Source organism: Scleropages formosus, chromosome 9, assembly GCF_900964775.1.
Source record: "Scleropages formosus chromosome 9, fSclFor1.1, whole genome shotgun sequence".
Taxonomy (NCBI): domain Eukaryota; kingdom Metazoa; phylum Chordata; class Actinopteri; order Osteoglossiformes; family Osteoglossidae; genus Scleropages; species Scleropages formosus.
In genome coordinates, this window is record NC_041814.1 from 4,498,019 (window position 1) to 4,748,272 (window position 250,254).

Sequence of the window (250,254 nt, forward strand, 5' to 3'; positions counted from 1 at the left end):
CTGCCTCCCACTGCTGGTCTGCATTCATCTGAAATCTTTCTCATATATACGTGAATTTATTTAGTAAATGAACCATATTATTATTACTATTATTTATTAATTTTTTTTTGGGGGGGTGTGGTGGCACAGAGGGTTTGGCCAGGTCCCGCTCTCCGGTGGGTCTGGGGTTCGAGTTCTGCTTGTGGTGCCTTGTGACAGACTGGTGTCCCGTCCTGGGTATGTCCCCTCCCCCTCCAGCCCTGCACCCTGTGTTGCCAGGTTAGGCTCCGGTCCACTGGGATCCCACTCAGGACAAGCAGTTTCAGCCAGTGTGTATGTCATTATTTGTATTTTTTATGGTTTTTGTTATTGCTCATGACAGTACCTTTGTCAAAAATATTTTGACGGGCCTGTAATGTGTTATTGAATTGTTCAGTGCATAGAGTGGTTACTTCAGTTTCAGCAGGCCTTACGTTTTATTCCATTCATCCATCCTTTTTCATTAACCGCTTTTCCTGATCAGGGTTGCTGGGGTCCGAAGCCGATCCTGGAATCACTGGGCGCAAGGTTAAGAGACGTGAACCCTCGAGATTCCAGGCAGTCACAGAATACTTTTAATTCCTCAATTCACATATTTCTATATGTCTTTCTTTATACCTTGTGTTGGTTGTATTAATCTAAGTGCTTTGTTAAATTTAACGCATTGTTGTGTCATTTGTTGAGCAAGAATCTGTGCAGGACTTCATGAGAACCCCAGCAGTTGTCCAGTGTTGAGGTGTATTTTACACTGCAGGTTCAGCTCTGTAATGATTCAGTTAAAATGGGAGAATGCAGCTGCACTGCATTGTCTCTGTGCATCCAGATGTCTCACTCCAGTCATTCCATCTGACAGCAGCCTCTCAGACCGTGGGATCTAAAAAGCAGGGATTTCATGACAGCATCAGTAGTGGCTTTTGTATGAAAAATAACTTAAATTTGGTCAATGTGCCTTCATACTGTATATTTAACTAATTTTAAAAGCTGATGTTTGACAACATATTGATCATTTGACACATTCTGAAATTCATATGGCTTTTTAAACAATGAAACAGCCTTTTATTTTACATTTCTTAATAAATATATGTTCTTAGACTCTTTTCCTGGATTTCACTAAGTCAAAGACAAAAGGGGTGGAAATAATAGCCATAAACAGTTATCTTTTTTACAGTGTGGGTATGGCCTTGCACACAGTGGGCTTAACATCAAAATAAGCAAATCTCTACCCCCCATTAGTGTTCCTCTTTCCGCCTCTGGCAAACAGCAGTATGATTTCCCAGCAAAGGCCAAAAGTTCCAGACTCCTTTAACAATAACAATACTTAACGTTTCTTTATGTTTCAGTCATTCACTTCAATAATAATGGTAATTGTTTCAGGATGACTGCCTAAGATCTACTACACCAAAGATGAAGATTGTACATGGTATGCTTTATTCTGTGGTTGCTGTGAGAAGAGTAAAACTAATGTCACACTTGCATGGGTTGGTTTTGGCCCTCCTCTTGTTTTTGGTTTTCTTGTTTACTATTTGTTTTAATTAATGCTTTCATATCTTATTTTGTCTTAAATTACTAATAAACACTGTGTTTGGGTGTTCACTCATTGTGTCGAAGGGTGTTCTTTTCTTGATACCACAGTGTCTGCCAATGCTTGTCAACGATCCAAACTGTGACAGCACAGACAATCCGAATGGCTTTTCTCTTCAGTTTGTGTGTTTGTGCGCAGGTTTGTGCGTGTTTCGCGCTATATATATAACTTACTTGTTGGTGAGCAAGACCACATCTGAGAACTCGATGCTGAGGGACAAAGTTATTCGTATGCATGTGGTTCTCATTTTGCTCTATTATCATATTATTGTACATGCACACGTATGCGCTTATTTTCAAATTCCTGGATAGAAAGGCTAAATGAGCCGCAGCATCCGTAATTTGAGGAATAATCCCCCTCCCACCCTTCAAGAAAAAAAGCCGTTGAGTGGATTTTTTCTGTTTGGTGGAAACATTTCTGTCCCCAACGGCCGGTTCCCATCCAACAGGAGAAAAGGCCTGAGATAAAAATTGCAATAATCCTCAAGTTCCTGTTGCCCTTGGCGTTTCTGTCTGGGAGAGGAGACACGGGAGAGGCGTGTGTGTATGCTTCCAACAAGTCGCGGTAATACACCACTACCATGGGCAACTGGGATATGGCAGAATGAGTGGGGGGTTGGGGGAACCTGACTCACTGTGGATGTCGCATGAAAACACATGTACACCAGTGATATTTTTTTTTATTTCACTGTGAAACACATCTATGCCAGTCGTCTATTTATTTACACCCTCATTTTCAGTTTCAGTTTCACCCTCCAGTTCAATAGGGGCTGTGGTGGCGCAGCAGGCTTGGCCAGGTCCTGCTCTCTGGCAGGTCTGGGATTTGGATCCCGCCTGGGGTGCCTTGCATCCTGGGTGTGTCCCCTCCCTCTTCAGCCTTGCACCCTGTTTTGCTGGGTTAGGCTGCCGCGACCCCGCTTGGGAGGAGAGGCTTCAGCCAGTGTGTGCGATTTTCAGTTTATTTTCACAGGTGTTGTTAGGTGTCCAAGTACTTTCGTTTCTTTACTTCAGCCTGGTGTGGCCAATAATGTTGCTGCCCGCCTGCATCCCAAAAGGGATCCACTGAAACCAGGCTGTCATGCCCTCCACTTGCCATGAGATCTATAGCTTTCTTTTGTGATCCAGCACTCAGTTAAATTTGGGTAGGAAATAATGTCACCTGGCTTGACATCACAAAAAAGTAGCTGCTGGCTGGAAAGTGGCTGAGCGAATAAATTAATCAGACCTGCAAAAGCCAGGTGATGTTGCTTTCTTTCCAAGCAAAGAACTGAATTAATCACTTGGGTGCTGAGACACAACGAAAATACATGGACCACACGCTTTTCAGGGAAGGTGGAAACTATATTTCAGAGAGCACTGGGAAAGGCCAGGTGTTTGGAAGAAGACTGCAATAATGAGTAATATGATTTTATTCCTTGATATTGTTTTCAAAATACACTGGAAGGACATTTTCAAAAACATTACATGTAATACATACACTCAATTCTACAGGGTCTTCGCAGATTCCAGCTGAGAAATTTTAACTGAGCTGACCCCAGAATTTGAGTTTTAACACTGTAATTGTCAATCTAAGCGACTTCACAGGTGACCCTGCCCTTCGCATGGTGCTGCTGATTCTGGCATGGAGCCGCGGACCACGGACGAGCACAGCGCTGTCCGCGGCAAGGGCGGCCTGGGGGTCGGTTTGCTGGGCTCCTTCCCAGCAGCGTCTGGGACTCATCATGCAGCGGCCCCAGAGCCAGAGCCCAAGTCCCAGACAGACCCAGGAGTCCTTTCAGCTCTCCATCAGCACAGTCGTAGTGTGGTTAACCAGCTCTCTTTAAAACAAATCTTATAATTATCTGGTCTGACTTTCTTCAGGGTCTGCTCTCCGTCACACTGAAGCCTCTCACACACACACACACACACACACACACACACACACACACACACACACACACACACACACACTCTACAGATTCACAAAAATGTATGCATACACTTACACACAAAAGTTCTTCATTGCCATGTCACCAGTGCTGAAATTTACTGCAGCTCATAAAAAAACTATATACTGTATATACACTATGCGGGGGGTGCGGTGGCGCAGTGGGTTGGACCACAGTCCTGCTCTCCGGTGTGTCTGGGGTTCGAGTCCCGCTTGGGGTGCCTTGCGACGGATTGGCGTCCCGTCCTGGGTGTGTCCCCTCCCCCTCCAGCCTTACGCCCTGTGTTACCGGGTGGGCTCTGGTTCCCCGTGACCCCATATGGGACAAGCGGTTCTGAAAGTGTGTGTGTGTGTGTGTGTGTATATACACTCACTAGACACATGTAACAAGTGCACAGTTTTTTATACAATACAATTTTACACAATTTTTTTATTTCTTCAACTTCAAAAATTCTAAGTGGCATTTTTCTTCCTATTTTCACACACACAAATATGAATGTACACATGAATATACATATAACACACATATACATATTGAGTGCGTATGATTTCATATTGACTCTTACTTCAAAGCCATAAATAACTACACAGTCATCAAAATTAAAAAAAGTTTTCCTGATAAATTTACGTTGCAGTCACATTTATTCATTTAGCTGATACTTTTTTCCAAAATGACTTACAGCTATTTACCCATTTATACAGCTGGGTAATTTCAGGGTAAGGACATTGCTCAAGGGTACTACAGCTTGAGGGAGGCTCAAACCTGCAACTTTTGAGACCAAAAGCAGCAGTTCTAACAACTATGCTACCAACTGGCCCATAAAAACACCCATAAGGTTAGCAAAAATTATTCTCTATTTATACACGTACATATCACATTCACACAATACCTATACACCAAAATACACACATATACACACAGAGAAATATATATAAACTTACAGATGTATACATACACACAGACACAAACACACATGGGCATATAGTCAAAACACACAGACTGACATGTATATAAACACTTACAGACAAACACTCCAGGGTGTAGGAGTGTGTGTGATAGCATGATAGCAGGGTTAGAGAGCATTGTCCTACGGGAAGAAAAATTCCGGAAAACGGTTTTTAGATATTCATTTCTAATGACTTTTTGGAAGATATATTTTACCTTGCAATTGAAGCAGAATGTGAAACTTGCTTATCAGCATTCCTTGCAGCCATGGAAAACAGTGTAACACACACACACACACACACACACACATTTTCAGAACCGCTTGTCCCATATGGGGTCACAGGGAACCGGAGCCTACCCGGTAACACAGGGCGTAAGGCCGGAGGGGGAGGGGACACACCCAGGACAGGACACCAGTCCACCACAAGGCACCTCAAGCAGGAATCGAACCCCAGACCCACCAAAGAGCAGGAATGTGGTCCAACCCACTGCGCCACTGCACCCCCCAACAGTGTAACAGTGAATGTTAAAAAAAAGCAACTATATTAACTAACTATGTGCATTTCTCCCTGCTTTATTTATTTATGTTTCTATTGCACATTCCGTAGGAATTAATACAGTTAATATCTAGACGATTATCTTTGTGTCTTTCTACATGACTTCATTTAGTTGACACTTTTCTCCACAGCAGCTTACAATCATTTACCCAATTATACAGCTGGAAATTTTAATGGAGCTGTTTAAGGTAAGTACCTTGCTCAAGGGTATTACAGCTGGAAGTAAGACTTGAATTTGCAACCCTTGAGTCTAATGGCAACAGCACTAACCACTACACTACCAGCTGCTGCATCGCTAAATGAAGGTTCTTGGTCCCTGCTCTCTAAGCTATAGACACTTTACTGTGCCTCATAACATCAAGACCTCACAGATAGACTACAGAGTCACTCCATTGTGTTTTCACTCTATTGTATTGTTTGTCTACCTGCTGCATGGAATGAAATCAAATTCTGTAAATGCAGGGGGCGGCACGGTGACACAGCGAGTAGCACTGCTGTCTCACAGCACCTTGGTGGTTTGAGACGACATGGGTTCAGTCCCTGCTGAGTCTGTGTGGAGTTTGCATGTTCTCCCTGTGTCTGTGTGGGTTTCCTCCCACAGTACCAAGACATGCTGTTCAGGTTCCCCCATAGTCTGTGAGTGACACAGAGAGAGTGTGTTTCACTGATACATGGATGAGTAACCCATTGTAAGTAGTGTATCTAGCAGTGTAAGCCACTTTGGTGAATAAGGTGTGAGGGCTCATAACACTATGTAGAGTTCATTGGAAGCTGCTTTGGAGAAAAGTATCTGCTAAACAAATGTGAGTGTCTGTAATTATATTATTTTTGTGAAATATCAGATAAAGACAATGGTTAAAAAAATAACTATGGAGGGAAGCTGAAACTGCAACAATCAGTTTGTTAAGTTCACAAGGTGATTGAGAACATGAACCCAGTTGCAGAAGTTACTGTCAAACAAATGCAGGACTGGCAGAAATGAGGACGTGAGAGTGTTAACAGACAGTGATGAGGGCAAAGACAGAGATGAGGTAGGCTACCGCATGTGCGGAATTTTGTCAAGTCCATGGTCATCAGCGATGCAGGGTCAAAGCCAGGTTCGTGATTTGGGTCAAAGCCAAGTGCATGGCTAAAGCATGGGAAAAAGCTGTGGTGGTGGTCAAACGGGATATCGACATCACGGACAAGGTCATGGAGCAGATACTAGTAGAGTGTACGTTCTCTAACAAGAGACTGCAAGATTTGCAGTTGGACCATAGCCTTTTATAGACTGATTTGGTGAGTTGATTGAACACAGGTCTGTTCGCTTCTGGAGGTTGGTGTCCTGCAAAGGCCATTGGTGATCAACCTGAGAAGTGCTCCCAGAAGTTGTGACACAGTTTTTCATACAGCTAGCCAGATATGAGGGCAATGTAACGACCCGCATTACCATGAGTTTAAGCGGGAAAAGGGGTCTATTGTAAATAGGTGAATTGTGGGAAAATGGAATTAAGTTTTCAACCACTGGGGGGACTTATGTGGAATATAAGGGGGGGTGCTAAGCAGGCTGGGAAGAGGTGTAGGTCCTTGAGGAAAAGGGGTCCTTGAACTGAGGGTTATTTCCTGGTGTGCCAGTGTTCCAATAACCGTTTGTCATGTTTGCTGCCTGTGCATCCTTCTTCGCCCCATCGAATCCAGAGTGCAGCACGCTACAGTACAGTTAGGTACTGTACTGTAAAAGAGTAAAATGTTTAAGGGTCAACTGGTAATGTAGTGGTTAGAGCTGCTGCCTTTGGATATAAGGGTTGCAGGTTTGATCTCCACCTCTGGCTTAGTACCCTTGAGCAAGGTACTTACCCTGAAATTACTCCAGTAAAACAATTACCCAGCTGTATAAATAGGTAAATAATTGTGAGCTTGTAACTGTAATACTTGTAACATTAACATTGTAAGTTGCTTTGGAGAAATGTGTCAGCTAAATGAAAAAATATAAATTTTTTACATTGTAAAAAGTTTACTTTGCATCTATGGACATTTCTGCCTGCATGTACACTAGCCTGTAAACATTGGAACATTTTTGGAAGAATTGATACTTTTTTGTCAATGTACCATTAAAAAATTTATTTAAAAATATAGCTGAGAAACATTTGTAATGTTGCAAATAGCTATTTCTGCTTAATATGTTGTCATGGCTGGTTCCGAAAGGAAGTGGCGGACCCAAGTGCGGAGTGGAATTTGTGCTTTATTCAGGGAAATCTGAGGGACTTTGTCACAGGACAGGCAAAAGGTCTTCGAGGCGCGAATGTCATTACAGGGACAATCCAAAATGCAAGGTCGGTATACAGGCAAGAGGTCGATGATCATAAGGAGGTACAAGGACTAAGGACTAGGATTATGGGACAGGGAAAGGACTCAGGGATCAGGGAGGAGTAGAGTATCGGTAAGGAGGTCGCAAGCTACAAGGCTGAACAAGGTTCCGCGTCACCTCCTGGTCTGCCGCTGCCTTTTATGCATCAGTCTGTGCCGTGCCCCAGGTGTTCCATGTTGGCTTGGCGGCGCGGGCGTGGCATATGTCAGATAGCCATGAAACTGAATAGTTCATGCAAAGATGTCCACTGTTATCTTGAGAAAAGTGTGCAAACTGGATCTAACAAGGATAGAAAAAGAAGCGGAAGACCCACATGCACAAATACACAAGAGATTAAGTATATGTATCTGTCTCAGTAGTGTAAGATAGAGGTGCTTTAAAGGTCCTTAGTTGGCTGCTTCCTTAGATAGTAGATGCCAAATACCAATGTTATCTCCAGTGAAAAGATAGCTCCAGGATGCTGCCCTTAGAGGCAGACTTTTAAAGGCAAAAGCCATATCTGAAACTGGCAAATAAAAGAAAAGATTAAAATGGGCAAAAGAACACAGACACTGGACGATGGTTGACTGGAAAAGAGTATTATGGACAGATGGGTCGACGTTTGAGGTGTTTAGATCAAGAAGGAGAACATACGTGAGACGTAGAGCAAATAAAAGGATGCTGGAGCAGTGCTTTATCCCTTCTGTTAAGCATGGCAGAGGAAATGTAATGTATGGAGTTGCTTGGGTGCTGGTATGGTGGGAGATTGACAGAGAGTTTAAGGAATAATGAACCAGAAAGGTTACCAATCTATTTTACTATGTCATGCCATCCCCTGTGATGAGCACTTGTTTGGTGCACATTTTGTCATGCAGCAGGACAAAGATCCGAAGTGTACATATAAGCTATGCAAAACCTATTTGGTGAAGACAGAGGAATCTGGAGTACTGTCTTTGATGAGCTGGCCAGTACAAGTGAGGATACTTTAGTGAATGTAAAGTTTGATGCCTAGAATAGTAATATGAAAGAAAAATAATGTTATGATATTCTATTGTGGGGGTGGCATAGTGCGCTTGACTGAGTCCTGCTCTCTGGCGGGTCTGAGGTTCGAGTCCTGCTTGGGGTACCCAGTGATAGACTGGCATCCCGTCCTGGTTGTGTTCCCTCCCCCTCCAGCCTTGTGTTGCCAGGTTAGGCTCCGGTTCGTCACAACCCCGCTTGGGACAAGCGGTTTCTGTCAATGTGTGTGTGTGTGTGTGTGTGTATTCCATTGTGGAAGTCAAATGATGGTAGGTGAAAGTCACATGACCAAAATCAGGCATGCAGATACTCAAGAATACATTTCAGTATGCACACACTATTGCACATGGCTTCGTTACAAGCAGGGATCCAAATCACATATAAGACAATGTCAAAGAATTCTGGACGTAGATGAACCAGCACAAACTACCCTGCATCCTCTGTCCAAAAACATGAGAAAATTCATAGTCCAGCTGTGAGATCAAACAGATGTTTTCCCATATTTCAGTTCTGTTTACAGCACAGGTTTGAACACTCTACTAGGGAAACATGCAGAAATCACAGGAGGACAGATACATCTAATCTATTGCTCCTGTTGTTTATGGAGTAAAAGAGAAAGCTTTTTTCTTTTGCCTGACAAATTGAGGAAAGGGCATATTTCCTAAAAAGCCTAGCATGATTTTTTATCTTGATTATGTAAGGCAAACACATGAAGGTCACAGAAAGTCACTCTAATGGTTCTCCTACCTTGACTTAACGGGCTCCCTGAGTGTTTTCTGTCAGTAAGATGGTGTGCTGTTTTAGGTCTGTTTGATAGCACTAGGGAGAGCTGTTTTCTTAGCCAGACTCACATGGGCATGAGACAGATAAAACCACTCTTTTGAAGCCTCACACCTCCATAACTCATCACTCCAGCACCTCCCCCTTTCAGCATCCCCCTAAAGCTCCTCTGTCTCACACCCCACCCATCCCATTTCACTGGGAGAAAAAGTTTAGCCTTGCACTCAGAGATCACTCTCTGTTTCTAAATCACCTTCCACCACCCTCCTTAACCCCTCTGCTCTCATCCATGTGCAGGACACCATACTACCAGTAGATGTGTTGGGACGGAGAGGATGACGTGCTCTTGGCAGATCTGGGAGGATGGACCATTGAGGAGCCCCATGGGGAGCTGTTTTGGAGAAAGTTCTTGTGAAGCACTGCAAAAGAGATGGGCCCTGCCCCCGTGTGACCCTTCAACTCTGACCCGAGGGTCTGATGGCTTTATTTCTGTTTCTCTTCGGGCCATATTTGTGGAAGCATCATCTAAGCCATGTCTCAAGTACCAGAACCCAGCTGTCTCATGACAGACAGACATCAGATCTGAATCTGTCTGACCCAGAGTCATCAGCAGGCTATGTGTTTCCTTCTCTATCACCCCTTCCTTCCTTCACAATCTGCACCACTTTGTCTTACTTGCTGAGCCATAAACATTACATCAGGCGCAGGTACAGCAAACTCTGGGCCGAAGTCAAAGGACCAAACCCAAAAGCAGCAGATGGAAAAATGTAGCTTGCCAATTACGGCAAAGAGTTTGCAGAAAAGAGAAACGTGTAGAACTGAGTGGGAGGGGGAAAAAGCGCATGAAAGGGAAAGAGTGGTTGAGGAAGAAGTTGAGGAGATTAAAATGGGACTGGGCCATTGAGCTAACTGAAAGTGAGAGCCGGAGGGCTGTTGCCAAGGACAACAGGAAGGGCAGCAGTACAGAGGCGCTGGTCATTAATCAGGTGCAGTACCTGCGCAGCTTGGGCCATCGGCATGCCAAAGAAAACACAGGTACAGGGGAAAGTTTCCAGGAGAAAACCGGGAGAACAAATTAATTGCTATGTTCTCAGATGCCATTTGTGTTACCTGGAAGTAATTAGAGGTGTGCTGAAGTTGTCACTTTTGCTTTTAACTTAAAAAACGCATTTATATTCTGGGCCAGTGAGGGAAACAGGCTGAGAGAAGCACAGACCAAAGATTTCCCCTGGACTTGCATTGAAAGAATGACCTCTATCTGCCTACAGTCACATGACACTTCTCAAAGTATGAAAATAAGTGTGTAATGTTTTTGAGATATCCAGTCACAAATAACATAAAAGTCAAAGTAAAAAACAGGATCTAAATTTAAATCAGTTGACCTCTGCTACATTTCAGTCATTAAATTTTTTTCCGACCAGCAGTGTGTACAAAGGCTGGAGAATGATGAACTCATGGCTAGAAGCGGTTACCACATTTTATTGCTAGAACTATGACTGATCTCATCTGGACTCTGACTGAACTGAACGTCTGTGCTCTGGGTGGAACCTGTCATTAAATGCACTAAATGTCTTAATTGCGTTGATACCTGTCTCTGAAGAATGTTGCCGGAGCTTTCTCGCTTTTGTTCCTCTCCAACATAATTAGAATCCCACCATGAACCAAGCCAGAAATACAAGCAGAGCAATTACATCTGAAGGTCATTTTAGATGTGCGACATGCCGAAGGCCTTCTTGTGTTCTCCCTGCTCTGCAGAGGCCCCTCAGTTGACTGACAACTCCCCATAAATAATAACAGTTTGCATAATGACTAGGGTAAACATCCTCTGAAGCATCATTTAATCCAGTTGCTGTGTACCATACTGACACACAAATATAATTTTTGTCATTGCCTTTGTTTGCTCTAGGACAGCAGTATCTGATCAATTACATTTGTGGCCCAGCATTCTGAAGATTGCTGGGACAAGTCCTACAAACACCCAAGCATTTAAATGTGACAAATAACACTAGTGAAAAATCTTACTGTGAAAGGCATTCAGGGGAGGTCCAAAATCGAAAGTATGTAGAATCTCAGTTTTGGCCCCAGTATGGTGGCGTTAGCTCCCTCTTTCCCTAAAAACTGCTGAATGCCTCAGCAAGCAGGGCCTTGAAACACATGCCTTTGAGACCCACTTCTGTCCTAATCTCCTAACACCTTCATAAATTTGCATCACATGTTATGATCGATCATATATTTTCCCTCTGACTCAATTCTTTATGCAGTGCACTAGCAAAAACAATGGTGTCAGAAAAACTGGCAGTGCAGTCATGTCTTTATGTACAGTTCTTTGCCTGTGTGGAAATACACTTTGGTTACTATGAGTTGTATGGAAAAAAGTGTCTGCTAAATGAATAAATGTAAAGGGTAAAAAAAGCAAAAAAATACCATGACTGAGTCTTTGATCTTCTGGTGTATATGAGAGCCACTTGATCTCATATCCTATGAGTTAAAGGTGCTCATAGGGCTGAATGTGCTGACGATTACATTCTTGTCAGGAAGCCTTGTCACACGACAGGGGAATGATCGTTGTCAGACTCAAGCATGAAATCACTAAGGACTGGGCCGAGTTGGCAACATCTTTCAGTTCCTTTTTTTATGTGACACAGCTCCATCCATCGTGCTGCCATTCCATAAGTCCCCTTTGACTCCATTTTGGTTTCGTTCTGTTTGTCCACTCTTTGCTACATTCACACATTCTCAGAAACTCTCCCTCTACTTCCTCTTGAGGTAGAATTTATCGTCTCAGAAAATCATGGAAAATGCTTAACGCTGCATAACTCGGAGAACGAATGATTGAACTGGCTGAGTAATTCAGATTTGCAGTGGTGCTGGGTTATGCCAACAGTCTTATTTGTTATGATTTTTTAAAAATGTTTTATGTGTTTTGTTCCTGCCGTTCCCCCGTCCCTGTGAATATTGTCCCTGCTTCATGGCTTAACGGCTCATACACTCTATATGAGCTTGTAACGTAAACAGAAAGATATATATATATAATGCCTAGATTTTCACACAAGTGTAAATCTGTGTGCAATATACATGAGACAGCTTCTACATGACTGTATATGTGTGTGTTTTTGTGCTTTTGGTCTAAGACTGGTTGACATCTGGTAAGTCTCCCAGCGATTTCCCATACATTTAAGGTTTGGCACTATTTATGTGCGTTTCATCGGACTTTTGAGCACTTGAATTTCCTCTTGCCAAGAAATCCTTGACTCTGTCTGTGCCTGTGAGGGTGTGTGGCCAGGGTAAATTCACGGTTTTGCCACATTGGACTAATTGGATCTAACAGTGACTGTGCCATTGTCTGCTCTGGGTCTTGTAGCACATATTATGAAAGCAAACATTTTGGGTCTGGGGGGAGAGAGGGAGAGGCTGTAGGCAGCTTGGGGCTGGGGTAGGGTTACAGTGTCATGCAGGGGTTACGCCCCCCTCAGTGTCTCCATGCAGCAGCCCTTGACCGTGCCAACCTCCCCCCAACTTCACTCCAGGGTGTGCCATTGTATTCTGTGTAGGGTTCCATTACCTTGTTACAGCACAGTAAATGTCACATAACTTACAGCCCTAGAGCAAACGGACCACATTTTTCATATGAACTTTTCACAAATACGAGCATCCATATTTTACACCCTTCCAATGTATTATTCAGCAAACTTCTGTCTTTCTGCTTCTTTTCCTCTGTTTGTATGTTAAATTGTGTTTGTTTAAACACATGTTCTTTTTACAAAACCAGGCATAAACATTTAGGTTATTCCTTAGGGAAAACATAAATCTGATGATACCTTTCAGAGGTTCAGTGTGAGGATTAGAGCTGAAGTTGTATTATTCACCTCTGAGCCTCAAAAGATATATATCACATTGCACATTTAATGATGCTAGGAGACTTTAGAGATTGGCTACAGAGAGATTAGAATGATTTGTTTCAACTGACTCCTTGTACCTGGTGTCACGCAGGACTTTGCTGCTAAGCCAGTGGGTCCATAAGCGTGAGTGCCCAGCACAACTTGGCCATGACATGGATTCCCTGTAACCCAGGGCGTGAGGTATGGGGAGCCTTCTGATGCAGTGATGACAAGATGATTTATTCTCAGCTCCTGGTAACCCAAACACCCCCTGTGCTGCAGCACCTCGAAGCACCACCTCTGAATCCACAGTGGCTTGCCTCCCCGAGCTGACTGAACGTGAGAGAAACAGAGCCCAGGAGGGAGAAAGACACAAAAGAGAGGCAAGAGGAAAAAGGAGGAGAAAAGAAGGGAGGGAAATCTATAGAGATCTGTCTCTAATCCCCTAATAGGTCCTGTCAATAGAGAATTCAATCCCTGGCTTGGAGAGACACACTCAGATCAACCCAGAGCATGCCGATGGAGCCCGACAGGGAAATGGAAAAGGAGATGGGAGGAGGAGAGATGAGAACAGTGAGTGAGCAAGTGGTGGGTGGACAGGGGTTGGCACATGGCTACAATAAACACAGAAACCAGGGAACGACGAAACTTTAGCCTGCAGCTAAGATCTGCTTCTGTCCACACCATCAGCCAAGCAATCTTTTTGCTCCAGATTTTGGCTGTTTTCCCCCAGTCTGTAGAAAAGAAGTTCATGCTTCCAAGTCTGACATGTAAATGTTGTTTGCCCACCAATTCTGATTCCAAGTGCAGAGGACTATCTTGTTCCTTTCACTGGTAGGGCAAGGAGTGTGTGTTAACACAGTACTGCGAACAAAGTATTTACACTTTACTGGAATTAAACATTCTCTAAAACAGCTGATGGGGGTGTGGTGGCACAGTGGCGCAGTGGGTTTGACTGGGTCCTGCTTTCTGGTGGGTCTGGGGTTTGAGTCTCTCTTGGGGTGCCTTGCGACAGACTGGTATCCTGTCCTGGGTGTGTCTCCTCCCCCTCCAGCCTTACGCCCTGTGTTGCCGGGTTAGGCTCCGGCTCCCCCGTAACCCTGTATGGGACAGGCGGTTTCAGATGATGATGATGTGATGTCAGATAATGTAAAATATCTGACATGACACAGACCTACAGTATGGTTGGGATAGACAAATTATGTATAGTATATGTAGATGGAGTAGTGGTGCAGTGGGAAGGGCTGGTCCCTTAAATGGCCTGGACTGTTTTACTTAGTGTAGGTTCAATCCATCAGTCTATGCTGAGTTTGCATGTCCTCCTGATGTGGGTGTGGGTTTCCTCCCACAGTCCAAAGACATGCTGTTCAGGTTCCCCCATAGTGTGTGTGTGTGTGTGTGTGTGTGTGTGAGTGACAGAGAGAGTGTGTTCCACTGATGTATAGATGAGTGACCCATTGTAAGTAGTGTATCTAGCAGTGTAAGTTACCTTTGTGAATAAGGTGTGTGGGCCGATAACATTACATAGAGTTTGTTGGAAGTCACTTTGGAGAAAATCACCAAATAAATATAAATGTGTGAGGCTAGGGCGCAGTGGCGCAGTGGGTTGGACCACAGTCCTGCTCTCCGGTGGGTCTAGGGTTCAAGTCCTGCTTGGGGTGCCCTGCGATGGACTGGCGTCCTGTCCTGGGTGTGTCCCCTCCCCCTCTGGCCATATGCTCTGTGTTACTGGGTTGGCTCTGGTTCCCCGTGACCCTGTATGGGACAAGCGGTTCTGAAGATGTGTGTGTGTGAGGCTACCACTGCAATGTAGTGAGATCCTGTCCAGATTATACCCTGCCTAGCCTAATGCTCAACACCTCTGGAATAGGTCCTGGACTGCCTCAACCCTGCCTTATAAGCAGCTATTGATAGTGAGTGAGACATGTACAGGTGCCATAGGAAACAAGCTGTATATTATGCAAGCATAAGCTCTGCCTTCAACCATTTATTATTTCCCTTTAGTATACAAAATGTGAGGATTTCATAATTTTCAAGAAAGATTTTACAAAAACATCAGAACTAATCACAACTCCATCTTTCCAAGAGACCCTCTTTCACACACATTCCATCAAAACCAATATGTATATACTTTGGACAGGTAATTCACCAATGTATTTCTACTGTGATTGACTGATCCTGAGTTATATGACAAGATATACCTTCATTACAGTGGTTCTCATCCATCATCCTGGACTTTGGTACACCTAAATTTTTAAAAATTCAGCTGACCTCATCCTTGTGCTAAGTAAATTCATTTAGCCTTCGGTCTCTGTGCTACGACTGATAGCTGCAGTCCTGCGCATGCTGATAGCCTCAAGCACCAGGATGATGATTAGTGCACAGAGACTGTAGATGTGTGTACCCCAGGTGCTGTGCAGTTTTCAGTAAAGGAATGTGCCTGGAGGGTTTTGGGGCAAAGGTGGTCCCCCTGGCCCTCACAGGAAGAGTTTGCTATGGCATGCGGTGCAGTAGGGCTTGCCCCCCTGCTCCTTGAAGATCCCCTGGCTGAGCTGCCGTAGACAGAAAGCACAGACAAAGTGCTCAGGGTGGAACTTGTGATCCAGAGCGGCGATACATCGGCCTGAGATGGGTGCGCCACATCCCCCACAGAGCGTGCCCTGCCGGGAGTGGAAGTGCAGGGTGCAGAGTGGGCGGCCGTCCAGCTCCATAAAGCAGCCATCCGTAAATGGGGTGAAGCAGTCCTGTTAGATTGACATGGAGGAAATTTTGATTTGTACAGACTGGCTTTAATGATTAATAAACAAACAAACAAATTAGTACATTTGCTACATTCATTATAAATTATTTAAAGCTAACAAGAGAAAAGATGAAGGAAAGAGAGCTGGTTTAGTGGAGCTGATTTTACTGTGATTTTACATTTATGTGCCTACTGGTTTATGTGACATCTGTGAATAAAATCTGAGTTAACTTGCCAAATGGTGGAGAAACAAATTATAAAGAAAAGGAGAAAAGGAGAAAATAAGGAAGGAAACTGTGGTGGAGGATCAGCTGCAATACTTATCTATGAATGACATAGAGTTGCAACATCACTGAAATCATTTCTTAAAATGTGTTGTTGTCTAAAGGCATTTTTCTCCACTCAATTCTGTTTTTCAGTAACAGAGCCACAGCATTCAGCTGACCTATAATTAAAGCTGAATTTTTCTCCTAAAACACTAACATTTGTAAACTGTGTTACATCCTTAACTAGTCTTATTATTGAAATAATGTCACACTTACATTTTTTTTTTGACACTTTTCTCCAAAGCAATTCACAATGTTAAGTTACTTAAAATAATTTACACAATTACACATACATACTGTCTGAAAGCGCTTGTCCCAAGCAGGGTTGCTGCGAACCGGAGCCTAACCCAGCAACACAGGGTGCAAGGGACACACCCAGGACGGGATGCCAGTCCATCACAGGACATCCCAACTAGAACTTGAACCCCAGCCCTGCCAGAGAGCAGGACCTGGCCAAGCCCGCTGCGCCCCAGTGCCCCTGGGGCCCCCACGATTTACACAATTATACATCAGTAATTTTTACTGGAGCAATTCAGCATAAGTATCTTGTTCAAGGGTACTACAGCAGGAAGTAAACTGGAACTTTTGAGTGGAAGGTGACAATTCTAATCACAATGCTACCTGCTAATCCATACACAAATAACTGGAGTGAAGTGTTGTCTTGGACATTTTGGAATATTTATAATACGTTCTACTAAGTTGTGACCAACGGAAAACCATGTAACATTGGGTGACATACAGCACAGACAAAGCACTGTGGGTGCCAGGTTCCATTGGCAGCAGACAGGTAGTTTTCCCTCACAGGCTGCCCACAACCAGAGCACTTGGGTGCAAAGAGCTGGTAAAAGTCCTTGCTGCAGTAAGGTTTGCCGTCTCGCTCCATAAACCCTGAAATGGCAGAGTGCAGGGAGGACTGTTATTGTGACTTGATTTCAAAGACACAGGAAATGGAGCTTCTGTATGGTAATTGCAGCGCTTTCTGCATGCGAGACTCACCCTCTGGCCCAAACAACTCCCCACACTCCACACAGAAGAAGTGCTCAGGGTGCCAGGAGCGATCCATGGCTGTCAAAATGTTCTGTCAGACAGTTTGAGAACGTGCAATACATGAGTCACACTCTTCAAAACACAGGTGCAGAAGAAAAAGCCAACAGCCATCGAGGTCTCAGCCAACTAGATGTGCAACTGTTACATTTACATTAATTTATTTAGGAGATGCTTTTTTCCAAAGTGACTTACAATCGACATTATGTAGTGTCACCAGCCCACACACCTTATTCACCACGGTGACTTACACTGCTAGATGCACTACTTACAACAGGTCACTCATCCATAGATCTGTGGAACACACTCTCTCTCTGTCACTCACACACTATGGGGAAACCTGAACAGCATGTTTTTGGACTGTAGGAGGAAACTGGAGCACTGAGAGGAAATCCACGCAGACATGGGGATCGAACCCACGTCCTCTCGCACCACCCAGGCGCTGTGAGACAGCAGCGCTACTTGCTGTTAAAAAAAAGTATTTCCATTTGTTAATCAAACATAAATTTTCAGAAACTACTTATCCATTTCAGGATCACAGTGATCTGGAGCCTATCCCAAAAAGAGTAAGGCAGGGAACACCCTGAAAGGGATGGCAACCAGTTCAAGTTCAAGTTAAAGAATGAAGCTAAATGAATAAATGTAAGTTCAAGTTCAAGTTGCTTTATTGTCATTCCTCTATATAGCTTGTATACAGTGGAACGAAATGTCGTTTCTCTGGAGACCATGGTGCAACACAGAACAAGAGGGTACAAGACAATAAATAAATACACAGGTCAGGATGTGGATGCGGACATGGGCTGTGAACTGTAGGCAGTTTGTAGTATATGGAGTCATGCTGGTTTAGCTGTTTGACTGTGCCAAGTGAGCGTTGGGAGGCAGCACGGTGTTGAGTAAACACAGCCATTCACACATGCACACACTAAAGGCCATTTCAAGTGATCAAACTAACAGGAGCATGTTTCTCTGGACTATGGGAGGAAACCAGAGCACCGGAAGAAACCCAGGCAAACATAGGCAGTATATGCAAAAACTATTCAGACTGAGCCAGATTTTATCCCAGAGCCCAATCACTGTGACACAGTGCTGCTCCCCAAATAAGTATTTCAAGTATTGAAAATGTAAAATGTATTTAGAATCATTTCAACAGTTAAAAATACTTCTGCATTTATTTCAAGGCTTAAATGGAATAAAACGCCACTTCACTCATGTTTGATACGTCTGTGGATATGCATCTCTTTTGGATTCACTTCTCCCCTGATCTCTTCAGCACATGATAAACATGTAAATGTTGATCCTTAATAATTTTGTGATTACAAATTATAGTAGATAACACCTTTATGCAACTACTCGTGTGATATGTATTGGTTCATATGGTGGAATGTGACAGATTAACTGTACTTTAGAATAACATGTCTGCATTCACATTGCTCCTTCTGTTGATGTAATGCACTCATTGTATTTTTCTCCAAGATGAATGTTGCTTTGGAGAAGGGTGTCTACTAAATAAATAAATGTAAACGTAAATGTACAGATATCTTCTTTTGTTCACGTAAGTCTGTGAGTGACGCACAGATTTGTCAATATGGGACAAACTAAAATTCCACTGTGTTTTAGCCAGAAATATGTAATAGATCCAACTGATTTAATTCCCTTTCAAATTTCTATGCATGAAACTATATCTTTTAGCCATTCATTTCCTTTTTCTGAACACAGATGAGATAAAGAAACAAAATTAAAAAAGGATATAATGAATGAGTGGCGTACACAAAGTAATAATCGGCCTTGCTTAGTACTGGATGGCTTTATGATGAATATTATTATTATTATTATTATTATTATTATTATTAGTCCTCCAAACTGACCCATGAGGATAAAGGAGCTTTTGAAAGATAAAACAGGTGACTTTTGATACACAGTTGTTACTGTCCCCCAGTGCTTTTTGTAATTTTAGGTAAACTGAAAAGTGGTATTAAATAACATTCTTTGTAAACGCAAATTTTCAGAAGTTTGTATCTCAGAGGAAAACTGTAATAACTTCTCCTGTTATGAGAATAATGACACAGAAGCAGCGCCTAGAAGCAAAGGGACTGCGATGTGTATTTTAACAAGAAGATGGCTTGTCACATACACACACTTTAACCCACCCCTTCAGGGCCATGCAAACAGTACAATTCACTTGAAAAGTATGCATTTAAATTACAGACAAAAAGAGACCCAGAGGAAACTGACACAAAAGTCTGCAGTTTCCATATAGACAGTTGTGGTCTGATCTAATCCCCAAATCCATTGCAGTGATGAAACAGCTGAACCTTCCAAACACACACACACACACACACATTTTCAGAACCGCTTGTCCCATACAGGGTCACGGGGAACCGGAGCCTACCCGGTAACACAGGGCGTAAGGCCGGAGAGGGAGGGGACACACCCAGGACGGGACGCCAGTCCGTCGCAAGGCACCCCCAGCGGGACTCGAACCCCAGACCCACCGGAGAGCAGGACTGTGGTTCAACCCACTGCGCCACCGCACCCCCCACCTTCCAAACAACTGTTGCCAATTCAACAAAACATTGTGGATAAGATAGATAGATAGATAGATAGATAGATAGATAGATAGATAGATAGATAGATAGATATGGCATAAATTGTAAAGGCGTCATGTTGGGTCAAAGCACCTGTTAAGTAAATCAAAGAATACTAAAGTTTACCTGTAGGATTGGGCCCTTGCAATAGGCACAGCGGGGGGCAAAGAGGTTTTGGTAATCCTTCTCGCAGTATGGCTTCCCCTCTTTCTCAAAGAAGCCAGTGATGCCCAGTTCCACTCCGCATACCATGCAGACGAAGTGTTCTGGGTGCCAAACTTCCCCCAGGGCTGTGATCATCTAGAAAGGAGCAGGAGGCAGTATGAGACAGCACCAGCTGATAGCGTGGTAGGTACTACAGTAGTATGGATTAGCAATGGTGTGAGAGACTGAGAAAGACAGATGATGTGGGTGGCATTTTAGATCTTACTGGAATGATGAGGCAAGAGGACACAACATGAATGAGAATAAAAAAATGACAGAAAAAAATCAAGAAACTAGTTGTGAACTATATACTCCACCTTTCCCACAATGCACTTGCCGCAGGAGGCACACTGGCCCTTGGCTGAAGTGCGTACGCCCATTTTTTCCATGTCTGAGCTCAGGCAGCCCAGGAGGTCGTCTATGGAGGCACCAGACTGGTTGGACTTGGGTGTTTTGTCAGATGACTGATCAGACGCCTTTGGCACACTTATCTCCACCATTGGTACTTGTCCTTCTGCCTTGTCCTTCGCCTCCTCTTCTTTCTTGTTTCCATCTTTTGGAAGGAGGGGGGGTGTGGCAGAGGTTATGGGTGAATTGGGGAGCTAAAAGCAAGAGCAGCATTATATGTTATTATTCTGATCATATTACATCATAAAATTACATATTACCTCAATCTTACACTGAACAGAAAACTACAAATTCTGAAATATTTCATTTTTGTGGTTGAAAGAAATGCTAACTATAATAAACAGCTACAAAGAATAGCATAAATAAGAATAAAATAAATAATACATAGTAATACTTAAAAATGTTGGCTTAAAAATGCTGGTAAAGAATGTTACAACATTATGTAAGATGACAGTGGAACAATAATTTTCAAGTCAAATTTTCAAAGATATTCAGAGCTTTTACTAAATAAAACATTTAACTAAACCAAGATTAGATATAATCTACAATCTGTTTTTAAAATGTTGTCATTTATGTTGACATTTGTGTCATTTATGTTGACATTTGTGTCATTTATGTATCCTGATGAAGTCATAATATTATCTGAAACATGACATGTTTCTGATGCTCTCAAACAAATATGTAATTGATTACTTTTACCAAGTGAACTTATACATCCCATCAAGTCTGAGGAATGCTTGCACAGAGCTCCCTCTGCAGACCATGTAAAATGAAGGAAATCAAGCACTGATTTCATGGGATATTAGTTCTGTACGGCACTGACAGCAGGATGAATGTAAAAGCATGCAAAGTTACCCCCAGATCCAGACCCAGTAGAGTCTGCATGATGGAGTCCAGTTCCAGAGTGGCTGATCGGGGGGTCAGCAACATGGGCTCTGCTGCTTCCCGTATTTGGCTGATGCATGGAGGCCATGCAGTGTGGAGTGAAAGGAGGGGTGACTCATGAGGGGTCAAAGTAAGGACAGTTTAAGACAGCAGAATCATATGGAGGGAAATGTGACACCAGTGGAGGAAAGGATTACTGCCAGAGCTAATAAGAACATACATCAAGGTCCCAGACCCAGGGAAAGTCCAGGAGACTGATACAAATTAGTGAGGACACAAAGGAACCACAAGAACTGCTAACAATGAGTGAGAAGTCATGAATGAATGGTACAACATTAATAACAAATAGATCCATACACATACTTGCCTGAAACCAGATTCCTCAAAATCCTCCATCATGATTATTTAGATTAGATGGATAACATTTTATTGGCCAAGTGGGTTTGCACATACATGGAATTTTACATGTTGCTCATTCCGACACTTTTAACATAACCAGACATTAAAATAGTAGAGTAAATATAAAGTAACAGATGAAAATACACTAAATACTATCCAAATACAGTAGTACAATGATGTGCAGGGATGTGTATGTGCATATCTAGATGTTGGTGAAAACTTTGATAAATGTATTATTTTAGGATTTACTATAATGTGTTGTCAGTGTAAAGTTTCGACTGTATTATGTTAGTTTAGTATGTGAATGGCAACAGTAGAATTTTGACGTTCATCCAAGAGTGGCTATATGTTATACTCTCACCTATATATATGGACAGTGTCCTCAGTCTTGTCAGGAAGCCTGGACATGTACACTGGCGTGATCTGGAGGAAATCAGAAGTACAAAGATATACTGAGTCTTCGGAAATAATTTTATAGGGTGTCACATATGGAGGGGGTGTGGTGGCGCAGTGGGTTGGACCACAGTCCTCCTCTCCAATGTGTCTGGGGTTCGAGTCCCGCTTGGGGTGCCTTGCGACGCACTGGCGTCTCGTCCTGGGTGTGTCCCCTCCCCCTCCGGCCTTACGCCCTGTGTTGCCGGGTAGGCTCCGCGACCCCGTATGGGACAAGCGCTTTTGAAAATGTGTGTGTGTGTGTCACATGTAAAATCACAGTAATTCCTTGCATTTCATTTCCTTCGCTGATGATTATTCCAAAAGATGCATATGAAATAGGATAAGGAGTAATGCAACTAAATTTCTTAATTACCTGCCCAGGTTTACTGGTTGCTCCCCCTTGAGCAACCCCTCCCACCGTCGACTCAGAGACTGCTTCATGCCCCTCGGTACCCTGAGAAGAAGCACTAGCCAGTTCTTCAAGGAGAGTGTCTGTGAAGTTATAACCAATAGTCTCAAATGGATTTGAAAAAAAATTCTTTTGGACGTTTCAGAGTTGATTTAGGGGCTGTAGATACTTAAACAGCTTGCTCTCTTTTCCAGATAAACCTATGATGGCATTCCTATGGACTTTAGTGTGGGCACATTTTAATATATTTTTTAATGTTCTGAGTATGTTCTGGCCATCAAACTAAATATGCTTTTAGTATCTCAACACAGCTGGTTTCCATCTGTTTTTACTGTAAGAAACTGAGTCTCAAATATAGTTCTGTGTAACTGTTCTGTATAACTGGAGCAGTGTTATATTTCACTTCTGTAAGAGCTGCACATACAGCAGCTGCACCTGCAGAAGCAAGTTTTCCTCTTGTCTTCTGCAAGGTGATTTGCGCTGGCGTGCTCACTTTTGAACGTTTCCTCATCGTTCTCTCATTTCCTGAGGAAATGAGCTCAGTAACGTGGGTGTTGCTCACAAGGCAGAAGTGATACTCTCTAATGGTGAATATCTCTTCTACTGCCGATACTTTGGGGGTTCGTTCTGTGAACTCTGCTCTGTTTTGTTCTGATGTTAGTGTGAGGTTAGTGTTAGTGTGAAGTCTGAGGCAATTTGTGTATGTATTATTAGTATTGACAAATCTGCACATATTACTGTCGCTGAATCTCATAGCTGAATCTCACAGTTATCACAGAAGAAAGCAGAAAGACAAAATAAAAAGAGAAATCAACTGAGATTTTATAAGAATGTTTGAAAACAGAATATGAATATTGTAATGTTAATATCACACAATACAAAATGCATATTCAATAACATTTTCTATGCTTCCTCTTAAACTACCACTTAAATCTTTAATCATATTCTATTTTACATCAGTGTAAATATATTTTGACATAATTTTTGCCATCTTTTTTTTCTGTTTGCTTGATGAGTCTTTGTCCTTTCTACATCCTCCCTCTTCCCTTTTCGAGAATTAAATTTATCACAACATACAGTCTAAATCTTCCAAGAATCTATATCCATGTAAGCAAGGAAAACACTTACCAAGATCATCCATCTTTGCCCAATGAAAAATTTAAAAATAAAACGATATGTTTGTGCTGGACATCAGGGTTTGCATGTCATCAGGAATATGGCTTTTGATTTGATAAGCACTGTGGCAACCACACAATTTTTTCACCAAAGTGAAACTGCTGCTTCCTGTGACAGTTTCTCTTTACATGACTTGTAGTCATACTCCTGCCTTTACATTGTTTCCATTTTAGGTAATCACTTATGTGGTATTTTGTCACAACATGCAGTTTATTATCAGAATCTTCTTAACTTTGTCTATCATAGTATCACACTGTGTTCTTTGTTCCTAAAGACACAGAGAAAACCGTAGCCTCTGTAATACCTTTAGATCATTTGACTTCTGTCTTAATAAACAATTATTACTCATCTACTTATGATTGTACTGTTGAAGTACACCTGACTTTTTAGCTTTAATTTTTCTAAATATGTCTACTGGATTTTGAAGGCTAGAAAAAACTGAACTTATAACTTTTACAATACTTTCAGATACTTTACATTGCGAGAGATACGCCGGTCTGTAACTTTGCAAAAACTGGGTAGGTCCTTACAAACACAACTTTCACTCAAAATAATTTAAAATATTTTTTGCAAATTATTTGTCTATAGGGGGCGCAGTGGGTTGGACCAAGTCCTACTTTCTAGTGGGTCTAGGGTTCGAGTCCCGCTTCGGGTGCCTTGCGACGGACTAGCGTCCCGTCCTGGGTGTATCCCCTCCCCCTCCGGCCCTACGCCCTGCGTTGCCGGGTAGGCTCCGGTTCCCCGTGACCCCGTATGGGACAAGCCGCGGTTCAGAAAGTGTGTGTGTGTATTTGCCTATGAAAAACACACTACATTATCATGTCCAGCTTTGTAAGAGAATGATTTAAAACGTATTTTTTAATATCTTTGTACCAACTCTGTCAATTGTTTTAAACGTGAAACAGTAACGTACAGACACAGTACAGTAGGCAGGGTCCAGGGAAACAACAATAAATTAATAAAAGAAGAAATTCATGTACATTAAATTGAAATAAAAAAACATTTTGCATTGGAAATCACGATCTTCCTCCCAAATGTTCCATTAATTAAGATATTACTGTAATATAACTATAAACGATTGCCAGGCTACTTCACTTACGAGTACACACACAGGCACGTACACATACACGTGCATTATTGTGTTAAAAACAGCATTTCCCATGTTCCTCTACGCTGAAGGCAGAGCCAGATGGGAAAGAAGTATGAGGTTTTCCACTTCCTATCGTGCTGCTCTCGTAGTTTTTGCAGGCCCTTAGCTCTTGGGCCAACGATTTTCCTTTAGTATTTGCTTTACAGCACAGTGAATTTGGCTGTTATAATTAATTTATAAATATGTAAGTTGTTTTATTCATATATTAGGAATTACTTTGAAAAACATTTTTCTGCCACACGAGGTGCTGAGCGGAATTGACCAGCTCGCGCACGGGCGGTCTTAACTTAAAAGGGCAACTGAAAGCGCGAGAGGTGGGCGCGCTCTCGTGAGTGGGGTCCACTCGTCCCGACCAGGTAAAGAATCATGTCATTCACGCCTGGATTTATTTTTTTACCTGAAGACTAGTCGACTTATAAGCCATAAGGCGACAGACACAGATACATTGATTGATTTACCCGCTTAGCTGGGTAATTTTATTTGCCCAATTCAAGGTAATTACCTTTCTCAGGGTACTTCTACAGCTGGGGTGAGATTCGAACCAGAAACCACGACCTGACAATTTAAATTTAGCTGACACAAAGTGACTTGCAATGTTAAGATACTTACAAATTATTTACCCATTTTGTACTGCTAATTTTACTAGAGCATTTTAGGGTAAGTACTTTGCTCAAGGCAAGGGTTGTACAGTATGACAGTTGAGTTGGCAGGTTTCGAACCTTTTAACCTTCAGATCTGAAGGCCCTTTGTATTAGCTGGGGAAGTAAGTATGCTGGAAGTGGCTGTATCACCAGCAGCCCAGAGAAAAAATGCAGAGAATGAATGATGTATATTTGAAACATCGCTTGTATGACACACAAGCAGCTCTAAACACTCTGCACTACCTGCTGCCTTACCCAAGTTAAAGTGATGTATGATTAATTCATTACTCAGGTGATTTAGAACAGCATAGCGGGTGGACACCTGTACTCTTGAACAAGTAAACATTACAGTCAAAACGACCCATTATTTTAGTTCTGTAGTTCACCTGAGACAAGTAGCTTTTAAAACAGTACCTGTTGTTTTTTGGCAGTGCACCCTGCTTCAGTGGTGATGTCGTCGTCGCGGGATGCACTGCGACGGCAGCGGCGGCGGGAGCTGGATGCACGACGGAGCAAATCGAGGGTTCGCCTGGGAGCCTGCCTGCAGAGCTGGGGCCAGCTGAAGGAGAGCCTGGGCTTTGTGCTGCACTCAGAGCTCGCCCAGTTCCTGTTGGAGAGGCATGGAAACACCAACACAAGCAACTTATTATCACGTTTATTTATTTGGCAGATGCTTTTCCCCGAAGCGACTTCCAGTGAACTCTATCTAGTGCTATCAGCCCACACACCTTAGTTGACTTACACTGCTAAAGATACACTACTTACAATGGGTCACTCATCCATACACCAGTGGAACACACACTCTCTGCCACTCACACACTATGGGTGAACCTGAGCAGCATGTCTTTGGACTGTGGGAAGAAACCAGAGCACCCAGAGGAAACCCACGCAGACATGGGGAGAATATGGAAACTCCACACAGACTGAACAGGGATCGAGTCGATGTCCTCTCGCACCACCCAGGCGCTGTGAGATAGTAGCACTACTCTCTGTGCCACCGTGCTGCCCTAATACTGTTTACACTAGTATTGTTACTAGGCTTGGAAGTGGGCTTGAATCTGACTCAGTCTTCATGGAGTGTGCATGTTCTTCTGTGTTTGTGTAGGTTTCCTCCAGGTGCTCAGGTTTCTGTCTGCAGTCCAAAGATATTTCAGGTGAATTGGTCACTCTGGATTGCCCATATTGTCTGTGTGCAAATGAATGAGTGTGTGATTTAGTTTGTGACAGATTGGTGTCCCATTTGAGGTGTACTCTCTCACACCAGAGTTTGGGGCCATCGCCACACTGTATTGTGCCAGCAGTTTTTGATAAAGGATAGATGGATAAATGCAGTTTAAATATTTTCAAAGAAATGCAGCAGCATAATTCCAGTTTGTGAACCAGAACTTAACTGTATGATACCAACAAGGCCAATGTCTTTGATTCCTGGCTGTTAAAACAGGGTTGTAGTCTCAGTCCATATTTAGTGTATCACTACAATTAATCATTCAGCTTTATTAAGTATTAACCTGACTTCACTAAGTTACCTTTTTTGTGACTAGTGAGGGTAACTGGTTTCAAGTGAGCTGGAACTCCTGAGGGGGGAGCGGTGGCGCAGCGGGTTTGGCCGGGTCCTGCTCTCTGGTAGGTCTGGGGTTTGAGTCCTGCTTGGGGTGCCTTGCGGCGGACTGACGTCCCGTCCGGGCTGTGTCCCCTGCCCCTCCAGCCTTTCGCCCTGTGTTAGGCTCTGGTTTGTCGAGCCCCTGCCTCGGACAAGTGGTTTCAGAGTGTGTGTGTGTGTGTGTGGAACTCCTGAACATTGCAGGTCAGCAAGACCAGCGTGAAGAACAGGAATAGGAAAATGGGAAAACAATGTTAGAAGTCACTTGTCTAAGTTATGTCAGCCTTTGAATGTTTCTGAGACAGAAACACACTCAGATTTTCAAATGTAACTTGTGTTTTTCTCTTTCTCAGCTACTACTCCAAAGTTTGTGTCAAGTGTTCAGGTACATTTCCTAAACATCAATAGCTTGTTTTTATTTAGCTGTGTTGGCATGTACAAATGGCACATTATAACCTTTGATATGGGAAGAAAACAGCTGTAATTCTTTCATACTGTGAAAGGTTGGTCGTAAAAGCACATTTAAACTCTAGTCTGTTTTTTCTTTTCTTGTTCCAGGCACTCTGGAGGATGACGAAAGGGCAAGAGTCATGGCAACATCAGGGGCATCACTCCATCGCCTGGTGTTGCTGGTCCACGACCATGGGCAGCAGTGTCCCTACCCACCTGCCCTTAAACCCTATACCCCTTTGGAGGACCACATTGTTTGTGGAGGAAGGCTGGTGGAGAAGGGAGCAAGGCAGAAGGGAGCCAGGAGAAGAGGACTGAGGAACTCTAAGAAACATACGCAGCCTGATGTTTCTTCTCAGGAGAAGGAGCTGGCGCAACCAAGTGAGGGGTCAAAATCAAACCTTGAGCTGTGGTACACCTGCAAGGGAGGGCATAGTTTCTCATGGTGCCCTTGCCAGGATGTGAGAGAGGGTGACAACAATGGCGTCGTACAGGGAGAACTTCTTCCTGATGATGCAGTGGGGTCTGGGGAGCCAGGGAGAAAAGGGTCTAAGGGCACCAAGACAGAGCTTGACAAAGAAGAAGTGCAGCCTGCTGAGGACACCGGAAGCAGACCTTGTGATGAGGGCCTGTTAACCTCAGAGGGGGGAGGTCAGCTCGAGGAAGAGGAAATGGTCCTTAGAGCTCCAGAGACTGAAGAAGACAGATTAGGTGTTACTTTTTTTCCTGCATCACTCTTCCTTGTTCCAGTCCTCACTGTTGCTTGACTACAACCTGTAATGTAATTATGTTGTTTGTAATTATGTTCTTTGCCCAGAGGAAGGATTTGCACAGGCGATGGAATCAGATGCAATAAGTGATGTTCTGCTTGCAGATCCCACACAGCCACAGGAATCATGGTTGATGATTTTTTGCTTAATGTTTTCCCTATAATTATTTAATTCTTTTGTAAATAATCCATCTTAATTTCAAAAGCATTTTCTCTCTTTGTGCTATAGGCAGCCTTCAGACAGTGAAGAGAAGGACTTGGATTGTGTTGAAGACAAGAGCTACAGCACAGTCTCCAAAAAGTAAAATGTTCACTGCAGTTTTACTGAAATATGTGAGGGGGGAAATCTGCACTCTGGTGATAGAAAATCTGTTCCATGGTCCCAGATTCACAAAGGTGGACCTCTACAAAAAGCACAAACAAATTCATCTTGTTTTTTTCTGCATCAGTTGTGCTGTAAACATTAAAATTTGTGCCATATTTGTTTTTAAGATGAGGGCAGTTTTTAATTTTAGATATTGACTTCACCCTGTCCCACACAAAACTACAGGGACCTGAAACCAGACTCATTTCTTTGTGCTATTTTTGTACCTGTGTAAAATATTATTTTAGCTCTTTTACTTCACTTGAATATGAGGTTGATGTCTCGGAACCAAAACATTTACGCATGTCTAATAACATTTAAAAACTGATTATCAGCTTCCAAGGATTCAATAAAGTTCGTCTTACCCCAATCCCAGAGAATGTCTTGCAGTATTGTGGAGAACCACCAGGGGGAGAAAGAGAGAAGCTACCGAGGCCCCATTGCTGAACTCCAGGGCAGTCAAAGGGGGTAGCAGGTGGCTTCCTTTTTGTACTGAATGGAAAATATTTACCATACTTATGCATTTTACATGTGTCAGCAGAGCAAATGCAGGAGGGACATATTGGGACAGCAGTGAAATTGTTCACAGGCATCACATCAGTGCCTTTAAGCTGTTTTTATCCAATCTAATGTTTTAGGAGAAGAGCAAAGGGGATGGGAGATGATGACACATCTCAGATTAGTGGCAAAAGGAAAAGGTTTGACCATTCTCAAAGAGAGCTGCTTCTGTATATTTGCTGCTTTTGTCACTTATTTTAATGTATATATTTAAACAGCTTCAAGTTTGTAAAGCATTTTTGCAATATGTCTCTTAAATACCTAATACTGAAATGTTTCTCCTGGATTCAAAATCTTCTGGATGGTACTACAGCATCATGCTATGTACTCCTGTGTAAATTACTGAAACTTGTTATGCTATGTTTTTGTGATATTTATGATGGTACTTGTATTTAGCACATTAGATATGTGATGAAATGAGCTTAGTTATATTTCAGTTAATGCTTTTGAAGTAGTGTGTGTTAAACTAGATGAGTTTTGCAGGTACAAAATTGCAGGATCTTTTAATTTAGGTTTTTAGAGTCTTTGTTAAATTGCTTCAATCTGCTCTGCAGAAAGGCCACACCTAGAGATATTCTGCCTTGTGAGTTTGATGGCTGTGGGAAGATATTCTCAACCCGCCAGTACCTCAATGTGAGTAGAACTTGCATCTGACATATCCATACATGCAAGACTTGCTACTTCATCAGAGCATCTGTATCTGTCCCTTTCTATCTGCTCAGCACCACATGAAGTACCAGCACTTCCAGCAGAAGACCTTTTCCTGCTCCCACCCGGCCTGTGGGAAGTCCTTCAACTTCAAAAAGCACCTGAAGGAACATGAGAAACTGCACAGCAGTGAGTCATCTTTGATTGCTTCAGTCAGAGTCAGTTTCTTACAGTGCTTCCTGTGTTAGCACATGTCCTCAAAGACAACAGCAGTGAGTCCTTCTCTGTCACAGTACTCATGGCACATTGGCACAACAGTCAGTTACACTCTTTGTTCTTTCTTGAAGAATTGTTGCTATTGTCTCAATCTTTATCCAAGTCTTGTTTCTTGTATGTTCCAGCAAACTTTTTGTTGCCCTTGCTGACAAGCCTCTGATACATGTTATCCCTTTAAAGAAGCCTTCTTAGCCACGACCGCTGAGAATTTGTCAGTTTTGTGAGATGCTTATTGGTCATTTGCAAATTCCGGCAAACACTTCTCATGCATCTGCCTGATTCAATTCTACCATCTGCTCTTGAACTGATGGTGGGCCCCTTATCTACTCCATACTGCTTGTCTCTTCCCCTTTCTACCAGTGCATTTCCCCAGACTTCTGTGTATGCCACATTATACATGTTGCAGTCTGTACTTTGTGTTTTCACTTCATTCTCTGGAATTTAGGAACATTAGGAGCATTATACACTTTAGTGATAAATTTTGTAAACATTAATGAAGAATTTTGCTTGTTTGGATAAATAAATATTACTGGTGATGTTTTTTGGAGAGTGAACATCAGAGGGAGTAAATGTAAGAGTTCTGTGGACTCTGAGTACATGTATGGCTTCAGCGAGTACACTGGAGAGTGAATATGTTTTGCGCTATTTACCACATGTGTGCCATTTTCTATTTGAGATCAGAGGGACTACATCTGCGAGTTCTGTGCCCGTGCTTTCCGCACCAGCAGTAACCTGATCATCCACCGGAGGATCCACACTGGAGAGAAGCCTCTGCAGTGAGTCCCCGACTCATCATACTGCAGAAAAGCCTTTGTCTCTCAGTCTGTCTTAGGGTCATTGTCTAACTTTAGCTGATCCTTTTTTTTTTTTAATTTTATTTTATTTAAAAAGTGTACACTTAGTTGTCATACACCAAAAAAACTACAACAATGGCTTACACAAATATATCTTTTTCACACAACAGCCTTAAGTTAACAGAATTTTTGCTCAGTTGTAGTCATTTTAAATCTACAACAGGTATTTTATTCACTGCCTGCTATGTCTTTCATTCTTTAAAGCATGTGGACTATATACTTCTTTAATAACAAAATCAATTACTATATTGCCTTTTTCAGCTCACATAGCCAGTATCAGCCAATCACATCCCTTATTTGGTGTCATAAGTACACATTTATTTTTAATGCTACACAGGGCATCTAACTAGATAGTGTCCATATGTTTTACACAGTGAAACATTGCACAGTAATTGCACAAAACCAATTAACCCCATTCTCAGAGCAATTGTCTATAAGGAGGACTCTGAAAACAGTGGAATCTCTGCCTATATGTGTGCAGCATATGGTGGGTAGCTGAATGCTGTTCTGTCCATTACAGGTGCGAGGTGTGTGGCTTCACCTGCCGCCAGAAGGCCTCTCTCAACTGGCATATGCGCAAGCATGATGCTGAAAGTGGCTACCAGTTCCCCTGCGAGATCTGCGGACGTCGCTTTGAGAAGAGGGACAACGTGACTGCGCACCGCAGCAAGAGTCATCCTGACCAATCCATCAGTTCTGCCCCTGTGGCTGATTCTGATTGTGCTGCAACCACTGTAGACTCCCTCACACCCATCACAGACTCCTCAGGCCTTGTGCTGGGTTCCATGGAAAGCAGAGGCTACATCACAAGTTGAATAACCGAGGGTATCTGTCATTGTGACTGAAGTCCCATCTGCTGTGGTGATCGGTCTTGTGATCGGCAGGTGATGTTGGTCAGGGCTGTTGTGTGTACTGTGAACCAAGCTACAGCATGACCCCCACGCTGTAAAATGCCTACACACTGCCTCCACACCATCTGCAATGGTTAGATGTCTTCAGGCAGGAGCTGTATATAATTTGTTGATTGCTATCTTATACTCAAGCATTTACCTGCTGTCTTTCTCACTTTATATCTGCTCATGTCCTTCACAGACATCCATTTACTGGAAATTTGCTTTAATAAACCTTAGTCCAAAATGGGAAATGCCACATGAAGGTGTGCACATTTCCAGTTTAATTTGTGCCACCTTCTCCTTCCTGCAGTAAGTCACTTGATAGTTTATCTTTTTGTTTTTAAAAAAATCATTACATTTTTTCCCTAATTTTCACTAAGCACATAGGTGAGAGGATGAGGAATATTAAATGTGCATTTTGACATTTTCATTTGCATGGTTCTTGTAAAAACATTTGGTAAATACACATATCATGCAGTTTGTAGCCTGCATGTCTGAGATGCCTGATAATTAGTCACTGTTAATAGGGAAGGTCATAGTAAATGGAAGCTTTTTAATTTTACGTAGGATGTACTACTTAATACCAGTTTTAGATCGACTGCAAAAAAAGGGACAGCATGAACAGCGCTGTTCTTATAGTGCCTAGTGAGTCTAGGAAAAGAAGTGAGAAGGTAAAATGTTTTTTTTTTTTTTTTTTTTTTTAGTTGTTTGACTTTGTCTATTGATGTTTAGCTAACTAATCAGAAGGTATCAATATGAAATTAGGTTGAATGTTCGACAAGTTAGATCATATATGCCCTGTACAACTAAATCTTGTCAGTTCCCTAGTGTAACATACTGGCATGTGTGCCAGTAGAAAGTGACCAGAAATGAGGCAGCACAGTGTTGACTTATACTTTTATTTTATAATAAAACTAACAAATTCCAATTTGAAACACACAAGACCCCAACTTCACTTAGTCCATTCATTGTTCACATTCCATTTATACTTTTTCCTCCATTTAAATACCTTAGCCAGACCTGAGTCTCGGGTGCATCTGATAATCCAGTGGATGGGTGTGATCTACCCTTTTGCATGCCACGCATATGTAGTAGCCTCTACTGTGTTAAAATTACACTTTTAAATAATACATTTCTTTTCCGGTACATTTTTGTTTTTGTATTTTTTTTTTACGAAAGCCAGTGATGGGGTTATTTTATTTATATTATAGAAAATTTTGTGTGTGAAATATTACATAAATATAATTAAAAACAGTTAGAAGGCAGAGAATTAAAATATAGAAAACTTTGAAGGTACAGAACCAGAAATTAAGATAGAACCAGAATAAATGAAGAACCCAGTTGTGAATATTTTGATCTGGTAAAATGCAACGTAAGACAAACAATTCCCTATATCAGGAAGAATAACACAGTTAAGCACATTATAATAATGTAGCTAGAAATGTAGTATTTGACTAACAAGGAGCTAGTTCACTAATAAGATGATTTGTCTGAAGATGCCAAAGCATAACCCATAGCTAATCAGATTCTTTGGTACCTTTAGCTTTTTAACAAGTCCCTTAACAGTAACTGTTGTACTTAATCATGTCACTGTGGTCATAATGAGTGCAAGTATTCCAGGTGGAGTTAAATGGACTAATTCATCTACTTCCTTCTCATTCATTCCCAGCTGCGGCTTTCTCGCCTTACTGCTGTGAATCTAAAGCAGAAATGGACAGCGCAAGTTTTTATGGGTTATTGGAAGTGCTGTTCTGCCTTGGCTCTTAATTGTTTAACTGATATGCTTATTTTGAGTGCAATGGTAAAGTGCAATAATGCAGATGCACATCAATAACCAACAGAAAATTAAAGGAGAATAACAAAACTTGATGAGTCGCTGTATCAGTAACTTGTGTTGTGCATCCTTGACCTGCATGCTAATGAGGTGGCCAGGAGCAACAGACACATTGCACCTTGTGTTCTTTTTGGAATTGACCATTTTACATGCTTAAACAACTTATTATAGCAAGTCCGGAGTGCATAAAATTCCCCAGCTCAGTTTGAATTAAACTTGTAAAACAAATCTGGATACATTCTAAAGCTGCCATGACTTGATGAAACAAAAATTTCTTTTTTGTCCATTTTTTCCATTTTTATGCATTTTTTCTTGAGTAGTTTTTTTAAACGCAGTGTTTGTCTAATAAAGATGTCTGAACGTTGATTTTCTAAATATATTTTGCTGCAAATGATAGTTTATAGCCTCACATTATTTTACATGTAAATTTATAATTCACCAGTTTGATAAGCAAGTATAAAAAGTATATTAATCTCAAAGGAACTTGGTTTTATCTTACTACAGTAACAAGAAATTACATAGTAGCTAAGTCCTCATTTCTCCAAGCAAGTTATGGTGAATGAGTTTAAGAATACAACTTCTGCAGCTGGCAGTCCTTTTTAGCTTGTAGGACTGCAGAGCTTGCCTCCAGCTCTCCTGGTATTTACACTGCCAACAGCTCTGTCTGAACAGCTAAAAAGAACACAAATGGTGGTCCTGAATTTATATCATAGGTTTTGTTGAGCTTATAATTTGGTAGCGCTCAGGTGTCCAATGAATTAGAATTTTCACAACCTTCTTTGATATTTATGACTTACTTCAGAGAGTTTGTACAAGAAAATCCAAGAAGAAATTATTCATCTTTGGCAAAGAATACTGTGTCCACTTTACTCTGTAGAACATTAAGTTCATTGACAACTGAATTCATTATCAAAGTGAAAAATCTGAAAAGTAACATTAGTATTAGTTGGGTGTTTACATGTGGACCAGATGAAGTAGCACAAAAGCTTTACATTTTAGTAGACATTTAAATTACATTTTGTGACATAATTAATAATCTGACATTAACCTGAATGCTCATTTGTGTTAACTGCTTGTTCTGCTCAGGGTCACAGTGCTCCAGAGCCTATCCCAGAATCACTGGGTACAAGGCTAAAGACGGTACACCCTGGACCAACACCAGTCCTTTGCAGGGTAGCCACACACAAGTACAGTCAGTTTAGACTATCCAGTTCACCTGAACCGCATACCTTTTGGACTGTGGGAGGAAATCCACACAGACTCAGGGAGAACATGCGAACTCCAAAGAGACTGGGCTGGTTTCAAACCTACACACAAACAACCCTGGCACTATTAGGCAGCAGCACTACCTGCTGTGGCACTGTGCCACCTGATCTTGAACACACCAGAACACACAAGGGTGCCTTGGAATGAGCACTGAAAAACTGCTGTAAAAGGAAATGTGACTGACACAACGTATTTAATGGACACAATGCCAGTTAAAACTTTTCTGTACCAACATAAGCATTAATTTACGTTTAACTACATTTAAAACATTAGTAAGTCATTATTTAGTATTAATTTAAAAAGGAATAATGATCTACGTATGTGTCACAGAGGTCTTGTTTAGCAAAACTTAATTCTTTGTTTTCATGGCCTGTCTAGAGATAAAAAGTGAATATTGTTCATGCTTGTCAATACATGGTGGCAGTTAGCTAAGATATCCTCAAGGGGCAAAACTCATATGACTTGTGCAAGAGCCAAAAACAGTTGAAAAGGCGCCTCTGCACCATAAAAATAGCAAAGATGGGCAGAGTTGATTATAGTTTACGATGGCTTCCCTTAACTATATTTAAGCGCTGTGTTTTTGGGTCGGATCCATGCTCATGGTTCATTCTGACTTTGGGCCACATCCAAAGTGTTGCTTGGGTCTAGTGACTCCTATCTATCTCCCATAACCACCCCAGGAATCTACAGGGGGGCAGGAGGTGCAGTGGCTGAAGTGCTCACCCTCAGAGTCAAACGATCTAGATTCAAATCCCACCTAAATTACCTACCCTGAAATGCCCCAGCAAAAAATGACCCAGCTGTGATAATAAATAATAGTAAGAATCACTGTAAGCCATTTTATACAAAATGTCAGCTAAATATGTTGTAGCAAGTGCAGCTTTGGGCTCCAATGGGCAAAGAAAGGTGTGCAGCAGCTGTCCATGATGATAAACATGTACTGAAACACCTGCAGACAGCAAGAGGTTTCAATAAGTATAGGAGGAAGTAAACCTCTGGGTACAAAAATACTTTGATCTTAAGGGTCCAGAAAGGCTTCCCCTAAGATCTGCACCTCAAGCTAGCCTTACATATTCCAACAGGTGATCACCCTGAGTCTAGACTACAGCCCTTGAGCCCCGCTCGGGTGGGTTGCACAATTATTAATGTTATTTACAGCTATTTACAAATAACATGTGTTTCCGCTTCGTGAGCACAGGTCGTTACAATATAAATGTACAGTACAGTATAATATATCTGGAGCTCACTGTAAATTCTTAAGTTAAACTTAAGGCTTAGCACCTGCCAGGTGGTGGGAGTGCAATTCAATTGTAGCTAGCCTCAGGGTTTGACTGACTGACTGGTATTTGAGTGCAAAACGAGAGACAACTGAAGAATATAAATTTCGAACTGTGTGAGCCAAGTTGCATTTGCATTTCACGCCCATCCATCTTCACCTGTGCGCTGACGCAGTCTTCGGTTGGACTGCGGAAAACAGGGTCAATCACCACGCTCTACTTTATCGTACCTTGCTCCACTGTTCACGAGCTACTTTTCCACCATCGACGCGCCAACGCTGCCCAACGGCTTGATTGACATGCATCCTCGCCAATCAAGAGCGGCATGGGCGGGTCCTCAGGAGCTCGCCTTGCCGCGAGCGCTAGAAATAGCGGTGGTACAGCCTGAGCCCTCGCGCAGATACTCGACGCAGGTGAATGGTGCTTTTTGCTGTGTACCTCGTCACACAAGAAGAACGTGCGTGGATACCGGTGGGATGTTTCAGCACCATAGTGTCTCACGTCGGCGTCTCTTGCCTCCAGTAAGTTGTGAAAACCTTGCTAGCGCGTGTAATTTTCAGGACAGCGAGTGACTGACGGCGCGGCGTCGCGGACAGCTGTACCGTGTACGCGCGCTGTTCACCACCGGCCCTTAGCCGGACCTATTTTTAAAAACCTTCAGTCAGTGGACTCACCCGCAGAGTCGCAGTTCGAGCGGCGCCGTGCATCGCCGACTGCTTTTGGATTTTTTTACTGCCGAACGCTGTAAGTGCAGGACCTCGTGCACTGATGCGGCTGGATGTTTCGAGCTGTAAAATTAAAAAGCAAGCGCGACAGGTGAGGCTGACGGTGTCCCGAGGGCGGGATCCAGCGCGCGTGACAGGGCACAGCGTGGGGGGAAAAGGGCAAGAGCGGACATCCTTAACCGTGCATGAAAGTAAAACAAAAGTGTCTGCTTCTACGTCTTATCGATCGATTTTGACAAAAAAACGCCACGTCTAGATCATGCATAGGATTCACCAGTATCGGCTGCGCTGTGTGTGGTTAAACTTAAGACGTTGTTGATTTTAAAAAAAAAAAAAAAAAAACAGGAGGCGTCATGAATAATTTCCAAGCGGAATATCCCAAAAGTATTGTAATTTTTGGTATATGCGGTGGCGAATGTCCAGCAGCTGGTGTAGTGGTTATAGAATAGAAGGGCATGGGTTCGGATCCCACCTCCTGCTGTACCCCCCCTGAAGGTGCATAATCTGAATTGTTCCAATAACAATTGCACAGCTGTATAAATAGATAATCATGTGTAGCTTAATGCTGTAAGTCACTTTAGAGAAGTGTGTGTCATAAATAAATAATAGTTTTTATGTTGCCATTTGATCCACTTCAGTTTTGTGAATATAGTGTTGCAGGCTTTGGTTGCCTACACATCAGTATGGTGTGAACAGGGTAGCTGTAATGTATCCTGTGGAACAAAATACGAGCGTCTGTTTCCAGAACTTTGTGGTGGCAAAAGCAGGCAACATGAAATATACTCTACTTTTTACTTACTTTTTCATGATGGACAGGTTCTTCACTTTACTGAATCAGGAACTGTTAATACTTGTGCTCATTTACATACACTTTAAAATTGTGTCACACCTTTTCTCTTCCTTGTTAGGTTTTTAGTGAGTTGCAATAATTTACACAGTTATACAGCAGAGCCTTTACATGCTGTCAATTTGGGGTAAGTATCTCAATCAAGGGTATCACTGCAGGAGAGGGGCTTGAAGCAGTGACCTGTGGATTATAAGATAACAGCACTAACCACTACAGCACTTACTGCCCCATACTTTCAAGTACTTTTTCATTTGGTGTTGTAAGTATAATTTGTCCCCATTTGTTTTTTGAGAATTGTACTTGCACCATGGGAGATGCAGTGGCGCAGGGGGTTGGACCAGGTCCTGCTCTCTGGTAGGTCTGGGGGTTGAGTCCTGCTTGGAGTGCCTTGCAATGGACTGGTGTCCTGTACTGGGTGTGTCCCCTCCCCCTTGTGCCCTGTGTTGCTGGGTTAGGCTCCAGTTCCCTGTGACCCTGTATGGGACAAGTGGTTTTAGATGGCGTGCGTGTGTGCGTGTACCATGAGTTCCATGGAAATAACTTTATACGCCTCTAATTTGTTGTCACTGCTGCTTTTCAGGTTGAGGCTATAAGAGCCATGTTTTCATCCTCTCCCCTGTGTGTGTATGTCTTAATCTTGGGATGCAGGAAACCCCTTCTGGGTAGTCCTGTGGTCACTAGTCAGTGGCATATAGAATCACCATGTTCAGTTCTTTGTGTTACCCAGGAATTACATAAAATGCTTTTTCTTTTTTTGTAATTTGCAAAATTCCTGCTTGTTAGTCAGAGACCTTGGGATTGCATGTAGTGTTCAGCCTTCGTCCCTTTGCAGTAATGACTCACTTATTAGATAAATAATGTAATCGCCCTATAAAGCGCACAGTCCACTGGTGGATTTAGCAGTTTGTCGACGAGGGGTGGGCAGGCTCTATTCTCCTCATCAATGGTGTGTGACCTGGTTTGTTGTTTCACAGCTATGTGATGGTTGAGGCACTCCAGACTGCAGGGTTACCTTTTGGGAAGAACTCTGCATCATGTCTAAATGGCAGGTCTCTAGGGTCACGGGCCACTTTGTGTCCTGCAGGTCTAGTTTAGTTGAATGCAGAAAATGGCCCTATGCAATGTCTCTTGACTGCTGACATGGTCAGATCCAGGTCTGGTGCAGTGCTAGAAATAATTTTTCAAAGGCTTACTGCTTCTGACACACAGAAAGAAGGGCAGGCCAAGAATCTGTACGGACTAAGATGAATAGGATAGCACAGTGAGTTGTTGGTGCCTAGCAGCTTCTGGGCTTTGGGTTCAGATGTGGTTTAGAGTGTGGATCAACCTGTGTGGAGTTTGCATATTGTCCCCATGTTTGTGTGGGTTTCCTTCGGTGTTTTGCCACAGTCTAAAGAAGCATGTTACCAGTGGATTGGCCCCTCTACCTATAGTGAGTGTGAGAGTGTGTATGTGCTAGATTGCCCTGTGATGGTCTGGCATCCTGTCCAGTGTGTTACCCTGCCTTGGGCTCTGTTTCCGGGATATGCATTACAACTCCATGACTGCACTGGACAAACAGTTTTAAATTAAATATCTTTTGCTGATCCTTTCTCTAAAGCAGCTTACAGTGATTTACCCATTTGTGACATTTATACTGCCATGTGTGGTTTTTTTAATATATATATAAAAACTGCTTGACCTGAGCAGGGTCACAGTGAACCAGAGCCTAACCCAGCGACACAGGGCAAAAGGCTTGGGGTGGGGGTGGGTGGGACACCTCAAGCAGAATATGAACCCCAGACCTACCAGAGAGCAGGACCTGGCCAAACCTGCTGTGCCACCATGCCCCTACAAGCAATGAGGTTAATTTAATTTCTTGCACAGAAAACAGAAGAAAGCAGGCATGATTTGGGATGCAAGCATGTTAGTTTACTTTCTTTTAACTATAGGTCAAACCCAATTCCAATATGAAAATAATGAAAACTAGGCATAATGCATCATCACAGGTGCCAGCTTGCAGCTATATGTGTTTGTGAATTGGCTTTGTTCATATCTAGGCTTTTTGATAGGCAGCAACTTCTTTGTTTTATAGATCTGCATAGTACTAGAAGTAATTCATATATATGAAATTCATTGCATATGCACACACATTTGGTTGTAACATGAGTGGTGAAAGACCACTGCTTCTCCATTGCAAGTTTTGTGGGTTTACATTTATTAATTTAGTAGATGCTTTTCTCTAAAGCAGCTTACAGCATTAATCTACCTACAATTACTTACCCATTTGTACTGCTTGCTAATTTTTTCCCCTCAAGCAATTTAGGGTAAGTACCATGCTCTGGCATACTGTAGCCAGAGGTGAGATTCAAACCTGCAACCTTTGATTCCAAAGCAGCTCTAACCACTACGCTATGTATTGTCCCGCACACAGAGTTTCTCAGAGGGTTTTAGATGGAAGACTTCAGGATTTTAAGGCAGGGTGATAAAATTTCCCATTACCTTTGAGTTCCAGTTTCATATTTTTATTCTTATGCTTTTTATGTTACTTGCTTGGTACTGTACTCTTTAAAACTGCTTAAAACTTGTGGGGAGCAGGAGGCTTATTTGTGTATAACTACCACCTTGCATTTGAAGGACCCAGATTCAAATCCCACCTCCTGCTGCAGAGCCCTTACTCTGAATTTGTCTGGTAAAATTTCTGAGCTGTATAAATTGTTAAATCACTGTAACCAGTTTAATATATTAGTTGCTTTGGTGGAAAGTGTTTGCTCAATAAATAAATGTAAGACTTAACCTGAAGATGGAGAGTTTGTGAAGCGAATAGGGCAATCTTGCTGTAGTTTCTTTTAGAAAGGTGCTGGGTGCATAGCTTACTGTGTAAAATAACCAGCTTTATACATGTGCAAAATTTTAAGTTCCTTTTATAAAAATGTTATCCAAGCAACAAATGATTAATGTAAATCATCTCTCCAGTAATGTGGAGGCCTGAAAGATGTGTGTCCTTATTTAATAGCGACAAGATGAATTCACTTAGGTCTCGGCATATTTTGCTGAGAGAAACAGGATCCCCCCCTCCTTTTGTAGGTTGGGGGTGTCCCTTGACTGGGATATTGCCCAGCAAGTACAAGAAAAATCGAGAAAATTTGGCTGGACTGGTCTGTTATTCTGTGAAGTAGGCACTGACAAGCCATGATGTCCTAACCTAATTTTATCTTTCATTTCTTGGTCTTTTTAGATCTCCTTTTTCCTCAATTTCTCTATTTTTGTTTCCCTTGCTCTGCTTTCCTGCCACTGCTTCTGTACCATGGCTTTTGGTGGAGTTATCTTTTATTTCCACATCCTTGTGCAGCAACAAGGGCAGTTTTCCAAATGGGGGATGTTTTCAGAAAAAAAACCCACCTTGCCTCTTTTTATGTTTAGAACACATAAGCTTAAAGGACAGAGTAATTTTTATTTCTGCCAAATGATGGATGAGTGTTTTTGTGATCAAAAATCCACTGCACCCCTACACCAAGGTTCCCCCCCCCATGGTGGCCTCTGTTCCAGAAAAGAAAGTGTTTTGCAGCATTAGGGTGTGGTAGCTTCCACTGTAAGTGCTGGTGTGTTCTAGCATGTGGCTTGTCTCTGACCTGATTCTAGACTGAGCAGAAAGGAGAGTGACATGAATTCTTCACCCAGGAGGCCAGCAGATACTGAAGGAAAATTCAGTGGGAGTTTTACACACACATACACTTTCAGGGGAAAGGGTTGGTGGTAGGACATCAAATCTTGTGCTCAGGGCAGGGGTGACAATGGATGGGCCAGGTGCAATCCCACAGTCTCTTGCTCTTGGGCCCCAGGTTGTCGGTCTGTAGGTCTCCTTTTTGCTGTCAGGGAGATGGGTTAAGTGTGTGTAGGTCCTCCTCAGTTCTCCTCCCTTCTGCAGAACAGGCATGCTGCAGACTTTTGTAAATTCCTTAATGCAATGCCTTATCTTCCCTCAGTTAAGTTCTGTTAAAAGTATATGTAAAATGAAATTCTCACCTACATGCAACATACAGCACTCCCTGTTTGTTGTTGAAGAACTTCAGTAACGAAAGATGTTTAGAAATTCTCGTAATTGACAAAGAGTAAAACTGAGTTTATTTGCTGGCAGCAACTTCAGGGAGGGATTTTTTTTTTTTTGGATTAAATTTTCAACATGTGAAAATAGTGGGTGAAGGACTGGGTCAAAATTTTTTTTTACTTTCAGGACTGACCACAATGACCCCTTGCCTAAGGAAAGTGAACTCTGATATCAGTATGAAGTATCTTGCCAAACAGGAGTCCTATTCAGGGGAATCTGTGTTCCCTGATGTAGGGAGGAAGCATGGTCTTCCTGGCATGGAGACGCAGAGAGGGAAAGCCCACTGTGAGCATAACATTGGCTCTGTGGCCTTGCATAGCTCCTATCTACACAAGTTACGCAGGAGTACGCAGCCAGAGCTGTCGTGCAGCATTAACAGACTTTCTGCCAGGTCCTTGGGCAACTGGTTTTCTGCTTCTTCACCCACTTATTTTGTAGGAGCTGCTGCTTTTCCCTCCCAACCCATCACTCACATCACTTTTTTCAATCAAGGAAAAATTGCTGCATCCCGTATTGTCTTTTTCTGTTGTCAGAGGGTAAGTCAACACATCCATATTCTCTGCAATTGACTACTGTAGTGCTGTCCTTGCCAGAGTGTGGAAATGCACCTTAAAGCCCTAGTATGTAACAATCCCCAGCTAAGATCCTGAACATGTTCATGGCAGGTGACAACATGACACCTGTCCTAGAATCCCTACACTGGTTTCCTGTAAGGGTTTGAGTTGAACTTAAAATACTAATTGTTATCTATAAAGCTATGCATGGACTGGTGCCTCTATCTCTCTGATTTCCTACTAGTTGATTCCTTACCTTGCAATCCTCATTCATCTGACTCTGTCTTTTACAAGTTTCTCAAGCTCACGTGCACTCTAAGTGATCTGAATTTCTCATCCTAAATTGCACAAACTGGGAAATTCCCATCACAAAAAAATCAGGAAATCTCATTCTCTGGGCACCTTTAAATCCAGGTTACAAACCAACATGTTCACAATTGCTTTAAGTTAATGCATTTTTGTGGTTTCTGTCTTTTTCATAACTAGTTCTCATGTTATCTTTGTATTAGTTTATGGCTTAATTTTTTGGTAGTTTGTTCCAATTCTTTTGCTCCTACTGCAAGTTTATCACTGTACCACATTTATCATCTTACTGTAAAATTTGCTTTTAAAGGTGCCGTATAAAAGATATTTGCATGTATTCATATAGCAAGCACATTTATACAAAGCAGTGTCCAACTTGGAGTAAAAAGTACATTTCAGAACAAAGAATTTTACAGATCATTTATGAAGCACAGATAATTTTGTCCACTGTCGGCTACCTTTTTCCCCAGTATGCATTTCATGAGTATCTGCATTTAGATTTAAGTTGGGTAAGAAATGCAATGGTGATCATGATGGATAATGTGATACAAATTTGTAGAGCTGGTAGTAGATCAGGAGAGAAGTGAGTTTGAAAGGGATGTTTTGAAAACCCTTTTGAATGTTGAAAGGGATCCGGCAGTTCTGAGAGACAGAGGGAATTCCTTACACCACATCGCAGCCAAAATTGAGAACCTACAGACTTTCAATTTTGGACCCTTTGTCTGTCTGTAGAACAAATAGAAAAGTTACTATTACAATTTATTATTAAAATCAGTCTGAAGCCAGGCATGTCTTTACTTCACCAGAGACAATGTACCCTTTGAGATGGAGTGTTTTGTAGCAAGACACATATACCACTTCCTGTGTCACTATGACCACACTTGAATTGTTCAGGGGAAGCATCGCCAGGTATTCAAAGCACATACCATGGTAGAGTGTGCTGGGGATGCCCCCAGTGGTTCAGAAGTTAAAATCCTGTCGGACTCAATGGAAAAACATCTACTGGTTTGAACCGTCCCAACTCGATTGAACTGGACACCCTTGACTTTCATTAAAGGTTATTTTGCTTCAGAATTGTAACTGTACTGATGGTACCTAGATCTGAGCAAAAGCTGACTTCCTTTTTAATTTTCAGTGATGCCATTTTCAGTAATTTCTCAGCAAATCTGTTTTGTTTTTGGCTTTTCACAGGATACGGTTATTTTACATTTTGAGAGAATATGTAAACATTTTCTTGTGTGTATTATGCTTTCCCTCCATAGCACATTCTGAGTGAATTATTGTATTTTTGTAATGTTGCTTTCAGTCTGAACATGGAGGGTGTTTACATTCTGACAAACAAAGCCTAGCTTTTTCTGTGAGAAAAACAGGGTGTAATTTTCAATGCGGAAAGAGTTAAGGATGCTGTGGTCTGACTCTATGTATAAAGAGTGGGACACATTCGAAAGAAGAAATGAAAGCAAACATAACTATTGAAGTATTGTTCTGTTCTAAACTATAGAAGTATTTTGTTTTGCAGCACTTGTTGCTTTCAACTGTGACATCTACTGTGTTTTGACTCATTGACTGACTTCCTTTTGTGTCCCAGGAGCAGCAGAGCTGAAGGCAACCACCTGGGTGCTGAGTCTGTTAGGCAGAAGGGCTTGTTGGTGTGTGTGACTGTCCCTGGGTGAGTGTGATACAGGGTGTGGCACAGACTGCCACATGCACCTTGCCGTTTTGCTTGTTTTACCCTTTCACATTTTCACTCAGTATAAATAGCCACTTGTTTTAAGGAAGGGTGGTAGTGATGGTGGTCTGGAGCCTATCCTGGAAACATAGGAGCTCTGCTCTGCAGGGTGTGCTCTGGATGCCATAGTAATCCATTGCAGTGTAGCCACACACAGAGACACACACTTACTTGCATGGTCGATTTAGAGTGGCCAGTCCAAATGAAACATGTCTTTGGACCCCAGGAGGAAACTGGAGCACCTGAAGAAAACCCACAAGAACACGGGGGAAAGCGTGCCAACTCAACATAGCCTGGGTTCTTTGATGTATACTTGCTGTGTTGCCTTCACTATATCTCTCATTAAATTTTGAAAGCCTGTCATCATGAACATTTGCATTGCTGAATCACGAGGCTATCTGTGATTAGATAGACATATCAGACATGGAGTATATATTTTTGGTTTTTTAAGTTGTAATAGGATGTGATATATTTTCTGTGTTAAGAAATAGTAGTGAAATGCACAGTTCATCTGGTAAAGGGAATTGCCTTGGCTTCTGTCTGACTACTCTGCATGTTTTCTCTTCCTCAGTTTTCCTCCATCTTCATCTTTTTCTGTTATTTAATTCTCCATTCATTTTGGAATTCTTGAAAGATAATAAATTCAATCTATACATCTGAATACCAAAACTTATGCATTTATGTAGGTTTAGTATGAGTAATAATACAACTAAATATCTATAGATAGCTCTTTATTTCCTTTGTTTTGTTATTGCTTCCTTTTTCAGCTTTAGCTCTTAATAGTAATTTTTGTAACAAAAGCTTTATTTACATTTATTCATTTGCAGACCCTTTTTTTCTAAAGCAACATACATCTCAGGAAAATACAATGAGTCCATTACATTAGCAAAAAGGGAGACTTGGATGTGGGCACTTTATTCTAAAGCAGTTAATTTGTCACATTCAACCGTAGGAACCAATATACATTACACGAGTAGCTGCATAAAGGTTTTGCCAGTATTCAACAATCTCTCATCGCAACTTTATGAAACATTTACATTTTTCTGAGATCAGGGGAGAAGTGGGTCTAAGGAGATGAGGTTTAAGACTCTTCTTAAATGTTGTGAGCGATTCAGTTCTGAGTGAGAGGGGAAGGTTCTGTATTGGTCGTAGAGGTTTGATGGTAGAAGCTGGAAAGCCAGACAGGAGGTTTGCAGTAGTCTGGCTAGGCTATCATATATTTGTATAATAATCTATATAATGTAGTATTACGGTATGTTACTAAGTACTACAGTATATTTCTAGAAGTCATGGGCCACTCATTGCAGGAAAATGGGTCACAAGCACTGTGAATAAATCCCTTAAAAGGATGAAAAGTTGATCACTGCAGCCCACCACACGTTCTATCTGTCCTAAGTGGGGTCGAGGCGAACCGGAGCCAAACCCGGCAACAGAGGGTGCAAGGCTGGGGTGGGAGAGACACACCCAGGACGGGATGCCAGTCCATCACAAGGCACCCCAAGCAGGACTTGAACCCCAGACCCGCCAGACAGCGGGACCTGGCCAAGCCCGCCACACCACCGCACCTTCTTGCAGCCCACCAGACTCAACCAAAACATCTTTAGTATGAATAATGAGTGCAGAAATACGACACTTTCAAGATGGACCTTTTCTGTAACTGAGTTCGTGAATGCTTTTAAAGAAGGGAAGGAGCGGTAGCTTCCTACCAGAACTCAGTAGGTCCATTCATAGCCCATTGCAGTCATTAAGAACAAAAGAAAGCCAACTGCTATTCATTTCTTAATTTGAGTTTTATTCATCAGTTCATGTTTCCTATATTTACAGTTGGGGCAAAGACATGCTGTTTTGGTGTCCCCGTACCCATCCTTTAGCACCTTTACATAGTTATCTGTGGCAGCACTATATCAGTGCCACAGTAGGACAAGGTGAACGCAAGCATCGCCAAAGCCAGTGCAACCTTTGGCAGACTCCATTCAAATGTGTGGAAAAGAGGCATACATCTGCAGACAAAACTTACTGTTTATCGCGCAGTCATACTATCTACATTGCTCTATGCGAGCGAGACATGGACAGTTTACACTCGTCATGCCCAAAAACTGAACCACTTTCACACAACATGCCGACGTAGAATTCTTGCTATTAAATAGCAAGAAAAGGTTCCGGATACGGAGGTTCTCACCTGTGCTGGCCTACCAAGTGTTCACACTATTCTAATGCACTCCCAGCTTAGATGGGCAGGTCACTTGGTACGCATGTCAGACCTACGGCTTCCCAAACGACTCTCCTATGGCAAGCTATCCCAAGGTAACCGATCTCAAGGTGGTCAGAAGAAGCGATTCAAGGACACGCTCAAATCGTCCGTAAAGGAATTTGGCATTGACACGTATAGCTGGGAAGAATCTGGGAAGAATCTGCAAAGAACAGAATGAGATTGTGCACCTCCATGCAAAAACGACAGGAACGGAAATCTCGAGGCACTCGTTCCCAACAAAATGGTACAATCACATGTCTGCAATGTCGGAGAACATTTCATGCGCAAATCGGTCTGATCAGCCATCTGTGCACGCACCCCCGCCCCGCCCCTACCCCAGTCTGACTAGATGGTCCTCGTCGACAACAACGGACAAACAACACACACACACACACATCACCTTACTGTTAAGCCCCACAGTCAGCAAGGGTCCATGCTTTGCGTGTGGACCAAAGAGGCATTTGCTTCCTGATCACATACTAGAGTTCTGCCAGTTTGCCTGAGTACCTTCTGCTTCTCAATAAATAATGGTGTTTTGTTCTTTCTATATTTTCAGATCCCTGTTAAAACTGTGGGGAGCAAACACGAAACGAAAAGATGGCATTGTTCAAAAGTAACTTTTGGGTAAGTGACTGACTTGTATTTCCAGTTTGTTTTTTGCTTTACATTTACTAATCAAAGGCCTGCACAGTGGGGGGATATGAGTGCCATAATATAATGGCAGTGAGAATGTGTTGAACTGTATTGATTTTAGTGTTTGTCTAATGATATGGTAGTAGGCCTTTAAGTAGGTTTGCCTTCTCTGCAGTACAGTCCCTAGCATGGCTCATTTTATTTTAAAAAAAAAAAAAGCAGAAATGTGGGGGGCACTTTCCTTCGAGTCGTAGAATATTTTGTCTTAAGAAAAGGTTTACACATGACCTTTTTAAAATGGTTTTTGAACATGTTGTAGACATGGCAGTAGGTAGGTCCTGTATGAGGATGTTGAGCTGTGGTGGTTTCGATAGTCAGAAACAGTGCACTGCAGCACAGCATCCTGCCATGCCTTTGGCCATGCTGGATACGCAGCACAGCCAGTGTTTGAGTGACGGGAACAGGCCACCTCTTTGTCAGCTGCTCCCAGGGGTGCTCTGTGCACTGGTGCCTTGGCATACCTGGGCTTGGGGCTATTTCAGGTGTGTCCTACATTCCATACCACCTCATTGTGTAGTGCTATGCTGCAAGGATAGGTTAAGGCAGTGGCTGCAAAATCATTCAGTTATACATCACCGTTTTAATGGATTCAGAAGGATGAGCTGTCATACTGGTCTCTCTGACCAATGTAGAATGTTGGTCAGAATAGCACTAACATAATTTCTGGGCCTTAGAAAAGTTTAAATATGAACCAAGCAGGTGTCCAGCAGGATTTCGAATGTATTGAAGGTTTGAATAATGGTGATTAGGGGAACCTGGTTGTGTTTGTAGCTGATATAGATTTACCTCTTGGGTGCTCAGCACGGGGGAGCAGAAGTTGTAAAAGTGAAGGATTGTGTAGCCCCTGTGATGCTCCACCCCCCTCTTTTTTTTTGGCAGGGTGTCTTGTGTCATTGTGGCATGTAAGCTGTGCTGCCCTTGTATCTTGGTTTTTGGTTTTGCTTCATTGTATCGAGACAAAAAATGAACAGGGTTTGCCCTATAGAGATCTCAAAAAAGGAAGCAGGGTAAAATGGTGGCTGGCTGCCGGAGCCCATATTTATAGCTCCTTTTTTTCAGAGCAGTGGTAGAACCATTACATTTAGATTTATTCATTAAGCAAACTTTTCTCTAAAACTCAGAGTAAACAAGTTCATATCACCAACAGACAAAAAGTTGTAGATGCAAACCTGAGAATCTTGTAAGTTTGTCCAATTCACCTGCCAATTGCCTGTGCATTTTACATGAGTAGCTGTCCTGTAGAATTCATTGGAAGTACATATATATGTTTTAAGACTGTTCTTGGATGTTGCAAAGGACACAGCAGTTATCAGGAGCTCATTCCACCACATTGGAACCAAAACTAAACACCTACAGACTGCTCTGTGACAACATGACACTTGCATTCATTCAAAAGATTTTGGTCCTCTTGAGCATGGGACCACAAAGAGACCAGAGGTAGTTGAATGTAGCACTCTTCATGGGGTGTAGGGTTTGATCAGGTTCTGAAGATATTGGTGTGCAGATCCTTTGACAATCTTATTAACCATGACTTGTTTTGAACTTGATATGAGCAGCTACAGGAATCCATTGGAGGGGATGTGTGTGAGTGACAGAGTGTGTTCCACTTATGTATGGAGGAGTGACCCATTGTAAGTAGTGTATCTAGCAGTGTAAGTCACCTTGGTGAATAAGGTGTGTGGGCTGATAACACTACATAATATCCATTGGAATTCGCTTTGGAGAAAAGCGTCTGATAAAGAAATAAATGTAATATACGATATTTGGGAATGCTTTGGCAGGTCAGAAACAAACAAAGGATAGACAAGTTTCCCCTCAGTAGTCTTGTGATTGTATTGTGATACCTTCAGAAGCTGCCCTGTCTGCTCCAGCTACATCATATGAAAACAGAATGGTTTCTTTTGCCTAACTACTTAATATGGGCAATATGACCTTATATCCTGTCATGTGGGTGAAGCTATATTAAGTTACCTTTTATTATTAGAGTTTACACAGTCCTTCTGTTTTTTATATATAAACATTTAATTTCCAAGCTATTGTCTGAAATGGTGTTTGAGGAAAGTACTATCCAGGTAACTTCTTAAGTATGGGACTTTGGAGCTGAAACTGAGCCATAACAAACACACTTTGCACACTTTTCAAAGTTTATGGAGTTGTGCACCTCTGCTGTAAGATTGAGAAGTGATACATTTATTAATTTAGCAGACGCTTTTCTCCAAAGCGATGTATATCTCAGCAAAAATACAATTTGTGCATCATATTAAGAGAAAGAGACATGGCTGCAGACATGTGATTCTTAAGTAAACCTAGTTTGTAACTTTCCACTTGATGCACTGATGTTCATTGCTCAAGTAGGTGCATAAAACGCAGGATCGATGAATCCTGATAACACCACACAGACACACAACCGATTTTGTCTGTCTATCCACACAGCTCCACAACAGGAATGCGCGTCAGGAAAAAGCAGTAGCAGCACTACTACACTTACCTGAAACACCACGAACTGCAGCGATGGACCTCCAACGCAAAATATAATGTACAAAGTCAGTCACTCAAAGATACAGTTAGTAAGTTCTTAGACTGGCAGCTGTGTGACTCTACCATGTATGGACAGTCCCCGGATTATAAACAAGTTCTGTTCCTCAGTCTGTCTAAGTCGGATTTTGCTGTATGTCGGAACAGTTAGGTATGGTGGGCATCTAACATCAGTTTGTCAAATGTTTGTCCTAGTCTACAATATACCGTGTACCTTTCTATGCATAAAAACATTAAAGAAACACTTCCGGATACACCAGACCATCTTTAATATAACAATGCAGTAATAATAACAATAATAAATGTGTCTACAGTATTTATAATAGAAAGAGACAGAGGAAGAGATAATAAGAAATATTACTACTGTCATGATGAACAGAGGACATGGAGGAGGCTGGATCCAAGTGCAGGATCGTTTATTCATAATCAAAGGTGGTGTGTTGATTGGCGAACTGAACAACGGCGAGGATCCAGAATTGTGCTCGAGGGACAAGGCAGGCTGTCATTATCAAAGAGATGTGGAATGGGACTGGGGAACAATGAGGGACAAGACTTGGAAGAGCAAAGCAAGGTAGGTTTGAAAATGCAGAGGGGGCAGTTGTGTCGAGTAAGATTCTGCAACTGGGAAGAAGTGTCTTTTATAGCCAAGTCCTCTGATTGAAGCTACTGGCTGAGGTGTGGCCATAGTCATGACAACTACAGTATTTACAATAGGGAGAGAGAGAGCGTATGTGTGCAAAACATTAAAGAAACTTCAGCGTTCACTTTTCCAATTTTGTTGGTATTTCACTTTTTACCGATCGCTTTATTATTACTACTTTCTACTTTAGTTTCAATTGTGATTGTTTCCCTTTTCTTTTATGCATCACCATCGCTTGCATCACATTTATGCTTTGGTGCCATGGTTAGGAGGGTAAAAAAACAAAAAAATTAAAGCCAAATACAATAACACACGAGACACTGTTAACAGCAATGTAGTCCAGCTGAAAAGAAGGAAGTCTTTGTCCTACCTCGAGCTCACGCGCTCTGCCCACAAGCCGACAAACCGCTGTAGAAGCACAATGTTATGATGCGTGTCACAAAGTAGCGCCTGTTTATCGTTACGAACCATTGTATGTAACTCAAATTTTTAATTTAACAGCCTTAATTATGAAGTTTTCATTTGATGGTTACTTAAGGGTAACAAAAAAATTAACTTCTGGTCAGTAAGGGGGTGGTTTGGGTGAAATGCAAAGAAGCTTTGGCAAGTGGGAACTGGTCTACGTCTACCCGCTACCTTCACAGACAGCCACATCTCATGACAGTTGGTTACAGAAAAAAGAGCACCAGGTATGGACAATTAGGACATTCAAGAGAGTATTTAAAAATGAGTGAAATGGAAGAACTGATGGGCCTGCTCCCAAACAGGAGTTGGGATGCTAGCGGTTCATTTGTGATCTGTAGATGTGGAATTTGTGACAAAGTTTGAGAACTGTAGATGTTTGGCTTTTGATGAAGTACTGTGTTGTGGTAGAAAGTGTTTTTGTTACTTATTTGTTAGTTAGATAATCCTCTTGTTTTACTGGTTGTTTAACTAAGCTGTAGTTGTGTGTTCTTAATTGCCAAGCATAGATAAAGAAAGAAGTTCCTACAACCTACCATTGGCCCTCTCCTGGTCACTCCCTGTACCAATCATGCCCTCACATACCACAGATGTATAGAATTGGCAGTAATGCTTGAAGGGGAAGTTAATCTAACCTTTTATTATGTGGCAGAACTGCAACATGTTGATGGCTTAATACTCTTCCAGTCACTGATCAGTGGCATCTTGGGATGTGTTCTGCTATTATGACACACACACTTATTTTAACTTACACTTTTCACCAGAGCAATTTACAGTGCTGAGTTTACAATTATTTACCCATTTATAGAGCTGGGTAGTTTTACTGGAGCCATTGAGGGTAAGTATCTTGCTCAAGGGTACTACAACCAGGGGTGAGGCTCAAACCTGTGACCTTTGGTCTAAAGGCAGTAACTCTAACCACTATGCTATCAGCTTCTGAGGAATAACATGAGCTGTAATTAATTGAAGCTCAGAGGGGGAGTATCTCACTACTGAGATCAGCTGTCTCCTATGCAGTCATAAACCTGAGCTGAATCATAATCCCTTCTTGATGTCGTTGACATTAGTTTTTCTTCCATGTATCTGACAAAAAAGGAACTTGGCTATGATTGTGTATTAATTGTTCAGAATCACTTGCTATTCAGGTTGAACTTTCTACCTAAGCAATTACAAATGTATCAGCCTTGTATTTAAGACCAGTGCAACAGTACTTTTGCATGTGCCATTTAAGAAGTGTTAGCTTCTACAGTTGTGCAATTTGGCTTCTTTAGTGCAGGCAGTGTATTCATGTAATTGTGTTACAATTTTGGTGTTGTTCAGATATGTCTAGTGTTGACTTCTGCTCTCTCTGCTCATTCTAAGTAAACGTGATCCAGGATCAAAATAAATTAGATGGTAGAAATTGGCAGGCACTGCCAGGTGCCACTTTAGATAAGAGTGCTTATGATGAAATCAGCTGTACTTTGCAGAATTGGATTATTGGAAAAAAGGATAACCACCCACTGTGCTGCTCAATTTAAAAAAGCTGTTGTGAAGAAAGCTTTCTTTGAGGTTAGATGGCAGATGCTAGTGATGTCATTGATACCATTTCAGTGTCAAATCTTGCTGCGCATGAGTGGATGTGTCTGGAACACAGGTGGTCTCTGAAGCAGGTTTCTCCATCTCTCTGCATGTTGCATGCATTGGCAGAGTATGCCAAGCAGCCCACTCATTTCTACAAGGTGAAGTCGTGAGTCAGGGCAGCAATAGCGATGGGACTCAAGCATCTCTGAATGCAGATGCCATGCAGTTCTCCTTGGCATCCCCCTCTGATGTACCACCTGTTGATATTCCACCCTGTAGATCTGTATGTGATGGAGAGTCTGCCTTAACAGTCATCTGAATTGACAAGTTGATGTATGCTTACATTTATTTAGCAGACCCTTTTGTGTAAAGTGACATTCTACTCAAGCAAAAGTGCATTCACAACAGTCAGACTTTTAGATGCAGACACACATTTATGGAAACACAATTAGACTGTCCAATGATCCTTCTTTTGCTGGTGCACATTACATCAGAAGCTGAGTCCATCTGACCAGTCATACATGACATCTGTGGTAATTTCATTTCATCATGGCTTGGCTTTGATTTAGGAAAGGGACTGCCCACATGTGTTGGGGGCTGATTAGGTCAATGTGGGACAGACAGGTCCGGCTGTAGCGGCTGCAAAGGAAAGTCTGTTCTGGATTTGGTGCTGCAGTGTCACGTTTCTTCCTCCATCTCCTTTTGTCCTCAAGACCAGCCATGCATATGTTCTCGAAGGAGGAGACAGCCTGGTGAATGGTGTTTCCAGGCCTTGCAGTCGGAAGCTAGAGCAGACCACTGACGGTGGTCAATGTCACAGGCACATGGCCTTGATGCTGGTGACCTCCGTCTGTTCAAGGACTTCAGTGTTGGTGATAAAGGCATTCCAGTAGATGTTAAGGATGGTGCAGAGGCAGCGCTGGTGGAAGTGCTCAAGGAGTTGCAGGTGGTGACAGTAGGTGACCCACAGCTTGGAGCCGTAGAGTAGGGTGGTCAGTACAGTGGCTCTGTACACACTAATCTTCGTGCCTTTCTTCAGATGATTGTTGTTCCAGACTCTTTTATACAGTCTGCCAAATGCACTATTTGCCAGTCTGTTGTATGTCTTTGTCGACCTTGGCGTCCAAGGAGATGATGCCTCCCAGGTAGCTGAACTGGTGTATTGTCTTCAGCTCTGACTCGCCAGTGGTGATGCAGGGAGCCCTTCTTGAGGTGCAGGCTGGTGGAGAACTGTCTTCTTCAAGTTGACTTGTAGTCCAAAGAGCTTGGCAGCCTCTGTAAAGCAGAATGTTATATGCTGCAGAGCTGTTACCGTGTGGGAAACAAGGGCAGCGTCGTCGGCAAAGAGTCGCTTCCTCCACTATCTTGGTGTGGGCCTTTAGTCGCCTCCAGTTGAACAGGCTGCCATCGGTGTGGTATCGGATATAGACACCGTCCTCGTCCTTAAGGTCTACTGTAGCCCTTTGGAGCATCATTCTGAAGAAGATCATAAAGAGAGTTGGCACGAGGACGGAACCATGTTTTAAGCTGTTGCTTAGTGGGAAGGGTTCTGAGAGGTCATTGCTGGGTCTGACTTGGCCACGCTAGTCTTCATGTAGCTGGATGATCATGTTGAGGATGTTTGGAGGACATCCTACTCGTTCCATAATTTGCCACTGACCTTTTCTGCTCACAGTGTCGAATGCTTTGGTAAGGTTGACAAACATCATGTACAGTTCCTTGTTCTCTTCCCTACATTTTTCTTGGAGCTGTCTGAGAACAAATACCAAGTCGGTGCTGTTCCTGTTAGGTCTAAAGCCATACTGGCTCTCTGGGAGGAGTTCTTCTGCAATGGTGGGTATCAGTCTGTTCAGGAGCACTATTGCAAAGATTTTCCCTGTGACGGAAAGCAGAGTTATCCCTGATAATTGGAGCAGTCTGACTTTTCCCCCTTGTTCTTATACAGGGTGATGTCTGCGTCACGGAAGTCCTGAGGTAGTTTGCCTTGTTCCCAGCAGCAGACAAAGAACTTGTGGAGTTTGGTGTGTAGTGCTGGGCCCCCATGTTTCCAAATCTCAGGTGGGATTCCATCGACTCCTGCTGCCTTGCCACTTTTCAGCTGCTTAATGCCCTTGACAGTATTTTCTAGGGTAGGGGTCTCATCCAATTCTGTTTTCTGTGGGTGTTGTGAGATGCAATGGATTGTTGAGTCTTAGGCCATGCGGTTGGCACTGAAGAGAGTCTGGAAATGTTCCGACCATCGATTCAGGATGAACGCCTTGTCTGTGAAGAGCGTTTGACCATCTGCACTGTGCAAGGGTCTCTGGACCTGCTGCGAAACGCCGTACACCACCTTCAGGGCAGGGTCTGCGCAAAGCTAAGTTCTTTCTGCGAAGCTGGTCCACCATTCATTCTCAATCTCTCAAAACTTGGGCTGGAGGTTGCTGCATGCAAAGTGGAAGGCTGCTTTTTTATCAGGACAGGACGGCTGAGCAGTGGGTGGGTCTGTTCTTCGCCAGCAGTTTCTTCCACCTGTTTCGCCCTTTCCTATCGCTGCAGGGCTTGATGTTGATGTTGGTTGTAGACATGGGCGTACCCTTTGAGATTGCTCAGTGGAGTACAGTGTGTGCAGTACTGGCCCCACTCCTTACAGCTGGGGTTTGTCTGCCGTGCCCTAGCAAGCTGGGACAGTGACAATGAGGTCCCCAGGTCGTAGGTGTTATGTTGGGGTGTCCTTCTCATAGATGGATGGCCTGACAAGGCTAACGAGCTTCATCTGTCCGGGTTTGGAGTCAGTTGTCTTGCTCTTGGTTGTTGGCAGCCAACCTAACAAGTCCAGCCTGCCCATCCAGTTGTACCGCCGGACACTCAGTCGCGCCATGACGTAGCAAGCTTTGCGGAAACGGGGAAGACTGAGGTGTTGCTACGGACACAGTAATGTAGGAGAGGCCATTTGCAGTGACTTCCTGCCTGGTGAGCCAGACAGTGGGCATGTGGTGATTACTACACTGGAAAGGAGAGCCAATGTATTACGAATGCACTTTCCCTAGGTGAGCGGGACATCCAACCCAGACCCCTCAGTTTCAATAACTTAGCCTTTATGAAGCTACCAGTCTAGCACCATTTCAAAACTGTAACTTTTTTTTCAGTTGTTGTTGTCGTTCACTTATCATAGCTAACATACAAGGCTTAAAGAAAATTTAATTCTTCCATGATTTCTCCTCAAGAAGTTAAGACGAAATGAGTTGATCTTTTGTACTTTAAAAATGTCAGGGTTTTCTCTAACTACTGGTACCTTATGTTTTCTCAGTGCTGTAACAGGAATTTGTTCTGTCTTCACACACACATCATTTGAAACTGCTTGTCCCATACGGGGTCGCGGGGAGCCGGAGCCTAACCCGGCAACACAGAGCGAAAGGCTGGAGAGGGGAGGGGACATACCCAGGACAGGATGCTAGTCCGTCACAAGGCACCCCAAGTGGGACTCAGACTCCAGAGCCACCAGAGAGCAGGACCCGGTCCAACCCACTGTGCCACCGCGCCCCCCTGTTCCGTCTTCAGGAAATCAAAATGATTGACTTTGAAAGATGTTAAGGGCCTAGGATGATAGCGGTTTTTTTGCTAAATAATCATGACTGCCACTACTCTGAGCAAAAATGCTAGGGACTTCTCATTATTATAACAGAGAATTTTCTCATCTGGTTTAGTTTTAAGGTTGAAACTGACCCAGCGTGAAATGGAACTGATGGGAAATACAAAAGTGATCCCTACAGGTGATGTGTTCCAAGTTTGTGAAGACAAATAGGTGCAAAAGAGATGCATTTTTTTCAGATCCTTCATGAATACTGATAGGGGTTCAACACTTCTGAGGGAGAGAAGGAACTCATTCCATCACACTGGAACCAAAACTGAGAACCTTTGAGCTTTTATTTTAGACATCTTGTGCATGGGACCACCATGCACCCAGAGGTGGAGGTGTGTAGTGCTCTTGCTGGGCGCTTGCTTGCTGTGCTGTTGTACCACCTGGATCACCTGAAAAGGCTTTATGCTGGAGGACAGAAGACTAGACAAGAGGGAGTTGCAGCAGAAGCATGTGGAATATTACCTTGGTCTAGACCAGGAACTTCGTATAGAGTGTGGTGTGAAATATGGGCAGGTCTGGCGAATATTTTGTGTATACCGTGAATCTTTTTTGGTTCTGGCTCCAATTTGGTGGAATGACCTCCCCTCTCACTCAGAACTGCGAATCTCTCTACATTCAAGAAACATCTCAAAACACCTTTTTCGGACCTACTTTTCCACTGATCTTTCAAGAGCATGACAAATGTATAAATGTTTAATCATTTTCTGATTCCAAATTGAGTAATTATGCATAAAACTCGTGTGATGTATACTTCTTCCTATAGTGATCTGTGACAAATTAACTGTACTTTAGAATCACATGTCTGCATCCAAGTCTCTCCTTCTGTTGATGTAATGCACTATTTTTCTCTGAGATGTACATCGCTTTGGAGAAAAGCATCTGCTAATGAATAAATGTACAACCCCAATTCCAAAAAAGTTGGGACAGTATGAAAATGCTAATAAAAACAAAAAGGAGTGATTTCTAAATTTACTTTGACTTGTATTCAAGCAAAGACAGTTATAAAGACAAGGTATTTTAATGTTTTACCTAATTAGTTATATTGTTTTTTGAAGATATATATTTATTCTGAAATTGTCTGCAACACGTTCCAAAAAAGTTAGGACAGTTGAGTGTTTACCACTGTGTAACATCACAGTGTCTTTTAATAACACTTAAGTGTTTGGGTACTGAAGACACCAGTTGGTTAAGTTTAGCAAGAGGAATTTTCCCCCATTCATCCATTATACAGCTCTTGAGCTGTGCAGTTGTACAGGGCCTTTGCTGTATTTTGCACTTCATAATATGCCACACATTCTCAATTGGAGACAGGTGAGGACTTACAGGCAGGCCAATGTATTACCTGAACTCCCTGCTTACACAGCCATCCACTTGTAGTCCGGGCAGAATATGGTTTGGCGTCGTCCTGCTGGAAAATGCAGGGATGTCCCTGGAAAAGATGGCATCTGGATGGCAGCATATCCTGCTCCAAAATTTATACATATTTTTCTACATTAATGGTGCTCTCACAGACGTGTATGTTATCTATGCCATGGGCACCAACACAACTCCACACCATGACAGATGCTGAATTTTGGACTTGATGCTGATTACTGCTTGGATGGTCCCTTTCCTCTTTGGCCCGGAGAACACAACGGCTGTTTTTCAATTTAGTTTATTTTTACAGAGCGCTCTTCTCACGCAGTGACACAGAGCGCTTGAACACAGGCATCGGGCAAAGAAACAAATACATCAGACAAGGAAACAAAGAAGACAGTTGACTACAGACTGGTGTAGTTGACTACAGATGTTTTGAGACTGGATGCAGTCCCCTAAAAATATGAAATATAGTTTCCAAAAACTATTTGAAATGTTGACTCATTGGACCACAAAGCGTGATTCCACTGTGCTACTGTCCATCTCAGATGAAACCGAGCCCAGAGAAGTCAGCGGTGATTCTGGACCGTATTGATGTAGGGTTTGTGCTTTGACGTGCCATGTGCGTGATTTACAGTCCTTCAGACGTCACTGTTTTAAAAACTTTCATGTGTCTGTAATGGATATCATGACATGGGCTCGGGAATACTGCAGTAAACCTTTGTCAGTCACCACCATTTGCCGCTGCATCCACAGATGCATGTTCAGCCTTACAGACACATGACCATTTTTAAAACAATGAAGTCTGAAGGATCGGAAATCATGCACATTTGGAAAGTGGTTTTTGGCCTTGCTCTTTACGCACCAAGGTTTGACCAGATTCCTTGAATATTTTAATTACATTGTGCACTGTAAAGGGTGAAATGCCCAAAATCCTACCAATGTGTCTTTGGGGAAAGTTTTTCTCAAAGTACTGGATTATTTGCTGACGCATCTGTTTTTTAGATTGTTGAGCTTTGACCCATCTTAGGTCTTGAAGGACTAGGCCTTTTTTGGAGGCTGCTTTATGTACTCTAACACAATTGCCTCACCTGTTTAACATCACCTTGTTATTTCAATTTGCCACATTGTTATTAGTCCTAAACTACCCCATCCCAACTTTTTTGGATCATGTTGCAGACATCAGTTTCAGAATAAACATATATCTTCAAAAAACAATGCAGTTGATTAAGTAAAACATGAACTACCTTGTCTTTATATTGTTTTTTGAATCCAAGTCAAAGTAAATTTACAAATCACTCCTTTCTGTTTTTATTAGCATTTTCCATACTGTCCCAACTTTTTTTGGAATTGGGGTTATAAATGTTGTAAATTAATATTGTACAGGATGAATTCGCAGGACCAGGTTATGGCCTCAGTGTGCTGGGAAAAGTAGAGACTTGAGTCAATTTTTACTCTGAGGCTCTTGAACAATGAAGTGGATGAAATGAGCAAACTGCCTGCTTTGACAGTTTCTGACAGATATGGGGATGTGATTTGAGGAGGAATCATCCCTAAATGTTCTTCCGAGACCAGAGCTGCTCAATTTTACTGTTATTTCTGTGTCCACAGCTGATGGTTAACAGGTTATGTGAATCAGCCTTAGTGACTCAACCAATTCCTTGGCACGGTTAAATGTCCTAGATAGCATTATTCGCATTTTGTTTATATGCTCATTTGTACACCATCAAAATGAAATGATTTTATTCATTTTTCTAAATTCTTCTTCTTCTATAGTATTTAAAGTGATTTTGATGCTTAATTACTGGGATTAGTAGTAAGGTCACCTCTTTACTGAAATGTGGTGTGATTGTGTAAGGTTAGACAACAGTTGGTTATGTTAGTTGTTGTTTTGGAGGTGGTGGCCACTGTTACCATTCAAGTGAAGCGAGGGGAAACAGTCAGAGCTCCTTCATGGTGTTCCCCTCATACGTTTGCCTGGTCTCAATATCTGTGCAGCACAATGCCCGTTTTTGGTGCACAGCTCTAGTTTGTGCTGTGCCAGGCCTCTTCAAACATGGTTGCAGATGCCAGCAAATGTTCACGCGATCACCCAGCCCAAAAGATATGGTGCCAGCTGAATGGCAACACCAGTTATGAGGTCTTCTCACACTGGCTGAGCTGTTCCAAACCTGGATTCTGAAGTCAAAGAATCTTTTCTTGTCTTTAGGTTCATACTTTTGATTTATGTATAGAGGAATGAGCTCCATCGGGGGCATGGTGGCGCAGTGGATTGGACCGGGTCCTGCTCTCCAGTGGGTCTGGGGTTCGAGTCCCACTTGGGGTGCCTTATGACGGACTGGCGTCCCGTCCTGGGTGTGTCCCCTCCCCCTTACGCCCTGAGTTGCCGGGTTAGGCTCCGGTTCCCCGTGACCCTGTATGGGACAAGTGGTTCTGAAAGTGTGTGTGTGTGTGTGTGTGTGTGTGTGTGTGGAATGAGCTCCCTGTCCCTCAGAACTGCTGAATCCCAGTCAGCATTCAGTAAGACTCTCAAAACCCAACTGTTATTAATCCACTTGTGTCCTGTTCTCCCAGCAGTTCCATAAATTTACATCACATCATCTGTTGCGGTCACATTGATATTTCATGTCAGACTCAATTCTATAAACAGGTACTTGTATTATGTGTACTGGTTAAAAAAGGGGTATTCAGCAGTTGTGTGTTTGTAAGTGAAGCACTTCATCTTTTGCAAAATGCACTTTTGCTCCCTTTTAGTTGGAGAAAATTATCTAATAAATGAAAAAAAGTAAATGTAGAGTTGTAAGCTGAATGTCAGGCTGGCAGGAATCAAAGGTTTCCTGTTGTTGATTTTAAAAGTTGGTAGGAACAGCCACAGGCTGTTAGTGAGTAATAATAATTTGCACACCCATGAGCAGGATTCAGCAACCTCTTGTATGGAGTGGTGTTGTAGGGAAACCTATGGCGACACATAGAAGTGCACCAGGAAATTCTGTCTTGGACCAGCAGGCTTAGATGCCCTTGACTAGATTGAATTCGTTTAATCTACATCGTTCCTGATAAGTACCAGATTGAATGTAAGCGATTCTGTGCATAGACCTGGGATTGCTTTATAGTGTCTCTGATCATGTGACTGTTTACGAGTAGTTTCCTTTGTACAAGACTGAGCCTCCCCTGCCTCCATGACTCTTTCTCTTTGAAATTCAGCTGAATTAAGTAAAACAAGTTGGCTGAATTGATTAGAAAGCAAAGGAAAATGTCAAGGCACCTCCAAGCGTATAGCATAATAGAAAATTTGCATCTAATAGTGGCATCAGCGTTGGGGATTCTCTCAGTTTGGCGTGGAGCACCCGATACATTTTCTGAGTTGCGTGACTTTTTCTGTCTGTAGGAAAGAGGTCAGGTTGAGCTTTAAGTGCTGGGGGTGGTGGGACCGTTTCAGCTCTGCTCAAGTCTCTCACTTCAGTGTAGTTGGCACAACTGAAGTAGTCATCACACAATGAGTTTCACTCCACTTTGGCTGTTTCCATGGCACCTCTGTGGCTTAGATACCCAGCTGTTTAATGTGTTTTTGTTGTACTGCAGGAAAGCATGTTTGGTTGTTTTACAGTAAATTGATGGAGAGCCTTTCAAAAATAGAAGTACTTCTACTATCAGCAGCTGACTGGCATAAAACTTAGTCATGTGAATCTACATAGATGGTTGGATAGATTATAAATTGTATTGATCCCATAGCTTTAACGAGGCTACAGCAGCATACAAAGAACAAGCAGTGGCATTTCTGTACTATTTCTCATTTTGAAAGTGCTGATAAACTAGTGTAGGGCTGTGTATCTGTGTGTTACACTCTGGTGTGTTGATAGTATGATTTCAGTTAATACTTAACGTATGTAGCCCCCCCCCAACTCAATTCAGTTATTTTTTTCTTGGAATTATCATGGCATACCTCTGTACTTCTGAGAATTCCTTTGCATGGGGGGTGAATTGGTGGGGTCTATGTAAATGTAAACTTGGGATGCATCTACCATAGCTTATGAATCTGAGGTGTATGACTCTGACTAGGGTGCTGAGAGGCCCAGTTAGCGTATTGTACAGCTATACTGTTCTTGTGAGATTAGAACTCTCATGCATCACACTTAGCAACCATAGCCCTTATTTCTAATTTTCCTTTCCCAGAGAACACATTGCAAACAAACATGAATAAATATTACACCACAAGTATTAAATACAAAAACAAAATAAGTATTTAATACTGAACCAGGTGGTTCACACCTTTAACATGTTCTGGTAACCTCAAAGAAAATAACGTAATACCCAGAGTTTTTGTAACTCAGTTTATGGTACCATAACGTTGGTGTGCTTGGGTCCTCTGGCATGCTGTGGCGAGTCTCGGGCACCTCTACTGCAAGAGCTTGGGTCGCACCTAAGAAAACTGTGTGCAATGTGTCTTTCAGACACACCTGTAATTTCTTCTCCTCCAAGCTAGTATGGGTGGTAGGTAACTAATCACAGTACCACATGGTTCTGTTGCTTACGTAGTTTAGTAAAATTTCCAAGTGAAGACACCAAACACGGCTCACTCTCCTTTTTTTCCAGAGTAACACACTAATTATTATTATTATTATTATTTTTATTTTTTATAGAGCGCTCTTCTCACGTAGTGACACAGAGCGCTTAACACAGGCATACAGCAAGAAAAGCAAGATTATAACACCTCCCATCTTTTAACTTGATGAACAACGATAGTTTTAACAAATTATGTGTACTCTCAACTAGCACTTCGTGACTCTCCGATTTTTTTTTTCTCCTCTGTCTCCCTTCTGGAACCCCCCCCCCCCCCCCGAAAGTTAGAATCACCTCTCCGAGTAGCACTGATTGGCTAAGAACAAATTGACACTTGGCTACGCAATAAACAACAGGGAAAAAATAGAACCTAAAAGTTTAGAACTACACACACAAAAAAACATTCCAACATCTTACAAAACTATAACCCTCTCCATATTAATACAAAAACTATTACATACAAATAATAATTTAACCAACCAAACACACAGCAAAACAACATGTGAACAAAGGTAGCGGGAGGCTACACATATGTAGGAGCAAAGAATGTAAGAAAATGGCCAGGATAAATATGAGAGGGGGGCACACTGAAAACTTTAAATAGTTTCTATGCCCATCTCTATAGCTGTACTTAAAGTCCAACTCTGTGTTTAACATCCCCAAGCATTTGATGTTCATTTTGACACCCAAACTGGAATATAGCTCTAGTGTTGAAGTTTCCCACCGAGGGCCTGTTACTGTGTTTCAGGTGTCTTTGTGTAGCCCTGGCTCGTTCTTGCAGCTTAATTTTGGGTCTTTTCTGGCATTGCTCCATTACCTGGAAAAACAACCTGCCTCACTCTGTCGCTGCATTTTTAGCTCTCAAGAGCAGCCATTGCCCTCCCTCTCTCTGCTCTCGTCCAAACCAAGAAAATCTCAAGAGGCAGCTGCTTTAAGTAAAGCCTTTTATTTTGGGCTCAGCTGTAATCAACTCATGAGATATGGCATCTTTTGTTCCTCATTCTTGTCTCAGCTTATGTGCAGGGGGGAGGAAAAAACAGTCTAAAATTTCACAAGCTCTAACTCTACACCCACACATTGCTGTTTACCCACAATACTTTGTTTTGGTTTCGGTACCTCAGTGCTACTTGGAAGTGCCGTTCAACCATGCTGTCAATTGTTGCCTCCTCTGCTGTTGGTCACCTGGCTATGGTGCCATGTTTGGTGCTGCAGGCTTTTCAGTCAAAGGGACCAGAACAGAGTTGGGCATCTTTCGCCAAATATTTGTTCACTTTCTGTTAACTACAGAAATGTCATGTGACACTATTTATGCAAAAGAGGATATGCACTAAGTCACAGAGGAAGCTGTAGGTGCTCATGCAGCATTGCTGCTGCGTGGTGCTACATTAGGCCTCCTGCCGGTAAAGTTGCCACAAGTTTTTTTGAGGAAACACGGCCTTTGAGTGTTCCTGCACATGAAAGCCTAATATTCTCAGTTTCTAAGAGCCCAACTGGCTTTATTTTCATGAGAATTCTCTAGAAATCAGTAGGTGCTTTGGGAATTATTTAAGAGATGTATTTAGGTGCTCGTGAGAGGGGTAATTTAAGGGGAGACTTGTCTTATTCTGTCACCTTTTTATTATATCCGAACAAATGAACACTAAACAAATCTATTTTTTGGAAGCTCCCACGATCTTTCATTACAAAGGTCATTGAGAATCATCACACACACATTTTCAGAACTGCAGGGAGCCAGAGCCTAACCTGGCAACACAGGGCATAAGGCTGGAGGGGGAGGGGACACACACAGGACAGGATGCCAGCCTGTCGCAAGGCACCCCAAGCGGGACTTGAACCCCAGACCCACCGGAGAACAGGACCCGGTCCAACCCACTGCACCACTGCGCCCCCTGCTGAGAATCATCAGAGTTGTGCAAAACAGAATGAAGATCAACAGTAAATGATGGAAAATGTGTTGGCTTTGGTTAATGATTGAATGTTTCATACTGTATCTCAGAGATATGTGAAACTTATATATTCCAATTCCATTTATTTCAGTAAGTTTCAACAAAGAATCTGCTTTCACTGAACTGTGAATTCTGCACAAATAGTATATATATTCCTTTGTGACAAGTGAGTGGAGGACCCTACATGGGACCTGGAGAGATCTGGATTCATCATTCCATCTAATTCATAACTGCCACATAGAAGCATAAGTGAATTCATAAACTGCAAATTGCCTCAGTCTTCATGCAACTGGCTCTCTGTAGAGCTTATTATTCTTGAGGGCAAAAGGGGAAAAAAAAAATGTCTTCTGCTGTGTTCCAGGGTGAGAAGAATGCCGGCTTCGATGTGCTGTACCACAACATGAAGCATGGACAGCTGGCCACCAAGGAGCTGGCAGAGTTTGTTCGGGAGAGGTGAGGAGGTGCAGAAGGGAGATGCAATGTTGCTTGTAGTGACAGACTCTGTGTGGGAGAAGTGGCTGAAGGTGGAGGTCTGAAAGGACAGGCTTTGGGTGCTAATGGGATCTGAATGATGTCAGTTGAAGGGAAGCCTGCTGTTTGCAGGTATACCTTAATGACTGCTTGTTCTCTACATCCTTGTCATGCAGTTTAGTTTGTGATTTAATACCATTTGTTGTAGACCAGACATTATAGACTGAGGCACAACAAGTGAGCAAAACCTGGAATTTGTATTTCAGTGCAAAGACACAATGTAAAAATTGCTATTGAGCAAAGTTCTTTTGCAGATATGTATTTCAGTTTTAATGGAAAAAAGAATCATTGTTTAACCAAGGGTTTGTATAGTGGAAAAGTCTTCTACGCTGAGGGAGTATTTCTTTTTTGTAGCCTTTCTTTTTGCCTTTATGTTGAGTATTGAATAAATTGTTTCCTATAGAACACCTAAATGTGTTTTGCTGGTATTTTGAAATGCATAAAATCTGATTGCAAACCATATATGGAAAAAATTATACTAAAAACAGGGGTCCTGCAACTTAGGTCATATTGTCACGCCCCCATTGGCGAGTCCGGCAGCGACACCAGGCGCTACATAGGCTACTCGCCAAATAAAAGGCTGCCCCGGAAGCTCCCCTATCGCGGAACCTCTGCAAGGAGCAACCACCGTCCTTCACTGAGAGGGTGTTCCCTTGCTTTGCGATTGTTTTCGGATTTCCTGACCTGTGCCTGTTTCCCCGATGACGAGGTTGTGTTTCCCCTGGTATGATGTTCATCCATCGCCTGACCTTTCACCTGTTCCTTGAGTCCGCTTCTGCCTGACCCCGGATACATTAAAACCCGGAACCTGAGCTCTGCACCTGTGTCTGATCTGTTCCTGCCTACACACCGGCATGACACATATTTTCATAGTGGTCTGTAGTAATAGAAGTAGTAGTAGTAGAAGTAATATTTGGGCATCATTTTTTCTTTTTCATGTCACATTTCCCACCCTCCCAAACTCCCAACTGTTGTTGCATTTTAGCCCACACTGGTGCAGGAAGTTAAGCCACAAAGAGACAAATTGTACAGTGTATAGGTGTACCTGCAAATGGATCCCTATTCCAGCACGAAGGGATTGACTTGGAATGCCTGTTATCTCCAACCAAGGCACTGCAGGTACATGTACTGCAGGGCACCAGTCTCAGTCCCATTCCAAATCAGATTTCAAGTGGAATTGCCTGCCTTTTGTAGCCTGCAAAGGTTCATGGTTTCATTTACTATTTGCAGAGTGTAGTTCTGGCATTTCTGCAAACCCTATGTATATTTAATTTTCTGTGAATACATTTTTGTAGAGTGGATTACATGCATTTTTTTTGTGGAAAAATTCCTGTTTTTTTTTTTGCTTTACATTTATCCATTTAGCTGATTTTCTTGTCCAAAACAACTTACACTGTTAAGGTTACAATTATTTACCCACTTAGACAGCTGGGTAATTTTACTGGAGCAATTTAGGGTCAGTGCTTTGCTCAAGGGTACTGCAGCCTTCAGATCCAGAGGCAATACCTCTAACCACCATGTTACCAGCTGCCACCTTTAATGACATCTGCTTTGGATTTTTTCTTGGGATGTGATGGAGCTGATCAAAAGCCGCATCCAACAAATGCTGATTTAATACATCTTTGCGGATGCAGTTTTTAAAATTAAAATGGAAAGTATCATTTTTACTAATCTGCATGCACCTTAAAAGTTCAAAAGAAGTATTTATTTGGTTTCAACTTTATACGCTGAAGTAATTTTCCTTTTCAGCAATTCATGAAAACATTGGTATAAGCTCAAATTAAATATTTGTAAGAACATAGGCATTCATTTATGTCAGTATGAGTATTTCCTCTTAAACACTCGCTTACGTTACACCAAAGACCACAATGATATGGTATGCAAAGTCTTTCAAAGTAGGCCGAATGCATTTCACTACATAATCAATATGCGAATATATGTGCAGATTATTGAGTAGTGATTATACTGTAAAATAAGGCATAATGAGCTGTGTTGCTTCGATTACTCTTTCCCACATCAAATTCGTCTCAGCTGAAAAAGCATTCATAAAATTCAACGGATTTTGGATCTGCCCAAAACGTACAAAGTTCGAAATTTGAATTTGAATTTTGTCACATAATAGTTAGCACACGTGCATACTTTGAGAAATACATCATGAACATTGTAATTTTGCTTATGTTTTCCAATTTTTACATGTGAATTGTGAAAGCCTTCAGCTCATGATCTATCATCCTCCATGGAAGAAAAACAACCATGTGAATGATAGATTTATTAATTAAATGAAATAACCAAACCAAATGCTTACGGTTTAAACACATACGGTACAACTGCAACTGGAATCTCTGTGGTGATTTAAAAGTAGTGGTGCTGCTACTAGGAATGCAGCTTCGATATACCAAACACTGTTTCATTTGCAAATGGGACAGCTGTGCTAAAGAGTCTCATTATGTTAAAATGAACTCAGAGCTCCGTAATTGTTTGGTTCCAGGGCAGTATAGTGTGCCACGTAAACCACTTGTCGACTCAACAAAGATATTTTTGCATTCTTCAGGCATACAAACCATGAAGTGCAACATTTCGCTGAAGATTCATTTTCTGCATTCACACTTGGACTTCTTCTCTGTTAATCTTGGAGCTTTGAGCAATGAATATAGAGAAAGAGAGGTTTCACCAGGATATTGCAACAATAGAAAGAGGTATCAGGGCAACTGGAATCCATCCATGCTGGCTGACTATTGTTGGACATTGAAACGAGAAGCATTATATTTTGAGTACAAACGAAAATTAGGATCAAAACATTTTTAGCTCAGTTGAACTAATACAATGTGTCAGCATCATTATCTGCAGTGCTGTGAAAAAGTATTTGCCCCCGTCCTGATTTTATATATTTTTTTTTTTTTGCATATTTGTCACAGTTAAATGATTGACATCATCAAACAAATTTTAATATTACACAAAGATAACCCGAGTAAATACAAAATGCAGTTTTTAAATGATGATCTCATTTATTAAGGGAGAAAAGCTGTCCAAACCTACCTCGATTTAAGTCCAGACTTTGACTAGGACACTCCAAAACCTTAATTTTATTGTTTTTTTGAGCCAGTCAGAGGTGGACTTGCTGGTGTGTTTCGGATCATTGTCCTGCTGCATAACCCAAGTGCGCTTGAGCTTGAGGTCACGACCTGATGGCTGGACATTCTCCTTCAGGATTTTCTGGTAGAGTGCAGAATTCATGGTTCCATCAATTATGGCAAGTCGTCCAGGTCCTGAAGCTGCAAAACAGCCCCAGAGCATCACACTACCACCACCATGTTTGACTGTTGGTATAATGTTCTTTTTATGAAATGCTGTGTTAGTTTTATGCCAAATGTAACGGGACGCACACCTTCCAAAAGTTTCAACTTTTGTCTCATCAGTCCACAGAATATTTGCCTAAAAGTCTTGGGGATAATCAAGATGTTTTTTGGTAAATGTGAAACGAACCTTTGTGTTCTTTTTGGTCAGTGGCTTTTGCCTTGGAACTCTCCTGTGGATGCCATTTTGCCCAGTTTCTTTCTTATTGTTGAATCATGAACACTGACCTTAACTGAGGCAAGTGAGGCCTGTAGTTCTTTAGATGTTGTTCTGGGTTCTTTTATGAGCTCCCGGATGAGTCGTCGTTGCGCTCTTGGAGTAATTTTGGTAGGCCGGCCACTCCTGGGGCAGTTCACCACTGTTCCAAGTTTTCTCCATTTGTGGATAATGGCTCTCACCATGGTTCGCTGGAGTCCCAAAGCCTTAGAAATGGCTTTGTAACCCTTTCTAGACTAATACATGTCAATTGCTTTGTTTCTCATCTGTTCTTGAATTTCTTTAGATCGCTGCATAATGTATTGCTTTTTGAGATGTGCTTCACTTTGTCAGACAGGTTCTGTTTAAGTGATTTCTTGATTCAACAGGTCTGGCAGTAATCAGGCCTGGGTGTGGCAAGTGAAATTTAACACAGCTTTCCAAGAAATGTGGTTAATCACAGTTCATTCATTATTTAACAGGGGGGTGGAATTACTTTTTCACATGGGGCCAGGTAGGTTTGGACAGCTTTTTTCCCTTAATAAATGAAATCATTTAAAAACTGCATTTTGTATTTACTCGGGTTATCTTTGTGTAATATTAAAATTTGTTTGATGATCTCAATCATTTAACTGTGACAAATATGCAAAAAAATAAAAAAAAAATCAGGGAGGGGGCAAATACTTTTTCACTGCACTGTAACTATACATGCTAAATACAATCAAAGTTAATTTCATGTTTCTTCAAAGTTCTGTGTGATACAATCAATCTAAAACTATATTTGTGCTCAGCTTGAAGCTCTCTGTCATAATCACCAAATGTTTTTTAGGAAGCCAAATTTTTGGAAGAAATGTATTGTCCATTGTGTAATTAGGGTAAATGTACGCCAGATAAGAACACATGTAAAAATTGATCAGAGTGCTGTACATTTCACTTAATCAGTGGTAGTATGTGAGTAGACAGTATAAACGCATGAAGTATTTCAGAATCCTCCAAGTTACTATTTGTTAGCAGTAACGAGATGCACATGTTTAGAAACTGGTACTAACTTCCAAAATTCTTCCAGTTAATATTTTTGTGTGTAAGGAAAGCCTGGAAGAATGTGTGCAGATGGAAGATGAGTATCTTTTGGCTAAGAATGTGCCAGTATGTCGATGTGGTATGGAAGCAGACCCTGATGGTGGTGAAAACTTACTCAGGATTACTTCTTTATATGAATGCACTAGCTATAGACAGTTTCTAGTGACATTAAAATTGGTGTTTCAGTAGTTCAGCAGTTTTGAATTTATTCTGTCTTTGGAATCATTTGTGTAAAGGCGGTTTTCTGCCGTCAGCTCTGGTGTAGCACCAGATGAAGGCAAGTAGGTGGAGTGTGAAGTGGGGGAGATGTGAGGGAGGATAGCTCCGCTGCAGTTATCTAACACTGAAAGATTGTATGCAATCAGTTGGCAGTAGTTTTGAACAAAAAAAAAACTTTTTTTGTATTTTTTCACTAATTATAACATGCTCTTTGTCAGTATTTTGTATATGACCCAAAGGTATTAAGGCTCCGTCTCATTTTCTGTAACAAAAGACATCTGAGCTATTGTTTTAGTTCTGTTATGGAATTTTGCATTGTTTCTCTTCTTGTGTTTGTCATTTTTGTGTATTTCTGTTACCATACCATGGTGTGATGAAATTACTAGATGTACTGAAAGAGAAGGATTTTGTTCTGTAACTTCATATAAAAATTCAAACTGACATCTGATTAAAGAAATTAAACTAGAAATTATTGAGTGCACCTATTTTAAAATAATGGGGAAACATCTGCACTGTAGTTTTAAAAAGCTGACATACTCACTTGCTGTCGATTATGGCTTCTTTAGAAGAGTCGCAGTGGTCGGTAGTATGCATCATGAATGGGGCACCACTCCATCCATGGCAGGGAAAACACACAATTAGAATCACTTGCACAGTCACACTTTGTTAGCCTTTCATTTACTAATCCACTTGAAACTTTGAACTGTGGAAGGAAATTGGGGGACCCAGAGGAAACCCATACAAATGGCAACAGACAGAATAAAACAGTGCATAAAATACACACACATACACACGCACACTGGCTGAAACTGCTTGTCCCGAGTGGGGTTGCAGCGAACCGGAGCCTAACCCAACAACACAGGGTATAAGGCTGGAGGGGGAGGGGACACATTCAAGACAGGACCCCAGTCCGTTGCAAGGCACCCCAAGCAGGACTTGAGCCCCAGGCCTGCCAGAGAGCATGTCCCCTGAGCATAAAATAGCAAGTGTGCTTTTGTATCAAATGCATGGGGACCTTTTCAATCACAGCCACTAACATTCTTTTAAAATGCATGTTATTCTTTCATTATAGTTATGAGATTGACAGTAGTCTGTTACCAAAAGGTTGCGTACTACTTTTTTATTTTTTACTTTTTAGATCAATTCGTTTATTGACATTCATATGCTGTTTTAATACTTTAATGCTAGTATTTCCATTATTTTTTTCAATCCACTCTTTACGAATGTTCTGTATACAGGCAGTCCCCGGGTTATGAATGTCCGACTTACATACAACTCGTAGTTATGAACCACCCCCCCATAAAGTCTATTATATTAAAAATTATATTATATATTGTAAAAAGTTATATGCAGTGGTTCATAATAACAAACAGGTGCTACTTTGCAACGTGCATTGCGCGTCAGTGGTTTGTTCGTGGACACGTGAATCCGAGGTAAGACACAGACTTTGTTCTTTTCAGTCAGACTGTCATGCCCACGACCTCGCCCTGGATGTCCGCATCTGCCCAAAATCAGAGCAGTGGAGTAAAAAGAAGCTGCACCTGCACACCCTGGTTGCAGAATCTCATTTGAGAAACCCATCTCTCTAGCGCTCTCGAGTGAACCCACAACACCCTACCCATCCTTCCAAGTCCCTCTTTCTCCTCAATCCCTAGTTTCCGCTCCTGACATCCACGGCGCCCGACACTTGCATCGCCTCCTCAAATATGACATTAGATTCTTCTGAAGACCTACATTTGTGCATCACCTGACCCATGTCTGTCCCTGACCACGAATCTCACCTGCTCCCTTGTGTACCGACAATAAAGATCCCGCAGTTTGGTCCACACGCCTACCTCAGTCTCCTGTGCGCTCAGTATGACACGAACCATGTTACTGTTAACAGTGTCTCGTGTGTGTTAATGTATTTTGCCTTTTTTTTGTTTTGTTTTTACCCTTGTAACCATGGCACCAAAGCATAAATTTGATGCAAGTGATGGTGATGGATCAAAGAAAGGGAAAACAATCACAACTGAAACTAAATAATAAGCAATCAGAAAAAGGTGAAATGCCAACGAATATTGGAAAAGCGAACATTAAATTTTCTTTAATGTTTTTTATACCTACACACACACATTCTCTCTTTCTATTATAAATACACACACACACACACACACACACACACACACACACACACACATTGTCTTTCGCGCTCTCTCTATTATAAATACTGTAGTTACATTTGTTATTATTTTCAAGTTCAAATGGTTTTTATTGTCATTCCTCTATATTGCTTGTATACAGTGGAGCGAAATGTTGTTGTTTCTCCGGGGACCATAGTGCAACACAGAACAGTATGCAGAACTGCATAAAGTGCAAATACACAACAGTATGAGACGAGTGCAAGATAATAAATACACAGGACATGGGCTGTAAACTGTACGCAGTTTGTAGTGTATGGAGTCATGCTGGGTTAACTGTTTGACTTTGCCAGGTGAGCATTGGGAGGCAACAGGGTGTTGAGTAATCTGACTGCCTCAGGGAAGAAACTGTTGCAGAGTTTGTTGGTGGTGGCACGGATGCTTCTGCACCTTCTGCCAGATTGCAAGAGGTTGAAGAGTCCATGAGAGGGGTTGTCCGCAATACTGGTGGCTTTGTGGATGCAGCAGTTGTTGTATGAGGTGTCAATGGTAGGCAGAGAGACTCTGATGATCTTTTCAGCTGTCCTCACAATTCCCTGTAGGGTGTTGCGGTCGGAGGCTAGTATCTCCCATACCACACAGTGAGATGCTCTCTATCGTTCCTCTGTAGAAAGTGGTGAGGATGGGAAGGGAGAGTTTGGCTCTCTTCAGCCTCCATAGGAAGTGGAGGTGCGCTGGGCCTTCTAGGGTAGGCAGGTGGTGTTGAGAGTCCAGGAGAGGTCCTCCGTCATGTGCACACCAAAAAACTTGGAGCTTTTGACTCTCTCCACAGTTGTTCCATTGATGTGCAGTGGTGAGCGGTCTACTCGGGTCCTCCTGAAGTCGACAATCATCTCTTTAGTCTTATCAACATCATTAGTCTTATCATAAATCATATTGTGTTGTTATTTTAAAGATGTTTTAGTGTATCCGGATGTGTTTTTTTAATGTTTTTTATGCATAGAAAGGTAGGCTATATACTTTATACTATATACCAAGACAAACATTTGACAAACTGACGTTAGATACCCACCATACCTAACTGTTCGGACTTATGTGGAGAGCCGGCTTAAAGACGGATTTAGGAATGGAACTTGTTCGTAATCCGGGGATTGACTATAAATCCACCAAACATAGACACAAATACTTTTGGGCAGTGATCTTAAAACTACTCTTTATATTTTGTTTGTACAATATGATACATAATAAATGCTGATTCTGTAACTTCTAGAACTTGAGAACATGAAAATGTGACATGAGTGAGCAAAATAGATGCCTTCTTAAGCCAAATGCAATTTCAGCCTTGATATGAGTCAGAGTTGTGACTCTGGACCAGAGCTGTGTTTATTTTTCCATGTGATTGCTGTCTTTGTTGCTAAGAAACTGTCCTCAGAAGACTGCATTTGTTTATGACAGAGTGCTCATGTTAGGGCAAATTCTCAGTGTTATGAGGCTGTGGGAGAAAACTAGACTGAGTTGGATTTGGACCTATGCTGAAACAGTACAGTTGCTCTGAAGCAGCAGCATTACCCACTGCACCACCATGCTGCCCTTCTCAGAAGCACCTTATCCACAAATTAGACATAATGAATTGAATAACAAAAACCTGATGATAAATCCTGGTTAAAACTGTGCTTGTTAGTCTGGTAAGGAGGACTAACCTAATCAACAAAATTAATTATATGTTGCATTACATTTCAGTATTTCTTTCAACAGTCAATCAGCTACATGGAAGATATTAACAGATAGTGCCTGGTGTTTTTTAATAACTGCAACTGGCCATCAGATTTAAGTAAGATTTATCACTGCCACTGATATTTGCTGTCATTAGTCCATCAACTCCTCCCTGTCATCATTCACACTCTCATGTGAGGATGCAGCACCAGGTAAGATTCGCATTGACAGGACTCTGTGACACATCCATGTCACATGGGAGTCCAGTTTGTACTTTCTCAAAGAAGAAACAACAGATTGCCCCCAAAACTTAGTCAACACCGTACATTATGTTGAATTCTGCTTGGCAGAGTCCGTTTTGTGTCTCTTTTTTCCTAAATTCTGAAAAACCTATAACGATTTAAACTTTTTCTCTACATATCTAATAAATACATTAATTTACCTTAGTTTTGAGAAGTGGAAAGAGTAAAATATTAGTCTAGTGATAAACAATGCCTTGAATACTTGTGGGTGGGAATGAGTTGCAGTGACTACCAGAGTACACACTAACCTCCATGTGCTATTGTGAAGTCTGACAACGCCATTATAACCACAGTCCTTCCAGATGACTTAATAATTCAAGCTAAAAATGAGTAACGAATGATTTCTAAGAGCATTCACTTGTTTTGTTATTTAAAATTTAGACATATTTTAATATATATAGATATACAGTATATATATTATGTAGAATATGTAGGCAGTAAGTTGACATACACACATATGAATTCAGTCCCTCTTTTGGTCTTTTTTCCATTAAAGTTTGTTAGACTTAGAATATATTATGTAAACTTGCAGCACACACACACACACACACACACACATTTTCAGAGCCGCTTGTCCCATATGGGGTCACGGGGAACCGGAGCCTACCCGGCAACACAGGGCATAAGGCCGGAGGGGGAGGGGACACACCCAGGACGGGACGCCAGTCCGTCACAAGGTACCCCAAGCGGGACTCAAACCCCAGACCTACCGGACAGCAGGACTGTGGTCCAACCCACTGCGCCACCGCACCCCCCAAACTTGCAGCAATACCTGAAATTTAGTTTGATTATTTTCTTTCTTTGTGTATATTTATACTTAAGAGTAACTATTGACTCTGATCAAGACCAAATGCGGAATAGCAGTGGAAAAGTACACCCTGTGAATAAAAATGGATATTGTATTTTGCAGCACACACCTGATTGGATGAAAAATATGTTTTTGTGAGGCTGGTTAGGGTGTGTACACTGTTCCAGATGGAAACCCTAATTTAAAGATAAAGGTGAATAAAATGGAAATGATTTTGTTCTGCTTTAACAAATGAAGACTTGTCTGTTTTTTTTGTTGCTGGGAAATGTGAAAGGAGTGAGGAATGCTAGGTACTGTACTGATTCAATGTAATGCCAATGTTAATATAGCTCAGAAGTCATACTCTGGGGGGAGTTTCTGCATTCATTGAAATGATGATTGTCTTAGTTGAAGTCATGGGGAAGTTGACAGTAAAGGGAATCCTGGTTTATTCATAGGCCCCAAAATGTTTATACATATATACCATATAATTGTACCATGGTACTAATGTCACATTAGCTAACAGGGTTATTGTCATCTGTTGTATGGGTTTGAGTAGGATGGGATCATTCCCTGTAAGTAGCTTTTTTGTTTTTCTGGGTTGTTAGAAATCAGAAATTGGTCTTTCTTTTTTTCCCCCAAGGGCAGCCATTGAGGAAACCTATTCCAAATCCATGAGCAAACTGGCCAAGATGGCAAGCAATGGAAGTTCACTAGGGTGAGCGCAGGACATCTGTACTACTATTAACTGATGTCTCCTCCAGCTGTTTTGAATTTTGTTTATTGGCAAATGGAGCTATAGGAAGTGAAAGTTACTCCCTGGAATAAGAAACCAACTTTAAATGTGTTACAGATTCAAATGTTGTAAGGCCCACACCAGTAGAGTTTATTTACAGGATACGTATTGTTTTTTCTGGTACATGAGTACCAAAGTACTGGTAATACTTACATGAGTCTGGGAGTCATGGTTTTCATATTAAACATTCTTTTGTCATCCTCTGACACTGCCTCTATGGATGTGATTGCTCATCTGTGAACAGGAAAGAAGCAGTGGTTCATGTGAATGCTGCCCTGCTCCCTTGTACTTTTATTTATTTATTTATTATTTAAAATTAATTTACAGCCATTTAACCTCTTCTTGCAGGACTTTTGCACCTATGTGGGATCTTTTTCGTGTGTCTGCGGACAAGCTGGCCCTGTGCCACCTGGAGCTGATGAGGAAGATGAACGACCTCATCCGTGACATCAACAAGTATGGGGACGAGCAGGTCAAAGTCCACCGTAAGGTCAGGACTCTGCAGTTTTGTTTCATCATCCAAAATCGTGCACTGATTCCTATGTGTCCATGCTGGTGTCTCCACAAAGCTCTGTTCAACCTATTATTTATTTATTTATTTATTTATTTATTTATTTATTTATATTTTTATTTTCATAGTGCGCTCTTCTCATGCAGTGATACAGAGAGCTTTAACATAGGCATAAAGGAAGAAAAATTGATACAAACAAAGAAGACAGTCAACTAATGGCTACCATAATGAAGAACTTATTATAGAGCTATAAGTATACCTACTGGCCACTGAGGAAAGGAACAAAAACTCCCAACTGAAGGTTGAGGGAGAAAAAACCTCTGGGGTCACAGGCCAGTGGTTGCCCACCCCTCCTGGGCATTCTGGAAAGTAACAATTTGTAAGCCAGTGTGTAACAAGTAATAATGATAATGTTTGAAATGGCATCTTGGATCCCCAGCTCGGCATGGAACGTCTCGATCGTCACTGCAGATGGACATCATCCTCTGTCAGCACGGGATTTGTCTGTCACCACTGGCCGGCCTCCTCAGGTGTTATGTAGCAAGGTAGTGCTCAACGAGAAGATAGAACAGAGTTAGTAATTTGTTACTTAAGTAAATTTAATATGCATTTTTATAAAGGTGATAAAAAACAACCAAAGCAGGTTGAATTACATTACGAGGTGGAATGCCTGAGTGAACATGTAAGCCTTTAGTCGGGATTTGAAAACAGAAACAGACGGGGCATTTCTGACAGTAACTGGTAGACTATTCCACAGTTTAGGTGCTCTATAACTAAAGACACGACCTCCTACTGAGGTCTTATTGATCACAGGTACTTTAAGGTAACCTGCATCTAATGAACGGAGACATCGTCCTGGGATATAAAAATTAATGATCTCACAAAGGTAAGCCGGAGCAATGCCCTGTATTGCCTTATAGGTTAAAAGTAGGATTTTATAATCAACTCTATAAGCGACTGGGAGCCAATGCAAGGATTTAAGTACCGGTGTTATATGGTCAAACTTCCTAGTTCTAGTGACGATTCTCCCAGCAGCATTTTGTACCAACTGTAGCCTGGATACAGTCTAGTATAGACAACCCGACAATAAAGCATTACAGTAATCCAGCCTGCTGGAAACAAAAGCATGAACCAGTTTCTCAGAATCCCGTCTACAAAGGAATCGCCACATTTTAGCTATGCTTCTTAACTGAAGGAAGCATGATTTAGTCAAAGCATTTACATGCGATACAAATGACAGCTTTCCATCCCGCAGGACACCCAAATCCTTGACACAATCCGGACGTTTGAAGGTAATACCATTTGTTGTAAAGATTGGCGTGATTATATCGAGAGTTTTAGCATCACCACCCACCACAAGTATCTCTGTTTTACTGGCATTTAGAGATAAAAAATTATTACTCATCCATAATTTTATACTGGTAAAACAATTAGCTAATGACACCACATGTGATGGATCTTCAGGCTTGAACGATACATAAAGCTGTGTGCCATCGGCATACGAATGGAAATTCACATTGTGTTTGCAAATAATGTCACCCAGTGGTAACATATACAGTGAGAACAGTAATGGACCCAATACAGAGCCCTGTGGCACACCATACTGAACCGTAGTAGAGATGGAGGGGGTGCAGTCGTCAGATTTCAATACAAATTGTTCACGGTTAGCTAAATACGATTCAGACCACTTCAGAACGGTAGCTCTTAGTCCAACCAGGTTTCCATGTCTACTCAGTAGGTCTACTCAGTATGGTCTACAGTATCAAACGCAGCACTCAAGTCTAGTAACATAAGAATAGAGATCTGGCCAGCATCAGAAGAAATGAAAATATCATTAACAACACGTGTAAGTGCCGTTTCAGTCCTGTGACCAGTACGGAAGCCAGACTGATATTTTTCAAATATATTATGATGATTAAGATACGGGGGGCGCAGTGGTGCAGTAGGTTGGACCGGGTCCTGCTCTCTGGTGGGTCTGGGGTTCGAGTCCCGCTTGGGGTGCCTTGCAGCGGACTGGCGTCCCGTCCTGGATGTGTCCCCTCCCCCTTTGGCCTTACGCCCTGTGTTGCCGGGTGGGATCCGGTTCCCCGCGACCCAGTAGGGGACAAGCGGTTCAGAAAATGTGTGTGTGTGATTAAGATATTTTACAATTTGGGAAGCTATGATTTTTTCTAGAATTTTGGATAAAAACGGTAGATTGGAGATCAGTCTATAATTACATGGGTTATTACAGTCTAGATCTGATTTCCTTAGTAGGGGTCTAATAACAGCGATTTTAAGAGCTTTTGGAACACAGCCATTTAGTAACAACGTATTAACAATATTAACAATATGTTCTGCAAGTACGGAAACAGCAGCTTTCAGTAATTTAGTGGGGATTGGGTCTAAAGGACAGGTAGTACTTGGAACCTATTAGTTCCATTCAAACAAACTACTGGCATTCATTCCCTATTATTTTGTATACTTTGCACACTTATTTCACACTTACAATGTTGTTTTCTCTTTTTGTCCTGTGATCCTCATGGCCCTGTCTTCGGTTACGTGCTTGTGATAGTTTTATGGTTATGCCAGTTTCATCAGGTTGATGGTTTCTAGTATGCTGTCTTGTCTTCTCTGGAATTGTCACATGGACGATTACCTGAGAGGGCTTCAGTCCCTCTCATACCTCACTGTCCAGGCTGTTCGGCACATGCAGAAGTCTATCCCAAATCGTTGCATTATATCATTGGCAACTGCAGATGTCCTCTGATTGTCCCAGGACAATTGCTCAAAGCCCCGAACTCAGTAGTAAATTAGATGGATGGGTGAAAGTGCCATTGAGTTGAGGACAACTCATAGAGACCACTCACCTGGTTTACAGAAGAAGAGAGGGAGGGAATTGCTTTAACAGTACTGCCTTTCTGTGCATGTCTTGGGGAAGGTTTGTGTAAAAAGTTTGTTTAAAAATTTCTCAAATGTTTGCAACATGAACTACCAGTTTCTTTTCAGTTTGCTCTTCTCTGTTTAAGTTGCTGAAATCTACATGTGATTCAGCACTATTCCTTAACTCCTGAGCATGTGTAAAGCTGAGCACATTTTCTATATATTTCCAGTTGTATTTTTAATTTCATGTGTAGAGTTAAAATTTAATCCAGCTAAATGTTAAAGTTCAAGTTGTTTTTATTGTCATTCATTTATATAGCTTGTATACGGTGGAACGAAATGTCATTTCTCCTGAGACCATGGTGCAACACAGAACAGAGTACAAGACAGTAAATTTGTTTTGTTTAAATTTGTTGTTTTTATGTTTAAATTTTTTGTCCAACTTTGTTTTTCTCATCCATAGAGTTGGTTAATGAACTATTGTCCCTCAGTGTAGGTAGAATTCACTTTGCTGTATATGTTTTTCATTTTTTCTATGTAAGATGAAGGAGGGGGCTGTAGGGACTGTGGAAGCAATACAGGCACTCCAGGTACATAATGGCCAACTGCAAAAGTCCCGGGAGAACCACCTGACCAAGCGTGCAGAGCTGGAACGTCTGCGAAGGGAAGGAGCCCCACACAAGGAGCTTGAGAAGGTATGATGCCCTCCAGCACTGGGAATGCTCACAGTGCCTGCCTCTTGGCTGCTCAGTGTAGGCACACAGCATATTGTTTTGGCAACACCTTCAAAGAACAGCTCTACATGTCATTGTAACATTTGTAAATGGGTGGCACAGCGAGTAGTGCTACTCTCTCACAGCAATTGCGTGATGTGAGAGGACGTGGGTTTGATCCTCTCTCAGTCTGTGTGAAATTTGCATGTTCTCCATATGTTTGTGCAGGTTTCCTCCCACACTTCAAAGACAGGCTGTTCAGTTAGATTGATGACTGGAAAAGTCATGCAAAAATGCCTCTTTCAGGAAGCAACAATTATTAGGTGAAGGATTTGCATGGTCATTTGTTTCTGTATGAGCTTTACATGAACATTTTCATATTACAGTGAACAATGTTTTGTTTAAACTGTTACTGTTGACTGTTAGGGTGGTATGGTGGCTCACTAACTACTGCTACCCCCTCACCTTGGTGATTCCAGTGAATGCCAGTTCAATTCCCTGCTCAGTCTGTGTGGTATTTACATGTTCTTGCTGTGTTTGTATGGATTTCCTTCTCACAGTACAAAGATGTGTTTCAGGTGAATTGGTCACTCTAAATTGCCTGTAACCCCAGACACTGGTTGGTCAATGCTGTTCCCAAGCCTGGATAAATGGTGAGGGTTGATGTCAGGAAGGGCATCTGGTCATAAAATCCCTGCTCTAATCACAACTCCAAATGCTGTGGCACTTGAAGGTAAAATGCTGAAAGCACATTCTGGACACTCCTGGAACATGAGCAGTAAAAAACTTAATAGTGGTAGTTACTGTTGACTGTCCCTTTAAAAGGAGCATGATACTTATTCACTGTTCTAAGTATGGGAGCACAGTGGCGTGGTGGATTTGGCCTGTGCCTGCTCTCTGGTGGGCCTGGGGTTCGAGTCCCGATTGGGGTGCCTTGTGTCGGACTAGCGTCCCATCCTGGGTGTGTCCCCTCCAGCCCTACACCCTGTGTTGCCGGGTTAGGCTCTGGCTTGCCACAACCCCTCTTGGGACAAGTGGTTTCAGTGCGTGCGTGCGTGCGTGTGTGTGTGTGTTTTAAGTATCTAAATGCTAACTCTACCTGCTCACCATTGTTACAGACCAAAGTATTCTCCAGGCAAGACTGGTTTAAATCTATAGGAGAGTCACCAGAACAATGACTGAACATTAAAGACTGAGCAATAAGTTACATAAGGAATAAGATGATTTACCTGAGTTTCACCAACATGTCTTCTTGCAGGCTGAGCTGAAATTAAAGAAGGCAGCAGCATCTTTCTCTTGTTGCATAGAGAAGTACAACCGTGTCGCTGGAGACTTTGAGCTCAAAATGAGTGACTCTGCTCAGGTCAGTGTTGACATACCCGTGTTGCCACATCTTAGAGCCAATGTAGCTGCTTTTACTACTGAGAAGCATTCAAGTCATAGCTCTGTTTCTAAGCTGTTTCCCTGATTTTTTATTTTTTAAAATTTTTTTAAACTTTAATATATTTAAAACACTGCAGACACCTCAAGAAGACAAATTGTTACACATTATTATCTCAATCAAAATAAACAAAATTAAATCATTGGTAAAAGAGATCATAAAAAGATTGTAAAAAAAAAATTAACAACAACAAAGCCAAAGTGGTCAAATCAAAATACTTCCAGAACTCATTAAAAGTGACAGATCATGATGAGACACTATAAGGAATTCATAAAAAGCACATTATGTACAGCATACAATCTGTCATTGACATTGTTTCTAATTTAAAAACCTCAAATGACAGACATAACAAATAACAAATGTTAAATATCAGCAAATGTTAAGATCACACTGAAATTCAATTAATGTCAACAATCAGATAATTTTTTCAATTAACCCCCTCTACCCTAACTCCCAGGTGGGGTTCCTTCACTAGGTCCAGATGGACTGAAACTGGGACTGGACCCCATCTGGGAAAAATCAATCACCAACATACCTGAATGGTCTGGTGCAACTGGGGAGGGGAGTAATCTGCTCTACCTTTGTGAGGGGTATCTATAAACACAGATACCCCCAGTGGAACACCATTGACTGGCCCAACTTCCCTACTGCACCTCTTCTATCACCTGTTCACCCAGAAAATGTCTAGTTCATTGTGTTTCCTGTTAATTGTTGCTCCTTTCCCCTTGTTTTTGGGCTCATTTTGAGACTTTTCATAGTCAGAGAGTTTTTCTGGCTGTGATCATATTTGTATTATTTGGGTGTGACTGTCTGTGTCTCTTTATGCCTCTAAGGTGCCCTGTGTTTGTATACTTACTCTATGCACAGAGGTTTCAGGACATTGAGGAGACACATCTTCGGCAGATGAAGCAGCTGATTAAATCCTATTTGCACTCTATCGAGGACACACATGTGCAGCTGGGACAGGTGTGTGTCTCATTAGGAGAGGTATTTTCATCTGTCCTTTTCTCATTTCTCTTCCTGCGTTATCTTGTAAACTGTGGAAATATGAGTGTGATAAACACGTAGGACCCACAATTACATCTGTGGTCATCCTTTGAATGACACAGACCAGGTGTCAGCATCAATGACCCAGGAAAGCTGGCACACATGTGCTGATGGCAACAACCTTGAGTATTATACTGGAGAACTGAGGAAGTTGGTAGCATAGTGTTTAGAGCCGCTGCTTTCTGATCCAAAGGTCACAGGTTCAGATCCTTTCTCTAGCTGTAGTACCTTTGAGCAAAGCACTTACCCTAAATTTACCCAGCTGTATAAACGAGTAAATAATTGTAGGTAGATTAACATTGTAAGTTGCTTTGGACAAATGCATCAGCTAAATGAATAAATAAAACATAATTCTTAAACTGGCACAGATCAAGATGTACCTATTTCTATTGGCACTGTTCATACCTGTATCAGGATTATTCTTCACAAGGGTTGCTGTAGTTCACTCTAATGTTTTATTTTGTGGTAATGGAGACTTAAAATTATTATTTATATTGCTTCAGATTCAAAGTGTTATTGTCATGTATATTCAACAAAAACAGTGAAATTCTTGTGCTACAGTTCTTGCTTCCTACAGTAATCTACATTGGGGGGTGGGGGAGTGTCGGGGGGGCAGTGTAAGGTTATAAACAAACAAAAGCAGTGCAGCACTAGGTAATATAGGGCAGTGCAATACACAGGTGCAAAGATAATAGAATGCGATAGTGCGAGGACAGGACAATCCAATAGAGTTGTACAATGAAATGCTGAAACATCTACTGTACCCTGAAATTAGGAACATTTCTGTCCAAAATGTGTGTGCAAAGAAGCAGTGGAAAAGAAACAGTTCTTCAGTGCTCTGAGCCATGTTGTACATGAACTGTGAATTTAGGCATTTTAAATTTGTCCTCACAGATGCCACTGGTAAGATATTAAAGTGAAACAAAGCTGTTGCATTGTAATGATCCTGTCTTTCTCTTACACACACACACACACACACACACACACACACACACACACATTGCAGGTTCATGAAGAATTGAAGCAGAATGTGGAGAACATTGGCACCGAAAATCTCATTCAGAAGTTTGCTGAGCAGAAGGGCACAGGGAAGGACAAACCCAGTATGTCTCCCTTGATATTCAGCCTGGTAGAGGTTGGGAAAAATGGTGGTCTGTTGACATGTATCTTGGGAATACAGTTAGCAGTGTTACCCATTGTTAATAAATAAATAATCTTGTTGTTAAGTTCATCTGCATCCATTGACGCTACCTCCAGATTTATGTTTTTATCTCCCTGTGGCACAGTAGAAGTCAGAGAACATGACCTGCTGCCTGCCAAGTGCTAAGAGTGGCAACAAACTGAAGACCATTTAACTTGTGAAAACCTTGCTTAACTGCACATATTTTTTTTAAGTCTGAGTTCACATTCTCCTTGTAATTTGAAATACATTAATAGTTACTTTAAGACAGAGGTGTCAAACTTGTTTCATACCATGGGTCAAACAGGATTCAGTTCACCTGCAACGGGTTGGTTTTATATACTGTATCTGTATAACATCAGAGACAATGACTGGCAGATTGGCCACAGGCACTGAAAGTATTCTGTAATTTATGTTCACCTATAATCCTGTAGTGCCTGTGTGTTTGACCCCCCTATGCTACAGTAAGCAATTCTGAAACAAAAATGTTTTAAACAAATAAAGTATAGCTATCATACTATGACATTTTTGCTGACTATTTATGATGCTGCTTGCCTGACAACTCTTGGGTTATACAGCTGCACTAAAATTTGGAGTTACTTACTGAGCAGTGGCAAGCTTTAGATACAGGAGTGGCAAGAAGTCAATTACTTTAAATACTTTGAAAGTATTTTGTAATCTTTTTACAGAAACCTGTGAATGAATCAAGGGATATCAGTATTGTTAACCTTTTCACTGTGTAGATAAAGACAACTGAAAGGGGCCAGAAGTTGACAACACTGGACACAGTTATAGGATATATATCTCTCAACCATCAGGATTGATTAGGAGGTTCAGATAACAAATAGTTTTATTTTTACTCATCTTAATTTAAATGTAAAATGTTTAAAGTAAAAATACACACACACACACACACACACACACACACACACACACACACTATCTGAAATCACTTGTCCCAATGGGGTTGTGGTGAACCGAAGCCTAACTTGGGGTAAGGCTGGAGGGGGAGGGGGCACACCCTGGACAGGATGTCAGTCCATCACTAATGTAAAAATAATGAATCTAAAACTTTTTTTTAAAATATAGCTTTATCTGAAGCTTTTTCTCAATGAAACCTGTGAATAAAAGGAGACTCCTGTGTTGCTAAGCTTTTATTGATTATGAAAAGTGGTAGAAGTGACTTTGGATCTACATTTCTATGTGAGTTTTCATGGGTGTCTCCTTTACTTGACACAGCTCTGGTGGGCCTAGAGGACCACAGGACCAACCCAGTGCCTGAGGGGAGCAAGAAGAGTCGTGGCAGGTCTTTCCGTATCCCTGGGCTGGGAAAGAAGGACAAGGAGCCGGACTCCATGTAAGCCTCTATTGCTCACACAGTGTCATAACACACAAATACACACAATGGCCAAGACCAAAAAGTTCACAAACATATCCATATGTTTTTGCTTTTTTGTTGCAGGAATACAACTGCCACAAATATCCAGGTGAGTACCGACAGCAGAAAGCAATGACATACTACCAGTAGATGAATACTACAAAATTTCATATGTTATCTGTACACCAACTTAACATTTTAAGTCGCTTTTTTGGAAAGCAGCTGCTGAATAAATATAAATAAATGTTACTGTAGAGGGCCTTGTTGATGGTTTCTACTTTCTACAGCTGATTATCTGCTTCTCATTGATTGAACAGATTAAGGAGGAAACCAAAAATAATGAGGGTATAAAACAGAAAATGAGGTGGATTGGTGCCCCTCATTGGCTTCAACATGTGCAAATTTAAATAGCTAGGCTTTAGATATTTAGAACAGGGAGGGCAGTGGCGCGGCAGGTTTGGCCAGTGCCTGCTGTGTGGTGGGTCTGGGGATTGAGTCCTGCTTGGGGTGCCTTATGGCACACTGGTGTCTTGTTGAGTGTAGAAGATCAGGAGAGTAGACTCAAATACCGATGCTTAAATCACTTTATTTGTATCACACGAGGTTTGCACCCGGAGAACAGAGAGCCTCGAAAGATAGATGAGGAGAACGTCTTTTAGTTGGAGGTTCCGTGGCCAGGTGTGTTGGAGCGGGTGCTTTTATACTGCATCTCTGGGGTTGTCACCGGGAGGGTCATGGTGGTCATTGGGTGCACAGTCGTCAAGCACGTGGTTTTTAGGCGCGCAGTTGTCGGACATTCCAGGGACGCCAGGGACATCCAGGGTGTGTACCCTTCCCCTTCGGCCCTGTACCCTGTATTGCCGGGTAGGCTCCGGCTCGCTGCAACCCCACTCGGGACAAGCAGTTGTAGGCATTAGTTAGTTGGTATAGATATTTAGATATTGGCAGAGATCAGACATGTACAGGAAGTCTTCAGATTACGAACGAGTTCCGTTCCTCAGTCGGATTTAAGTCGAATTTTGACGTAAGTTGGAACAGTTAGGTATGGTGGGTATCTAATGTCACTTTGTCAGATGTTTGTCTTAGTATATAGTCTACCTTTTTATGCATAAAAAACATTAAAGAAACACTTCCGGATACACTAAAACATCTTCAATATAACAATACAACAACAACAACAATATATTATTATTATTATTATTATTATTATAAATGTAACTGCAGTATTTATAATAGAGAAAGACATAGAAAGTCATCATCCAAGGAGAATACACAGGTCTTGGGTCATTAAGGCTAAAGCAAGAGGTTAAACCAGGGAAAACGGGAACAGGGGCAAGGAAACCAAAGAAGCACGGAACGTAGCGGTGTCTCAGAATGAGGATCCTCAATGGTGGAGCTGACGAGTCTTTCCTTTTTACTATGCCCCTTTGATTAGGCGCAGGTGTTGTCAATGCGCTGATGGAGGGGGCGTGACAGTTTGTTTTTACGAATCATTGTATGTAACTCGAATTTTTAATATAATAGGCTATAGGGAGGTGGTTTGTAGCTACAGGTTGTATGTAAGTCGGGCGTTCGTAACCCGGGGACTGCCTGTACATGAAATATTTCAGTAGTGTGGTTCAGACTGCGGGTGTGAAGAAACTGACCACATGTCGGTACCCTTCCATCCACTAACTGATGGACGGGGGACTACATATGAAATGTGGCTCTGTTTGGTTACCCTCCTATTTCTAGGGTACAAAAAAGTGGGTGTTGCTGGGCACCACCTTTGTAATAGATCCATGAACTAGGAGTTGTCAGTAAGAAGGGGCAACATGAAAATATCCAGTCTCTGCTCCAGTATGGCAGCAGGCATGTTAGCAATGTTCCTAATGCTGGAAAGTACAACGTAATGATGATTTCTCTGCTTACTCACCCATCTCTTTGCAGAAGTCCCATGAGGTGGACGAAGAAGGCTTTGTGATCCGGACTGACCATCAGGATCATATCCTTATCCCAGCCACTAAAGACTATATACGTACCTTGGTGGACTGACCCTGGTCCTCAAGGGCCACTTTGTATGCTGGTTTTTTCTTTATCTTAGTTCTTGAATCCTTTCAAGGAAAAATCACGACAGTGGTTTATAAAAATATGTATTCTTCTTCATACTATGTGTTTATTCTTCAGTACAATCACATTATTGCCTTGTCTCTTGGTCATTTTACTTCCACAATGGGTATTTATTAACTCCCCGCAATGTTTTTCACTCTCCAAAACACATAACCTCTTTTCTTCTTTAGTAACAAAACTGCTACATTTAGTTCCTACTTGATCAGTTTTACAGCGTTTTCCTTGGAGAAATCAGATTGGCTGTTTTCCTCCAAATGCATAATTTCAGATGTTTCCAATCGTGTGTATCAGGTCCATGGTCTTCATGTCTGCAATCACTTCTTCAATCAGTTTCTTCCTTGTCCTGCCTCCCAGTCGATTACTGTCAAAAACTAGGTACATACATTTCATGACCCAGTTGTCCTCATTCTTGTGTATCACATGGTCGTAGAAACAAAGACACTGCCTATGTAAAACTGACTTGATGGGTTCAACTCCTACCATATCACACAGTTCCTTGCTCCTGAGCTCATCTTTTACAGTCACAACCCTCAATTAGTGTAAATCTAATATTGCAACTGAAATAGGCAATTTATTGTTCTTATTAGTAGTCCAGGTAGCTGACTACTTTTACAGAACTTCACTTCCTGACGCTGGTGTGACAATTATTTCGGATAGAATTGTTACAGCGTAACCAGTGTTCATTGGTCAGGCAGAAGGTTGGAGCCACTTGATAATTTCCTTTGTTTGTCACCAATTCTGCTTTGTAAGCACAGTGGTTGCATAAGTCATTCACACTGTTACTGACCATGGATCGCTGCCCTGAGTTTTCTCACATATACTGTTTCAGTGTGACTCCCTGCTGCAGTACATGCCTAAGAGCGCACACACACACCGACTCACACAGGCGTGAGAGAGAAATTAAATAACAGGAAATGAAGAGCGATAAGGCTGGGAAGACATACCAGGAAACTGATAGGAGGGGGTTCCTTTTCCTGTGTCACTTTGTGCACAATCAGTTCATGGGGGGTGTTGGGGAGGAATCTCCGATAAAATATAGGATGTCTTTATTTGTAGTCTTATCTTCTATATGACTGTCTGTGTGTGCTACATTGCTAAATTGTGAGGATGGATAGGTATTTGTTAGTAACTTAGTCTAGCATTCAAGTCACATTGGAGCAAAGAATCAATTAAATAATAAATTATTCATTTTTTCTGCTTATTGTGAATATTTACTCCCTTTCATTTTTCATTTAATTTTTTGGCAGTTTGTGCTCTGTGAGGTTCTCTTCCTGCGAGACTTACAATCAGATGGGATTTGTAACCTTTTAAGACTTATTAATGCTGTGAGACTCGATTTGTGGGACTCTTTCAGGATGGAACTCATGTTTGTGCTGGGACTTGCACTCTCCCAGTACTGAGGACCTGGGTTCTAAAGTTTAGTAGCTTTTTCTCCTTGGCTCATTTTGCCTCAGTGTGGCATTCAAAGACTGCTAGCTTACTACCACTCTGCTCCTTGACTGAGCTTGTCCCCTTCATACGCTGCCCTCAGGAGAGGGAGGAGAATTTCTATTCTAGTGACTCGGACTTTGATGATGATGAGCCAAAGAAGTTCCACATCCTGATCCGTCCAGTGGGCAGCAGCACCCGGTGTAATTCTGCAGCCAACGAGCTGGAGCTAAGGGCAACAGTGGGGGCACTGACACTGCCCCCCAACAGAGGGGTATGAGGCCTGCTGGGGCTAAGGGGAATGTAGAAGCACTGTTCAGTACGACTAAATCACTGTGGCTCAGTGGGTAGCGTTGGTGCCTTGCAGTGTCTATGCTGTCGGTTTAGGTGTGGTTTAGAATCTTAATCAGCCTGTGGAGCTTGCATGTTCTCCTCCTAGTCACCTGGGTGTCCCCTGGGTGCTTCAGTCCACCACCCCACAGTCCATAGACATGTGTTTCAGGTGAATGGTGACTCTAAAGTTCTGTGTGTGTGTGTTTGTGCATGTTACATTGCTCTGGTGTATAAATTTGTGAATGGTTATAGGGAGTTTAGTACAGTGTATCTAAGCATTTTATAAGTCACCTTGGGCAAATCAAGTTCAAATTCAAATTTTATTTGTCACATACACAACCATACTTTGCACGACGTGCAGTGAAATGCTTTTACGACTGTCTGTGATATATACTAATAGTAGAGATAATAAAAATAAGGAAATACAAATAAAATGGAAATAAGAAACATACTACAGAAAAAAGAAATATAAAGGCTGTCAGTTAAACACATAATAATACCAGTAGTTATTTTGTTATAGGTCTATGATGTTTTCTGTTTATTTCCACATGGGATGAGCAATTGTTTATTTGTGGCATAGTCAGAATGCTTTTTGGAGCTGAAATAGGCCTCATGTGTGTTTGTGTGTCAGCCAAAGATTTTCCTCTTTCTTTTTTTAGGTTTCAATGAAGCGACATCTTTCCCGTAAGTTTGCTGTTCTCACACTCTCTCCATTTGTGCAGAGAAGCTGCTAGAAGTCACTCCAGCCATATAGTCCTCAGTATGTCACATGTCCAGTGTCTGAGCCCACAGGTCAGTCTGACAGTGATGCTGAGTGGCTCAGGGTCTGCTGTCCCTCTTCCTCTCAAACCTGCTTCACAGGAACAACCAGCTGCACTGCGGATGCATGCCTGGAGGGAGTGAGAGACGGTGTCCCGAACACAGGTGGGTCGGAGTTTCTCGGCCCAACTTCAGTGGTGGCCTGACTCAACACAGCCTTTGGTGGAGCCTCCCATATCCAGTAAACGCTCAAGGGCTCTTGAACCCCACAGCTCCACCAAGTGGCTGTACACTGTGCTACTCTAATTTAAAGTGCACAGACTTTTCACTTACATCTATTTGAACAAGCTTATGTGGCTTTTGCTATCTTTTTCATCTTATTTTAAGTTGGTAAAATTTGAGGCACATTAGCCCCTTCTGCTTTTAGAGGTGACAGCTGTGCACAGCTGAGGAAGCGATCACTCATGCTGTTATTAGCATTGCATGTTAGTGACTTTGATTCTTAAAATATCTCCACCTTCCTCCTTCTACTTCATTTGTGAAAGTCAAAACACACAGTACCAGTATGATACACGTTAATCTCTACTTTTTCGTTGCATAAATGTTCCTAGAGCTAAGAACAATTTAGCATACATTAACTGGTTGAAGTAATGAATACTATATTATTCATTTTAACAGGCAAAAATACACACACATTTACCAATTTTCTTGCTCTTACAATTACTGTTGAACCAACACACACCTGGTCTAGAGTCTGGAGCCTTCAGATAATACCATGAGCTCACCATGGTTTAATCATGAGTTCAATCAAATCTATTTCATTAAGATTTGCCCCCTCTGTTTTCTTGTCAAACCACAATCCATCTTCTGTTTTTGACTAAATTGTGGACATACTATTTTTACCTAATTGGCATGGAAATGCTTTTTATTATTGTGATCTACATCTGTCACGGGGGTGTGGTGGCGCAGTGGGTTGGACCACAGTCCTGCTCTCCCTGCTTGGGGTGCCTTGCAACGGATTGGCGTCCTGTCCTGGGTGTGTCCCCCCTCCCCCTCTGGCCTTACGCCCTGTGTTACCGGGTGGGCTCCGGTTCCCCGTGACCCCTTATGGGACAAGCGGTTCTGAAAATGTGTGTGTGTGTGTGTGTGTGTGTGTGTGTGTGTGTGTGTGTGTGTGATCTACATTTGAGGTTCCCTCTGTAAATATGTGGATGATCAAAGTGTTTAACTGTGTTCCACTAGAAAAATTAACTTTTGATTTGAAATAAACTCTGGAATGTTTGGGCACCTTTCTTGAACTTCTCATACAGTGCTACTGTACATGATCACACTTGTGAAGAATTGTACCGTATTGCCCTTGGTTTATGTATGCAGATGTATTTGTACTTCTTTGGCACACTGTTTCTGTCTGTTATGTTGCTGTGGCCCAGTGATGTTGGGTTGTGTAAAAAAAAAAAAAAACCTCATAGGAAATAAAATTGATACCGTTTTTCCACCAGGGAGGATAAATGAGGGATGACAGACTCTTTGGTGCTTTAAACGTGTTGTTCTGTTGCCTGTTTCTTGTAACAGACAAGATGCAGGACGGAGTGCGGAGGTCAGTTTCCAGCCCAGACCGTTACAGGTAAACTGACACCTGGATAGCTGCTATGACAGTGATGTTTTCAGCACAGTTAGTACTGGGCGAGATGGGGTTGTGGTACTGACAACACAGCTTGGTGCGTTAGTCAAAGTCAGCTTTATTGTCATTCTGCCTATAGGTGAGTTACACATACAGGAGCACGGAAGTCTGTTTCTCTTTGGACGTCCATGCCACTGAAAACATACAGTGCACTTTGTAAAAAAGATCAATACTACAGATGAGTGCAGAAACAAGACAAGACAGTGCAGTACTCAGGCCAGAGCCTGGTGACAACGTACACAATATATAATGTATACAGACAATTTACACAATGTTATAAAAATATTTATGTAAAAATATAAATAGAATATGAATACAAAAAGGCTATACGGGACACGTAATTTAACTGGAAACTAGAACAGTTAAACATTAAACACTGTTTATTGCCTACAGATTAACTGCCAATATTGTCCCAAACATTTTCATATATACAAGTGGTCCCTGATTTATGATGGGGTTACTCTCCACAAAACCCGTCATAAGTCAAAAATATTGTAAGTTGAAAATGCATTTAATAGACCTAACCTACCAAACATCATAGCCTAGCATACCTGCAATGGCCATTATGGGCTTGACACCTTCATGCTGGGCAATCATCTTGAGTTTCTCCTCAGGAGTAATTGCCCTCCTCTTCTTCTTCTCACGAGTAGCAGGAGACACAGATGGGAGTTTCTGTGACATTATGGATGCACAAAACACAACCGTGTGGCAGACTGGGAAATGCAGATCGCGAGAGAGTATCGCACCACATATTGCTTGCCCAGGGAAAAATATCCAAATTCAAAATTGGCAGTACGGTTTCCACTGAATGTCTATTGCCAGCTCACCATTGTAAAGTTGAAAAAATTGTAAGTCAAACTATCATAAATCGGAGACCACTTGTATGCTTTCTAGAGTACATATGAGATCTGCTGAGGTCTCAAGGAGGATAATATGTTCCCAAAAGCATCTTAGATATGCTTTGGAGTAATCCTTGGAAAATTGAAAGGCATTAATGGTGAAGAAATAATTCTATAATCCTGCTGTCCCCTGTCTCTTCTTCTAGGTTGAATTTTACACCTGCGACAGAGGTGCTCTTTGGACCCCCGCTGGAGACCACGTTTATCGGTACACAGTCTCGGCTCAGTTACCCACTCTTCTGAGGCAGGAGATGGGCATGGAGAGTGTAACCAGTTTGTCCTTCTCCTCATTTTCTAGATGCAGCCTTTTCTTCTGAATCCTCATCTCCAGAAATTGTAGAAGACTCAGGACTGGATTCTCCTTCCCATCAGCCTATGGGTCCATCTCCAGAGCCAAACAATTGGGCAGCCTGGCCGGGCAGGGTGCAGAACAAGTATTCGACAGGGGCTGAAAGTGAATCAGACCCCTTCCAGCCAGCCTGTGCAGAGCCACCATCAAGATGTCTTTCCTCTGTACGGACTGAGCCTGTAGGTCTGTGCACACAAACCCCCTGCTCTCCACACCACCCATCTGGCAGGAAGTCAGCTGTCTTCTCCTTTGCTGCTTTCAGTCAGTGCCCCAGAGAGGCTGAGCAGGAATCCTCACAGTGGAACTGTAAGCATATCTTTGTGGAGAATCCCTTACCAAGCCCATCAGAGAGGTCGGCTTCCCCAGAACAACTCCCTCCACAGGAGCCTTGGGTGCCAGGCCTGGACCCGGCTCGGTCTCTCTTGTCTCAAGAAGGAAGCAGGTTTCACTCATACATGCATCCTTCCTCAGGGTCCCACAGTGAGTGCAAAACTTTCCCCAGTTCCTCTACTTCACACAAAGAAAAGAACAAGGACATAACTGTGGGGGTCCCTGCTTTGGATTCTTCAGAAGATCCTTTCTCCATTACCATGATTGGTAGCCCCACCCACCAGTTCTCTTTGGCTACTGGCACCTCTCAGTGGAGCAGCTGCTCCACAACCAGCTCTCTCTCTAGCTCAGCATCCAGCTCCCAGCCCAAGAAGGAAATGGGGTGCTGGAGCTCCGTGCATAACCCTTTCAGTGAGGCAGTCCCGGCAGGAATGCAGACAGGGCTGCGAGGTGGAGGCAAGAGGCTGCAGAGCTCAGACAGGGGACCACGCAGGAGTGGCCTGCCTCTCACAAGGCATTCTGGGCCACAGGAGGACCTCCGAATTTCTGCAGACAAGAAACAGAGCTGCCATAAGCTAAGTAAGCTGACTGCCTTCCTTTGACACATTCACAGACTTGGAGTCTTTACACAGAGATGTACTGAACACTTAAACATAATCCATAATAAGCATTTCAGCTGGCACTTCTCACTATATGAACAACTTGTAGTATACCAAAATGCCATGCTTTAAAAATGATTTCTAAATGAGAAATGAACAAATTTAAAATACACATTTTATCGATTCCCCCAGATATTTTTTACAGTACCATTTAATAAATGGATAGTTGCTATATGTTAGCAAACTTAAACTGTTTCCTCTTATAGAGAGCAACAGTGCCCATTATTTTAATAACTTTTGTTGGTGGAGACTGTATGAACAGCTTTGAAAGCTATACCAGGACATCCGGAGTTTTTGTTGCCATATGGTGGCTATGTGTGCTGCTAGACTGTGGCTTTCACAACTTGCACACTGCTGATTAGACATCCATCCATCCATCAACAACGACGGCTTGTCCCAAGTGGGGTCGCGGCAAGTTGGAGTCCAACCCAGCAACACAGGGCACAAGGCCAAAGGGGGAGGGGACACACCCAGAACGGGACGCCAGTTTGTCGCAAAGCACCCCAAGCAGTGCTCAAACCCCAGACCCACCACACAGCAGGCACCAGCTGAACCTGCCACGGCACCGCACCATCACACCCCTTGCCTAATTAGACATGCAAATCATATATAACATTGCGGTCATCAGTATTATTAAATCCCATCAATCTTCGAAACTGCTTTCCCATGTGGGCAGTATTTACAAAATTCCTTTGTCGTGCATATAATTCTGTAATCAGCAGACATGTGATACATTTCTGTTGATGCGCAGTATAAGTTTTGAAACTTATCTGGATTTTCAGTTCTTCCACAATTTGGGTTGCTACCATAGATATGTTCAGGCAAAATGATGCTGTAAAAACACTCAAGATAACAGGCTGTTGGTTGGTAGAGTTTAATAAGCAGTGAATGAACAGGAGAAAGAACAGGAGAAAGAGTCATTGAATTAATAACATAAAGTATGCATAAACAGATTACTAATAGTATCAGTCAAACATTGAGATTTTCTGTTAGTTTCCAGTTTTTTTCCCAACAAGATGTTTTGTTATTAAGTTTGATCAGGAAATCAGGCACCATGTCTTCCAAGGTCTCCTGCAGAAATTCCAAGTGATGCAGGTCTCCTCTGCATTGCTTTGCTTTCAAGCTCCTGTGAAGTTTGTCACATTCAAGTATTGAGCAGGTGTACTCAAACATTTGACTGGTACTCTAGTTCCATCGTCTCAATGTTTGTCATGGCTTTCTTTGGTCAGTTGTCTGTAGATCGCTCTCTTTTTCCTCATACTGTGCATCTGCCCCACTCTCTTCCCTCCCTTTAGCTACACCCCCTCCATCTCCACGAGAAAGCACAGAGTTCCTGCTGGGCGCACCGCCACACTCAAACCGAACCAGGGTGGTAAACAGCCGCATGAGTGGTTGTGAACTGGTATATAAGCCCTTTCCTTTCTCAGAACCTGAGTTAAAACACATTTTTATTGTGATTCGAAGTGGGAAAAATACTACTAAACTGATTTCAGTGTCTAATATTTGTGTTTTAAAACTCCTTTATATTTCATAATAAATGTAATATCGTTCAGTGATTTCTGACCCAAATTAGATATAAATGGCATTGAGACACTCTTCAAGAATTTAGTATTTTGAACTGAATTGTACACTGGTTCCTCATATTACAAATGCAACTGGAATTGGAAGGCTGATTATTCTTTTTTTTAACTCCAAAGTCGCTTTCTCCTCCCTAAATTACAGTAAAAGCTAAGTGATTTTATTGTTGACCTGCTTAGGTAAAAAACCTCCTGTAAATCTTTCAGTTATAGCAGATATATTGCAATACTTTTTACATCTTTATTAACTTCATTATCTTTTAAAATAAATTAGTATATTTGTAATAAAAAATAATGAGAATTTTAACTTGTTGCTTCACAAGTTCATGTTTAATGCTGATTATTGATTGATTCATCTCATAAATATGTGCATTGTTTGTCATCTTATTTGTCACCAACACTGCTGAACAGCAGGCATGAACTGTAAACACTTTGGAGTATGGCAGACCCACTCCTAACATGTTTGGGTGCACTTTACTGCCATCTATCAGCTGATCATATAATTACAGGTGACCTTCATTGCACTATAGGTAGAATTTTTCTTAGAAAACCGTTAAATGAAGCCCCAGTAAAATTAAAAATAAATGAGAAAATATTCATATACTAGAAAATTTGTAATTTGACTCTTCATGTCTCAAGAAGTCAGTGTAGTCAAAGTGATTAAAAGACAATTGCCAATAAAGCCTTTCACTGGAGTAGTTATTGCAGCTTTACTGTTTTTTTCCAGTGGACTGAAAACATGAGTTTATCAGCAGTGCTGCCTCTCTGTCGTTTCAGTCCAGGTCTCTGTGCTCCTCTCCGCTGCCTGCCCTCAGCCCCATCCTCAGCCCCGCCCTCACCTGCTCATCTTCCAGCCCCAGTGAGTGGGGGGGGCACACATTTAATCCCAGGGCCCACAGTCCCCACCGGGGTGGGTATTTTTTGGTAAACACCCCCATGCCTGTTTGTTTTTTATTACCATCAGACATGATTATTGAAATAGAACTTGTGGACCAGCACAATTCTCTGAAGTATAATGTTAGCCACCTTCCCTCCACTCTGAGCAGGTGTGTCACGGGGGCCAAGCCCTATCTCCCAGAGCTCCCAGGAGTCGTGGCCTGTGGCAGCAGCCATCACCGAGTACATCAATGCCTATTTCCCTGGAGGACAGCACAGCCGGTGAGCAGGGTACACTGCTCTTTAACTTCATGGGGTCTCCCCAGGAGAAATAGGGCAAGGCTAATGCAGATGGAGGGGTGTGCAATATTTAATGATGAAGGTGAGCTACTGGTTTTTGTCCTTCTGTCCAGCTGTCTGGTGAAGATCACAGGAGACTTCACCATGTCCTTCCCAGCTGGAATCACTGTCATCTTTGCTGCCAACCCAAACATCCCTGTTTTGAGTTTCCGATTAGTCAATCTGGGTCATGTTGAGAATATCCTCCCCAACAAAAAGCTTCTCTGCAGGTGGGTTTCTGTATTGAAGTGTAAGAAGGAAGATGTATAAAAGAAATGGAAAGATGTATAACATGTTTTGGACTATTTTCAGTTCACCACTCTCTACACTCTCCCCTTCTCTATCCTTCTTATAGTGGGTCCTCCCAAAGTGGCGTGGAGAGCAGGGAGTTCTGGTTCAACATGCAGGCACTTAGCCAACATCTACAGAAAGAGGCTGAACTCAATCCCCAGGCCTCCTACTACAATGTGGGTTTAGTAAAATACCAGGTGAGATGGGCAGGCACTTCACCTGGGTCTCCCCTCCACTCTCTCACACACACAACAAAATGTGGAAGCTGACTGGATGGATGGTATAGGTAATGTGTAAGGGGACGCTTGGAGAAGATATAAATTTTCTTTCGATTGGCGTTGTATCTTACTGACTTACTGAAGTTGTAATCCCACTCAGTTTGTTATCTAATAATTTTTATTGTTAAAGTAGCATAACCATTTATTTCAACTCTTTTGGACCTCTCTTTCCTTTGACACATCCATGCTCCTTCATGTGTCTCAAGGTGTCGTCCCAAGACCCAGGCCATGCCCCCATGCTACTGTGTGCAGAGTGCCAGCGCAGTGGCACGGTGACACGCGTCTCCCTGGACTATCGGTGGTGTCCAGCCATGGCACCAGATGCCCAGCTCACAAGCACGCAGGTGCTGCTGCCCCTCGACCACACGGCCAGTGATGTGCAGTGCCAGCCACCTGGAGCCTGGTGAGTAGGAAGTGGAGGCAGGGTGGACAGGCCATGTGGAGATGGGAGGTAGAGGTAGAGGCAGAAGTGCAGAACAGTGTGGAGAGAAAGCTGTGAGCTAGCAAAGAGGATGACATGAGATAAATAAATGCCAAGCAAAATGTGGCCTAACTAGGTTGTTGGTGTTTTTACAGGAATGCTGAAGAAAGACGACTTCTCTGGAAGCTGCCTGATTTCTCGCCCAGCAGCCACAGTAAAGGTCTCTCCACTATCTGCCTTCTTGCCTTACTCGTGTCTTGGCACATATTTTAAAGTGAATATGAAAATAAAAACATCTGATTCTGAAAGCTGCAAAATGTGTGAAATGATGAACTGGTGAGGGTACGAGGAAAGTGAAGAAGGGCTTTGATATAGGGCAAAAGTCTGTCCTTTGTGTTATTACCAACTATGCCATATGGTCCGTATCTCACACATAAGTGGTGAGTGGTTCTGAATGTTTACTTATGTACAGTTAATGAAGCATTAATAAAATTACACATGCTGAGAATTGAATTTGTTACATAGCTTTTCTTAATGTTGTGATATTTGGTTTGTAAAATTTAAAATAATGCATGTTAATTAGAATCAATACTCCAGTGGAGTACTCCAGTAGAGATCACATCATCATTGTATCATTTCAAGCTGCCAGTTTAGGAATATTGTTTATCAGGGTATGGATGACACCTAAACAATGGCAGGGGAAGAGACTTTAATCTCCAGTCAAAACCCAGCCACCAAGGAAGAGGGTTTGACACCCATTAGCTAAGCTACAACAAAACAGGAGCCAAAGCAGTGCTTGAATTCTTCAGCTGCAGCTGACATAGCCACCACCCTGTGTGTCCTGCCCCCCCCCCAGGGTCAAGCCACACCTCGGGCCAGCTGTGTGCCAGCTGGCAGAGCTCGGAGCTGTCACATGGTCCAAACCCCAGCCTTGCCGTGCAGTTCGTGGGCACTGGGGCCTCACTCTCAGGCTTGGATGTGGAACTGGTGGGCAGCCGTTACCGCATGTCACTGGTGAAGAAGCGGTTTGCTACAGGTACACGGCATACTCAGTTATGTTAATTTAGGTTAATGTTAGCACTTATGTTAAATATTGTAAGTTGCCTTGTCCAAAGGTGTCAGATGAACAATAGCTACAACTGTTTCCATTCTTTGAGAAAATCTTTCATTTGGCAGCAACACTGGAGTGGTGCTAAAACAGAAAGCCAATGTCCTACAATGTCCTAGTGCAAGTCTTGATTTCCACTCTGTTAGAAAATTGCTGTCGAGAAATTCCATTTAACCAACTTGAATGATCTCCACGAAAGCTGCTAGGAAGAATAGGACAAAATTACTCTTGAGCAGCGTGGAAAGCTGGTTCTGACTTAACCAAAAAGACAAGGCTGTTATTGTGGCAAAAGGGGGTCTACAAAATATTAATGTGTGGGGGTTGAATACTTATGCAAGCTGTATTTTGCAAGATATTAAAAAAAAAATTTGGCAAATTTACTTTGGTTTTAAAAATAAACTGTTAGAACACAGGTTTACAATAAAAATACTTGGAGGAATGTGTGTCTTTTGAAATCCATAAAATGGTAACTTTCTAACTAACAAGCTAATTTTCAAGGGCCTGAGTACTTTTGTAAGTCACTGTGTATCAAGCAAATTAGTGAGGATGAACTGGAGAAGTTATGTGGGTCCTGGTCTTGCCGTCATCTTTACATATGTTCTCGTACTGATGCTTGGAACATCAGTTCAACAACGTTTTTCTTTGTGTCTCCCCTACTGTAGGGAAATATGTCGCAGGCTGCTCATTGTGAACATCCCAGGGGTGCCTGGGTGGCCCATGACTGCACTGTTCACCTCCCATGTGGCCTTCTCTTTCCCCACCAGATTTAGCCCAGAGGATACGTTGAGGAGCTTGGTGGTTCAGTAGATCATACTCTTCAGATGGCTCTGATGAACAGGGACCAAATTAGAGCCTTCCTGTGTTCTCTTCACATATAGAAAATACAGAACCAGCTCCAACCCTCACCTGTGTTTTGGGACACTATAGTTTTTTGGCATAGTACTGCATTTAGTTACTGCGTTGTGAACTGCTTGTCAATTGAATGTGATGAAGTTCAGCTGAAGAGAAATATTGTCCATTTACATTGATTGCAGACACTTTTCCTCCAAAGCACAATTCAGGGTAAACAAAAGTTCCTACCACAACAAAGAGCTACAGCTATGTACTTTTACCTCTGGACCTATAGGGAGTGGGACCACCAAGCTGCAAGAGGTAGGAGAAGTGCTCTCGCTTAGGTTGTAGGGAGTGATCCGGTTCTGTAGGTGTCAGGGTGTAGTTCTTCTGACTGTAGTTTTTACAGAAGAACCAAAACAGGAGAGCAAAAGGACAGTAGAAGCTTCTTGTAAGCAGTTAAACTTGTGAGCCTTAGCTTTTCACCATGGAGTGAAAGCGTTTGGGTCTTTGACTGTTGTAATGCTTATACATTGTCATAAACATCTCTGGGACGTGTTAAAATATGGGAAACCGTTTGCACACCAATATTTGTATCAGCAGTGGCCTCCCTCAGCGGAGCCCCACAGCTAGTCTCCCTAGTCTTTGTCCCGTTATTCTTTGCACCATGAGGCTGCCAACATGGATTGGCTGCTGCAGTGAAAAGTTGACAAATCTAGAGAATCTTAAAAATGAAACTATCCTGATTAGCAACACCAAACAAAGGGGTAGTATGCTTAAATTCAACATCATAATATTCCATCACTACCACATTTTTACATAATCTGGCAAAATTACAAGGAGATCAATCTGGAGTTATACACATAGGTTAAACATATATGGCAGACTGTTAGTGACACAAAGTGAACACAACCTAATGGCAGTAAGAGTGCAGTGAGGACTCGTGATATAATACATTCATCCCCACCATAAAACTCCTGTTGTGTGTCTATTAAAACAGGACTCTTTTCCAACAAACTTTTTTTATTGAATCATTTTCTAACCACAACCAAAAATATATGTTTACACCAATTTATTACACAGTTCGACCAGTACAAAATACCGCTTAACTATGCAAGTTGTTACAGACCACAGTCTGGCTTCAGGCTAGGTGTAGTCAAGAACAGGTTTAAAAATGAATAAAAATAAATGCTCAATTTACATTTAATTAGAACCAGGACTGGGTCCATAGAAATAGAACCTCCCAGCCAAGTTTTAATAGGGGTTTCCAACACACATTCAAACAAGTTAAGAGGAAGTTGCCTTCCCCATCAAGGTAATTACAGGGTAATAGGCACAACACTAGCAAGAACACGTCACCAGAAGCCTGAAATGACTCCAGTAAGAGAGACTAGTAGTAGCTAACAAGTTAAACAATTTTAAATTTCCCAGGGAGGGGCATTCTGAACATTTTTGGTTTAATACCAGACACTGGTGACTTATTTCATTCTCATCACAACCATAATGCACAACAGACTGAATTACTGGCAGTAAATGAGGCCAAGTTCATGGCAAGACAATACTGGGTAGAAGAGTTTAAACAATAGATTACCTCACCCTTAAAAGACAAAGATTTAATGAATAGAAAATAGTTTCATAGTTTTGTACACCAGAACATGGAAGGAAAAACTGTTTAAAACATTTAAACTGTTATATTGTGTTACAAAACACAGGTTTACAATCAAATCTTAAGCATGAAAAAGACTGCTCAATATGCAGACATGCCATGCTCCCCCGAGGAATCAGTTAGTTAAGGTTAGGTGACCTGGTAACCTGAATATGGTCAAGCAGATATAAAATATAGGTCTTGTAGGCTGTTGTCATGTAGGCAACACCACTCTTGTCAATAATTTATGCAGTCCACAAAGCTCAAAGCAAGTGCTGCATTACATGAAATTGAGTTATGAAAATCTAAGGCTTAGTTTACAAATTTGGTCCAATGAATGGCCCTCTGATGCTGCTATAAAAAAGGACCACTGCTAAAGGTTGCTTTTCAGTGTTGACTAGGGAAAGATTTGAGACAGGAAGAAGGTAAACACATGGGTGTTCCCACTTTAGAAAACCTGCACCTCCGGTACAGGTTTTTTTTTTTTTAATTAAAAAAAAAAAAAAAAAAAAAAAAAAATACACCTAAAACATAGGGGTAAGTCTGCAAACTAACCTGTGACTGGAAAAATACTTCCCCAGGGCCAATCCACCCTTGAGAGCAATGAGAGAAAACAGTCTTTTATGGTCTTTGTAACAGGACCATATTTCAGAGTTCCTACAACATGTAAGGAAGGAGAGTGGTTTGCACCACTGTCCTTTGAGCTGCTGGCTACAGCTGAGGCCACAGATAGTTCACACCTACATCAAGTGTAAAGGTGCTTCTTACTTTTGAGGTCATGGAACTATACATTCACACTGGTAGAGAGACAGGCACAGGGAGAAGACTGCCATCATGATGGTGAGAGCTTTTTCCATCTAAGGCACTGGGGAAAAAAAAGTAAAAAAGACACTATGGCAAATGTATTAAAACGCTAAGATGTACAGGAACAGAGTACTGCACAAAGTCGATCCTTGATTTCACAGTTTGGCTTGCAATACAGAAGAGAAAACAAGAATTTGAACCAAACCTCTCAGTTAAGTTTCACAAACTCTCATCAGCATGAGATCTTTTGAGATGCTGATGTAAACATACATGTTTAATACAAACTATAACTGTTGGTGGGAGGTTGAAGAGCTCCTTGCTCCTGTATATGTAACTTCAGTTGGTGCTGCTTTAGCAGACCTGTGTGTGCTGGGCCACCAGGCTCAGATCTCCTGCAGCGAGTGATTGGTGTCAATGCGTTCGCGCTTAACTGGAGGCTCGCCAGCACTCCGGGAGATGTCCCCATCGCTGCCCAGGTCACTCATTTCATCTGAGAAGGAGGGATCTGTATCGAGGACAATTCCACAAAAATATAAACTGCACTGGTGTCTGTAGGAACATCGAGAAGAAATGAGGTGGAAATGGGAGGTGCCTACCTTTATTCCTAAGCATGGGTATCATTGAGCTGAGATCACTGAACTGAGTGAGAGATCCAGAGAACATGAATTAGGAACTAGATAAAGCTGTATTTAAAAATTTGCCTTTGGTCACTTCCCACATATACTTTATTTACAACTCAGTCTTATTTCCCGGGCCCAGAGTCCACACGTATGCAGAGTTCACACTCCGATACATATACCATGTCAACAAGGTTAGATGTAGTCCTCTTCTGAGCTCACCTCTCCCATGACGGCGATGGGTGTCTGGCCAGTTGCCTGGGCGACACGGTGCTCCACCAGGTAGAACATATACTCATCATACAGCAAACGGATGAGGTGGAAGGACCCAAAGCTAGCAGCACTGCGCAGGGTCAGGTCTCGGATCACCATGGAGCTGGAGGGACATGGGGTTGAAGAGCAGACATTAAACAAAGGCAGCACAGGCGTGACACGATAACACGTATAAAGTGGGGATGCCAAATTTAGCCCTGCTTCCAAGATTATTTTTGGACTCCTGTAACCTTTCAGGTCTTACCACAACTTCTCAGCTGGATTTGGGTCAGGACTTTGACTAGACCATTCGATAATCTTGTTTTCCCCCCAGTCATTCTGACATTGACTTGCTTGTACAAGCATGTTTCACATCATTGTGATGTTATATGATTCAGCTGCACTTCAGCATCAGATCACAGACTGATGACCTGATATTCTCCATTTAGAATTATCTTATACAAAGGGAGATTCAGGACTCCTTCAATGTTAGCAAAGTGCCCAGGTCCCGTGGCAGCAAAATATCCCCAGAAAATCGCATCATCACTACCATGTTTCTGAGATGTGATCAACTACTATTATCCAAGTCATTGGTCCAAAAAAGTATGAACCCATGAATTGTCATTCAGATCAGCACCATATACATGTAAAGACTACCTGAGATGAAGGGTTTTATGTAGTGGAGGCGGCAGCAGAGCTCCTCATACCTGTAGAAGGACCACTTGAGCAAGAACTGGCGCGCAGCCCTCGGAAAGCTAGCGCTGCCTTCGTGGGGCTTGAGCACCTGGTTCACCACATTGTCCAGCCAGGCTGCCCACTGGTCCAGTGAGCTCTGCTGCTGCAGTGTCACCTTGAAGTCTTGCTCCAGCCGCTGTACCAGGGTCTCATCGCACTGGCACACCCATGAGGCCTGTTCCTGCAACAGGCCACATACTGTTAAGTAGGACAACATTAAACAGTGTGTGCATGTATATATGCATATTTGGTGGGCTAGCCAGCAGAACTTGCATCAGTACCTGCACATTAGCAAAGTCCACTCGGTTGAGATCACTTAGCATCTGGTTGATTTGCGAGGTGTTCTGCAAGACTGCGCGTGCTGCCTGTGCCAGGTGGTTCAAGGATGTATATCTACGCAGTGTCTGAGCAAAGGCACTAACCACTGCCACCTGCAGAACACAATTTATTCTAAGATGAAAAAAGGAAAGTACTCCTTGTCCAAATAACTGAAATCCAAGTTTGCATGCTGACTAGTTTAGTTGGTGAAGATCGAGGTACCTTGGTGCGAACAATCTCCTGGGGGAAATCTCTCATGGCTGAGGTGAGCCAGCCCTCAAGACTCTTTGCAAAGTTGCGGATGGCTTGCGTGAGAGTACCTTAACAAGACAACGAGAAAAAGAAATGAGACAGGCCCATGACGTTCCATAAGAATCATAAAACTGGGGTAGTGGCAAGATGCAGGAACAGCTGGTAGCATAGTGGTTCCAGCTACTGCCTTTGGACCCAAAGGTTGCTTTGCAGGTTCAAGACCCTCCTGCTGTAGCACCCTTGAGCAAGATACTTGCCCTAAATTGCTCCATTAAAATTTCCCAGCTGTATAAAGGGGTACATAATTGTAGGTAGCTCAATATTGCAAATCAGCTAAAAATGAATAAATGTAAGATGAACTGCTTAGGTGAAGAACAGAACAGTAAAAGTAGGATGATGCAGCGCGGGGGGGGGGTGGCTGTGGACTAACTGGGGACAGGGCGTAGCACATCAGGGATGAGGATCTCCACCAGAGCCTGGTACAGGATGTGGTCACAGCTGCGCATCCACATCCTCAGTGGCTCATACTTGCAGAGGGCCACCAGCTTCTCCCTGGGGATGGGCCCCTCCGTCTCTTCCTCGCTGTAGAGACACAGTGGTCAGACAAGTGGTCAGCGTGTATCAAGGCCTATACCTTAAACGCAAGACCAATTCTACCTGTTAGGAAGTGACGTGGCCCCATCAGTAGATGGCGCCGTTGAATTCCAAAACGTCTGCCACAGCTTCTCAATGTAGTGGAACTGGAGGTTCATCACAACGTCTAGAGTGGCCTGTAGGAGATGTGAGGACAAGGACATGAAAACCTGAGCATCTACATTAAAAATAGTTTTTACATCACCTTTATAAAACAATTTTGAATGTATTTTTTGCATAATGATGTAATGATGACAATACATTGTTGTGTATTTGCTCTTCATTTAGTTGTTAAATTATGTAATACATATGAAACATCTGTACAAGTTGCACATTTTTGTTGGAAATAAATTATGAAAATCCAGTAGCAGGTCCTGAACCCTGTTTGCACAGTTCCCTTCTCACTAACCCATTCCGGGCAGCTTTCAGTCACACAAATTTCTTCGTGTCTGTTCAGCATGAGGAAGTGACCCTTTCCTCCCAACAGAGTGCCGTCATTACTGCCTAGAGGAAACCCCACACTCCCACGTGAGCCACGTGAACAGCCCACAGTGACGTGGCAGTCCAGCGGCTCTCTGGCAGAGCGCATACACACACACTTTCATAATGCTCAAAGGCACACTACTATGCAAAGCTCCCCAAAACTGACCAGAGCAGCAAAGGTGCATCTGCGCCCAAGACCGGTGGCCACTTGAGGACACAGCACAGAGACATGAACAAGAAAGCCTGTAAAAGCCAGGGGGCCAGATACAGTAGGTGTTAGATGAAACCCTACATGGGGAAACTGCAGCAGCACGAAGTCAGTTTCAGCAAAGAGCATTAGCCCAAACCGACTATTAACTGGTCCAAGCTGCAATTCTACCGTTTCGTGTATTAGGGCTCTCTGCAACAATTCATTGTGGTTTACACCATGCCACAAGATACCCGTTTGGCACAACGTTCACCGTGAGTGGAGTTACTGTGCCATAGAGATTTTCCTTCAATGAAATGATACGTTTGTGCTTCCCTGCAAAAGCATTGCTATGGCAACCTTGTTTACCGTTACCCCTGGCAACTGCTTAAACACTGAGCTTGAAAACAAAAAGGAAAATTCCCATCCGTACAAACAAGTATTTTTCCTATTTTTGCAAAGCTGGCTTTCAGCCTGCCTGGTCTCCAGTTGAGGATGATGAGTAGGCCATTCCACAGAGCTGCCCACACCAAAGGCCTTTGTCTAACTTTTTCTTCTTTAAACACATGTACTTATTTTGTTGCTTAGCGCACAATTACAACGCAACACATTTGTACAGCTACATATTTAACTGGATAAAGGATACTACGGCAGGGTCCGTCCTGGGGTCTGTGCCAGCAGCGTTCAAGTTACTGCTCCAAAATAAACACATCATTTAACACCTAGCGTAATGGATAAAACTGATGAACAGAGATTTGGGATTTTGGCAAGTAAATAAGTGCAAATACAACACAAATTAATGTTAAAAGTAACCCACAGGCTATGGCACGGTGGTACAACATACATGTAGAACGGGTACCTGGGTGTGTGATCAGACAAAGGTTTAACCCTCGTTCAGTTTGTGACCGACTGTCTGGTTTCCTCCCACAGTCCAAGGATGTCTTTGTTTCATGTGGAATGGAGACTCCAAATTTTATGGATGCGAGTGAGTGTGCTGTGAGTGGCTACCATCTGATGAACTGGCATCCCATACAGGATGTATTTTGCCCTGTACCGTATGCTTCTGGGAGACTCTGAGCCACCATGGCCTTGCACTAGCATAATAAGCACATATCAGTAGTGACTGTGCCAGCGTCCACAAGCTATTTTTAGGAGAATCTTTTACATCTCCCGCATCCAATCAAATGCACTTATAAAATGTCACAGGGAGAAAGGTTAACAGGACAAGTTATGTCATGTTAATTGGTATGTTAACGGTATGTTAACGGTATGTTAATGGTATGTTAATGGTATGTTAACTGACATAACCAAAGTGTCACTGGCAATGTAGTCAAAATTTTGATAAAGGTGGTAGTAAAGAGGTTCCTGGGAGGAGAATGAGCATGTTGTGTTCAATTCAATTAAATTTATTTCTATAGAGCACTCTTCTCACACAGTGACACAGAGCACTGAACAAAGGTAACAGAAATTGAACCCATGGTGTACAGCACAGCAGCTGGTCTGGGGTTGACCAAAAACTAATCTCCATCACCCAGAAAGACTGGCAACACCAGCAAACAAATACAAGGGCAAAAAATCTCTCTCTGTCTCTCTCTCACACACACACACACGCACGCACAGGGAGGATGCAATCTAAAAAAGTGAGCATGAACCTTCTTGCCCAGGAAACACTAATGAGACAAGTGGTTTGGTACACAGTGTTTGTGGTGCTAACAAAGAAAAAAGAGCATCTAAGGAAGGCAAACTGACTCTTTCATTGTCACACACACACACACACACACACACACACACACACACACACACACACTTTCAGAACCGCTTGTCCCATACGGGGTCATGGGGAACCAGAGCCCACCCGGTAACACAGGGCGTAAGGCCGGAGGGGGAGGGGACACACCCAGGACGGGACGCCAGTCCGTCGCAAAGCACCCCAAGCGGGACTCGAACCCCAGACCCACCGGAGAGCAGGACTGTGGTCCAACCCACTGCGCCACCGCGCCCCCTGTTGTCACAGACACTTTTTTTGAAAAACTTTCTTCAGAATTGCATTAACACTCAGAATTAAGCAATTCTGTGCCCAAATATCCTGGGACCTGATATTTTACAGTGCATGTTTAGCAGCAAATGCCAAGTATTAGCACCTCCTCTAATTTCCCCTCTAAGAGGTTTAGCAGATCAGCAGCGGCCCACATCTTTAACATTTCTTCAACTATGTGGCACAGTTTCAACAAAGTACAAAAACACTCATTCAGTTCAGTGGGGGCCATACCTCGCAGTGATCCCGGTACAGAGTCTGGAGCTTCTTCACATCATTCATGCTAAGACGCTCAGGCAACGGGATGGAGCCCAGGTCCGGGGCAGGGAATGGGGGGAGGGTATGGGACACGTCTGCCAGGAAGACCAAAGACAGCAACACACAAACTCTCATTCCCATGTTCTCCTTGTTTGTTACAAAAGTGTGGTAAATTTCATCTGTCCGGGTAAACGAGTGTTCTCTTGTGTGGTTTCTCCGTGGATTTCAGATGGCCTCCCAACTGAAAAGGGATGAGTCGCTCATTCCACTGAGCTGCCCACACATTACCAAAACTCTTGCTTTGAGAGCTCTGCTCTGTAAAGGTCTCTTAACCAAGTCTTATGTTTTCAATTAAAAATTTCAACTTTTAATATGAGGGACTTGGAAGCCTTGACAAGAATCACTTGCATGAATGTAAAAAGGGTGTTTTAAAAAGTCAAGTAACCATAAACAAGTATGAAAAGCAGCTCTTCCCCTTTATGTTCCTCCATCAAAGAAAAGGTTTGCTCTATTGCCATTAGACTGAAATCAGGTACTTTCAGGTTTTGTGGCAAGGCAGCTCCCCTCACCGATGTACTGCTGGTGTTGCTGGCTCTGGGCAGCCACAGACTGCTCAGGAGTGGTGGATGAGTGCTGTGTCGTTGCAGACAGGCCGTCTCCCACACCATCCACTTTCTGTAGGGGTTTAAACCTGAGGACCACAGGTAAAGCTGTCAGAGCCAAGGTTATGGGGTGGGAGGCAAACATCAAAAATAAAGGGAAATGTGGAATTTGAGTTAAAATCTACAGTACAGTGTTTACATAACAACAGCAGTCACATTTACAATGTTTCATTTAGAAGACTCCAAACCAATGCTGAAAACCTATTAAAAGCAAACTACTGAGCTTGAAAAAGTTTCAGAAACCAAATACTACTTCAGGAAGAACACAGAGATCAAAACTGGCCTACGGAAAGGGCAGTGACTGCATTGAGGAGCCGTGTGCTGCAGGGTAGTGCTCTCACCTCTGCTTCTGGTGCACGGGCTGCTGCCTCATGGCCATGTACTGGGAGTCCTCCTGCAGCCGGTTTAGTGGTGAGTCCGGCTTTAGGCGAATTCCATAATAGTGATACTTGGAGTTTCCTCTGAGACAGAGATTGTGAGAGAAATAGGACTGGTGGATGAGCAAACGTGGGTGTGTGGGTGTACGGGTGAGAAGAGACTACAAGGTTTGCTGATCCAAGAGCACCTGTGTATTGTGCAATGTGTCATTTACAAATTTGCATGCAATATCTATGCGTACTGCACACATGCTCAGACCTGGTGCCCAGGCGACGCGTGCGCAGGCCCATGAACACAGAGCGGATGAGCTTGCCGAAGGAGGCAGCGTTAACTGGATCCAGCTTTTGTTCCTGGCAGTGGCGGAGGTAGTGGTTGTAGAGGGAGCTACGGGGCAGGCTGACACCCTCTGCTGTCTCGTAGTTGTCCAACAGCCACTGCAGCTGAGCACAGGACACAAGGACAATGAAGCTCACTCAAAGGGTGACTACATGGCCACAAAGCCTCTACATCAGTCTTGGGCAGGGTCATTACTTCAAGCGGCCAGGCTTTCCTCCAGTGTTCAGGCCTATCAACTGCCTACTGACCAAGTACAACTGGGCAGAAGCCTTACATAGCCATCACTCCATCTGTGAAAGTGTCCATCGTCACAGCATACACACAAACACAAAAACACAAATCACAATAAACTTATGGAGACTCACGAGCTGAATATTCAGCTTTCTAGACCATCGATACAAAGACATAAAAATGCACACATTCACACAGATAATATGAACCCAGCACACCAAAAGGACACAAAAAACAGTCACATAAGTCTTAAAATAAATTACATCCATTTCACTGAACAGGGATAAAAGATGGATATGCAAATTTGCACTTATTAAACCACCAACCATGACAGGGAAAATCATTTCATTCTGCCTCTGAATTCTCCCACAGAAAAGGCATTGACACAGTGAATTATTTCTTCACAGCTGTGGGATGCGTGGAAGAGGTGTGTTGAAAAAAGAGACATAACTGTCTATATAACTGGAGCAGTATGAACTGTGTAATGTGTGATCTGCAGGCCACACAGACATTCACTCCAAATCTCAGCGAGGTTAAAATATAAGAGGCAATAACCAAATGATGGGGGTAAGACATTACTACTATTATGTCATTTAGCCAAGGCTTTTTTATAGGGTGAGTTCCACCAGTTTGATACAGCTAGGACATTCCTCTTAAGTAATTCAGCAGCTCAAGTACCATGCTGAAATATACTACAGCATGCCCTCTTTGGGACTCAAACTAGCAACCTTCAGTCTATACAGCAAGGCAATGTCCTGAAAAAAACCATTTGGTGACCGTTTTCACTGTAGGGTTACAGTAAGGATCACAGCTCACAGACTAAGTGAAACTAGCTGTGTATTAAATATAGAAAGCATTTTATATGAAAGATTTGTTAGAGGGCTGGGAATAAAGACAAGGATAATGACTCAATCTTGGACAGGCAGCTGTTGCAGATGAGGGGGTTGATACTGCTGCACGTGGCAGTTAAAGAAGCACAAATTATTTGAGGGGGTAAAAAGATTGAAGAAAGAAGACTTGCAGCCAAAAGAAACAAAGAACAGAAAGATCTAAACCAATTGTTTCCTTTCAAGAATGCTGGCGACCCCAAAAGCAACTTGACCCAGACCTCTTTCTTAGGGTACAGGCCCTATGCAGAAAGGTGTCATTGTGATCACAGCAAGCAAGGGGGTGTAGGAAGCCTTCATGCAGCCACAGACAGCAAACTGGAGAATCACATAGAGCCAACTGGCCAGAGTGAGAAGGCTGCTCCATCCTAAAGGTTCTGGCAGCGAACGCAACTGAGGTGACGTCTGTTTTGGGAAAGTTGGTGGGTTTGCTTGTGTGGTGAGGTGAAAGCAAGCAGGCAGACAAACAGACAGCAACAGCCCCCCCCCCCCCCTCCTTTTTTTCCTCCTCCCTTTCTAAACAAGGCTCCTGGTTGACTTACATGGCTGTTGAGCAGGCTGCTTTTGTGAGTTGCAATCCCATCAGACTTTTGGAGGTTTTCAATCGCCATTTCAAGCTAAAGGGAAAAACAAACAAAAAAAGAAGCATGCAAAAATATAAAGAGAGGGAAAAAGTAGGAAACAAAGCAGGGGGAAAAAAAACACACAAAACAGAAGGGAAATAAGACTTAGCTGCAGCCAGATCTATGCATTCCCATTACACTTGAGACAAGTGTGGTGGCCAAGTTCATTAATGGGCTACAAAAAGCATGCAAATGAGGGGACTAAAAGGGGTTAAGCTGCATGTTGAAGGGCCTCCTTGTCTGATAGACAAATAAATGCATGCAAATGTGGACCACAAGCAGGTGGTGGAGACATAAGGCACGCATTGGAATAAGTCATCAATTTCCAGTTTCACCACGTAAAAATCGCTGACCAACCCCCACAAAACTGCCCCTCGCAACAACTACTGGAAAGAAAGGGCAAGGGGTAGCAGATAAGAGCTAACAGTTTATAGTTGACAGGCTGGCAACTGGATATGTATTCCTGTTGCCTGATACTATAGGAATGTGCATCCATACACATTTCTTTCGACTTTTTTTTTTTTAATTAAGCAATGCAGGTGTTTACTTCTGTTCGTTGTGAACAGAACATACTGATGGCAGAGGACAAAGAAGTGTGACCAATAAACTGCACACTTTCCCAGTATAGGCTCTGACTGGTGGTCATCGGTAATTGAACGAGTGGAAGATGCTGAGCAGTCATCCCTTAGACCTGGTGGAACCTGAGTGGTAAAGAGACCCAAAGAAAGACATGCCGTAAAGTAGTCAAATGGGGAAAAAAGTGGGGGGAACTTTTTTCAAGTGTTCCTGGCTCCTTGCCAGGCAGTATTGGGTGGCACGGCAAGTAGCGCTGTTGTCCCATATCACCTGAGTGATGTGAGAGGGCATGGGTTCAGTCCCTGCTCAGTCTGTGTGGGGTGTGCATGTTCTCCCCGTGTCTGTGTGGGTTTCCTCCGGATGCTCTGGTTTCCTCCCACAGTCCACAGACATGCTGTTCAGGTTCCCCCATAGTGTGTAAGTGAGTGAGAGTGTGTGCAGCACTGATGTGTGGATGAGTGACCCATTGTAAGTAGTGTATCTACCAGTGCAAGTCACCTTGGTGAATAAGGTGTGGGCTGATAACACTACACTGAGCTCATTTGAAGTCACTTTGGAGAAAAGCATCTACTAAATAAACATATGCAAATGTAATGAATTGGGGGCGTGGCTTTGTCTTCCTAGAACTGCAATGGCTGTGAGAAGTGCCTGAATGCGGTACTAATGTGTTACAAATCCATTTCCAAAAAAATTGGAACAGTATGTAAAACGCTAATAAAAACAGAAAGCAGTGATTTCTACATGCTCCTTTACCCATAGTTAACCGAAAACTGTACAAGGTATTTAATGTTTTACCTCAAACTTAAAATAAATTTGTACATATAAGCTAATTTAGATTTTGATGCCTGCAATATGTTTCAAAAAAGTTGGGGACAAAAGTGTGTTTACCACTGTGCTACATCACCTTTCCTTTTAATAACATTAAATAATTGTTACTGGAACTGAAGACACTAACAGCTGTAATATCCTAAGTGGGATTCCCCCCCCCCCATTCCTGCAAGACCATGCGATGGTACGAAGCAGCGCACTGTGGAACTGAAACAGTAATAAAACAAATAATCATCTTGGTCGTGTGTATAAGTCACACCCTTTCGGTGCTTTCAATTCATTTAAAAAAAAAATACACAAAAAAAATCCTAAACCCTATTCCCAACCATAACATGATTAATACCCCTAAATAAAAATTAAAAGGATAATGTCAGTTCTTTAAAAGTGATGATACTCGAACCCCAGACCCACTAGAGTGCAGGACCCAGTCAAACCCGCTGCGCCACCGCACCCCCTCAGCTTATTTTAGCACCTTGTCAAATTCTCTTCAGTTCTGATGAATTTTATTCAGTTCTGTTGTGAAACAGCCTTTGGCCTTATGTTACTGAACCAAGCAGCACATGACTGACACTCGGGCAAAATAAGCCATGTTAATGTTAGCTCAGAGTGCTCTGAATGAACTAAATGAAGTGCAGAAGACAGGTAATGCAGAAAGAAAACAAAGGCAATGGTGAACAGAAGGACCTGTCCCAGCATCTCATGTAATATTCAGTGGGGGTAAAAGAATACGCGGCACATGGAGACGGGATGGCAGTAGGGTCGTACCATTGCAGATGAGGAGCGAGAGGAGTGGGAAGGGTGGTGTCGGCTTCCCTCCATGCCACCCCCATGGATGAGGTATGCGCTGCTGCCACTGGAGATGATCTGACCACCTCCTACATCCATGGCAATGCCCACCATGCCATGGGGAGACACACCACCAGCTGATGACACCACTGTGGTCACCTGGGCACCACCTGCCTGAGTGTCAAAGTAGGCCGTCCCACTGCTCTGACCATAAAGCTGGCTATCAGTGTTGTATGAGTAGGCAGTGCGTCTAGGGGAAGGTAAAGAAAAGTCAGACTGGCACACACACACACACACACACACACACACACACACACACGCACACATACACACACTTCCTCCAAGAATGTTTGTTCATTCATACAGTAGTCATCTATTGCTCAAGAGTGTCAAATTACTATTATACATGCTAAATTTGCAGATATGCAATAAAACAGTGTGACAACGTAGAACAGACTAAACATTCAGCTAAGAACACCAAAACAAGCCACTTTCTTCATTAATAAAACAGCTATTAGACAAGATATGTTTTTGGCTGCCACAGAAAAAGTCCACATCCAAAAATACAGACCCGTGCCAATCAATAAGCATTTCTTAATTTTACTGGCCGGGCATTAAACCCCTAATATCTCTAAAACCCCTCACACATCTGTTTGATTACCTTTTAATTAGAAACCAATTAGCCACAAATTAATGAAAAGGCAATGTGGACACAGAACAGAAATAGTAGTGATAGAGGGATGCAGCCTTGTCAGCTTCAATTATCTTTTCATTTATCCATTTATTTATTTAGTGACAGAACTGCCACCTGTGCTCTGTTGAGGAAAATGGTCCCCAGAATATTCAGAAAGAAAGCTATTTAATGTTGCAACATGAGAAGCACGGGTGACTAATAAATGCTGTCCCCACATCTCAGGTCAGCTCTGAATGATTAGTGTCACTCGTACGAGCGATGGGGACTGGATGCTTACATGGTCCCGTTGGGGTACACTGCCTCTCCACCATCCACGTACTGCACTTGGGATTGGTAGACGTGCTGCACCTGTTGAACCTTTGGGAAGAGACAGAGCATCACCACATTAGTGTAAGCACATCACACACAACACTCCAAAAGTACATGTGCATCAAGTCACAAAGCTGGCAATGCCACCTTGGGCTTAGCTTTTTTGAATTCTTTAAAACTGCATGTTGACCCTCTTTGCTGGTTAATATTCTTCATTTAGTTAATGCCTTTGTCCAAAGTGAATACTCCATAATGCACTCTGTATGGTACCCTTCAGTAAAGCAATCTGAATTAGAATGTACAGCTATTTAAAAAAATAATGGTAATGTGATACACTTTCTTCATTCTTCCCACAGGATCCCACATAGAACTTAAGTTTGTGCAAGTCAAAAATAAACTTAACTGATAAAAACACATCACTGAATAAAATCTGGGAGTAAAAATGGCAAAATAAGGACCAACGGGCAGTAGAGATTCAACAACTGTAGGTTCTATACCTCTCTCTGTTCATACCACTTTGTGTGCCACAACCCTGCATTACAGTAAAACAAGCCAAGACTACTTGGCAAAACACAGCCCCATCCCTCCACAAAATGAGAAGAAATTGGGCTCTATTAAGGGATTCCCTAGCTGACGGTCCACTGGAAATCTCAGAGGTTGCAGCAACAGATACCAGTAGGTGATCCAACCACTCATATGCAACCAGCAGAGGGGAATGATGTCACTACTAAGGTCAAACTCCCACCTCCAGTTGTACATTCATTCATTTAGCTGACAACTTTTCTCTAAAGCAGCTTATAGTGTTGCAGTTACAATTATTTACCCATTTATACAGCTGGGTAATTTTACTGGAGCAATTTAGGTTAAGTACTTCACTCAATGGTATTACAACTGGAGGTGAGGCTCAAACCTGCGACTTTTGGATCCAAAGGCAGCAGTTCTAACCACTGTGCTAGCAGCTGTCCCACAGTAGCAGTGTTGGAAGGTTACAACTGCCCACTTTAGCAGTCAAACACTTGTTCTTAATGGTACTATATAATGCTTCCAAGAACAGTTTTTAAATCAGAGAACAAGAATAGAGTGGTCCTCACTCTCCAATTCCAGGGAGAGAATAGCACCCCCCCCCACCAAGTGTGTTAAACTTTACTGCATTTACTTTCTGGTAATCAACACAGAACCCAACCAACTCGTCCAGTTTCGGTAAGAGAACTACAGGGCTACTCCATTCACCTTGTGAGTCCACACTCATCTGCATGATCTTTTCAAGGCAGAGATGTCTGAGAGGCAGGTGATGATGCATGAGGAAACATGTGTAGCTCAAAGAGGGAAAGTAGTGGAAGAGCTAGGTATTGTTGGCATAGCAATGGTAGAATCTTTGTGAAGAGATGTCAGGGCCGAGGGAGTTGGTGTAAATGGAAAAGAATAAGGAGCCCAGCACCAAGTCCTATGGAACACCAGTTAATAGTAGGTAAGAAGTGACTGGGAGCTGTGTCTGACCACTTGGTTGACCCACCTGACAGGTAGAACTCAAACCATTTCTGTGCAGTTCCTTTAATGACAAACTGTCCAAGATAAGAGAGTAGAATCCAGTGGTTGACAGTGTCAAATGCTGCAGACAGGTTGAGGATAGAGGATAAAGAAGGGTGCCATTCTAGCTGACTAGAGATCATCTGAAGTACAGATGTCCTTCTGTTGTGCTGGTGACAGTGGGCTGTCAATGGGGAGAGGAATGGGAAGTTTAAGGTGTTTTCATACCTCCACACCTAGTTTGGTGCTATCTGGTGTCAATGTGGTGAAGAAAGCATCTGCTGCTTCTTGCCACGTCTCAGCAGAGTGAAATGGTATAGCTGATACGAGTTGCCCTTGTCAGAATAAATCACCTCGTAGTCAACATCCCTCAGACACCGTGTTGATAAAAGGGCCCTTGCCACTTAACAAGTCAGAGTGGGGTGTTAGAAGCAAAAGCAGGACTATCTCCCGGCTTAAACTATTGTGCTTGTTACACAAGTGGGAGTGCTGTTCTTGAGCTAGAACACATGCTCTGTTACCATCCATATAAGAGGTGCAGCTCTGCATGCAAGCCAAGAATATAGCTGGGACTCTACCTATAAACTCAAATGGGAAAAGCTGAGCAGAACCTTGGAGAACCTCCTTCTGTCTAACCAAAAAAAGAAAGTCCAAAATTTTATCACCAAAAAAAAATTTCAGTTTATTCAGTGTTTGTGACATGAAAGACATCCCTTGATCAGCGAGAATTTCCTTGGTAATCTTCACCAGGGAGAAAACACAAAACGGCATCAGTGGAAAAAATGCATTTTCAGCAGCCCTGAGGAAAAAGTTAAGGTTTACTCTATATGGTTGTTCCTTCACTGTGCCACAAGACAGGGAGATCACTGGCTGGTTGTAGTTCACTAAAACGCAATCAATTTTTACAACTTGCTTGTAGACAGAATGGAAAGATTCATTAAGGAACTGTGAGTGGTATGTCTCCTACTTCCACAAAATGAGAAAGGCATCCATTGTCCATGATGTTTCTCTATCACTCACGGTTTTCAAAAGACCATACCCCTGACACCTTTCCATCATCTACTGCATTTTCATCATTGTTGGAGCAAACCTGACATATCTGGGTCATCTACAGCTGCTGGAAGGCAGAGCAGATGCCCTTCCTAAATCTCATCCAGATTACGTTGAAACACCATGAGCCCAAAACCTTTCTAAATCACGGAAGCACATTTGAGGATGTCCAGAAAGCTTGTGGGTCATTTTTGGGAAACATCCTCCACTGAAATGGCCACTTGGCGACCACCACCAGCAACTCTGATTGTACATTGGTCCATTTGTGCTTTCTGTTGTGGCTGCAGTGCAGCAATTTGGCGCAGGTGGGTGGAGCAGAGGCGTGTTGTCCACGGAGACCTGATCAGTTCTGTTCCAGCTTTCAGCACCACTATGACACTTCCCTGATTGTTCCCACAGGGTGACACTTGGACTCAGGTTTATGGAACTCAACAATAGAGCACAGGACTAAATGAGCTCAAGAGATGAAAAAGGGAAAAACATCAGTAGGCAACAGAAACTCCAGAATTCTAATCTGATTCCTCTCTTTCTTTCCTCAGTCAGCACCTTCTCAGTATCAACAGAAGGTTTCTGTAAGGTCACAGATGTTAGTTTGCATGGCAACCGGGCATACATTGCATAGTAACAAGCTATGGCGATGGTGTTACCATGTTCCATGGGTTTTGAGCCACCCGCATCGTATGTGGATGCAGCAATCAGCACACAATCTCAGAGACCTCTCTAATGTAAAGTAATTTCTGCATGCAAAACGACTTCTCCCAATAACCATCTGGTGCTGATGCATCTTCTGATGAAGTTGTGTGGGTATCTATTCAGTCTGAGCACATCATATCTTCTGGGTGTTAATCGGGCAATATTTTAGCCAGCAGCACAGCCCCTTAACCTGCTGCCCTTACATGTATCTTAGTGGGCTTTACTTTTAACTCACAATATTAAACTTGGAGACTCAGAGGAGAGAGTATTCACTTCCCATAAGCAACTCCCATGCAAGTGCTCAGAACAAATGTCAGAAGAAAATTTTCTGGGAATAACATTGCGTGGGTGCCATCAGTTTCCTGCTGAGCATGGAGGCCGTTGTCTCTGCCCGCAACCGTCACAGACGGGAGTGAGCATCTCCATGCTTAATGAGCACCGTAGCAGTGGCCAGCATGGTGGAAGACGTGGTGCTCAGTACATACCTGCTGGGGGACCTGCTGTACTCGGGACACAGGCAGCTGCTGCACTGTAGCGCTCTTCTGGGTTGAGCCTGTGGCCTGTACCAGTACTCTCTGGTGGTATTGGAGGTTGAAGGGGGAGAGAGACAAGGATAAGCCCCTTCACTAATGCATAACCAGGACCCCACAAGGAGCACTCTTCCATATGCAAGAGTTGGCAAAAAACCTTTTAGTTTCCCTGCTATTTGAGTGGCAATTTTTTCACTTCCTAGGAAGAGATACTTTAAGGCATTTTCTGAGCATCCTCCCCAAGAGTGACCATAACACATTCTCATTCAGGGCACTACCTTTTTAATCAATACTTTGAAGGCCTTTTGAAACATACAACAAAGTTTCACTGAGGTGTGCTAAGTAGTTCAGAGCTAGTATCTCAGCAGTATTCCCCTGTCAAGGCTAAATGTCCAAATATGATTAACAACCCAAAATTTTAACAGCAAAATGCAAAGCTTAGTTTCTTGGGATACTAGCAACATCCCTTTTCCAGAAATCTGTAGAAGTTCTAGAAGTCCTACAAAAAGAATAAGTAGACATGGTCTCTGCTATGACAACATTAAGTTAAGGGCACAATGACAGTGAAGAAGTGAAATGGGCTGTTTAAGTGAATTCACATTTTTTCCAGGAGCAGTCAGTCATTCTTTGACCTCCCCCCCCGATTGGACTGCTTTTTTACAGAACAACATTCACAATACAAAAAGTTGAATGAGACTGACAGAGATCCATGTAACGCACCACTAGGAGACAGTGACCAGCAAGCTCCTAAATGTCTCCGGGGACACTTACACTGCAACCAGCAGCAATGGGAGGGTCTCAGCTGAGAGACTTAATTTTGGAATGTTTGGCAGGTGATGTAGATCAGATCTAAGCCTAGGCCTGAACTAGTGAGCTCAGCTGCTGCTCAGAAACAACAACTACACTAGCTAAGCTACTTTTACATGTATAAACACACCACCTCTTTCACATAGATTGAAAAAAAGAGCTTTTTTTATTAATGCCAGTAGACTGAATAAACCAAGGAGGGCTGTTTGGTACTGGGAGTTAGGCTGACAGTGAAGGACTTCAAACAAACTCCTGTCCATTATGGACAAAGACACACTTTCTGCACACCACCCTGACTAAACAGAGGAGCACATTCAGCTACATGCTGGTTCAGCTGTGTTCTTCTACGAAACTACCGGGAGTCATTCTTGCCAAGAGCTATTAGGCTCTAAAATGTGTTCTAATGCTTTCAGGGTGGTACAGACCTCATATTGTTTGAGTGGTACTGAACTGTCACTACTTTTTACATTTTTTATACACCCACTGTCTATTTTTGCACTACACTTGTACCTCGCATTATGAACATTCATCTTACAGTAAAATTTTGACTCATTACAGCTTTACCTGATGTTTTTAAACGGAACCTAACCCACAATATTAAGACTTCAGTGATTGCGATGTAGTGACTGTGCTTGTGATGTGAAGTGCATTTATTTGTTCCCGTTTTATTCCAGCATCTTGTCACTACATGTTGCATGTATGCTGCTGCAGCAATGTGCAATTTCCCCATGGATCAAAGTCACACCTCCCAGATTCCTTAATATTATTATGTATATGTTTGTAAAGTCCAACTTCCAGCAACATGATGAACAATGTGCTGTGTATTTTAATGTAATACTGTGTAACATTAATGACATACCAAAAATTCTGAATGATTCGTTGTCCTCTACTTGAAGGATCTTTTATTTTAAAAATTGCTGTTTTCTCATATGGAAAGTAACTTTAAAGAAGTTAAATGCTATACCTGAAGGTGTTTGCATGAGTACAATAAGTACATCCTTGTGCATCCATGTCTGTGCAGAGGAGATACCTGCTGAGAGGCGGGGACTGGCTGCACAACAGGGGCTTGGGCTGAGGTGGCCGAGCGCAGCGCAACGCCAGGCACCGTGTCAGACCCTCCCTCCGAGTTCTGCATACTGGACCCTGGAGGTAGAGGAAGCAGAGGGAGGATGAATGAGAACCCCAGCAGGGGAGTGCAAGCACACCTGACACAGAACATACAGCCTTGCTGGCACCCTAAGGTGGCAGCACACATGTGCCGGCGAAACACACAAAGAGGCTTTTCACACGCTGCTTGTTCAGAAGGTGACAGTATTCACACCACTATGAAGAAGGGGGTTATGGGGGAGAGTTACCGCAGCAGGACTTAGTCCACACAGACCATTTCTAATGATGTCAGCAAAAAATCTTTCTTAAGAAACAAACAAATGACCGCTAACTTTAGAAAAACCCCAAATTCTTCCCCAAATGTTAAAGGGTAAAAAGCTTGAGAAAGGGAAGTGGAAGTAAACTGAAGTTAAACTGAAGGCCAAACACAGGAGTAACGCTGAGTGTAAAGGAAACGAAAGAACAAGCCATTGCAAGTGAAAGAATAAAAAAAACCACCCCCCCCCCATTCTGAAAATATCTCTGGCGACAGTGGGGGACTCAACCCCCACCTTGGGCCTGATGATTTCCAGCATTTGTTTCAAATGAGAGATGTTTCCTTGGGGGCTTCAATAATCCAGCTGATATGAGGAAATTCCTGAATGCTTTGTAAACGTTGGTTGGTTGCTATGGTGAGGGATCCATGACAACCACCCCCAACCCTGCCCTCCTAAGTACCCCCTGCTCCCCCTTTCTATTTTCTTTTGAAGCTCATGCAAAGTAACTTGAGAGTTGGGTGAGGGAGAGACGAAGGAAAGAGGCAGAGGGAGACTGACAGAAAAACAGTGCGACAAGAAGACTGAAAACGAGAATCAGCAGAGGCACATCCAGAACGTGAATCACTAATCGGTTAGCAAACACAGTGCAGGGGCTTCTTTCACTCTACACAAAACAAAGTTATTTGAACCTTGGTACTTGGAAACTGGTATTAAACACCTCTGTATGCCACAAGCTGAATTATCTGAACAGGTTTTACATCTGACCATATCTGGAAATATAGAGCTTTAGAAAATATCTAATAATGAATGAGTATTTAATAAAGTCTTGTTTAATAAGGTATGAACACAAGCCCAGGTTTCCTTAAGTTAACATCAGCTATGTTGTGTCATAATCTTACCTTCCTCATTTTGTCTAAAAAAAAAAAAACAAGAGACAACAAAATTTCATGTGGTTAGGGACAGTCCATAGGGTCTACATGTGTAGTTTTTGTATTACATGGTTTGTTTAAAAAAAAGTGAGTACACTAAGGAAAATGTCCACTCAAGGAGAGTAAACTCCTGAAGACTTTGTAATGATGTCCAATTTTTAAAGAAATGAATGACAAAATGCTTTGCTGATTTGTAGTATTAGAGACGGTTTGTGAAATCATTTATTGCAGATTCAGTGTACCTGGCACTCAAGGTCCACAATTAACATGAGTCTGCAAGGGTCAGTCCTAAAACACACCTTTGGCCATTTATCTCCCCACCACTCTTCAGTGTCTGGAATGCCCCCAACACTTGTTACTTTTACTAATAACAATAAGGAACCAAGTATATCCAAAAGCCTAATTTATGATGAAAACTCACATTATAAAAGGACTTCATAAACTTCAGTGTAATAAAAAAAATTAAGGCTGGTTCAAGTTTCCAGATCTTTTAAAAGAAAGGAATTTGACCACAGGGTGCTCACAGAGTTATAAATACGTGCTCGACAATCTCTCCAGTTATCTTTGGATTGCTGTCCCCTGCACAGCATACACTCACTCTGGAGAATGAGGAACCAGGGCATTTTTTTATCCCACTGTTTAAAAGGATAGGGCAAAAAAAATGTGGGGATCATCCTTTCATCATCATGACAGCACTGCCAGACTGAAGGTTAGGCTATTGGCCAATGCTCCAGCAAAGGTTAAATGGTGGAGAAAACAAATCCCCCTTACGAGGCTTGGTAAGAGACCGAAAAGTTAGAAAATTCAACTGTCCTGGTGGGCCACCTCAAAAGCTCAACCTGTTGGAGGCAGCCCTTTGAAACCGCTCGGTTGAGGCTTCCGTAACAAAGTCACCCAGTCTCCTAACTTCATTCAAGTACCAGCAGCAAACAACAAGAAGTGGGGGGGGGGGGGGGGGCACTTTATTACTTACATAAAAAACAGATGAGGAGTCTGCAGGTGAGACTAATTTTAGCTGCAGATGAACTAACTTCTGTCTGACCATCACCTGTAGCTGTAAAGGAGACAGAAAAAAGCAAAGAGAAACTTGACTTTAAACCTCAAATTATTATTTGCCCTGGAGTCTAATGATATACCTGTTATTTGGCATGAAACTCTTAGTTTCAGCTGAACATCAGTGACTGGCCTTATCTGATTTACACAGTATTCAATCAGAGAAAAACACATACAGATGTTCCAATTAAAAGCAGGAGCCCACAGTCTTGGCTCTTGTTTGCACTGGCCCACATTGTTTGCAGAGCAACAACTGTTGCCAGGGGCAACACCGTCCACTCCCGTTTCCAGGAGCCTGTTGCTAAGCGACCAACTGAATACTTCCCAAACCAAACAATACCATCCCCTGACTGATCCCTCTATCTCAAATTAGCCAGAAACTTACAACAATAAATATGCAAGCTATTAATTTCACACTAAGGAGAAGGCAGAAAGAGCAGATTCAATCCTCAACTATGGATACAGCAGAGCAAAATACACAAAAACAGTAATTATTTAATCAAAAACCACACCAAGGCACAATGTTCCCCTTTTCACAAGAAAATTTTTAGGAAATTTCAGTAATCTGAGGCCAAGCAGGATTTTGTCTACCACACCACCCTGGGCAAACTACTGACAACTTTTACAAGCTTCCCCCAATTACTCATCCCATCTCAAAATCAACATAATCATACCTCTGAGTAGCATTTCTATGGGCTATCCCCTCTTACTTCAACATACAGCACAATTCCTTGCAACATCATGCTTTTTAACAAACATTTGCAGGGCTTCCGGATAGCCTCCTGGTAAAACTGGGTCTCCAACAGGCTCAGCACAATGCAACTCTGTTCCCATCACTAACAGGCATTGACCAGTACAATTCCTAGCACTCCAGAGACTGTTCAACAGCTTCTACAAGGAGGCACTCCACTTTGTTCTCATAGACCAACACCCACATCCAGGTCTTCTTCACTGCTGCCCCCCACACTGGCATTAGTAAACTATAAATATTTACATTTCTCTTCAGGGCAGATGTAGGCTCCACGAGTATCTGATATGAGATAAGGGTATGTGATAATGTCAGTATTTTACAGTGACAGGTCTGGGTTCTCTTTCTGGAGCTGTGTGAAAGAAGATCTGTATAGCGGCACATTCCCTCTTGTGTGAACAGAGAAATAAACTCCCAGCCAATAAAGACAGTGTAGGAGATACCTTCAACAAAGGTTACTCAAAGTCCTCCTTATCAATTAAAATCATGCTATCTAATCAAAGCCACTCTTGACAATGATGTCAGAGCATGTGTTCAGGTAAAGGGAGACCCAGCAAAGAGGCCTCCTCATCAAGACATGCCTTGGGCTTACCCACCCCCAACTGTTCAACAACCAGTCATAGTCCACCAACACTGGCCTCCATGCATTAAGAACTACAGAACTGTGACTTTGCTGCTATGGAGACAGTTCCCTGCCCCAACAACTCCAGGCAGACACCAACCCCACCCCCAAAGAGTTTTAAACTATGTTTTCAAATGAGACTCAGTGTGAAGAGTGAGGGCGGGATGCACTGTCCTGGGGGTAATCTGCTGCATGTGGGCGTTACTGTAACACAGTTTTTCCTTCTGTGGTTTTCCAGCATGAGCTGCGACAGACTGGGAGGTACCTCAGTCCTGGACTGCTTTTCACAAACAGTTGCTTCATCACCATGGGCAACAAGGGTGGGACCACAACGAAGCATGCTTGCATACACAGCTTTGTATCGCTGGAGAGTCCTTCAAAATAAAAGAATCCCTTTCACCACAAGTCAGGATTTTTTAGGCAAAATGCACATGCCCCATTTGAGGGAAATGCGAGTTAAATGTCAGCTGTCTCATAGCCAACTGCCCAGCCAGATGATCCATACTAAGAAATGTTAGACCTGTACAGATCCACGCTTGCTTACTCTGAGCCAAGAAAACAACTAAATTGGCATGACACACAGGAGCAGGTAATTCCTCAAATATACTGACTCACCACTCTAGCCCATGGTTTTGCACTCACTGTAACCTCACTTGGGAAAGAGCTACACTTCATTACTCTAGGGTCCAACGGAGATGACTACAAGCCTGCTCTAAGACTTGTCACTTAATCCGTAACTCTCTCAAGTCTTACCAAAAAAATATTAAATTCACCCTAGTACCAACCCCTTATTGCCTAAGTGACACTGAGCTGTCACATTTCTACATACGTATGTGCACATTGCCCAATTTGCTTTATGTATTACTGTTTATTACTGTGTATTACTGTTTATGTATTACTGTTATGCAGTGTCTACTGTCACCATTTGTTGTGTACACTGCTGTTGCCTTCTGTTTTCTTTTGCTGTCAATGAAGTTACATATCTCTGTGCAGTTTGTACACACTGAACACTCAAATCACAAATTTTAAGTATGATGCATTTTTGCTGACTTTGGGTGACGTCATTTACACAAAAATACATGTGTTGAGGTGCTCCGTGAATTCACTAGAGTGGGCATTCTTATCCGTTTTTAGACCACTGACCCCTTTAAAAACCTGTGTGTGTGTGTGTATTGCTTTCAATTTATTTCATTGAAACTTGATTACCTTCATGTAAAACAATGTCATGGATAATACATAATAGAATAGTAATATTTTCACCTGAACCTTTCTTTAGTTAGACAAGGTTATTTCTCAAAGTAAATTCGCTCTTCAGTACACCCCTGAAGTAAATCCCAGAGACTCCCAAGAGCTCCAAGAACCCCAGGTGCTACCGCCTCCACAACAAACCCTCTCCAGCTTGTGAGGTCCATAGAAAGATAAAATTTACTATACAGAACCATTGTCACAAGTTCAAGGAACAAGCATTTTTCTACAAGGCCATGAGGGGGACTCATTTTAATACTTAAGAAATATGTTCATTCATACAGACATTTATTAATTCAGCTCATGCTCTTGTTCAGAATGTAATGTTTACCAGATCCTGCTTTATTATACTTTATGCTTTTTTCCCCTCCAAAAGACTTGGATTGCTAACCATTTTATCCATGTATGCAGCTGGGTATTTATGGAAGGAATTTAGGTTAAGCATCTTGCACAAAGGTGTTACGAGGAAAGTCCCAACAGGAACCAAACAGTTCACAAGTCCATTTCCTTAACCACAATTACACTAGCTGTCTTGATGGAATAATTAAAAAAAAAAAAAATATGCAGGTATGTTGTAGATGACATTTTGATGAAATATACCTTGAGCACTGCATGGAGCAGGATTTCTTTGCAGTGGAAGAAATTAAAACTGGAATAACAGTCCTTAGTCAAGAGGCTTTGTGCATGTAAATAACTTTTTGAACAGATCTGAAAGCATTTTGACCACTGAGTTTAACTAAAAATTTATGTCTGTGTAGTGTACCAAGTGGTGTTTTGGCTTTCAGGAAAGCTTCACATTTCAAGGCTCTCTGTTCTGGTCACCGCATCCATGTCATTCAAAGGCAGGTTTTTAACATTCATCTAAACATCTCCATTTCTCTCCCTCCAGAAAAAGGTCTTCATGTTAGTTAGGTGTTTCTTTGCATGCCATGTTTAATGTTATTTTAAGTGAGAGAATTTTCAAATGAGAGAATCACACTGTTCAGCTAACACTGTGGATACTGTAGCTTGCAGTCAAAATAAAATCACAGTTATTGCTCAGACACAAAACATTCTTCCCCATTCATTAATGGGTTTCTTAAATGGCACAAGATTCACAAATCCCAAATCAAATCTTCAGCAGGGTGAGTGATTACCATCTGGTACCAGGTGGCTGTACATAATTCAATCATTTTAAGTGAGGCAGAGGAAACCCTGATGAGGATTCTGTCACTGGCTTCTTTATGAGAAATACTGGAGTTGATTAAAAACAATCTCAGAATGGACACTGATAATAAAATACCACTTTTGTTAAAGTGCTTGTTTAACAGGATTAATACAAAATAAAACAGAACTGCTAAGAGCAGCTCTCAAGAGAATGTCAAAATCAAAATGGCTCAGCTTAATGGCAAAGGGGAAATGCTAAGAGTTTGAACAGTGCCAGTAAAAAGTGAGACTACAACTGAGCAACCATGTCATCACTTGTATGGGATGAACTGGAGAGAACAGCAAAGCAAAGCAACCCACAACTACCCTAAATCTCTGGAAACTGTTGCAGAAGAGCTGGGAAGACATGTTCGAAAACCTGTTAATTCAAAAACCTTGAGAAACCACTATTGCCTAGTGCTTGTTCAACCATAATGCAAATGACCTTTGTTAACTTTTAATATGAAGTTATACTAGAGGAAATAGCATGTTTTCCTGTCAGTATTACTTTGAGCTATGTTGTGATAAGAGAATGGTTGTATTCATTTAATACTTGTTTTACAGTGCACCACACAAGAGAAGCAAAGGTCATTGACAACATGCACATTACAGCCTAAGGTAAACCAAGATAAGTCTTTAATGACAGCACTTCATAGCTGTGTCTGCCTTCTTAAATGCTAATTCTCAGCCCTTGTACAACTGCTATCACCTGCTTGTTACTGTTACAGCTGCCATCCTAGAGAGAGGAATTTACAGGCTTAGGATAATAAATATACTGACCCTGCCTGCTGGATCTCAGAAGGTTGGTAGGCTTTCCTCAAGTTTGACTGTACTGTCTTCAAGACACTAAGGAGTGGGAATTACATCAAAATCCACATCACAAGACTGCAATCTGCAGCAGCTGGTATGTTTCACACATTTGCTGTGTAAAGCAGTAGCGGTGTGGAAGTCAAGATAATCCAACTAGCACTATTTTCTTTCAAGATGACTGCTGTTGGCAAATTCTCACTGAAAGCACAACAGAGGTGCAATATATAGCAATTTCCCACAATGATCAACAGGTATTGAGACAAATCAGTGTACAAGAAATATTTTCTTACATGCGACCAAATCAAGATGACCTGTCACTCCAAACAGTTCTAATGACTCTGTGGCTGACTATACTACCTTCCATTTTGCCTCTTCTGGGCCATACAGGGCTCCCATCAGGCTGAGAGTGGGAGGAGTAGTAGAAAGAGAAAGCTGCATCAATTGTTTGTCTGTTTATACAGCCAGCTAGAAAGTGACCAAGATCAAATTAAAGAACAACTTTGGGGTCAAAAATTTCTAACCAAATCTTACATACATTCAGCAGAAAAATGTAAATTAAATGTTGATTAGTTGACATTGTAAGTAGTTTTGGAGAAAAGTGTTAAGCTACTTATGATTTAACCATTTATAACCATTTATTTGTACTGTATCAATTAAGGGTAGGACCTTGCTCAAGGGTAATACAGGAGAGGTACTCGATCCCAAGTCCTTTCAATGCAAGGCAATGGCTTCTATCACTTGCTGCTCAAAATGCAATTTTAGGTATTATCAGTTGATAGCTTCAACAGCTGCAACAATCCCATTTGCTATAGGGTATAAATTAAAAAAAGAGATTGATACCAGCCCTGTGAAGAACACTTAGAATGTAAAGAACTATAATAGTGATGCAAAAGCCACATTGCAAGAGTTTCCTTCATACAACACTAACAGACAATAAAGAGCATAGGGTCAAACATGGCTGTACCAGCAGCATGTTCCATTGTGCACATTTTAAGGTAAGTGTAGAAACATGTTTCCTCACATTACTGCACTCAGGGTATAATCATAATCCACACTAACACACATGAACAATCAACATTTCTGAGAGAAGGGATTTCCTTCAGCTGAATGAATAAAACTTGTGACTGCATCGGAAGAAACAACACAAAGCAGTAAGGGTTTACACCAGGAGCACTGAATCCCAGCCCTTCACAGGAACTTATCCTGTAGGTTATTTGTCCAAATGGAGCTCTGGTCTGAATGTATTTCCATCAGCTGCTACATGAAAAACCTTAAAGGTAAATGACTGCTGAATGACCATGAAGCCATCAAGCACAGCCCAAGTCACTGAATTCTTAAGACTGATACAGGAGGGCTTTATCCTGATATACTAGAATTTCAAGGTAGCAGCTCATCATGACAGTAACTACTGTTGAGGTATACATAGAAGCTTCCAGTGGACAGAGTGACTAAGACATCCCATGATGGTCATAAACCCTACATATATTTTAGAAAAAGCATTTTCACCAGCACCAAAAAAAACAAATGCAGCACCTATTTCACCAATGAAAAATTGCAATGGTGTGTAGGGTTTGTGGAAAAAGCAACCGCATCCAGGTGATGATTGTCACAGGACAGTCAAGTGACAAAACAGTTTGACAGCTTTATACCCATAAAATTTTCTAAGACAGAAGTACATGTGCGCATATATTCTGCAGTTTGGAGGGCAGCAGCTCCTCTTTTTACTGTCCCTACAAGAATGGCCAAAGGACAGGAGGAGAAAAACGAGCCATTGTGGTGTAAATGATGGTGCCCTGCTGGCTCTTTGTGGCAGGAAATTTAATTAGCAGCCCTGTAGCTGCGATACAACCCAGGTGGAATGTAAGGAACGCCCGTGGTGAGAGCAGCACAGGAAGCCACGGAGCAAGAGCTCAACATGCCACATCAGGGCAAGTTTCAGCCTGCCACTGAAGAACAGCCATTTTTACCGGTAATACTTTTCCATACAGCAGGGTGGTTGCTCAGCACAAAGTATGTGCAAGCTCACAAACTTCATTTATTCATTCTGCCTCTAAAATGGTATAGTGACCCTGCTGGTGCCATTAACTACAAACATAAAGTAATCTCTCTCTTAACTCTGTATTCCAAAACTATAAGTGCTAACAAAATTTACCAACACCTTATTTAATTTAAAAATATTTCATCAATAAATACAACATTCAATAACTGGAATAATACTAATAGACAAATCAGAGCTCAGGGCTAGGTAAGGTACTCCTCCCAGGTAGTGACAATCCACTACTGTTTCTTCTCCTTTTTGGTTCATTGGACCACAAAAAAAAAAAAAAAAAAAAAAACTGCAACAAACTGTCTTGCATTTCCCACAGCTTTGTGCTCATTCATTCTTTTCTTGTAAGCCCTCTATGGATACACTCAGTGTGGTAAGCAACTTTTATAACTTGGATTTAATCTAACTCAATGCACTCCACACGCAGTAAATAAAATCTTTATAATACACAAATACATGTTTTGGCTCTCAAACAGCCTCATCCAGAACCAGTTCGTGTATTCAGGCTGCACAGTACAGCTCCATATGCAGTACACATCTGAACTGTCATCAGCAAGCCATGACAGGGAGTTCTGTGGTGACAGAAAATAGTTGGCGCCACTCCTGTGGGGAGGGGAATGTTTAAGATGGTATCTTGGCTGACTGGTTAATAAACACCATCTACAAGAGACAAGGACTGTCAGTCAAGCGGGGGGGGGGGGGGGGGCACATAACTGATTGAGATTACATATTTTACATGTGTCCAATATGTTGCAGTCTGTGGTAAACCATCTCAAGAAAATAAAACATCTGATAATATGTCAGAAACAGGTGAATCCGACAGCCAAGTGGGACAGGCGTTTTCCATGACTAACAAAGAACTTTATGCTGGAACCACTGAATGCCCCATCTTGGACCAAACCTTCACTGACACTGAATACATATGGACAGAAAGGTTTATGCTGAGTTGTAACCAATGTAATTCCCAAGGAGTAAGGGAATGATGAATGGATGGATGGATTTGGATTTGACCCAGGGTGTATGGGGTGCTGATAAGCAGGCTTATCATGTGCATGGAGCCACCATCATACGACTGCAGGCTTGTGTCAATACAGAAGCCATCACATCACTGCCAACCAATGCACTTATATGTGCATACGTGAGAAGGGCCAAGGAGCAGAGGTCAATAAGAGAGAACAGATTTAACTATGCTACAAAAGCATGCACAAAGCAAGCAGACAGCTTCTGTCAATGCACCTCACTCAATCATAAATACAAACAGCAAACTAAAGTTACCAAACAAGACCATTCAGGTCCACAGAACTACAGGTGCATTCAAAAACATTAAGGGTTCAGCTGTAAAATCTCACCAAAACCTTGCATCTACTCTACATATGTGTAGAGATTTAGTATCTTCACCGTAAGATGGTTCTTCCATTGCCAGCTCCAGGTATTATTATGGCCTGAAAGTCTTATGCCTTACCAGCATTGTACTACTACCTAACTAGTACATTTAAAGCATTTATTGTATAGCCATAGTTTATATTTATATATAAATATTTCTACTTATTGTTTGTTGTGTACATAGCTGAGTTGTTTCTATGTAGCACCATGGTCCTGGCAGCATGTTGTTTCATTTCACTGTATACTGTACCAGCTGTATATGCTGAAATGACAATAATGCCACTTTGGCTTGACTTAGAACAGATGATTGGGTCCTTCTACTTTGACAGCTAAACTGACATAGCCAGGATGCTGCCCAATTTCCCTTAAATGCATTTTGAAAATAAGAGACCTAAATTACCTGCAAGTGAACATGACTACAATTTTGATTCAACCAGTTCATACCAGCTGCCCTCACCCAGCTCCCCCCTACACTCCATTATGTGTGAAACACCTTTTTGCCTCTGACTTGCCCATGCAAGCTGAGAAGTATGCACACCCACCACAGTTTGAACACATGGAAATAACCCGATTTAAAAAACACTAAATTTCGAAGATTACGATTCCCCCTCCCCTTTTCATTACTCTGGGTTTATTTGTGTACTTGGTTACCATGTAAACAAAATAGCTACTTGCTCTGATTGGGGCTTGGAGACTCATTACGATCCACCCCTTTTTTTGAGCATGGGACCAAATTAGAAACATTGCATTAAACTGCAACTGGTCAGCCTAGCAAAAGGGGGGGGGGAAAAGATAAAAGTTTTGATAAAGTTATGGTTATTGTGACTTGCACTAAAAATAAAGAAACCTATAGGTTATTCAGGTTAAAACCAAATGTCAAGCTTCCCAAGAACAAACCTTAGACAGCTTAATGCAGACGGAAATTCAATAAAATTGGGCAGTCAGCCAGTGAAATGCTTATTTCAAGTGCAGAGCTGAGAACAGCAATCACCCTTGAAATGACTGCTGATACCAACTAACCATGTCATGCCATATCCACCAAGTTATGATTTACTGGCGCCATTCACAGCAAGAAAAGGTCCAGATTAAGGAGTGACTGCTTTAATGCCAAAGAATAATTTACACCTCTTCAAAGCACAACAGTATAGGCTTTTCTTGAACTTGCTCTCCAAAAAAAAAAAAAAAACCACACTGTATGCTCAGATTATTTGAATGAAATTCAGCATTTTGCTTGCTGCAGCTGGAGCACCTGGAGTCTGGAGCCCCTGCTAGCATGAACACTTGCAAGGAGACAAATGCAAACTGGACATACAAATAAACTGGATATGGACAGTAAATCTTTGATACACAACAGTAAAAAGACTGCTTACACCACCAACAGGAATCCTGCTCCAACAATAATTTACCTCTATTAAGATAATTTTCTAGCCAGCATAAGGATCAGTGTTTGAAAAAAAATGCCACAGGGCAATTCATTACAAGTGACCAGAAAATACGATGCTTAATTAAAACAGGAACAAAATTCCACAGCTGCAAAGGTTTTCCTACAGCTGCGACAAAAGGCTACCAAAAAGTGCCTGGCAGTTCCTTCAAGTTTGCATTTATTACATCAGGAGAAAAGAGGCACGGGGGCTTGAGAGAAACAGCCATTTAGAAGGAGATAGGAGCAGGCTATGAAGTCCATTATACCTGGGCATAAAACAAACATCATCCAGTTGAGCACACACCCAATACCCACCATGTGTGACACAGACTAATAAATGCAATATCTTTGTATAAAAGGAGGCAATAACAAGCCCAGACAGCATACCCAAAGTAGGAAATCATCCCTTCACCTACACACTGTTTGCACCAATAACCCCCACTGCTACTTTAAAACAGCTCAGAGATTAATAGCAATACAAATGACTGATGAGAGACCTGATGGGAACAGGACTGGAGCACAGTTTGGCGCTGTGCAGCCCCTGTCAAACAGGTGGAACCTGAATGTAGAGGTGAGCTGTGCCTACGACACAATTAGCTGGCCAGGTGCATGCTGGGAAACGGCCAGGGCTCCTCAGCTCTCAGTCTCTTTTGACTGAAAAGTGCAGAAAAGTCACCAGCATACACAACTCAGCACTGCAGGCCATGTGGTCATTTCTCCAAAGAGTTGTGACCCTTTACTCTCTGTGGTTTATGCCTCAGACCCTCAAGTGCTGTACCAGCAAGCAGGTATTCACATGGAGCTCATGGTTCTCCATAAACAGGAAGCAATCTTGGCACTGGAAATTATGCCTCAGTTTTTTTAAGACCACAGAACCTATTGGGGATACCTGGTGGCATAGTGGTTAGAGTTACTGTCTTTGGATCCAAAGGTTGCAGGTTCAATCCCCTTGAGCAAGGTACTTATCCTCCAGTGGAAGCAAAAAATTGTATCTGTAAAGGGAGGGCACAACTTCTGAGATTCTACTCTGCTCTACAACTTAATGGCCACCCCCCTGGTGTCTGCAGTACTGCTTTATTATCCAAGCACAGACACAAACCCCATGATCCTGCAACCCCTAACTGACACGTGTTGTTCAGCATTAATACCACAATGAAAGTCCTTCCACTTATCTTCATGCTGGAACCAGTGTGGTAGGATATTCACTCACGACAATCTTGTACCACAAAAGAGGTTGTGTTAAGATAAACTAAATAGTGGAAAATGACCACTGGCTTGTATTGCTCATTTAAATTACACTTAGCATCTCACTCTTAGCCTAGAATGGATGTTACATCAAATTTAATATTTTCTATAATACACACATGGAGACGCTCCAAACATCCATCATGAGATGACCATACAACCCCAAATTCATCAAAATAGCTGAGGGCGCTTTTCTTTTATAATGTTATGGTAGACCGACAATTATTTACCCATTTTAGTATACCGCTAGGTATCTACTTTAGCAGTTTAGGATAAATACCTTGCTCGCTCAAGTGTTCCATAGCTTTAAGTGTGATTCAAACCCTAAACCTTTGCATCCAAAGGCTGCTGTAAAACTTTGTAAAGTAAAGTGCACTTCCTCCAGAAAGTGCAGCATTTTTTGTAATAAACTCGCTCTATCAGTGTAACAACAGGAGGACAGAAACGACATCCCACTGGGACATGTTCTCATATTTCTTCTTTCTTCTTCTTTAGTTTAAACTTCAAAAATCACGGCTTGCGATTCAATTTACAGAACACGTCTTTTCGGATCCCTGCAGACGGTTTCAGCGATATCATATCAAGATTTCAAATGAACAGAAATCAGAATATGTCAAGATCATAATAATATGATCTATGACACCTGGGTTTAATTAAAAGAGAAATAACTTCATGGAAGAAGTGCTGAGCCAAAGACATTACCAAAAATTGTGAATTAGCTCCGTACCTCAAACAGGACATCTGGACTGTAAAACAAAGTGAAAGTAAACAAAGCAGTAGCCATTCTTAGCAGTGGAGATGCACTAACGGACACGAGGCGACGGTACGACGCTGTGGTGGTGTATGACAGCAGTCAGCAGAGTGGGGCAATAATTCTGTGGGGACCATTCAGAGGCAAGTTCAAACTTGATTATTAAGCCTTAAGGGGAACTCGTGCCCCACTTCTACGACGACGTTATGACGCTATAAGACAGTTGATCCAGCAATACTTAAACACTCGATATGATCGCAGACCTAATAAAGTCTTTTTTATTTTTTTTTTTAAAACGTCTCATTCTATCCGTGCATCGATCACTCCCTGTGACGACACCACGCGGCGCACCGTCTGCGCTTTAACACGTGGAGATGCCGCACAGCTGTGAGTGCGCGTCGTCTCGCAGAGCAGCGCGAGACCAGTGCGCTCTCTTGCCGGTTAAAGGGACGGAGGTCGTGGCGTGTGGCACGACCATCACTCATCTAAGTGTTACACACGGAGGAACAAAGGTGTGAGCAAGTCAACTGCAGGTTAAAGTTATTTTAAACTTTTTGAAATTGTTTATGTGAAGCCAAGTAGACGGTAGGTGGAGTGCGGAGCGCCAAGGACTTTGGGTAGTGTTCGCTCGTCCAAACGCAAACCCACCATGAATTCGGAATTCCCACCGAGTCGGATTAACTGAACAGCAGGTTGCGTGCTGAAAAAAAACCTATCAGCTCAACTCAAACTAGAGCTACAGCTCCGACTGTGTCACTTTCATTTCAGAAAAAGACTAACGAACTAATCCAGCGAAGGTAATCGACAGCGCACCGGACAGTTGACCTGACCGTCGTCGAGTCGTTAGGGACTGAGGCTGTGCCCCATTATCTGTGCCTCATGATTAGTACTTTTTCAACACCACACCGACGACGACGAGCAACATGAATCCTCCTCGAACACCTGTATCATCACGTCACTACTACTTCGCTCACTTACAATTACACTTTCAGGATGAATTAGTGAGTGAGAAAAATGACCGTAAAGAAGGAAAAAGTTTACATCCGTTTTCTGACTAGTAGTAGTACTGAGCGCGAACCTGTTTTTTGTAGCAAACTAATATTCACCTTGCCGTGTGTTTGGCTCTGCTCTTTCACTCTTTTCCTCACTCACTCGCGGTCCCGGTCGCCGCCGCCGTTGCCGAGTGCTGCCGCGTGCTGCTCCCGTTGGTAAGTAACTGTCTCCACGACTACAGTCACTATGGCGCGCGGGGGTCTCGAAGCAACTGTTGCTATACTCTTCTGCATACGTCATAAAAACACACAAGCAATGGGGGAGGAGAAGACTTAGGTCAGGCGCCACCCTCTTCTTTTTCTCTCAGGCTCCAACTCCCGTGGACGACGAGAACTGAGGCGTGGTCACCATGTAACTTCCGTGTTTCGGCAGCAGGAAGTGGCAATGGTATGCGGTGTTTGCTGTCCTCGTTCAGCTTTAGTTTACGCTATGCTGAATCAAACCTAGAAGGGAAAGGTTTAGACAAGAACTGTTCCTGCATTGTAAGGAAGGGCTGTTGCTAGAGGATAATTATTTCTGACATTTACAGCTGAAACACAATTATATCAGTTTGATTTATCTAGCACTCTTGTCTAGTATCATCTGACGGTGGGGTTAGCAAATGATCAAGTTGTATAAGACATTATCAGTTGTAATTACAAATAATAGAAAAGCAAACTAAGTGATTTAGTACTTCAACAAATATAATGCCTTAACAATGTACTTTATTGAGGAGGTAATGAATTGGCCAGCAGACAACAGAGGAGAAAAGAAAACAAATCTCCAGACTGACCCAAACCAATGGAGCTGTGGCTTCAAGTGTCACCACGTGGTGAATGATTTCAATGGCAACAGTCTGAAGGAAAATGAGTCTCACAATGAAGGGAATTTGGCCCTCATATTTTAATTTATTCATTTAGCTGATACTTTTCTCCAAAACACTTAACAATGTTACGATATCTACTAATTCATATAGCTGAGTAATTCTACTGAAGCAATTTAGGCTGGAACTGGAACCTTAAACCTACCAATCCAAAGGCACTAGTTCTAACCACTAAGCTACCTGACTGTCCCATTTTCATACTGAGCATGTGGAAGCAGTTTTTGTGGCAAACTTTGAATATTAATTTATTAATCTAATAACATTCATTCATTTCCAGTAACTGCTTGTCTTTGATTACAGAGTTATGGGAGGCTAGCAGGGTATCCGCACATGCACGCACACACTAGCTCATTCACACCCTGCAGGCAAATTAGCACTGCCGATCCATGTGAAATTTGTCTTTGGACTTTAGTTTGAAACCAGAGAACCAAGCGAAAACTCGGTTAGACACAGGGAGAACATCCTACTCCACAATGACTTAACTGGATCCGACCCTTCACCCGAACAGCTACCCACTGCACCACCATACTGGCCTTAATCTACAAACTAATGTGCCAATAATGATTTATAAAATTATGAACACAAGTGAAATTATTCATGAAGTTTTTGAAAGAAAAACAGAAAATCTGTCTGTAATAAGATTTTTTTTTTTTTAACAGAACTGAAACATTTGTATAACCCACATGTAAATGCTTCAACTTCTATTTTTCCTGGGTATCTCCATTTTCAAGCCCAAATCTTCAGTTTTTAAAAACCAAGTAAATAGTGAAAATGTCATTATATACTTTTTGACCATGTACTACATTCTTGTGGCGTATGCAGCATGGCTCTCTTCAGAATGCATTTTGTAGCCAGAACATTTTTCCAGTTGTTAGTAATCTGTAATAATCCCTTTTTAGGAGCCCAAAGGCAGTTAGTATTTTTTCCATTTACTATTTCATATCGAAAACTGAAGTGTGATATTTGTAAACATGCTTTCCACGTTATCCATAGAATGGAAATTAGTGTTAACAGAAAATACTTGAGCAGGGAATATTTCAGTAATGAAAAGCCTTTACAGAACACCATCACAACTAAGAAAAAATGTCGGCCTAAAAGTTATTGAGAAAAGGAACAACTCTGGCTCCGGTTTTAACCAACCCACTGGATGGCGATATTTCTCCACAGTCAAAGTAGCGTTCCTTGAGGCTTTTCAAAATTGCATAATTCTTGCCCACGTGGACAACAGTCACGCAAAAGATGCGTCGCTTGCGAGGACTAAGGAGGGAATACCATGTGGGAAATCCATTCAAAATCTTATGTAAAGATATGAGAAACAAAAACGAATAAACAGCAGTTTAAAACCATGAAACCTCCATATTTTATTACAGTATTAACAAAATATCCCGTTACATCCAGTGTAATTTGAACCGTATAATATCCAGTTTGCATTTTATTCAGTGTAAATTGTATTATATGATGTACGTTTTGCAGAAAACCGTCTGCTAAATGAATAATAAATGTAAGGTCTGTGCAAAATAATAATGAAAAACTTTTGAACAGTTGGTGGTTTCAACCTTTTTGCAAATGAATTTCTACAATCTTGTACTTGGTAGCTGAAGTATAAGCGTATAGAAAAGGAAAAAAATATGAGATGTTAGCAATTCATTCGGTACGTCTGGTATGTTAATGCTCACAAATTCGATTTTATAAATTGGATTTTATATATGGTGCACTAAATTTTACGGCTGCACAACTGCTCCTGCGTCTTTTGTCTTTGTTGTACAAACGGTTCACTCAAAACGCATGTATTATAATTCTATACTCATTTTTGCACGTCATAATCGCGAGCACAGCAATCCCGTGTGATATCGAGAGTGATCTGAAACCGGTCCCTTGCAGACTATGCTGTTTGACGAGGTGTTTTCTAGCAATTCCCCCTTTCAGCCTGATGAAAACGAATAAACTTTGGCTATCTGTGATCCCCAACCTCTCCAGCGCGGTTTTTCCAGGCACACCGATAAGAACTTGCTCGGGCCGAACGTCTGCTAAGCGGTTCTCGCGACTCGTCAGGGACAGAACTACTAAGGTGTGTTTACAGCCTGAGACGATAGGTGTCAGCAAAACTCACCTAAACGGGGCACACAAAATGTAGGGACGCCTGGACTGAACTTTTCGCTCTCGTGGCGTTTACAGCTCGCGTCTGGCGTCCTTCAGTGTTGGCGATTATAAGAGCTTTCGTAAGAAACGGCGTCAGGTTACCATGGAGACGAAAGTGGCGCTAAATGAAGGTGGCGAGAAAATTAAATTTGCATGTGAATTCGTCAGCAGTCAGGCAGAACACTGGTTTGACTGACATTCTTTTATTGATTTTGAACTAATTTGGATGTGCTTGAAGGTAAGTTTAAATACAGTTCTGGTGTGTTACCACAGAGATCAAATTCAAATGAACGTTAGAAAAATATTTTAACTCTCCAATTTTCTATGCTTTATATAAATATTACATATCAGTAGTTAGAAAGTTATATTTCACTAGTGTTCTGAAAAATTCTACCTTTTATATTGGAACTGTTTTGTGTACTAAGGCAATTAATTTGCTCTTACTTCAGTGGTATAGCTTGTCAGGTATTTGGAAGACCAAAAACACTATTGATATTTCTCAAAGTAAAATTGAACCTGCATTCAAATTTATGGTGAAGTTGTGTAAAAGAGCACGGTGGCACAGTGAGTAGCGCTGCTGTCTCACAGCGCCTGGGTGGTGTGAGAGGATGTTGGTTAGATTCCCCTCTGTCTATGTGGAGTTTACATGTTCTCCCCATCTGTGTGGATTTCCTCCAGGTGTTCTGGTTTCCTCCCACAGTCCAAAGACATGCTGTTCAGGTTCACCCATAGTGACAGAGAGAGTGTGTTCCACTGATGTATGGATGAGTGACCCATTGTAAGTAGTGTATCTAGCAGTGGAAGTCACCTTGGTGAATAAGATGTGTGGGTTGATAACACTACATAGACTTCATTGGAAGTCGCTTTGGAGAAAAATGTCTGATAAATAAATAATGGTTAAATAATTATTTACATAATGGTAACTAACCTAAAAACATTTTCCTCAAGCAGTGCCCCTTATGCACATATTAAGTGTGCATAATAATCAGTTACCAAGCTTAAATGGCCATTAATAGATAACCACTCTCAGCATCTAGCTGCAAACTAATTCAACTACATCAATTTAATCTTGACGCTATTTCCATCTGTATGTGTCTGCCTGAGTTGCTGAGATATAGTCGTACATATTATGTACCATTTATTCCACCTTCTTGAAAATTCGTTTGTGCTCCTACCACCTTTGACTTTATTCTGCACCTCACATGCATCTGATGGAACATTCACATCAAATTCATGAGTAAATGTTCTTGGCCATTAAAATGATATCCTTAGAAAGAATGATCCGCTACATGAATTGATATCTGGGATGGGAAGCACATTCGGCTTGTCTTCACACTTGTTGGGAGCATAGTTCAATTAAATTGAATTACTTTTTCAAATGAGAAAACCAGCTTGGTGTGATGGTGTCGATTTATCACATCTTTTGGGTTGTCCATTCAGATGCTGGATCGAATTCTTAATCTCTATGGAGTTTGCATGTTCTAGTACTTGTGTGCATTTCCTCTGAATGTTGCTTACCTACTACAGCACAAAGATGTGTTTTAGGTTAATGTGGGGCCTCTAAATTGCTTGTAGTGTTCATGAGGGTGTGTGAGCATTTGATGGCCCTGGTACAAGACTTGTAATTTCTATGCCTCGAGCCCTGTGGTTGCTGGGGCTGGCTCTCTGGACCACTGCTACCCTGAGCTAGGGCAAGTGATTCACGATAATGAATAAATGAGGAAAACATAACTGCAGCCTGACATCTGACTTATTGTATGTTTTGAATCCAGTCTCAAAACAGTTGTTTTATACAGTTAATGATCATCTAGGATAGTAAATATATACTGGTACAGTCAGAGTACAGTGATCATAGGTTAGTAAAGCTCTTAGTGTTTCTTCAGTTATTTCCAAGGGCTGATGTAGTTTGCCAAAGGAACCTGTGTCAGCTGCAGAGTCTGACAAACCAGTATTGGTGTTTGTAGCAGCTGACCTGCAGTAACCCTGCACACACACTGGTGGGACACGTGGCAAATGAGCTCAAAGCCCCAACTGGATACTTTGTGCATTGATCAGTGCCGGAATCTTCTTAACTTCGTTTTAGCGGCAGTAATGGGGAGTAAACATGTAGAGGAAAGAAAGTTTAATTAAATTTACGTTATTCATTTGGCAAACGCTTTTCCTCCAAATCGATGTACATATGTTTATACTGTGCACATCGACTGATTTACATTTCTTCCTTAGAAAAGCCGTCATCATACAAATCTAATTTCTATCACTGCAGAGCTGTGTTAAAGTAGTATTCCATCACAGACGCGTGTCGAAAGATCCGATGCTTCCCGAGTGGCACATGCAGCGGAAAGTGAAGTAGCGCGGCCGGTCACATGACAGCGTGGCTCCAAGTTCCCACGTTCCGCACGCCCATTGGCCGAGCGTAGTCAGTCGATATGGGAAGGCGCGGGATGCGGTCACCGTGCTGTGTCAACCTGTGCATGGCTGTGTCGTACGAATATACAGTACCGCTTGTTACAGCCGTGCTCGTCAGCTAGATCCCCGATACACACGTGGAATGTTTGCACGCTGCATCTGGGCGTGTTCCCTTGTTTTCTAGTTATCTGTGCTTGCCTCAGGATCAAGTCAAGTTTTGAAATATCTTTGTTTACTGTACTCCCCAACAATCGCTTTCTCTTTCTTTAATAAACTGACGTAGTTGGGGACACAGCAGCAGTGTATGGTCTTTTTTTCATATTGTCGCGTACCCCCATGGACGTACTACAGACAGAATCAGGAGTCAGGGTAGCCAGAACATTTTATTGGCCACATATGTCTTCTCAGTTTTAGTATGTATGCTGCCGAAGCGCATAATGTCTTCTATTTTTTTTTCTGGATCACCAGCCCACTGCGTTCCAGAGCATTTGCTTGGCTATGCTGATTACCAGCCACATCCGGGCAGCTTCTGCTATCTGAGCGCCAGGGTTCCGTCCCCTCAAGACTTTGTCGTACGTAAAAACCATCTGCGGATCGATCTTCCTGCACAGGCTAGTCGCCAAACGCCAGACCTCCTGCACCAGGCATGTCCGAGAGTTTTGCTCTCGCCGCACTGGAGATGCAGACAGAGTGGGTGGCTGGTCAGTTTGTGCCTGTACAAGACTACTTTGACCAGCAACTTACTTTGTAGACAATGCCAGTTCAGTCTTGCAGATGGTGGTCAAGCTCCTTTGGCTGAATCCTGGCGTAAATGCCCTCGTTGAGCCCAAAAACTCGAGTTCCTCTCGATCAAGGCCTTATACAAGGTCCTGTGCTTAAGGAGGGTCTCCACCTCAATCCCGGCTGCTGTGGTCTTGCTCCACTTTACAGCGTGGCTGTAATGAGCGGGCCGTCGCAAGGCACCCCAAGCAGGACTCGAACCCCACATCCACCAGAGAGCAGGACCTGGTCCAACCCACCTCGCCACCACACCCCCCTTTAGAGAAAACACAGTTTGTGTATTACATTAAGAGAAAGAGACATGACTGCAAACGCATGACTCTTAAGTAAACCTAGTTTGCTTCTTTCCACTTTATGCACCAATGTTCATCGCATGAGTAGGTGCACAAAACAAAACAGTTGTTCAGCTTCTTATGCTGAATTGATCCAATAATAATTATCCAGCTGTATAATGGGCAAATAACTAAACTGATTAGCAGGCTTTTACAGAACTACATTTTCATTTATTTATTCAGCAGATGCTTTTCTCCAAAGCAACTTCCAATGAACTCTATGTAGTGCCCACACACCAAGGTGACTTACACTGCAAGATACATTACTTACAATTGGTCACTCATCATTAAAAATAACATTGGAAGTTGTTTGTTTTAGAGAAGAAAACATCAGATATATGTTGACAAAGTTATGTTTCAGTGTAGTTAATGTAAATTTTGCTTAATGTGGAAATTTACATTACTTGTATCGTAAGAAGAGATGTAAAACATTTTAATTGGTTAACCTGTAACTTAATGTTAATTTTGTTTTTTGTTTGTTCAAATATTGTAAGATTTGATTGTATTTCATAAGTAATAAGCTATGCATCAGAGAACACTAATGTGGAAAACTTTGGCCAGTGTGGTTTGAACACTTGTAGCTGTACTAGACGATATTAAGCTGTTGTAGAGTGTACCTTTTGTTTGATGTCAGTTATCCATTAGCTAGACTCAGATTTTTTTTCTTTGTTCATACCACAGATTACAGGTTAAATCGTCATCCCAACCACTGTTGGAGTTCTCCTTGTGAGACCTGTTCTGGTCTGGTCTGTCTCAGAAGATCTGCAATTGCCTATCAACGTGGGTTTCAGCCTCATATCCAGAGAGAAGATGGACCAAATTGGTATTGTTCATGAAGATACTCATAGTCTGGAGTACATCACAAGTGAAACATATGTGTCTACACCTAAAATATCAGGTCAAAGTGGTACTGCCTTGTACAGATCTACCAGCCACTGATCTGCCTCAAATGCATGGTGGACTCACTCAGATGGCTGAACATAGTTTTCATATAAATGGTAATGTAGGGAGTGCACTTGTAGCTGGAAACAAGGGGTGTCAAGCACTCAAGCAAATAATAGTAGAGAAATTGGCTATACCATAGCTTCTAGCATTAATATAAGCCCCAAAACACACCCCAGACTCATGTATAAACACATGCATCTTTTCCACCATACATCATATAACCCCCATTCTAAAAACCTTGAGATAGTATGGAAAATGTTAATAAAAACAAAAAGGAGTGATTTGTAAATTGGCTTTGACTTATATTCAAACAAAACCACTATTAAGACAAGGTATTTTAATGTTTTACTTAAACAGCTGCATTGTTTTTTAAAGATAGACATTTATTCTGAAATTTATGTCTGCAAAAAAGTTGGAACAGTCAAGTGTTTACCACTGTATAACATCACCATGTCTTTTAATAACACTTAAGTTGGTTAAGTTTAGCAAGCAGAATTTTCCCCCATTCATCCATTATAGAGGTCTTCAGCTGTGCAGTTGTACAGGGCCTTCATTGTTGTATTTTGCGCTACACTTTCTCAATCGGAGATCGGTGAGAACTGCAGGCAGGCCAATGTATTACCTGCACTCTCTGCTTACACAGCCATGCACTTGTAGTCTGGGCAGAATGTGGTTTGGTGTTGTCCTGCTGGAAAATGCAGGGATCTCCCTGGAAAAGATGGCATCTGGATGGCAGCATATGCTGCTCCAAAATTTGTACATAGCTTTCTACATTAATGGTGACCTCACAGAAGTGCATGTTACCCATGTCATGGGCAATGTGCCCTCACAGAAGTGCACGTTACCCATGTCATGGGCACTGACACACCCCCATACCATGACAGACACTGACTTTTGGACCTGATGCTGATTACAGCTTGGATGGTCCTTTTCCTCTTTGGCAGAAGACACAATGGCCGTTTTTTTTCCAGAAACTATTTTAAATGTTGACTCATCGGACCATAAAACACGATTCCACTGTGTTAATGTTCATCTCAGACCGAACCCAGAGAAGTGTGGACAGTGTTGATATATGGTTTCTGCTTTGCACAGTAAAACCTTAACTTGCACCTGTGGATGCAGCAGCAAATGGTGATGACTGACAAATGTTTACCGCAGTATTCCCAAGCTCATGTCCTGATATCCGTTACACACACGACAGCTTTTAAAACAATGACGTCTGAGGGATTGGAAATCACTCGCATTCGGAGGTGGTTTTTGGCCTTGTCCTTTACGCACCAAGGTTTCACCAGATTCCTTGAATCTTTTTATTACATTGTGGAGTGTAAAGGGTGAATTGCTCAAAACCCTACTGATGTGTCTTTGGGGAAAGTTTTTCTCAAAGTGCTGGAGTATTCGCTGATGCATCTGTTTACAAGTTGTTGAGCTTTGACCCATCATTGCTCTTAAAAGACTAGGCCTTTTTTGGAGGCTCCTTTTATACTGTAACACAATTGCCTCACCTGTTTCACATCACCTTGTTATTTCAAATTTTCACATTATTAGTACTAGACATTCCCAACTTTTTTGGAACATGTTGCAGACATCAATTTCAGAATAAATGTATATCTTCAAAATACAATGCAGTTGATTAGATGAAACATGTCACCTTGTGTCATGTTTTACACCTGTCAAACACCTTGTCTTTATATTGTTTTTGTTTGAATACTAGTCAAAGTAAATTTACAAATCACTCCTTTTTGTTTTTATTAGCATTTTCCATACTGTCCCAACTTTTTTGGAATTTGGGTTGTACAATACAGGACAAAAAGTTGCATTATTTATCTGGGATGGTTATGTGCTACTGTCTAGGAAGTTCCAAAAGGCTGACCTTATATTCCAAAATTAATTTAGACTTCTGTGCAGTTCAAATGTTTTTTTTTTTGTGGAAAAACCACTGGTAACGCTGGTGTCAAACACATTTGTAGAGGGTACTTCCTGTGTGAACGACAGCAGATAAAATACTTTTTCTTGTAAAATGTAAGAGTAATCATCCTATCTTCTATAACATAAACAAAAGCACAGCTTGGGTTGTCATGTGACAAGACTATGGAGTGGAATAAATCAAAATTTATTTGTTCAAGTGCTTTGAATAGTTGAATGAACATCATTCTAGTAATTTCCAAATTTTTAAATTTGAAGTGACTAATTGGCACCAGGCTAAAAATGTTAGGTACATATTTGTGTGGAAAAGCTTTAACTGAGGTAATTTATTATCTTACTGGTAATCAGACATTCTTAATAAAGAGCTGCCCTTTTTTAGGTTCAGCCAGAATATACTCCCTCAGCCTTCCAGCTGTTTCCTCCAGCTGCTCTGCACTCAAAGCTGAGAGGAAACTGGCAGTTTTCTGTTGCCACCAAAGCCTTACTACCGATGTCCTAAAAACAATGACACAGAATCGTCAACTTTTTCACATGATTCATCCTGATCCATAGCGGTGCATAATAGCCTCTTTATACATTTTGAGGCATTTGAGATTCTTTACCAGTGGCATGAGGCAATAATTCTGTTACATATATTTTAATTTGTCACACATGTGGCAGTTCCCTGCCTTTCTGAGCTCTGTGAAGTTGGCCCCCCTGCAAACAGCCGATTTGTGCCATTTAAACCGCGATTCTACCTTCTTTAGTTCTGACGATAAAAATGCTTGTTTATATGGCAGGTGACGTCACTCCAGCCTCCGTACAATGCCACAGATACTCGAATCTGGGCTCATTCATTTCTGCTACATTTGTACCGTTCAAACCGCGATCCCAGCTCTTCTAGTTTTAAGTTTCAAGTTTATTGTCATAGATACAAGTACCATGTACATGTATCATGAAAATCTTCCTGAATGCTTCTCCACAGACTATGGACAAAGACAACAGAAACACTGCACAAACAAAACGACAATGACAGTGAGTAGTGTAACAGCACTAGCAATAAATAATGGTAACAGTAGTAACAATAATGCCAGTTGACAGTCAGAGAACTCAGAATGAAAGAATGAGAATGCTTAAAAGTGGCAGTGTAATTTACCAATGTGCTTGGGTGGAGCAGTCCAACTCCAGTTACTAAAGGTAGCATATTGGTTAGTGTTGTATACTCTTACAGCAGTGGGGTGAAAGCTGTTCCTGTACCTAGCTGTGCGGGTTTGAATAGACCTAAGCCGTTTTGCAGATGGTAGGGAAGAGAAGAGTGCCCGTGCGGGGTGACTATGATCTCTCATGATGCACATTGTCTTTCTGAGGCAGCGTGTGGTGCAGGTGTCCTGTACTGCTGGTAGCTGTGTATTGATTTCCTGAGCCGTTTTGACCACCCTCTGTAGGGCTTTCTTGTCCTGTATGGAGCAGCTGCAACCCCAGGATGTAATGCACCCTGTGAGGACGAACTCCACAGCACACCTGTAGAAAGTGGTGGGGACTGTAGTGGACATCCTGGCTTCCTTCAGACGCCTGAGGAAGTGGAGGCATTGATTGGGCCTTTTTGATGGTTGATGCTGTGTGCTCAGTCCATGTGAGTTTGGCAGTGAGGGTGACTCCGAGGAATTCGAAGCTGTTGACCCTCCCTACAGCATCCCCTCCCATATAGGTAGGTGCCTGAACCGTATCCTGTTTCCTGAAGTCAAACACCAACTCCTTAGTTTTACTGACATTGAGAGACGGGTTGTTCCTCCGGTCCCAGCTCTTCTACTTTATACATTTACATTTATTCATTTAGCAGATGCTTTTTTCCAAAGTGACATACATCTCAGAGAAATAAAATTTGTGCATTACATTAGGAGAAAGGGAGTCATAGTTGCAGACGTGTGATTCTTAAGGAAAGTTAGTTTCTTTCCACTATATGCGCCAGTGTTCATTACACGAGTAGTTGCACAAAACTTAAGCGAATCCTGATCACCTTCTCACAATTTTTTTTTAAAATGGATCCGTGAAGTTGGCACAAACCGGCACAAATGTAGCACTAACGAAAAATGTGTTTCTCTTTATTTGTGCTGTTCGTAGGGGTCCAAATTCACAGATAAGTAAAGTAAAAGACGTGGAACCACAGTTGGAACAGCACAAATCAACACCATTCAGACTGCAATATTAGACATTAAAATACAACATTTCAAATGATGAATCAGGTAAGATGTCCTCAAATTTCATGAATTTCAACAAAATAAAAAAAAATGCTTTTGTTGTTAGAATATTGCTTATTTCGATTAAAATAAGTTTACATAGCTTACACTTTAAAGAGCAAAATATTTGGTTGGTTAGTTAAGGGGTGGATAAGTACATTCTCACAGCAGGACCACACCTGAGGGCTCTACCAGTCTAGATTTGTAAGAGTTATGTTCCCGTACATTATCTGATTCACCCTTTGAGTGAAGAGCACTATCTACAGTGCTGTGAAAAAAAGTATTTAACCCTATCCTGATTTCTTGTTTTTGTGTACATCTCATACTAATTTTAGATCTTCAAATGAAATACATAAAACAAAGGCTACCTGCGTAAACACAGAATACAGTTTTGAAGTTTTATTGAAGCCAGAAAAAAAGTTGTCCAACACCTATCACCCATGTGAAAAACTTAATTGCCCCCTTAAAATCTGGTTGTGCCACCTTTAGCAGCAATACTGCAACCAAACGCTTCTGATAACTGGAGATCAGTCTTTCACAGCGCTGGGGTAGAATTTTGGCCTACTTTTTTGCAGAACTGCTTTAGTTCAGCCACATTGGGGGGTTTTCCAGCATGAACCGTCCATTTAAGGTCCTTCCACAGCATCTCAATTGAGTTCAAGTCAGGACTTCGACTAGGCCACTGCAAAGCTTTAATTTAGCTTTTTTTGAGTCATTCAGAGGTGAACTTACTCCTATGCTTTTGATCATTGTCTTGCTGCATAGTCCAGTTGCGCTTCAGTTTCAGCTTATGGACTGAAGACCGAACAGTTTCCTTTAGGATTTTCTGGTAGAGAGCAGAATTTGTATTTTCAATATTTATTGGAAGTTGCCCAGGCCCAGGAGCAGCAAAGCATCCCCACAGCATTATACTGCCACCACCGTGCTTGACAGTAGTTATGATGTTCTTTTTGTGGAATTTGTTGCCCGGTTTACACTGGGCAGGGGGTGCGGTGGCGCAGTGGGTTGGACCACAGTCTTGCTCTCCGGTGGATCTGGGGTTCGAGTCCCGCTTGGGGTGCCTTGCGACGGACTGGCGTCCCGTCCTGGGTGTGTCCCCTCCCCCTCCGGCCTTACGCCCTGTGTTGCCGGGTAGGCTCCGGTTCCCCATGACCCCGTATGGGACAAGCGGTTCTGAAAGTGTGTGTGTGTGGGTTTACACTGGATGTAACAGGCCCCCTGTCTTCCAAGTAGTTCCACTTTCAACTCATCAGTTCACAGAATATTCTCCCAAAAGATTTGAGGATCGTCAAGGTGTGTTTTGGCAAAATTCAGATGAGCCTTTATGTTCTTCTGGGTTAGCAGTGGTTTTTGCCTTGCTTCTCTTCCATGGATATCATTTTTGCCTAGTGTCTTTCTGATAGTGGAGCAATGAACAGTGACTGTTACGCAAGAGAGGCCTGTAGTTCCTTCGATGTTGTCCTTGGCTCTTTTGTGACTTCCTGGATGAGTTGTCACTGTGCTTTTGGTGGAATTTTGGAAGGTCAGCCACTTCCGGGAAGGTTCCCTGCTGTGCCAAGTTGTTTTCATTTGGAGATAATGGTTCTTACTGTGCTAGCTTTGTAACCCTTCCCAAACTGATGTAGTTCACTCACCTTCATCATCATCATCATCACCAACATTATTATTATTATTATTATTATTATTATTATTATTTCTGGAATTGCTTTGAACTTTGGTATAGTGTGTTACTGGGTAAGACCTTTTAACTCACTTCATGCTGTTGAAAAAGTTATATTTAAGTGTTGATTTGATTGAACAGGGCTGGCAGTAATCAGGCCTGGTTGCTTCTAGTCCAGCTGAACCCCATTATGAATGCAGTTTCAAAGATTTGGGGAAATCTGCTATGGGGGCAAATACATTTTCACACAGGCCCAGTTGGTATTGGATAATTTTTTGTTTCAATAAATAACATTATCATGTAAAAACTGTATTTTGTGTTTACTCAGGTTGCCTTTGTTTTGTGTTAGATTTAGTTTTAATTTCTGAAACAGTTTAGTATGAGATATACACAAAGACAGAAGAAATTTGGAAGGGGCACATACTTTTTCACAGCACTGTAGGCTACACACACACTTTCTGAACCGCTTGTCCCATACGGGGTCGCGGGGAACCGGTGCTTAACCCGGCAACTCAGAGCGCAAGGCTGGAGGGGGAGGGGACACACCCAAGACTGGACGCCAGTCTGTCGCAAGGCACCCCAAGTGGGACTCGAACTCCAGACCCACCGGAGAGCAGGACCTGGTCCAACCCACTCTGCCACTGCACCCCCCATACTGTAGGCTACAGAAGGTGTGTATAACATTGTTTGCTTGTTTATATTCTAACTCTGAAAGTCTGTTTTAGTTCTTATAAATACTCATTACACTGATTAACATAATAGATTTATTGCAGCACAGCTGGTGTGTGATGCACTTTGTGGTTTTTGACTGTTTTTGAAGGCAACATAACATAAGTCACATGATGAATGGATGATTGCTTGTCATTTGATTTTATGACCTTAAAATAACATGATACAGTTCCTGTCACTTCACTTGTTGCGTGGATCACCAGGCTTCTTTTGTCCTACAGTAACCCTAGAATACTGTATCTGGATTGGCTGTGATACTCATGTGAGATAGAAGCTAATGTTTGGGGTGCCCTCGGGAGAACGGCATGTGTAGCGTACTGGGAGATCCCTCCCACCGCCTGCATCCTATTGGCTAAGGAGCATGACCATATATGGGCGGAGAGTATTGTGGTGTGAGGCCTACTGCCCAATGAGGGTAGCCTTTCACCAGCCAGCAGCTCAGAAATTTGGAGGAGTGGGTGTGGCCACGGGGGGAAGGGTAGAGTCTGGCGTTTGAAAATCAATGTGTGCCACGCGATTGTAAAGCGAGTGAGCGCACCGCACATATCTGTGTCTGCAGTGTGACTGAGAAAAGCGACCGGCAGCTGCCTAAACTTGCTCTGTAGGAAGAGGTGACCGAAAATTTAGAAAACTTCTGGAACAAAGATGCTCTGTAAGTCTGAATTCAGTCCTGTAAAGAACCGAGAATCTAATCTTTATTGCTGTTTTGTCTTGACCGGCGTACAAGCAGCAGCTCCTGGCCAGAACTCGAATATATGATATATTATATTGTGTGTAATGCTTTAGGTTTGTACTTTGTGGGTTGTTCTGTGATCTCTTAACATGAAGAATATGAGACACCCTAATTTGGGCAGAATATCATATCATATGAGACTTAACTTAAGATGTGTGGGATCTGAGACAGTGTTACTACTCAGAGCTGTAGCATTTTTGGTTCTTGGAAGATTATCGAATGCATGTCAGCTGGCATCGCATCAGGACTAGGAGTGTTCCTGCCCAGATGGCGGACCTGTGGGAGGGGTCCGTTTCATTCATGAGGGCTGACAGGATGGAGAGCCCATGAAAACCCCCTGCATAATGTGAGGGCTGGTCCATGTCACCACCACGGATAGCAATTCAAGGGTGTGTGCTTCAGAATGGTAGGGTGTGGCTGTGTTAAGAAAGGTGGTCCCATCACAGATTGTCAGTCTGGGGATGTGCTGTGGCCACTGTGGGGATGTGCTGTGGCCACAGGCACCTCCCAGTCACTGTCACTGCCTCTTTCCACCAACCAGCCAGACACTGAGTGCTGGAACCTGATTCAGCCCACTGTGTCAGCAGCACAGAAGCTGAAAAACATAGGTTGATGCCTGCAATGTTGTTTTTAAGAATGAAATTGCACCACTGCATGAGTGCAGTACTCCATAGGGTATTTACAGTGTGTACTGTTAGAATTCAATTCATTTTTATAGAGTGCTCTTCTCACGCAGTGACACAGAGCAATTTAACACAGGCATAACAGAACACATTAATTGTGCTCTCTGATATTTAAGCATGCAATAAATTGCTCCACGGGGATGAGGATGACACTATTGTTGCTGTCGAACGAGGGAGGGGAGAGAAGCATCAGTCACCATTGTGTATTGTGTGAGTCGCAGCTGGGAGCACTAGGGACTTATGGGATTTAATGAGGTTGCGGTGGGGTGGAGTTGCTGGGTTGCAGGACCACACCAGGAAATGAGGGGAGAGTTGTTGGGGAGAAATGTTGACAATGAATTATGAGGGAATTACAGGTAGGTTTTAATAAAACCTTTAGAAATATTAGGTTGTGAAATCACACATTAAGCAGGGGATGATAAATTAAAAGTGTATTTTTAGGAAGCACTGTGTAGCTGAGATAGTTTCTTCAGCAAGGTGTACTGCATGATTCTTTCCCGGCCTTTTGTGAAATACCAGAGCTGACAGCATTGGCAGAAAAACCTTGGCAATGCAGATGTAAGGAAATAACTTCATATTAGAAGGTGGAGTTTAGGCGTTTGAGGAATGTGAGCACGTCCATCTGAGAGCCGCTTCATATTCTCCCTGCATTTCCACAGCTACAGGGGCCAACAATGAATGTAGTGCTCAAAAATTAAAATGAGCTCACTCAAGCAGAGGTGCTGAGAAATGCAGGTCCTGACTCTGCAGGGGTTAGCTTTGAGGACCATGTAGTTTATTAATATGTTAATAAATACATTTATGGTGAGATCCTCCAAAGAAGTACACAGGAATTTTTGTATTGCACAGCTGGAGAGAATGCATTTTGAGTCCTTGTGTTTAGACAGTAATCTCCCACATCCAGTTTCCTAAAGATACTGGAAGAATGTGTTAAAGGTTCAAAGCAGGGTGTCGTCATTCCATGACTCTTCTATTTTATCTAGAGGTGTCCAGGGTATTGCCACCAGCCATGCTGTATAGGACTGCTGCAGCGTTTCCTTCCCAGGTCTTTGAAATAAGTGTGGTAAAATGTGTGTAATGAGGATGCCAGACGGTAATCCCAGGTGAAGCTCATGAAGACGGAAGTTGTCCTGGTGATGATCTGAGAAGTGTGCTTCATTCCAGCCCTCTGAGTTTTTGTTCTTTCCTCATTTTACTTGTTTCTTTTTACAGCCTAGTTGTAACATAAACCCCAAGCAGTATCAGAACCATCAGTCTACAGTAAGTCAGTAATGGCAATGTTCCAGCATGGCCTGTACAAGGACTGTTATTCCTGCCGCACATGGGTTTGTTTGCCAGAGGGGAATTTGGGGTTCCAGACACTGTAATATTAACCCTCCCGCACACAGTTACTGTCATAATTAGGGTCCAGGAAGTGTGCTGTGTGCATGCTTTGCTGTTTGCCACAGGGCTAGCGGATCAGCTGTGGGGTGGCAAACTATTGCCTACACAGCTGTGGGCACCAATCTATAATAAAAGTGGTTGAATGAGCGCTCCCTCAGAGCTTCCGAATCTTATTCAGCATTTAAGAAAAATCTCCAAACATCTTTCAGACCTACTTCTCTTCCAGTTATAAATTTGCATCCCATCATCAGTCAGGCTTGCCTTTGCGTTTCCCATCAATCTCGGCTCCTGTAAGCAACGTCTTTGTGGGGCAAAAAATATCAGACTGTGGTTCCACAGTTGCATGTCTGTATCGAATGGTTTTCGTCTGTTGGTGGAAATGCACTTTTTCTACTGTACACATCACTTTGGTGGGAAAAACATTTGGTAAATGAACAAATGTAACTAATAACCAAATGAGATCTTTCTCAAGCTGGGCCATTCATGCCACATTGCATGGCCTTGTACAGTACAGCTGGGGGTTTCAAAACTGGTTAAAATGTCTAACCAACAATGCAAATGAATGACCTTTAAAAAGGGGCATGTCTTATATTAAAATACACCACGTGTCCTGTTTGCCAAGATCATTAAATGGTGTTTCTTTTGCAACATATGGGTATGCTGGCAAAGGCTTTTACTTTATTTGACATTCTCACTGACTGTCTGGCAGCTGTTGAGAATCTCCCCTCTTGTCCTTTAGAAGATGAGTAATTTAAAATGACACATCCTGAGATTTTGAATAATCCCATCTTCCACAAGCATCATAACAGGGCATTTTCTCTGTTATAAAAGTGGGTGGCACTCTGCCAACTCTTGTTTTTCATTTTGCGCCCCCCCCCCGCCCGTGTGTGCGCCACTCAGATATGGGCGTGTGGTGTATATTCCAGAGTTCTGGTGTACCCAAAAGGAGCCTATGGGCTGACTGACTGTCTGATTTGGCACAATGTTATTCTGAGTAGGTGTTAGCATGGTCATTAACCAGAGACTCATGTTTTCAGTCTGACATCACTTGATGTTTTCTTGACAGGTTAGAGTCCCCTTTAATTCTGCTTGTCAAGTCTGTGTCAACCCAAAGTTAGCCCCAAAGCTCTTACTCCAATGTGCTCTGTAGGAATTGACATACCTGTCAGGTTTACTGACATTGTTTGTACCATGTCCCCTAGTGACTGAGTGCGAGACCTCGGCCATGCCGTCCACTGCGGTGATGACCCCGCCCATCGATCTCAGCTGCCCGCAGACCTGCAGCTCTGACAATGCTACGTCCCTGGAAGACATTGCTGTGGACTCAAAGTACGTTCATGGGCTGTCAAATCGCTACCAGTCAGCTCATCCACAACCTGTATTAACAAACTTAATAGAAAAGACATCCAAAATTTTACAACGGGAAATGAGGAGAATTTTATTTTTATGTACAATTCTTTTCATCAACAAAGTGACACGGAGCATGGCACGAGCTGGGCACGAGTTACAGAAGTGATGCAAAAAATAAATTGCGAACAAGTAACTAAGAGATCCAGTGTATCTGAGGAAAAAACACAAAAAATAAAAGAACAGAAAGAAAAATAAACCTCTGGGGTTCAAGGGCCAGTGGCTGCCCAGCCCTCCTGGGTAATTTTCAGTGAAAGTGCATACATGCAGAAACCACAAACAGGGCTTGTCTTTCTTGGTCTTGAGGTCAACACCATGTTATTAGTGACATATTAGCCAGTCTTCATATTCTTAACCTCTAGAGTATGGATTCCTATCCTAGGGCCCATGGAATCCTTGGGAATCTGTGAATGGACTTTTCAGGGTCTATGAAGCACAGATGTGCTTTAACAATAGCATTGTTTAACTCAAGTTTAAAAAAGTAACAGCGATTTTACTGCTGTTTATGACATAATTGTGATATATAAATTGAGTGTAGTTTTTTTTCCTCTGAATTTTTGGACATGTTTCCACAAGGGATTCTTAGTGTTCATCACATTCTTAAAGGGGTTCATGGCCTTGAAAAGGTTACAAATCTCTGTTTTAGAGTGTGTTTGTGGAGAAACGCCCAGTAGTTATAACCTATTTGTTTGCAAACAAAATTAAAATACTTTTTAGCCAAGGGTCAGAAAGGTGAAGGGAAATACACCATACAGGGAGATATTTAATTATTTGGTAGTAGCTGAACAGGTAACCTGTCCATGTCATGGCAAATCCCAAGGGGGAAGATGGTTATGAGTGTGCTTGTGATTTCCCCTAGTGAGTCATCTGAAGAGGAACTGCCCTGCGAGAGGGAGGAACACGGTGGGGCGCGAGCCATCCATGACATCCAGGTCCTTACCAGAACACAAGACACAGAAACACAATCAGGTGAGTTTTTGTACAGGAACACTTTTTGCCAAGTGCAATTGGCTGTGTTTGCCCTTATTGCACAGGAAGTGTTCAGGAGGAAGTCACAAAAGTTGGTCTTGTAGTGCAAGGAGGAGCAAACTTCCCCTTCCTATCTGCGCTGGCACAGAGCGAGGCCCTTTTCAATTGGCTGTTGTCATTTCTTGAACACAGGGGTTGTGAGTGCATGCTCATTTCTTCCTTTTGCATATTCAGAGTCACAGGCAAATTGCCCCATAAAAATACAGAACAGCAAATAGACTTTGTATGTCTCAGTAGTAGCACAGTGTTGACCTTTCTTTTCCTGCCATGAGAACCAAGAGGGCTCTTGGAACTCAAATGCTTGAAAATCAAAGTCAAATTCTGAAGAACGATCTGTCAAGTCATTCTTGGTCTTTTGTGTTAAAGTTAGGATATGTGACACATGGTCACAGCACACCCTCCAGTGCTGTTGGGTAGAAACACCAAATCAGAGACTGCAACATGGAAGAAGGCAGGCAGTAAATGAGTGAAGTGACTTTATACATATGCAGTAGCTTATTGAGTTGGAGCTCATGGAAAGGTTCAAAATCTCAGACTACGCTAACAGGCCGCTTTATTAGTTACATGTAGTTAGTAGGACCTTTTTACTTCTTGATCAAAATGAGTTAAGCACCAAGATGCTATGCTCATTCCAAAGGGTTTGTGGGCTATGCCTGCTTAACAGCTTCACACAGTTTTTGCAGCTTTTTTGGCAACACATTTATTCTGCTAACATTGATTTATCTCATCCAAATGATACTAACTTCAGCTATAAGGATTCTGCAGGTCATTGGAGTAAAGCAAAGATTTGCTGTGTTTGTAGAGCTGTATGTGTAAGTGGCCAGTGAGTGTAAATCAGTGTTCGGCAAGCGGTGGGTGGCTCCACCCTAGGCACGCGTGTTTGCAAAGATGCAGTGACACACTGAGGTTTATGTGACTCCCACCGTGTCACACGTTCTGGTTGAAAAGGGCTGCCTGCATGTGACCCCCCACAACCCACATGCAAGAATGGGGCTTTTGAGAACACATGTATCACAGGAAGTTCTCAGTACTTGGAAATTCTAAGACAAGCAATAATCCCCCTTGGCCATTCTGCTTTGAATATATGAACCAGAAATAGAATCCCTGGCAATCTGATTTGGTGTATGTGTAGGAGTAAGTGTCTGCTGCTTATGGCTCAAGCACAAAATGCAGTCTTGGGGTAGCTGGTAATATAGTGGTTAGAGCTGCTGCCTTTGGACCTGAAGGTTGCAGGTTTGAGTCTCACCTTTGACTGTAATAACCTTAAGCAAGGTACTTGCCCTAAATTGCTCCAGTAACATTACGTATACACACACACACACACACACACACACATTGTCTGAACTGCTTGTCCCATACGGAGTCGTGGGGAGCCGGAGCCTAACCCGGCAACACAAGGCGCGAGGCTGCGGGGGGGGCACACCCAGGATGGGGTGCCAGTCCATCGCAAGGCACCCCAAGCGGGACTTGAACCCCAGACCCACCGGAGAGCAGGATCCAGTCCAACCCACTGTGCTACCCCCCCCCCCGTAACCTTACTCAGCTGTTTAAATGGGTAAATAATTGTACTTTAATATTGTAAGTTGCTTTGGAGAAAAGTATCAGTTAAATTAAATGTAAAACGACACTTGACATCCTTTTGATTGCCTTAGCTTTTGCAGCAGGCCACTTTAAGGCCCCTCTCTTCTCCACCCCTCTCTCTCAGGGACAACACAGCGCCCCATCTCTCTGGCCCTGGCTATGTCTGAACTGCAGTTCTGGACGTCACAAGGCGACTGCGAAGTGAAGCTCAGGTTGTCAGAATTGGGCCCTGCAGCCGAGCCCCCTGTAACAGTGCACCAGATGTTCAAGAGAACAGTGGAGCAGTTTGGGAAGCACACAGCACTGGGTTGGAAGGAGGGCGAGCAGTGGAAGACTGCGACCTATGAGGAGTACTACCAACAGTGCCGGGCAGCAGCTAAGAGCTTCCTCAAGGTGAGGGATCTCAACATGTAGTGCTCCATAGTTAAGAGCAGCTGCATCTCCTGCAGGATTACCACTGTGCAAGGTATTTATCCTGAGCTGCACCAGTAAAACTCGCTCATCTGTATGAATAGGCTACATTTTGGAAGTTGCTTTAAATTCAGCTTAAAAAATAGAGCTGGAGACATTAGCACAGATCTTTTGTGGTAACCTCTCACACCCTCAGCAGAGTGGTTTCTGCTGCGTGTTCATCTCAAACATTGCACGATGCAGTGGGTAGCAGAGTGGTTAGTACTGCTGGCTTTGGCCCCAAAGGTTGCACGTTTGAGCCTCACCTCCAGCTATAGTACAAGGTACTTACCCTGAATTGCTCCAGGAAAATTACCTAGCTGGAAAAATAGTTGTAAATACCTTAACAATGTAAGCTGCTTTGTAGAAAAGCCTCAGCTAAATGAATCAATATAAATAAAGAAGAGTATTATTACTGGTAAGAAGTAGTAATGTAAAAAGGTGCTAAAAGGTCTTCTGTTGCTCTTGTTTAAGCCACAATAAATGCTGGTCTGTAAACTGAATATAGACTCGGAGTAAATGTCAGACACGAATCAGCCACTGCTTTAGCATGAACGTATACACCTTTCGTTCTGCAATTGCCTTACCATTTTGGGAGGGATAGGAGCTCCTATTGGCTTCTATTTACTTTTATTTATCAGACTCTTCTCCAAAGTGATATACATATCATTGAAAATGCAATGTGTGCATTACATTAGCAGAAAGAGACATAGTTGGAGACGTGTGATTAAGTACAGTTAGTTTCTTTCCACCATATGCACCAATGTTCACCACGCGAGTAGATTCACGCCTTAACTTCACATTTCGTCAGAGTTTATCATCATCTACATTCCATTAAATTATGCTCTCTGACAGGTGTTTAAGTGGTGAAACTCTTTATAATGCATATATATCCTGCATATATCATGTTCGGTCTTGTCTAAAACGGCATGCAAATTAAGAGTATTCAAAATGATTAAAGTAAAGCTAGTAGTGAACTTACCGTGCTGGTGGAGCATCTGTTACGCCTGGATGTTGCCTTTTCAGGTGCTGTAGCATTGCAAATGTGGTGTTATTGTATTTAAGTTGGTTTTTGCACAAACTGCAGACAACTATGTTATTCTTTTCTTCTCACGTGAAGTGTTCCCACACCGTTGACATTTTTTGCCGTTTTTTGCACAGACCCTCGTCTGTGCGCCGCCGCCTTCCCACCATTTTGCCGAGTACTCGACACGGCAAATTGTACTTGAGGATTTTTTTTTAAACCGGGTACTCGAAATTAATCATGACAGCCCTAGTGTAAATGCTCATGTACCAGAACTTTAAGATTATTCCCGGATAAGCCTTTACGCAACTACTCCTGTAATGTACGTTAACGTTGGAATCATTGATATTCTGAGTTTTATGCAGCTATATCCATGTTTCAAAATGTTCACATTACTTTTCATCCGGATTTTATAACTCATAAACTCCCGCTTGGGTGAGTATATTTGATGGTTACTAATCACACAAATCAAGGAATTATAACCCTTACAAAAATTAACCATGGCTTTATTATCAATTTTGAAATGCAAAGCATGATATGTTATTGTTCACTTGATTCTATTTTTATTCTGAATAAAAAAACAATTACTCTATTACTCGCCAAAATAATTGTCCGATTACTCGATTACCAAAATAATCGATAGTGACAGCCCTAATTTACACCTTACATGAGCTTGAGAGATCATGGACGAAGCGAATCTGGAAGAGGTGAGTTTTAAGACCCTTTTTAAATGTGGATAGAGATTCAGCAGTTCTGAGAGGGAGATCATTCCACCACAGCGGAGCCAGAACCGAGAACCTCTGTGCTTTACCTTTTGTGCGTGGGACCACCCAGTGGGCAGATGTGGAAGAGCATAGCAGTCTGTTTGAGGTGTAGGGGATAATCAGGTTTTCTAAATAGCTAGGAGCAGTTGTATTGATGCTTTTGTAGGCCATAACCAGGGTCTTAAATTTGATCCGGGAAACTGTAGGAAGCCAGTGCAGAGAAATGAGTAGAGGAGATACATGGGAACGCTTCGGCAAGTCAAACACAACTCGGGCGGCATCATACAACTCGAGCTTGATGGTATTTACTGATAATTCATTGATATTATGAATTTAACACCAGCAGACATTTCCAGTGATTTAACTGCATCAGAAACAATGTGTAAATATGTCATGTTTCTTCTTTAATGTTGGGAAGTATTAATAAATTAACATTTAATAAAGTATTCTGATGTCTGACTACCCAGCAAATGCCTCTTATTTGTGATTTGTCCTGCTAATCCTAGTCAAGTAGCAAATTTGATTTAAGAAACATATATCAGTGTACTGCTCAGTTAGTCACCATCAATAACCACTTGTCGTAGACAGGGTTGCAGTGGTCCAAATTGTATCCCAGAGGCGCAGAGCTAGGCTAGGCAGGGTACACTCTGGATGGGAGGCCAGTTCTTCCAGAGCAGCCAGAAACATGTATTCACTAACACATACACACTATGGGTAATTTAGTCACCAATTCAGTTGAGGTACATGTTTTAGGATTATACTTGCTGCATCACTGTGCCCCCCCCCCACCCCAGTTTTCCTTAATCAAAACCAGTTGGTATTTACTTAATTTTTTGTATTTCTTCCATCTTGTGATTTACTTTAGGGTTGCTCGTTTCTAAATATGAAAGCAGTGTAGATATGAATTGGGATTTTTTTTTGTCTTGGCATAATAGTATGCATTGCTACCTTGGCCCGAGTTAGAAAGAAGGTCACTCACTGCCTCTTAAGTGTACGACTTGCTGGATGTGCACTGTGCTTTTGTTTTATACCCATCAGTGTGACACTCAGTCTTTCTTGACAGCTGGGTCTGGAGCGGTACCATGGTGTAGGCATCCTAGGCTTCAACTCCCCGGAATGGTTCATCACCGACATTGCTGCCATTCTGGCTGGGTGAGTCACTGGGCTGCACTGCTCTGCCCTCACATAGCTTTGTGCTTAGCTTCTGTATGCTTAGAAATGGGTATGGATATAATACCAGTGCTCCAGCTTTCTTGTGAGCAGTTTTCTCTCTTCAATTTTCAGCACTAACCCAAATATGGCTAGTTTTGTCCCAGTTTTATGCACAAATTCAAGTTCTGCTGGTAGAACATGATCACGCTAGTTTCACCAAACACATCTGTAACCAATTTAGCCCATTCACCTTTTTCTGACACGCATTAACTGTGCCAGCTGATGCTCGCTGACGCTTTCCTGTTTCCTGTGACCACTGTAGCGGTTTTGCAGTGGGCATCTACACCACCAACTCCCCTGAGGCATGCCAGTATGTAGCAGAGAACTGCCATGCCAACATCCTGGTGGTGGAGAACCACAAGCAGCTGCAGAAGATCCTACAGGTAATGGACTGTTGGGATGTCTTAATTTTAGCTTAAAGGCTTTACTACTTCATTACTTACTTTAAATACTTTTATGGGGTTTTTTTTAAACAAGTAACATTTTACCTACTATCTTATTGCATAAAAAAATTATACATTTAATGCTGTTTTCTTGCATATATACCCCTTCTTAACATAACGGGGTTAAAATCAGAAACTATTTGCCCAGTGCAATGTTGTGGTGTCTGCACCCCTATCACAGTGTGATATCACTACATTGATGTGTAACACTATTATTGTTTTTAATAACTTCAAGACTAAATTAAAATCAAAACTCATTTTAAATTAGAAATTTTAAATTATGCAATCAATAAAGGCTGACAAACTGATTTCCTTTGTTTTATGGGGAAGACTATTTAAATATATTAGACAGAGCTATAGAAAATACTAATTTAAGCCTTTATTTTAACATTTGTTAACTTCAAGGTAAATGTAAAACAAATTTGAAAAAAAAACTGACAATTAAAATACATTATTTTTATAAACCCCTATTTGGTAGGTAAAGATTGTTGAACCAATTAATCCAATAAACATTCCTCACCTTGTTCTTCATCACCTAATTCAGGAGCACCAGACAGGAGCAATAAACACTGTAAGCTATAGAAGGGAGTAGAATGATTGTGGTCCTTCACCTCTATCTTGTATCTGTCCTCTACCTCCTGACTACATTTTATTACCTACTAATAGTTGATCGTGGAAACGCCACAGATTTTAGGTTTGGAATAGGAAAATTTTAGAAACTGAACATTGAAGAAAATGCAGTTAAAAAAATGTGAACTGGTTAGGGTTCATAGTATCTTGTAATTTGTAACTCAGATGTTTGTAGAGCAAGGCACCAATGTAATACTACTAATTCTATTTCATTTGTGACTTAACCTAATTGAGGGTTGTGATTGGTTGAGACTGTCATTGTGTTAGTATGTATGAACTATGTATCGTTGTTTGTTTTGTTATGGAAGAATCATACTGCGTGTATGCTTTGCAGTGACTGACATACTAGGCAGTGAATAAAATGCCACTTTTGGAATTAAAATGACCACTTAACTGTAAAAATTTCTAATGCATTGAATAATAAGCCCATTGTACGAAGAATGGTACATATTTTCATACACCTTTGTAGCAGTTATCCATTGTATGAGATCCTGTTTTATGAGGTTGAGTGGTGGATAAAATAAATGAAGAAATAAAGGCACTTTTAGAATCATTCATGGTGGTGTTGACTGATGAATGTCTAAGCTCCTGAGCTGTATGTATGCCATATGTAACGTATTCTTTTTCTCACTCTGTTTACACATGCACTCCAGGTTGAGGACAAGCTGCCGCATTTGAAAGCCATAATTCAATACAAAGATGTTCTCAAGGAAAAGAGGCCAAATCTCTACACGGTAGGTTGTGCAGAACTGAGAGCCAGTCGTAAATAATGTTAGGAAGCAATGTGCAATTAATTTTTAAAATTTTACAAATGTTTTCCTACCATTACTAGTTTCATTGGTCTTGAAACAACTAAAAACTCTTCCAGTGCCATATTTTAAATTTGATACAAATTTGTGTCTCTGGCTGAATGATGGTATGTCGCCAGTGGGCCGAGTTCATGGCCATGGGCTCTGATGTGCCAGACACCCAGCTGGACAGCATCATTGCCAGCCAGAGGCCCAACCAGTGCTGCACCCTGATCTATACCTCAGGCACCACAGGCCAGCCCAAGGGTGTCATGCTGAGTCATGACAACGTGAGTTTGAACAGTCATACTTAAGACATGCCTGTGTGTTTGTGCACACAAAGTGTAGTCATTGTCACTTGATGCACCTCACAAATGTTCTTGCAGCTCACATGGACGGCCTATGCCACGGGTCTCCATGTGCGCCTAACTGATGCCAATGTGGCCCAGGAGTCTGTAGTGAGCTACCTTCCACTCAGCCACATCGCTGCACAAATGGTGGACATCTGGCTCACCATGAGGGTGGGAGGCGCCACCTACTTTGCTCAGCCGGATGCCCTCAAGGTGAGTGATGTTCCACTGCTTTCTAGAATCAGCTATGATCATGACCTACCAGTGAGCATTTACAGCATTGCATTTTGCTTCATGTAACTGATGGGAAGTGGCCTTTGTCACTGCACTTAAACTTTCTCTAACTTTTAGGAAGTGTTCACATTGCTCCTTGTTGGTGCACAAGCCCGTGCTGTACTATTCATGTTCACCTGCTATGAATTACCAGCAACCGGCCTCTCAATCCAGATTTACTGACGTGTTTTAATCTTCATATGTGCATAAATTTGTTGAAAAGCACATTAAGAAAACTGCTTTCTGGAGCTTCTTTATGCATCCAGGGTGCTTGCATCCGTTCTCTTGTAATGCTCAACCCCTAACCCCTGTCCTCTTGAATTGACTGTAAACAGAAATTACACTGCAGGGGTCAGTTATTCATTTAGTTATTCACTTAGCTGATGTTTTTCCCATACCCGTTTATACAGTTGGGTATCTTTAATACAGCAGTTCAGTGGTCAGTACGTTAAATTACATTTCATTTATTCATTTAGCAGATGCTTTTCTCCAAAGGGACATACATCTCAGAGAAAAATACAGAAAGTGCATGAAATCGACAGAAGGAGCAATTTGAATGCAGACAGTATTCTAGAGTACAGTCAATTTGTCACATACCACCATATGAACCAGTGTACATTACACAAGTAGCTGCATATATGCTTTTATCAAACACATGTTTGATGTATAGCCAACCATTTTTTTTTGTGTTATGCCTCAAATCCTTTGCTCAGCACTCTGTGTCACAGTGTAGAGCGCTCTGAAGAAAAAAATGATTAAATTTAAACACACATTTACCCTGCACTTACAAGAGAACTGAGTCTGAAAGAGGTGAGTTTGAGACCCTTATTAAATATAGGGAGTGATTCCACAGTTCTGAGAGGGGGAAGTCCTTCTGCCATATTAGAGCCAGAGCCAAAAATGTTTGTGGTTTTAATTTTGGACTATAAGAAGCCAATGCAGAGAGACAAGGAGGAGTGATGCATGGAAACACTTCAGCAGGTCAAACACTATTTGTGCAGCAGCACTCTGTATCAGCTGTAAAGATTTGATTGCAGAGGCTGGAAGGCCAGACAGAGTTGCAGTAGTTCAGGTGGGATATCAGCATAGCCTGGATCAGGAGTTGTGTGGAGTCTGTTGTTAGATAGAGGTGAATCCTGTGGATGTTTTGCAGTATGTATTTGAAAGACTGGGTTGTGGCTTCAATATGTTGAGAGAAAGGACAGACTTGAGACAATCGTTACTGCCAGGCTCTTAGCCAGTGAAGGAAGCAAAAGGAGTGAGTTCTCCAGTTTGTTACAGTTCTTAATAGGATGGATGGACCAGCCAGGAGGTGAAGGATCTCTGTTGTGGAGAGGCTGTTATATGTGGTGATCACACATCCAGGCAGAGTTGTCAGAAGCAGGTGGTGATGCACGAGGGAATGTCTGTAGCTCTGGGGGGAAAGGAGAGGAAGAACTGGGTATTGTTGGTGAAGCAATGGTAGGATAATCCATGGAAGGTGATGACAGGGCTGAGGGAGTAGATGTAAATACATAAGAATCGAGGGCCCAGTACCTAACCCTGTGGAACACCAGTTCAGAGAAACTGAGGGGATGGTCGGTTTTGCCAGACGACTTGGTAGGATCTACCTAGGTAGAACTCAAACCACATGAGGTTCCTTTGATGCCAAGCTGTTCAAAAGAGTAGAATCCGATATCTGACTGTGTCGAATGCTGAGACAGGTCGAGGAGGATGAGCACCTTGGTGAAGGGTACTACAGCAGAAGGTGGGGAATGAACATGGATCCATTGAGTGCAAGCGGGCAGGTCCAACCACAGTGCTACCTGTTAGCTATACTATAAGTACAGACAGTCCCCAACTTACGATGGGGGTTACATTTTGATAAACCGATCATAAATTGAAAATATAAGTCAAAAATGCATTTAATACACCTAACCTACTGAACATTATCGCTTCTTATCCTTTAAGATGGTCGAGATTGTCGATTATGAAAGTCCAAGGGCACGTGTGATGGCCATTACGGACTTGCCGCCTTCATGTTGGGCTATCATCTTGAGTTTGTCCTCAAAAGTTATTGCTTTCCTCTTCTTCCCCTCAGTAGCAGGAGGCACAGATGGGTGTTTCGTAGACATGATAGATGCACAAAACACAACATAGATACGGGGGGGGGGGGTGTATCCTAAAAAACAGGCAAAACAACACTGTAGAGTACTGGTTGTATGCACTAGCAACTGCGTGGCAGACTGGGAGATGCAGATCGTTGCCCAGCATCACAAGAGAATATCGTACCGCATTTCGCTTGCCCGGGGGAAAAAAAAATCAAAATTCGAAGTACGGTTTCTACTGAATGTGTATCGCTATCGCACCATCGTAAAGTTGAAAAATTGTAAGTTGGACCATCGTAACTTGGGGACCACCTGTAGTGGGAAAGGAGCTTTTGTATATGACCTTCGTGAAGTTCATGGGGTAAAAATAACTGGAGGCAGGAGGGGAGTTGGGGGTGTTGGATGTGACAATAACAGATTGTCTGTCTGTATTTCCTTTCCCTCCCAGGGCACCCTGATCAACACTTTGCGGGAGGTGCGGCCCACAGCCTTCATGGGTGTGCCCCGTGTGTGGGAGAAGATGCAAGAGAAGCTCAAGTCAGCCGGGGCCAAGTCGTCCACCGTGCGCAGGAAGGTCGCCACCTGGGCCAAAGGAGTGGGGCTGCAGACCAACCTTAGCAAAATGAAGGGGTATGTACCTGTTTTAAGGAGGACGGGTTCATGGCCTGATTCATTTTATGGATGCTAAACTGGCCAGTCCCCCACTTCCTGCCGTCCCCACAGCGGTTCCACTGCACCAGCATCCCTGAACTACCGGCTGGCCAAGAAGCTGGTGTTCCGCAAGGTGCGAAAAGCTCTGGGCCTGGACCGCTGCACCAAGTGCTACACGGGAGCTGCACCCATCGCTAAGGAGACGTTGGAGTTCTTCCTCAGCCTGGACATGCCCGTGTATGAGCTGTATGGCATGAGCGAGAGTACGGGCCCTCATACAATCTCCCTGCCTGACGCCTTCTACCTCACCAGGTACCGCTGCTTCCTTGCACCCAAGCAGCAGAATAAGCTGATCTTGTCTCACAGTCCTAACCCTAGGGCCACGTAGTCATGGCCTGGGGCACACAGTCTGCAGGGCTCCCCCCCACTATGTCCCAGCATATAACTCAAGTTAAACCACTGGTTTGATATTGATATTCAAAACAAAGCAGCAGGTAGTTACAGCAGCAGGTGGTTAGAACCACTGCCTTTGGTGCTGGAGGTTGCAGGTTAAAATCCCACCTCATGCTGTAGTATGCTTGACCAAGGCAAATACCCTGAATTGCTCCAGTAAAAATGATCCAACAGTATTAATGGATAAATTACTGTAAGTAGCTTAATATTGTAACTTGCTTTGGAGAAAAGGATCAGTTAAATAAATATCTAAATTCACATCAGCCAGCTTCAAAAGATGTGGATAATTTCCATTTCTAACAACTCTGATCTAAACTGCCAGAGTTCTGTTGCTTTAGCCTATATGTGAACTCAAGAGCAGAGGAGATGTATCTGACCACTTATGCACCACCCTCAGTTGTGGGAAGGTGATATCCGGGTGTGAAACTAAGATCTTCAGCCCAGACGAGGAAGGCATTGGCGAGGTCTGCTTTTGGGGGCGCCATGTCTTCATGGGCTACCTCAACATGCCTGATAAGACAGAGGAAGCATTGGATGCTGAGGGCTGGCTGCACTCCGGAGATTTGGGCAAACAGAACACCGACGGCTTCCTCTTCATCACCGGCCGTATCAAAGGTCTGGCACCTGGTCTGACCCAATCGTCACAGATCTTTGTAGCTCACAGTTCATACCAAGCAATGTAAATTAAGCCTGGTGTGTGTGTGCCTGTGTGCATGTGTGCCCGTGTTCCAGAGCTGATCATCACAGCGGGCGGAGAAAACATCCCCCCTGTACCCATTGAAGATGCGGTGAAGGAGGCTGTACCCCTGATCAGCAATGCCATGCTCATTGGGGACAAGAGGAAGTTCCTCAGTATGCTGCTTACAATCAAGGTAGCATACCAGGCATCCATGAGCTACTGTCCCATCATTCCCCTGGGACTGGTTTTTGTCCATGTCCCTGTTAACGCTTTGTGAGCTTCCTCACATGTGAATGTTTGATTTAACTGACACAGGTAAAGCAAGTCTCTTCCTAATATTTATGGTATAACTGGAATTTCCAACTTAAGAAAAACAATATTTTCCACATCTGGAAAAATGAACATTCACCATGAAGTCAATGCCATTTTTTCACCATTCACAGTCTCTTGAGAGGATCAGTTGTTTTCTCGTTGTCATATGTACATTTTGTGCGTGTGCGCGCATGTACAAACACCCTTTGACTTGCTCAAATACTGTTCTTTAACCCCTTATGTAAGTCAAAAGTTACGTATGTCAGATTCCCCATCCTCCCCCACCATTCAACATCATCACATGCTTCTTTATACGTTCAGTATTCACTATTGTATTTATAGTCAATACGGCTAAACCTAGTTCCCGTGCTATAGACCATAATCTTTGTCCACCTTCTTACTTTTTCATTTTCAATTTCATCCAAATCGATTGCTGTACGCTTGCGAGATGGTTCTTGTTTTCCTTCAAGCGCACATTTACCGCCAGGCATTGTGAATAATGAAAGGGGTAAAGAATGGCGAAAACAGCACTACACTGAGAAAAGATACGTTGACGGCTCAAAACACGCAGGAACTGGGAAGGTGCAGTTTCTTGCCTTGTCTGGCTATGCCGACTTGCACTTAACGTATTTCAGATGTTTTGCAAAAGCGCTGTTGGTAAATGTGTATGCCAGGAATTTTTTTACATAAATTCAGATTTATGTAAGTCAGATATACCTAAGTAGAGGGGTGTGTGTGTGTGTGTGTGTGTGTGTGTGTGTGTGTGTGTGTGTGTGTGTGTATACACACACACATTTATAGTAGTGTACTGTGCTCTGGGTTTGAGCAAAAAAAGACGCATAGACAGTGTTTATTACAAACATTTATTGGAACACTAGCACACAGGGAAATGATGCTCTCGGTCCAAGTACCTCTTTTCCTCAAGGACCGTTACCTCAAGCCAGCCTGCGTAGCACCCCTTAGGCTTTCCCCCTTTTCTACTGGCAAACAGTCACTCCCTTAGATTCCCCATAAGTCTCCTTCAGTGGTTGAACACTTAATTCCATTTTTCCCCACAGTACAACTATTACATTTTTCCTGCTCAAAATCCCAATAATGCGAGACGTGTGTGTGTGTGTGTGTAAACATGTATATGTATTTATTGTCCTATACTCCTGTTCTGTGTTGCACCGTGGTTGCCGGAGAAACGACATTTTCTCCCACTGTGTCGAAGCTATATAGAGGAATGACAATAAATACAACTTGAACTTGAGATATATTTTTAAATTACATTAGATTATGCTTTTAAAGATATGGTAAGTACATGTATTACTACAGTGGGTAATGCAATCTGAGGATGGAATGAAGGTCATTGTGATGATTCAGACTTCACTAGGATACATTTGATCCTGGAATTTACTGCCACCTGCTGGAAAGCTTGTCAGTGTAGTAGTTTTGTCAGTGTAGTAGTTTTGTCAGTGTACTATTCATTTCTAAGAGAGTTTGCTATACAGTAGCTCATTTGAAAAAAGGTCACTCACGCAAGTAATTTTTTCTTTTTTCTAAAAATATTTAATTGTGCTAAACTGTTTTGCAATGATTCTTGTGGTGCTGAAAAAGGCTCAGCCTTTTCCATATAGGTTTTGTTGAGGCCCGTGTTCCGAATGTGTTGACAGTTTTGGCTACCCTTTTTTCTCTCAGTGCCAGGTGAACGCAGACACGGGTGAACCCGAGGATGAGCTGACAGAGGAGGCAGTGGAGCAGTGCCGCAAACTGGGCAGCACAGCCACACGGGTGTCTCAGATCGCCAGAGGGCGGGACAATGTCATTGACACTGCCATCCAAGAGGGCATCAAACGCGTCAATGATAAAGCAGTCTCCAATGCACAGCGTATCCAGAAGTGGATTGTATTGGAACGGGACTTCTCCATCCCTGGGGGCGAGCTGGGTACGTTGTGGCCACACTGTGACCATGTTATTGAAAATTGTATGGCTTTCCCTACCACGCTAGTGACTTCATATTTGGACAAAAAGAGCTGTGAAATTAATGAAGCAGAATCATCTGAGCTTGCGAATGTTGATAAATATGAATATTATTGGAATATTTAATTCTGTTATTCCAATGTTCTGTATAAAATATTTGAGTATTGAAATTGTAGTGTATTTCCCTCAGTAGACTCCAACCAAAGTGTTTTGGAAAAACCCTGATATGGTTGAGTAGTAAAAGAAGATGTAATGCAGTGACTTATTGAAAACTACACTAAACTTTTCTAGAAAATCACAATAAAAATGTATATCCATTGGTTTGTGAACCTAATTTCAGTGCTATGGAGTCGGAAGCAATTATTGGGTTACTGGAGTTGGAGTCAAAGGTTTTGTGTGCTGTCTCCACAGCCCTGACTAATTTGTTCCATCTATTAGGTAAAAATTCTTGAAAACACATACCATTATGTTGTATGGGGAAAATTTGGACTTGTTTGAAACATGACCTAAGTATACCCAAAAGTCTCACAGAAACTGAAATACAATTAAATACTGTCAACTCAGAGAATACAATCAAAATTCCAGTTATTAAACACATAATACAATACAGTACTGTACATACATCTATATATGCCCTATGTATTTATGTATTGCATGTATGGTGAAGGACTAGACAAAAATGTTAATATAAAAGACTTTTTACTTTATCATAATTTATTCCAAAAATAGTCAAGTTGGGATAGTTGTTATTGTAGTGATTAGCGTTGCTGCCTTTAGACCCAAAGATTGCAGGTTCGATCCTCACCTCCAGCTGTACTACCCTTGAGCAAGGTACTTACCCTAAATTAACCAGCTGTATAAATGGGTAAATAATTGTAAGTACCTTGACATTGTAAATCACTTCAGAGAAAAGAATCAGCTTAATAACTAATGTAAGTTAACTTGTTTGGAAGGAAAGGACTAGCTTAACGATTGATTCTGATTAGACTGCACTGCACAACACCAGCAACCACCTTAAGAGATCGGATAGTACAAAATAACGTGTTGCTTCTTCCCCCAATACTTACTGCTGGACATGTGTAACATTGCACTGGTGAGAGTTAAAGTTTTGCTGACATTTGTCTTATGGAAATGTTAGTATCCAAGATGATACTGATTGTAAATAACATTTACAGGTATAAATTCAATGGGTTTGCAAAAGTGAAATTTAGTAATTTGAACATTTGTAAATGAAGGAATGAGGGTCAAATTAATTGTGTGTCTGCCATCATGGTAGCAGAACTGACTCATCTTGTGTTTTCTGATACAGGTCCAACAATGAAGCTGAAGAGGCCTGTGGTCCTGAAAATGTATAAGGAGCAAATTGACAACATCTACAAAGAGATGGTGACCCCCAGCACCCCTGAAAACCCCCTGCCCCCCAAGCAGTAGTTGGGGGGGGGGGCGGGGGCGGGGGCTCATCCAAGCTGGAGCCTGGAAATGGAGGCAGACACACAAACTTCAGCCCTGTGGAGGTTTTGCTTTGTCTAACCAAGACTTCTGTAACTATGATTTTGCTTGGTTTTGTTTGGGTGGGTGTTAAAATTTGTTTTTTAAGCTATTTATGAGATGTATATTATATGACTACTGTGAAAGTACAATAATATTGTAGTTGCAGACTAAACTGCAGAAAAAGCCAAAATGAAGTTTAAAGCAGTCTTCAGAGAACATTCCTCTTGGACCTTTGATGTTCAGGGTTCTGTGTACTATTTTGTTTTCTAAAATATTCTTTTGTAATTTAGCCAAAGTTAAAATCTCTACAGGGCCAGAGCATTACTCATCTTGGGATGAATAGTTTACTTCTCTTTAATTGACTTGAATGGAAGTGTAGTACACAGATTCAGGTTGGCTGTACGCAGCTTTTTTTCCTTTCTCCCCCCCCATTGGTGTCTTGTTTAGGCCCGATTTCAGGGTTAAGGGGAAACCCTTATGGGTGGGAAGACACCAAACCAAATCACCCTTTCTGTTTTTATGCAGTTTGTCTTTTTTTTTTTCTTAATGAATGCATATACAACTGTTTTGTAGGGTCCCGTGCACCTAGAGTGTCATATACTCCTTGACCAACAAGGCCAAAGAGCTGTAGAAACAGTCCGTTAAGCCATGGTGCAGCTTTGTCTTCATTATCTACAGGACCTACATTAAACCTGCAGCTTTCCATCCTTAGTGTTTCTCACAAGAAACAGATCATTGCAGTGTAGTCAAAAGCATCAATCCCACCCTTTTAAGCCATAACCATTCTTGTGTATTGCAGGAAGGGCTTGTAATTGCCTTTGTGAATATTTTCAAAGGGTGTGAAATTGCAGTGAAGCTTTATTTAAATGTTAATATTTGCATTCAGGTTTCTTCTGTTTGAGTTGCATATTGCACCATCTGTTCATGTGTTGATGATCATTATCGCAAACTTTTGTAACACAGCTGCTTTGTAAATACTTTCCCATGTCAAAGTCCTGTTCCATGCTCATTCCAATGCTGCCTGCAAAGGTGAAGGAATTTACCTGAATTCTGCTTCAGTGAGTTTTTAGTGGATGTACTTGAAGCATGAATGAAGGTGCTTGCAGTATTAAGGTTCATAATGTTGAGGCATTAAAAAAAAAAAAAAGTTACTTTTCATTCCCCCAGATCTAGGATAAAACCCCTTTGTGTGTCACTGAGAATGGACAACTTAAATTTAAAACCCTTATCTGGTCAGACCAACATGCTGCAGTTGTTCATTGGAGTATGTTCTGTCTTTTGGAGCATAGTTTATATTAAGAAGGAATTGCAATGTTACTTTATGGGGGCAGGTGATAGCATGAATCAAAAAAGTTGCTGGTTCAGATCTCACCTACTGCTGTAGTATTGTTGAGAAGAGGTACTTAAAATATAATGGAAATGGACTAAAAATAGTCACTGCAGACATTAAAACACCTGTAGCTTCTTTAGACACTATGTACTAAATGCATATCTAATTTGTGGCCAAAACACTCAACAGGTCAAAGTGTAGAGTAGTTAACCAGAGGCTAGGCAGAAGGGTGGGTTACTTGAGGACATACTGTTTCACTTGCAGACAGACAGCACCCCTCTTGAGGTGGGTAAATCATGGTATGAAGCCAGAAGTGAAGTTTCTAGATACACTACAAAAATACAACCCCAAAACCACTTAAGCACTGAACAGTACTCAATGACTTTATTAATATGATTTTAAAATAAAATTAAAAACTTGCATCATATGGCCACACGGTGGCATTGTATGCCAAGTTACTATACCAAATGACAATTTGTGTTTGCTTTTACCATCAATTCAGGGTGACATTGCTCAAATGAATGTCACATTTCATGCCCCCGATAGCCCGGTCAACCATTAACCACTGCGACCACTGACACAGGAAACGCTTCCCTGCACTGCAGTCATCTCAAAAACAGAATCTGAAGGAATACACTTCAAAAGTAACCGTTTTATCAAATAAACCAAAGTCCCAGATTTGTACTTCACATGTATATATAAGGTATTTTACAACTGAAATCAGACTTGGTTTCTTTCCTTACACAGAAGGGCTGGCAACTGCCACACTGAGAACCAAAACCACCGGCTCTTGACTTCTCATCTTCCAATGAACTGAAATACCAGGAGAAATTATCTGCCATTGTAAAAATGGCATTAATAATGAAATGAACTTACCGCTTTGCTGACATGTTTATCCAAAGGAATATACAATTATACCAGTTTATGCAAGCAATTACACAATATTCTACAAGAGCAATTAATGTGAAGCACATTTCTTGTGGGTACAACAAGCAGGGCCTGACCTGGAACCTGAACCAGCACAAATCCTTCATTTCACTTTGGCTGTTCTCTTGTACACTACCCGTACAGTGCGCAGAACTTGTATTTTCTCTTCTCAAATTCATCCATTTAGAGCAGAAGTAAAATCAAAAACCAGTGGCTTCGATTTCATTTCAGAACTGGCACTGCCTCCACACTTTTTCCCTTAGTGATCTGGGATCAGAAGTGGCACAAGAATCATGTGGAACACTTTAGTTAAAGGGCAGTGGAACTTGTGCTGAGGCTTTGTTGCCATATCAAAGAATACAGAATTTAAAAAAAAAAAAAAAAAAAAAAAAAATGCACTGCCATTTGCCTTGAGTAAAAACACATATGTTAAAAGACACAGAACTCATTTTCCTAATCATTTTCTCCTTAACGCAGGCCTCCTTGACAGTAATTCTTGTCACAACAAAAAGACAACTTTGTCCAATAGCTGTTCTGCAGTGTCCCAAAGCAACAGCAGAGCACATGTGGAATCCCAACCACAGATGGGGGAACCTTCCCAGGGTGCAACGCCATGTCTGAAAATGCTCGGAGGCTGCATTTCTGTTTGCAGAACAACAAAAATGCCCCAAAATTGTTTAAAACAAAAAAATCCTGGAGAAAAATCAATTAATACTTTTTGCACATAAATGCAGTATAAAATCCTTAGAAATACAGATTAGATAGTTACATAAGTACTGGAGTCACCACAGCCAAAAGTGCAGAGGTATATAAATAAAACACTGACTGTTAGTCGACTAGCGGCCTTTTCTCTTTTTTTGTCAAGACACAGAGAGCTGCCACTCAGCCGAGTCCTGGACCCACCCCCTGCTGCCCCATCCTCATCACACAAAGAACGCACTGAGTGCAGAGTCAAAGGTCGAAGTTCATGAACTAGGACTTTGAGTTAAAAGGTTAAAAGTTCAAGGAGGAGTCAAAATCCATTCGCATGCACAAATCTTCATACTCGCACACACAGAAGACTCTTCAAAGGTTCAAACAACAAAACTGAAACTTTCAGATTGCAAAGCATCCAAAAAAAAAAAAAAAGGGGGGGGGGGGGGGCGGAAGTATCGTCCCTTAGATGCCTATGGACAACGATGGCGAATGAAGGACATTAAGGAACATAATAGGGCTCTGTGCTTTAGTCAATAAAATGAAAAAAATGAATGCTTCTGAATCACTCCTCTCACTCACACCAGAGAATAAGGGGGGACAACAGATCACCGTTAAAGCTATTAACACCATTAAAAAAAAAAAAGAAAGAAAAAAAAACCTTCATGTGGAGCTGTAGGAGGAGCAGCAATGGGAACCTTTTCAAATGTAAAACTTGTTGGTTTTGGAACACGGCTGGCCCAACCTTTGTTCTTGAGGGAACAAAGTCCAGCATTTCACAACACAACCAGTGCAACGCTGGTCACTACTGCTAAGCTGACTTTAAGCAGATAGCAGAACACCCTGTGAACCCTAACCACAGTTTGACCGCCTCTAGCTGATAGGCTTTCTGTTCCAGGGCCACAAGTTATGAATGCTAGTCAGTTTCTCCCTCTTGCATTTGTACAGATAAACTCTCTCTGTGTGTGTGTGTGTGTCCCTCCCTCATTCTCACATGGAGCATTACATTTTATAAAATAAAATTAAAAAAAAAAAATAAAAACCCCCCATCAACCCCAAAAGGTTCACCTGGACTGCTTGGAATCTCAGGCCTCCTGCCTTTGTGCATTGCACATGGCCAGCCTAGGACACCTCCACTGGTCCTTCCTGTACCCCCCCAGTGCTCCAGGACAGCAGTGCCATCTCCACTATCCACAAGAGCACAGAAAATGTGTATCCGTGTCCGTTTTCTTAGAAGGGAGGTTGTTTTGGGGCCACTAACTGATGTGAAATGGGCCCCCCTTACTCTCTGAACGCTGTATTCTAAAGGCACTGAGACAATGGTGACTGTTTCAATAGCCCTCTAAAACAAACTCAGAAAACAAGATATTCAAGATATTCTTTTCAACAGTCTCATCTATCAAAAATATCAGTACAAAAATTAAAAAAAGCTGACTCCCACACACGCACTACAAGGTCATGATGTGCCCCCTTTATATCAACCAGACAAATATGGCTATTTATTCAAATACCCCTCATCAAAAGGCAGTTTGAGGGAGTCCTATACTGTACCTTGGCCCCAGACAGGTCTGTCCACCCACTGAGAAGGGTGCTGGGTCCCATTCAGTGTGAAGAGTGGTTAGAAAGGAAGATTTGAGGACAGCAATGGAACACACTGACAATGTCTCACAGCCAGCCCTGGGCGGTCCCAAATCCCAGCACAACTTCTGGGGAAGTCCATTGCCCGCACACGCACACGCACAGAAAGATTTAAGGGATATTCCTTACACACAAGTTCAGCAGAGCAAATGTGTGTGTTTGGGGGTTCTCTCATGAAAGAGACCATGGGGTGGGTTCCATGTAAATAGGCTGTGGTTGCATGTTACAGTACAGCATACGCACTCTTCTTGTGAAAGATCTCCACTATTGGCCAGCTTCTTGAACCAGTCCCGTAGTTCAGTAACATGGGAACATCCTTTTTGAAGGGTTACTCTTAATCCGGCCCAGGTTAACAGGACTGCTATGGTTCCAACATCCCCACTGTTACATTTCCACTTTTGTCTCTCTTCTCCTAACTTTTGAGCTCCAGGGAAACAAGCTGGAGAGGGAGAAAAAAAGGGGGGGGGGAGGAAAAAAAAAAAAAAAAAAAAAAAAAAAAAAAAAAAAAAAAAAAAAAAAAAAAACTCTTCTAAACCTCTTGTCACGTGGCAGTAGCCTCCAGGTAGCTCTGTAGTTTACGAACGGTGGATTCGTCCAGTGAGAAAAGGTCAAAGTCAAAAGTTGTGTTTGTGACATTAAAATGGCCAGTCTCCTCAATGAGGTTGACAATCTGAGGGGAGACATAGATCATGACAGTTAGACTTGCCATCAAACTGAGTGGAGAGGAACATGCACAGCTCCATCTCTCATGTAAACATCCTAAGATGTAGCAGCTCCAGCTACAAAGTATACTAGGTCCTTGTCATAAGTAGACTACGATTTTCTCAAGATAAGCATAATTTCAAGTTTGTTCATTTTAAATTCCATCTTCTAGTTGATTTTAAAAAAAAAAAAAAAGTTGTTGGGGTTGAAACAAACCACACCTGCATTTCTACATCTAGCCATTAGTTGATAGTAAATTTCATCCAATCTGAGGTGGAATGCAAGACCAGATTGACATTTACATTTATTCATTTAGCAGATGCTTTTCCTCAGTACATTCAATTTGTTACGTCCACTTGTTACAGCTACTGTCTGGTGTTCTTGGAGATGCTGATCAAGAAAAAGATGAGAATTGTTGCATATGTTTGTGATGAATCTGAGACAATGTATTTTTATTGTGTCATTTTAGTTTAACGTACCTTGAATTTAACATTAAAATAAGTTTCGCAGCATTTTTTTTATAATATCTGCATGAGACTTTTATAGAAGTTACCAAGTGAATAAACTGAAGCACATCTCTTGTTATAACAAATAAAAAGTGGCCATATGCTAATGAATATATGGATGGGACTGGTGTTCTATCCACAAAGCTCTATCTCATGCCCTATATTTCTAGGATAGGCTCTGAAACCCCATGACTCTGCATTGGACAAGTGTTTGAAGTGTGTGGGGGGGGGGGGGGAGTCTTACAGCAAATTTGAATGTATCATTTTAATTTTATATGGAGTTTCTACAGAATCCTGCCTGTGTATAAGTTAAGGAATGTCTGTATTAAGCTTTTATTAGTTGTGTGGTAGTGGTTGGATTAAAAACATCAAGTTACAGACTTGAGGTTTAAAAATTTACAAGGACCTGCACGTGCACACATACAGAGACACACACAGACACACCTGCTGCAGGACATTGCGCTCCCTCAAGGCCATCAGTCGGCGGTGGAGATCCACCAATTCTTCTGTGTAAGCCTTTAGAGAGTGGATGGAGTCAGAGCAAACACATTTTGGTGATGCTGGTGGAAACACCTCGGAAAAAGCATTTTCAGATCACTGCAGAGCTCAGAACTGAGGAAAATAAATTTAGTAACACCACTTAAGTAGGTCATGGCTTTGGCTTCCTGTTGAGTGACTAGAAAGGAATGTTCTAGGTTCGGTGTCTGTGTGAAAGGCAATGATTGTGAAACCCCAAATAAATTCAGTTTTCAGGTTTAAAATGACAACTTTCACATTTTGTAACAGATAGAAACCAGAAGTAAATGCACAGCTATTCATTACAATCTATAGCCAAGTCCCTTATGAAGAGAAAGGCTTTCAACTTGAATATTTAAAACAGGCATTCTTGAGATCAAGGACAAAACATTTTTCCTTCATTTACATTTTTTCTTTAAGTACAATTTTATCACATGCTTTGACAGCCAACGGCCTTGGCTCTCAGACTTTATTAAAAACAACTTCCTTTTTGAAATATTTATTAAAATCCCTATTCTGCAGTTGACCACTGAATACAGTGGACAGAAACATATGTCTTTTTGCAATGTCTTTGTTGAAAATAGGGTTTTGGGTGCATTCTACTTCCATGATGTTCAGTATCCACAGCAAGGACTTTGCATCTGAAGGGGTTTACACTGTATTGAGAAAATTACAGATGTTTACCTCACAATTTATCTACTGAGCTGCCATTTTATTTATGAAAATGTCTCTAAACTAATGGACATTTTTCTGACAATTTTCTCCAAAGTGATGTACAATGGGAACAGCTGGTAGCATAGTGGTTAGAGCTACTACCTTTGGACCCAAAGGTTGCAGGTTCAATTTGCACTGCTGGTTGTAGTACCCTTCAGCAAGATACTTACCCTGAATTGCTCCAGTGAAAATTACCCAGCTGTACAAAATGGGCAATTAGTTGCACGTACCTTAACATTGCAAGTCGCTTTAGAGAAAAGCATCAGCTAAATGAATAAACGTCAATGTACAGTATTAAGCTACCTATAATTACTTTAGGAATTAAGCAATTTAGGGAAAGTACCTTGCTCAAGGGTATTACAGTAGTAGGAGGGATTTGGAACTGCAACTTTTGAACCCAAAGGCAGCAGCTCTATGCAGTATATGTTAGCTGGCCATAAAACAAAAGGAAAACATGCAAACTCTACACACTCTTAGACAGATTCAAACTGCACTCCCATCAAGTGGCTCAGGAACTGTGAGGCACTGGCATAACCCAATGTGCCATCATGTCCCCAGAGTGCAAGTTGCTTTTTATAAAAGCAAAACCTAAGCAACTAATAATTTATCTAGATGTACATGATGCATTTATTTTTTTTTAATCTAAAAGACAATGGAGTTGACATTGTATGGTTGTAAAATGACCATTTCAAAAATATATATATATATTTTTTTTTTTACATTTATTGAAAACCAAAAAAACCTACCAGACTAGGAAGTGGTGTGTCACACAGAAAACCAGAAAGTGGAAAAGGGGCCCTTTAGATTAAGTTTCTCATTTTCATTCCCAATTTTACAGTTTTGTAAAAACTTTACTGTCAACACTGTCAGGTTGAGACAATTTTGAGAAACAGGAGGCAGAAAAAAACATTTGTCATACAGCTGAATATAAACATTTTCATGTCTCTTCTATCAGTCTGTTTCATTGCTTCAAGAAATTCTATATTTTTTGCCTTTTGCAATTGTGAACCCAGGAGAAGGACAGGGCCATTTTTAGGTTCTCCTTGATTATGAAATCAAAAAATAAATTACCCCATAAAATAGTGTAAATGCAGGGTTCGACAGGGTGGAGGTTGGTTTGTTGTAACGCTGGCACTGGACGGAGAGGGATAATATTTTAAAACAGGTTTATTAGGAAAACAAACCACACGCACACCTCTAGGTAGAGAACTCTCTCCTAAAAAGTATCTTTCATCCCTCCTCATGTTATCCCCTTAACCAGTCACAGAAATCTTTTAAATGTCAAAACACAAAATCTATATCACAACCTTAATAGCAGACTATATAATTCTATAATTTTAGAAAGAAGTTATAAGCATGTTAATATTAAGTCAAAACAAAATTTAAAACATGAATGTTCTTAGAACAAATTAAAGGAACATAGATACATACAAAAACATCCAAGTATCAATTTAAAACTGTACATAACCACTTAATTTCAGTCATATTAATAGACTTGGGTGGACATGTTTTGCCCAAATTCTCAAGAATGCCTCAGAAGATTACTTTATCCTTCCTACCTTGTTGTATGCCTTCTTCAGTATCTTCTCTGGGCGGCTGCATTGCTCTGGACTCTTCCTCCCCGAAGTCTGCCAATTGAGGGCACGGAAAATAAGAAAGGAGACACAGTGGAAGAGATACAAAGAGGGTGCGTGCGTGCGTGCGTGCGGAGAGAGGGAAGAAAGATGTAGTTTGGAGACTTCAGGCTATCAGTTCAGCTTTGCCATGTTTCATTATTAAAATGCAATATCTCATCTTCACTGCATTCTCTAAAAGCCCGACACAGCGGGGGCAGTCTCACCTTATTGTTGGAGGAACTATGTTTTGACAGTGGGGGTGGTGGATCCCGACCTGGACGGTGCGAACCGTCGCTGCTGTCACTCTCGCTGTCAAGGCTGAGGCTGCAAGAGAGACCAGGAGTCCAGAGATTGGTGGCCATCTGTCACGCAGCCCCACCACCACAATTACACTCAAACTGGATGCTATTTACCTCTTCAGACTCACATGGTCAATCAACATATCTACATGTTTTCAGCAATGTTGTGAGCACCTGAAGTTACGTGAAGGTTTGGGGGGGGGTTAGGATTTTTAAACTCTGTAAAATAAACTGGGTTTTTGGCCTAAATGTGGACTCTGTCTTCAACAAGAAAAATGAGCTGAAATTATTGCTTTGTGGGTAAATTATCATGAATAAATAGCGTAAGAATTTATACATTTGGTTTACATTATTGGGCAGCACAGTGGCTCAACAGGTAGCACTGGTGCTTCACAGCTCCCAGGTGGTTAGTTTAGATGCAAGTTCAAATCCAGTTCAGTGTGTGCTGTTCGCATGCTCTTCCATTGCTCATATGGCTTTCCTCCAGTTTCCAACCACAGTCCAAAGACATGTTTTAGGTAAACGGAGGACTCCATATTGCCAGTAGTGTGTATATGTATCAGTGAATGAGTATATGTGATTGCCTGGAGATCTACTGGCATCCTGTCTAGGATGTACCTTGCCTCATTGTCTGTGCTTTTAGGACCGGCTTTGGACCACCTGATGGATGGCTGAATGAATGAATGAATGAATGAAGTTCACATTACCACCTGGAACTCTGGCTAGCTCAAATGGCAAATCACTATTTCTTCTAGCAGCAGACAGTATGGCAACGGTTAATAAGGAAACCTGCAGTACACTCAGTTTGAAACCAGAGTATGAGATCAACAGACAGAGAAAAGAAGCAGAGGCAAGAGACGAACCGTGAGTCACGGTTGGGTGGGTTGGTCTTGACAGGGGTGCCATCCTCTGAACTGCTGTCATCGTCATCGGATTCCTCCGACTGCAGATCCTCCACCATAGAGCGCAGAGGACCTGGGGTGAGAGGAGAAAGGATAGCTGTCAAGGAGTCAGGTTAACATAACAGTTTAAAAACAATGAGACCTCTTGAACCTCTGCTTTATTTTGCAGGACTGTTGATGTTTACATAACTAGATAACATTTAACTTAAGGAGAGAACAGGTTTGAGTCACTTTTACAAAGGGTGCTAAATAGTTCCCCCCCCTCTGTTTCTTATATACTTCGAAAAACGATTCATGCCTCCATAAGACAGTCATGTCACACACCACACAAATAATATTAACGTGTCTGATTAATTGGACCAGCATACCTCTACATACCATTAAGCTGTGAGGTGCTGCTACAGCCATCTTACTGCTTTAGACAAGCAGTAACATACTTAAAGCAACTGAGTTTATTATGTAGCCCTCTAGAGAAGAGGGTTCATACAGGCTACTCAGACCATGGGGAGAGAACCTGAGATACAGACAGGTGAGACCACAAAAGTGGCACAAAAGTGTGTTGGTACCTTGGCCTTGCTTCTGCGAGGGCTCAAAGTCAGACTCAGAGCTGGAGTCAGAGCTGGAGCTGGAGTTGGAAGGGCTGGAGGCAGCTGACTGCTGTGAATGGAAAGGTACACACCTCAGAAAATCTTCACTTATAGCATATTAACAGAAACTTGAGACACTTTCAAGCCAAAAAGATCAAGCAATAACACAAGTGTGCCACAAACCCCTTCCATACCCACCTCTGACTTGGAGGAGGCCTCGTCCTCAGAATTTGACTCCTCAGATTCGGGAGGCTTCTTGATTTCCTTCACCTCTGGTGCCTCCACCTTAACCTTGGTCCAGCGGCCCTTTTCCTTGGGAGGCTTCTTCTCTGGATAGGGAAGAGGAGCTGCAGAGGACAAGGAGGAGGAAATGCGTGGGGAGGTGCTAGAGAATCCCCCACCAGGTGTGACCTTGGCCCCCTCTGAGCCCCCTTTCTTCTGCTTCTTCACACTAGGTTTGGGTGACTCTGCTGCAGAGGAGCGCTTACAGGGGCCCCTGGCCTCTGGCACATTGCCTCCTCCCCCACCACCCCCTCCACCTGCACCCCCACCCTTGGGGGATGTGCCTTCCATCTTGGCCTCTTTCAAGGTAAGCTTGGGCTCCTTAAAGGCTGCTTTAGGCAGAGGTTTGTTCTCCTCCTTGACCTTCACTTCCACAGGCTTTTTGGAGGAAGAGGATGATGAAGAGGCAGATGAAGAATCACGCAGAGGTTTGCTGCTACTACTGCCCCCATCGCGGTCACGGTCACTCTCGCCCTTGGACAAGGCCTTGCTCTCAGAGTCTTTCCGGGGGCGCTCCCTGTGCTCCTTGGCCAACTTGTGGGGCTTGGCACTCTTATTAGTCACTCCGCTGCTTTCTTTACTGGACTCCTAGGAAACAATCACCATCATCACCCTAAGGTCACAGCAAACGTGAAATTTAAATCTATCTCCACATTCTACATGTATAAGTACTTTTCTTAGCACTTCTGTCATGCATTTGAAATGTGTAGAGACACGATATTTTGTTGTTGAAAATCTTCGTTACATTCAGGTAAAACTGCCTACTAAATAAATAAATGTAAATGTACACACCATGGTTCACAAAACACTATTCTGTTTGATTTATATTTAAAAACATCATTCCCCAACTGAAGTTCATTGTCTAAATGCAGTCAGATGAGTTCAATATGTCATCCTGCAAAACTGTTTGGGAAGATCACTGGTATCAATACCAATGGTATCCTCATCTTTCCAAATTTTATGTGACCTAGAGCAGTGAGAACTTAGCCAGCATGACTAATGGAGACTAAGAGTGGGTGCAATTTTACCATTACAGTTATAAGAGGACAAGAACAAGGAATACGGTTCAAATTTTAAAAGCAATATTAACATAAAATTATGCTTTTTAAGGTCTCGCACCTCTAAAATCAACCAGGAAAGACTGTACACAACAAGGTGGCACTAAGCAGGGTATAGAGCTATTCCGAAGCCACAGTGATATTTAAGAAGCCTCTTGAGAGTAAAGCTGAGATATTTGGAGGCAAAAAACACTGCTGTAGATGCCTTCATATATGAGATAAATTAAACAGATTCCACTGTTCTTACTATTAATACAAATATTTTTTTTAGGAAGAAACAGAAACCAAACAGGATGAGGGGAGAAAAAAAAAACTATCACTCAGGTTTTCATTTAATAAAAAACAGATGTGGTAAAGCACAGTCAATATCCTTGCTGAACACTAAAGTCTGAAGAGAGATCCCCATTGTCTGTACTGGATTTATATCAAGGCTTTCTTTTTACCTTATTTCAGATTTTTGTTTACAATAACCTCAAGGAGTGGGGCTCAAACCAGCAAAATTCAAGTTTCAATCCTTAACTGCTACTTTACCTTCAGGTACTATGACCAACCACAGTAATGTTTTGAAGTTGTACTTCTTTAATAATTTAAACTTTGTCTCAGTTACAAAGGTGAATAATGTAGATTACTGAAAAACAGAAAAGTAAAAATTTCATGTTAATGTCCTGAACTGTGTGTGTCTCTGTTTCAGGAGTACAGTGACAAGAAACTAATCAACCTTTACTACATAGTAGTTTCTTCAGAGATTCAGGAACATACATAAGGCTGATCAACCATACTACCTTTGGTAAAAAGGGCATTCAGGGCCTAACCTGTCACAGTAACAGATTGTGCAACTGGAATCACTGACTAATGGCAAAAAACTTGTTGCTCTGATCTGACAGCTGCTGGTTGATTTAAACCTAAAAACTAATGATCACTGGTCACCAGAGACTGGACTGACCTGGCTACTGAAACACATTACACCACCAGACAAGACACAGTCAGGCAAACACCTGGCCTCTGGCCTCACTGACCTTTGACCCATGAGATGGCTTGGTCTTCTTGGGGTCAGAGAAAGCAGACAGAGGGATTGTCGGAAGCATAGGATAGTCCGGACTGGGCCTAGACACCGTTTCTGTCCCCTCTGGCACCACCATAACCTGGAGAAAAGAATGGAACGTGCACAGAGCCTTAACAACAAGCCTCAAAGATCCACAGTGAGATAAAAAAACTGCTCTTTCCATTATAGTGAGTGCTACGGAGCATTTTGCAAAAGACTATATAAAGATGCCGTTTGCTTTGAATACTGAGTCTATTAAAGTATATGGAGGAGGGGGGGGAAAAAAAAAAAAAAAAAAAAAAAAAAAAAACCACCCAACCTTAAACAAACCAACACACACCCACACAAAAAACAGGACATATTTGCCAAGAGGCTTTCTTAGGAAATCCTGAGGTCTACTCACTCCTCCAGCTTTGAGCAGCTTGTGGCGGAACTCGCGAGTAGGATTGTTGAAGGTGAGCTTCTCACAGCGCAGGTGGTTTACTGGGGGGTTGCCCTCCAGGTTGAGGAACAGGTCATAGTTGAAGCACACCTTCTTTGGTTCTTCCTGATTGCATAAGGAGAGAGAAGACATGGGAGCTGGATGAAAAGGGTAGAGACTGCAGAAGAAGCAGGTTCAAACCTGAAATTCTAGTGTACTGTGATGAGTCCTAGTAGAAAGGACTATACAAGATTTCCAGAAATAGACATACTTGTAAGAAAATTACTGTAACCATTCTAAAAATGTTAAATGAATACAAGACTCAGACAAAATTGTATTACACAGTCTAGAGGAAAAACAAAGGAATTAAGGTGAAAATGGAGATATAATACAGCTGGCAACAAGATGACAGACATCAGACCTTCCAGAACGCACCATGATGCTCTCTTCCACTTTGTCAGATACGCTCTGACAGAATACTGCCATTCTACCACTACAGTCATTACGTATCAACCCCATTTGTATACTGACCTTGACCTTGCTTGCTTCTACAGAGCCAAACTGCACTCAATTAATGATAAGTATATAGTTAATCACCATTGGTTGAATAAATAAATAAAGCCAACCTTCCAACCAACCTCAGTCTCACTAAATTCTTCTCTACTAATCTTTAGTAAAGCAGGCAACTGCACATACATAAAAACACAACCTCAGATATAATAGCCAGTGTGACTCCTTCCATACTGAGGACATGTACAGAAATGCTGGTGGAAGTGGACTTGTGTCATTTTTCCAACACTTCCATATTCCTCTCCCTTCCCTAGTGCACAGGGGCTGTAGGTAAAGGAGGAATGAGACAGTCCTGTTCAGCTGTCTCTGCTACCACACAAAGTACAGAATCATGGCCACTATTACCCTTTTCTGTCAAGCTTTAAAAGTGTAGCATAATCTGCAGGATCACAAAAACCAAAACACTGTACTTAATGGTTAGCCCTGTCACTTAGAACATTGCACTGTGGATATACTACAGTTGGGGATCAGAAAACATGGGGTTTTCCCCACAGAGGAAGATTACAACTGCACCTAAAATGTAACACCCTGCATCAGCTCATAGGCCACACTTGACTACATTTACATTACATTTATTCATTTAGCTGACACTTTTCTCCAAAGCAACTTACACTGTTAAGGTGACAAAATAACCCATTTATCCAGCTGAGTAATTTTACTGCAGTAATTCAGGGTAAGTACCATGCTCAAGGATACCACAGCTGGAGGTGGAGATCAAACCTGCAACCTTTGGATCCAAAGGCAGCAACTCTAACCACTACACTATCAGCTGTGACTAAAGGATGGTGTGAGAATGGTAAGTGTTACACCAAGGCTCAGAGTGACTGAGAAATATCCTGAACAAAATGGTAAATGACTGAGTTTACCACCACTGAATGCTTCAGGTAAAAACCTATAGCATGTATTTGTCAAACCATGCAATACCATTGTAGCCACATAATACAGACACACTTCACTGAATGACGTACCTGTTTAATGACCATGCGGACTTATGACCAGCTCTCCAACCAGTCTGTATTGTACGCCGTATGAGAAACGGCAGTGCGGTGTCTCAGTGTCAAAGCATCTCATCTCGCATCACCCTTTCTCAGTTTCGTCCCCACAGTCGGTCACTATTCACTACACTAGCATTCGCAATCTCCAAGACTACATATTTTGTCTAGAAATTGAGCTTCTTCAGTAATTTCGGCAGAAAGGCCTCATTCATGAAAGGGAGAAATTACTGGCGATCTGGTTTAATGACCAGATACAAAAAAGAATGCCAATGAGCCTTTTAATAGTTCAAGCTAAGGCACGCAGTATCTTTGAGACTTTGAAGGCATGCAAAGGTGAAAAATCGACAAACATTTACGCCATGCCATGGATGGTTTCAACGGTTTCGTCGGAGATTCAACCTGCAAAAGTGGAGTATTAGCGGTGAGGCGGCAAGCACAGACATAGAAGCAGCGGAAAAATTTGTTGACCAATTTGATGATTGAAATATCGGTAAGTGGCAGCTCCTCGCTTATTGGCCAATTCGCTTAACGACCTAGTTGTAGGAATGGAACTCAGTCGTTAAGTGAGGAGTGCCTGTATACTGCATACATTAATTTATATAAAATGTTCAAAGTCACAGCACTGAACAATAGATCACGTACACCCAGTGGCCACTTTTTTTTTTGGTATACCCTAAAACAAATAGCCTGCTCGTCCAAACAGGAAATCACGGCTGCAACTCTATTTTCTATACGTGTGCATGCTTTTTAATATATATAGACAAAATCAAAGGTTTCAGTTACTGTTGGAATCAGCAATAGGCAGTGCAAGGTGCACGATCAAAGTGATTTTTAACATGGTATGATTTTTGGTTCCAGCACCATGTGAATAAAACATCCAGTCAGCAGCACTTCAATGGGCAAAAGGACCCTGTTAATCAGAGGTCAGACAAGAATAGTCAGATTGCTAAAGCCAACAAGAATGCCAAAAGTACAAAAACAGTGGCAAGCAGAATTAGGCAATAGCACTATGAATCTATTGTGCCTTGTGTCAAGGGTAAAGGCTGGGGATGATTGTGTAATGGTGTTTTCTTCACACATGTTAGACCCCTTAATACCAACTGACCATCATTTGAATGTTACAGCATATCCAATTACTGTTTTGGGTGCAACCCTTTATGGCCACAGTTTACCCTTTTTCAAGCAGACACTTCCAGCACAATAATGTGACATGTTTGAAAACAGACATGGCATCATATCAAGGTCAAACCAGGAACATGAAAGTGAGTTCAGCTGTCTTATGTTCAGCAAAGTTCCCAGGTCTCAGCCCACTGAAACACTTTTGGAATGACACTGAATGAGAGGTTCAAAGAATGAATGTGTGGCTAAGAAACTGGATCATACTATTGACACAGGATGGACCAAAATCCATAAGGGATGTTTCTAATGTCTTGTTGACCCCAAGTCCCAAAGAATTCAAGATGTTCTGGAAGTAAGAGGGACCTACTCAGTACTGGGCAGATATATCAAAAAATTGACTGCTGAGTAACGGTACAGGAAAGCAAAATCAAAATTTACATTTATTTGATAGTTTACGCCAAAGCAACTTACAGTGTAAAGCTACTTACAATCATTTAATTATTTATACAGCTGGGTAAATTTATTAGAGCAATTTAAGGCAAGTACCTTGCTCAAGGGTCTAAAGGCAGCAGCTCTAACCACTACAATACTAACTACCTCCACAAAGAAGGCAGTTTGCTTGAGCACTGTTATGAAGTCATCTTTCTGGCAAGTGAGGAAAGGAAAATAACTCTCAGGCAAGAACAATGTGAACATTAACTCGCTTACAAAAGACTGAAGAATCAGTTGAGCAGTTCATGAACGAATGGGAATTTTGCATTTAGAGTTGTCAGTCATTAATAAAAGATGAAATGTGACAGCAGGTGGAAAGAAGGGCCAAGAAAACAATAGTCCTGAGCAGGTACAATGAGGCTGATATGCCTGAGATTCAACTGAAAATCATTACCAGGCTGTATGGCTGATCAAAATTAGTTTCCAATGAGAAGCCTCAAGGATATAAGTCTATTATACAGCAAATCATTAAAACACAGCAAGTACTCAGCTCAATCAGCTCAAGCTCAATCAGACACATGACATTATCTACAGGCAAAAATGTGAATTGTTCTTTGAGATGAACTTTGAAGAAAAATATGCTAATTGAATAAATATAAAATACAAAAAGCTGTAAAGGATGTTTTCATTACAAAATTCACTGTACCATTTAAAAGTAGGGGGCACAGTGCTGCAGAGGGTTTGGCCTATGTCTTCTCTCTGGTGGGTCTGGGGTTCGAGTCCCATTTGGGGTGCCTTGTGATGGACTGGCATCCTGTCCTGGGTGTGTCCCCTCCCCCTCCAGCCTTACGCCCTGTGTTGCCGGGTTAGGCTCCAGCTCGTTGCGCCCCAGCTCATTGTCCCCCCGGAACAAGCGTTCTCAGACAATGTGTGTGCGCGCATTTAAAAGTATTCAAATTAGAAAACAAGGACTTCAAAACAATACTAAGCCAAGCCTAACCGTGAGGTAACCTTTGAAAAAGCTTGCCAACACCACTAATATTCTACAAATACACATTATTCCCTATTTTGTCATTTTTGTGGCTAGAACTCTTTCAGTTCTGGACTATTCAAATGGCATGAGGAGGTCAAACACCTTAAAAAGCCAGGTGGGTGACAGGTTGGTCACCGGCCGTCTGCGTGTCATAGATCAGCATGGAATCCGCCCGTGACTCTTCAGTTCTGACAGAGGACCTCAGCAGCATTTGCAATTTAAATAAACCAGCCCTTCAGTCCACTAGATTTACTACACCTTTCAAATCCTTCACATGCAGCCTACATAAAACTCAGTGCTTATGTCCTTTTATCCCACTGGTTTTGAGAAAGTCACCAGCTGAAATGTAGACTTTCTCCAGACACTGTTTAAATCTCAAAACATCTCAAATACATTTTGAGTACATGCTCTACTTGGATATGAACCTTTGCCAGGCAAATAAATAATGTAGCATGTAAAGATAACCCCTTTACAGAGCATACAGAACCATACCATGGAGGGGGAAGATTTTACCTTGTTCTTGAAGTAAACCTCTATGGGCATTAGGAAGCCAGCATACCCAGACTCCTCCACTTTGTAGGGTGGTTCCTTGCATACTGCAGATAAAGAAAATTATGTTTTTGATTACATAAAAACCACACGTACGTATGGTTTAGGGCTAGGTCCTTTCTATACTGGTTAACAGTGAGATAACACACTAGCAACACCATACTGAAAAATCAAGTATGTTAAAGTGTTGATTTTTCAATAACAATTAATAATACCTGCACAATGTTAATGAACTGAACAGCTAAAATTATTAAATTTTAATCATAATTTCAATCAATTAATGATTAAACCGGTTGCTTAGCTGATGCTTTAATTCCAAACAACAAGTGTATTTGTTCCAGTGAAAAACCTGGGTATTTCTCAGCAATGAAAGGTACTAGAACAGTGGTTGTGGGAACTGAACCAGCAAACCTTCAAGTCATATGGTTAAGGAAATGAGCATATCATACCCAAAACATATGACGAAACAGAAGATATAAAAGACTACACAGCATGCCCCCTGATTAAATTAAATGAAATGGATAAAGCAGAAAGGGGGAAAAAACAGAAGGACAGAACACTGTGTGACATCTGCAGCCATCTTGGCTTACAATGGCAGCCTGCCTATACTGACACAAGAAGAACAGTGGAGGGAAGAGATCTGCATATTTGATATGACTTGGATATGTAGAAAGACAGTTTGAGCCTCGCATTTTTGGTCCATAACAAATTCTTTAAAACTACAATTGTCACATGAGTGAAAAATGAAACTTGTCTTCCCAGAATCAATTCTGCATTACCTGCAATAAGAACATTCCTTGGGCAATCAGATAGCTAAACAAGAACAAATGGAAACTCAGGGTCTATGTGGTGTGGACTGGACAGTATGTTGCATTCTGTTGTTATTAATGAAACTTCACAAAATGCCAAAAAGAAAGGCTTAAATTTATATTCAGATTTACAAATAGCTCTGAAGTTTAAGAACAATAAACCAACAGCACGCTGCCAAAGGTGAGATAACCTCAACCTACCCTGGTCCAGCAGGTACTGTGGCTATGGGCTCAGACTTAAACCCAGAAATGGCTAGTTAAAATTCCAGGAAGCCTGCTTTTGTACTACTAACAAAGCAGCTTTACTAGAAATGCAGGGATAAAATATCAAGCTGAATAAACAGGTAAAATGTTGCATTGAGCTGACACTTTTTTCCAAAGCAACTTAAAAGGTTAAGCTATCAACAATTATTTATCCATTTATACAGCTAGACAATTTTACTTGAGCAATTTAGGGTAAGTAGCTTGCTCAAGGGTACTACAGCAATAGGTGGGATTTGAGCTGGAGACCTTCAATTCCTAAGGCAGCATCTCTACCCCGTATGGTATTACTGCTCCTAAAACAAGGAGAATATGCAAACTCCACACACTCTCAGCTGGATTCAAACCACACTCCCATCAAGTGGCTCAAACTGTGAAGCACCATAATGTCACCTGAGTGCAAACTGCTTTGGATAAGAGCAAAACCTAAAAAACTAATAATTATGTACAGGGTATTTAATATTTAGCAGTATTTTAAAATCTAGTTTCAGATAGTAATCCTTCTAACTTGATGGGATTAATACTGTGTGCACAGTTACCATTTACAATTACACAGGGAGAACATGCAAACTTCACATAGACTGAGTTGTGAGACAACAGCACCACTCACTGTGCCACCATGTTGCCTATTTATACACTTAACTAATGAATGCAAGCTCTTGGTATTACTAGAGAATATCTCATCTGGTTAAAACTGGGACACTTCCCAGCTAAACTGCAAATTTGAACTTTCTTATATAAAAAGGGAAAGATGCAAACTTTTACAATGTAGCATAAATGAAGCCTTAAATCTCTACAACTTTATAACATTATGAAGTTGCTACTTCTTAAGTGTCCTAACAGTTTTTCATTAATTTGGCTGAAAGTACTCATTTAAAGGTGTTCTTATATGACTTAAATCCTTAGAGAGTAATTAGTCACAGAGGAGACCTTTTGCAGTGTTAAACAGAAATGGTAAGATTTCTTCCCCAATGTCTAATACTCAAGAGTAACAAAAATAAAGCAAGAAAGACACAGTGAAACGTAGCACCTCACATGCCAGTTTTCTCCCCTCTGAAAGCTGAAATAGCAAACTTGGAACTTAGCAGATATGAAGAATTAAGTGGGAGGGGGTTATTTCTTTACATGATTGCAATTTGCCACATCCACTACTCTTCAGCAGACATCATACTGAGGATTCTGGGAACTCCTTTATTACCAGTATGGAAGTCAGCTTTCAAACATACAGTAGTTAAACCAGTGTAGAAATATTATGGAGATAATTAAGGATGTTTTCTTCATGTTTAGCAGAACACAAGGCAAAAAGTCATGCAGATGAAACAAGCTCATGTCTCACCTCTCTTGGGCTTGGGGAAGCTCTCGTGCAGCCGGAAGACCACCTTCTCCACAAAATGCTGTATATCGGCTGTCTCAGGCCCACGCACAAACACCATCCAGTCATGGGTGAAGCCCTCGGTTGTGACCTTCTTGCGCAGCTGAGCACGGTGGCCCAGCTCCAGCTTCACCTGCACAGTGCACTGCAGAGAAGAGCAAAGCAGAACTTATGTTGAGAGCCCAAGTCTGTAACAATCCACAGAGAACCAAATTCATACTCTACATGTAAGGAACTCAACAGACAAGAAAGGAGACCAATGTAAGGGCCCAGCTCACTTTACTGAGTAACTCGAATTCTTTAACATGCCAAAATATTTCTTGGAACATCTGTGACTAAAAAGCAACATTATCCATCGGAGTACTCAACAGTGTCCAAAATCACACCTGAGCTTCAGTGTCCTTTCCAATGTCTACCAGTTGTGTAGGAGCTGGCACAAATCAATTAGCTCCTCAATCACAGCCACACTTTGAGGTAAATAAGCAGTCTAACACACTGCCGCATTCCAGAAATCAGCTATGCCAAACAAGGTTCAGAGATAAGTGTGCAAAAGAAAAACATAAAAGCTACTCGCTATCCAGGATTTAAAGAGGGCAAAGTACAAATACAAAGATCTCCTCAAGCCTTACAAGCTCCTTACAAGGAGGAGGGATTAAAAACAGAATGAGGATTAACTACTTTATTGCTTCTTTGCTGCCTTAATTTTCCAGCCTCTATGCATACTAACCAAACATTATGAAGTCTGTACAAGTAAAAACCATCGATATCTAAAGCATTTAAATTGTTAAAATAATTTTGTATTCTGAAGTAACGAATATAAATTCTCTAATGTTTATAATTACAAAATACTTAGCAAGCAAAAATAACATGAAAATCACCTCTAACAGTGAAATTGCAGGTATCACGGTAATAACAGCAGGACCTGAGGGATTGCTGATTCAAACCCCATACCCTCCAACTGCTGCAGTACCCTTGAGCAACTTACCCTGAACTGCATACTAGCACCAAGTAAACAATGAAATAATGACAAAAAGAGAATCATACCCGCTTTATTGAACTAGAAATTGCTAAGCCTCATAAGCAGTTCCACTATAACTGTAATGCACAACACTGAGGGAAGATTACATTTAATAACCAATGCTTTTCTCCTGTATTGAGTAAATCATTTTAAGCAGTTCATCTATACACCTGGGTAATTTGTACCAGAGAAATTCAAAGTAAGTACCTTTATCAAAGGTACTGCAGCAGAGTAAGTAGGATTCAGATCTGGGTGCTTCCAGTGAAATGCAGTGGCTATAACCGCTATGCCACCTGCCGGCCCTGCAATCTGCCAGGAAACAAAGCATAAAAAGCTTTGGCGTCAATAAGATCTTACAGATAGAACCTTATCTGTCCATATTATTAGTCTTCTTTAACAAGGAAGATAGTCCCATATTCTGTGGGGAGCAGGTATTATCCTGTTTAGGGCTGTTACTTTGACCTCTTAAGGTTGCTGATTTGAATCCCACCCCTGCTGTAGTTCCCTTGATCATGGTACTTACCTTGAATGTATACAGTAAGACTAACCTGCTTAAAGTAGGTAAATCTTTTACAAAATTTATCTAACATTATAAGCCACCCTAGATAACTGTAAGTTATGTGCAGATTAATAATTATAACAATAAATAAAATGTTTAAAAAAATAATGGTGTTCGATCACCTCCACAAATCCCAGTGACAGAGGACCTCCACTGAGGAAAATCCTCATCCGTTCTGGAAATAGCACAAGATCTGTAGACCTGCACATACACTTTTCTGTTACTTGCCGGCACTTTAAATACTAACAGCCCAAGTTCTGTTAAAATTAAACCATGCCATGGCAATGGCATGTGTACTTTGATTAGGTTTACTAAAGTAAAAGTGACATCCAAGCACATGATTATTTATTACTACACTGTCACTTTCAACATTCGCATTCTCACGTTCTGAGTTCTCTCTGGTTGTCTACTACTGGTATTATTGGTATATGTCATTGCTAAGTTCTCACTGTCATTGTTTTGTTTGTGCAGTATTTGTATTCTCTGTCTTGTCCATAGTCTGAGGAGAAGCATTCAAGAAGAATTTCATACTTGTACACGCACGGTACTTGTCTTGTACCTATGACATAGGCTATGACAAGAATAAACTTGAAACTTGAACATTTTTAAAGCCCGCTAAACAAATTTGTTCTTTCAGTCCCCTCTTTTCACTCCTGAGTCCTGTCGGTCCTGTTTTAACTCTAAACTAAATTATAAACTAAAATTAAGTTTATAAACTAAATTAAGTTTAAACACCAGTTAATTTAAGCAATACGCGTGACGTCCCCGAGTCCTGTGGCTGTTCAAAAATTTATAATCGGTTTCGGCCACTCGGCCTCTGCTCCGGCCAAAACATTCGGCAGTTATTCTTCACAAAAACCTCCGGGTTTACGAAAAATAAAACTTTTTAAAACACAAACTCGCGGAATGTCGGCTATGCAGTGCTGAGGTGCCGTGTAAATTTGTCGTGTTTCCGAGACGAGACGAGCCCAACACGGCGGCTCGCGGCCGAATTCCTCCGTACTCGATCCCTTTCAATCTTCAAACAGTCCGCTTCCCAGCCGCGCGTAGACACCGGACTGCGCGCACAGCAACGCGCTCTCTTTATAAAATGGCACTGGACTGATGGTCGGTGCAAACCAAGAGGACACAATGAATGGAGGTGTGAAGCCGGGCTGGGCGGCGCTGCATACGGGATGCCCGTTCTGAGCACCGCACAAAAAAAGCGCTGCTCTGACTCAGGGATGTCGATGCCCGCGCGCTCGCCGGGCCGATGGCTGATCCCCCCTCGGGCGGGTCTCCGTCCATACAGCGTCTCCAGGAACGAGCGTGAACATGGCTGCACGCGCTGCCACTGAGTCCGCCAGCAGATCCCCGTTCACCATTTTACACGATTTTAACCGATCTTGGCGTACACAGAGAGTGTGCCGAGCTACGGTACGGTCCATGCCTGTCGCAGCTCCCTGAGCGCATCCCGTCTGGAAAGGTGAAAGAATGCAGCGATAGCACGAATGTCGGGTTACCTGATTCTCCATGATCTCGAGGCCGATCCGGTCTCCCGCGGTCCTTCTGTTTATTTACGACGGCGGCGGCGGCGGCTGAGCGCGTCCCCGAATCCTCATTGTGTGTCAGTTTCACCCAGAAACCGGAAGCCACTCAGCACCCCCTCCCCGCCCGTCCCAGATTTCGGGCACCCACCCAGAAGAGAACGCTTCTACATCCAATGAAGGCGTGAACGAGGCTGGCCGCCGGCGAAGGAGCAAGCGAATTCTACCGCCGCTCAGGCGGGACTTCCCTCCAGTGACAGAGTGAAAGGAGAGCCAATGTTTGAGTGCGGAGGACTACGTTTTTCCCGAAGATAAAGAGGACATACCAAAGCTGTACTAGGGGCCGTTAAGCTCACACAAGCATGTGCATTTTCATTGGCCGTCAGGCAGCGACCTCTTGTTTATAATTGGTGAACAAGGTGAAAAGGCGGTGCTCGAGGATATTGAGAGACAGCAGAGAAAGAGAGAGCGAGCGCAGTAACTTGTGAAAATATGGAGGGTGATCGTACGGTGCTATTAGTGCCTTTGTGACGGTGTTGGAAAAGTTTATTTTTTCCCTCTTGCCACCCCCCAATTTCCCGTTTTTATGTAATCTGCCGTTTAGTCGTATTCATTTATTACTTTTTAAAATAAAACTATGAAAAATTTCTTAATTTTGCAAACTGGCGGTGAGGGCTCACAAAATCATATATAATAATTATTATATAAGCAGTCTTTGCTTTTCTCAGTTTAAGATTCTGGTGTTTTGCTGGCATACGTTACATTTCCATTCATCATCTTCAATTTTTATTCGCTTCTTATGCAGTCAGTTGTTTCATACAGTACAGGTCGGTAACTTTTGGCTATTATTTCCTCGCAGTATTTTAACGGGGTAGTGAGTCAAAATTTTGCTCGTCTTTGACCGGGTTAAAGTTTCACACGAACTGCGGAACGGAAAACCTCTTTTTAGAATCCTGTCGTAGCCGCTGAATATTACAGGCGAAGTAATATTAGAACACCAGGAGGAATTCCGGCTCATGCATGATGATCTGTGTTAACCTGCTGTATCACCTATTCCAATAATATAAAGACTGTGTAAGAGTTTCGTTTTTAGGTGGGATAGAGGGTGTGATATGTTAAAATGGTGAAATATCTGAAATAATAATAATAAGGCTATTTGTAGCATACATTTATGAAATCATAGACTACAAGCTGCTGAAAGTGTATTTCTGAACTGGAATGAAGGAAGTCAGAAGAGCAAACCATTCGAGTCTTGGTTTTAGATTGCAGTATCATCTAATTCCGACAGTCTTACGTAGTTCCATCACTGCTTCTATTTTCCCTTCCTTTTCTGTGCATATTTTAATTTTAAATGAACACACAGTAGCTGTTTCATTACAGACGTTATATGCTTTGCTTCTGATTCTGTTGCGCTACAAGGAAACTAACCAACTATATCAAGAAATCATGTTACCTAATCTCATTCGCTTTGTATAGGTGTAACAGGAGCTGAAAGATCCACCTGACTACAAACTTCTGGGACAGGAAACAAATCAAACACAGAAGCTGGCACAGTAGTAGAGTGGTCAATTTTCCATTGAGAAACCAAGGTTTGCTCCAGGTACACTTGAACAAGGGTTCTTGTACTGAAATGATACAGTGAAAAATAACTCTGCTGCATGGTAAATGGGTAAATATTATAAATTAGCAGACAAACCTAACATTGTAAGTCACTCTGGAGAAATAAAATTCCTGATGTTTGGTCAGATATCTATCTATCTATGTTTGTTTGATTGTTTAATTTTTTTATTTATATTTTTCAAAAGGGCAAGCAAAAAAAAGGTGAATGTTGTGATGGCGCAAAAACGAAAAAGCAAGAAAAAAATTTAGAAGTAAAAGTGAAAATATAATCAACACATTTCATGCAATACAACAACATGGAAATATTATAATACTGTACCCTATACCATATTATTATTCTGTATTAATGTTAGCATGGACAATGTGTGAAATTAATAAAAAATATAACAAAGCTATATCAAAGCCCTATTACATTAGCATTGATACATGCTAATTGTTCATATATTCTTTTGGTTCATTTAATACAGAATTATGATTTACAAACCAGTCCATATGAGGTTGCCAGAGTGGAACCCTGTTGAAAATCAAGCACCACCTGTAAATGTGAATGTGTCCACACTGCAGTGTTTAGAACTGAACAGAGGAAAACACTAATGTGAGAAATGGCTTGTGGTTAGGAAAAACTCTCTGATCCGTAACAACTTGAAAGCACATCATGTCACACATCCGTTCTTTCTGCTCTGAATGAAGTTTCAGGCCTCAGCTGTTTGCTTCCATACGTGTTCTAACATAGTGTTGACAGCAAGGGGACACCAGGTCCAGCTGCTAAAGCCAATTCAGTGCTGCCATCTGCTGGCAAAAGGCCAGATTGCAACAACATTTTACAATAGGGCTTAGCAGGGCTTTCCTCTTTCTCTTGGATGAATCCAGCCGAAACTGTTAGTGAATCCCTGCTTTAAATATTACAGCTACATAATTGTACCACAGATAAGCACCCTGAGCTATGCTTTCTGCATTATCTGTGATAAACTGGCCACAGGTGAAAGGTACAGGTCTTGGTGTGAGGGTATCCAACTTTCAGTGTCATTACACACATACACATTGACTGAAGCCACTTGTCCCGAGCAGGGGTCGCAGCAAGCCAGAGCCTAACCTGGCAGCACGGGGTGCAAGGTTAGAGGGGAAGGGGACACACCCAGGACAGGACACCAGTCCATCACACGACACCCCAAGCAGGACACGAACCCCACACCCACCAGAGAGCAGGCACAGGCCAAACCCGCTGCACCACCATGCCCTCCTCCCAGGCTCATTCTCCTAGCAAATGCCTCTATAATGTTTCCTAAAAACATGTAATATTTCCTGTTTCCTACCACATGATTTCCTGGTTTTGCCATCATTTCCGTAATTGTTTATGCATTTCCTCATATTATATGTTTTATTTTAACAATTGGATCATTGCTCAGTAATGTTGAGTACAAAGTCCTTGAAAGTTTTCTGCTTCTAACCTTGTGTCTGAAATTCAGTCTGAACTGATTTTTTAAATTATGGGTAAAATATAAAAGATGGATCTGTATAAGTTTTTCATTAAAGAATTCACAGATTAGTGCATTCAGAAACCATTTTAATTGAAGAAATGTTTAATTTACATTCGTTAAGCTGATGATTCTTTCTAGAGCAACTTTTTTCTTTTTTTACTGGAGCAATTTATGGTTTGCACCTTGCTCAGGGGTATTACAACTAGAGGTGGGAATTAACCCTTCCTGGATCGGGGCCTTGGCGTGACAGAAGGGCTTGCATGATCTAGGGATCTCCAGAGCTATGTCGTCGGGAGCATTATGCTCCTGGTAGGGTTTCCCAAGGCGAACAGGTCTGTAGTGAAGATCCAGACTTATTATTATTATTTTATTTTTTATAGAGCGCTCTTCTCACGCAGTGACACAGAGCGCTTTAACAAAGACAAAAGGCAAGAAAAACAGATACAAACAAAGAAGACGGTCAACTAATGGCTACCATAATGAAGAACTTATTATAGAGCTATAAGTATACCTACTGGCCACTGGGGAAAGGAACAAAAACTCCCAACTGTAAGCTGAGGGAGAAAAAAACCTCTGGGGGTCCACGGGCCAGTGGTAGCCCACCCCTCCTGGGCATTCTAAAAAATAACAATTTGTAAGCCAGTGTTTAACAAGTAATTATAATGTTGGTGAATGGCATCTTGGATCCCCCACTCGGCATGGGACGTCTCGATCGTCACGGCAGATGGACATCATCCTCTGTCAGCATGGGATTCGTCTGTCACCACTGGCCTGCCTCCTCAGGTCTTATGTAGCGAGGTAGTGCTCAACGAGAGGATAGGACAGAGTTAGTAATTTGTTACTTAAGTAAATTTAAAATGCATTTTTGTAAAGGTGATAAAATAAATAACCAAGGCAGGTTGAATTACATTATGAGGTGGAATGCCTGAGTGAACATATAAGTCTTAAATCGGGATTTGAAAACAGAAATAGACGGGGAATTTCTGACAGTAACTGGTAGACTATTCCACAGTTTAGGTGCTCTATAACTAAAGGCATGACCTCCTACTGAGGTCTTATTGATCACAGGTACTTTAAGGTAACCTGCATCTAATGAACGGAGATATCGTCCTGGGATATAAAAATTTATGATCTCACAAAGGTAAGCCAGAGCAATGCCCTGTATTGCCTTATAGGTCAAAAGTAGGATTTTATAATCAACTCTATAAGAGACCGGAAGCCAATGCAAGGATTTAAGTCCCGGTGTTGTATGGTTGTACTTCCTAGTTCTAGTAACAATTCTCGCAGCAGCATTTTGTACCAACTGTAGCCTGGATACAGTCTGGTACGGACAACCTGACAATAAAGCATTACAGTAATCCAGCCTGCAGGAAACAAAAGCATGAACCAGTTTCTCAGAATCCCGTCTACAAAGGAATCGCTGCATTTTAGCTATGCTTCTTAATTGAAGGAAGCACGACTTAGTCAAAGCATTTACATGCGATACAAATGACAGCTTTCCATCCAGCAGGATACCCAAATCCTTGACACAATCGGTACGCTTGGAGGTAATAGCATTTGTTGTAAAGATTGACGTGACTGTGTCGAGAGTTTTAGCATCACCACCCACCACAAGTACCTCTGTTTTACTGGTATTTAGAGATAAAATATTATTACTCATCCAAAATTTTATACAGGTAAAACAATTAGTTAACACCACATGTGATTAATCATCAGGCTTGAACGATACATAAAGCTGTGTGTCATCAGCATACGAATGGAAATTAACATTGTGCTTGTGAATAATATCACCCAGTGGTAACATATAAAGTGGGTAAAGTAATGGACCCAACACAAAGGCCTGCGGCACACCATACTGAACCGTAGTAGAGATGGACGGGGTGCTGTCGTCAGATTTTAATACAAATTGTTCACGGTTAGCTAAATACGATTCAGACCACTTCAGTCTGAACAGTACCTCTTAGTCCAACCAGGTTTCCAAGTCTACTCAGTAAGATACTATGGTCAACAGTATCAAACGCAGCACTCAAGTCAAGTAACATAAGAATAGAGATCTGACCAGCATCAGAAGAAATGAGAATATCATTAACAACACGTGTAAGTGCCGTTTCAGTGCTGTGACCAGTGCGGAAACCAGACTGAAATTTTTCAAATATATTATGGTGATTAAGATATTTTACAATTTGGGGCGCTACGATTTTTTCTAGAATTTTGGATAACGGTAAATTGGAGATCGGTCTATAATTACATGGGTTATTACAGTCTAGATCCGATTTCTTTAGTAGGGGGTCTAATAACGGCGATTTTAAGGGCTTTTGGAACACAGCCATTTAGTAACGACGTATTAATAATACTAACAATAGCTTCTGCAAGCACGGAAACTGCAGCTGTCAGTAATTTAGTGGGGATTGGGTCTAAAGGACAGGTAGTACTTTTCATAGAGCGAATTAGCACGGTAATTTCTTCTACAGTTATTACGTCGAAGTTACTGAGATACAGATAGTGTGGACAACTAATATCATCGTCAGAAGTGCTTATGTTTGCTAAAACCAAACTAGAAGGCACTATGGATTTGCGGATATTCACTAATTTATTATTGAAAAACGACATATATTCATCACTAGTAATGGTAACAGAAATTCATTGTTTATCTTTGTGTTTACCACTTGTAAGCGATGGTATTAAACAGGAAGCGAGGGTTCTTGTGATTTCCATCAATTAACTTTGCGTAGTATTCGGATCTGGCATGAAAAAGTGCCTTTTTTTTTTAAATATTTTTTTAGACAATCAGACCAGGCTACATAATAAACGTTTAATTTAGTTGAACGCCATTTACGCTCTAATTTACGACATTCTAACATTATTGCACGAGTTGATTCGTTGAACCATGGCGAGTTTCTTGTATTTCGAAATTTAGTTTTTCGTGGAGCAGCAGAATCAAGGGCGAATTTTACCACCGAATTATAATCAAAAGCCATTTGATCAATATCTACACTCGTTCCAAAATCCGAGCTACTATGATTAATAATTTTAGCAGTAGTAGTGTCATCAATATGCCACACGATTTTGGTGTTACTATTGTCCGACGGCACGGGTAGGTATAGATCAAAGGTTACTAAATGATGATCAGAAATAGCCTCGTTGAAAGGAATGTTTACATGATGAACATCAACGCCGTAGGTTATGACGAGATCAAACGTATGGTTATGGGAATGAGTAGGACCGGTAATAACTTCGGTAAAACCGACGGAGTTTAAGAGAGACAGAAAACTATTAGCGAGAGTATCCGACGACACGTTTACATGAATATTGAAATCACCCATCAGGATTATTTTATCACGGTTAATGACTAAATCGGTTATGAAGTTGCTAAATTCCTCGAGAAAAGAGGAGTACGGTCCCGGTGGACGGACGATAGATAAGGAATATAATTATATTGGGGTTTGACGTGAAATCTAGCTGTAGAACTCAAACGACGCAAAATTATCACGATTTCTCGGTGTTATTTTTAATCTATTAAAAAGAACGCCGACTCCACCTTCACATGCACAGAACGATATTTATGGAAATAATCATATCCGTCCGGAGCGGCTTCTATTAGCGGAATAGTATCGGACTCACCGAGCCAGGTTTCGGTAAGAAAGAATAGATCGGACTTATGACTTAATATTAATATGACTTACTAGGACAGCTTTACTTGTTAGTGAACGAATATTTAACAGACAGCATTTTATATTACAGTTTGGCCTCGGTGGTAAGTTGAGAATGTTTGTTTTAATGTATCTTTAATGTATCTTTAATGGTTTCTGGTGCAAACGCTCCTATCACTAAGTTTAGTTAAACGCCATGGCCTTATAATAGTTTGAATGTTTTGGCTGCACTGAACGCTTTTATTTAAAGTTTTTAGGCCCACACTGGACAAGGCACAAAAAACCCCATCACATGTCATGAGAAATGACTACTGATATAAGAACAAGCAACAGACCCATCAATACATAAAGCTGCTAAAGGAAATGATGCATGGACCATGAGTCAGTCCTGCAACTTGCAGGCCAAGTTCTGGGACAAAACAAACGAACCCCTCTAGTTGAGGTGTACACCATCACGCGTGAAAAACCTGGGCCTTTCCCAGAAATCATCCCAGTTATTAACAAATGATATACGATTAGAGCAGCACCATGTCTCCAACCACTGTTAAAAGACACCAATCTACTGTACACTATGTCCCCCATGAAGAGTCTAGGTAAAAGACCAGACAGTATTAGATTACGACATTTCCTTCTGGCCTTGTAACACACACACACACACACACACACACACACACACACACACACACACATTTTCTGAACTGCTTGTCCCATACGGGGTCGCAGGGAACCGGAGCCTACCCGGCAACACATGGTGTAAGGCTGGAGGGGGAGGGGACACAGCCAGGACGGGACGCCAGTCCGTCACAAGGCACCCCAAGCGGGACTCGAACCCCAGACTCACTGGAAAGCAGGACCCGGTCAAACCCACTGCGCCCCCCCAACGGCCTTGTAACACATAGAAATAAATCGGCTCTTTAACACCTCAGACTGTTGATAACGAATATCATTACCACCAACATGCACCATCATAGTCGACATGGCATTATCAGCCAGAGAACTGACACGAGCCGCCATGTCGGACACGCGTGCGTGGGAAACACTTAACCTTTACATTTCGATTCCCAGGCCCCCGAACCTTAACATTTCGGACAGCCGAATCCCCCAAAATGAGCACATAATTATTATTATTATTATTAGGTGAACTGCTTAGAGCAAAAAATCTATTTTGGGTTTGGATGGGAGAACCCGAACCAGGAACCCGTAACTTAGGCTTCGCTTTATTCGACTTCTTACTCCGAACCGTAACCCAGTCGCCGTGAGAGCGCTCCGGTGTACCTGGCTTCTCATTAGCTGTACTGGGGCCTGTAAGTGTCGATGCCGAGTTCGACGCTACGGAGGCATCGGGACACACCGAGTCCAACCAACTCTCCGTTTCTCGTATAGAAATCAAATTCTTAATGCGCTCTTCTAAATCGAGGACCTTCCGCACCAAGTCATTATTTGTTACGCATTTTGAGCAAATGAAATGTTCTGCAATGTCAGCAGGTGCAACCAAACAAAACATGTTGCATGATACACAACACACAGGTATGCCGTCAGACGATACATTCAGGAGAGAATTTACGTCTAACATGGACTCCATTCTTTCCAAAGACACCGTCTCAGCAACCGGTGTGTGACTCGACGCTCTGCCTCGCTCTGGACTCAGCACGACTAACACGATCCAAAACCTCCATGAAAAATGGAAACAGAAGAACATTTACCCTGCTTGGATTAGGGTCACCGGGACCTACCCCTGGAGCCAGGCCTGGGGGTAATGTTCCTAGGCGAGCGCCTGGTGGCTGGGCAACCCACGTAGCACGGCCGGGCTCAGCCCGAAAAGGCATCGTGGGGGGGCCATGTGGGCCCACCACCTGTAAGGTCCAGCATGGGGGTCCAGTGCTATGTATACCTGGTGGCGGGAGGGGGCGGTGGGGATGAGGATCAGCACCTCAAAGTCTTGAGTCCATGGTTCTGTCACGGAAAAGGGTGGTATGCCCCCTCCGGGTAAGGGGAGAGTTTTTGCCCCAGGTGGAGGAGTTCAAGTATCTTGGGGTCTTGTTCACAAGTGAGGGAAGAAGGGAGCATGAGAGCGGCCACAGACTGGGAGCAGCGGCAGCAGTAATGCAGTTGCTGTACCGGACTGTAGTGGTGAAGGGGGAGCTGAGCCATAAGGCGAAGCTCTCCATTTACCAGTCAATCTACGTCTCTATCCTCACCTATGGTCATCAACTCTGGGTGATGACCGAAAGAATAAGATCGCGGATACAAGCGGCCAAAATGAGTTTTCTCCACAGGGTGCTGGGACTCACTCTCCGTGACAGGGTGAGGAGTTCGGACATCCAGGAGGAGCTCGGAGTAGAGCCGCTACTCCTTCACATTGAGAAGAGCCAGTTGAGGTGGTTCGGGCATCTGATAAGATGACCCCTGGACACCTCCCTTTGGAGGTATACCAGGCACGCCAACTAGGACGAGGCCCTGAGGTCGGCCCAGGACCCGCTGGAGGGATTATATCTCACAGTTGGCGTGGGAACGGCTGGGGATCCCCCAGGTTGAGCTGGAGGAAGCTGCGGGGGACAGGGGTGGCTGGGCCTCTCTGCTCTCCCTGCTGCCACCGTGACCCTTTTAGGACAAGCGGGACAGAAGATGGATGAATGGCAATTGAGAACAAATTATGATAAAAGACAAGCAAGTCCAAGGTTGGCCACATCTGCAATGTTCCACACAAGTAATGTTTACCATATCATCCAGATGGTATTTCCCAGTTCTTTGTTTTAAAGGTTCTTATTCTGCAATAACTATTACAGTTTGTAGTGGGGGCAATACTGTTGGGATTATGTTCTGTATTTTTAAATATAATGTAGTCTCGTTTAGTTTGTTTTATCCACTTCTCCGGCCATCCACATTTAATCACCATTTTTGAGAATCAAGTAGGCGACTCAGTAAGTAAAATGTCATCTAAAGATATGCTCCTGCAATCTTCTAATCTTGAGTCCCACTCCTATACATTTACATTTATTCACTTAGCAGAGGCTTTTGTCCAAAGCAAGTTACAACGGATACTATGTAGTGTCACTAGCCCACACACCTTATTCACCAAGAAGACTACATTGCTAGATACACTACTTACAAGGAGTTACTCATCCATGCATCAGTGAAACACACTCACTCACTATGGGGGGAACCTGAACAGCATGTCTTTGAACTGTGGGAGGAAACTGGAGCACCTGGAAGAAACCCACACAGAGAGAACAAGCAAACTCCATGCAGGCTGAGCAGGTATCAAACCCACGTTCTTTTACACCACCCAGGGGCTGCAAGACAGCAGCGCTACTCGTTGTGCCACCGTGCTGCCCCTGTAGTATTCCTGTTTAAGGTACTTACCTTTAAAAGGTCCCAATAAAAATTACCCAGCCATGTAAAAGGGTTAAAATTGCATTTGATAAGTGATCTAAGCAACAAAAAGTCAAAACCAAGTTCTTGTATTACGAAAGTGCTTTAGTCAGCATTTCACTTTACGTGACGAATACACATTATTACATTGTGGCTGTTACAGACATCACTGATGTAAGATTTGCTTGTAAACAAAGACTGAATCTGAAATTCACAGTGACACTTAGCAATGGTAACACAGCTCATAAGCCGAATACACACTTTAAAAATGTACTGCAATTTACAAATGCCTTTAATGTTATCAAAATTAGTCAAAAACTGTTTCACAAGGTTAATTCAAAATATGTAACCATTTTGAAACAGTGACATAAAGAGATGCACAGTGGAATATTAGTTCAATCTATCAGTTAAAGTAAGGCATGTACAATACTGTACATTTACATTTTTTAAAATCTGAATCACTTTCAGCTGGCATTAATTTTCAAAGTATACTTTGTCCTTTAACCCAGAGGATATGTAACATTTGAGTATATGTACAGATACAGTAGTTAAGTTGCTATTAACAGCACCAGCCTTTTCAGCAACCTTTTCAATTTCAGATATTTACCTGATGCCTTTATCAAAAGGAACAATTTACCTATTTGTACAACAGGACATTCTTACTGTATCAATTCAGGTTAAGTACATACTACAGCATAAGTAGGGAAGGCGATTCAAATCAGAAAGCTTCATATCTGAAGTTGAAGAACATCCCTATGTCTATCCCTCTACATCTACTATGTTCATTGGTTGAACTTTTAATTCTAAAAAGGTCTGTTAGTGATACTTATATATTCAGTAATTTATTAAGTAATAAAGGAATTATAGCCACACAGTATTTTCAGTAAAATAAGTGCATCAGTCACAGACATTTCATATGGGGTCACGGGTTTCTAACATACAAAAATCCATATAGTTCATATTTTGTTACAACAGTACTTTTCAAAGTTATTTATGAGAAATTTTACATAAAACATATAGCAAGCTGTGCTAATCATTAGTATGGCAAGGTCCTGTCCCGATAAAAATAAAAAAAAAAAAAAAAAAAAAAAAAAAAAAAAAACTAACAGCTCTTTTGAGTCTTACTGGTTCCCTTTAGGACAATATAAGGCAATCCCACGACCCAGCTGTCAGACGGCCAGTACTGAAGGTGTGGCAGCGAGTAGGGGATCTCATTGTAGGCATCCAAGTAGGCGATGAGAGTGCTACCATAGGCTGTAGCCACCACAATCAGGATGTGCCTAGTGAACAGTGGAAGGAAAGCAGTCAAAGAAGTTACTCACACCAAGACATTACAAGTCCCACCTCAGCCCTGTAAGTGTTCTCACCAGATGCTGTGCATATAGCAGAAATTGAGTTTCTGCCAGAAGCTGCAGCCAAAGCGGTCGCTGATCCAGCAGGAGATGGCTAAGACCCACAAGCCGATGGAGGTGCAAGCCAGGCGCCGCACTCGCTGATCAGTGCAGCTGCAACAAATGAGAAATCCAACAGCATTTATATATTCTGCAGGCTGATATATGCCATAAGATTGAATTTAACTATGGCTGAGGAATGTTTATTTATAAGATTATGCATGTTCAAAGATGGAGACATCCAGGATCATTCAAACCTGCGCAGCTCAAGGCCCAGTGAGTACAGGATGTGGAGGGCAAAGAAGTTGAGGGCGTAGGCGTTGGCAGTAGGCTTGACAAAGGAAGACAGGGTGCTGACCACAGTAATCAACAGGACCATCTTTGAGAAGGATGACCTGGGACCAGAGGAAAAAGCAATATAGGCCATTTATTACAAGTATGTAGGAATTCTAGTGGCATTCTATACAGAAATTTATTGTAGCTTTTATGTTTTTTAATAGCTCATTTACATACATCAGCTTCCATTTCAACAATACTGTCAACAAATTAGTTTGGCTTGAAATATGTCCAAGGGAAACAGTAACTTTCTGTAAGTTTTATAGCAGGAGGAAATCCATATAATCATTTTTTCCATTGATGATTTTATTCATATAGTTTTTCATATTTTCTTTAGTGTTATTTCTCTTTAGTATTCCTTAAAGTTATTTTTTTTTCTTTAGTTTGTTGTTGTTGTTCTGTTTATTGTTTACATTGAATTCAAGACAAGCTGTGGAGTTTGTTTCTTCTGTTACAGAAGATGACACTTTGTCACACTGAGGGCTGCAGTTGTTACAGCGGCAGGGTTTTTATGTGTATGGGGGTCAGATGCTGGCACTGAAAAGGCTGCATTGTATTTTCTTGCTCTGGCTGGACTTAATCTTAGATGCTGGGGTGGTAGAAGAGAGACTATGACTGAGTCACAGTCTGCACCCATGGACAGGCATCACCAGCAGTGTGGCGGGAGGAAAGGTGTTGATCCTGTTGTATTTATGAACAGTGGTGTGACACCAAACATGTCTCTATTGGGGAATGGATCAACAACACAGACATTGTCCTGGCTGTTATCTGTATGTGCTCTTTGGATTTTCCTAAAGCCATTTTGCTCGCCGGCACGTGACATGAAAGTGGTTTCTGATGTCCTCCATTCTTCAGGTGGGAGACTTTGGAAGGAGAGGCCAAATGCAGTCCCTAGGGACTTTTTCAGTGGTGGACTAATCCAGTAGAACGGTTACCACTGCTTTATATTTGTATATTGTCTATTTGCATACTCTTGCACCTGAACCTTCTGTCACTTTGGAAAATCCTGAAAAATTCTTTTCAGTTAAAGCTGGAGTCTGCTTAACTAACATGTAGCATCATTACGTATACTGAAAACTACGTTAACTCATCTGCATCTGGCACGCTCGATCGCTCACTCACTCAGGCTGAAACCGCTTGTCCTGAACGTGGTCGCGGCAAGCTGGAGCCTAACCTGGCAACACAGAGCGCAAGGTTGGAGGGGGAGGGGACATACCCAGGACGGGACGCTAGTCCATCACATGGCACCCCAAGCAGGACCTGCCATCTGGCACTTATCTAACACATATCTGGAACATCTGCATTAACTACTTGTCTCTTTCCTCTGTACCTCTTTCTTCTAGCCTTGGATTAGAATATCACCTTGGCTTTACTGTATTAGTGCCTTTCTCCTCTTTCAAGGAATGTATGACTGACCCAGCCAGAAACAGGACATGCTCTTATTTATAAGAAGAAGAGAGGGGGAAAGAAAGAAAAAAAAAAAAAAAACCCCACACACCTCATTGGACCATCTCTCATAACCCTAATTAGTGAATGAGTTCTGATCATGCAGTCTTTCTTGATAAAAACAAACAAACATTCTCTTTTGGATGGCATGGAAGCAATTTGTGACTTCCTGTCAGTGGTGGTACTCTGTCATACTTTGATTAATCAATAACATATTTTACTTAATTGCTTGGTCTTGGGTTCGAGTCCCGCTTGGGGTGCCTTGCGACGGACTGGCATCCCGTCCTGGGTGTGTCCCCTCCCCCTCCGGCCTTACGCCCTGTGTTACCGGGTAGGCTCTGGTTCCCCGCGATCCCATATGGGACAAGCAGTTCTGAAAATGTGTGCGCGCTTGCAAGAGGGGGGCGTGATGGCGCAATGGGCTGGACTGGGTCCTGCTCTCCAGTGGGTCTGGGGTTCGAGTCCCACTTGGGGCGCCTTGCGACAGACTGGCGTCCCATCCTGGGTGTGTCCCCTCCCCCTCCGGCCTTACGCCCTGTGTTACCGGGTAGGCTCCGGTTCCCCGCGACCCCGTATGGGACAAGCGGTTCTGAAAATGCGTGTGCTTGCAAGAGCCACTGGCCTGGGAAACAGCACTGCTGGGTGGTGTGAAAGAACATGAGTTTGATCCTCACTCACTCTGGGTAGATTTTGCATGTTCTTCCTAGAGGTGTGTGGGTTTTATCCTACAGTCCAAAAACATGCAGTTCAGGTGAACTGGTGACTCTAAATTGAGGTTAACATGTGAATGGGTTAGTGACTGTATGTGTGTGGCTACCCTGCAATGGATTGGTGTCCTGTCTAGGGTGTAACCCCATCAGCCTTGTGCCCAATGCTTCCGGGATAGGCTCAGGATAAGCAGTTAGGAAATTGCATGAGTGGTTGCAAGAGTTTTTGCTTTGTTCCATATCCATACTTTATTTTATTTGTATTGCTGTAGCTTTGCACAATTCTGGACCAATAGAGTTTTTATGTTTATCTACAGCCATAATCAATGAAGTCAGAATATAATTGTGTCAGCTACAGACATTAAGCCATCAAGCATAATTCCTGTAGCATTCAACTCGATGTGGGCAGTACTGCAGCGTGATCCTTCTCAATGCTGCCACGTTGTTTGGTCAACAAAGAAACTGGGGGGAAACCACCAGACACATGCAGCATGTTTTAGTTACCTGTCCTTGACAAAGGAAGGGAAGTATCGACGTGGGAACCACAGAGAGTAGCCAACAGCCAGGACCCAAAGGATGGAGAGTTCATCGAGCATCTGACCCACAAAGCTCAGAGTCATGTGGAAATACATGGAGAAGAGTCCTGGTGAGAAGGGCAAAGGGCAGAGCATGGACATTGTCACAGTTTAAAACACCCAGAACAAGCATTACACTGTTCTCACTGACTTCTATACCCATGTACCACTCCAAAACTTAAAGGCTGATATTGATTAATATTTTTTAATCTTATAAACATCACAAAAAAAAAAATAATAATTTGAGCAGTTTTATAATTTGAAACATCCACAGATTAGACTTTTTACCATTGGACAGTTTCAAGGACAATGCTGTACTCAGTGTATACAAAGTCACAGAACATAAAATCTTTTATGTTCTGACTTGCTCTCATTGTCCAGCTCCATATTTACTGTTAAAATAAGAACTTTTTTCAGAGCCATAAGTGGATATGGTTTGATTACTTGCACTCTGATCAGTTATGCCTATTACCCCTGTTTAACTCTAATCAACTCCCTACATCCTCACACAGATGGACATATGGCAGGAAGTAATAATTAACAGTCCTACTACCCAGCAAAGTACATGAAGTGTCAGATGACTACTTTGTGGTCTTCTACAAACTCCTTCACAATTCAATATTTTGGAAGTTGGTTTCTTCTTTATAAAAAAAGATTTCGTAACCTTGTTATTTGAATGGTAATAAATATGGTTTAGGTAATAAGGAAGAAGTCCTTACCGACAAAGATCATCATAAACCAGACTAGGTGGACAGCCAGGTTCCTCTCCCTGGCGTATGGATGAAGTAAATAGAGCATAACCGGGGAGACCATGAAGAAGACAAAGCTGCTCATCTGGTGAAAATCATGATCAAAGTGACTATGACAGTACTTTACTCTTCCACCTTCATTCAACTCTTTTCCAAAACAGTTACAGCTCATGTCTGGAGTTTGAGAGCATCTGCGATCAATAACAAGATAATTAACACTGTGCAGGTTTAAGGGCTAAATTAGTCAACAGACAGAATTAAATAGGAGTTTGTTAAATCAAACTTTTAGTTATTCTAGTTTCAAATTCAATGTATTTCAAATGAAAAACTTAAGTGTGGGCTTTTTCTTACAGCTTTATCTAATACCACTTTTACAGAACCTAACAAAAATAAATCATGGAGTATCTATATTAACCTTTTGATTGTGTACAGAATAAAGGAAGTTGAAAGCAGCAAGAAGCTAACAAACACAGATACTTACAGAATGAATTAGTATTCATAAGGAAATTGTGGAAATTAATTAATGTAACACTGGGAAAATAAACAATTGTTACTTGAAGTGGGGGGGGGGCACGGTGGCACAGTGGGTTGGTCCTGCTCTCCGGTGGGTCTGGGGTTCAAGCTCCGCTTGGGATGCCTTGTGATGCCTTGTGACGGACTGGCGTCCTATTCTGGGTGTGTCCCCTTCCCCTCCCCCTCCAGCCTTACGCCCTGTGTTACCGGGTTAGGCTCCGGCTCCCCGCGACCCCGTATGGGACAAGCGGTTCAGACAGTGTGTGTGTGTGTGTGTGTGTGTGTGTGTGTGTGTGTGTGTGTTTCTTTGTTTTTATTATCCGGGGCTTTTACAGATCTTAACACAAAAGAAATCAAGGGATGTCTGCAATACTAAGCTTTATTGATTGAAAATTAGTGGACTAAACTGACTGCATGTACAAAACAAATGACGTTACAAGTGGACTTCAGGTCCCAACTGTATTCATAAGTTGAGGAACCAGTATAATTAATGGCAAGCACAGCCCATCAAGTACATGCCAAGGCATTATACTTATACATGTGATAAGCATAAATTTTTCTTCCTTTCACATACATGTCAATTCATCAAAAGTGTTCAGTCATTGATCTCACAGTAATGATACAGAGTACAGTATGCACCTACAATAATGTTATAAATAGCTGTAAATTGAATTAAAGTCTTTTGTAAACCTAGAATACCCATGAGGGGTAGGCAGCTACTGGCACTTGGACCCCCCCCCAGAGGTTTTTTTCTCATTTGCCTTTTGGTTGGGAGTTTTTTTTTTATTCCTTTCCTGCCAGCTGGCTTACTTACAGCTTTAATAATTGCATAGTTAATATAGTAATTTAATGCATAGCCAATCTTTTATTTATGCCTCTAATCATTTGTGCAGTGCTCTGTGTGACAAGTGTGCTCTATTAAAAATAGAGTAGAATTTTGCAACTGCACCTCCATATGGCAATAGTTTGTAATGCATAATCTGCATTTTTTTTTTTTAGTATATACAGTACTTATACATACAGATACAAAGAGAAGGACTCTACAGGCCTTAAGTATTTCACTTTTTTTTTAAATTATAAATTCCTACCGTGTTGAAGTATTCCACCACATTTTCAGAGTGCTGGTAGTTGTCCTCACACCAGTCCACCTCTGAACTTTCATAGGCAAAGATCCCTGCCATTCTTGAGCCTCCTATGTAGAACTACTGAAGGGAAGCAAGGAGACTATGACCATGGGGCCTCAACACCATTAAACAGACAATCATCCATACTTGCTCTATATAATTTCATTGTATTGAACATCAATACAATGACAATAAAGTCTTCAGTTCAATAACTAATACACATGCTCTATGGGACAAGCACAACTGATAACCAATTACTGTGTGCGGACAGATCCCAGCTACCTGTGGGTCCTGTCTCAAGCTGACTCATAACACTTCCAGCAACTGATCCTCTGTATGTTTAAAAGTTCTGATGCACAGGAATGTGCTGGCCAGGCTGAGTACTCCACACTGCTTCCATCACTTACTATACAGAGTGAATTTAGCCTGCATTATTCACACGGCACTGAGAATAAACACAGCATTTTCTAGATATGTGGCAAGAGAAAAAATTAAATACATAATGGAAATTTACATTTGTTCATTTAGCTAATGTTTCTCTCTAAAGCAGCTTACAGTGTGAAAGTACTACAATTATTTACCTTTATTAAATTTCATATGCTTTCTCTGAAGCAACTTTCATTACAAACATTATGTCATGTTATCAGCCCACACACCTTATTCAAAGGTGCCTTACACTGCCAGATACACTACTTATAACAGGTCACTCATCCATACATCAGTGACATATGCTTTCTCCCCATCACTCACTCTCTGTCTCTCACACACACACACACACACACACACACACACACACACACACACACACACACCACAGATGACTTTTAGAGTGAACAATCCACCTGAACAGCACATCTTTGGACTGTGGGAAGAAATCAGAGCATTCAAAGGAAACCCATGCAGACTGAACAGGGTTTGAATCCATGTCCTCTCACACCACCCAGCTGCTGTGACACAGCTGTGCTACTGGCTGTGCCACTATGCAACCCACCTGTACTATTTACTCATCTATAAAGCTGGGTCTTTTTTACTGAAGCAATTCAGGATAAGTACAGTACTTTGCTCAAGGGTACTAAAGCAAAGCAGGAGGTGGGATCTGAACCCAAGAACTTACAGTTCTAAGCACTCTGCCAGCAGTTACCATTTTTTTCTTTTATGGAAAAAAAAAAAAAAAAAAAATCATAGAATGAAAATTCAGGTCTGAATGTGCCTTGCCGTCACATAAAACATTTTACTGTTAGTACACCAAAACTACTGCCTTTAGACTAGATTCAGGAGTATCAGCCCACAGACACATACAGCGAATCAAGGAGAAAAGAGTAGGGAGCCGCGGGCTGCGATAGATCCAAAATGACACGGTTGGCCACGTTTTACCTGGACATACATGCATGCATGGAGACACAGCCACTCGACTCGAGCACTTCTTCACCGCGCGCACAGCCGCCGCTGCTCTTTAAATAGAGGGAAAAATGCTCCCGGTCCAGTTACACTCGTCTCAGGCGTGACATCACGGCCAGAAAAGCGGAGATCTTCAGGAAAAACCTGTGAAGCCGAATAAACACTCCCCTCTGCCACTTGTTTTATCCAGTCTAATGACATTCAAAAAAAGTGTGCACTTATACTACAGCCAAAATGTAAACAGAGTTGCTCAACTGTCATCATCTCTTACTCTATTCCAGTCACATAAATCATGATTTATCTTTCTTTTTTGATTGCAAGTTAAATTCTCGTTGGCACGAGTGCTGTGGTACTGGATGGAAACCTGAGCTGGAATGTCGCACAAAAATGATCGTCCATTTTTTAACTGCATGCGCGGGTTGCTGATAATATTATGTGTAAACAAACGTTGACGGAGAGGTGAAAAGCGAAAATGCGCGTCATTGTGCCCTTCGTGGGGTACTGGAAAAAAAGGAGGCACAGCTGAAAAACTGATTTCACAAACACTCTCGGTGCTTCTATATATATTCACTGAGAAAACCACTTCGACAACAACATTGTCCTTGAAAAAAGAAGCATCATCACTTGGCTTCCTAACTAACTTGAAACTTGAACTTGAACCCTACAGGTGAGAGCAATAAAGTGTAGATGGAGAATTAACTACTAGACTCCATTCAGTCACGGCTAACAGCCCTCACGTCTAAAATATTCACATCTTTTGCTCAAATAAAGCTCTAGTGTGCGTGTACCGCTCTAAATAAATTTGTTTAACCATGTAACGATTGTTTTTTTTTTTTTTTTTGCATTTCCATTCAGTTTTTTTTTTTTTAGATTAAGCAAACGCTTTAGTTCTTATTTAATAGTTGTTATATGTAATTTTAGGGGGGTGCAGTGGCGCGGTGGCGCGGTGGCGCAGTGGGTTGGACCGCAGTCCTGCTCTCCGGTGGGTCTGGGGTTCAAGTCCCGCTTGGGGTGCCTTGTGGCGGACTGGCGTCCCGTCCTGGGTGTGTCCCCTTCCCCCTCCGGCCTTACGCCCTGTGTTGCCGGGTAGGCTCCGGTTCCCCGTGACCCCGTAAGGGACAAGCGGTTCTGAAAATGTGTGTGTGTATATGTAATTTTTTTAGAAAAATATTCCACATTCAGGGGGGTGCGGTGGCGCAGTGGGTTGGACTGCAGTCCTACTCTCCGGTGGGTCTGGGGTTCGAGTCCCGCTTGGGGTGCCTTGCGGCGGACTGGCGTCCCGTCCTGGGTGTGTCCCTTTCCCCCTCTGGCCTTGCGCCCTGTGTTGCCGGGTAGGCTCCGGTTCCCTGTGACCCCGTAAGGGACAAGCGGTTCTGAAAATGTGTGTGTGTGTGTGTATTCCACATTCTTGAAATTATTTTTCTTATTAAATTAATTTTGCCACTGGTTTCCAAGCAGCGGATATTCCAGTAGCTTTTAGGATCTGATGCTTTTTAGAATGTCTTGGTATTTTGAAGAATGTTCTGGTGCCTTCTAGAATCGTCCAGTGGCTGTGAAGTACCAACCTAAAACTGACACTCAAGAGGAAAGAGTGGAATTTTTGTAGTCAGTAAACTTTAATTCATCTTAATCAATGCAAAACTCAGCTAAGAACTTTGAAAATTTTTGTGGGTAAAAAATTTTGCTGGTGTTTGTAAATTGCACCCCTACAATTTCAATGACTACTTGTCATGAGCTCAGTTGTGGTGAACCAAAGCCTATTCCAGAAGCATTAAGTGCAGGACCCAGTCTATCATAGGGTAGCCACACATGCAGTAGCTCACCCAGTCACAAACTAAGAGCAATTTTATAGTCTCCAATTCACCTGAACTATACATCTTTAGACTGTGGGAGGAAACCAGAGAACCCAGGAGAAACCCATCCACGCATGGGAAGAAGATGCAAACTCAGACTGAGCAGGGAAGGAACCCATGTCTCTTGCACCACCCAGACACTTCCTGCACCACCAAAAGAACACCCTATCATACAAAATGAAATAGAAATGTGATACATGGCTGTAGTTACACATGCTTTGTCTTTTTATCTTAGAGGTGTAACAACTTATCATGTATCGGAGACCAAAAGTGTTAGGTATTCAGTGGAGTTATACAGCAACAATGTGGGACAAAATTTATCTTGCTTGAACATTGTGAAAGACATGTCCCATGTTTTAGATACACTTCAAAAGGTACAATCTGAGGAACTTCTGGAAAATCAGTAAATTACTGCAACTGAAGAAATACAGGTTTTAAAAGAAGGTTGAGAACAGTTTGTAAAAAAAAGGGGGACCACTGCATGAAGAATCATTTTGGACTTTGTGAAATATGTGAGTTCTGTATAACGCCAGCATCCAGGAAGAATTTTGAATGACAACAGCCAATAGATGTGCCAAGTACACATGTAGAAAATGCATACAAGGATTGTGGGGATAAAACTCCTTATCATATTTAACGACACTACTGTTTTATCAGTAAAATGCTGTCCCTCCTTGTTTCTACATGTATTATTTCTGTGGTGCCTGTTTAATAATTTTAGTAGGGGCAGCACCACTGGGAAATGGATATGTTCTCAGTAACATCCTGGCAAATCATAGCTTCATTCTGTGGGCATTGTAGACATGTTACGCTAGTCTGTAATCAACAGTTATTTTTGTTTCTTTGCCAGATTTATTTGTTTCTTTGCCCTTTTGCCTTTGTTCAGTGCTCTGTCACAGTGTGAGAAGACCATTCTATAAAAAAATAAACTGAATTGAAGCTTAAAGTTTGTCTTCCTTAACTATTTGCAAATTGCACAAATGGTGGCACATCAGCACCTGCCCTACTGCAAATCCAGTGACTGACCAGCTTTGGGTTTCACAATCACAACTTACCTGATGGACAAGTTTTTCCACTCCTGTACCTGCCATTGTCATGATGTCATTGGTCTTTGTTCCAAAATAAAATTCCAGGAATGTGAGAAAGCATGTTGGCATTTTATTTTAGTGGAGCATGTATCGCTTATCATAAGTAAGTAATTAATGTGGTTCATTATAAAACCACAGGTACTGAGTTGTGAAAACATGAAACCGGACTCAAAAACAAAGAAAAGACAAATAAAAAAAAAACTACACAAACTTAACAAAAAATAACAAACAGATAGGGACATAAAACATGTAGCTTTGTCAGTAGCCCTGTGCTCTTTAAATACACCTTTATTTTATCCAAAGATCAGGTTTATTTTGACTTTTCTCTCCATTTTGTTTTCAATTCAGTTAAAGAAAAAAAAACACATTCATTTTAATAAAATTGATTTCCTAGTGCAGTGGCACAGTGGGTTGGACCACAGTCCTGCTCTCCGGTGGGTCTGGGGTTTGAGTCCTGCTTGGGGTGCATTGCGACGGACTGGCGTCCCGTCCTGGGTGTGTCCCCTCCCCCTCTGGCCTTATGCCATGTGTTACCAGGTTGGCTCTGGTTCCCTGTGACCCTGTATGGGACAAGCGGTTCTGAAAATGTGTGTGTGTGATTTCCTAGTCCATTCAAAAGTATGAAAAGACAACTTTGCATCTTTTTATGTAATCAACCACCTGTTTTGTCAAGTACACACACACACTTTCAGAACCGCTCATCCCATACGGGGTCACGGGGAACCAGAGCCTACCCGGCAACACGTAAGGCCGGAGGGGGAGGGGACACACCCAGGACAGGACGCCAGTCCGTCGCAAGGCACCCCAAGCAGGACTCGAACCCCAGACCCACCAGAGAGCAGGACCTGGTCCAACCCACTGCGCCACTGCGCCACCGCACCCCCCTCTTTTGTCAAGTATTGTTAGCAAAAGTAAAAGTACAAGAAAGAAAGGTGGCATTGTATACACAATAAACTAAAAGATTTACAGGTAGGATTCTCAAGGCAGCCTTGAAAAGCAAGTTCTAAGTAAGGGGTTAAAGATTCAACTTTATCTCATAAGGAGCAAAAGCATTGATGTAGATTTCACAATTTATGCAACCTGCAAAAAATCATTCTAGAATAAATTTGTTCACTGAAATATTTACTTATGGAACAGTATTGCTTATTCACTTCTCACCCATTCTCATGACCCAAAAGGGTGAAAGCCCTGAGTTCCACCAGTGGCACCACCCGAGATCCATATAATTAAGCCAACACAGCTACTTTTAATTAACCTGATCAGCTTTAACCCCTTTAAAGGGGTTTAATTCACATTACTAGCTTTGGATTCTTGGTTAGTACTGTAGTTATTTATTAACTCCTGGTTACTGGTCTAGTGGGCTTCTGTTTCAGTTCTTCATGTTGCTGTCCAGGTTCTGTGTACTACCCTGTCTTACTATGCATCTTTGTATTAGCTGTGTTTACACAACACTATTTCACTTATTGTATAATACCCTTTGTGTCTTTCTTGCTCTCTCTGTTGTATTTGCAGTCTTAAGTATGCTGGCTGTCTATTACTTACTACTGTAGTTATTAGCATTATTATTTTGTGCAGTATTAGCCACTTTTTTTTTTTGTTCATAGTCTGTGGAGAAGCACTCAGAGAATTTCATGGTACTTGTACCTATGATAAACCTTGAACCTTGTGTCACCCATGCATGTTAATTTCTGGTTGGCACTGTACACAAGCATTTACTCTGCTGTTGAGTTTCACTTTATGTCCATGTCTGGGTGGTGCAGTAAAACATGTCATGTTTATGTTTGAATGTTTCACCCATGTGGGCTTCTGAAATTGAAAGGCAAAGGGTATGTTGCTGTTGCCTCAACTTGAACAGGAAAAATATAGCTCATCTTCACTTTTGTATTTGTTACAGAAAGTTGGAAAAAGAACATGGAATTAATAACTGCTTATTGTCTTCATCCAGTCCATCCCTCTGTCACTCTGCTGATGAAGAAAAAGATTATACAGCATATAACAGGACAGGCAGCTACTCCGGGGCACTTGTTTGTGTTGTGTATTATTAGTGCTCCCAGGGTAGCACCCTGGGCTGGAGTGGGATGTACTTTCATTCTGGCAGTTTCATGCTTGGTAGTACTGACTACTGAACAACGAACCACTAAAAGTAGTGAACTGTTGTACTGCCATACACTAACCAACATAATTATTCTAAGTGACAAACATTGATACATAAAAAAAACAAATGAAAAATCTACTTATAGTCATTTTGATTTCTGAAAACAATAACCTGAAACTGCATGTGGAGTTTAAGCTCCTGTGAACAAAATTTTGTGTATTTGTCATTTTCTTGACAAATGAAGCTTTACCAAAACATAAGTAGTCCCTCAGATGGCAACTGGGGCTCCACTACCTTGTTTCTTAATTTATCATTGTTTATGGACATGACAATTGTTCATGGACATAAGTGGTCAAAGGTGCCAAGTTTGATTGCTCATCATCTTCAGTCAGCATGGGCTGCTTTTGTAACAGCTGGCTGGCCTCCTCAGGTCTTATTGTAGGGAGACTGCTCAAAAAGAAGAAATTGTTAGTAATTTATAACTTAAAGAAATACGTTTAATGCATATTGACGGGGGGTGCGGTGGCGCAGTGGGTTGGACCACAGTCCTGCTCTCCGGTGGGTCTGGGGTTCGAGTCCCGCTTGGGGTGCCTTGCGACGGACTGGCGTCCCGTCCTGGGTGTGTCCCCTCCCCCTCTGGCCTTACGCCCTGTGTTACCGGGTAGGCTCCGGTTCCCCGTGACCCCGTATGGGACATGCGGTTCTGAAAATGTGTGTGTGTGTGTGTGTGTGTGTGTGTGTGTGTGTGTGTGTGTGTGCATATTGACACAGCGGTGGGAAAAAAACTGAAAACAGAGCCGAGTGGAATTCAATTTCGTGGTGAAGTTCATGTAAGGTGTAATGCTCACGCACTATATGTCACAGCTGCAGCCGTATGACCCACCTCCGTACCTGCAGGCGATTAGGGCACGCAAGTATAAAGGAAGCAACTCGACTGGAGCTGAACTTGGAACCAAACTTTGAGAAACTGCAATGAGAGCCTCGCTCCCTGTACTTTTTTGCTTGTGGTTCTCTTCATAATCCCTTCTCTTATTCCCCCAATAATGACTCCTTTGGCTCCCTGACCTTCGCAATGTCCCCGGCTTTGATCTTTGGATTCCCCTCAGTGACCAACAAATGCAAATCGCCTGACTCTTGCTTGTCCTGACCACTCTCTTGGCTGTCCCGCGTAAATAAAAGAGCATCTGCACCTGAGTCCACTGAGTCTGTTTCCTATGGTCACAATGAAATTATAACTTTAAGATCATGCCCAGATAAACCTTTATGCAGCTACTCCTGTAATGTAATGCAAATGTTTATATGTATTTCCAAAAAAAAATACTAGGAATGTGATCAGGTATCGTGGATATTTGGATAGTTTTATGCAGATACTCGTGTGATGAACATTGGTTCATATGGTGGGAAGAAACAAACTAACTATACTTACACTCATCTGCATCTATGTCTCTTTTCCTGCTAATATAATGCACAAATTACATTTTCTATGAGATGTTGCTTTGGAGAAAAACATCTGCTAAATGAATAAATGTAAATGTAAATGTGACTTTCACCAATTCATTTTGACTTTATGCCATCACTGCAGGACTGCCTTCTGATTTTTTTCTGACAACATACCCCAGATGAATGTAATAAGGGGGATGATGGCTGTCTGGAGTTTCATTAGAAAGTTTCAGTAAGCATATTAAGCACTTGTTAAATTGAAAAGAATGTTCCACAGGTCTTTCCAGTCATACTACAGAATACCTGTAAATACATATTTGAAAACAAACTATTAAGTACTTACATGTCTAGTTAAACAGGTTTTACAATTACAGGTTTTCTAATAATAATGCTTTATTTATATTTCACAGCATTAGTCATGTTGTTGCCATTTCCCACATTCTCCTCATCTGAAGCCTCTCTTTGTAAAACGATACTTCCTGAGATGGACCATGTTCTGCAAGGCAGCCAAGCAAAAGATTTAGTGTTTGGATGAACGTTGACTAGTAATGGAACAAAATGTTGTGGACTTGTAACTGTCTGTAGTAGTGTATGTGTTTGCATGGATATGAGTGATCTTGTCATCACAATATCTGTAGTTCTTTACTGAGCATATAGATATTGCAATGTTATCTGATTGTTAGTCTGGATCTTCACTCCAGACCTGGATCGGGGCCTTATCGTTGCAGAAGGGCTAGGGATCTCCAGAGCTATATTGTTGGGAGCAATATGCTCCTGGTAGGATCTCCCAAGGCGAACAGGTCTGTAGTGATGATCTAGACTAACACGATCCAAAAACCCCTATGAAAAAGGCAAAGACAACATTTATCCTGCCTGCAATAGGATCACCTGGGCTCAGCCTGAAAAGGTAACATGGGGGGGCCATGTGGGCCCACCACCCGCAAGGTCCTACACTGGGGTCGGGTGCAATGCCTTTCAGGCAGGAGGAGAGGGTGGGTGGGTGCGTGGTGTCACGGCCCCTTGTGGCAGAAACTGGCTCAGCCTCAAAGAAGTTCTGGAGAACCATCCAGCGACTCAGGAAGGGTCAGAGGAGCTTTGCCTAAGCTGTGCTCAGCAAAAGTGGAGAAACTCTGACCTCAAATGAGGATATTGTCGGGAGGTGGAAGGAACACTTTGAGGGGGTGGATGAGATTCGCCCAGAACTGCTTAAGGTCCTGGATGTTGTGGGGCTGTCATGGCTGACACGTCTCTGCAATGTTGCATGCACCTCAGGGACAGTACATTTGGATTGGCAAAGGGGACTGGAGAGAAAGAAAGAAAGGGGACCGGAGAGGGTGTGCCAGTTATCAGGGTATCACACTTCTCAGCCTCCCTGGGAAAGTGTACACCAGGGTGCTGGAAAGGAGGCTCCGGCCAATAGTTGAACCTTGGATTGAAGAGGAACAATGTGGATTCCATCCTGGTGGTGGAACAGTGGACCAGCTATTTACCCTCTCACAGATAATTGAGGGGGCATGGGAGTTCGCTAATCCAGTATACATGTGTTTTGTGGACTTGGAGAAGGCCTACGACTGGGTTTCCCAAGAAATTCCGTGCGAGGTGCTTCATGAGTATGGGGTGCCAGGGCAACTACTGCAGGCCATTTGGTCTCTGTACACACGGAGGGAGAGCTGTGTCCACATACTCAGCATTAAGTCAAGATAGTTCAATGTGGGTGTTGGACCCCGCCGAGGTTGTGCTTTGTCTCTGTTCCTTTTTGTGGTTTTCATGGACAGGATATCAAGGCGCAGCCAAGGTCAGGAGGGCATTCTGTGTGGGAACCAGAAGGTGATGTCTCTGTTTTTTGCGGATGATGTTGTCCTTTTGGCACCGTCACATGGATGCCTCCAGTATGCATTGGAACGGTTTGCAGCCGAGTTTGAAGCGGTTGGTATGAGGATCAGGACCTCCAAGTCTGAGTCTATGGTCCTCTCAGGGAAAAGGACGGCATGCCTCCTTCAGGTAGCGGGAGAGAATCTGCCCCAGGTGGAGGAGTTTAAGTATCTTGGGGTCTTGTTCATGAGTGAGGGGAGAAGGGAGTGCGAGATCGGCTGCAGACTGGGAGCAGCGGAAGCAGTAATACAGTCCCTGTACCCGACTGTAGTGGTGAAGGGGGAGCTGAGCCATAAGGCAAAGCTCTCTATTTACAGGTGCAGCTCTCTATTTATAGCTATTTAACAGCTCTCTATTGTTCCTAGCTCCTTACGGTCATAAACTCTGGGTAATGACCGAAAGAATAAGATCATGGATGCAAGTGGCTGAAATTAGCTTTTTCCGCAGGGTGGTGGGACTCACTCTCCGTGACAGGGTGAGGAGCTCGGCCATCTGGGAGGAACTCGGAATAGAGCAACTAGTCCTCCACATTGAGAGGAGCCAGTTGAGGTGGTTCAGGCATCTGGTAAGGATGCCTCCTGGACACCTCCCTTTTGGGGGTATACCAGGTACAGCCAACTGGGACGAGACCCCGAGGTCGGCTCAGGACCCGCTGGAGAGATTATATACCTCCCAGTTGGCCTGGGAGTGGCTGCATATCCCCCAGGTTCGGCTGGAGGAAGTTGCAGGGGATAGGGGCATCTGGGCTGCTCTGCTCTCCCAATTGCCACTGCAACCCTAGTAGGACAAGCGGGTAAGAAAATGGATGGACGGATAGACGGATGGAAAAAATGGATGGATGAATACGATCAGAGTACAGTATTTATTTTTCAAAATTTACCTATGTTGTATTTAAAAAAGGGTGGGGACATTATGTCTTTTATTAAATATAGGATAAGATTTCAGATGTACATGCTAGCACTTGAGTAACTACTCTTGCAGCCCTGCTATTGTAAACCAGTTTCCTCACACTCATCATCAGGTCTACTATTCAGCCCCGAGAAACCAGTGTCTAGGGTGTCCCAGTCATCAGTGTCAGTGTCACCTATGTAAATACTAATGTAAATCTAAAGACAGGAGGTGGACCACATTGTAACTGCTACAGTGGAGCATGGTCCGCTTCTCAATTCAACAAGCCCACTGTCTCCAGTGTAGCCTTGGTCATTGCTGCTCACACCAGTGTTTGAATCTAATCTGTGCCATTCATTAGTTGTATGCAGCGCTAATTTTCTGAGGGAGGACCTTGCATAGTTTCTTGACTGGTGCTGTAAAATGCTGCTGACAATGTTCAGAAACCCAAAGTTTCAAATTTGTTTCCCAATATAGAACAGAATGTTTTTAAATCAAAACTGCATTTCATAGAATTGGAATAAAAACAGTACTGTATGCAAATTAAACACAAATGCTACAAGAGTGTCACCTCTGGATCAGATTTGCTATTACTGCATTGAGCAGGTCTGCAAAAAAGAAACATTTATCAGACAATTGCATTGTAATGCACTCATAACAATGGCCAGTTGAAAACACACATCGACTAGCTTGAGATATAACAGTCGCAAAAATAACATAAAAATGATCAAATTAAAATCAAGTCCTAATCTTTATAACTTTGTTTTGTATTTAAGTCATATTACGTTAAAATTCTATATGATACAAGCTAACATATTTATCTGGTGTTATAACTATTGAATTATCATTGCAGTTAAACAGCATAAAGTTATAATCTGTTAAAATGTTTTGCTTTATTCTAATACCTTACTGTATTTTTGTGTTTGAAATGGAAATTTGTGGATGGTTTTAACTTTTCAGATACTGCAGCTTGGTGTAAAATAAAGTTAGCGTAAAAAGTGTAAAATAATATGAGTATGTTGAGTATGCTGAAAATGTTCCCCATTGGTTTGGGACAGGGATAACGTCAGCATGGTTAATGTGGCAAAGTAGTGGTGTTATTGATGTGACAGTCTGTATAGCTTAATATAACTCTGGCTGGCAAACAACCCCTTTTCCTCATACTGTAGGAAATACTTTTATGATCCATTTTACCAACAATTTTTGGTGGCATTTTCAATTTTACCTTCATCTTAATATCATAATTTAAACGTATTTTTAATTTTGTAAGTGAGAGATACTTTTTGTGCATACAGTCAATTCAATTCAATTTATTTTTATAGAGGACTCTTCTCATGCAGTGATGCAGTACTGTACTGTACTTTATACAGTATTAAATATGTTGGAAAGGCAAGGTAACAGAGTACTACAGTAGATTACACTACAGCACAATCACATAAGTCATCAGAAAGTAGCAGTTACTTGACTCATAGATTTTAATACAGTGCTGTATACATCTAACATTATTTCACTATCTTCCACTGCTATTAATCACCCACAGAGCCTGCCTTGGGAGAGGATCGATGGAACATTAACGGGGGCCATTTGTGTGGCTGCAAAGCAATTTATATTTCAAAACAGTTTCATATTTAAAGTGTGCCATTTTAATATAAAGTTTGCTATTATAAAGTTGGGGGCGCAGTGGCGCAGTGGGTTGGACCGGGTCCTGCTCTTCAGTGGGTCTGCGGTTCGAGTCCCGCTTGGGGTGCCTTGCGACGGACTGGCGTCCCGTCCTGGGTGTGTCCCCTCCCCCTCCGGCCTTACACCGTGTGTTACTGGGTAGGCTCCGGTTCCCCGTGACCCCGTATGGGACAAGCGGTTCTGAAAATGTGTGTGTGTGTGTATTATAAAGTTGAAGATAATTAGAAATACACTTGTATTTCAACTAACCAAAACAATTGGGACGGGAAATCTCTTTGTCACTTGAAATTGTTTTTATAAATCCTATTACATCACAAATAATATAATCTTAATGGTAACACTTTAGAATACTGTTCCGTACTTTGTAGGTAGTTAATAGGTAGTTAAGCAGGAACTATTACAGAATTAATGGGTAGTGCTTCATTAACACTGTAGTAACTACTGATAACTAATAAGGAAGCGTGATTAACTAAATTGTGTTATTAGTTATGTAGTAGTTACTGATGTAGCCCCCTAGTGCTATTAGCTTGTTCATTCACTTTTTGAAGGTTTAAATAAAGCTTCATGATTTCACACACACACACATTTTCTGAACCACTTGTCCCATACGGGGTCGCGGGGAACCTACCCGGCAACACAGGGCGTAAGGCTGGAGGAGGAGGGGACACACCCAGGATGGAACGCCAGTCCGTCGCAAGGCACCCCAAGCGGGACTCAAACCCCAGACCCACCGGAGAGCAGGACCAGGTCCAACCTGCTGTGCCACTGCACCACTGTGCCCCTCCCAAATACATCAGATAAGAAACAAAGAAGACAGTTGCTTAATGATTACCATAATATAGTATTTTTATAGAGCTATAAGTAAGCCTACTGGCCACAGAGGAAAGAAACAAAAACTTCCAACTGAAAATCGAGGGAGGAAAAAACCTCTGGGGTCCAAGGGCCAGTGGTTGCCTACCCCACCTGGGCATTCTAGATTAAGTAACAATTCTAAGCCAGTTAACAAGTAATAACGATATTGTTGCTATATGGTATCTTGAATCCCCAGCTCAGACCGGTACATCTCATCCATCATGGCAGTTGGTCATCATCTTCAGTCAGCATGGGATTTCAATTTATAGCTTGGTTGAAGGCGTGCCAACTCGTGTTGGAACAGGTACAACCTACACGCGATGTCAGTTTTGCATTTATGGTAAATTGATTGGGGTTTGCTTTGGGAAAAACCAATTAGAGGAAAGAGGGATGGAACGGACTGAAGAAGCTGCGAGACGCCTCTAGAAGGGTCCACAGGTGAGAGAGAAGGAGGTGTTCTGGAGAAAGTGCTCTAGAAAGTATGAGGGAGTTCGTATTCTCGGGTTGCTCCAAAAACAACCAAAAGACAGAATTATGGTTTCGATTGTGTTGTGTGGAGGGTTGGAGATAAGTTTCCGTGGTGTACTCATTTGCGTCCAACAAGAAATTTTGTCAGGAAACTGTGAGTTTCAGTCTGTCACGTCGAGCTGCCAAGGTGATGGAGGAGGAGACCCTGATAGTGCTTTGTGCTACCGGCAACGCACAAAGTTCCTTGGGCATCGTTGGACTTTTCACCTGCTCCCGAATGCGAGTGGACAGCTGACGAGGTAAACTGCAGGTTTTTTTGTCTTTACTCATGAGAGTGAAGCGAACATTATTCTCTGGTTTCGATGTACACAAGCTGCGATCAGGCCTGCAACGAGGGGGTGTTTTACGTGGGTTAAAATACTCTGGAGTATTTGAGGCACTAACTAACTAATTATTGTGTGCCACAGTAAGAAGGTTCTCTATGAAAATTCTAGACTCTGTGTGAAATTGTAACGGTGAGGTTATTTGTTGCTTCTAATATTTAAGTACTTGTTATATAAATTGGAGGCACCGCTGGGATAAAATTAATTTTGCATAAATAGGTAATAGAATGTCTAAATTGACTACAGTTTACTATATAGGACATACTGTATGTAACCTTTGCAGTGTGAGGTTATGAAAGGAACAAAAGTGTGTTAAAGTTCTACGTATAACAGTTTATCAGTGATAATTGATACAGGCCCATTAAAGCTCTTGAAATTTGGCTGTTAACCCGAGTTTAGTATTAGGCAAGGCACAGTGACCACAACTGCAACATGACTGAGCTCCGAAATTGGTGTAAGGGAGAAGCCATTAACCCTGAGTACGCTCTGTTGGTGAAGGATGTCCCTGAAGTTACAGAGATTACTCTCATTGAAGAAACTTTGCAATCCATCAAAGCACTAGGATGAGTTGAAGTGCGGGGAAGAATGTATGACCCTTAGACTCAACATCTGACAGCTTTATGTGAATACCGTAAAAGGGTAAATGTCAAAGCAATCCCCGTGGAGGTGTTGCCACAGGGCAGTGACAAGCCACGGAGGATCTTAGGAGTCTCAGATGAACAAATTGAAGTTGCAAGGAGTCAACGATCTTCTGAGTCAGACCAACCAGAGGAAAACACTAATGTGCCCCTCCAGGCCTGCTCTCCTGAAGCTATCATTTGTGTTGTTGGGGATTTGGTGGAGAGGCAAGGCAGGCTGTCTGTGGATTGCAATGTGTATAGGGGGTTACATACTTAATCAGGAGTTGTCCCCATCCCACTAGGTAAAGAACAGCTTGAAAACTGGATACAGCAAGCACATCTCATGGTGGATAACTGTGAGAGGCCAGACAGAGAGAAGAGGTTAAAGATTATAGAGAGTTTAAAGGGTCCAGCAGTGAAGATAGCCTGGGCAGTTTGATTTAGCAACCCTGATGCGTCTTTGGAAGAATATATTGAAGCTATTGAGAATACCTTTGGGTCTGCTGAGACTGGTGAGGAACTTTACTTTGCATTCAGGCTTCTGTGTCAGCATCCACTAGAGAGGCTCTCTGAGTTTCTTCGAAGAATGGAGAAAACTTTGAGCAGAGTGATACAGAAAGGAGGTCTTGCAGCAAGGGATGCAAATACTGCATGCCTAGACCAGCTCATTAAGGGAGCTGTAGGAGTCGACATGATGCTTTTTAATCTGAAATTGAGAGAGCGACTAGAAAACCCACCTGATTTCTTAGAACTGTTGAGTGAGATTTGCACTGAAGAGGGATATGAAGCTTCTTGACAGAAACTGAAGTCCACAGTGAAACCTGTCCAGGCCAAAACTGTAGTGGCACATGCAGACAGTAGAATGCAAGAGCTCCAAGCCGAAATGAAAGCCTTGAAGCTTCGGTGAGCGGAATGTTCCGTGTTGCTGCCTGATCATCCTGTGGTGTTTCAGAAGTCCAGCATGGTAACAACTGACTTCATTGAGCATCCAGAGAATGACAGAGATGTGAAAGCTCTAAAAAAAGAGGTGAGGAAACTCAGAAAGCAAATCAAGATTATGTCAGTTAAGCCTGCTACTGCAGTCACTGAGAAGTCCGATCAGAGGCCGCCGTCCTCAGCTGTACCACAGTGAGGGTCAACCCCATGTCGTAGACAGGGTAGGTTTTTCTGTTATTGCTGTGGTGAAGATGGGCATATGGCTGCAAAATGCAACAGACCAGAAGACCCACAGAAAGTGATCCAAAAGTTCATTCGTGCACAATGCACAGTGAGAGCCACAAAACAAGGGTCAAGTGTTTCAACTGAGGGTAGCCCCTCAGATATTCATGTGAGTAGAGGCTTTGCCAGTACCCAAGCTAGCTGGTTGCCTAAAGGAGTGGTGGGACCACCTTCCACTGTTCAGGTAAAGGTGGAAGGGAAGATCTGTACAGCCCTGCTCGACAGCAGGTCCCAGGTGACAATTATTTTTGACAGCTAGTATAATAAACACTTGAAACATGTACTATTGTGTCCGTTAAGTGGGTTAGCCATCTGGGTCTAAGGTGATTTTGATGATAGTTGTCCTTATGGGGGATTTGTGCAAGTGGGGTTGGAGTTTCTGCAAAAAGTGATGACTGATCTAAATCCCATCAATGTTCTTACCTTGTGTTGCCCTGACCCACGCTGCTCTGACAACATTCCTGTTTTGTTGGGCACTAATGTGCAAAGGGTACGACCTTTCGTCTTCAGCACCAAGGAGAGTATGAGTACTAATCCCTCTTGAGTCTCAAGCAAAGACACCAGCCCAGATAAAGAGTGTTCCCTCTGACACTGGAGACAAAGTGGCTGCTGTCAGATGGATGGGACCTGGCCCTTTGCTCATTCCGGCTGCTGGTGAGTGCGTTGCAGTCTGCAAGATTCAAGAAACCCAGTCTATGGGGAAAAGCATTCTGATTACAGAGCAAGGTCCCACTCTTGCTCTCCCTTCTGGTGTGCTGGTACAGCCCGGGGTATTATTTTCATCACCTGTGGATAAAGACAACTTTCTGGTCATGTTGTGCAATGAGTTGTGTAAAGATGCTGGCATCATTATCGCAAATTTACTTGTCACCGACACAGTAACTGTCGCAAAAAGTAAAGACGCCAAGAAGCCCACAAAGATTGATCCTACTTTGTTTGACTTTGTGAATTCCCCCATTCCTGATGAGTGGAATATGAGACCATCACATAAATTAGCTGAACGAGATAATGTGTTTTCATTGAATGAGTGGGATCTTGGTTTGACAAAGAGGGTGGAACATAGGATCAGACTTACTGATTATAGGACATTTCGAGAGAGAGGTACCGGTGTTTGGCACCTGCTGATCTGGATGATTTGTGACGTCATTTACAGGGATTGTTAGCAGTAGGCATCTTAAAGGAATCCATAAGTCCTTATGCATCCCCCATAGTTATTGCCCGAAAGAAATCAGATCAATTGCAGATGTGTGACGTTGAATCGCCACACTATCCCTGACCAGTATGCTGTGCCATGCATTGACGATGCACTTGATTATCTCAATGGAAGCAAGTGGTTCTCTGTATTAGATTTTGGTAGTGGATACCAGCAAATCCCATTGGCAGTGGAGGATAAAGAGAAGACTTTCATCTGCCCACTGGGTTTCTACTAATTTGAGAGAATGCCGCAAGGAGTCACAGGGGCTCCAGCAACATTTCAAAAACTCATGGAGAAGGCAGTGGGAAACATGTATCTGTTGGAAGTGGTGGTGTATTTAGATGATCCTGCTAAGGTTGAAGCGGTAACTCACTGGAAACAGCCAACTGATCTTCCATCACTTCAGTCTTTCTTAGGGTTCTGTGGGTATTACTGTCGTTTTATAAAGAACTTTTCCATCATGGTCTGACCCCTCACTGACCTGACCTCCATGCCAGATGGGCCAAAAGGCTGCTGGCATAAACAAGAAAGAATATTATAAAGTGAGTGAACAATTTGGTGACTGATGGAATGACTGATGTACCAGTGCTTTCAAGCAAATCATTCATTGCCTTACCAACGTACCTGTTCTAATTTCTGCTGACCCGGCTAGGCCCTATATATTGCGTATTGATGCCAGTTTCCATGGACAGGGAGCAGTCTTAAATAAAAAGTACCCAGAGGGTTTAATGCCAGTGACATTTGCAAGTCGAAAGCTCAGCCCCTCGGAGAACTACCCTGTCCATCAGCTCAAGTTCCTGGCACTGAAATGGGCTGTGGTGAAAAAATTTCATGATTATTTGTACGGAATGAGTTTTACAGCGAGAACAGATAACAATCCTCTCACATATGTTCTAATTACCGCAAAGCTAAATGCAACCGGTCATCGCTGGCTTGCTGCACTCGCTACATATTTCACCATTCAGTACCGAGCATGTTGCCATAACATTGATGCTGATGCATTGTCACGAAATGTGTTCTCAAGGAGAATGAGAAGTGGCAAGAGCTCTTTTCTGAAAGCATCAAGGCTCTCTGCAAACAAATTTTCTGTGGAAAAGAGCATGGGAGGTCGCCAACATGTGCAGAGTTCCAGAGTTTCACCTGAAACCATTCCGGACTGTTATGCTTTTCCAGCACGTTTTGATGTAGGGCACTTGGAACTGATAAACAGCACTGAGCTGGGACTACGTCAGGAATTGTTGCAGATGCATTGCACGCAAGACTCTTCCTCAGAGGGCTGCTCCAATGAACAAAATTACAAGTGAAGGGCCACTTAATTTGGTGTGCATTGCTCGAGTGACAGGAAATCAAGATTCAAAGGAATTTGGTAACGTGCTTGTTGTAACTGATAATTTCACTCATTACGCTCCAGCCTTTCTGCTCCAACCGTTGCTAGAGTACTATTTGAGAAGTACCTTGTACACTATGGACTCCCTGCTTGCATTCACTCTGACCAGGGGCATGACTTTGAGTCAAAGCTGATTCGTGATCTCCTAAGAATGTTGGGTATCAGCAAGTCTTGCATGACACTCTACCCCCCCTCAGGGGGATCCTCAACCAGAGAAATTCAACAGGGCTCTGCTTTCCATGTTGGGATCATTGGATCCTAGGCAGAAGCAGAACTGGAGTTAGATCATCAGTTAACTTGTGTAGCGCCACCCTCCATTTCGCCTAATTATGAGGGTGGTGCCCTGGGTTCTATTCAGTATTCCAATAGAAAACCCAAACTCAGGTATTTCAACAACAAATTTAATAAACTCTCCAAACCCCCATAGAAATATTCAAAGTTATTAACCCCAAATTGGAAATCCCCTCAAGATGAATGCAAACATAAATAAAACAACCGAACAGAAAACACACGTACACTCAATATCTTATAACAACACAAGCACGAATAACCTTGGTGCTACACACTTCTTCATACTCCGGAGTATTTAACACACGTAAAAACCCCCTCGTTGCAGGCCTGGACGCAGCTCGTGTGCGTTGAGACCCAAAATTATGGGTCGCTTCACTCTTGCGAGTAAAAGAGGGGAAAAAAACCGCAGTTTACCTATCCCTGTCCCTGTCCACTCGCGTTCGGGGCAGATGAAAACTCCAGCGATGCCCGAGGAACTTCGCGCGTTACCGGTAGCACGAAGCGCTATCGGGTTCTCCTCAGTCCTCCTCAGTCCTCCTCCGTCACACCGGCGTAGCAGTTCGACGAGACGGGCTGAGCCTGAAAGCTTGTCGTCTTAACTGTCTCGTCGGACCACGAGGACACCACAGAAACTAAACTCGCCAACACAATCCAACTGCAGAGAAGCGATATTTTCTCTCTGGTTACTCATCCAGCAACCAGAAAAATATCGCCCCCTGACACTCTGGAGCGCTCTCCTCTCTCTCGACCCTTCTAGAAAAGTCTCGAAACTCTTCCCATTCGTTCCATCCCCCCTGTTCTCTCATTGGTTCGGCACCAAACTGAACCCCCCAATCGACTCACAGTGCGTGCAAAACTAGCACAACGTGTAGGTTGCGCCTGTCCCAACATATGGTGGTCGGGCTTCGACCAACTAGGACTCCAATTAATGAAGCTTTATTTAAACCTTCAAAATTAAACACGCAACCTAGTAGCGCTACAGGGCTACACTTGTACATACCTATAACTGCACGAGAAATGAGGCAACTGGCTACTCCCTTTATCTGTTGATGTTTGGCAGGAAACTCGTCTGCCTATAGATCTGTATTTCAGTGTGCTACCTGAGGGTGACAAGGGAGTGCAATATCAACGTTATGTTACAAAATTGAGAGCAGACTTAAACAGAGCTTATCAATTAGCTAAAGAAGCTGCTGAAAAGAATCATGAATGGAACAAGAGAGCACATAATAAATTAGGACCAGGTTCTAGAAAAAGGAGACCATGTACTACTGAAGAATTTCGGTGCCATGGGTAAGCACAAGTTAGAGAATAAGTGGAGGTCCTTAACATATATTGTGGTGGGGAAAATAGAAAATCTGCCAGTGTACCAGATCGAGCCTGAGAGTGGCTCTGGTGCAATCAGGACAGTCCACCATAATCATCTACTTCCCATTTGGTGCTTAGACTACCAGGGAACGAGGATAAATCTGATCTTCTGTAGAGATAAGCAACTAGGCAACTAATTTTCCATGGTGTACTCAATTGTGTCCAACGAGACATTTTGTCAGGAAACTGCAAGTTTCAGACTGTCATGTCAAGCTGCCGTGGTGATGGAGGAGGAGACCCTGATAGCGCTTCGAGCTACCAGCAACGTGAATGGAGGGCTGACGAAGTAAACTGTGGGTTTTTTGTTTTTACTCGTGAGAGTGAAAATGACTATTATTCTTTGGTCTCGACATACACAAGCTGCGATCAGACCTGTAACGAGGGGGTGTTTTACGTAGGTTAAAATACTCCAGAGTATTCGAGGCACTGCCTAATTAACTATTATGTGTGACAGTAAGAAGGTTCTCTATGAAACTTCTAGACCCTGTCTGTGTGAAGTTGTAAAGGTGAGGTTATTTGTTGTTTATAATTTTTAAGTACTTGTAAAATTTGTGTATTCATGTTTTGTTTATTTGCATTTTTTCAATCTGATGGGATTTTCGGGCTAGTATTGTGTATTTGACAAAATAATCTGTGAATACTTCCCTGAGTTGGTGTGGTGGTGCAGTGGGTTGGACCGCAGTCCTACTCTCCGGTGGGTCTGGGGTTCGAGTCCCGCTTGGGGTGCCTTGCGACGGACTGACGTCCTGTCCTGGGTGTGTCCCCTTCCCCCTCCGGCCTTACACCCTGTGTTGCCGGGTAGGCTCCCGTTCCCTGTGACCCCGTCAGGGACAAGCAGTTCTGAAAATGTGTGTGTACTTCCCCGAGTTTTCTATTTACAAGGTGTTTGGAGAATTTAATAAATTTGGTTGTTCTGTTACTGAGCTATTTGAGTTGGGTTATAACATTTTAGTTGTTAGAATAGAACCCAGGGCACCACCCTCATAGTCAGTAAACGGAGGGTGGCGCTACACCAATAACCATCAAATCCTGCATTTGTAACAATGAAATACCCACACACACACGCTTTCAGAACCGCTTGTCCCGTACAGGGTCGCAGGGAACCGGAGCCTACCCGGTAACACAGGGCATAAGGCCAGAGGGGGAGGGGACACACCCAGGACGAGACGCCAGTCCGTCACAAGGCATCCCAAGCGGGACTCAAACCCCAGATCCACCGGAAAGCAGGACAGTGGTCCAACCCACTGCGCCACTAACAATAAAATAATTATTACTTATTTAGTAGTTACTAATAACTATTAAATAATGTATGCCTCCTGCAGTACTACACGTTAACTGAGGCTCGTTTAAAAGAACTATTAATTAATTACTAATCAAGTCACGTACAATTACCTATGGCAATACACAGGCTATATATGGTCCTGTTTATTACTATTAATACAATTTTTAGATTACTCTTTTACTTCAAGAGGTTGGTCAGAGTATCTTGAACCTTTTATGTTCCCTATTACCAGAGCAAGGAGGGTGTGACGGGACAGTGGATTTGATTGGTGCCTTGCTGTGTGGCAGGTCTGGGATTCAAGTCTCTCTTGGGGTGTACAGCAGCTCTGTGCTTCTCTCTGTGTTTTCCTCCCCCAATGTGCAGAGGAAGGACTTGGCAACCCACCTCTGTTTCTCCCTTGAATTGCCTCAAAAATGAAGCAGGTGGTCGCTATGAGTCTGGTTCCTCTCGGCACCCTGCATGCATGTATCACCATACTGAATTGACTAAATATCTCATTAAGGTTATATATTGCCATCAATTAAATGGGTCTGTTCTTTAACCAGAAAGAAATTTAAGAAATAAACCCCTTCTTATTTGCCTCTTGTGGAAAATGATCACTAGCTAACTTACCTCATAAGAACTATACGGATTCCATGTGTTCCACCTCTGTTTTCTTTAAGGACATCTCTCCCTATTACTCTTTATGAATGAATTACCTAATAACTGGGGGTTACATTTTTATTATTAACTATTAAGAAAATCCTGGTAACTCCTTAGTAGTTACCACTTCAAGAACTACTCATGACCTGGAACACACACACACACACACACACACACACACACACACACACTTTCAGAACCACCTGTCCCATACAGGGTCAGGGGGAACCAAAGCCTACCCAGTAACACAGGGCATAAGGTCAGAGGGGGAGAGAACACACCCAGGATGGGATGCCAGTCCGTCACAAGGCACCCCAAGCAGGACTCAAACCCCAGACCCACGGGAAAGCAAGACGGTGGTCCAACCCACTGCGCCGCTACACCCCCTGACCTCGGGCAGTATTCTAAAATGAAACTCATGGTAACCCATTAGTAATTACTTAGGTCTTACCACAACCACATAGTCTGGAACAGTATTGTAAACATTTGGAGAGCTTGAAAAAACTAAGCAATGAATGATTATCTGGAGCAGCAATGTAAAGTAAAAAGCATACACTATTAATATAACGGTAACATTAGTAACTCAAGCGTTTTAATATTTTATTAGTTTCACTTGATTGCACTTTTTCACATAAACTGAAATTGAATGCTGTAATGCTTAACATTATAATGCCCATGGAGGGGGTGCGGTGGTGCAGTGGGTTGAACCACAGTCCTGCTCTCCGGTGGGTCTAGGGTTCGCGTCCCGGTTGGGGTGCCTTGCGACGGACTGGCGATCCAGTGGCCCCCGAACCTGGTGTGCATACAATAACTCAAAGGGAGAAAATCCTGTTGAAGCCTGTGGAACTTCACGGTATGCAAACAGGAAGGGTAACCACTGGTCCCAGTCTTTGCCAGTATCTGAAACAAACTTCTTCAACATATTTATCAGGGTCTGATTAAACCGCTCAACGAGTCCATCAGTCTGTGGGTGGTAAGGAGTGGTTCTGATACGCCTAATTCCTAAAAGTTCATAGACCTGCCTGAGGGTTTTACTCATAAAATTGGGACCTTGGTCTGTTAGAACCTCCCGGGGAATACCCACTCGCGAAAAAAGTTGGAGCAGTGCTGTGGCAAGCTGTTTGGCAGTTACCTCCCTCAAGGGAAAAGCTTCTGGATATCTAGTTGCATAATCACATATGACTAAGATAAACCTATTTCCCGACTTACTTCTCTCCACAGGACCCACTACATCAACACCAATTCTTTCAAAAGGAGTATTTACCACTGGTAATGGAATCAAAGGGGCACGTGTCATAGCCTTCCCTCCTGACAACTGACACTGTGGACAGGATCTGCAAAATTCCTTCACTTCCTCATGCAATCCTGGCCAAAAGAAACGTTTACCTATTCTTTCTAGTGTCTTTGAGTAGGCTAAATGCCCTGCCCAGGGAATAGTATGCCCAAGCTCCAATACTTTCCTAAATTTCCTTGGTACCACTAATTGCAACCTGTTCTCACTCTCTCTATAAAGAAGTCCATTCTGTATTAAATAACTTCTGTTCCCTAACCCAGTAACACAACCTTCCTCTACCTTTTTAAAGCATTGGGTTAAACTGGGATCTGAGCACTGCTCTTCAGCTAAATTACCAGAAAAATGCAAGTTGATTTCAGCCAAGCTAGGGGGATCAACTTCTGACTAACTGCATGTCAGAACTTCCTATGACCTCCCCAACTGTCTGTCTACGCCTTGCACACCTCTCTTCCTTAGTAAGAGTGGGCTCAATTTCAACATCAACGCCCTGAAAAGGTAACACCTGCCAAGGTTCAGAATTATCCTGTTCCTTAGCCCTTGCACGGGTAATCACACCATACAATGCTGTTTTACTGACCAAATCAGGCAACACGGGGAGATCCTGCCCCAATAACATAGGATAGGGTAGGGTAGTCTTGGCACTAGTCCTACCTTCAACAAGAAGGTCTGGTCACAAACCCGAATATACACATCAGCAGTGGTATGCTCACTTTTGTCACCATGTACACAGCATACAGTAAGCCTTTCCTCCTCATTCCGAAATTCTGGAGGAACTAAAGCTGCCTGCACCAATGTCTGTGAACACCCAGTATCTACAAGGCCTACAACAGGCTTCCCATTGAGCTCAACCATAACAACAGGATCCCTATTCTGTATAGTTCCTATAGGGGAGGTGGGCCTGGGAACATAGCACAAATGAGTATATTTAGTCTTTTTAAGTGGACAGAATGTACTTTTATGACCTGGAGCACCACAATTAAAGCATGACACCGAAGCTTTATCTCTGGGCTCAGACTTAACACTATCAAGACCAGTAGACAAGGTGTTCTTAGGATAACTATGTTTAACATCAGAACCAGCTCCTTTATACACACCATCAGACTTACCCCTGGCTTGACGGTCAAGTCTCCCAGCATAGTGATAGGTCCTGGAGCTCTTGTGGGCTGCTACATAGTTCTCCACCAATTCAGCTGCCTCTGCTGCCGTTGCAGGACTTCGTTCTTTAACCCAGATCTTCACTTCAGGGTAGAGAACTCGCAAATATTGTTCCAACACCACTGTTTCCATGATGTCCTCTTTGCTGCTTTGTTCAAACTTGACCCACTTACAGAAGAGTTCCTTCAGCCGTACATAGAGTTCTTGGGGGGGTCTCCTCAATGCTGGTTTCCATAGACCTGAACTGCTGGCGATAGGTCTCTGGGTTGATTTCATACTTTTTAAGCAGTGCTTCTTTTATTTTGTCATAGTCCATACTACTCTCTGACTCCATAGCTACAAAAGCACTTCTGGCCTTACCCGTTAACAATGGAATTAAACGAGTGGCCCAGTCTACCTTTGGCCAGCCATAAACTACTGCCATCCTTTCAAATGTAGTAAGGAAATCTTCAATATTATCAGAGTCCTCCAGCTTTACCATGTTGGATCCATAACACCTCAATGCTATGGACGATGAAGGGCCTGGAGCTGATAAAGAAGTGCTTCCTTGCACCCTCTGTTGTTCCACATCAAGCTGTAACTGGTGCACCTGATGAGACAGGACTTTAAACTGTTGAACCTGATGGGCAGTCTCTCTCTCTCCATCCGTTCATCTCTGACTCTCTGAAACTCCATAAATGTTTCAAACATCTTTGCAAGTTGCACCATAGCAAGATCACCAGCAGGAGGGAGCACCACATCTGCAGCACTTTCATCTTCTGCTCCATCTTCTTCCTCCTGTCGTTTCTTCTCGCTTCTGGTGGCCATTTTCCTCAGTGGTCACTACTCTATCGATTCTCCACTAAGTCAGTCCAAGTCCCGCTTCTGACACCACATGTGAGGGTATGGACGACGGATGGAAGCAGCAGTGGAGAATTGAAATAGTGGACCAAAAGGTTTATTTCCCTTTACTAAAAAGTATTCTTCAAAACACATAAACCCTCAACCAAGTACAAAACAATCATAAAGTTATAAAGAACATGAGGCCTATGAGCCATGGGCTTAGCCCCTTATATCAACATTAATGCATAACTCTCCTATTCACTGCATGAGAGTAACTACATAAGTTTGTATCAAACTCCTCACTAGTGCCCTAATACAAACCTATATAGCAATAGCTCCGCCCTCTGATTATACCATAACAGCCTCAATTTATTTCAAAATACATTTCCCCCAAAAATTACATCTAAAATAAATACTAAAACATACAAACAATACTAAACATTTTTTACTATAAAAATCCCTACATACATCTTATAAAAATATTTCACACTACACAGTAAAACACCCCTGCCTAGTTGGTTGTGCCCAAGGACTCCCCCCTAGATATACCCCAAATAGTTGACTCCATCGGGTTTCCAACACAAGGCACCAAACACAACAGAACACCAGACAGCTACATGGTAAGGAAAAGTCTACAGAAATGTCCTTCTAAAAACAATAAATACATTCACTCTCCACACAGTTACATATACCTGCCATATCTTTATAAAAGAAATATTAGTTAATGACAACCAGACAGATACCGGTAGGCCTTTCCCGGCACCCAATCTAGTTCAAACAAACAGTGTTAAATGGAATACAAAACCAGAACAAACAATATAACAATACAAGATAAAATGCATGTGACAGGCAACAGCAACAAGGTTCAGCGTTACATTGTTGGTACTTTGCCGGCATCTTGCTGATTCCTTGGAACAACTTGCCTGTCACAGCTCAGTCTGTGACAATGCCCATTTCCTTTACATTCTGTATTGCTATTTAATGTCTCCAATCCTCTGTCCAATCAATGTGAGCGGTGCGATGGTGAAGCCCGTCACGTGCCGACGCTTTCTTCATGTGCAGATGCAAAGCTGGGTCCTCCGGCATGTAGTAGGGAGTTAAAAGAACTTCATGCCTTGTGCCTGTGTTTTACTTCACTTCCCCCACCCCTTGTTCTACTTCTGCTCCTCCCCTTTTTTCCAGTCCCCTCCCCTCTAGGAACCCACTGGGTTATGATGCTCATTTCTGATTGACACTAATTGGCTAATAACAAATTGACACCCGGCTATCCAATAAACAGAAGAAATAGAAATAAACTACTGTAAGAGACAAGATGGGAGACAGCAGCTGTAGTGCTCGTCTGTTGGTGTTTTTTATTCACTCCCCGGTCAGGGAGAAGGAAGTGTGGGAAGGGAACTAGTAGGACGGGGCTTCGGTGAGGACAGTTGGGACAGGGGCCTCGGACCAGTCCTGACGACTGCGTCCACAGGCTCGTGCTCGGGTTTGGGTTTGGGTTCGCGTATTGGCTTTCCTCCTCCGTCTCACCCTCTCACTGCCGGGCACAAGTGAAGAAACAGGGAGCATAATTAGCCCCAGCTGTGGCGGCTTCGTCCCCTTCTCCGCCCCCTCCACCGGCTGCCTCCGTGTGCCGCATTCTTCCACCTCTGCTGCCAGGCCCCCAGTGGGGGGTCGCGGGGCCTCCCCGCCCTGCCTCACCCTGCCTGACACCCTGCCTCTCCCCACCGAGAGAGGAAGTCGGGGACCACCTGGTCCCGACCCGGCCGGTGGACCACCCGGAAGTAGTAGGGCTGCAAGGCCAAATACCAGCGGGTGAGGCGGGAGTTGGAGTCCTTCATGGTGTGTAGCCATTGCAAGGGGGTGTGGTCTGTACACAGGTCAAACTGCCACCCCAGGAGGTAAAAGCAGAGGAAGAGGACCGCCCACTTAATCGCAAGGCACTCTTTTTCGATGGTGCTGTAGTTGCGCTCCGGGCCTGTCAACTTACAACTGACGTACAGCAGAGGTTGCCACTCCCCTTTTACCTCCTGGGAGAGGACTGCCCCCAAACCCCGATTGGAGGCGTCTGTATATAGGAGAAAGGGGAGAGAAAAGTCAGGACAGGTGAGGACAGGACCCCCACACAGTATTTCTTTAATCTTCAGAAAGGCATTCTGGCACTGCTCCATCCACTGGACCGGATCCGGGGAACCTTGGCAAGTGAGACCCGTCAGGGGCGTGGCTAAGGTGGAGAACCCCGGGATAAACTTGCGATAGTAATTTGCGACCCCCAGAAAAGATCTCACCTGTTTTTTTCTGTCTTGGGGACTGGACAAGCCGCAATCGCGGCTGTTTTGCTGATTTGGGGCCGAATCTGTCCGTCTCCCAAGAGGAACCCCAGATACCGTACCTCTTTCCTTCCAATCGCACATTTCACTGGGTTTGCCGTGAGGCCCGCCTCCCTCGGGGCCTGTAGGACTGCTCTCAAGTGGGCCATGTGCCGCGGCCAATCGGGGCTGTACACAATATCCAAGTAGGCTGCGGCAAAGCTGGCGTGAGGACCCTGTCCATGAGCCTCTGGAAGGTGGCTGGGGCCCCATGTAAACCAAACGGGAGTGTAACAAACTGGTGTAAGCCAAAAGGAGTAGAGAAAGCCAAGACCTCCTTGGACTCTGGAAAGAAGAGAATCTGCCAGTAGCTCTTGGTGAGATCCAATCTCAAATAAAACCGAGCAGACCCCAGTCGGTCCAGCAACTCAACCACCCGGGGCGTGGGGTAGGCATCAGACTTCGTGACCGCATTGACCTTTTGAGCCGTCTGCCTTTGGGACCAGTACCACCGGGCTGCTCCACTCGGCCTCCACTCGGCCGCCTCCCTCTGGTGCAGGTCTGTAAGACCCGGGCCTAATCTAATGGGGGAGGGGTCCCTACCCAGGTCTGGCAGTTCTGGGCCCAACTCGTCCCGCACAGGGTTTGTGGTGGCCAGGGAGGCGACCGGGGCCTCCTGCCAGTGTTTAAGGAGGTGGTATACCTGCTGTGCCCCACCTCGGTCGGATCGGAGAACCTCATAGTCGACCTCCCCTATGTGCCGTGTAACCACGAAGGGCCCTTTCCACTTAGTGAGCAATTTAGACTGCGACGTGGGAAGCAACATGAGTACCTTCTTGCCCGGGGTGAAGTGACGTAACTGTGTCCCCCTGTTGTATGTGCGCGCTTGCCTCTCCTGGGCTTGCTGGAGGTGTGCTGGTGACAGGCGTCCAAGAACATTTAACAGCTCTCTCAGGTCGAGGACATGTTGTAGTTTGTTTTTACTGGGACTTCCCAGGCCTCCCTTACAATGTCCAGGACGCCCCGGGGACGCCGGCCGTACAATACCCTGTGTTGGCTCGTGCTTGGGTTTGGGTGTTGGTTCTCCTCCTCTGTCTCACCCTCTCACTGCCGGGCACAGGGGAAGAAATAGGGAGTGTAGTTAGCTCCAGTTGTGGTGGCATCGTCCCCTTCCCTGCCCCCTTCCCCGGCCTCAGTGTGCCACAACTACCTATTACGTATGAAACAGTATTCTACAGTATTACCAGTCCTTGAACTTCTCAGGTCCTATTTCTGCAAACTGTTTTACTAATATAAAATTGTGGAGGAGAAATAATTTTTCTCTGAATTACATTAAAGCAGAGGTACTTGTGGTGGGTGACACAATCACATCAATCTTCACAACGAATGGTATAACCTTCAAGTGGACAGAATGTGTTAAGGTCTTGGGAGATTTGTTGGACAGAAACCTGTAGTTTGAGTCCCATGTTGCTACATTCATTGGGCTGTCCATACCAGACTGTATCCAGGCTACACTAGGTACAGAATGCTGCTGTGACAATTGTCAAAAGAACTAGAATGTATGACCATATAATACGAGTACTTAAATCACTGTATTGGCTTTCAGTTACATTTAGAATTGATTATAGAATCTCATTTCTGATCTATAAAGCAGTGAATGGTATTGCTCTGGCTTAGCTTTGTGAGATTATTGATTCTTTTATTCCAAGACGGTGTCTTCGTTTACTTACATTTATTTATTTAGCAGATGCTTTTCTCCAAAGCAACTTCGAATGAACTCTATGTAGTGTTATAAGCCCACACACCTTTTTCATCAAGGTGACTTACACTGCTTGATACACTACTTACAATGGGTCACTCATCCACACATCACTGAAACACAATCTCTCTGTGTCACTCACACACTTTGGGGGAACCTGAACAGCATGTCTTTGGAGTGTGGGATGAAACCGGAGCACCTGGAGGAAACCCACACAGACACGTGGAGCACATGCAAACTCCACACAGACTGAGCGGCGATCAAGCCTATGTCCTCTCACACCACCAAGGCGCTGTGAAACAGCAGCACGTGCAATAAAGTTAGAACGTTGTAAATTAGAGCGTAAATGGTGTTCAACTAAACTATACATTTATTATGCAGCCTCGTCTGATTGTCTAAAAAAATATTAAAAAAAGCACTTTTTCATGCCAGATCCGAATACTACGCAGAGTTAATTGATGAAAATCAGAAGAACCCTCGCTTCAACTGGCAAACACAAAGAAAAACAATATATTCCTGCTTCCATTACTATGATGAATTTATGTCGTTTTTCAATAATAAATTAGGGAATATCCCTGAATCGACAGTGCCCTCTAGTTCGGTCTTAGCCAGCATAAGTGCTTCTGACGAAGATAATACTTGTTGTCTGTTCCATTTCAGTAGCTTCAACGTAATAACTGTAGAGGAAATTACTGTGCTGATTCATTCTACGAAAGTTACTACCTGTCCTTTAGACCCAATCCCCACTAAATTACTGAAAGCCGCTGTTTCCATGCTTGCAGAACCTATTGTTAATATGTCGCTACTTAATAGTTGTGTTCCAAAAGCTTTTTAAAATCGCTGTTATTAGACCCCTACTAAAGAAACTGGATCTGGATTGTAATAACCCATGTAATTATAGACCCATCTCCAATGTACCGTTTTTATCCAAAATTCTAGAAAAGATCGTAGTTTCCCAAATTGTAAAATATCTTAATTATCATAATATATCTTAAAAATTTCAGTCTGGTTTCCGCATTGGTCACAGCACTGAAACGGCACTTACACGTGTTGTTAATGATATTCTCATTTCTTCTGATGCTGGTCTTATGTCACTGGACTTGAGTGCTACCGGTATCCTACTGAGTAAACTTGAAAATGTGGTTGGACTAAGGGGTGCTCGTATTTAGCTACACGTGAACAATTTGTATTGAAATCTGATGACTACACCTCCTCCATCTACACTATGGTTCAGTATGGTATGCTGCAGGGCTCTGTGTTGGGGCCATTATTGTTTTCACTGTATATGTTACCATTGGGTACCATTTTTCGCAAACACAATATGAATTTCCATTCGTATGCCGATGGCAAACAGCTATATGTATCATTTAAGCCTGATGATCCATCACATGTGGTGTCTTTAGCTAATTGTTTTACCAGTATAAAATTAAGGATGAGTAAAAATTTTTTATCTCTGAATGTCAGTAAAACAGAAGTACTTGTGGTGGGTGGTGATGCCAAAACTCTCGACATAATCACACCAATCTTTACAACAAATGGTATTAGCTTCAAACGTAGAGATTTTGTCAAGGATTTCGGTGTCCTGTTGGATGGGAAGCTGTCATTTGTATCTCATGTAAATACTTTTAAGTTATGCTGAGAAACTGCTTCATGCCTTTGTTTCAAGCAGGCTGGACTATTGTAATGCTTTATTGTCGGGTTGTCCGTACCAGACTGTATCCAGGCTACAGTTGGTACAAAATGCTGCTGCAAGAATTGTTACTACTAGAACTAGGAAGTACGACCATATAACACCGGTACTTAAATCCTTGCATTGGCTCCCGGTCTCTTATAGAGTTGATTATAAAATCCTACTTTTGACCTATAAGGCAATACATGGCATTGCTCCGGGTTACCTTTGTGAGATCATTTTTATATCCCAGGACGATATCTCCGTTCATTAGATGTGTCACGTCCCACGGGGTCACTGCCCCTCCTGGTCAGAGGCGGCGCCACTCGGTGCCGCTAGGTAACACTCACGTATCATCTCACAGTCTCAAAGGACACGGAGGTATAAAAGGAGCCAGCGGAGCAGAACCACTTGCGGATTCTTAATCAGCGGTTCTATTGTGCTCTCTTGGCGATTAGTAGTCTCTTGTTCCCTCAGTCTGTTTCCTAGGTGTTCATGTTCTAGTCCCGAGTGCCCGTCCTTGTCAGTTCCTGCCTCTTGTTCTCCAGTCCTGTTCCAGTGTTCCAGTCCAGTATTTCGTCACGTCTCGGGGTTGCGGTCATACTCACAGAGTAGCGTTTCACTGTTCACCGTAGTTCAAACACCGTGTGTGTTTCCTGTTTCACTTCCACTGAGTGTCTTACAGTACGCACAGTGCACTTTTAACATCACCCTGCACGTGAGGTCATTTTACGTTTCGTACGTGTTCGGACGTAATAGCAACGCGTGTCCGTGTTGGACTCCCGTCCGGACGCTACAAGATGTAGGTTACCTAAAACTAAAAGTACCTGTGATCAGTAAGGCCTCAGTAAGAAGTCGCGCCTTTAGTTATAGAGCACCTAAACTGTGGAATAGTCTACCAGTTACTGTCAGAAATGCCCCATCTGTTTCTGTTTTCAAATCCCGCCTAAAGACTTATGTTCACTCAGGCATTCCACCTCGTAATGTAATTCAACCTGCTTTGGTTGTGTGTGTGTGTGGTTGTTTTTTTTTATCACCTTTATAAATGCATTTTAAATTTACTTAACTAACAAATTACTAACTCTCCTATCTTCTCGCTGAGCACTACCTCGCTACATAAGAGGATGGGTGGGCAGCCCCCGGCACTCGCACTGACAGAGGTTTTTTTTTCCTCCCTTGCCTTTTGGTTGGAAGTTTGTTCCTTTCCTCTGTGGCCAGTAGGCATACTTACAGCTTTAATAACTGCATGGGTACTGTAGTAAATATATAGACAACTGTCTATTTGCCTTATGCCTTTGTTCAGCGCTCTGTATCACTGTGTGAGAGGAGAGCTCTGAAATTAAATTTGAATTAAACTGAATACATGGAGTGGCTGGTGGCATCATGGTTGGAGTGGCTGCTTTTGGCTCCAGAGGTTGCCAGTTTGATTCCCGCCTCTGACTACAGTGCCCTTGAGTATGGTGCTTACCCTGCAATTGCCCCAGTACCTTCACCCGGCTGTGTGCCTGGGTACCTAGTTGTGTGGCCCTGTGATGGACTAGCGTTCATCCAGGGTGTGCCCCCCCACACCTTCAGCCTTGCACCTGTTGTCTCTGGGATAGGGTCTGGCTAACCATGACCCCGCTTGGGATAAGCAGTTATTGAAACTGGTTGGTTGAATGCATGGGATAGGTTTTGTTAAAAACATTAGATAAACTTTCAATTCATTTTAATTCTATTTCTACATTTTTATTTATTCTGTTTTCAACAGTGGGGGCATGGTGGTGCAGCAGGTTTGGTTGGGTCCTGCTATCTGGTGGGTCTGGGGTTCAAGTCCTGCTTGGGGTGCCTTGCGACGGACTGGCATCATTCTGGGTGTGTCCCCTCCCCTCCCCTCCCCTGCAGCCTGCATTGCCAGGTTAGGCTCTGGTTATCCATGACCCTGCTTGGGACAAGCAGTTTCAGCCTGTGTGTGTGTGTCTGTGTGTGTGTGTGCGCAGTATATTTTCAACAAATCATGCCGTAGTCTTAGTGTCCATCTATACAACTGGAAATATCAGGAGTGTGACAGGATACACTATGGGACACAAGTTTATTTTACTACCTTTATTAACATGAAGCAATATTAAAGTTGTCTACTTTTAAAATGATTGAAATAGAAAATAACTCACCTCCACAACCTCATATTCAGTGTTGTTCTGCATTACACACATGTAGCCCACCCACTCAATTCTGGTGTTTTTTAGCAGCATTGAGGTGAATCGGTGGTGTCTACAACAACACAACTTTGGGGATGCTACCGTTGCGTTGCTTCCCCAACTAGTCTGCAGGGTATGACTCTCGCTAGGGTGAGGAGAGGTCCAGTTAGCGTCGACGTGTAGATAATACTGTTATGAGTGCAAACCTCCATGCATCACACTTAGCAGACTCAACCCCCTTCTTTCCCAAACAAAAACCAGAATGTCAATGTGTCACAACACCCGGTTAAATAAGAACATTGATTTAATATAAAAACTACTAACGATCCACACATAAACATTAAGTACTCGAAACGACAGAAAACGAACACTTCTACCTGGTCTTTTTTTTATATAGTTCAGTCTTTGGTACCGTCTCGTCGTTGGCGCGCTTGCTGCAGCTCCTCTACCACTGCTAAGTACTCTGCCATTACTCACTGTTCGTGTGACGCAGGAAACCGATACGAAATGCGACAGCGACCTGTCCTCACATCCTCTTTCTCTCGAGGGTGGAGCGATGATTGATGGCGAGTCCCGGCGGCACTCTCTCTATGGTTCAGTCGCGCTGGGAAAACATGAGCACCTCCACTGCCCCACTGGTCACAGCTCTGGAAAAACTCGGTGCAACGGTGCTTTCCGTGACACACGTTCTGAGTTCCCCCTCTTTCCCTTAACTAATTAAACCAACTAACCTTCCCCCGCACGCCCGCTGGCTGTTAGGGTCGCGTAGCTTATCCAAACATCCGAGTGAAAACGAACCCAAACCGGCTCGTTCTCCTAGCCCGGTATCCTAAAAAACTTCCTTTCTCCCCACGCGGTTTTTTAACCTCTCCTCCCTACTTTCTCTTCTTCCACCTCTTTTATTATTATTATTATTATTATTATTATTATTATTATTATTATTATTTTTATTATTATTTTTTTTTTTTATAGAGCGCTCTTCTCACGCAGTGACACAGAGCGCTTAAGTTAACACAGGCAGAAAAATTGATACAAACAAAGAAGACAGTCAACTAATGGCTACCATAATGAAGAACTTATTGTAACAGTGCTGAGGGGAGTAAATGTGTAAATAGTTGGCATTAGTGTTTGTGTGTGTGTGTGTACATAGTTGTCTGTGGTTTCTGATTGGTTGTCATCCTATTTATGTTCAGTGTTAAAGAGTGGGATTCTGGGGAGTCCTGGGGGGGAACCCCTTAACCATAGGGTGCAGCAGGGGGGCTGGGAGTGACCCAGGGGGATTCTGAGGTGTTCTGTGTCTTGTACTGTCTGAAGTGTCTTTGTTAAGATTGCTGCTGGAGACATGTATGCTTTCCCTAAAGAGCACATTTCTTTTATCCTGTTTGTCAAGCTAGTTTCTAGTAGCTCCGTGGGGGGGATGCTACATTGGTGTCAGAGGCGGGATAGAACATACTCTGAGCGAGCAAACCCCAAAAACCGACCAGGGAAGAGAACATTCTTGGGAGATCGAAGACATTCAGCAGAAGACTTTGGAACTGCTGACCGCTCTGGAGCAGCTGTGGGGATCACCACCACGCTGGTGAGAGGCTTCCCTCGCGACGGTGTGCGGAGAAAGAGGTATTCCCCAACCACCGCCCAGCACGCCAGCCTCGGGGGAAACACCGCAGCGAACAGCGCTCTGCCTGCCGCGGTATTCGGGGACGGAGCCGTGGGAAACTTACGAGGCACTGACATCCGCCTAGCAGCGCAGCACAACGGTTGGGACACGGCAACTACAGCAGCACGGCTGGGGCTAGCCTTGGAGGGGAAAGCGCTGACCGTGCTGCTAGATGTGAGAGCAGACCAACACCACGAGCTGCCCACGCTCACGGCTGCCCTGAGACTATTATCGCGGGCAGCTCACAGCAAGACGATGTGGCAAAGGCGAAGCCCTTGGAGCGCTGGCTGCGGATATCCAGCTCCTGGTGCGGCGGGCGTACCCGCAATACCCCGCAGCTATCCAAGAAGACTTGGCGCTGCAGGCATTCCTCCGAGCGCTCGCCCCAAAACGCCTGCAGCAGCACGTTAGGCTTGCTGCCCCGGCTAACCTGGATGCGGCGCAGTGCGAGGCGGAACGCGCGGAAGCTGTCCTAAGGGAGGCGAAGGAGCCCGCACATTTTTGCCGCTCCCTGGAGGACGTCACTGATGACGAGGTGGAGGGAGAAGCTGCGTGCCAAGTCGAGGCACCGTCTGCGCGCCAACGGCCGCCTATCATCTGCTGGCGTTGTCAGAAGTGAGGTCACCAGGCGCGCCACTGCAGAGAGCCCGCCCCCGCGTCGTCTCAGGGAAACGGCAGAGGGACAGCGCCGTGAGGGGGGTTTCGCCCTGTGAGTCCGCCCCTTCTTGGGGCGTACCCTCGTTCCCGGTGGGATGCCTGGGGAAACTCCGCTGCCTCCGGCTGCCCTGCCTAAAAGAGGGCGTGCCCTGCGAAGCCCTCGTGGACACGGGGTCTACATTCTCGATCGTCCGCACCGGGGTGCTGCCTGGAACAGCGTGCCATCCCCCCAAGGGATGGACCGAGGTGTCAGCAAGCCTGCGCACGGTCACAGGAGAGACCGTGGCGATGTGGGGGAAAAGACGTTTGCATGTGGTTGTGGGCAACCAGCTGTTGGAGCACGAGTTCTGGCTCGCGGAGATCCAGGATCCATGCATTGTAGGAATGGATCTCCTAGCCAAGTCGGGGGCGGTGCTGGACCTGGGCAGACGGTCGCTACAGCTGGCAGGTGAGAACATTGCCCTCACTCACACGCGGCGGCGGCGGAAGAACCTCAAAACACGCGCCCTCTTCGCCAGTTCACGAGTGGAGGGGACCGGGGCTGCGCACCAAATGGCAGTTGAGGGAGAGCCCGAGGTACACAGCGGGGGCTCCTCTGGTGCAGGGTGCATCACGCAGCCCTCGGCTACGACTCGCGAAGCGGTACAGATGCTGTGGCAGCGCAGCGGGGCGGAATTAGAAGAGGATCAGCGAGAGCAGTTGAGGGAGCTCCTGAATGCCTTTATGGACATCTTTGCAGCCCGGGATGAAGACTGCACCAAGACAGACCTGGTGCAGCACCACATTGAGACAGGTGGCGCGGCCCCCATCCGCCTGCGGCGGCATCGCCTAGCGCTGGCGAAGAGGCAGATTGTGGAGGAAAAGGTGAGAGAGATGGCGGCAGCAGGCATCACTGAGCCCTCCAGCAGCTCCTGGTCAGCGCTGGCGGTCCTGGTGCAAAAGAAGGATGGCAGCTGGCGGTTCTGTGTGGATTATCATCGCCTGAAGGCTGTAACCAAACAGGACTCCTACCACGCATTGATGATGCGTTGGACTGCATCGCGGGGTCACATTGGTTCAGTTCTCTGGACCTGAGGAGTGGCTACTGGCAAGTCGCTTTGGTGCCGGAGGCCCGCGAGAAGACAGCATTCACCCTAGGGCGGGGCCTCTGGCACTTCACGGTCATGCCTTTTAGCCTGTGTAACGCGGCCGCCACCTTTGAACAACTGATGGAGCGGGTCCTGTCAGATGTGCCCAGGAGCCGGTGCATTGTCTACCTGGACGACCTGCTGGTGCACGCCTCCTCCTTTGAGTCTGTGCTGGCAAATCTGAAGGAGGTGTTCGCTGCCATCCGTGCGGCTGGGCTGAAGCTGCACCCCGCGAAGTGCAACCTCCTCCAGTGGCAGGTGAAATTCCTGGGCCACGTCATGGACGCGAATGAAGTGTCCACGGACCCCGACAAGGTGCAGCAGGTGCGAGGCTGGCCATCCCCAGAGAACGTGTTGGAGTTGCAGAGCTTCCTGGGACTGGCATCGTATCATCTCCGCTTCGTGCGTGGTTTTGCAGACATCGCAGCACCACTGCACTGCCTCACTGCTAAGGGCACCCCGTTCGAGTGGACCCCTGAGTGCGCAGCCGCCTTTCACCGCCTGAGGGAGGCTCTGGTGTCTGCCCCCATCCTGGCTCTCCCGATCCCTGGGAGGACTTTCATCGTGGACATGGACGCTAGCGATCAAGTCATTGGAGCTGTGTTGTCGCAGGCAGGAGATGGAGGTGAGAGGGTGGTCGCATTCTACAGCCGCCGGCTGAGTCGCCCAGAGAACTACTGTGTCACACGGCGAGAGCTCCTGGCCGTGGTGGCAGGGATTAAACATTTTCGTCCCTACCTCTACGGGACCAGGTTCCTGTTGCGGACTGACCACGTCTCGCTCACATGGCTCCTAAATTTCAAGGAGCCAGAGGGGCAGATAGCGCGGTGGCTGGAGCTGCTGCAGGGGTATGACTTTGAGGTCCAACACCGGCCAGGACGCCTGCAGGCCAACGCCGACGCACTTTCTCGGCGCCCTTGCAGTGCAGGCTCATGCAGGCACTGCGTTCGGCTGGAGGAGAGGCGAGCGACTGCAGACGAGACCTGCGCTGTGCTGGCAGCAGATGCGGCGAGCGATGGGGGATCCGCTGACGACACAGAGCTGTTCCGCCAGGCCCAGGAAGTCGATCCAGAGCTGGCGGTGGTGCGGGGCTTCCTCCAGTCGGGGCAGCGCCCACCCTGGACTGCTGTGGCCCCACACGGACCCACCATCAAGTCGTACTGCTCACAGTTGGACATCCTTGAGGTGGGGCTGCTGTATTGGCGTTGGGAGGGACCAGTGCCCGGCCAAGTCCTGTGGCAGCTCCTCATCCCCAGTAGCCTCAGGGAAGATGTGTTGCAGCAAGTGCACGGTCCCACCGGCATCGGGCACTTCGGCGTGGCGAAGACGCTGCACTGGCTGCGCCAGCGGTTTCATTGGGCGGGGTGCCGCCAAGACGTGGAGGTGTTCGTGCACTGCTGCGATGCCTGCACAGCGCGTAAGGGCCCCAGTGACCGGTCGCATGACCCCCTGCAACGACTTCAGTGGGGCGCCCCAATGGAGTGCGTCGGCGTGGATGTGCTGGGACCCTTTCCCCGCACTGATCAGGGAAACCGCTACGTGCTCATGGCCATGGACTATTTCACCAAGTGGCCCGAGGCGTACGCAGTACCGGACCACAGTGGAGTGGTTGGTGGAGGAGATGTTGTGCTGTTTTGGGTCACCAGAGGAGCTGCACAGTGACTAGGGCAGGAACTTTGAGTCACAAGTCATGAAAGAGGTGTGCGACCGGCTGGGGGTGCGGAAGACGCGCACCACGCCCCTTCATCCACAGAGCGATGGACTGGTGGAGCGCTTCAACTGGACGCTCACCACGCAGCTCTCTCTGCTTACCTCCCGACATCAGCGCGACTAGGACAGACACCTGCCCCTGGTCCTGTGGGCGTGCCCCTCTGCCGTCCGGGAGTCCACCGGCTGCACCCCTGCCCTGCTCATGTTCGGACGCGAGCTGAGGACTCTGGTGGACTTGGCTTTCGGCAGCCTGCCGGAGCCTGAGGTGGGGGTGAAGTGGGTCCAGAGTACCTTCAGCAACTGTGGTGGCGTTTGGAGTCCGCGCACGCTTTTGCCAGGCGCCATCTGACGGAGGCTGGGGGGCGGCAGAAGCACGCATACGACACCCACTGGCCCCAGGAGACCAGGTGTGGGTATACAATCCCCAGAGGAAACGCGGGCTCTGCCCTAAGCTCGCAGACAGCTGGGTGGGTCCCTGCGTGATTCTGGATCGGCTGTCATATGTCGTCTACAGGGTGCAGATGGGGCCAGGGCGTCAGCCGGTGGTTCTACACCGTGACAGACTCGCCCCCTACCATCCCAAGGAATCTGCACCGGGGCATCCCGGAGAGAGTCCACCAGGTCCAGCGGGCTCACCGTCCCCACACAGACCCAGGAGGGTGCGCAGGTCGCCCTTTGCACCTCGGGGACTTTGTGCTTTCGGGGTCGACAGTCGCTGGGACGGCCGACTGCTAAAGGGGGGGGCAATGTACAGTGCTGAGGGGAGTAAATGTGTAAATAGTTGGCATTAGTGTTTATGTGTGTGTACATAATTGTGTGTGGTTTCTGATTGGTTGTCGTCCTATTTATGTTCAGTGTTCAAGAGTGGGATTCTGGGGAGTCTCGGGGGGAACCCCTTAACCATAGGGTGCAGCAGGGGGGCTGGGAGTGACCCAGGGGGATTCTGAGGTGTCCTGTGTCTTGTACTGTCTGAACTGTCTTTGTTAAGATTGCTGCTGGAGACATGTACGCTTTCAATAAAGAGCATGTTTCTTTTTATTCTGTCTGTCAAGTCAGTTTCTAGTAGCTCCGTGGGGGGATGCTACATTATTATAGGGCTATAAGTATACCTACTGGCCACCGGGGAAAGGAACAAAAACTCCCAACTGAAGGCTGAGGGAGAAAAAACCTCTGGGGGTCCACGGGCCAGTGGTTGCCCACCCTTCCTGGGTATTCTAGAAAGTAACAATTTGTAAGCCAATGTTTAACAAGTAATTATTATTAACAAGCAAAGTCGCAAGCACTTTCTCAACCAGCACCGATTAGGCAGCCCCCAAAATGACATTTTTCCTGCGAATAAACACCGAAAAACAACTTACAATATAGGAACAAAAAAGAAGACATCGTTACAAAACTATAACCCTCTCCATATTTATACAACTGTTTTACACCAATAAACTTTACACCCAAAATACACAAAACAACATGCCATGGGAACAGATTGCGTAGGGCTAGACACACAAATATATTTGTAAGCATTTAGTAATGCTTAATTTTGCAATAAAAAGCATATAAAATACACATATCTCTCTTTATTTGTTAAGTAGTTTCTGTAAAGGTTTTAGATATAGCTATAATGATAAATAAAAATGGTGACTAAAATCCAACTGGAAAATCCATTAGGTGCTGAGAACCACCTCCCAGTACTCCTCCTCCTTTCTCTTCTGAGTGTTTTTACTGCCAAAGAGTGGCCTGAAATGGAAACGCATGCCAATTTTGTACTGCAGCTAAGAAATTTTGTAAAATAAGTGAAGGAATTGCAATTAGAAATACATGAATAAACTTGGAAATGTTTGTACCTTTGAAAATTTGTGATTCGGATGATTGTAACATGAGGTGCATGTGTACACATTTTATCTTAATATCCATATAGTCTATTGCATACTATATAGTTGTTTCCCGTAACTGCCTGTAACAAGTTCAAGACTCTGGTTATACCGTACGATACCTGCAGGACCTGATCACTTGATATGGCTCTGCCACAGTCCTACACTGCTCCACCTCTCACAGTTTGGTGATTATGACTTGTAAGAGGTCGAAAATCAAAAATATGAAGATTCTTGGTTGTGGCTTCAGTGTGGTGGAATGAGTTCCCTCTGTCCCTCAGAACAGCTGAATAACTCACACACACACACACACATTTTCAGAACCGCTCATCCCATACGGGGTCACGGGGGAACCGGAGCCTACCCGGTAACAGAGGGCGTAAGGCCGGAGGGGCAGGGGACACACCCAGGACAGGACGCCAGTCCGTCGCAAGGCACCCCAAGCGGGACTCGAACCCCAGACCCACCGGAGAGCGGGACTGCGGTCCAACCCACTGCGCCACCGCACCCCCCCCAGCTGAATAACTATTCAATTAATTTTTATAGAGTGCTCTTCTCAGGCAGTACCACAGAGCGCTTGAACACAGGCATAAGGCAAAGAAACGAATACATCAGACGAAGAAATGACAGAACTATCATAATACATTATCAATGGTTTTACAAAGCTATAAGTATGTCTACTGGCTATGGAGGAAAGGAGCAAAAAACTCCCAACTGAAAGTTGAGGACAAAAAAACTTCTGCAACTTCAAGTGCTAGTGGCTGCCCACCCCTCCTGGGCATTCTAGATTAAATAAGACTTCTAAGTCAGTTTACAGGTAACAATGGCATTGTTGCTATATGGTAGCTTGATTTCTGAGTTCAGCAAGGTACATCTCAACCATCATGGCGGTTGGTCATCTTCAGTCAGCATGGGGTGCTTCTCTAATGGCCTGCTGGCCTCCTCAGGTCTTATTGTAGGAAGACAATGCTCTACAAGAAGAAATTGTTAGTAATTTATAACTTAAAGAAATGTTAAACATGTTTTGATACAGAGGTGGGACTGAAACACACACACACACACTTATTGTCTGAAACCGCTTGTCCCAGGCGGGGTCAGGGCAAGCTGGAGCCTAACCCAGCAACATAGGGCACAAGGCTGGAGGGGTAGGGGACATACCCAGGACAGGATGCCAGTCCATCACAAGGCACCCCAAGCAGGACTTGAACCCCAGACCCACCCAGACAGTAGGACCCGGCCAAACCCGCTGCGCAGCTGCACTCCCTTACTGAAACACAGCCAAGTGGAATTAAATTTCCTGGTGATATGCCCCTGGTTATTGTCTACAAATGCATCAATAGAACTGCTCCCAGCTATTTACATGACTTGATCAACCACTACACCCCAGCCAGACCACTTCGCTCATCTGTTTCTGCTTGCTTGGTGGTCCCGCGCATGAAAAGTAAAGCACGGAGGTCCTCGGTTCTGGCTCCTTTGTGGTGGAATGACTTTCCCCTCTCACTCAGAACTGCAGAAACTCTGTCTACATTCAAGAAGGATCATCCCCAGATAAGCCTTTACTCCTGCATTGTATGTGAATGTTTGTACCTTATTAAAAAAAAGACGAAGGTTATCAGGATTCATCTATTCTGCAATTTATG

The 250,254-nt window shown here is 42.7% G+C and overlaps 7 protein-coding genes across 24 annotated transcripts; 3 read left to right on the forward strand and 4 right to left on the reverse strand.

The window, feature by feature from the left end:
• Nucleotides 1-15,011: 15,011 nt before the first annotated feature.
• lpxn (leupaxin) lies at nucleotides 15,012-23,798 on the reverse strand. 2 transcript variants are annotated; one of them, XM_018728046.1, is made up of 9 exons: nucleotides 23,597-23,798; nucleotides 22,433-22,551; nucleotides 21,986-22,047; nucleotides 21,196-21,295; nucleotides 20,250-20,534; nucleotides 19,855-20,028; nucleotides 17,096-17,177; nucleotides 16,839-16,987; nucleotides 15,012-15,777 (listed from the first exon to the last, which is right to left on the reverse strand). In XM_018728046.1, exons 1-9 carry the CDS (start codon nucleotides 23,607-23,609, stop codon nucleotides 15,511-15,513), a joined length of 1,251 nt encoding a protein of 416 aa, XP_018583562.1. In that variant the 5' UTR covers nucleotides 23,610-23,798; the 3' UTR covers nucleotides 15,012-15,510. The 2 variants fall into 2 exon arrangements, with proteins under 2 accessions (XP_018583562.1, XP_018583563.1); XM_018728047.1 differs by lacking the exons at nucleotides 21,986-22,047; nucleotides 22,433-22,551; nucleotides 23,597-23,798 and having other exon boundaries at nucleotides 20,250-20,485; nucleotides 21,196-21,979.
• Nucleotides 23,799-24,836: 1,038 nt separating this feature from the next.
• On the forward strand, nucleotides 24,837-33,012 carry znf692 (zinc finger protein 692). Its single transcript, XM_018728032.2, has 12 exons — nucleotides 24,837-25,150; nucleotides 25,867-26,053; nucleotides 27,389-27,420; nucleotides 27,594-28,196; nucleotides 28,303-28,384; nucleotides 28,484-28,555; nucleotides 28,995-29,093; nucleotides 29,257-29,316; nucleotides 29,731-29,809; nucleotides 29,899-30,013; nucleotides 30,777-30,876; nucleotides 31,475-33,012. Exons 2-12 carry the CDS (start codon nucleotides 25,887-25,889, stop codon nucleotides 31,767-31,769), a joined length of 1,704 nt encoding a protein of 567 aa, XP_018583548.1. The 5' UTR covers nucleotides 24,837-25,150; nucleotides 25,867-25,886; the 3' UTR covers nucleotides 31,770-33,012.
• A 3,600-nt stretch (nucleotides 33,013-36,612) lies between these two features.
• fcho1 (FCH and mu domain containing endocytic adaptor 1) lies at nucleotides 36,613-100,758 on the forward strand. The gene is made up of 28 exons (XM_018728157.2): nucleotides 36,613-36,745; nucleotides 44,329-44,409; nucleotides 47,277-47,344; nucleotides 64,459-64,550; nucleotides 75,042-75,116; nucleotides 75,543-75,684; nucleotides 79,110-79,262; nucleotides 80,539-80,643; nucleotides 81,589-81,687; nucleotides 82,775-82,871; nucleotides 84,188-84,305; nucleotides 84,411-84,435; nucleotides 86,256-86,310; nucleotides 87,956-88,137; nucleotides 88,856-88,880; nucleotides 89,058-89,120; nucleotides 90,528-90,579; nucleotides 91,682-91,743; nucleotides 91,834-92,793; nucleotides 94,169-94,275; nucleotides 95,228-95,360; nucleotides 95,497-95,608; nucleotides 95,740-95,895; nucleotides 96,021-96,153; nucleotides 96,441-96,637; nucleotides 96,811-96,875; nucleotides 97,512-97,691; nucleotides 98,426-100,758. The coding sequence occupies exons 3-28, from the start codon at nucleotides 47,318-47,320 to the stop codon at nucleotides 98,452-98,454; spliced, it is 3,444 nt and encodes a 1,147-aa protein (XP_018583673.1). The 5' UTR covers nucleotides 36,613-36,745; nucleotides 44,329-44,409; nucleotides 47,277-47,317; the 3' UTR covers nucleotides 98,455-100,758.
• rfx2 (regulatory factor X, 2 (influences HLA class II expression)) lies at nucleotides 99,600-136,661 on the reverse strand. Of its 5 annotated transcripts, XM_018728159.2 has the most exons (20): nucleotides 136,561-136,660; nucleotides 133,642-133,815; nucleotides 120,997-121,077; nucleotides 118,761-118,873; nucleotides 116,879-116,968; nucleotides 113,092-113,171; nucleotides 112,100-112,370; nucleotides 109,850-109,924; nucleotides 108,112-108,293; nucleotides 107,817-107,936; nucleotides 107,383-107,504; nucleotides 106,790-106,908; nucleotides 103,875-103,987; nucleotides 103,648-103,799; nucleotides 103,188-103,285; nucleotides 102,929-103,078; nucleotides 102,620-102,828; nucleotides 101,883-102,036; nucleotides 101,640-101,682; nucleotides 99,600-101,548 (listed from the first exon to the last, which is right to left on the reverse strand). In XM_018728159.2, exons 4-20 carry the CDS (start codon nucleotides 118,863-118,865, stop codon nucleotides 101,427-101,429), a joined length of 2,205 nt encoding a protein of 734 aa, XP_018583675.1. In that variant the 5' UTR covers nucleotides 118,866-118,873; nucleotides 120,997-121,077; nucleotides 133,642-133,815; nucleotides 136,561-136,660; the 3' UTR covers nucleotides 99,600-101,426. The 5 variants fall into 5 exon arrangements, with proteins under 5 accessions (XP_018583675.1, XP_018583674.1, XP_018583678.1 ...); XM_018728158.2 differs by lacking the exon at nucleotides 133,642-133,815; XM_018728162.2 differs by lacking the exons at nucleotides 120,997-121,077; nucleotides 133,642-133,815 and having other exon boundaries at nucleotides 136,561-136,661.
• Nucleotides 132,724-170,616, forward strand: acsbg2 (acyl-CoA synthetase bubblegum family member 2). Of its 7 annotated transcripts, XM_029254724.1 has the most exons (17): nucleotides 136,751-136,827; nucleotides 139,464-139,567; nucleotides 140,789-140,930; nucleotides 151,582-151,708; nucleotides 152,646-152,755; nucleotides 154,521-154,789; nucleotides 157,698-157,786; nucleotides 158,109-158,229; nucleotides 159,573-159,653; nucleotides 159,848-159,997; nucleotides 160,094-160,270; nucleotides 162,866-163,047; nucleotides 163,141-163,380; nucleotides 163,919-164,136; nucleotides 164,254-164,393; nucleotides 166,193-166,439; nucleotides 167,784-170,616. In XM_029254724.1, the coding sequence occupies exons 3-17, from the start codon at nucleotides 140,918-140,920 to the stop codon at nucleotides 167,903-167,905; spliced, it is 2,286 nt and encodes a 761-aa protein (XP_029110557.1). In that variant the 5' UTR covers nucleotides 136,751-136,827; nucleotides 139,464-139,567; nucleotides 140,789-140,917; the 3' UTR covers nucleotides 167,906-170,616. The 7 variants fall into 7 exon arrangements, with proteins under 7 accessions (XP_029110558.1, XP_029110559.1, XP_029110557.1 ...); XM_029254725.1 differs by lacking the exons at nucleotides 136,751-136,827; nucleotides 139,464-139,567 and adding an exon at nucleotides 132,724-133,047; XM_029254726.1 differs by lacking the exons at nucleotides 136,751-136,827; nucleotides 139,464-139,567 and adding an exon at nucleotides 133,846-133,975.
• A 2,460-nt stretch (nucleotides 170,617-173,076) lies between these two features.
• Nucleotides 173,077-191,640, reverse strand: mllt1a (MLLT1 super elongation complex subunit a). 5 transcript variants are annotated; one of them, XM_018728099.2, is made up of 14 exons: nucleotides 191,418-191,640; nucleotides 189,564-189,665; nucleotides 188,303-188,483; nucleotides 185,861-185,943; nucleotides 181,181-181,324; nucleotides 180,752-180,877; nucleotides 178,594-179,265; nucleotides 178,375-178,465; nucleotides 177,770-177,881; nucleotides 176,832-176,931; nucleotides 176,551-176,619; nucleotides 176,063-176,125; nucleotides 174,206-174,277; nucleotides 173,077-173,223 (listed from the first exon to the last, which is right to left on the reverse strand). In XM_018728099.2, exons 1-14 carry the CDS (start codon nucleotides 191,427-191,429, stop codon nucleotides 173,095-173,097), a joined length of 1,956 nt encoding a protein of 651 aa, XP_018583615.1. In that variant the 5' UTR covers nucleotides 191,430-191,640; the 3' UTR covers nucleotides 173,077-173,094. The 5 variants fall into 5 exon arrangements, with proteins under 5 accessions (XP_018583615.1, XP_018583618.1, XP_018583617.1 ...); XM_018728102.2 differs by lacking the exon at nucleotides 189,564-189,665; XM_018728101.2 differs by lacking the exon at nucleotides 176,063-176,125 and having other exon boundaries at nucleotides 178,375-178,462.
• A 10,075-nt stretch (nucleotides 191,641-201,715) lies between these two features.
• acer1 (alkaline ceramidase 1) lies at nucleotides 201,716-209,847 on the reverse strand. Of its 3 annotated transcripts, none has more exons than XM_018728119.2 (7): nucleotides 209,787-209,847; nucleotides 208,367-208,483; nucleotides 206,736-206,850; nucleotides 205,946-206,084; nucleotides 203,210-203,347; nucleotides 202,929-203,066; nucleotides 201,716-202,841 (listed from the first exon to the last, which is right to left on the reverse strand). In XM_018728119.2, the coding sequence occupies exons 2-7, from the start codon at nucleotides 208,457-208,459 to the stop codon at nucleotides 202,664-202,666; spliced, it is 801 nt and encodes a 266-aa protein (XP_018583635.1). In that variant the 5' UTR covers nucleotides 208,460-208,483; nucleotides 209,787-209,847; the 3' UTR covers nucleotides 201,716-202,663. The 3 variants fall into 3 exon arrangements, with proteins under 3 accessions (XP_018583635.1, XP_018583634.1, XP_018583633.1); XM_018728118.2 differs by having other exon boundaries at nucleotides 209,777-209,847; XM_018728117.2 differs by having other exon boundaries at nucleotides 208,367-208,480; nucleotides 209,777-209,843.
• Nucleotides 209,848-250,254: the final 40,407 nt, after the last annotated feature.

Bases quoted from the DNA above. Each gene is read 5' to 3' on its own strand.
- lpxn (XM_018728046.1), bottom strand. The intron at 22,048-22,432 runs GTAATTAAGAAA...GATTTCCTCCAG, and splicing joins CAACCAGTAAACCTGGGCAG to ATCACGCCAGTGTACATGTC. The intron at 17,178-19,854 runs GTAAACTTTAGT...ACTGTCTGACAG, and splicing joins GCAAGGGCCCAATCCTACAG to AACATTTTGACAGCCATGGA.
- znf692 (XM_018728032.2), top strand. From the start codon at position 25,887: ATGTCGTCGTCGCGGGATGCACTGCGACGGCAGCGGCGGCGGGAGCTG. The intron at 28,197-28,302 runs GTGTTACTTTTT...TTCTTTGCCCAG, and splicing joins GACTGAAGAAGACAGATTAG to AGGAAGGATTTGCACAGGCG. The intron at 29,317-29,730 runs GTTTGACCATTC...TCTGCTCTGCAG, and splicing joins ATTAGTGGCAAAAGGAAAAG to AAAGGCCACACCTAGAGATA.
- fcho1 (XM_018728157.2), top strand. From the start codon at position 47,318: ATGGCATTGTTCAAAAGTAACTTTTGG. The intron at 47,345-64,458 runs GTAAGTGACTGA...GCTGTGTTCCAG, and splicing joins TGTTCAAAAGTAACTTTTGG to GGTGAGAAGAATGCCGGCTT. The intron at 92,794-94,168 runs GTAAGCTGACTG...CCCTCCCTTTAG, and splicing joins ACAGAGCTGCCATAAGCTAA to CTACACCCCCTCCATCTCCA.
- rfx2 (XM_018728162.2), bottom strand. From the start codon at position 118,865: ATGCAGAACTCGGAGGGAGGGTCTGACACGGTGCCTGGCGTTGCGCTG. The intron at 107,505-107,816 runs GTGAGAGCACTA...TGTGGTCCTCAG, and splicing joins CCCGTGCACCAGAAGCAGAG to GTTTAAACCCCTACAGAAAG. The intron at 102,829-102,928 runs GTACTGATGCAA...GGCCTGTTGCAG, and splicing joins TGGACTTTGCTAATGTGCAG to GAACAGGCCTCATGGGTGTG.
- acsbg2 (XM_029254725.1), top strand. The intron at 151,709-152,645 runs GTACGTTCATGG...GATTTCCCCTAG, and splicing joins GACATTGCTGTGGACTCAAA to TGAGTCATCTGAAGAGGAAC. The intron at 159,998-160,093 runs GTGAGTTTGAAC...ATGTTCTTGCAG, and splicing joins TCATGCTGAGTCATGACAAC to CTCACATGGACGGCCTATGC.
- mllt1a (XM_018728099.2), bottom strand. The intron at 177,882-178,374 runs GTACCAACACAC...CTCTCACCCCAG, and splicing joins CTCGCAGAAGCAAGGCCAAG to GTCCTCTGCGCTCTATGGTG. The intron at 173,224-174,205 runs GTGTGTCTGTGT...GTCTCCCCTCAG, and splicing joins AGCGCAATGTCCTGCAGCAG to ATTGTCAACCTCATTGAGGA.
- acer1 (XM_018728117.2), bottom strand. The intron at 203,067-203,209 runs GTTTGAATGATC...CATTTGTTGCAG, and splicing joins CTGGGCCTTGAGCTGCGCAG to CTGCACTGATCAGCGAGTGC. The intron at 202,842-202,928 runs GTGAGAACACTT...ACTGTTCACTAG, and splicing joins TGCTATATGCACAGCATCTG to GCACATCCTGATTGTGGTGG.